General features: G+C 48.7%; 4 protein-coding genes and 2 long non-coding RNA genes across 7 annotated transcripts; 5 read left to right on the top strand and 1 right to left on the bottom strand.

The window, feature by feature from the left end:
• Positions 1-1,086: 1,086 nt before the first annotated feature.
• LOC116978078 lies at positions 1,087-23,815 on the top strand. The gene is made up of 8 exons (XR_004413373.1): positions 1,087-1,224; positions 3,109-3,194; positions 9,374-9,475; positions 12,974-13,042; positions 14,774-14,854; positions 15,927-16,007; positions 20,966-21,090; positions 23,678-23,815. It is a non-coding gene; the product is annotated as an uncharacterized LOC116978078 (long non-coding RNA).
• Positions 23,816-47,228: 23,413 nt separating this feature from the next.
• Positions 47,229-55,454, bottom strand: ccn1 (cellular communication network factor 1). The gene is made up of 5 exons (XM_033029098.1): positions 55,250-55,454; positions 54,004-54,214; positions 52,355-52,651; positions 51,696-51,868; positions 47,229-48,537 (listed from the first exon to the last, which is right to left on the bottom strand). Exons 1-5 carry the CDS (start codon positions 55,295-55,297, stop codon positions 48,235-48,237), a joined length of 1,032 nt encoding a protein of 343 aa, XP_032884989.1. The 5' UTR covers positions 55,298-55,454; the 3' UTR covers positions 47,229-48,234.
• Positions 55,455-56,700: 1,246 nt separating this feature from the next.
• On the top strand, positions 56,701-156,866 carry ddah1 (dimethylarginine dimethylaminohydrolase 1). Of its 2 annotated transcripts, XM_033029101.1 has the most exons (7): positions 56,701-56,842; positions 62,477-62,553; positions 139,551-139,650; positions 141,957-142,030; positions 142,210-142,329; positions 154,061-154,204; positions 155,734-156,142. In XM_033029101.1, the coding sequence occupies exons 2-7, from the start codon at positions 62,509-62,511 to the stop codon at positions 155,842-155,844; spliced, it is 594 nt and encodes a 197-aa protein (XP_032884992.1). In that variant the 5' UTR covers positions 56,701-56,842; positions 62,477-62,508; the 3' UTR covers positions 155,845-156,142. The 2 variants fall into 2 exon arrangements, with proteins under 2 accessions (XP_032884992.1, XP_032884990.1); XM_033029099.1 differs by lacking the exons at positions 56,701-56,842; positions 62,477-62,553 and adding an exon at positions 80,814-81,110 and having other exon boundaries at positions 155,734-156,866.
• Positions 156,867-161,180: 4,314 nt separating this feature from the next.
• bcl10 (BCL10 immune signaling adaptor) lies at positions 161,181-183,397 on the top strand. Its single transcript, XM_033027852.1, has 3 exons — positions 161,181-161,267; positions 179,383-179,668; positions 182,785-183,397. Exons 1-3 carry the CDS (start codon positions 161,181-161,183, stop codon positions 183,231-183,233), a joined length of 822 nt encoding a protein of 273 aa, XP_032883743.1. The 3' UTR covers positions 183,234-183,397.
• A 1,516-nt stretch (positions 183,398-184,913) lies between these two features.
• On the top strand, positions 184,914-199,637 carry LOC116978075. Its single transcript, XR_004413372.1, has 3 exons — positions 184,914-185,069; positions 188,607-188,609; positions 199,626-199,637. It is a non-coding gene; the product is annotated as an uncharacterized LOC116978075 (long non-coding RNA).
• c10h1orf52 (chromosome 10 C1orf52 homolog) lies at positions 190,895-195,594 on the top strand. Its single transcript, XM_033029097.1, has 3 exons — positions 190,895-191,229; positions 192,599-192,791; positions 194,629-195,594. The coding sequence occupies exons 1-3, from the start codon at positions 190,945-190,947 to the stop codon at positions 194,787-194,789; spliced, it is 639 nt and encodes a 212-aa protein (XP_032884988.1). The 5' UTR covers positions 190,895-190,944; the 3' UTR covers positions 194,790-195,594.
• Positions 199,638-270,450: the final 70,813 nt, after the last annotated feature.

Raw genomic sequence — 270,450 nt, 5'->3', positions numbered from 1 at the left:
TTTAGCCCAAAATACGGGATGTCCCGGCTAATACGGGACAGTCGGCAACACTCAGTCCCCCCCTGCCCTGCCCCGCCCCTCCGTCCAGCGCTCCCCTGCTGGATCTAGGAGACTGCAAGGTGACTGGATAGGCTGGGTGAGTGGGCAAATGTTTGGCAGATGCAGTATAATGTGGATAAATGTGAGGTTATCCATTTTGGTGGCAAAAACAGGAAGCAGACTATTATCTAAATGGTGGCCGACTAGGAAAAGGGGAGATGCAGCGAGACCTGGGTGTCATGGTACACCAGTCATTGAAAGTGGGCATGCAGGTGCAGCAGGCAGTGAAGAAAGCGAATGGTATGTTAGCTTTCATAGCAAAAGGATTTGAGTATAGGAGCAGGGAGGTTCTACTGCAGTTGTACAGGGTCTTGGTGAGACCACACCTGGAGTATTGCGTACAGTTTGGGTCTCCAAATCTGAGGAAGGACATTATTGCCATAGAGGGAGTGCAGAGAAGGTTCACCGACTGATTCCTGGATGTCAGGACTGTCTTATGAAGAAAGACTGGATAGACCTTGGTTATACTCGCTAGAATTTAGGAGATTGAGAGGGGATCTTATAGAAACTTACAAAATTCTTAAGGGGTTGGACAGCTAGATGCAGGACGATTGCTCCCGATGTTGGGGAAGTCCAGGACAAGGGGTCACAGCTTAAGGATAAGGGAGAAATCCTTTAAAACCGAGATGAGAAGAACTTTTTTCACACAGAGTGGTGAATCTCTGGAACTCTCTGCCACAGAGGGTAGTCGAGGCCAGTTCATTGGCTATATTTAAGAGGGAGTTAGATGTGGCCCTTGTGGCTAAGGGGATCAGAGGGTATGGAGAGAAGGCAGGTACGGGATACTGAGTTGGATGATCAGCCATGATCTATTGAATGGCGGTGCAGGCTCGAAGGGCCGAATGGCCTACTCCTGCACCTAATTTCTATGTTTCTATCTCCTGGAGCGGCCTATGCTCCAGGCGAGCTCCAGGCTGCTGCTGGGCCTCCAGCCATCGCCTGGGTATCTGTCCCACGCTGGGCCAGGTGGTGAGTGTTTCCACGTCGCCACTCACTGCTCTCCTCCCTCCTGCCGCAGCTTGCCGTGCGTGAAGAGACATAAAGCTGAGCGAGCGTGCAGTGGCGTCCGAGATAAAACGGCATTCACATCCCTGGGAGACTTCACGGAAATGCAGCTTCTGAGCGGTAAGTTCCAGTTCAGTGTCGTTTAGAGTTACAGCGCAGAAACAGATGCTTCGGCCCACCGAGTCCGCTCCGACCAGCGATCCCCGCACACTAACACTACCCTACACACGCTATTTATTTATTTATTTTATTATTTATTTTCGAACAGAATAAAAGAATAAAAAGCAAATGTGAAACAGCATACAAAAAAACAAAACAAGAATATTATAAAGTGTCATAAACAATATCTATAATAAATGAATCGTATGTGTCCGAAAAGGAACAGGAAGAAGCCAAAGCTTATTAATTCCCACCCCTTATTCAAACTGCTTAAATTATCTTATACAAATTTAGTAGCTATATTACACCATATGTACACCAGCCACTATATGTACACCAAATTAGTTACATTTATACACTAATCAAATATTTACAAAGCCATACAAAAAAGAAAAAATGAAAAAGAAAAGAAAAAAACCCCTCATATACTTTACAGTTAGTCATATATACACCCATCACTCTATAATCACCCTTCCCAATACAATCAGTATAACAAATATCCCACTCACAATCACCTATCCTCATCCCAATATCCTTTTTTTTTTTGTACATCTTTTAAACTGAATTATGCTTGAGCTAAGTTTTATCTCCTGTTTCCAGACCATTCCACAAAATTCACCCCACAGATTGCTATGCACATACCTTTAAGAGTATGTGCACTAGGGACAATTTACAATTTCACCAAAGCCAATTAACCTACAAACCTGACGTCTTTGTAATGTGGGAGGAACCAGAGCACCCGGAGAAAACCCACACAGGTCCAGGGGGGAGGTACAAATTCCGTACAGACAGCACCCGTAGTCAGTATGGAACCCGGGTCTCTGGCGCTGTGAGGCAGCAGCTCTACTTCCATCGCCTCCATCTACACCTCACGCTGCCTCGGCAAGGCCAGCAGCATCATCAAGGACCAGTCCTCACCCCGGTCACTCCCTCTTCTCCCCCTCTCCCATCGGGCAAGAGGTACAGAAGTGTGAAAATGCACACCTCCAGATTCAGGGACAGTTTCTTCCCGGCTGTTATCAGGCAACTGAACCGTCCTCTCACCAACTAGAGAGCGGTCCTGACCTCCCATCGACCTCATTGGAGACCCTCGAACTATCCTTGATCGGACTTTACTGGCTTTACCTTGCACTAAAGGTTATTCTCTTTGCCCTGTAGGCAGCTTGATTGTAATCATAAAAACATAGAAAAAAGGTGCAGGAGTAGGCCATTCGGCCCTTCGAGCCAGCACCGCCATTCAATATGATCACGGCTGATCATCTAAAATCGGTTCCCCGTTCTGGCTTTTTCCCCCATATCCCTTGATTCCCTCAGCCCTAAGAGCTAAATCTAACTCTCTCTTGAAATCATGTATAATCTTTCCACTGACTGGTTAGCACTCTAAAGCTTTCCACTGTACCTCGGTACACGTGACAATAAACAAACCTGAAACTGAACTGCATTGTTTTAGTTTAGTTTGGAGATACAGGCCCTTCGGCCCACCGAGTCTGTGCCGACCAGCGATCCCTGCCCACTAACACTATCCCACACACATTTTACAATAAATACTGAGCCAATTAACCTACAAACCTGCACGTCTTTGGAGTGTGGGAGGAAACCGAAGTTCTCGGTGAAAACCCACGCAGGTCACAGGGAGAAAATGCAAACTCAGTACAGACAGCACCCGTAGTCGGGATGGAACCCGGGTCTCTGACGCTGTGAGGCAGCAGCACTACCCGCTGCGCCACCTTTTACAGAGACTCCTTCCGCTGCACCCGTTGGTTTGAGTCTGTGAACTGGGCCTCCACCTTGAGGGGGAGGGACTGAGACCCCGGGCCCCCGTGGCTGACCACTACACTGGTTTAGATTACAGGTTTCTAGAGGACGCTGGACGATTGGTGGGCTGCACACTCCGAGACCAGCTCGTCCACTTACCCACCACCAACAAAACCGTGAGTTACCGCCACACCATCCTCAGGCCCTTCAGCCCATCCAGTCCCTGCCGACCCACATCTGCTAACCCCTCCACATCCCACCAACTGCTAGATGCTGTCAAGCTGAAATTATTTACGAGGATGTTGCCAGGACTCGGGGGCCTGAGCTACAGGGAGAGGTTGGGCCTGAGTTACAGGGAGAGGTTGGGCCTGGGCCTGAGTTACAGGGAGAGGTTGGGCCTGAGTTACAGGGAGAGGTTGGACCTGGGCCTGAGTTACAGGGAGAGGTTGGGCCTGAGTTACAGGGAGAGGTTGGGCCTGAGTTACAGGGAGAGGTTGGGCCTGGGCCTGAGTTACAGGGAGAGGTTGGGCCTGAGTTACAGGGAGAGGTTGGGCCTGAGTTACAGGGAGAGGTTGGGCCTGGGCCTGAGTTACAGGGAGAGGTTGGGCCTGAGTTACAGGGAGAGGTTGAGCCTGGGCCTGAGCTACAGGGAGAGGTTGAGCCTGGGCCTGAGCTACAGGGAGAGGTTGAGCCTGGGCCTGAGCTACAGGGAGAGGTTGGGCCTGGGCCTGAGCTACAGGGAGAGGTTGGGCCTGGGCCTGAGCTACAGGGAGAGGTTGGGCCTGGGCCTGAGCTACAGGGAGAGGTTGAGCCTGGGCCTGAGCTACAGGGAGAGGTTGGGCCTGGGCCTGAGCTACAGGGAGAGGTTGGGCCTGGGCCCGAGTTACAGGGAGAGGTTGGGCCTGGGCCTGAGTTACAGGGAGAGGTTGGGCCTGAGTTACAGGGAGAGGTTGGGCCTGGGCCTGAGTTACAGGGAGAGGTTGGGCCTGGGCCTGAGTTACAGGGAGAGGTTGGGCCTGGGCCTGAGCTACAGGGAGAGGTTGGGCCTGAGCTACAGGGAGAGGTTGGGCCTGAGCTACAGGGAGAGGTTGAGCCTGGGCCTGAGCTACAGGGAGAGGTTGAGCCTGGGCCTGAGCTACAGGGAGAGGTTGGGCCTGAGCTACAGGGAGAGGTTGAGCCTGGGCCTGAGTTACAGGGAGAGGTTGGGCCTGGGCCTGAGCTACAGGGAGAGGTTGAGCCTGGGCCTGAGTTACAGGGAGAGGTTGAGCCTGGGCCTGAGCTACAGGGAGAGGTTGAGCCTGAGTTACAGGGAGAGGTTGGGGCTGGGCCTGAGCTACAGGGAGAGGTTGGGCCTGAGTTACAGGGAGAGGTTGGGCCTGAGTTACAGGGAGAGGTTGGGCCTGAGCTACAGGGAGAGGTTGGGCCTGGGCCTGAGTTACAGGGAGAGGTTGGGCCTGGGCCTGAGTTACAGGGAGAGGTTGGGCCTGGGCCTGAGTTACAGGGAGAGGTTGGGCCTGAGTTACAGGGAGAGGTTGGGCCTGAGTTACAGGGAGAGGTTGAGCCTGGGCCTGAGTTACAGGGAGAGGTTGGGCCTGGGCCTGAGCTACAGGGAGAGGTTGGGCCTGAGTTACAGGGAGAGGTTGAGCCTGGGCCTGAGTTACAGGGAGAGGTTGGGCCTGGGCCTGAGTTACAGGGAGAGGTTGGGCCTGAGTTACAGGGAGAGGTTGAGCCTGGGCCTGAGTTACAGGGAGAGGTTGAGCCTGGGCCTGAGTTACAGGGAGAGGTTGAGCCTGGGCCTGAGTTACAGGGAGAGGTTGAGCCTGGGCTACAGGGAGAGGTTGGGCCTGAGTTACAGGGAGAGGTTGGGCCTGGGCCTGGGCTACAGGGAGAGGTTGAGCCTGGGCCTGAGCTACAGGGAGAGGTTGGGCCTGGGCCTGAGTTACAGGGAGAGGTTGGGCCTGGGCCTGAGTTACAGGGAGAGGTTGGGCCTGGGCCTGAGTTACAGGGAGAGGTTGGGCCTGGGCCTGAGTTACAGGGAGAGGTTGGGCCTGAGTTACAGGGAGAGGTTGGGCCTGAGTTACTGGGAGAGGTTGAGCCTGGGCCTGAGTTACAGGGAGAGGTTGGGCCTGGGCCTGAGCTACAGGGAGAGGTTGGGCCTGAGTTACAGGGAGAGGTTGAGCCTGGGCCTGAGTTACAGGGAGAGGTTGGGCCTGAGTTACAGGGAGAGGTTGGGCCTGAGTTACAGGGAGAGGTTGGGCCTGAGTTACAGGGAGAGGTTGAGCCTGGGCCTGAGTTACAGGGAGAGGTTGAGCCTGGGCCTGAGTTACAGGGAGAGGTTGAGCCTGGGCCTGAGTTACAGGGAGAGGTTGAGCCTGGGCTACAGGGAGAGGTTGGGCCTGAGTTACAGGGAGAGGTTGGGCCTGGGCCTGGGCTACAGGGAGAGGTTGAGCCTGGGCCTGAGCTACAGGGAGAGGTTGGGCCTGGGCCTGAGTTACAGGGAGAGGTTGAGCCTGGGCCTGAGCTACAGGGAGAGGTTGGGCCTGGGCCTGAGTTACAGGGAGAGGTTGAGCCTGGGCCTGAGCTACAGGGAGAGGTTGGGCCTGAGTTACAGGGAGAGGTTGAGCCTGGGCTACAGGGAGAGGTTGGGCCTGAGTTACAGGGAGAGGTTGGGCCTGGGCTACAGGGAGAGGTTGAGCCTGGGCCTGAGCTACAGGGAGAGGTTGGGCCTGGGCCTGAGTTACAGGGAGAGGTTGAGCCTGGGCCTGAGCTACAGGGAGAGGTTGGGCCTGAGTTACAGGGAGAGGTTGGGCCTGGGCCTGGGCTACAGGGAGAGGTTGAGCCTGGGCCTGAGCTACAGGGAGAGGTTGAGCCTGGGCCTGAGCTACAGGGAGAGGTTGGGCCTGAGTTACAGGGAGAGGTTGAGCCTGGGCTACAGGGAGAGGTTGGGCCTGAGTTACAGGGAGAGGTTGGGCCTGGGCTACAGGGAGAGGTTGAGCCTGGGCCTGAGCTACAGGGAGAGGTTGGGCCTGGGCCTGAGTTACAGGGAGAGGTTGAGCCTGGGCCTGAGCTACAGGGAGAGGTTGGGCCTGAGTTACAGGGAGAGGTTGGGCCTGGGCCTGAGTTACAGGGAGAGGTTGGGCCTGAGTTACATGGAGAGGTTGGGCCTGGGCCTGAGTTACAGGGAGAGGTTGGGCCTGGGCCTGAGTTACAGGGAGAGGTTGAGCCTGGGCCTGAGCGACAGGGAGAGGTTGGGGTGGCTTTATTTATTTCGTTTAGTTTAGAGATACAGGATGGCAACAGGCTCTTCAGCCCGCTGCACCCGTTGGTTTGAGTCTGTGAACTGGGCCTCCACCTTGCCGTGCCGACCAGCGATCCCCGTACACTAACACTATCCTACACACACTGGGGACAATTTACAATTTTACTGAAGCCAATTAACCCACAAACCTGCACGTTTTGGAGTATGGGAGGAATCGAGCTGCCAGAGGAAGACAAGGGTTTCGACTTTAGAGATACATTGTGGTAACAGGCCCTTCAGCCCATCAAGTCAGTGCCGACCAGCAATCATCCATACAATAGTTCTATCTTTTTCTCACAGAGAGTGGTGAGTTTGTGGAATTCTCTGCCTCAGCGGGCGGTGGAGGCCGATTCTCTGGATACTTTCAAGAGAGAGCTAAATAGGGCTCTTAAAGATAGCGGAGTCAGGGGATATGGGGAGAAGGCAGGAACGGGGTACTGATTGGGGATGATCAGCCATGATCACATTGAATGGGGGGGTGTTGGCTCGAAGGGCCAAATGGCCTACTCCTGCACCTATTGTCTATCCTACAAACACTAGGGACAATTTACGGAAGCCAATTATTCTACAAACCCGCAAGTCTTTGGAGTGTGGGAGGAAACCAGAGCACCCGGTGAAAACCCACGCAGGTCACGGGGAGAACGTACAAACTCCATACAGACAGCACCCGTGGTCAGGATGGAACCCGGGTCTCTGGCGCTGTGAGGCAGCAGCTCTACCCGCTGCGCCACCGTGCCGCACCCAAGCAAAAGGTTGTTGCCACACTAGCAGGTAGCCCGGAAACTGTCCTTCAGCCCATGAAGTCCCTGCCGACCCACATCATCTAACCCCTCCACATCTCATTCACTGCTGGATATTGTCAAGCTGAAAATAGTGCAGAGCAGATTTACGAGGATGTTGCCAGGACTCGAGGGTGTGAGCTGCAGGGAGAGGTTGTGTAGGCTTGGGTCTCTATTCCATGGAGCGCAGGAGGATGAGGGGTGATCTTATAGAGGTGTATAAAATCATGAGAGGAATAGATCGGGTAGATCCCTTGCCCAGAGTAGGGGAATCGAGAACCAGAGGACATGCAATGCATTCAGACCCCTTTACTTTTTCCACATTTTTTTACGTTACAGCCTTATTTTAAAATGGATTAAATTCATTTTTTCTATCATCAATCTACACACAATACCCCAGAATAAAAAAGCGACAACAGGTGTTTAGAAATTTTTGTAAAGTAATTGAAAATAAATAACTGAAATATCACATTTACATAAGTATTCAGACCCTTTACTCAGTGCGTTGTTGAGGCACCTTTGGCAGCGATTACAGCCTCAAGTCTTCTTGGGTATGATGCTACAAGCTTGGCACACCTGTATTTGGGTCATTTCTCCCATTCTCTGCAGATCCTCTCAAGCTCTCAGGTTGGATGGGGAGCGTTGACGCACAGCTATTTTCAGGTCCCTCCAGAGATGTTCGATAGGGTTCAGCTCTGGCTGGGCCATTCACAGACTTGACACGAAGCCACTCCTGCGTTGTCTTGGCTGTGTGCTTAGGGTCGTTGCCCTGTTGGAAGGTGAACCTCCGCACCAGTCTGAGGTCCTGAATGCTCAGGAGCAGGTTTTCATCAAGGATCTCTCTGTACTTTGCTCCGTTCATCTTTCCCTCGATCCTGACTAGTCTCCCAGTTCCTGCCGCTGAAAAACATCCCTACAGCATGATGCTGCCACCACCATGCTTCACCGTAGGTATGGTATTGGCCAGGTGATGAGCGGTGCCTGGTTTCCTCCAGATGTGACGCTTGGCATTCAGGCCAAAGAGTTCAATCTTGGTTTCATCAGACCAGAGATTCTTGTTTAGGTGCCTTTTGGCAAACTCCAAGCGGGCTGTCATGTGCCTTTTACTGAGGAGTGGCTTCCGTCTGGCCACTCTACCATAAAGGCCTGATTGGTGGAGTGCTGCAGATATAGTTGTCTTTCTGGAAGGTTCTCCCATCTCCACAGAGGTACTCTGGAACTCTGTCAGAGTGACCATCGGGTTCTTGGTCACCTCCCTGACCAAGGCTCTTCTCCCCCGATTGCTCAGTTTGGCCGGGCAGCCATCTCTATGAAGAGTCCTGGTGGTACCAAAGTTCTATTTATGAATGACGGAGGCCACTGTGCTCTTCGAGACCTGCAATGCTGCAGAAAATGTTTTATACCCTTCCCCAGATCTGTGTCTCGACACAATCCTGTCTCCGAGGTCTACGGACAATTCCTTCGTCTTCATGGCTTGGTTTTTGCTCCGACATGCACTGTCAACTGTGGGACCTGATATAGACAGGTGTGTGCCTTTCCAAATCATGTCCAATCAATTTAATTTCCCACTGGCGGACTCCAATCAAGTTGTAGAAACATCTAAAGGATAATCAATGGAAACAGGATGAACCTAAGCTCAATTCTGAGTGTCATAGCAAGGGATCTGAATACTTATGTAAATGTGATATTTCAGTTATTTATTTTTAATTACTTTGCAAAAATGTCTAAACACCTGTTTTCACTTTTTTATTATGAGGTATTGTGAGTAGATTGATGGGAAAAAAATGAGTTTAATCCATTTTAGAATAATGCTGTAACGTAACAAAATGTGGAAAAAGTGAAGGGGTGTGAATACTTTCTGAATGCACTTCAGGGTTCAAGGTGAAGGGGTTGAAGATTTAATAGGACCATCACACAAACCAACCTCCCTTCATTGACTCCATCTACCACCTCACGCTGCCTCGGCAAGGCCAGCAGCATCATCAAGGACCAGTCTCACCCCCTCTTCTCCCCTCTCCCATCGGGCAAGAGGTACAGAAGACTGGGAGTAACACAGCGGGACAGGCTGCATCTCTGGAGAGAAGGAATGGGTGACATTTCGGGTCGTGACCCTTCTTCCGACTAGTTAGGGGAAAGGGAAACAAGAGATATAGATGATGATTAGAGAGATAAAGACCAATGTGGACGGTGGATATTTTTAAGGCCGAGATAGATCGATTCTTGATTAGTGCGGGTGTCAGTGTTTAAATAGTTCCTTCCTGTTTCTGTTCAATTTTAGATGAACTTCCTGAAGAACCGAGCTCGGAGGAAGGACATCATCTGAAACTCCTGCCATCGGATTCGCCAAGAGGGTGGAGAATTCAACGATTTACCTCAGAAGGTGAGTGGAGGTGGCAGAAAACCGTTGATGGGCGGTTCTGTGGTCATGTGATAGTAGATGCTGCCTGACCCGTTGAGTTACTCCAGCACTCTGTGAAACGCCACCTATCCATGTTCTCCACAGATGCTGCCTGACCCGTTGAGTTACTCCAGCACTCTGTGAAACGTCACCTATCCATGTTCTCCACAGATGCTGCCTGACCCACTGAGTTACTCCAGCACTCTGTGAAACGTCACCTATCCATGTTCTCCACAGATGCTGCCTGACCAGCTGAGTTACTCCAGCACTCTGTGAAACGTCACCTATCCATGTTCTCCACAGATGCTGCCTGACCCGCTGAGTTACTCCAGCATTCTGTGAAACGTCACCTATCCATGTTCTCCACAGATGCTGCCTGACCCGTTGAGTTACTCCAGCACTCTGTGAAACGTCACCTATCCATGTTCTCCACAGATGCTGCCTGACCCGTTGAGTTACTCCAGCACTCTGTGAAACGTCACCTATCCATGTTCTCCACAGATGCTGCCTGACCCGCTGAGTTACTCCAGCACTCTGTGTCTATCTTGGGTGTAAACCAGCATCTGCAGTTCCTTCCTACGTAGCTCGTCCTTGTTGTCCTGTGGTTTCACTGTGTAATGGGATTTTTGATCTCATGTAGCATTGGGATTGGGTTTCTTGGTAACAGATTTAGCTGGTGTGTTTGTCAACATGTAAACAGCTTGTTACTGAATGTGAGGTTAGTTATTGTCCTGGTGCATGTGTGTATGGGTCGTTTAAAAACTACTTCAGAAGTGATAGGAGCAGAATCAGGCCATTCGGCCCATCGTCTACTCTGCCATTCAATCATGGCTGATCTATCTCTCCCTCCTAACCCCATTCTCCTGCCTTCTCCCCATAACCCCTGGCACCCGTACTAATCAAGAATCTATCTATCTCCGCCTTAAAAATACCCACTGACATGTGGCCTCCACAGCCGTCTGTGGTAAAGAATCCCACAGATTCACCACCCTCTGGCTAAAGAAATTCCTCCTCATCTCCTTCCTAAAGGAACGTCCTTTAATTCTGAGACTAGTGGAAACATCCTCTCCACATCCACTCTATCCAGGCCTTTCACTATTTCTAGGTTGAGCGGTTATCCTGGTGCTTTAACACGAGTACTTGGTGTTTTAAACGTGATTTCTGCGGTCGTTACTGCTGAGCTTCTCCGGTAATGAGTCTCACATCTGGCCCGTTGCAAGGACAATCAATCTTCATCGTCAGATTGTCCTGTTCTTAGAGTCGTCTATAAATATCCCGCTTCCTGGAAAAAGGATTGGATGCCAGAGGGATTGTAGAGTTGGCTTCTGTCCCCACCTCACACACTGCTCTGATGGTTAGACCAGCTGTGATACCCAGCACTGGGCCCTGGGTGATTAACCCCCCCCCCGACCCATCCCCCCACTCACCTCAAGAACTGCTCTGATGGTCAGACCATCTGTGATAACCAGCACTGAGCCCGGGACGATTAAACCCCCTCCCCCCCCCCCCCCCCCCCCCCCCCCCCGACCCATCCCCCCACTCACCTCAAGCACTGCTCTAATGGTCAGACCAGCTGTGATACCCAGCACTGGGCCCTGGGTGATTAAACCCTTTCCCCTCCTCTCTCCCTCCTGCCCCCCCCCCCCACCCACCTCACACAAGCAAACAAAATAATGGAACGTTTCTCTAACTTCAAGTAACCCTTGCATCCCCTCTCTCTCCACCCCTCCCCCACCCAAGACGTACCAGCTTCAATGTCGTCTTGTTGAGTCTCATTGTCTGTAACTAGTTTTCACCTGGGCCCACAGCTAACAATGGCCTGTTTCCTTCATCATCATTACTTTTTTGCATATCTTTCATTCATTTGTTCTATATCTCTCTCTACTTCACCGTCTAAATCTCTCGTTTCCCCTCTCCCCTGACTCTCAATCTGAAGAAGGGTCTCGACCCGAAACGTCACCCATCCCTTCTCTCCACAGTTGCTGCCTGGCCCACTGAGTTACTCCGGCATTTTGTGTCTATCTGCGGTTTAAACCAACATCTGCAGTTCCTTCCTACACACAATGGAAGATTGTGTTGCCTTGTCCCTCCTCCCTCACCCATGTCCAGACCCCGACCTCCCTGTGGCCAAACATTTTAACCCCCCCCCCAGTGTTACTGTGCTTGTATTCATTGGAATTTAGAAAGATGAGAGGGGATCTTATAGAAACATATAACATTCTTAAGGGATCGGACAGGCTAGATGCAGGAAAAATGTTCCCCATGTTGGGGGAGTCCAGAACCAGGGGTCACAGTGTAAGAATAAGGGGTCGGCCATTTAGGATTGAGATGATGAAAAACTTCTCCACCCAGAGAGTTGTGAATCTGTGGAATTCTCTGCCACAGAAGGCAGTGGAGGCTAAATCACTGGATGCTTTCAAGAGAGAGTTAATGGAAGCAAGGGATATGGGGAGAAAACAGGAACGAGGTACTGATTTTGGATGATCAGCCATGATGATATTGAATGGCGGTGCTGGATGGAAGGGCTGAATGGCCTACTGCTGCACCTATTGTCTATGTTTCTATTCCCACATTGATCTTTCTGTCCTGGGCCTCCTCTACTGCCAGAGTGAGGCCCAATGCAAATTGGAGGAACAACACCTCATAATTGGGCAGCTGACACCCCAGTGGTATGAATGTTGATTTCTCTAACTTCAAATAACCCTTGCACCCTCCCCCACCCATCGTTCTAATAATCAAGAATCTATCTCTGCCTTAAAAATATCCACTGACTTGGCCTCCACAGCCGTCTGTGGCAAAGAATTCCACAGATTCACCACCCTCTGACTAAAGAAATTCCTCCTCATCTCCTTCCTAAAAGAACATCCTTTAATTTTGAGGCTGTGCCCTCTGGTCCTAGACTCTCCCACTAGTGGAAACATCCTCTCCACATCCACTCTATCCAGGCCTTTCACTATTTTGTAAGTTTCAAAGAGGTCCCCCCTCATTCTTCTAAACTCCAGCGAGTACAGGCCCAGCGCCGACAAACGCTCATCATAGGTTAACCCACTCATTCCTTGGATCGTTCTTGTAAACCTCCTCTGGACCCTCTCCAGAGCCAGCACATCCTTCCTCAGATACGGGGCCTAAAACTGCTCACAATTGTTCACTCTTCTGTCCTGTATTTAGTTTAGAGACACAGCACGGAAACAGGCCCTTCGGCCCACCGAGTCCGTGCCGACCAGTAATCCCTGCACACTAACACTATCCTAGGGACAATTTACACTTACACAAAGCCAATTAACCTACAAACCTGTATGTCTTTGGAGTGTGGGAGGAAACTGGAGCACCCGGAGAAAACCCACGCAGGTCACGGGGAAAAGGTACAAACTCCGTACAAACAGCACCCGTAGTCAGGATGGAACCTGGGTCTGTGGCGCTGTGAGGCAGCAGCTCTACCCGCTGCGGCACGATGGTGATTTGCGTGTTGTCTGTTTTCAGGGAGCAGCTGTTTTATTGGCACGTGAAGCTGGTGTTCCCGCAGAGCTCCACCACGTACACAGAGAAGAGGTGAGTGGGCTTGCCTGAAGCTGGGCTTGTAGATGTGAGCTGTGTGACTGAGTAGCAGAGCACACTACAGTGCGTCCACCATTATTCACCTTTACACTGTAGAGATACAGCACGGAAACAGGCCCTTCAGCCCACTGAGTTCGCACCAACCAGCGATCCCCGCACACTAGCACTATCCTACACACACTGGGGACAATTTACAATTTGAACCGACTAACCTTCACGTCTTTGGAGTGTGGGAGGAAACCAGAGCGCCCGGAGAAAACCCACGCGGGTCACGGGGAGAACGTGCAAACTCCACACAGACAGCACCCGTAGTCAGGATCAAACCCGGGTTTCTGGCAGCGGGTGAGGCAGCAGCTCTACCCGCTGCATCACCCTGCCGCCCCAATTGACAGAAGGACACTGCATAGAAACAAGCCCTTCGGCCCACCAGATCCATGCCCACCATCGATCACCCGGTCACATGAAGTTCTCCCTCCCTGTGACTGCGTGGGTTTTCTCCGGGTGCTCCGGTTCTCTCCCACATCCCAATGACGTGCGGGTTCGTGGGTTAATTGGCTTCTGTAAATTGTCCCCAGTGTGTGTAGGATAGATTTGCATCAATGTCCACTGGTCGGCGTGGACTCGATGGGCCGAAGGGCCTGTTTCCCTGCTGTAAATAAAAGGCATCTACGTTATACCACTTTCATCTCTCTGATTCCCTGCTTCTGCGACATTCCACCAAACCCAGCTACAAATCTCCCAGTTATCCAAACCCCTCCCTCATGGATAGGACAGATTTGGTGGGATATGGACCAAGCGCAGGCAGGTGGGACTAGGGTAGATGGGGCATGTTGGTCGGTGTGTGGGCAAGTTGGACCCAAGGGCCTGTTTCCACGCTGTATCACTCTACGACTGCCGCGCCCATCTCTCTGTTGGGTCCCCGGTTCGATCCCAACCTCCGCCGCTGTCTGTGTGGAGTTTGCACGATCTCCTTGTGACCGCGTGGGTTTGCCCCGGGTGCTCCGGTTTCCTCCCGTATCCCAAAGACGTGGGGGGGGGGGTTAATGGGCCGCTGTGAATTGCCCCCAGCGTGTGGGTGGGGGGAGTTGATGAGAGTGGGGGGGGGGGGGGGGGGAGAGATGGGTGGTTGATGGTTCTATACTGCATGGTTCAATAACTAGCGTGGGGTAAGGTCATAAGTGATAGGAGTAGATTCAGGCCATTCGGCCCATCAAGGCTACTCTGCCATTCAATCACGTCTGATCTATCTCCCTCCTAACACCATTCTACTGCCTTCTCCCCATAACCCCTGACACCCGCACTAATTCTCATACTAAGGGGGGGGGGGGTGAATTTCTTTAGTCTGAGGGCAGTGAATCTGTGGAATTCATTGCCACAGACGGCTGTGGAGGCCACAAGTCAGTGGATATATTTAAGGCAGAGATAGATAGATTCTTGATTAATACGGGTGTCAGGGGTTATGGGGAGAAGGCAGGAGAATGGGGTTAGGAGGGAGGGATAGATCAGCCGTGATTGAATGGCGGAGTAGACTCGATGGGCCGAATGGCCTAATTCTACTCCTATAACATGATCATATAATCTAATCAATCTCTGCCTTAAAAATATCCATTGACTTGGCCTCTGCTGACTCAATGTCTTGGGTGGATGGACAGAATGGCCTCTCCTACGTGTCTGTAAATGCGATGTTAACACAGGGTGGAATTGAAGACTGTCTCTCGTGGCCAGGGTTGCTGAGAACAAGACGCTGGAGCAGATCCTGAGCCCGTACATCCATCCACAGGAGTCTGACCCAGTCATCAGACAGAGGTATGTACGTACGGCTCCTGTACAGTGGTTGTTGCCCTCTCACACACACTGTAGTCGACATAATGGCTAGTGGCATCCGCACAGCAACCGGCCGATCAATGACTCACTACCCCCACCCTCAACACCCCCACCCCCCGACCCTCAACTCCCCCACCCCCACCCTCAACCCCGACCCCCTCGCCCTCAAGCCCCCCACCAAACCACCCCCCCCAACTCCCCCCACCCCCCCCCCCTCAACACCCCCACCCCCCGACCCTCAACCCCCCCCACCCTCAACACCCTCACCCCCAACACCCCCCACCCTCAACCCCGACCCTCACCCTCAAGCCCCCCACCAAACCACCACCCCCAACTCCCCCCACCCCCTACCCCAACACCCACCATCCCCAGTCCCCCCACCCTCAACCTCAACCCCACCCTCAACACCCCCCATCCCCAGTCCCCCCACCCTCAACACCCCCCATCCCCAGCCCCCCCACCCTCAACCTCACCCCCACCCTCAACACCCCCCATCCCCAGCCCCCCCACCCTCAACCTCAACCCCACCCTCAACACCCCCCATCCCCATCCGCCCTCAAATACCATCACAGGGACTGGGGGCTCGGGAAGGCACATCAGTGTTCTCCGTATCAAAGCGTGCGTAAAACGCATTGAGCTCGTCAGGGAGTGATGCTTTGTTGTCGTTTGAACTGCCTCCTGATTTCGCCTTGAGGGAGGTGATGGCATTCAAGCCCTGCCACAGTTGCCGAACATTCATCTCATCCTCCAGCTTGGAGCAGAATTCCCTTTTGGCCTTTTTGATGGCCTTACCAAGGTCGTATCTGGATCTTATAGATCTTTGCATTAGTGTAAGGCAAAGCCAGCAAAGTCCGATTAAAGATAGTCCGAGGGTCTCCAATGAGGTAGATGGGAGGTCAGGACCGCTCTCTAGTTGGTGAGAGGACGGTTCAGTTGCCTGATAACAGCCGGGAAGATAATGTCCCTGAAGGTGTGCGTTTTCACACGTCTGTGTCTGTGTCTATGAGTATGTCTGTGGCGACATTAACCCCGGCGTCTCTCTGTCTCTCCGCAGGCTGAAGGTTTATGTCCTGGCCCCCCCCGGGCAGGTGTCCGTGCTGCTGCAGGTGGAGGGGGGGGAGAGCAGCTCCCCAAGGTAAGTCAGGACCCCACCCTCTCCCCAACACCCGGCCCGTCTCTCATTGCATCACACCCTCAACACTGTTCAGTTTACAGATACAGCACGGAAACAGGCCCTTCAGCCCTCCCAGTCATGTCATAAGGGATAGGAGTGGAATTAGCCAAATCGGCACATCCAGTCTACTCCACCATTCAATCATGGCTGATCTATCTCTCCCTCCTAACCCCATTCTCCTGCCTTCTCCCCATAACCCCTGACACCCGCACTAATCAAGAATCTATCTATCTCTGCCTTAAAAATATCCACTGACTTGTGGCCTCCACAGCCGTCTGTGGCAAAGAATTTCACAGATTCACCACCCTCTGACTAAAGAAATTCCTCCTCATCTCCTTCCTGAAGGAACATCCTTTAATTCTGAGGCTGTGACCTCTGATCCTAGACTCTCCCACTAGTGGAAACATCCTCTCCACATCCACTCTATCCAGGCCTTTCACTGTTCTGTACGTTTCAATGGGGTCCCCCCCCCTCATTCTTCTAAATGTCCGCGCTGACCAGCAATCCCCGCACACTAACACTATCCTGCACACACTGGGGACAATTTACATTTATACCAAGCCAATTAACCTACAAACCTGAAGGTAAGAACTGCATATGCTGGTTTATATTGAAGGTAGACACAAAATGCTGGAGTAACTCAGACTTGATGGGCCGAAGTGGAAAGTTTTTAGTGAGATACATAGACAATAGGTGCAGGAGTAGGCCGTTCGGCCCTTCGAGCCAGCACCGCCATTCAATGTGATCATGGCTGATCATCCCCAATCACTACCCCGTTCATGCCTTCTCCCCATATCCCTTGATTCCACTAGCCCTAAGAGCACTATCTAATGCTCTTTTGAAAGCATCCAGAGAACCGGCCTCCACCTCCCTCTGAGGCAGAGAATTCCACACTCAACTCGCTGTGAGAAAAAGTGTTTCCTCGTCTCCGTTCTAAATGGCTTACCCCTTATTCTTAAACTGTGGCGCCTGGTTCAGGACTCCCCCAACATCGGGAACATGTTTCCTGCCTCTAGTGTGTCCAAGCCCTTAACAATCTTATATGTTTCAATAAGATACCCTCTCATCCTTCTAAACTCCAGAGTGTACAAGCCCAGCCGCTCCATTCTCTCAGCATATGACAGTCCCGCCATCCCACGAATTAAATTTGTAAACCTACGCTGCACTCCCTCAATAGCAAGAATGTCCTTCCTCAAATTAGGGGACCAAAACTGCACACAATACTCCAGGTGTGGTCTCACTAGGGCCCTGTACAACTGCAGAAGGACCTCTTTGCTCCTAGACTCAACTCCTCTTGTTATGAAGGCCAACATGCCATTCGCTTTCTTCACTGCCTGCTGTACCTGCATGCTTACTTTCATAGACTGATGAACAAGGACCCCCAGATCCCGTTGTACTCCCCCTTTTCCTAACCAGACAACATTCAGATAATAATCTGTCTTCCAATCTAACCTCACATTCATCCACATTAAACTGCATCTGCCCACTCCCCCAACCTGTCCAAGTCACCTGCATTCTCATAGCATCCTCCTCACAGTTCACACTGTCACCCAGCTTTGTGTCATCTGCAAATTTGCTAATGTTACTTTGAATCCCTTCATCCAAATCATTGATGTATATTGTAAATAGCTGCGGTCCCAGCACCGAGCCTTGCAGTACCCCACTAGTCACTGCCTGCCATTCTGAAAGGGACCCGTTAGTCCCTACTCTTTGTTTCCTGTCTGCCAACCAATTTTCTATCCATGTCAGCACTCTACCCCCAATACCATGTGCCCTAATTTTGCCCATTAATCTATGTGGGACCTTATCAAATGCTTTCTGAAAGTCCAGGTACACTACATCCACTGGCTCTCCCTTGTCCATTTTACTCATTGCAGTGGACAGGGGAGAGCCAGTGGACAACGGAGAGCCAGTGGACAGGGGAGAGCCAGTGGACAACGGAGAGCCAGTGGACAGGGGAGAGCCAGTGGACAGGGGAGAGCCAGTGGACAACGGAGAGCCAGTGGACAGGGGAGAGCCAGTGGACAGGGGAGAGCCAGTGGACAGGGAAGTTCAGGGCCAGCACGGGCCAGAAAACTGGCAGGGAACATAAAAACTGACTGCAAAAGTTTTTATAGATATGTGAAAAGAAAGAGATTAGTTAAAACAAATGTAGGTCCCTTGCAGTCAGAAACAGGTGAGTTGATCATGGGGAACAAGGATATGGCAGACCAATTGAATAACTACTTTGGTTCCGTCTTCACTAAGGAAGACATAAATAATCTGCCGGAAATAGCAGGGGACCGCGGGTCAAAAGAGTTGGAGGAATTGAGTGAAATCCAGGTTAGCCGGGAAGTGGTGTTGGGTAAATTGAATGGATTAAAGGCCGATAAATCCCCAGGGTCAGATAGGCTGCATCCCAGAGTACTTAAGGAAGTAGCTCCAGAAATAGTGGATGCATTAGTAATAATCTTTCAAAACTCTTTAGATTCTGGAGTAGTTCCTGAGGATTGGCGGGTAGCAAACGTAACCCCACTTTTTAAGAAGGGAGGGAGAGAGAAAACGGGGAATTACAGACCAGTTAGTCTAACATCGGTAGTGGGGAAACTGCTAGAGTCAGTTATTAAAGATGGGATAGCAGCACATTTGGAAAGTGGTGAAATCATTGGACAAAGTCAGCATGGATTTACAAAAGGTAAATCATGTCTGACGAATCTTATAGAATTTTTCGAGGATGTAACTAGTAGCGTGGATAGGGGAGAACCAGTGGATGTGGTGTATCTGGACTTCCAGAAGGCTTTCGACAAGGTCCCACATAAGAGATTAGTATACAAACTTAAAGCACCTGGCATTGGGGGTTCAGTATTGATGTGGATTGAGAACTGGCTGGCAAACAGGAAGCAAAGAGTAGGAGTTAACGGGTCCTTTTCACAATGGCGGGCAGTGACTAGTGGGGTACCGCAAGGCTCAGTGCTGGGACCCCAGCTATTTACAATATATATTAATGATCTGGATGAGGGAATTGAAGGCAATATCTCCAAGTTTGCGGATGACACTAAGCTGGGGGGCAGTGTTAGCTGTGAGGAGGATGCTAGGAGACTGCAAGGTGACTTGGATAGGCTGGGTGAGTGGGCAAATGTTTGGCAGATGCAGTATAATGTGGATAAATGTGAGGTTATCCATTTTGGTGGCAAAAACAGGAAAGCAGACTATTATCTAAATGGTGGCCGACTAGGAAAAGGGGATATGCAGCGAGACCTGGGTGTCATGGTACACCAGTCATTGAAAGTAGGCATGCAGGTGCAGCAGGCAGTGAAGAAAGCGAATGGTATGTTAGCTTTCATAGCAAAAGGATTTGAGTATAGGAGCAGGGAGGTTCTACTGCAGTTGTACAGGGTCTTGGTGAGACCACACCTGGAGTATTGCGTACAGTTTTGGTCTCCAAATCTGAGGAAGGACATTATTGCCATAGAGGGAGTGCAGAGAAGGTTCACCAGACTGATTCCTGGGATGTCAGGACTGTCTTATGAAGAAAGACTGGATAGACTTGGTTTATACTCTCTAGAATTTAGGAGATTGAGAGGGGATCTTATAGAAACTTATAAAATTCTTAAGGGGTTGGACAGGCTAGATGCAGGAAGATTGCTCCCGATGTTGGGGAAGTCCAGGACAAGGGGTCACAGCTTAAGGATAAGGGGGAAATCCTTTAAAACCGAGATGAGAAGAACTTTTTTCAAACAGAGAGTGGTGAATCTCTGGAACTCTCTGCCACAGAGGGTAGTCGAGGCCAGTTCATTGGCTATATTTAAGAGGGAGTTAGATGTGGCCCTTGTGGCTAAGGGGATCAGAGGGTATGGAGAGAAGGCAGGTACAGGATACTGAGTTGGATGATCAGCCATGATCATATTGAATGGCGGTGCAGGCTCGAAGGGCCGAATGGCCTACTCCTGCACCTAATTTCTATGTTTCTATGTTTCATAGGTCATGTCGTAGGAGTAGAATTAGGCCATTCGGCCCATCGAGTCTACTCCGCCATTCTTATTAGTGCAAGATTAAGTCCAGTATAATTCGCTCAAGGATAGTCCAAGGATCACCAATGAGGTAGATGGGAGGTCAGGACCGCTCTCTAGTTGGTGAGGGGACGGTTCAGTTGCCTGATAACAGCCGGGAAGAAACTGTCCCTGAATCTTGTGATGTTGTAGTTCTTGTGAATCATTTTAGTGATCGGCTGTTTCAGCGGGGATAGCTGTGAGATCCTGGAGGTCAGGGAGAGGTTACCGGGGAACGGTGTGGTTTGCCTCCAGTAGTCACTGTGTGTTGAATCCTCAACTGAGCTGACTGGCGCTCCTGGCTGCAGTTACAAGGGTGCCACCAGGAGAGGTCAGCGGCGAGCCACGGTGCTCAACACCCCTTTAGTATAGAGATACAGCGCCAGAGACCCGGGTAACATCCACAGAGTAACTCAGCGGGTCAGGCAGCATCTGTGGAGAACATGGATAGGTGACGTTTCACAGAGTGCTGGAGTAACTCAGGTCAGGCAGCATCTGTGGAGAACATGGATTGGTGACGTTTCACAGAGTGCTGGAGTAACTCAGCGGGTCAGGCAGCATCTGTGGAGAGAAGGAATGGATGAGGTGACATTGTTCTAGTCTCTGCCGCAACTACCTGCTCCCGGCAGCTCGGAAGTCCTTGAATAATTGTTCAGTAGATAACGATCAATACCAACAAAGTTGCCCATTCCTTCTCTCCACAGATGCTGCCTGTCCAGCTGAGTTACTCCAGCTTTTTATGTCTATCTTCGGTTTTAAAACAGCATCTGAGTTATTTCCTCTACAAACTATGCTTGCATCGTGTGTTGGGCCGCTGCAAGTAAGAATGAATGTTGTCGTTCTTTCTGGGACACATGACAATAAAACACTGACGACTGCTTTATTTTGAAGGTACCACAGGTTGGATGTGAGTGGCAGTCTGGCAGAGAACCTGAGACACAAGACAGTCATTGAATACCCCACGTTATTGATGGTGTTGAAGGCTCGTTCTTCTGAGTACCGGCTACTCCGTGAATGTTCAAGATCAAGTTCAAGTGAGTTTATTGTCATGTGTCCCTGTATAGGACAATGAAATTCTTGCTTTGCGCATGTGAGTGGCTCCAGCATCACAAAGTTGTTTATAGTCAGGGTGGTACAGTGTGGAAACAGACCCTTCAGCCCAACTTGCCCATACTAGCCAACGTTCCAGCTACACTAGTCCCACCTGCCTGCGCTTGGTCCATATCCCTCCAAACCTGTCCTATCCATGTACCTGTCTGTTTCTTAAACATTGCAATAGTCCCAGCCTCAACTACCTACTCTGGCAGCTCGTTCCATACACCCACCACCCTCTGTGTGAAAAAATGACCCCTCAGATTCCTATTAAATCTATTCCACTCAGATAGCGGAGTCAGGGGATATGGGGAGAAGGCAGGAACAGGGTACTGATTGGGGATGATCAGCCATGATCACATTGAATGGCACCTATTGCCTATTCACCTTCAACCTATGTCCTCTGGTCCTCGATTCCCCTACTCTGGACAAGAGACTCTGTGCATCTACCCAATCTATTCCTCTCATGATTTTATACACCTCTATAAGATTAGATTAGATTATTCCTTTAATAATCCTTTTCAGGAAATTACAGTGCCACGACAGCTTCAAGACAAACATAACACCACGCTTTCATACATAACAAGTTAAAATACGTTAAAATACAAGTTAAAATACAATTAATTTAAAAAAAAGTGCAGTTATTTATGCTCATTAAATAGTCTTATAGCAGCTGGTAAACAGGACTTCCTGTATCTCTCCGTTTTGCACATTGGTGCAATCAGCCTCTGGCTGAAGATGCTGCTCTTGATCACCTTCAGGGCATGGAGTGGGTGAGTGGGGTTTGTCATTATGGAACCTAGTTTATTTAGAGTTCTGGCCTCTACCACCTGCTGGACCGTTCGTTGCTCAGCCCCGACCACTGAGCCGGCCTTCCTGATTAGTTTGTCCAATCTGTTTTTATCCGCTATACGGGCGCCATCTCCCCAACAGGCCACAGCAAAGAACAGAGCACTGGCCACCACTGAATGGTAGACACTGCACAGTAGGGGTTGGCAGATATTAAAAGACCTCAGCCTCCTTAAAAAATACAGTCGGCTTTGTCCCCTCCTGTACACCGCCTCCATATGACACTTCCAGTTCAGCTCACTGTCAAGCTGCACCCCAAGGTACCTGTGATTAGCAACCACCTCCACCTCAGTGCCCTTAATGGTGATCGGCGTTGCTTGAGTCCTCCTCCTCCCCCTCCTAAAGTCCACCACTATCTCCTTTGTTTTTTTGGTGTTGAGATGGAGATTATTGTGTGCGCTCCACTCCACAAAGTTACTTATAATGTCTCTGTATTCCTCCTCATTGCCCCCTTTAATGAGGCCGACAACAGCTGTATCATCCGAATACTTCTGCAAAAAGCAGCTGTTGGTGTTCCATTGGAGATCCGCTGTGTAGATGGTAAACAGGAACGGAGCCAGCACAGTTCCTTGTGGAGCCCCTGTGCTGCTCAAGATGGTGCCCGAGACGTTGAATCTCCCCTCATCCTCCTGCGCTCCATGGAATAGAGACCCAGCCTACTCAACCTCTCCCTGTAGCTCGCACCCTCTAGTCCTGGCAACATTGCAAACCAGAATTGGATGTTTAGTGTTTCGCACTTAGGATAATTTTGTACAGAAACAGGCCATTCAGCCCACAATGTCTGCGCCATACATGATGCAGAAATAATTTATAAGCTTGCAAATCATAGGAGCAGAATTAGGCCATTCGGCCCATCAAGTCTACTACACCATTCAATCATGATATCTTTCCCTCTCATCCCCATTCTCCTGCCTTCTCCCCGTAACCCCTGACACCCCGTACTAATCAAGAATCTATATAACTTACAAAATTCTTAAGGGGCTGGATGCAGGAAGATTGTTCCCGATGTTGGGGAAGTCCAGAACAAGGGGTCACAGTTTAAGGATAAGGGGGAAATCTTTTAGGACCGAGATGAGAAAAACATTTTTCACACAGAGAGTGGTGGATCTGTGGAACTCTCTGCCACAGAAGGTAGTTGAGGCCACAGTTCATTGGCTATATTTAAGAGGGAGTTAGATGTGGCCCTTGTGGCTAAAGGGATCAGGAGGTATGGAGAGAAGGCAGGTACGGGATACTGAGTTGGATGATCAGCCATGATCATATTGAATGGCGGTGCAGGCTCGAAGGGCCGAATGGCCTCCTGCACCTATTGTCTATGTTTCTATATCAGCACAGAAACAGGCCCTTCAGCCCACTGAGTCCGTGCGGACCAGCGATCACCCATTCACGCTAGTTCTACATTATCCCACTTTCTCATCCGCTCCCTACACACTAGGGGACAATTTACAGAGGGGCCGATTAACCTACAAACCCGCACGTCTTTGGGATGTGGGAGGAAACCGGAGCACCTGGAGAAAACCCACGGAGGTCACAGTGAGAACGTGCAAACTCCGCACAGACAGCACCCGAGGTCAGGATGGAAGTGGGGTCTACTGGGGCTGTGAGGCAGCAGCTCTACCCACTGCGCCACCGTGCCGCCCTGACTTTTTTTTTCCTCATCAGGTGACTCAAGTGAGGATGGCGAGAGTGAAACAGGGTCTTCATCGAAGAACAAGATGGAGGAGGAGAAGGAGGTCAGGGACCTCGTGACCACCTCCCCACACTGACCATCACTCTGATACTCAGCCTGGATCAGACTCACCTGTTTATCCACCGCCATTTTGTTCACAAAATGCTGGAGTAACTCAGTGGGACGGGCAGCATCTCTCGAGAGAAGGAATGGGTGACGTCTCGAGTGTGAAGAAGGGTCTCGAGCTGAAACGTCACCCATTCCTTCTCTTCAGAGATGCTCCCCGTCCCACTGAGTTACTCAGGCTTTTTGTATCTATCTTCGGTTTAAACCAGCACCTGCAGTTCCTTCCAGCACATCCTGGCCATTCTGTTCACTTCATATTCTGACAAGTGATGTTATTTTTAAATATCGCAAATATATTTTCCAAGTAATCAGTTTATTCCGTTGTTTAGTTCATGAGCGGAATTACGGGAAAGATGTCGTCAAGTAGGAGAGGGGACAGAGAAGATTTACGAGGATGTTGCCAGGACTAGAGGGTGTGAGCTACAGGGAGAGGTTGAGTAGGCTGGGTCTCTATTCCATGGAGCGCAGGAGGATGAGGGGAGATCTTATAGAGGTGTATAAAATCATGAGAGGAATAGATCGGGTAGATGCATAGAGTCTCTTGCCCAGAGTAGGGGAATCGAGGACCAGAGGACATAGGTTCAAGGTGAAGGGGAATAGATTTAATAGGTATCTGAGGGGTAACCTTTTCCACACAGAGGGTGGCGGGTGTATGGAACAAGCTGCCAGAGGAGGTAATTGAGGCTGGGACTATCCCATAGTTTAAGAAACAGTTAGACAGGTACAGGTTTGGAGGGATATGGGCCAAACGTGGGCAGGTGGGACTAGTGTAGATGGGGCATGTTGGGTGGTGTGGGCAAGTTGGGCCGAAGGGCCTGTTTCTGTGCTGTGTGTGTAGAGTGATACAGTGTGGAAACAGGCCCTTCGGCCCAACTTGCCCACACCGACCAACAATGTCCCAGCTACAATAGTCCCACCTGCCTGTGCTTGGTCCATATCCCTCCAAAACTATCCTATCCATGTACCTGTCTAACTGTTTCTTAAACGATGGGATAGTCCCAGCCTCAACTACCTCCTCTGGCAGCTTGTTCCATACACCCACCACCCTCTGTGTGAAAAAGTTACCCCGCAGATTCCTATTAAATCTTTCCCCCTTCACCTTGAACCCATGTCCTCTGGTCCTCGATTCCCCTACTCTGGGCAAGAGACTCTGTGCATCTACCCGATCTATTCCTCTCATGATTATAGCTAACTTTCCATTCTAGATCTTTGACTGCCTCTGTTGGCCTAAGGTTTTGTTAGTTTGAGTCTCGAGGACTTGTTTGTCAGGACCACTCAGTCACCGCAGAATCTCTCGTCCCTGTTTATATTATTTAGTGTGTGTATTATGTGACTGTAATATAAGCAGCTGGCAGCAGGCATTAGTAAACATTCCCCTTCTCCAGTAACGTTGGATAGCTGGAACCCTCTGCCTACGAGCTGACTATCCTTTACCTGCCAGCCTGCAAGTTATTTATAATCTGATGCCATTTGGCAGCAGATTGAATTCTGTAAAGTCAAGCATATTAGAAACATAAAAAATTGATGCAGGAGGAGGCCATTCGGCCCTTTGGGCCAGCACAGCCATTCATTGTGATCATGGCTGACCGTCCCCTATCAATAACCCGTGCCTGCCTTCTCCCCATATCCCTTGACTCCACTCGCCCCTAGAGCGCTATCTAACTCTCTCTTAAATCTATCCAGTGACTTGGCCTCCACTGCCCTCTGTGGCAGGGAATTCCATAAATTCACAACTCTTTGGGTGAAAAAGTTTTTTCTCACTTCAGTCTTAAATGACCTCCCCTTTATTCTAAGACTGTGGCCCCTGGTTCTGGACTCGCCCAACATTGGGAACATTTTTCCTGCATCTAGTTTGTCCAGTCCTTTTATAATTTTATATGTTCTATAAAATCCCCCCTCACCCCTCTAAACTCCAGTGAATACAAGCGAATACAAGCATATTGGCCGAATTCAGATTCAGATTCAGATTCAACTTTAATTGTCATTGTCCGTGTACAGTACAGAGACAACGAAATGCATTTAGCATCTCCCTGGAAGAGCGACATAGCATATGATTTGAATAAATATTTACATTAGCATATATACAGACATAGTGTTTTTCCTGTGGGAGGAGTGTCCGGGGGTGGGGGGGTGATTGGCAATCACCGAGGTACGTTGTTGAGTAGAGTGACAGCCGCCGGGAAGAAGCTGTTCCTGGACCTGCTGGTCCGGCAACGGAGAGACCTGTAGCGCCTCCCGGATGGTAGGAGGGTAAACAGTCCATGGTTGGGGTGTGAGCAGTCCTTGGCGATGCTGAGCGCCCTCCACAGACAACGCTTGCTTTGGACAGACTCAATGGAGGGGAGCGAGGAACCGGTGATGCGTTGGGCAATTTTCACCACCCTCTGCAATGCCTTCCGGTCGGAGACAGAGCAGTTGCCATACCATACTGTGATACAGTTGGTAAGGATGCTCTCGATGGTGCAGCGGTAGAAGTTCACCAGGATCTGAGGAGACAGATGGATCTTCTTCAGTCTCCTCAGGAAGAAGAGACGCTGGTGAGCCTTCTTGACCAGAGTTGAGGTATTGTGGGTCCAAGAGAGGTCATCGGAGATGTTAACACCCAGGAACCTGAAGCTAGAAACACGTTCCACCTCCGTACCGTTAATGTGGATGGGGGTGTGCGTGCTGCCCCTGGACTTCCTGAAGTCTACAATGAGCTCCTTGGTCTTCTTGGAGTTAAGGGCCAGGTTGTCAGCGCACCATGCTGCTAAGTGCTGGACCTCCTCCCTATAGGCCGACTCATCGTTGTTGCTGATGAGGCCAATCACCGTTGTATCATCTGCATACTTGATGATGGTGTTAGTACCATGTACAGGTGTGCAGTCGTAGGTGAAGAGGGAGTAGAGGAGGGGGCTCAGCACACAGCCCTGTGGAACGCCGGTGTTCAGGGTGAGGGTTGAAGAGGTATGGTTGTCTAACCTAACAGACTGTGGTCTGTTGGTTAGAAAGTCCAGTATCCAGTTGCAGAGGGAGGGGTCGATGCCCAGGTTACCGAGTTTGGTGATCAGTTTAGAGGGTATAATGGTGTTGAATGCTGAGCTGTAATCGATGAACAGCATTCTTACGTAAGTGTCTCTGTTGTCGAGGTGGGAGAGGGCGGAGTGAAGTGCCGTTGAGATGGCATCCTCCGTACTCCTGTTCTTGCGGTAGGCAAACTGATAGGGATCCAGTGTGGGGGGTAGGCAGCTTTTGAGGTGTGCCAGGACCAGCCTCTCGAAGCACTTGGTGATGATGGGGGTAAGTGCAACTGGGCGGAAGTCGTTGAGGCTTGCCGCAGTGGAGTGTTTTGGCACCGGCACGATGGAGGTGGTTTTAAGGCACGTGGGGATGTAACCGGTGGTCTGGACATCACACAAACACTTGTTATAAAAATAAATGTTACATAAGGATTGAGTACCGAGAATGCAAACATCACAATAACTCGTTAAAATCAAGAGTGTTTCATTGACATATGTACAGGAAATGGAAGAATTATCCACACTTACAGCAGTTTCACTGGCCTGTTACACACTGATCAATTTAGTTTAGAGATACAGTGCGGAAACAGGCCCTCTCGGCCCACCGGGTCCGCGCCGACCAGCGATCCCCGCACATTAACACTGTCCTATACATCCACTAGGGAGAGGGATAGGATGCATTTACACCAAGCCAATTAACCTACTAACCTGTAAGTCTTTGGAGTGTGGGAGGAAACCCAAGATCGCGGAGAAAACCCACGCAGGTCACGGGGAGAACGTGCAAACTCCGTACCGACAGCACCCGTAGCCGGGATCGAACCCGGGTCTCCAGCGCTGCTTTCGCTGTAAGGCAGAAACTACCGCTGCGCCACCATGACGCAATGGACAAATTGTCTGGGGTTATGCGGAAACATAGACAATAGGGGCAGGAGGAGGCCATTCGGCCCTTTGTGCCAGCACCGCCATTCAATCAGCCAGAATCAGTACCCCGTTCCTGCTTTTTCCCCATATCCCTTGATTCCGTTAGCCCTAAGCTAAATGTAACTCTCTTGAAAACATCCAGTGAACCGGCCTCCACTGGCTTCTGTGGCAGAGAATTCCACAGATTCACAACTCTCTGGGTGAAAAAGTTTTTCCTCATCTCAGTCCTAAATGGCCGACCTCTTATTCTTAAACTGACCCCTGGTTCTGGACTCCCCCAACATCAGGAACATGTTTCCTGCCTCTAGTGTGTCCAATCCTTTAATAATTTTATATTTTTTGTTTTTATGGGGAGAATGAGGTTGAGAGGAAAAGATAGGTCAGCCACGATTGTATGGCGGGGTAGACTTGATGGGCCGAAAGGCCTGATTCTGCTCCTAGAACATGAACGTGAAAGTGCTGGAGTAACTCAGCGGGTCAGGCAGCATCTGTGGAGAACGTGGATAAGGGCGGTAGAGCTGCTGCATCACAGCGCCAGAGACGAGTTCAATCCTGACCACGGGTGCTGTCTGTACGGAGTTTGCACGTTCTCGTGACCGCGTGGGTTTTCTCCGGGTGCTCTGGTTTCCTCCCACTCCTAAGACGTGCAGGTTTGTACATCAAATTTGCTTTGGTAAAATTGTTAATTGTCCTAGTGTGTGTAGTGTTAGTGTACGGGGTGATCGCTGGTCGGCACGGACTCGGGCCGAAATGTCCACGCTGTATCTCTAGAAGGTACAGACCACACCCATAGTCAGGATCATACCCGGGTCTCCGGCGCTGTAAGGCAGTAACTCTACATTCAGTAGATCTCTGTAGTAACGGATAGTGATAGAAACATAGAAAATAGGTGCAGGAGTAGGCCATTCGGCCCTTCTAGTCAGCACCGCCATTCATTGTGATCATGGCTGATCATCCACAATCAATAACCCGTGCCTGCCTTCTCCCCATATCCCTTGATTCCACTAGCCCCTAGAGCTCTATCTAACTCTCTCTTAAATCCATCCAGTGACTTGGCCTCCACTGCCCTCTGTGGCAGGGAATTCCATAAATTCACAACTCTGGGTGAAAAAGTGTTTTCTCACCTCAGTCTTAAATGACCTCCCCTTTATTCTAAGACTGTAGCCCCTGGTTCTGGACTCGCCCAACATTGGGAGCATTTTTCCTGCATCTAGCTGGTCCCGTCCTTTTATAATTTTATATATTTCTATAAGATACCCCCTCATCCTTCTAAACTCCAGTGAATACAAGCCTAGTCTTTTCTATCTTTCCTCATATGACAGTCCCGCCATCCCAGGGATCAATCTCGTGAACCTACGCTGCACTGCCTCAATCACAAGGATGTCCTTCCTCAAATTAGGAGACCAAAACTGTACACAATACTCCAGATGTGGTCTCACCAGAGCCCTATACAACTGCAGAAGAACCTCTCTACTCCTATACTGAAATCCTCTTGTTATGAAGGACAACATTCCATTAGCTTTCTTCACTGCCTGCTGTACCTGCACACCAACTTTCAGTGACCGGTGTACAAGGACACCCAGGTCTCGCTGTACCTCCCCCTTACCTAACCTAACCCCATTGAGATAATAATCTGCCCCCTTGTTTTTACCACCAAAGTGGATAACCTCACAATTATCTATATTATACTGTATCTGCCACGCATCTGCCCACTCATTCAACCTGTCCAGGTCACCCTGCAACCTCCTAACATCCTCTTCACAGTTCACACTGCCACCCAGCTTTGTGTCATCCGCAAACTTGCTAGTGTTGCTCCTAATTCCCTCTTCCAAACCATTAATTTTATATGGTAAACAGTTGCGGCCCCAACACCGAGCCTTGCGGCACTCCACTCGCCACTGCCTGCCATTCTGAAAAGGACCCGTTCACTCCTACTCTTTGCTTCCTGTCTGCCAACCAATTTTCTTTCCATGTCAACACCCTACCCCCAATACCATGTGCTGTAATTTTAGTCACCAGTCTCCCGTGCGGGACCTTATCAAAGGCTAGCGCTGTCTCTGGGGGGATCACCCTGTCCTTCTTACACGAGCCATCATACCTTTCCCAATTGCCCACGAACCAAGGCAATCCTCATTTACCACAAACCACAAAATGCAGGAAGAACTCAGCGGGTCAGGCAGCATCTGTGGAGGGAATGGACAGGCGACGTTTCAGAGAAGGGGGGCCCCAATCCGGAATGTCCATTCAATAGACAATAGGTGCAGGAGTAGGCCATTCGGCCCTTCGAGCCAGCACCACCATTCAATGTGATCATGGCTGATCATCCACAATCAGTACCACGTTCCTGCATTCTCCCCATATCCCCTGACTCCGCTATCTTTAAGAGCTCTATCTATTAAGAGCTCTATTTATTTTCACAAAACACAATTACAGTTCAACTACTGTACCTATCCCACCGCGGGTTCGATCCTCATCTCTGCCTGATCAAGTCCTCTAGGCCTCGCTCAAACAGAGACACTCCAGAAGGTCACGCAGTCCCAAGCGCTCTCCCAGACGATCGACCCTGGACCTCGTGGCAGCGGACTTTGATATGTCCCGGGACCACGAGGGGCTGAACCACATGGGGGTGGTCTCTTTATAATCCAATTACAGATAGTGGGACGACAGATGGCACAATGGGCTAAGTGTTCGGCTGGCAACCGGAAGGTAGCCGGTTCGAATCCCGCTTGGAGTGCATACTGTCGTTGTGTCCTTGGGCAAGACACTTCACCCACCTTTGCCTGTGTGCGAATGTGTGTGAGTGATTGGTGGTGGTCGGAGGGGCCGTAGGCGCAGATTGGCAGCCACGCTTCCGTCAGTCTGCCCCAGGGCAGCTGTGGCTACAGAAGTAGCTTACCACCACCGAGTGTGACTGAGGAGTGAATGAATAATGCGATGTAAAGCGCCTTGAGTATTAGAAAGGCGCTATATAAATCCCATCCATTATTATTATTATAGATATCGATTAACCCCATACATGACAGACATCTCCCTAACCCAATAATACATTAGCTAATACATTGTATTCAAACAGGGCTTCTCAAAGGAAGCAAACATCGCAACATTTACCCTGATCTGTAAGAAAACCAGACCTCAAGGCTCAATACCTCATCCAATCAACATTTAGCAAAGTGAAACTGCAACATTATTTACAAGGTGTATGTCTGGTTTGCAACCATCCAATCCATTCTATGCATTTTGTACCTAATTGACAGGGTCTGCTGCTGTTCTTATTCTTTTCCTGCAGCTTGGATCAAGGCTCTAGACAAACTGGCACCACTCCGCAGCTTTGTCCCAGTTCCACAGAGAGCACTTTCAAATTGACCAAATCTCCCAGCAGCCCTGAAGCTTTTACCCCATTTTAGAGTCCTAACCTGTCCAATGTGGCCAGGATTAACAACAGCGCCCCTTAGTCGGGATCAAACCCGGGTCTCTGGCGCTGTGAGGCAGCAACTCTACCGCTGCGCCACCGTGCCAGCCCTTACAAGGTTAATTCCCGGGATGGCGGGACCGTCATATGCTGAGAGAATGGAGCAGCTGGGCTTGTATACTCTGGAGTTTAGAAGGATGAGAGGGCATCTCATTGAAACATATAAGATTGTTAAGGGTTTGGACACGCTAGAGGCAGGAAACGTGTTCTGGATGTTGGGGGAGTCCAGAACCAGGGGCCACAGTTTAGGAATAAGGAGTAAGCCATTTAGAACGGAGACGAGGAAACACTTTATCTCACAGAGAGTTGTGAGTCTGTGGAATTCTCTGCCTCAGAGGGCGGTGGAGGCCGGTTCTCTGGATGCTTTCAAGAGAGAGCTAGATAGGGCTCTTAAAGATAGCGGAGTCAGGGGATATGGGGAGAAGGCAGGAACGGGGTACTGATTGGGGATGATCAGCCATAATCACATTGAATGGCGGTGCTGGCTAGAAGGGCCGAATGGCCTACTCCTGCACCTATTGTCTATTGTAGTTCCTCCAGCACTTTGTGCTTTGCTCAAGATTCCAGCATCTGCAGTTGCTGTGTCTCTGAAGGAAGACGGATGCCAAGATGTTGCTTGGTTTACGAGTTGTATGATGTCATGGACAGCAAGCGGCAGTCGGGTTATAAATGAGTGCCATGTTTATCAAACTGATCCTCTCTGTGTGACCAGAGAGAGAGAGAGAGGTTTGGGAGGCGGAGAGCATGGATTTGCCAGCTCCGTGGGTGTTTCCACCAATCTCCTGGGAATCATTTTCAGGACACTCCATTAACAGAGCGCGCGCTGCCAAACGAACTGTTTCTCGTCAGTAAATCCTGAGGAATGTGTTCTGTTTATTAACTATTTAGTCAATGAGTCACGGAGCCGTTCGCAGCACGGAAACAGGCCCTTCGGCCCACTGTGTCCATGCCGACCCAATTGGCTACGGGGCTAGTCCCATTTACCCGCATTAGCCCCATAGCCCCCCGCACCCTGTCCATATGTCTGTCCTAGTCCTCATTGTAGAGGGCGTCACGGTGGCGCAGCGGGTAGAGCTGCTGCCTCACAGCGCCAGAGACCCCGGTTCCATCCTGACTACGGGTGCTGTCTGTATGGAGTTTGCACGTTCTCCCCGTGACCTGCGTGGGTTTTCACCGGGTGCTCTGGTTTCCTCCCACACTCCAAAGACCTGCGGGTTTGTAGGATAATTGGCTTCTGTAAATTGTCCCTAGTGTTTGTAGGATAGACAATAGGTGCAGGAGTAGGCCATTCGGCCCTTCGAGCCAACACCCCCCCCATTCAATGTGATCATGGCTGATCATCCCCAATCAGTACCCCGTTCCTGCCTTCTCCCCATATCCCCTGACTCCGCTATCTTTAAGAGCCCTATCTAGCTCTCTCTTGAAAGCATCCAGAGAACCTGCCTCCACCGCCCTCTGAGGCAGAGAATTCCACAAACTCACAACTCTCTGTGAGAAAAAGATAGAACTATTGTATGGATGATTGCTGGTCGGCGCTGACTTGATGGGCTGAAGGGCCTGTTACCACAATGTATCTCTAAAGTCAAAACCCTTGTCTTCCTCTGGCAGCTCGATTCCTGTAAGAGGCTGAGGGGTGAGTATAGAGTGGTTTATAAAACCATAAGGGGCAAGAATAAGGTGGACAGTAGTCTTGGCTTGAAGGGCCGAATGGCCTACACCTATTGTCTATTTTCCCCAGAGTGAGGGGTTTAAAGCTACAGGACTTTGGTTTAGGTGCGAGGGGAACGATTTAATAGGAACTTGTGGGGTAGCTTTTTCACACAGAGTGTGGTGGGTGTATGGAACGAGCTGCCAGAGGAGGTGGTTGAGGCTGGGACTAGAACATTTGGACAGGTACATGAATAAGACAGGTTTAGAGGGATGTGGGCCAAACGCGGGCAGGTGGCACTAGTTTAGATTGAGCACCTTGGCCAGTTTATATCAAAGGGTCTGTTTCTGTGCTGTTTGTCTTCGTGATTTAATATAACTTTAGTAACTCCTCTGGAATACAAACTATCTGGGCTGGCCTTGGCCTGCTCCAGTTTCCCCACATCATCTCGTGTATGAAGTCATTGTTTGGCAAAACTCGTTGGAATCAGAGGTCATCTGGCTGATTTCAAGTTTCCAGAACGTTCCGCGTATCTGGGGAATTCAGCTGTGGATCTGACACCGACCCAGCCCAGGGCAGCAGGGAAGCACCAGGAGCCACAGATGTTGGGATGGAGTCCAAGGCATAGAGTCACAGAGTTATGGACCCATAGACCCATAGACCCATAGACCATAGACCCATAGACCCATAGACCCATAGACCCACAGACCCAGACCCATAGACCCATAGACCATAGACCCATAGACCATAGACCCATAGACCCATAGACCATAGACCATAGACCCATAGACCATAGACCCATAGACCCATAGACCATAGACCATAGACCCATAGACCATAGACCATAGACCCATAGACCCATAGACCATAGACCCATAGACCCATAGACCCATAGACCCATAGACCATAGACCATAGACCCATAGACCCATAGACCCATAGACCATAGACCCATAGACCCATAGACCCATAGACCATAGACCCATAGACCCATAGACCATAGACCCATAGACCATAGACCCAGACCCATAGACCATAGACCCATAGACCATAGACCCATAGACCCATAGACCATAGACCCATAGACCCATAGACCCAGACCCATAGACCCATAGACCATAGACCCATAGACCCATAGACCCATAGACCATAGACCCATAGACCATAGACCCATAGACCATAGACCCAGACCCATAGACCCATAGACCATAGACCCATAGACCCATAGACCATAGACCCATAGACCATAGACCATAGACCCAGACCCATAGACCCATAGACCATAGACCCATAGACCATAGACCATAGACCCAGACCGATAGACCCATAGACCATAGACCCATAGACCATAGACCCACAGACCCAGACCCATAGACCCATAGACCCATAGACCCATAGACCCACAGACCCAGACCCATAGACCCACAGACCCAGACCCATAGACCCATAGACCATAGACCCATAGACCCATAGACCCATAGACCCACAGACCCAGACCCATAGACCCATAGACCCATAGACCATAGACCCACAGACCATAGACCCATAGACCCACAGACCCAGACCCATAGACCCATAGACCCATAGACCCATAGACCATAGACCACAGACCCATAGACCCATAGACCATAGACCCATAGACCATAGACCCATAGACCATAGACCCACAGACCATAGACCCATAGACCATAGACCCATAGACCATAGACCCATAGACCATAGACCCACAGACCATAGACCCATAGACCCATAGACCCACAGACCCAGACCCATAGACCCAGACCCATAGGCCCATAGACCCATAGACCCACAGACCATAGACCCATAGACCCATAGACCCACAGACCCATAGACCCATAGACCCATAGACCATAGACCCATAGACCACAGACCCATAGACCATAGACCCATAGACCATAGACCATAGACCACAGACCATAGACCATAGACCCATAGACCATAGACCCATAGACCATAGACCCATAGACCATAGACCATAGACCCATAGACCATAGACCATAGACCATAGACCCATAGACCCATAGACCATAGACCCATAGACCATAGACCCATAGACCACAGACCCATAGACCCATAGACCATAGACCCATAGACCCATAGACCCATAGACCATAGACCACAGACCCATAGACCATAGACCCATAGACCCATAGACCCATAGACCATAGACCATAGACCCATAGACCCATAGACCCATAGACCATAGACCATAGACCCATAGACCCATAGACCATAGACCCATAGACCCATAGACCATAGACCCATAGACCCATAGACCATAGACCATAGACCCATAGACCCATAGACCCATAGACCATAGACCCATAGACCCATAGACCCATAGACCATAGACCATAGACCACAGACCCATAGACCATAGACCCATAGACCATAGACCCATAGACCCATAGACCATAGACCATAGACCATAGACCATAGACCCATAGACCCATAGACCCATAGACCATAGACCATAGACCCATAGACCCATAGACCCATAGACCATAGACCATAGACCATAGACCCATAGACCCATAGACCCATAGACCATAGACCCATAGACCATAGACCCATAGACCATAGACCCATAGACCCATAGACCATAGACCCATAGACCCATAGACCATAGACCACAGACCCATAGACCCATAGACCCATAGACCATAGACCCATAGACCATAGACCATAGACCATAGACCATAGACCATAGACCCATAGACCCATAGACCCACAGACCATAGACCCATAGACCCATAGACCATAGACCCATAGACCATAGACCCATAGACCACAGACCCATAGACCCATAGACCCATAGACCCATAGACCCATAGACCCATAGACCATAGACCATAGACCCATAGACCATAGACCCATAGACCATAGACCCATAGACCACAGACCCATAGACCACAGACCCATAGACCCACAGACCCAGACCCATAGACCCATAGACCATAGACCCATAGACCCATAGACCCATAGACCCACAGACCCAGACCCATAGACCCATAGACCATAGACCCATAGACCATAGACCCACAGACCATAGACCCATAGACCCACAGACCCAGACCCATAGACCCATAGACCATAGACCACAGACCCATAGACCATAGACCCATAGACCCATAGACCCATAGACCATAGACCCATAGACCCATAGATCCACAGACCATAGACCCATAGACCCATAGACCCATAGACCCATAGACCCATAGACCATAGACCCACAGACCATAGACTCATAGACCCATAGACCATAGACCCATAGACCCATAGACCCACAGACCCATAGACCCATAGACCCATAGACCCACAGACCCAGACCCATAGACCCATAGACCATAGACCCATAGACCCATAGACCCATAGACCCATAGACCCATAGACCATAGACCATAGACCATAGGCCCATAGACCCATAGACCCATAGACCACAGACCATAGACCCATAGACCATAGACCATAGACCCATAGACCCATAGACCATAGACCCATAGACCATAGACCCATAGACCATAGACCCACAGACCATAGACCCATAGACCATAGACCCATAGACCATAGACCCATAGACCATAGACCCACAGACCATAGACCCATAGACCCATAGACCCACAGACCCAGACCCATAGACCCAGACGCCCATAGACCCATAGACCCACAGACCATAGACCCATAGACCCATAGACCCACAGACCCATAGACCCATAGACCATAGACCCATAGACCACAGACCCATAGACCATAGACCCATAGACCATAGACCATAGACCACACACCATAGACCATAGACCCATAGACCATAGACCCATAGACCCATAGACCCATAGACCATAGACCATAGACCATAGACCCATAGACCCATAGACCCATAGACCATAGACCCATAGACCATAGACCCATAGACCACAGACCCATAGACCCATAGACCATAGACCCATAGACCATAGACCCATAGACCCATAGACCATAGACCACAGACCCATAGACCCATAGACCATAGACCCATAGACCCATAGACCATAGACCCATAGACCATAGACCATAGACCCATAGACCATAGACCATAGACCCATAGACCCATAGACCATAGACCATAGACCCATAGACCATAGACCCATAGACCATAGACCCATAGACCATAGACCCATAGACCCATAGACCATAGACCATAGACCCATAGACCATAGACCCATAGACCACAGACCCATAGACCCATAGACCCATAGACCCACAGACCCATAGACCCATAGACCCATAGACCCATAGACCCACAGACCCAGACCCATAGACCCATAGACCATAGACCCATAGACCATAGACCCACAGACCATAGACCCATAGACCCACAGACCCAGACCCATAGACCCATAGACCATAGACCACAGACCCATAGACCATAGACCCATAGACCCATAGACCCATAGACCATAGACCCATAGACCCATAGACCCACAGACCATAGACCCATAGACCCACAGACCATAGACCCATAGACCCATAGACCATAGACCCACAGACCATAGACCCATAGACCCATAGACCCATAGACCCACAGACCATAGACCCATAGACCCATAGACCCACAGACCCAGACCCATAGACCCATAGACCCATAGACCATAGACCCATAGACCCATAGACCCATAGACCCATAGACCCATAGACCCATAGACCATAGACCATAGACCCATAGACCATAGGCCCATAGACCCATAGACCCATAGACCACAGACCCATAGACCATAGACCCATAGACCATAGACCCATAGACCATAGACCCATAGACCATAGACCCACAGACCATAGACCCATAGACCATAGACCCATAGACCATAGACCCATAGACCATAGACCCACAGACCATAGACCCATAGACCCATAGACCCATAGACCCACAGACCCAGACCCATAGACCCAGACGCCCATAGACCCATAGACCCACAGACCATAGACCCATAGACCCATAGACCCACAGACCCATAGACCCATAGACCATAGACCCATAGACCACAGACCCATAGACCATAGACCCATAGACCATAGACCATAGACCACACACCATAGACCATAGACCCATAGACCATAGACCCATAGACCCATAGACCCATAGACCATAGACCATAGACCATAGACCCATAGACCCATAGACCCATAGACCATAGACCCATAGACCATAGACCCATAGACCACAGACCCATAGACCCATAGACCATAGACCCATAGACCATAGACCCATAGACCCATAGACCATAGACCACAGACCCATAGACCCATAGACCATAGACCCATAGACCCATAGACCATAGACCCATAGACCATAGACCATAGACCCATAGACCATAGACCATAGACCCATAGACCCATAGACCATAGACCATAGACCCATAGACCATAGACCCATAGACCATAGACCCATAGACCATAGACCCATAGACCCATAGACCATAGACCATAGACCCATAGACCATAGACCCATAGACCACAGACCCATAGACCCATAGACCCATAGACCCACAGACCCATAGACCCATAGACCCATAGACCCATAGACCCACAGACCCAGACCCATAGACCCATAGACCATAGACCCATAGACCATAGACCCACAGACCATAGACCCATAGACCCACAGACCCAGACCCATAGACCCATAGACCATAGACCACAGACCCATAGACCATAGACCCATAGACCCATAGACCCATAGACCATAGACCCATAGACCCATAGACCCACAGACCATAGACCCATAGACCCACAGACCATAGACCCATAGACCCATAGACCATAGACCCACAGACCATAGACCCATAGACCCATAGACCCATAGACCCACAGACCATAGACCCATAGACCCATAGACCCACAGACCCAGACCCATAGACCCATAGACCCATAGACCATAGACCCATAGACCCATAGACCCATAGACCCATAGACCCATAGACCCATAGACCATAGACCATAGACCCATAGACCATAGGCCCATAGACCCATAGACCCATAGACCACAGACCCATAGACCATAGACCCATAGACCATAGACCATAGACCCATAGACCATAGGCCCATAGACCCATAGACCATAGACCACAGACCATAGACCATAGACCACAGACCCATAGACCCATAGACCATAGACCCATAGACCCATAGACCATAGACCCATAGACCACAGACCCATAGACCCATAGACCATAGACCCATAGACCACAGACCCATAGACCCATAGACCATAGACCCATAGACCCATAGACCATAGACCATAGACCCATAGACCACAGACCCATAGACCCATAGACCACAGACCCATAGACCCATAGACCATAGACCATAGACCCATAGACCATAGACCCATAGACCACAGACCCATAGACCCATAGACCATAGACCCATAGACCACAGACCCATAGACCCATAGACCCATAGACCATAGACCCATAGACCACAGACCCATAGACTCATAGACCATAGACCAATAGACCCATAGACCCATAGACCCATAGACCATAGACCCATAGACCCATAGACCATAGACCCATAGACCCATAGACCATAGACCATAGACCCATAGACCCATAGACCATAGACCCATAGACCCATAGACCATAGACCCATAGACCCATAGACCCATAGACCATAGACCCATAGACCATAGACCCATAGACCCATAGACCCATAGACCATAGACCATAGACCCATAGACCATAGACCATAGACCCATAGACCATAGACCATAGACCCATAGACCCATAGACCATAGACCCATAGACCCATAGACCATAGACCCAGCCCCATAGACACAGAGACACTGGAATTCTCTGCCTCAGAAGGCAGTGGAGGCCGGTTCTCTGGATGCTTTCAAGAGAGAGTTAAGGGCCTGTCCCACTTACGCGACCTCGGCTCGCAAATTACGCGACCTCGTGGTCGCTTGAGGCGTACGGGCACCATATGGCCACGTGGGGCCGGTCCCACATAGAAGCGCGGAGGGGTATGGAGTTGTGCTGAGTTACTCCAGCACTCTTGTGTCTATCTTCGGTTCGTTAGTTGTGTGTTTGGGCACGGGCTGAGAAAGCTTGTTCGGTTTAATGTATGGATGGCTCGCCATGATTTGTTAGAAGATTTTCAGCCGACTTTGAAGATATTAATTTACGATATATTTTGATCTACGGCTCTGAAGCTGAGGAACAGAAGTGGCCAATTGAAGGATTTATGGGAATAATTCCTTGATGTAAACACTGCTGGCTTCCTGCTCTTTGAACAAACTTGTGACCTGGATTCACGAGGAACTGCAGATGCTGGAAACCTGAACAAAATACAAAGTGCTGGAGTAACTCAGCGGGTCAGGCAGCATCTCTGGCGAGAAGGAATAGGTGACGTTTCAGGTCGAGACCCTTCCTCAAACTGAAGTCTGAGAAGACTGAGTATGAAGAAAGGTCTCAACCTGAAATATTACCTATCACTGCAGTTTAGTTTAGAGATACAGCGCGGAAACAGGTCCTTCGGCCCACCGAGTCCACGTTGACCAGCGACCCCCGCACATTAACACTATCCTACACACACTAGAGACAGTTTACACTTACACCAAGCCAATTAACCTACAAACCTGCACGTCTTTGGAGTGTGGGAGGAAAGTGAAGATCTCGGAGAAAACCCACGCAGGTCACGGGGAGAACGTGCAAACTCCGTACAGACAGCGCCCGTGGTCGGGATGGAACCCGGGTCTCTGGCGCTGTGAGGCAGCAGCTCTACCTGCTGCACCACCCCTTACTCCAGCAGCAAGTTACTCCAGCACATTGTGTTTTACATTCGGTGTGGAGCAGCATCTGCAGTTCCTTCTCGTGCGGTGAACTCAGGGAAGTGTGAGCGAGGCTGGAATCATTTGCTCTGATGCTGCTGCATGGTATTGTTGCTATTCGGGGGAGACATTTTTGAAGGGAAGCGTTGCCTTTTGAAGTGAGCGCACATGTGGCTCACGGCTCTGCTATTTTGGGACGGGATTGATTTCAGCATGAAAACATCTGTAGACCATCAAGTTGTCTGCTTTCCCCGCCACCAGAACATTCCTCTGTGGTTCCATACCTGCCCGTGGTTGGCAGATGGAACAAAGCAGATTCTTTCACCAGCTTCAAAACATCCCTTCAAACAGCAGCTTGCAATTTAATGTAGGAGGAAGGAATGCAGATATTAATAGTCAGGAACTTCAGAAACACCAGCCCAGGGAAACGATGCAGAAAGTCACAGAGTGTCGGAGTAACTCAGCGGGTCAGGCAGCATCTGTGGAGAACATGGATAGGTGACGTTTCACAGAGTGTTGGAGTAACTCAGCGGGTCAGGCAGCATCTGTGGAGAACATGGATAGGTGACGTTTCACAGAATGCTGGAGTAACTCAGCGGGTCAGGCAGCATCTGTGGAGAACATGGATAGGTGACGTTTCACAGAGTGCTGGAGTAACTCAGCGGGACAGGCAGCATCTGTGGAGGAAAAGGGAGGATGACGTTTCAGGTCGAGACCCTTCTTCAGACTGAAAGGTCATAAGTGATAAGAGTAGAAGTAAGCCTTTTGGCCCATCAAGTCTACACTGCCATTCAATCATGACTGATCTATCTCTCCCCCCAAACCCCACTAGAGTCATAGTGTCATAGATTATACAGTGTGGAAACAGGCCCTTCGACCCAACTCGCCCACACCGGCCAACAATGTCCCAGCTACACTAGTCCCACCTGCCTGTGCTTGGTCCATATCTGTTACCCCTCAGTTACCCCTCAGATTCCTATTAAATCTTTTCTCCTTCACCTTGAACCCATGTCCTCTGGTCCTCGATTCCCCATTCTCCTGCCTTCTCCTGCCTTCCCTAACCCCTGACACCCGTACTAATCAAAAATCTATCTATCTCTGCCATAGAAATATCCACTGACTTGTGGCCTCCACAGCCGTCTGTGGCAAAGAATTCCACAGATTCACCACCCTCTAACGTTTAATGCAAGGTAAAGCCAGCAAAGTCCGATCAAGGATAGTCCGAGGGTCACCAATGAGGTAGATGGGAGGTCAGGACCGCTCTCTAGTTGGTGAGAGGACGGTTCAGTTGCCTGATAACAGCCGGGAAGAAACTGTCCCTGAATCTGGGGGTGTGCGTTTGTTTTCACACTTCTGTACCTCTTGCCCGATGGGAGAGGGGAGAAGAGGGAGTGACCGGGGTGAGACTGGTCCTTGATGATGCTGCTGGCCTTGCCGAGGCAGCGTGAGGTGTAGATGGAGGCAATGGCAGGGAGGTTGGTTTGTGTGATGGGGAGAAGGCAGGAGAATGGGGTTAGGAGGGAGAGATAGATCAGCCATGATTGAATGGAGGAGTAGACTTGATGGGCCGAATGGCCTGATTCCGCTCCTATCACTTATGAACATGAATCAAGCCGCCCACCGTGTACAGATACAGGATAAAGGGAATTAATTAATAATGTTTAGCGCAAGATAAAGTCCATTAAAGACAGATCAAAGATAGAGATAGTCCGACAGTCTCCATCTCAGTCTTAAATGACCTCCCCTTTATTCTAAGACCGTGGCCCCTGGTTCTGGACTCGCCCAACATTGGGAACATTTTTCCTGCCTCTAGTGTATCCAGTCGTTTTATAATTTTATACGTTTCTATAAGATATACCCTCATCCTTCTAAATTCCAGTGAATACAAGCCTAGTCTTTCCAATCTTTCCTCATATGTCAGTCCTGCCATCCTGGGAATTAACCTGGTGAACCTACGCTGGGCTCCCTCAATAGCAAGAAAGACATTCTCGCCATAGAGGGAGTACAGAGAAGGTTCACCAGACTGATTACTGGGATGGCAGGACTTTCTTTTGAAGAAAGACTGGATAGACTCGGCTTGTACTCGCTAGAATTTAGAAGATTTAGGGGGATCTTATAGAAACGTACAAAATTGTTAAGGGGTTGGACAGGCTAGATGCAGGAAGATTATTCCCGATGTTGGGGAAGTCCAGAACAAGGGGTCACAGTTTAAGGATAAGGGGGAAATCTTTTAGGACCGAGATGAGGAAAACTTTTTTCACAGAGAGTGGTGAATCTGTGGAATTCTCTGCCACAGAAGGTAGTTGAGGCCAGTTCATTGGCTATATTTAAGAGGGAGTTAGATGTGGCCCTTGTGGCTAAAGGGATCAGGGGGTATGGAGAGAAGGCAGGTACAGGATACTGAGTTGGATGATCAGCCATGATCATATTGAATGGCGGTGCAGGCTCGAAGGGCCGAATGGCCTACTCCTGCACCTATTTTCTATGTTTCTATGTCCTTCCTCAAATCAGGGGACCAAAACTGCACACAATACTCCAGGTGTGGCCTCACTAGGGCCCTGTACAACTGCAGAAGGACCTCTTTGCTCCTATGTTAGTTCTGGACCGATCTATATTTGTTGGTCGGATGGTTCAGTTGCCTGATAACGTGTGGAGTTTCCATAATATCCCTCTGCCCCTGTGTGAGGTTCAGTAACACTGAGACACACTTCCTCTGGGGGTTGAGGTGGGGGGGGGGGGGGGGGGGGGGGGATGGGGGGCTCATTGAAAGACCACCCATGGTCGTTAGATTCCATGACGGAAGAATTTCCAGGCAAGAATCTCCTTTTGGATTTTATTTGCGAATGAGAGCTCGGGGAATCTGTCACCAATGTTGCCAGATTATTCCAGGCCTACCAGATACACGGGACTTGAGCTGGGATCTCCCAGTCAATCACGCCCCCTCCTCAATCCCAGCCTTGGCACGGGGCCCCGTGGCCATTCCCACACTCCCACACTTACACTCACTCACATTCCTGCCCCCTGACTCGTTATGAGAACAAGGCCATTCATCCCGTTGGGTCCATGCCAGCTCCATGCAGTCACTGACCTCTCTGTCTCTCTCTCTTTCTATCTCTCCTCCCTCTTTCCCTCTCTTTCCCATCTTTTCTCTCTCTCCCCCTCTCTCTCTCTCTCTCTCTCTCTCCCTCCCTCCCTCTCTCTCTCTCTCCATCCCCCCCCTCTCTCTCTCTCTCTCTACGAGGATGTTGCCAGGACTAGAGGGTGTGAGCTACAGGGAGGGGTTGAGTAGGCTGGGTCTCTATTCCATGGAGCACAGGAGGATGAGGGGAGATCTTATAAAGGTGTACAAAATCATGAGAGGAATAGATTGGATAGTCTTTAACCCAGAGTAGGGGAATCGAGGACCAGAGGACATAGGTTCAAGGTGAAGGGGAAAAGATTTAATAGGAACCTGGGGGGTAACCTTTTCACACAGAGGGTGGTGGGTGTATGGAACAAGCTGCCAGAGGAGGCTGGGACTTTTGCAACCAATGAAAGACATTTGGACAGGTTAATGGATAGGACAGGTTTAGAGGGATATGGGCCAAACGTGGGCAGATGGGACTAGTGTAGATGGGGTATGTTGGTCAGTATGGATGAGTTGGGCCGAAGGGCCTGTTTCCGTGCTGTGTGACTGTGGGACTGCCCAACACAAGCGAGTATTTGCGTGCTGGCCACAGAGGCAGATTTACAATCACCCCACAGTGTTAAACCTCTACACCAACAACAACTCTTCACACTTGGACTATGGTCTTATTCAACTTCTTTCATCTACCTCATTGGTGACCCTCGGACTATCCTTGATCGGACTTTGCTGGCTTTACCTTGCACTAAACGTTATTCCCTTTATCCTGTATCTGTACACTGTGGACGGCTCGATTGTAATCATGTATTGTCTTTCCGCTGACTGGTTAGCACGCAACAAAAGCTTTTCACTGTACCTCGATACACGTGACAATAAACTCAACTGAAACTCAACTGAGGGTCTGGGTGGAAGTCCAGACTGGGACTAGGTCTCAGCTCCAGTGATGAACTATCGACGCCCGATATCTTCATCTCTAAAGCTTTTTAAATAAATCTATTCTTTCATTTAGGATGTAGATGTGACAGACACACAGAGAGTTGTGAGTCTGTGGAATTCTCTGCCTCAGAGGGCGGTGGAGGCAGGTTCTCTGGATACTTTCAAGAGAGAGGTAGATAGGACTTAAAAATAGCGGAGTCAGGGGATATGGGGAGAAGGCAGGAACGGGGTACTGATTGAGGATGATCAGCCATGATCACATTGAATGGCAGTGCTGGCTCAAAGGGCCGAATGGCCTACTCCTGCACCTATTGTCTATTGTCTATTGACACTAGTTTACACCCCAGCGGTATGAACATTGACTTCTCCAATTTCAGGTAGTCCTTGCTTTCTCCCTCTTTCCTCTCCCCTTCCCAGCTTTCCCACAGCCCACTGTCTCCGCCTCTTCCTTTCTTCTTCCCGCCCCCCCCCCCATCCCCACATCAGTCTGAAGAAGGGTCTCGACCCGAAACGTCACCTATTCCTTCGCTCCATAGATGCTGCCTCACCCACTGAGTTTCTCCAGCATTTTTGTCCACCTTTGATTTTTCCAGCATCTGCAGTTCTTCCCTGAGACAGCGCTGATATTTTCATTGTTCAATCCATGATTGCCCCTGGGCTGTCGTGGTTCAAAATCAGTCACATCTTGTTATACAGAGAGCAGTTAGAGGCAGTTTTCCTTTCCTGAAGGATATTAGTGAATGAGATGGATTTTTCTGGCATCTGTTACACGTCCCAACTTCCTTTTTTCCCCCAAATTTCACATTTTTTAAACTATTTGCATCTTACATTCTTCAGATGGTGTGGTAGTGATTCAGGCCCCTGTCTCTGGTTACTAATGCAGTAATGTGACCACTGAACTATTATTCTGTGTTGCTTCATGCAGCAAAAATACTTTCCGGTCTTGGGTGTGGGTGTGTTTAGAATTTCAGAGAAACAGCACGGAAACTGGCCCTTCGGCCCACCGAGTCCGTGCTAACCAGTGATCACCCCGTACACTAGCACAACCCTACGCGCCAGGGACAATTTACAATTTTACCCAAGACAATTAACTTACAGACCAGTACTTCTTTGGAGTGCGGGAGGAAACCGGAGCACCCGGAGGAAACACACGCAGGTCACGGGGAGAACGTGCAAACTCTGTACAGACAGCATCTGTGGTCAGGATGGGACCCGGGTCTCTGGTACTGTGAGGCAGCAACTCTACCCGCTGCACCACCATGCCACCCACATTTGGTTGCGTGTGTTTGTGTGGGTCTAGTTGTGTATGAAAAGGAGAGAAGACGATAAGACTTTATCACCTTCTGTGACAGTGCGCTGTGGAGGATGTTTATGTTGATTTTTATGTAGTTGTTGGGTATGACTGTATGGCAAATCAAATTCCTTGTATCTCTGTATGTGCATGCGTGTTTGTGTGGGATGCTGTGTATATGTGTGTGTTTATATGTGTATGTATGTGTGTGTGTTTGTGTGGGATCCTGTGTATGTGTGCGTGCTTGTGTGTGTATGTGTGCGTTTTTTTGTATGTGTGTGCGCGTGTTTGTGTATGTGCATGATTGTGTGTGTGTGTATGTGCGTGCGTGTTTGTGTGGGATGCTGTTTTTGTGTGCGTGTTTGTGTGTGTATGTGCGTGCGTGTTTGTGTGGGATGCCGTGTATGTGCGTGTTTGTGTATGTGTGTGTATATGTGTGCGTGTTTGTGTGTGTGTGTGTATATGTGTGCGTGTGTGTATGTGTGCGTGTTTGTGTGTGCGTGTGTATATGTGTGTGTGTATATATGTGTGCGTGTTTGTGTGTGTGTATATGTGTATATACGTGTGCGTGTGTGTGCGCGTGTTTGTGTGTGTATATATGTGTGCGTGTTTGTGTGTGCGTGTGTGTGTATATGTGTGTGTGTATATATGTGTGCGTGTTTGTGTGTGCGTATATGTGTGTGTGTGCATGTGTGTTTGTGTGTGCGTGTTTGTGTGTGTATATGTGTGTGTGTGTATATATGTGTGCGTGTTTGTGTGTGCGTGTTTGTGTGTGTGTGTGTATATATGTGTGCGTGTTTGTGTGTGTGTGTATATGTGTGTGTGTGTATATATATGTGTGCGTGTGTGTGTGTGTGTGTGTGATTCCCCACAACCCTGGATAGTGAGCATTGCTGAGTTTAGAATCTGCAGGACTGCACACAAAGGAATGCTGTTGTGTATTGGGAGATACAAGAGCCTAACAGAAACAGACATCTACATTACTTCAGTACTTGAAGGGTCCCGGCCACAAACGTCACCTATTCCTTTTCTCCACAGACGCTGCCTGACTCGCTGAGATACTCCAGCACGTTGTGTCTTTTTATGTAAACCAGCATCTGCACTTTGTATGTATCTGGTGTAAACGTCCATCTGCACCAACTCTCTCGTTCCACCCCCACGAGCAAGGCTACACATCGGGGAGCTAGAAGACTGAGCCAGGAATCAGGTCCATAAATAAATTGTTTAATTTCTTTCTTAAAAAAATTAAATCTATGTACATTTAATTCCAGTAGGACATTGTTTGTACCCAACAGAATCTGGGCCAGATTTGATAAATAATGCAACATTGGATGTATATAGAGGATGGTTGATGGAGGCTGGTTGTGTGGTCTGGGCAGGCAGACTATCACTGCCTGCCATGTTTAACTCTGGGCTCCACAATAACCACACCAGGGCACAGTAAAGAGACGAGAGTTTGCGGAGAGTACACGGAGGGACATTATATAATAATACAAATATACAATCGCTTTGTTGCAAACAGAACAAACGCAAGTGGCTATATAACGCTCCAATATGAAGCTGTTCCTCGCTCCAGGGAAATGAAGCATGCGCTGAATGTAGAGCTCTCGCTGACCAGCCCCCCCGTCTCACTGCCCATTGGGGGCAGGCAGGTGACCCACAGGGCATGGAGGTACAAGACTGTCCCACCCTTCCCTCCCCACCCTGTCTCCTGGTCCCTGTGGCATGAACGTTGTGCAAATGCCATCCCACCTCAACCGTCAACTTCAGTAGACGTGGTGGGCAAATGGGTGCGGCGGGTAGTGCCACCTCCACACACAGACACTAGAACAGGGGCAGGCCCTAATACACACAATGATCCAGCAAAGACCAACTCTGAGCTGTCTGCACGTGATCCATAACCACGTGCCTATCTACAAGCCCCTTAAACACCACTGTCATATCTTCACATCCGGCACCACGTTCCAGGCACCCAGCAGTAAAACTTGCCCCGCACATCCCCTTTAAAGCTCTGCCCTCTTAGTCTTTGCCATGCCCCCCCCCCCCCCATGGGAGGAAGGTTCAGAGTGTCTACCGTATCTGTGGCTGCCATGTGACAGGACTGTAGGCAGAGAGGGAGGGAGGGGGAGTGGCTGTAGTGTGTGAGCTGGTGTCCATGACTGTCCGCTGGTCAGTGGTTGACCACTCCTGGTGCAGCCAGTGCGGGATGTCAATCCAGGAACTTGTGTATGTCGTTGTGCAGCATGACGTGGGGGCTGGACACCTCGTTGTCTAGTGGGCAGCGGCGCTGGCATCTGCATGACTGGATCATCATCATGTCCTTGCTGAAGCTCTCCCCGTCGTCACACCGGAATCGCACTGGGACGGTGCGGGTCTGCTGCGGCGTGCAGCAGCGCCCATCCACGCACGAGCCGCAGTGCTTGGTGCGGTAGCGCTTCACACTCGTGCAGCCGGCGTAGCTGAAATGCGTCGCTGTGTCCGATCTCCGCGTGCGCAGGCACTTCTTCCCTTTCTGTGACAGAGCAGAGAGACAGAGGACAGTGAGTCAACAGGTCGGAACCTCACGGCACAGTCTAGTCTATTGTCACCTGTACCCAGGTACAGTGAAAAGCTTTTGTTGCGTGCTAACCAGTCAGCATGATTACAATCGAGCCATTCACAGTGTACAGATACATGATAAGGGCATAACGTTTAGTGCAAGGTAAAGCCAGCAAAGTCCAATCAAGGATAGTCCGAGAGCCAGTTAAGTTTAGTTTAGAGATACAGCACAGAAACAGACCCTCTGGCCCTCAGGGACCACACCAAACAGTGATCACCCTTTACACTAACACTATCCTACACACACTAACACTATCCTACACACACTAACACTATCCTACACAAACTAGGGACAATGGACAATTTTTACCGAGGCCAATTAACCTACAAACCTGTACGTCTGCAAAAGGATATAGATAAGCTAGGTGAGTGGGCAACAACTTGGCAGATGAAATTTAATACTAATAAATGTGAAGTCATTCACTTTGGGAAAAAAAATGATAGGGCAAGTTATTTTCTAAATGAGGAGGAGCTGCGTTGTAATGCAACGCAAAGGGATCTAGGGGTATTAGTACATGAATCACTAAAAGTTAGTATGCAGGTGCAGCAAGCAATCAGGAAGGCCAATGGAGTTTTGGCCTTTATTGCTAGGGGGATTGAGTATAAAAACACGGAGGTCTTGCTGCAGCTGTACACAGTATTAGTGAGACCACATTTGGAATACTGTGTACAGTTCTGGGGTCCATACTTAAGAAAGGATGTACTAGCCCTGGAGGCAGTGCAGCGAAGGTTTACAAGATTAATTCCTGCAATGAGGGGATTGACATATGAGGAAAGGTTAAGTAGGCTGGAACTCTACTCTTTGGAGTTTAGAAGAATGAGAGGCGATCTCATTGAAACATATAAGATCGTGAGGGGCCTTGATCGGGTGGATGCACCGAGGATGTTCCCAATGATCGGGGAAACTAGAACTAGGGGACATAGTCGCAGAATAAGGGGGGGCTCTTTTAAAACTGAGATGAGGAAGAACTTCTTCACCCAGAGGGTGGTTAATTTATGGAATTCACTGCCCCAGGGAGCAGTGGAAGCAGAAACTTTAAATATATTTAAGACTAAAATAGATGGTTTTTTAGCTGCCAAGGGGATAAGGGGCTACGGGGAGAGGGCAGGGATATGGACCTAGGTATGGTTAGTATAGTAAGACCTGAGTGATCTCCTGGACAAGTGTCGATCGCCTGGATTGGGGTCGGAGAGGAATTTCCCGGATTTTTTTCCCGAATTGGACCTGGGTTTTTATCCGTTTTTTTGCCTCCCCCAGGAGATCGCGAGGTTCTTGGGGTGGAGAGGGGTGATAGCGGTATAAAGGGGAGGGTAGTGTCTTGTGTTCTGTGTCTTGTGTCTACTGTTTGTGGGTAAGTGTGTCTGTTTAGTGTTCAGCCATGAGCGAATGGCGGTGCGGGCTCGACGGACCTGGTGGTCTACTCTCGCACCTACTTTCTATGTTTCTATGTTTCTATGTCTTTGGAGTGTAGGAGGAAACCGGAGCACCCGGTGAAAACCCACGCGGTCACGGGGAGAACATACAAACTCCACAGACAGCACCCGAAGTCAGGATCGAATCTGGGTCTCTGGTGCTGTAAGGCAGCAGCTCTATCACTGCGCCACCGTGCCACTTTTATACTAGACTTTGGTGGGGCCGCACTTAGAGCATTGTGTAGGAAGGAACTGCAGACGCTGGTTTACACTGAAGATATACACAAAATGCTGGAGAAACTCAGCGGGTCAGTCACCTCCTACCCCTGGTCCATGAACCCCAGATGACCCCCAGGCCACCATATGCATGCACCCATGGGCACTAGCTACGCCTGCCTCTGCATCATTTCGCAGGGACCAAACAAGGGTCTCGACCCAAAACGTCACCTATTCCTTTACTCCAGGGATGCTGCCTGACCTGCCGAGTTATTCCAGCACTCTGGGTCTATCTTGGAATATTGTGTGTAGGAAGGATCTGTAGATGCTGGTTTAAACCGAAGATAGACACAAAACGCTGGAGTAACTCAGCGGGACAGGCAGCATCTGTGGAGAGAACATTATGCTGTTTGGGTCACCATGCCACAGGGAGGGTGTCGTTAAGGTGTAAGGGTGTCGTGCAGTGAAGATTTACAAGATATAGCCACAACCCGAGGGCCTGAGCTACGGGGAGAGGTTGAGTAGGCTGGGTCTCTATTCCCTGGAGTGCAGGAGGATGAGGGGTGATCTTATAGTGTATAACATCATGAGCATAAACACACCAGTCTTTTACCCAAACTAGGGAATCAAGAACCAGGGGACATGGGTTTAAGGTAAGAGGATAAAGGCTTAATAGGATGAATAATACAATAATAAACCTAAACCTGATATAAGCTCGATCACAAAGTGCTGCTGTAACTCAGCGGGTCACCCAACAGATAACCTTTTGTGTTGGGACTGAGTCTGAAGACAGGCCCCAACCCAAAACGTCACCTATCCATGTTCTCCACAGATGCTGCCTGACCCGCTGAGTTACTCCAGCACTCTGTTCTCCATGTATTCTTGGTCCCATTGACCTGCATTTGACCCTCATCCCTCTAAACCTTTCCTGTCCACACACCTGTCTAAATATATTTTAAATTAGACACAACAATGGTGAAATACAGCAGAACAGGCCCTTCAGCCCATCGACCCATGCTGACCATCAACCAGCCACCTACACTGATCCCATCTCCCTCTCCCCACAGCCCCAACAACTCTCCCGAGATTCCACCCCCCCCCCCCCCTCACCCACACACAATGGGGTAATTTACAGCCATTAGCCTCCCCCCCCCCCCCACCGCATGTCCTTGGGGTGTGGGGGAAACCCACGCGGTCACAGGGTGAACGTGCAGACAGCACCAGAGGTCGGGATCGAACCCAGGCCCCTGGAGCTGTGAGGCGGCAGCTCTACCCGCTGCACCACTATGCTGCTCATCTCTAGATGTGGGATGAAACCGGAGCACCCGGGGGAAGTCCACGCGGTCACGGGGAGAACGTGCAAACTCCACATGCACACACAGAGCGGCGGCGCTTGTGTTAGCGCTGAGAGGCGCTGCCGGGGAAGGGAGAGGTGGGGCTCACCTTGAGGTGGGGAAGTGAGGGCTGGTCGCAGGGCCTGATGTCGCAGATCCTGGACTCCTTGCGCAGTTTGCAGCTGGGGTTGTCGTTGGTGACTCTGGTGGCGATGCCGATCCCGCACGACCTCGAACACGGGGACCATTCCGTCGTCTGAACAAAGCACTTGGCTTTCCACACTGCAACCAGAGCAAGGAGCAAACTCACACAAACCGTCCATGTGTAACATAGAATCAAACAGAAACAGGCCCTTTCGGCCCAACACGTCCGTGCTAACCAAACAAAATCACCGTACAATATCATGAGAGGAATAGCTCGGATAAACACCCAGAGTAAGAGAATCACGAACTAGAGGACATAGGTTTAGGGTGAGGGGGCATAGATTATTAGCACCATGAGGGGCTTTTATACATGGAACGAGCTGCCAGAGGAGGTAGTTGAGGCAGGGACTTTCAAAAACATTTGGACAGGTACATGGATAGGACAGGTTTAGAAGGATATGGGCCAAACACAGGCAGGTGGGACTAGCGTAGATGGGGCATGTTGGTCGGGGTGGGCAAGTTGGGCCGATGGGCCTGTTTCCTTGTGTGACTCTGAATCATCCCATACATGAATCCGAGTGACAGAGTGACACAGCATGATGAGCCGAATGGTCTGTAACTTACCAGGCAGGTTCTTGACCCTCTTCTTGAGCAGATGGAGGAGCTGGTTGGTGTAGGGAGAGAGGTGGTGCCGTTCTTTGCCCCCGTCACAAGTCCACTCCTCACAGCAGTGGCCTGGTACTTTGATCAGCCTGGGGTTGGGGCAGCCCAGGTCGGGCAGTGAGAGCTCCTGGGAGCAGAGGGGCAGGCAGCCCACCGCCCCATCCATACACGTGCACTGGTGCTTGCAATTGGGCTGGAAGATCTCTCCGTTCTGGTAAATACGACTGTTGTACTCGCATGGTCGTCCTTCCAACTTGGCTGCAAGCACAAGGTGTCAAACATGTTAGGCTCAGGTTTATTATAGGAGCAGAATTAGGCCATTTGGCCCATCAAGTCTACTCCGCCATTCAAGCATAGCTGGTCTATCTATCTCTCCCACCTAACCCCATTCTCCTGCCTTCTCAACATAACCCCTGACACCTGTACTAATCAATGTATGGTGTATCTGTACACTGTGGACGGCTCGATTGTAATCATGTATTGTCTTCCCGCTGACTGGTTAGCATGCAAGGAAGGCTTTTCACTGTACATAAACTAAACTGAAATGAAAAGCTTCTAGCTTCTTAGTTTAGTTTAGAGATTCAGCGTGGAAACAGGCCCTTCAGCCCACTGAGTCCACGCCGACCAGCGATCACCTGCACACTAGGGGCAATTTACAGAAGCCAATTAACCTACAAACCTGCAGGTCTTTGAGATGTGGGAGGCAACCCGGAGAAAACCCATGGGGAGAAGGTGCAAACTCAACACATATTCTATGTCGCTCTCCAGGGAGATGCTAATTGCATTTCGTTGTCTCTGTACTGTACACTGACAATGACAATTAAAGTTGAATCTGAATCTGAATCTGAATCTGAATCTGACACAGACAGCACCCATAGTCAGGATCAAACCCTGGCTCTGGCGCTGCGAGGCAGCAACTCTACCGCTGCCCCATACTTGCTGGCCCTCAGAGTTCCTCCGGCACTTTGTGTTTTGTTTAGTTTCCAGCCGGTATGGAGAGGAAAGGGATACAGGGCCTGAGATGCAGGGGGAGGTTCGGCAGACTAGGAGTCTATTCACTGGGGTGAGTGTAGGAGGATGAGGAGTCTCTGGCCCAGAGTAGGGGAATCGAGAACCAGAGGACATGGGTTTAAGGTGAGAGGGTGGGGGATTTAACAGCAACTTGAGGGGCAACTTTTCCTCAGTATGGGTGTATGGAACCAGCTGCCAGAGAAGGTAGTTGAGGCTGGGACTATCGCAACGTTTAAAAGACACTTGGACAGGTACATGGATAGGACAGGTTTGGAGGGATAGAGGCCAAACGCGGGCAGGTGGGACTAGTGTAGCTGGGGCGTGTTGGCCGGCGTGGGCAAGTTGGGCTGATGGACTGTTAGACTGACTCCATGTGCAGTTTCCCGAGCTCCCGGCTAGTGCAGTTTTACTCAAATTCACTCTCAAAGCCACTGAATCACATTCCACATTGCTGAAGTCACGCTTTTGGCGGCCAATCGCTGCGCCAGAGGCGAGGACACATCGCCATACATGGTTTTAAAAATAAAAACTTTTTGGAGAAGGTTCCTCCCATGTCTTTGCCCCCTCCCCACCAATACTCCCACCCCCACCACGCTTACCTCTGCAGATGCCTTGTTGGGCGCTGTGACTCGCTCCGTAGTTGCACTCCAGGCCGCGGCTGTGGTCGCAAGGCAAGCGGGTGCTGCAGTCGTCGTTCAGCTGCCGGGGACACACGCGGCAACAGCCGCAGCCGTCCAACACCGGCCTCACCCCGGCGGCGCAGCGCGGCTCCTCCCGGGGGCAGCGGCACTCGGGCCCGCAGCTCGTAGCCTGCAAACCGGCAACACAGCGGCCGTCAGCCCGGGGTCGACGTGGCAACCTAACCCGCTCTCCCCCAGCACCCAACACACTCCCCCGCACCCACTCGCCACTCTCCCCAGCACCCAAATCTCATAAGGTCATACGTGATAGGAGCAGAATTAGGCCATTCGGCCCATCAAGTCTACTCCAGCATTCAATCATGGCTGATCTATCTCTCCCCCCTAACCCCATTCTGCTGCCTTCTCCCCATAACCCCTGACACCCGTACTAATCAAGAATCTATCTATCTCTGCCTTAAATATATCCAATGACTTGTGGCCTCCACAGCCGTCTGTGGCAAAGATTCCTACAGATTCACCACCCGCTGACTAAAGACCTCTCTCTCCAGCAACCTACTGTCTGAAGAAGGGTCTCAACCCGAAACGTCGCCCATTCCTTCTCTCCAGAGATGCTGCCTGTCCCGCTGAGTTACTGCAGCATGTTGTGTCTATCTTCGGTGTAAACCGGCATCTGTAGTTCCTTCCTACACTTTCCCTGGCACCCAACATCTGCACAACAAACCGCAGAGTCTGATCAAGGGCTAACTCTGTTCCTCCCTCCAGCGATGCTGGCCCGAACTGCTAAGTGTCTGCAGCGTTTAAAGAGACCATTCGGCCCCCTTTTGCCCTGCTGGCTCTTTGAGACTCCCCCCCATGAGCAACCAGGCTGCGAGCCTTCACGGTGACGTTGGTAAATCCCTGGCTCGGTGGGGTGAGAGCACGGAAACAGGCCCTTCGGCCCATCTTGTCCACGCCGACCAAGATGGGACATACTAGTCCCATGCGCCTGCATTTGGCCCATACCCCTCGAACCCCTTCCTATCCATATATCTGTCCATATGTCTTTTACAAGTCATAACAGCATCCACTCCCATAGCTTCCTCTTAACGCTCTCCCCTCCAGCCTGTGCCCTCTAGTTTTAGCATCCTCCAAGCTGGGGAGACGGCTGTATCCAAGTCCCCCTCTCACTTCCAGCCTAGTGTATTTTGAATAACTGTGGACTTACCTCGGCGAGGGAGAGTGCGAGGACGAGTAGTGCTGATATGAGCTTCATCTCGGGTTGAAGGCGTTAATTCCTCGGGCGAGCAGCGGCGGCGAGTCTGTCTGTCTGCCTGTCTGTGCCTCTGTGTGTGTGAGTGTGCGAGTGTCTCCTGGCTTCACTCCTGTGCCGCTGCTTTCCCCGGCTGTCTAAGGCAGTGACTACATCGGTGCCTTTTATAAGCCCTCTGGGTCTCTCCGCTGACAGACCCTCCCCCCCCCCACCCCCCTTCCCCTCCCCTCCCCAAACCTCCGTCTGAGGGCACCTCACCAAGAATGTCAGGAATGTCTCCGGCGCGTTTTTCCATCGACACCGCCCCAGTTGCAAAAGCAGAGGAAAATAATCTAAGGCTGCAGCTCGCTGTGTGTCCACAACACACTCACTCACACACTCTAACGGGACCGCCGACTAACGCTGCCTGCCAGCAAACAGCATGCCTTGGACGTTACATAATAAAATATTTACAATCCATCTCGTATTCACTACGGAGAGAGCGCTGATCTGCACCCCCCCCCCCCCCCCCCCCCCGCCAGCCCGCATCCGTTTTTAACAATTTCCACATTATTTGCTCTCAACCTGAGAACATTATTCCCATATTTGGTAGTGTAAAAAATTCGCCTCTTCCCCACATTTTTTCTCCGCCTGCCATTCCCACCACAAAAATATTGTTGACATCTCCTGACTTGTGCAATGTTTTTTTATAATTTAAATGCTGGGTTTAAAATGTTTCCGAGTGATGTTTGGACAGAGGTGTCGGTGTGTGATTGGGAGTTTTATTCGAGATTGTTGACTGCTTGGGAAGTCAGCGTGTCAGTATTGCAAGTTGTCAAGATTCCCGGAGGCATCTACAACTGCAGATGCTGGGATCTGGAGCAAGACACAGAGTGCTGGAGGAACTCAGCGGGTCAGGCAGCATGTGTGGAGGGAATGGATAGGCGACGGCTGTTTCGGCTCGGGACCCGTCTTCAGACTGACCACTGACTGATTAGTGTGGGGGGTTGGATTTTCAATGAAGCCACTGGAACTTTGGGAGATGGGGTGTCTGATACCCGAGACCAGAGATGGAGTTCAAGAGATGCCACAAAGCACGAGCAACGAGAAGCTGTGTGGAAAGGAAGAGGTTTGGGCCGAGATTGGTAACAAGGTGGGTTTGTGATGGAACTTTGCAGAGACCCCCCCCCCCCCCCCCCTCCCCCTTTACAAGGAGTCTGTAACGTTTAGACAGCACCCGGAGACGCTCCCCCTCTGTGTAAAACACATAGTCATTGCCACAATGCCAAGGGGATTCTACAGGGCAAACCAGGCAGCGATTGCAGGCAGATTCTCCCGGCCCCTGTTGGAGATCCAACCTCAAAATAAGTAGCATGCTAAAGAGCCGATGAGCAGCGAAGGGCGAGTCGTACAGAAGTTAGGCACAGAGTGCTGGAGTAACTCAGCGGGACAGGCAGCATCTGTGCGGGAGGAGGAAAGCGGAGACCCTTCTTCAGACCAAAGATACTAGAACGGCTTCAGACTGTCCAACAGAGAGCGCTGCGGATTGGCAGGCCCGTGGGCATGGAGGTAACTTTTTTTAAAATGTGTTCTAACTCTGTCTAAACAGCTGGTTTCGTATTTGCAATGTTGAGAAACTCTTTGGCTAGATGTCCCCATTCAATGGGACGATAGCTAACTGCAGGTGCTGCAGTCATGAGGAAAATACAAAGTGCTGGAGAGGTGTACAAAATCACCAGAGGAATTGATCGGGTAGATGCAGAGTCTCTTGCCTAGAGTAGGGGAATCGAGGACCAGAGGACATAGGTTTGTGAAGGGGAAAAGAGTCCGAGTGGTGACTTTTTCACACAAAGTGTGGTGGGTGAATGGAACGAGCTGCCAGAGGAGGTAGTTGAGGCTGGGACTATCGCAACGTTTAAGAAACAGTTAGACAGGTACATGGATAGGTACACACAAAAGCTGGAGAAACTCAGCGGGTGCAGCAGCATCTATGGAGCGAAGGAGAGGAGGAGAACTTCTTCAAAGTAGGCATACCTTGAGGAGATATCGCAGTGGAGCAGACAAAGTGTTCAAGAAGGAACTGCAGATGCTGGAATAGGACAGGTTTGGATGGATATGGACCAAGCGCAGGCAGGTGGGACTAGTGTCGCTGGGACATTGTTGGCTGGTGTGGGCATGTTGGGCCAGGGTTATGGGGTGAAGGCAGGGAAAGTTAGATCAGCCATGAATGAATGGTGGAGTAGACTTGATGGGACAAATGGCCCAATTCTGCTTCTATCTCCTCTGTGACTTCAGTGAAGTCCCACCTCAAGGTCGCTTCATGCCCTCTCCTTCCTGATTCACTCGTGACCAGCGCAGGAGGGAGCGATGACGGGGACTGTTCGACTGCGTTTTAATGAGACCCTTCGACCCATTTTTCCTGTGCTAGCTGGCTCTTGGTTGGGTGTTATATTTGTTTGCTAGTGATGTGGAATCCCTGAGAACGCGTGTGTGTGTGAGAGTGATTATGCTTGTGTGTGTGTGTACATGAGTGTGTGTGTGTGTAAGTGTTTGTATGTGTGTGTGTGTATGTGTGAATATGAGTGTGTGAGAGAGTATGTGTGTGAGGGATTATGCGTGTGTGTATGTGTACATGAGTGTGTGTGAGAGTATGTGTGAGTGTGTGTATGTGTGTGTGTATGTGTGTCTCTGAGTGTGTGTGAGAGTATATGTGTGTGTGTGTGTGTGTGAGTGTGTGTGTGTTTGTATGAGTGTGTGTTTGTGTGTGTGTGAGTGTGTGTGTAAGTGTGTGTGTGTTTGTATGAGTGTGTGTTTGTGTATGTGTGTGTGTGAGAGTATGTGTGTGTGTGTGTTTGTATGAGTGTGTGTATGTGTATGAGTGTGTGTGAGAGTGTGTATGTGTGTGAGTGTGTGTGTGTTTGTATGAGTGTGTGTATGTGTGTGAGTGTGTGTGTTTGTATGAGTGTGTGTATGAGTGTGTGTGTTTGTATGAGTGTGTGTATGAGTGTGTGTGAGAGTGTGTATGTGTGTGAGTGTGTGTGTTTGTATGAGTGTGTGTATGTGTATGAGTGTGCGTGAGTGTGTATGTGTGTGAGTGTGTGTGTGTATGTATGAGTGTGTGTGTGTGTGTGTGTGTGTACGTGTGTGTGTGTGTTTGTATGAGTGTGTGTATGTGTATGAGTGTGTGTGAGAGTGTGTATGTGTGTGAGTGTGTGTGTTTGTATGAGTGTGTGTATGTGTGAGAGTGTGTGTTCATGTGAATGTCTTTATGAATGTGTGTTGGCGAGTGATGTATAAAATGCCCCTGGAGAGGATGGATGTGAACTCCAGTGCAGAGCATGAATATGGGACTGACCCCCGGTTGATGTCCGCTGTAACAAGGCTCCCAGACACAGCTTTGTCCAAATATGCACATCCTAGTTCCGCTCGCCGGCAGCTCTATATTTAGACATTGTCCGCTCCAAACTTCTTTATCACAATGGAGAAAAATGCTGCAGATGTCCAGATGTCCAGATGTCCAGATGTCTCACTATGGGCAGAGTTATCAAACATCATCTTCACTGATCTCATCTCCCTCTCCCCACACTCCCATTAACTCTCCCCACCCACACACTGGGGGCCCATTAACCCCTCCATTCACCCCGCACGTCTTTGGGATGTGGGAGGAAACCGGAGCACCCGGGGAAAACCCACGCGGTCACAAGGAGAACGTGCAAACTCTACACAGACAGCGGCGAAGGCTGGAATCGAACTAGGGTTAGTGGGCTGCGAGGCTGCAGCTGTGAACACTGCACCGCGGTACTGCCCCTAAACGACATTTGGACAGATATATGGATATTGAGAGCGACATGGGACAAATGCAGGCCAATGGCACTAACTCAGATCTTGGTACAAGGAGTAGATCTTGAATGCACGCAGAGTCTTTTACCCAGAGTAGGGGAATCGAGAACCAGAGAACACAGGTTTCATGTGAGGCGGGAAAGATTTAATAAGAACCTGAGGGGCACAAAGGGTTGTAAGTGTATGGAACGAAGTGCTGGAGGAGGTAGTTGAGGCAGGGACTATCACGATGTTTAAGAGACATTGGGATAGGTACATGGATAAGACAGGTTTAGGGGGTTATTGGTCAAATGTAGGCTGTTAGGGCTAGTGTAGATGGAGCATGTTAGTCGGTGTGGGAAAGTAGGGCCGAAGGGCCTGTTCTGTGCTGTGTGACTCTGTGACTCTAGAATGCCAACAAGTCAGTCGGGAAAAGGGACCTGACCCAAAATGTACCTATCCATGTTGTCCAGAGATGATGCCTGACCCGCTGAGTTACTCCAGCACTCTGTGCCTTTTTCAATGTCTCCTGTATCTAGGCTCACACTTACCCCTCAATGAACATTGCTGAGTGTTAAGTGATCATTAACACATTTGCAGAGGATCTAGCTGCAATCTCAGGCTGTTTGGGAACTGGTTGCGTGTCTCGTTCATGACCAGAGTGGCTCCATGTCCACAAATACCTCATGGGCTGTAAATCACTTGGAGCTTGTGAACGGTGCAAGACTTGTTTCATTGCTGATTTATGTTTAACCCTGGAGGGCCACGCAGTTTATATTTACAACACACTCTCCAAATATATCATCACATTGAAAACTCTTTTGACAACCTGTCCAGGAAGGTCATTGGAGTTAAGGAGCTTAACGGCATGGAATCAGGCCCTTTGGCCCACGTTGTGCACGCCAGCCTAGTTGGCATATTGGGCTAGTCCCATTTGGTAACATTTGGCCCATAGTCCTGTAAATTCTTCTTTTGCATTAATCTGTCCAAGTGCTTTAGAGTTTAGTTTAGAGATACAGCATGGAGACAGACCATTTGGCCAACTCCAACTATTGATCACCCATTCACTCTAGTTCCATGTAATCCCCCTTTAGTATCCACTCCCTACACACGAGGGGCAATTTACAGAGTGCAAATAACCTACAAAGCCACACAAAGTGTTTGGGATGTGGGAGAAAACCAGCAATGGCTGCCTCGCCAACAATCTGTCCTTTCTTTTGTGTTTTAATAGTATGTGTTAAATGCATGTTTTTAATAGAAACATAGAAACATAGAAAATAGGTGCAGGAGTAGGCCATTCGGCCCTTCGAGCCTGCACCGCCATTCAATATGATCATGGCTGATCATCCAACTCAGTATCCTGTACCTGCCTTCTCTCCATACCCCCTGATCCCTTTAGCCACAAGGGCCACATCTAACTCCCTCTTAAATATAGCCAATGAACTGGCCTCAACTACCTTCTGCGGCAGAGAATTCCAGAGATTCACCACTCTCTGTGTGAAAAAAGTTTTCCTCATCTCGGTCCTAAAAGATTTCCCCCTTGTCCTTAAACTGTGACCCCTTGTTCTGGACTTCCCCGACATCGGGAACAATCTTCCTGCATCTAGCCTGTCCAACCCCTTAAGAATTTTGTAAGTTAATGTTCTTTAGCTTGTTTTTGGGGGAGGGGGGCAGTGCAGGGGGGGGGGGGGGGAGTTAGGGGAAACTTTTTCTAATCTCTTACCTCGACGGAGATGCGATTTTTTTCCGTATCGTATCTCCGTCCACACTGCGGCTTAACCGAGGAGCTGGCGGCCTTTGCTGGAGACCTATTTTGAGACCTCCACCGTGGTCGCCTGCGGACTTACCATCACAGAGCCCGTGATCCCTTTGCCAGGGATCGACCTTGGCGCTCCAACCGTGGGTGCTTGCGAACTTAACATCGCTGAGACCGACTTCGGGAACTCCAAGCTGCGACGCGATGTAGGAGCTTCGATCGTCGGCTGTGGGAGCTTCGATCGCCCTGACGGATGATTCGACTGGCCTGGAGAATAAAGAGGGAACAAGATTGGACTTTGTTGCCTTCCATCACAGTACGGAATGTGGGGAATCCACTGTGGTGGATGTTTATATTAACTTTTATGTAGTTGTGTGTGTTTTTCTTTCGTATAGCTGTATGGTAATTCGAATTTCACTGTACCTTAATTGGTACATGTGACAATAAAAGACCTTTGAAACCTTTGAAACCACAGAGTCTCAGAATTTAATTTCAGAATTAAACGACGTTCTTTTAGGAGGAATTTCTTTAGTCAGAGGCTGGTGAATCTGTGGAATTCTTTGCCACAGATGACTGTGGAGGCTACGTCAGTGGATATATTTGGCAGAGATAGATAGATTCTTGTTTATAGACAATAGACAATAGGTGCAGGAGTAGGTCATTCAGCCCTTCGAGCCAGCACCGCCATTCAATGTGATCATGGCTGATCATCCCCAATCAGTACCCCGTTCCTGCTTTCTCCCCATATGCCCTGACTCCGCTATCTTTAAGAGCCCTATCTAGCTCTTTCTTGAAAGTATCCAGAGAACCGACCTCCACCGCCCTCTGAGGCAGAGAATTCCACAGACTTACAACTCTCTGTGAGAAAAAGTGTTTCCTCGTCTCCGTTCTAAATGGCTTACCCCTTATTCTTAAACTGTGGCCCCTGGTTCAGAGGTTTTGGGGAGAAGGCAGGAGAATGGGGTTAGGAGGTGTAATGAGTCGAGTCGTACACATGTCAAGATACAACACATAGTATTAAAGTCCACTTACAGCATTGGTCTGCAGGACATTACAGTAACTAGCAGCTACTCAGATTGAATTACGTAATCAAGCTCTTGGTAATATGAATCGCATATTAGGCGGAGCAACTACTAACAAGCACTACAATTGGTTAGTAGGAAATAACCAATCCACATTTTTCCTTGTAGAAACAAAATAAAGCATAGATGTGTGGAAACATGGTGGCCAAACAATATAGTAGCCGGAACGTTAATAACGGATATGGGCAAGTATAGATAGTTAATACAAAATCACCGTATCTACTGGGTGGCTTGTTGACCCATCCGGCACGTGTGCGGTACGAATCCGCATCTCCTCCTTTCACCGGTGAAGTGACCGGGGAGGGGACAGGGCATGTGACCAGGGACGGCACCGGAGACCCGCCGGGTAGAGGTGATGAAGTAGGCGAGCTGGGCGCTGAACACCGTGGGGAGGCCGCGGGGGACACAGTCTCTGGTAGTGGAGTAGCCGGCCCGGTAGTGGGAGGGTATACAAAACGTGAGACTTCTGGAAATTTTGTTTGAACCTTGAATGTTTTAAGTACAATAAATGGCATTCTATTCTATTCTATTCTATTCTATCTACAGAGCCGCAGGACGGGTTCCTTCACAGGAAGGAGATGTTGACGGTTACGTCTGTAAACGGCTCCGTCCGCGCTAACCAGGTAAGAGCGCGGTTCTTTGGCAGGGCTGTGGATATGACACAGACGGCCATAGCTCTTGTTTGTTTGGAGGTGAACAACCTGTCCACTGGAGAGAGGTTTAAGTGGCTTACTGGATGTCACTTGAATTGTAGTTGTTTCTGGACCGCGGGCGGAGAACGGTCCTGTGGTTGCCGAAGCTGCTTGGTACAGGCAGGGCAGCACGGGTTTGGCGAGACATCAGTCGTCGGGCTGGGGAACCCAGTATGGGAACCCTGGCAATGTTCCTTAAATTGAGCAGGTCCAGGTAGACGTCAGATTTAGCAAGGTAAGAATGCTCCATTAGTTGTTTAGCGCTTCGGACGGCTCGTTCGGCGAGTCCGTTGGACTGCGGAAACTCAGGGCCGCTGGTGATATGTCGAAAGTCCCATCATTGAGCAAAATTTTGGTAACGCTGGCTGGTGAACTGACTGCCGTTGTCGGATAGAAGACGTGCACGGAGAAATGGCATTGCAACTTCTAGATAACTGCTTCAGATGTGATGGTTTGGAGTTGATCAATGTCAAACCAGCCTGAATAAGAGTCGACAAGAACCAGATAATGTTTCCCATGCCATTTGAATATGTCGGTGGCTATCGTGGACCACGGTAGAGGAGGATCCGGGTGCGGCAGTAAGGGCTGCTTCTGCTGGTGTGTCGTCAGGCTTTTGCAGATGGCGCAGACTTCAGTTTTGTCACGTATATACTTGATCATACCAGGCCAGTAAAACATGCTCTGTGCCCGTTGTAAGGTTGCCTCCACTCCGGGGTGGCCCCTGTGGACGGCATCGAAGTACTCGTCCCGGAGGACGGCTGGGCCAACTGCCTTGTTGCCCTTGACTATAATCCCGTCTTGTAACACCAGTTTGTCGCGAACCAGGAAGTTACAGGAGTGAGAGATAGATCTACAGGAGGGAGAGATAGATCAGCCATGATTGAATGGTGGAGTAGACTTGAATGGCCAATCTGCACCTATCACTTATGATTTTATGAAAACCGGAGCACATGGAATAACGCTACGCAATCACAGGGAGAATGTGCAAACTCCACACAGGGCACTTGAGGTCAGGATTGAACTCAAGTCTCTGGTGCTGTGAGGCAGCAGCTCTACCAGCTGCACCAACGTGTTTTCTTTAATTAAAATGTGAAGAGCAGGAGAAATTCAGCGGGTCAGATAGTATCTGTGCAGGGAAATGGACCGACAATGTTTTGGATCGGGGCTCTTCTTCAGACTCAGGTATTAGTGTCTGTCCATTTCCCTCCACAGATGCTGCCTGACGCACTGAGTTCTTCCACACTGAGTTTGCTTTTCGCTCAAGGTACCAACATTGTAGTCTGTTGTGGCCCCAATTCCTGCCCACTGAGACCAGCAGCCAGTAGTCAAGAGTGTTTCATTGTCATATGTAGCAGCAACAGTACAATGACATTCTACTTGCTGCAGCTTAACAGGCCCGTTAATGTGCAATAATCAATAATATGATCAATTAAAATTCAGTAATACTAGGTAGCCAGCCCATAATGATGCATCACCAAAGTTCCTCATGCAACCACTGACACAGTCCGCAGTAAATCACAGTTGCTGTGGTTAGTAGACGCAAGGAACTGCAAATGCTGGAATCTTATGTAGAACACTGTGGTGCAGCGGGTAGAGCTGCTGTCCCACAGCGCCAGCGACCCGGGTTCGAACCTCGGCTCTTTGTGTGGAGTTTGCACTTCTCCCTGTGACTGCGTGGGTTTCCTCTGGGTGCGTGGGTTTCCTTCCACATCCCAAAGACGTATGGTTTGTAGGTTAATTGGCCCCTAGCATGTAGGGAGTGGTTGAGCTAGTGTGAATGGGTGATCAATGGTCGGCGCGGACTCGGTGGGCCGTAGGACCTGGTGCCATGCTGTATCTCTAAACTAAACTGAAGTCAAAGTACTGGAGGTACTCAGCGGGTCAGGCAGCATCATCTGAAGAAGGGTCCCAACCCAAAACATCACTTATCCACTCTCTCCACAGATGCTGCCTGACTCACTGAGTTACTCCAGCACTGTGTTCTGTTACTGAGGTTAGTGCTGTGCAGCGTTCCTGACGGTTGTTGGAAGAAGCTATGCTTTAGCATACAGCTATTGGGGCAGACACTAACCTGACCCGCAGACAGTCCGCAGACAGCTAGCCAATAGCCTGTAGCCACTGGGCTTCCAGACCCTGGAACAAACCCTTCTACAACCAGCCACCAGAGGGCAGTCATTCACCATCATCCACACTCACAGCTGGTTGGGCCAAGACACTTGCATTTCTGTAGCACCTTCCCTCAACCCCAGGATCTCCAAAATACCGAACAAGCAATGAACTATTCTGGACGCTCAGTCACCGTTGTAATGGAGGAAATACGGCAGCCATTTTCTGCATAGCAAGCTCCCACAAGTGAAGGATACAAACCAGTCTGAAGAAGGGTCCCGATTCAAAACATTGCCTATCCACTACCTCCACAGATGCTGCCTGACCCGCTGAGTTCCACCATCACTTTGTGTTTTTACTCATGATTCCAGCATCTGCAGACCTTGCGTTTCAAAGGATACCAACCAAGATATCAAATTTATTGATGTTGGTCATCCATTCATCGGCGGTCACTCGAAACGAGTATGACTGTCCCCTCCCCTCCATAGGGTCATCTACTTGTGGGTCTGCAGATGTCTGTAGAGGCCGATCCGTGATCCACACACCTTGGTGCAACGTGGGCAATGGAGACTGGCGGTGATCGGTAGTCGTCGAGCCCCCTTCTCTCTCTCCTTACAGTGCTGTCGCTTTGTCTCTGCAACACGGCTTAGTTCCATTTCATGACGTGTGGCTCCTTCCTGCACGGTTTTCCTCCAGGAGTGCTTGTCCAGTGGAATGTGCTCCCAGTTGCTCGATGTGATGTGGAATTTCTTCAGACTGTTCTTGATGTTGTCCTTGAAGCGTTTCTTTGGGGGGGCTCGCCGACCTTCCTTCAGTTGAGAGTACAGGATTTGTTTAGGGAGACGTGTGTTGGACATGCGGATGACATGGCCAGTCCATCGAAGTTGGTGCTGCATTATTGTGGTGGTGATGCTGGTCATGTTGGCTTCCTCCAAAACGCTGACCTTGGTGTGTTTGTCCTCCCAGCTGATCGTCAGATTCTTTCGTAAGGATCTTTGATAGTATTGTTCCAGGGCTCTCAGGTGCCTGCTGTAGGTGGTCCATGACTCTGCTCCATACAACAGGGTGGGGAGGACAACGGCTCTGTAGACCAGCAGTTTTTGTTTGAGCCTTTAGGTCTCGGTCTTCAAAGATTCTTTTCCTGAGTCTGGAGTAGGCTTCGCTGGCACAACTCAGGCGATGGTTGACCTCAGTCGATGTCAGCTTTTGAGGAAAGAATGGTGCCAAGGTACGGGAAGTGGTCAACGTTTTCAAGAGTGGTGTCGTCCACCTTTATAGTGGGCTGGTTAGGTGGAGGTTGATGTAGGACCTGGGTCTTCTTGATATTTAAGGCTAGGCCCATGGCTCTGTATGCCTTGGCAAAGGCATTCAAGGATGCCCTGGAGGTCTTCTGCAGAGTGTGCTGCAATGGCGTAGTCGTCTGCGTACTGAAGCTCCATGATGGCGGTGTTACTGGCTTTGCTCTTGTCCTTCAACCTATTAAGGTTAATGGAGCGTCACACCCTATTAACCTTAGTGGAGCGTCACAACGGCTGAGAATGCGGATGAAGGCTGCAGCAGAAAAGGGTCTCCAGTCATCTTGGACTCCATGCCACTGGAAGGTGACTTGGATAGGCTGGGTGAGTGGGCAAATGCATGGCAGATGCAGTATAATGTGGATAAATGTGAGGTTATCCACTTTGGTGGCAAAAACAGGAAAGTAGATTATTATCTGAATGGTGGCCGATTAGGAAAGGGGGAGATGCAACAAGACCTGGGTGTCATGGTACACCAGTCATTAAAAGTAGGCATGCAGGTGCAGCAGGCAGTGAAGAAGGCGAATGGTATGTTAGCATTCATAGCAAAAGGATTTGAGTATAGGAGCAGGGAGGTTCTACTGCAGTTGTACAGGGTCTTGGTGAGACCACACCTGGAGTATTGCGTACAGTTTTGGTCTCCTAATCTGAGGAAAGACATTCTTGCCATAAAGGGAGTACAGAGAAGGTTCACCAGACTGATTCCTGGGATGTCAGGACTTTCATATGAAGAAAGACTGGATAGACTCGGTTTGTACTCGCTAGAATTTAGAAGATTGAGGGGGGATCTTATAGAAACGCACAAAATTCTTAAAGGGTTGGACAGGCTAGATGCAGGAAGATTGTTCCCGATGTTGGGGAAGTCCAGAACAAGGGGTCACAGTTTAAGGATAAAGGAGAAATCTTTTAGGACTGAGATGAGGAAAACTTTTTTCACACAGAGAGTGGTGAATCTGTGGAATTCTCTCCCGCAGAAGGTAGTTGAGGCCAGTTCATTTGGCTATATTTAAGAGGGAGTTAGATGTGGCCCTTGTGGCTAAAGGGATCAGGGGGTATGGAGAGAAGGCAGGTACAGGATACTGAGTTGGATGACCAGCCATGATCATATTGAATGGCGGTGCAGGCTCAAAGGGCCGAATGGCCTACTCCTGCACCTATTTACTATGTTTCTATGTTTCTATCCTGACCCAGATCTGTCAAGGACCGTGATGTGGCTGTCTGTGCACTAGTCTCCCCACGTTAAATAAAGTCTGTCAAAGCTGCTGATGAGCCCGGGATCCATGGTGTTGGGTTTGCCATCAGGAACCAGCTCATCAGCCACCTCTCTGAACTTCCTGTGGGAATCAGTGAGCGTCTCATGACCATCCGTCTGGTGCTTGCCAACAACCAGATGACAACAGTTGTAAATGCCTATGCCCCTACTTTAGACTCTGTAGAGGAAGTAAATGAGACCTCCTACGCCTGCTTGGATGAGACATTGTCTAGAATCCCCAGGGAGGTTAAGATTGTTCTCCGAGGAGACTTCAGCGCCAGGGTCGGCCGGGACCAACAGATCTGGAAGGGTACTATAGGAAAGGAAGGCATCGGGACCATCAACTCCAATGGAGCTCTGCTTCTCAGAAAATTGATGTTGGTAAAACATAGAACATAATCCATATCCAATCCCTGCATATCCATGTGCCTATCCAAATTGTCTTAAACAAAACTAACTCTGAGAGTGCAACACTGTTCTGTACCAGTTATTGCTATTAGTTTAGTTTAGTTTATTGGCACGTATAAATCTTTTTTGTTGCGTGCTATCCAGTCAGCGGAAAGACTATACATGATTACAATCAGGCCATCCACAGTGTACAGGTCTGGGATAAAGGGAATGACATTTACTGCAAGGTATAGCTCAAGGGTCTCCAATGAGTATCGGTTTATTATTGTCGCATGTACTGAGATCAGGTGAAGAACTTAGTGCTGTACGCCATCCAGTCATACCATACCATACCATACCATACCATACCATACCATACCATACCATACCATACCATACCATACCATACCATACCATACCATACCATACAGGGGCAGTGTAAACAAGAAAATAAACAAAGTCCAGAATACAGACACAAGGAACTGCAGATGCTGGTTTACAAAAAAGGACACAAAATGCTGGAGTAACTCAGTGGGCCTTTTAGTTCTTTGTGTCTTTTTTTGTGTTATGTTGCCTGACTAACTGCATTACTCCAGCACTGTGTGTCAGAGTGCAGAATATAGTGTTACAGCTATAGAGAAAGTGCAGATAATAAATACGGTGATCTCATTGAAACATATAAGATTGTTCAGGGCTTGGACGCACTAGAGGCAGGAAACATGTTCCCGATGTTGGGGGAGTTCAGAACCAGGGGCCACAGTTTAAGAATAAGGAGTAAGCCATTTAGAACGGAGACGAGGAAACACTTTTTCTCACAGAGAGTGGTGAGTGTGGAATTCTCTGCCTCAGAGGGCGGTGGAGGCAGGTTCTCTGGATGCTTTCAAGGGAGAGCTAGATAGGGCTCTTAAAAATAGCGGAGTCAGGGGATATGGGGAGAAGGCAGGAACAGGGTACTGATTGAGGATGATCAGCCATGATCACATTGAATGGCGGTGCTGGCTCGAAAGGCCAAATGGTCTACTCCTGCACCTATTGTCTATTGTCTATTGTCTAAGATCGGGAATTTATCCTTAGCTTATGAAGAGTCTGATCACAATGAGGAAGCCGTCTTCAAACTTTCTGATGGTAAAGATTCTGCGCAGAAACAGGCCCTTCCACACCAACTAGCGATCATCCCGTACACTAGCGCTGTCCTACACACTAGCGACAATTTACAATTTTACCAAATCTAATAAATCTACAAACCTCTATGTCTTTGGGATGTGGGAGGAAACCTATCAGGCAACTGAATCATCCTACCACAGTCAGAGAGCAGTCCAGAACTACTATCTACCTTCTTGATGACTTTTGATCGGACTTTGCTGGCTTTACCTTGCACTAAACGTTATTCCCTTAGCATGTATCAATACACTGTAAATGGCTCGATTGTAATCATGCATTGTCTATCCGCTGACTGGTTAGCGAGTAACAAAGGCTTTTCACTGTACCTAGGTACACATGCCAATAAACTAAACTGTAACAACCAGAGCACCCGAAGAAACCCACGCGGTCACAGGGAGAATATACAAACACCGTACAGACAGCACCCGTAGTCAGGATCGAACCCGGGCCTCTGGCGCTGTAAGGCAGCAACTCTACTGCTGCGCCACCATGCTGCCCTCTATTTATGCACAGGGCCTACGTATAGCAGCCTCATCTGCAGCTCAGTGCCCAGGTCTGGGCATCTCTGGAAGGATAATGTAGACTTGCTGGAATATTGACCCCCCAAAGACTAAAGTATAGAAACTTGCCTCTCATTCTCAAGATCCTGGAATGTTTTGCTTTCAAGCATTGAGTTTAGTTTGTTTATTGTCACGTGTACCAAGGTACCCTGAAAGCTTTTGTTGTGTGCTAACCGTCAACGGAAAGACAATGATTACAATTCAGTCATCCACGGTGTACAGATACAGGATAACGTGAATAACGTGTAGTGCAAGATAAAGTGCGATAGAAACATAGAAACATAGAAAATAGGTGCAGGAGTAGGCCATTCGGCCCTTCGAGCCTGCACCGCCATTCAATATGATCAGACCGAGGGTCTCCAATGAGGTAGATATAATAGCTCAGGACTGCTCTCTAGTTGTTGGTAAGATGGTTTAGGATGGATATCATGCCAGGCAGAATGGAACTAGGGTCAAAGGTCAGACATTGTAGCCAGGGTTTCAGGAGTGAAGGTCCGGAGATGGTGGGAATGATGTTGCCGAGTCATTTACCGGAGGGCAGAGATACCATCACGAACATTCTTGGCATGCCATCCTTTGGCCAAACATATGGAGATGGGCCACTGGTCGGGTTGGATCCCAATGGTAGTCCAGGCTTATGAGGCTGAACAACAACTACTGCTGCCCACCCCCCCCCACAAGCCTATAAATAGAGGCTGAGATCACAAAGGCAAAGTCAACATTCAAATGCCGTGTCCAAATGATTAATGCATTTCGTTGTCTCTGTACTGTACACTGACAATGACAATTAAAATTAAAATTGAATCTGAAATCTAGACACTGCACTTGCAGGTTACAAAGAAAGATTAAACGTTTACCCAACCAATGGCCCTTTTTTTGGTTTTAATTCATGTATGGAGTCATAGAGCTGTCCAGCACGGAAACAGGTCCTTCTGCCCACCTTATTTATACTGACCCATTCCTTCTATCCAGAGATGCTGCCTGTCCTGCTGAATTACTCCAGCATTTTGTGTCTATCCTTGGTTTAAACCAGTATCTGCAGTTACTGACCAAGTTACTGCACCTACACTGACCAAGTTGGCATATTGAACATCCCATTTGCTGCATTTTGGCCCATTTCCCTTCACATCCTTCCTATCCATTTTTCTGTCCAAAAGTCCTTTAAAAATCGTCATTGTATCCACTTTTTTAGCTTCCTCTGGCAGCTTGTTTCAGATACGGACTACCTTCTGAGTGAAAAAGTTGCCTCTTAAATCTCCTCTTAAATCTCTCTCCTCTCACCTTAAGCCTGTGTCCACTCTTTTTAGAATCCTCTAACTTGGGAAAAAGGCTGTGAGCATTCACTTTATGCATGCCCCTCATGATCTTGTACATCAAGTCATTGATAAGGCTGCTGAAAGTGGTTAGGCCTAGTTCAAAGCAGCAGAAATATTGATCACCAGCCCTCTGTACCCTCATGACCTGGCCTTTCCCTCCCTTTACCATTAGACCGAGTAGACAAAGGAGATAGTGATCGACTTCAGGAAGCGAAGCGGTACACGTTGATGGCATCAAAGTAGAGATGGTTGGAAGCCTCAAGACCACCCATATCAAAGCAATGACGAAGAAAGCACACAAACGCCTCTAATGCACACAAATGCCTCTCAAATGCCCCTTACAAGGCTTAGGACGTTTGGCATGCCCCAACAATGCTCACCAACTTCTACAGATGCGCCGTAGAAAGCATTTTATCGGGAGGCATGGCAGCATGGTTCAGGAACATGCTGAGAAGCAGCCCAGACCACCACACAAACCAACCTCCCATCCATTGACTCCATTTACACTTCACGCTGCCTCGACAAGGCCTGCAGCATAATCATGGATGAGTGTCCCCTCTCCCATCAGGCGAGAGGTACAGAAGTGTGAAAATGCATACCTTCAGATTCAGGGACAGTTTCTACCCAGCTATTATCAGGCAACTGAACCATCCTATCACCATCTGCAGAGCAGTCCTGACCTACCACCCACCTCATCGGAGATCCTGGGGCTATCTTTAATCAGACTTCACTGGTCTTCATCTTGCACTAAACATTATTCTGTTTATCCTGTATCTGTACACTGTGGACAGCTTGATTGCAATCATGTTTTCCGCTGTCTGGATAGCACGCAACAAAAAAGTTTTACACTGTACCTCGGTACACATGACAATAATAAACAAAACTAAACTAAAACTGATATTTGGTGAAGAGTGGATTACTGAGGAGTGGAGAGTCTGAAGAAGGGTTTCGGCCCGAAACGTTGCCTATTTTCTTCGCTCCATAGATGCTGCTGCACCCGCTGAGTTTCTCCAGTACTTTTGTCTACTGAGTAGTGGAGATGGGAAGACAGAAATACATCTCTTTCTTCCCATCTCCACTCCTCACTAAATTACCCTTATTCCTTTCAGGGTCCTTTATGGATCAATGATCACCAACTATGGATTGGTCCCAAGATCTCTTTAGCGCCAACATGGTGAGGTCACAAGTCCTGGTCACATGACTGCTCGCGATGAAGCAACATGTGATAAATAGAGATAGCAGATCAGGTCAAGCTTCTCCAATCATTAAACGCAGAACAGTCCAGCACAGGAACAGGCCCTTTGGCCCACAATGTTCGTGCTGAACATGATACCAAGATACTTCAAACTCAAGTACAATGGCTTGCGCAAAGGGGAAGATACAGAGTGCAGAATATAGTTCTCAGCATTGTAGCGCATCAGTTCCAGAGACAAAGTCCAATGTCTTTAATGGGGTAGAGGTGAATAGGACAGTACCCTAGGTTATGGATGGACCATTCAGAAGCCTAATAACAGAGGGGAAGAAGCTGTTCCTGAGACTGGTGGTGCATGCTTTCAAGCTTCTGTTCCTTCTGCCGGACGGGAGCAGGGAAAAAAAGGAATGACCAGGGTGGGACAAGTCTTTGATTATGTTGGCACAAGGTTATGTTGCTGGTTTACAAAAAAAAACACAACGTGCCGGAGTAACTCAGCGAGTCAGGCAACATCTTAAATTATGTTGGCTGCATTTCCAAGATAGCATGAAGTGCAGAACAGAACGCAAATAAAGTTTTTCACCGCACCTTGCTACACGTGACAATAATGAACCAATATGATCATCTAGTGTGTGTGAGTGATTGCCTGGTTGCAGTATTTACATTGTAAAGCCATAACTATACTTCAGAAGTTCTTCAAAAGGTTCCTTGATATCTGAGATCAAAAAGACTGAGAAAAGCACGTCCTTTTAGATTGTGGTCTTCAAAAGAATCAACAATCTAAGAATAAAGAGAATCTCTCCATGAAAGAGTCAGTATCCAGATTCAAGGTTACTTTTTATTAAAAGACATTTGGACAGGTACACGGACAGGACACGTTTAGAGAGATTTGGGCCATACATGGGCAGATGGGACTAGTGTAGATGGGGCATCTTGGTCTGCATGGGGAACTTAGGCAGAAGGGCCTATTTCCATGCTGTATTACTCTATGATTCATTTTCTATGGCTTTGAGATCAATAGTTCAATGGTACTTTATTTGCCAATTGTACTGAGGTACAATGAGATTAATTTTTGTGTATAGTTCAGTCATCATCGGCGGTCACTCGAAACGAGTATGACTATCCTCTCCATAGGGTCGTCTACTAGTGGGTCTGCAGATATCTGTAGAGGCCGATCCGCGATCCACACACCTTGGTGCAACGAGGGCAGTGGAGACTGGCGGTGGTTGGTAGTCATCGAGCCCCCTTCTCTCTCTCTCTCCTTACGGTGCTGTCGCTTTGGCTCTGCGACATGGCGTAGTTCCATTTTATGATGTGTGGCCCCTTCCTGCACAATTTTCTTCCAGGAGTGCCTGTCCAGTGCAATGTGATGTGGAATTTCTTCAAACTGTTCTCGATGTTGTTCTTGAAGCGTTTGTTTGGCCTGCCGGGGGCTCGCCGACCTTCCTTCAGTAGAGAGTACAGGATTTGTTTAGGGAGACATGTGTTGAGGAAGTCCAGAACAAGGGGTCACAGTTTAAGGATAAGGGGGAAGTCTTTTAGGACCTAGATGAGAAAAAAAAAATTCACACAGAGAGTGATGAATCTCTGGAATTCTCTGCCACAGAAGGTAGTTGAGGCCAGTTAATTGGCTATATTTAAGAGGCAGTTAGAGGGATCAGGGGGTATGGAGAGAAGGCAGGTACGGGATACTGAGTTGGATGATCAGCCATGATCATATTGAATGGCGGTGCAGGTTCGAAGGGCCGAATGGCCTACTCCTGCACCTTTTTTCTATGTTTCTATGTTTCTATGTGTTGGACGTGCGGATGACATGGCCAGTCCATCGAAGTTGGTGCTGCATTATTGTGGTGGTGATGCTGGTCATGTTGGCTTCCTCCAAAACGATGATCTTGGTGCGTTTGTCCTCCCAGCTGATCGTCAGAATCTTTTGAAAGGATCTTTCTTGGTTCCAGGGCTCTCATGTGCCTGCTGTAGGTGGTCCGTGACTCGGTTCCATAATCAGGGTGGAGAGGACAACGGTTCTGTAGACCAGCAGTTTTGTTTGGGCCTTTAGGTCTCGGTCTTCAAAGACTCTTTTCCTGAGTCTGGCCTAGGCTCCGCTGACATAACTCAGGCGATGGTTGACCTCAGATTCGTTGTCAGCTCTTGAGGAAAGATTGCTGCCCAGTAGGGAAAGTGGTCAACCTTTTCAAGAGTGGTGTCATCCACTTTTATAGTGGGCTGGGTAGACGGCTGGTTGGGTGGACGTTGATGTAGGGCCTGGGTCTTCTTGATATTCAAGGCTAGGCCCATGGACGGCAAAGCCGTCCGCTTACTGAAGCTCCACGATGGTGGTGTTACTGACTTTGCTCTTGGCCTTCAACCTATTAAGGTTGAAGAGCCCACCATCATGACGGCGCAGTGCAGTACAACTCTATACATAAACACTTAGATTCATCTTAAAAAAGTCCCGTGGTCCTGGTGGAGTTGCAGGATTGGCTAAGGATAGCCGCGGTGTCCTATGCCGCTGCAGGCCACGTCTGCTCCACATGCGGCCCACTGCACCGTCAAGGCACTGCACAGCCTCCCGCCACCACTTACTGGCCCACCGTCTGACTCCTTCCACTCTGACCAGGAGAGCCAGGCCACTGGATAGACTAAAATTGATTGTCCATCCCTCCAGCCCAGAATGGAGGGACATGGTGGCCAATTCAGAATCAACCGCAAGTGTTATTACACAGGGAGCCGGTTGACCAATTATCACAAAATTCCTTCCCTGCAGAACATTAGTGAATCAGATGCATTTTTACAAACATCCAGTGGTGTTGTGGCCAGTTTTTAGGTTCCAGATAATTCAATAAACTTAACTAAAATGCTGGAGTAACTCAGCGTAATGCAGCGGGTCAAGCTGCATCTCTGGACGACATGGACAGGTGACCTTTCAGGTCGGGACCTTTCTTCAGACTAATTGCAGTAGGGCGGAGAAAGCTGGATGAGAGGTGGGGGCGGGACAAAGCCAGGCAAGTGATAGGTGGATAAACACAAAATGCTGAAGTAACTCAGTGGTACAGGCAGCATCTCTGGAGAAAAGGAATGGGTGATGTCTCGAACTAAAACGCCACCCATTTCTTCACTCCAGAGATGCTGCGTGTCCCAAGTTCAAGTTCAAGTTCAAGTGAATTTATTGTCATGTGTCCCTGTATAGGACAATGAAATTCTTGCTTTGTTTCAGCACACAGAACATAGTAGGCATATTACTACAAAACAGATAAGTGTGTCCATATACCATAATATAAATATATACACACATGAATAAATAAACTGATAAAGTGCAAATAACAGAAAATGGGTTATTAATAATCAGAGTTTTGTCCGAGCCAGGTTTAATAGCCTGATGGCTGTGGGGAAGTAGCTATTCCTGAACCTGGACGTTGTAGTCTTCAGGCTCCTGTACCTTCTACCTGAAGGTAGCAGGGAGATGAGTGTGTGGCCAGGATGGTGTGGGTCTTTGATGATACTGCCAGCCTTTTTGAGGCAGCGACTGCGATAAATCCCGCTGAGTTACTCCAGCATTTTGTGCCTATCTTCAGTGTAAACCAGCATCTGCAGTTCCTACCTACACAAGTGATAGGTGGATACAGGTGAGGGGGCGTTGATTGGCAGATGGTGCCCCCCGTCATGTTCTAAGGATCAGTAACACCAGGATATTTCAATGGCCTAGCTGCTCAAAGAGAGAAAGATTCATTGAAGAGTCCTCGATCTGAAACATTGTCATTCTTTCTCTTTCTGTAACACGCCGCCTGACTTGCTGAGTATTTCCATTTTCAAGACACAACTAGAGAGCAGTCCTGAACTACTATCTACCTCATTGGTGACCCTCCAACTATCTTTGATTGGTCTTTACTGGCTTTACCTTGCACTAAACATTATTCCCTTATCATATATCTGTACACTGTGAATGGCTCGATTGTAATCATGTATTGTCTTTCCGCTGACTGGTTAGCATGCAAAAAAAGCTTTTCGCTGTACCTCGGTACACGTGACAATAAACTCAACTAAACTCAAATTCAAGAACAGAAAGTGCTGGAAGTCAGTCAGGCAGCATCTGTGGGATGTTAGGAACCCTTCCACTGAACCAGGGAAAGACTGAAATAGTATCAGCCATTAGTCTCTAACCCCACTCTCTGTGTGACCGGCTGATATTTTCCGGCATTTCTATTTAAAAAAAATTCCAGCATTTACAGTTTCCTTAGTTTCCCACGAGTATTTTCAATTTGTGTTTTGTTTTTAGATTTCTAGCCTTCACAGTTTAATATTCAAACACCTTCCACGGGAGGGGGAGGTTTTCAGGGTTGTAGCGATAGACCAAGGGGATAAGGTTAATTACAACCCGTTCCAAAGTGCTAGCACTGGTATGGAGGGCCAAATGGCCTTGTGTGCCCGATTCTGTGGAGAGAGTGGACTACGATCTGGGGCAGTGTGCCAAAACAGGATTCTTCAAAGAATTACATATCTCGTAACATTCCTTTTGTTGTTTTCTGGGATAAATCAAAGGGACCCTGCCTGTCGCTGTTAATTACTAGATGTGACAGGGAAATGGAGCCCTGTTCCGTGAATCATGTGTATGTGAGAGAGAGAGAGAGAGAGAGAGAGACAGAGACGGGGAGAGGGGGAGAGAGAGAGAGTGGGGACAGACAGACAGACGAACAGAGAGAAGGAGAGAGAGAGGGAAAGAGAGAGAGAGGGAGAGAGACAGAGAAAATAGTATGAGCGGGAGAGGGAGGGAGAGGTAGAGAGGGAGGCAGAGAAAGGAGGCAGAGAGAGAGAGGGAGGAAGGCTGTGCATGAGAGAGAGACAGAGAGAGTGAAGGAGAACAACCTCTGCTGCAAGAAGGCAGCGGGAAATAGCTCAGATTATCAAGATGTACGACATTTAGTGTTGCATCTCCAACCTAAACGCTCCACTCACTGACAAAGTGGAGACTATTAAAGTCAAAGTGGGATATTTGTGAGAAATCACTGATCTGGGCGACAAGAAGGAAGGCTTGGAGGGAAAGACAAAGGGAAAGGAAGGATTGTAGGGAAAGACAGACGGAGGAAGAGAGAGGAGATGGGACAGGGAGATAGATGGGAGGTAGAGAGACAGATGGGAGGTAGAGAGAAAGAGAGAGAGAGTGATGGGGATGTGAAATTATCCTCTCAACACAAAATGGTTCACCAAAGAAATTAAATACTCAAAGTATAGCTGTGGAAAACTAATACTCAGGAACCTTCGATTATAGTATAGAACCTTGCAGGCCCTTCGGCCCCCCCGAGTCCATGCCAACCACTAATCACCCAATCACTCTGTTTCTATTTTACTCCCCCCACCCCACATTCCCTGAGCTGTACCGAGAATCGGTGACTCCCACTGATGGATGATTTCTAATGTAGGAGAGGAGACTGAACTGATAAATAGAGGCACAAGAAACAGCAGACCCTGGGATCTTGAGCACAACACAAAGTACTGGAGTAGCTCAGCGGGTCAGGCAGCACCTGTGGTGGGAATGGACATATGTATGTTTCAGGTCAGGACTTCTTCAGTGATTGGAGAATGGAGGAGAAAGCTGGAAAAACGAGACAATTTGTTTTCTCCCCAACTCCAACCAGTCTGAAGATGGGTCCCAACCGGAAGCACCGTCTGTCTATCCCCTCCACAGATGCTGCCTGACCCATTCAGTTTCTCCAGCACTTTGTGTTGAGCTCAAGATTCCAGCATCTGCCACTTCCTGTATCGCCAAGAAAAGTGAAGAGACTTGACTCACTGGCTCAAAGGGCCGAATGGCCTACTCATGCACCTATTGTCTATTGACTACAGCCCAGTGACACTATCATCAACCATGATGAGGGACTTAGAAAGATCAATAATATCTCACGTCTGTGCCATTCTCACAGACAATCTTGCAATTTGTTTACAGGAAACATAGCTCTATGGGGGACTGGAAGAATGGAAGTAATGTCAAAGATAGCTGCCACCCTGGCCATTCTCTTTTCTCTTCTACCTGCTGGGAGAAGATGCAGACATCTAGACTTGAGAAAAGCTTCTTCCCCACTGCTGTCAGATCTCTGAACCAATCACCTCTTTCATACAAAATGATAGACACTGAGTAACTCAGTGGTTCAGACAGCATCTGTGGAGAACATGGATAGGTGACGTTTCACAGAGTGCTGGAGTAACTCAGCGGGTCAGGCAGCATCTATGGAGAAAAAGGATGAGTGAAGTTTGGGTTGGGACCCTTCAGACCATCCTTGCTGCCCGTCGTTGTTCTCTAGAGATGCTGCCTGACCCGCTGAGTTACTCCAGCACATTGTATCTATCTATGGTTTAAGCCAACATCTTCAGTTCCTTGTTTCTACTTCTTTCATACATCTTTCCCAGAGGTGCTGCCGTGTACTCTTGCTCCTATCTCCACTTCATTTGATTACTTTGTTAATGTACTTACCTATCTTTTTGCACTACAATCTGGCCCCATTTAGTTTTGTAATTATCATTATCATGCGCATTATTTACTCTGTGAGTATCATGCATACAAGGAATTTCATTGCACCTTGGTGTATATGACTGTAAGCTAACTTGTACCTGTAGGAGTAGGAGATACAACAATGACACTGTAGTCATCTCATCAGTTGACTGGAGAAATTACGTTCAGCTTCACTGAGCCATGAGGAACTCGCTCCGTGGGAGGGAGAGAGTGGGGGAGGGAGAAAGTGTGGGGAGAGGGAATCAAGTTTATGCACGTACAAAGTACAGCGAGGGGTAGACACAATGAAAATTGGGTAGGAGGAGAGGGAGGGAGAGCGATGGTGGGGGTACAGAGGAACTGAGAGGGGAAACAATGGAGCGGGAGGGAGGGGGTGGGAGAAAGGATAGAGAGTGAGGGGAAGGGAGGGGCAGAGAGAGAGAGGGGGGAGAGATGATGGAAATAAATGGTGGGGGGGGTAGAGAGAGGGAGGACGGGTGGAGAGAGGGAGGGATGAGGGAGAGAGGTGAAGAGATAGTGAGAGAAGGGGGGTGGATGATGGAGAGTTGGTGGGTGAGGTAGTGAGAGGGATGATGGAGTGAGAGGGAGGGATGGAGAGAGAGAGGGAGGGAGGGATGCTGGAGAAAGAGGATGATGGAGAGAGAGGGATGGAGAGAGGGAGGGGTAGAGAGATGGTTGGAGAGAGGTAGAGGGAGGGATGGAGAGAGGGATGGAGAGAGGGAGGGGTGGAGAGATCGTTGGAGAGAGGTAGAGGGAGGGATGGAGAGAGGGAGGGGTGGAGAGAGGGATGGAGAGCGGGAGCGAGAGATGGAGAGAGGGAGGGAGGGATGCTGGAGAGAGGGATAGAAACATAGAAAATAGGTGCAGGAGGCCATTCGGCCCTTTGAGCCTGCACTGCCATGCAATATGATCATGGCTGATCATCCAACTCAGTATCCTGTACCTGCCTTCTCTCCATTCCTCCTGATCCCTTTAGCCACAAGGGCCACATCTAACTCCCTCTTAAATATAGTCAATGAACTGGCCTCAACTACCTTCTGTGGCAGAGAGTTCCAGAGATCCACCACTCTCTGTGTGAAAAATGTTTTTCTCATCTCGGTCCTAAAGGATTTCCCCTTAAACCTTAAACTGTGACCCTTTGTCCTGGACTTCCCCAACATCGGGCACAATCTACCTACATCCAACCCCTTAAGAATTTTGTAAGTTTCTATAAGATCCCCCCTCAATCTTCTAAATTCTAGCGAGTACAAGCCGAGTCTATCCAGTCTTTCCTCATATGAATGTCCTGACATCCCAGGAATCAGTCTGGTGAACCTTCTCTGTACTCCCTCTATGGCAAGAATGTCCTTCCTCAGATTTGGATGGATGGAGAGAAGGAAGAGTGGTAGAGAGAGTGGTAGGAGAGGGATGGATGGAGAGAGGGTGTGAGGTAGAGAGGGAGGGAGTGGTAGAGAGGGATGGACGGAGAGATGAAGATGAAGAGAGAGACGGAGAGAGAGAGGGAGGGAGTGGTAAAGGGAGGGGATGAACGGAGAGCGGGAGGGATGGATGGAGAGAGGGTGAGAGAGAGAAGGAGGTAGTGGTAGAGAGAGATGTAAGGAGAGATGGATGAAGAGAGAGATGAAGAGAGAGTGGTAGAGGGAGGGGATGAATGGAGAGAGGGAGGAATGGATGGAGAGAGGGTGAGAGAGAGAAGGAGGTAGTGGTAGAGAGATTGAAGGAGAGATGGATGAAGAGAGAGATGAAGAGAGAATGGTAGAGGGAGGGGATGAATGGAGAGAGGGAGGAATGGATGGAGAGAGGGTGAGAGAGAGAAGGAGGTAGTGGTAGAGAGAGATGGAAGGAGAGATGGATGAAGAGAGAGATGAAGAGAGAGTGGTAGAGGGAGGGGATGAATGGAGAGAGGGAGGAATGGATGGAGATGATGGGAGAGAGAATAGGGAGTGGTAGAGAGAGATGGATGGAGGAGAGAGAGGGAGGGATGGAGAGAGAGAGGGAGGGATGGAGAGGGATGGATGGAGAGATGAAGAGGATGGAGAGTGAGAGGGAGGGATGGAGAGAAAGAGAGAAGGAGGGATGGAGAGAGGGTGTGAGGTAGGGGGGGGGGGGGGGGCGGGGGGGGAGCGCGTGGCAGGTGACAGTTGGCCGCCAGTGGCGCGCGCGCGGGGAGGGAGGTGACAGTTGGCCGTTGGCCGGGGCGGGAGCGCGCGCTGGGCGGGAGCGCGCGCTGGGCGGGTCCGGGGGGCGGGTCCGGGGGGCGGGTCCGGGGGGCGGGTCGCGCGGGGGGCGGGGCGCGCGGGGGGCGGGGCGCGCGGGGGGCGGGGCGCGCGGGGGGCGGGGCGCGCGGGGGGCGGGGCGCGCGGAGGGCGGGGTGACACCGGTGACCGGTGACCATCCGCGGGCCGACGGCTGCCAGAGCTCGCGCGGCCATGGCGGGAGCGGGAGTGTACAGCCACGCGCTGGTGCGGGGGATCCCGGAGTCGTTGGCGGGCGGAGCGCTGCGGCGGAGCGGCGAGGGGAGCGGGGTGGACACCGCCCGCGCCCGGGAGGAGCACCGGCTCTACGTGAAGGCGCTGCGGGTCCAGCTCGGTCTCGTCGTCACCGAGCTGCCGGCAGACGAGGCGCTTCCCGACTGCGTGTTCGTGGAGGACGCGGCCGTGGTGTGCGGCGGCACCGCGCTCATCGCCCGGCCCGGGGCGCCCAGCCGCCGGGGAGAGGTAGGGCCACGACCCCCGGGACCCTCGACGCCCGGGACCCGCCCTTGACCACGGACATCCCACCCCCGGACCCTGCACCTGTCATCACCACCCCGACTCCCACACCCCCCCCCCCCTCCATCGCTCCGTCACCCCCTCCCTCTGTCCCTTCATCCATTCCTCCCTTCCTCCATCCATCCCTTCTTCTCTCCCTCCATCACCCCCTCCCTCCATCACACATTTGCCCTGTATCCCTCGTCCATCCATCCATTCCTTCCTTCATCCCTCCATCTCTCCCTCCTTTGCTCCATCCACCATTTCATCCCTCCATCAGCCCCTCCACTTGACACTTCATCCATCCCTTCCTCTCCACATTGTTCCCTCTCCCCCTCATCCCTTCCTCACCTTTCATCCCCTCCTCACTCGATCACTCTCTTCCTCTGTGTCTTCACCCATCCATCCCTCCTTTCCCTCCCTCCATCACACTCCTTCCATTCCCCCCTCCCCACTGCTCTCCCCGTCCCCTTGCTCCCCCTCATTCCAAGCAGTTGCTCCCTGTGCATCACTCCCCCTGATGCCCCCTCAAGCTCTGCACCCCTAAACACACCGATCTCTTCCCCATCCCAACATCTCACCAGTCGCCAGACTCCTCCCTCTGTCCCTTGATCCATAACTTCTTCTCTCCCTCCATCACCCCCTCCCTCCATCACCCCCTCCCTCCATCACCCCCTCCCTCCATCACCCCCTCCCTCCATCACTCACTCCCTCCATCACCCCCTCCCTCCATCACCCCCTCCCTCCATCACCCCCTCCCTCCATCACTCACTCCCTCTGTCCCCTTCATTCACTCCATCCACGCTTCCTCCATTCATCCCTTCCTCCCGCCCTCCATTACTCTCTCCTTTACTCCCTCCATCCATCATTTCACTGGGGGACTGGGGGAGTCCAGAACCAGGAGCCACAGTGTAAGAATAAGGGGTCGGCCATTTAGGACTGAGATGAAGAAAAACATTTTTTCATTCAGAGAGTTGTGAATCTGTGGAATTCTCTGCCACAGAAGGCAGTGGAGGCCCATTCACTGGATGGTCATTTCATTGCGTGGTCACACCTTCTCAGTTCCTCTGACCCTTCTTTTCAATTACTTTTTCTCTTGTTTATGATTTACCCTCTTCTCGTTTGGGATGGGTGGAACACTTATTGACCCTTCTCCTCAGCGCCTGATAAAATCACAACTTCTCAGGGATGTGATTCAGGGTCCAGTATTTTTGGTAACGATCCTTTGATCATTGTTCTGACTTTAGTTAATGATTTCCATTTGCATGATCAGTGTCTGTGGCTAGGAGCATGGTGTTGCTGATGAGTGTGCTAAATGATGTGGTGACTTGTTTGAAACATTTAGTGTGAATAAACTTACCAAAGCTAGATAGGGCACTTAAAAATAGCGGAGTCAGGAGATATGGGGTGAAGGCAGGAATGGGGTACTGATTGGGGATGATCAGCCATGATCACATTGAATGGTGGTGCTGGCTCGAAGGGCCGAATGGCCTATTCCTGCACCTATTGTCAATTGTCTAAAATGCACAGATGACGTTTCGGGTCAGGATCCTTATCAGACCCTTCTCCAGTCTGAGGAAGAGTCTGACCCGAAACGTTACCTGATTATTCCTACCTAGATGCTGCCTGACTTGTTGAGTTCCTGTTCTTTGTGCTTTGCACATCATTTCTGCTGCTAATTTTAAGCCTTGTGATTTTTGTTGATAAATGGCTCAAAATCATTAATTTCTCTGTATGCTCACGTTATCAAATATTGTCAAACATTCGGGTTAGAATACCAAACCTCATGCTCTGTGTTGTTAGCTGTGTAGATTTGTGTAGAACCAGGGATAGGCAAATGTAAACACTGCCTTATCAAGTTATTCACTCTTACATAGAAAATAGATGCAGGAGTAGGCCATTCGGCTCTTCGAGCCTGCACCGCCATTCAATATGATCATGGCTCATTATCCAACTCAGTATCCTGTACCTGCCTTCTCTCCATACCCCTCCATACCTCTTCTTCTCTTCCCCATACACAAATGTTTTCAATGTAAGGAATGTTTGATAGTCCTGGTGTAAATATTATGTTGTACTCGAGTACTCTTTGCTTAGTGTAAAACATTTCTAAATCTCTGTATGTGAGGGGGAAAAAATTGTTTCTTTGAATAAACCTCCCAGTTTTGACATGTTACGTGAATACTAAACATATCTATTTCTGTAGATTAAACAGTATCACTCGGTAGACAAAAATGCTGGAGAAACTCAGCGGGTGAGGCAGCATCTATGGAGCGAAGGAATAGGTAACGTTTCGGGTGGAGACCCTTGAAGGGTCTCGACCAGAAACGTCACCTGTTCCTTTGCTCCATAAATGCTGCCTCACCTGCTGAGTTTCTCCAGCATTTTTGTCTACCTTCGATTTTTCCAACATCTGTAGTTCCTTCTTAAACAGTATCACTCCGTCTTTTAGAATTCACAGCTTTACATGCTATAGTTTTAAGCCTTTTTAAGTCTTTTCATGACTTAAGCCATTCTGAATTAAATGTTTCCAGTTTAGTGTTGAATCACCTTTTACAAACCTACCTTATGGGCCTGTCTCACTTTCACGACCTAATCACAACCTTTTTACTCGTGGACAGTTTTCATCATGCTAGAAAAAAACGCCCCGACCTACTTGATGCCACGAGTACCCACGACTAGCATCACGGCCTGCTATGACTTACCTACGACCTCGTGACGACCATGCTACGAGTAGGAGGCAAGGTCAAACTTGGCAGAGGTCGTGAATTAGGTTGTGAAAGTTGGACAGGCCCTTTAGTCTTAAATCCAGGAACTGTACATCACAGTTGATAATTACAGGTCTTTACAACAATAGATTTGTTTGATGTGGTTTAATTTAACAAATCAAGATGGCATTATGGAGAAAAGATTGTAACATTTGATTTCTGGATGAGAATTGCTTCTGTGTAATCCCCCAAAAAGTAGAAATAGAAACGTTCCATAATATAGCTTTCTGTTCCCTTGGTCTGCTTTTACAGGATCATTGGAATTGGATTAAGCCCAACACTTGTTTTCTCAATGCTTATTGAACCATCTTTTTCTCTAGCGTTTAGCGTTGTTGTGTTGAGTTGAAAAGGTACGTCGGGAAAAGATTCTTCAACCCTAACATTCCTAATCTCAGCTGGTGCTGTACAGGGGATTGCAAAGTATACCAAATAAAGTTACAAAGAATTGCTGGGAAGCTAAAAGTGTTTATTGCATTGGGATGGAGGTGATTAATAATAGGGTGGGTCTCACACAGGTTGCAAACCTGAGAAGCGCTGAAGGATAATTGGCTGAGATTGTTGAGTTGATGAATCAGTCATAGTGCTGGGGCAAAACCTGAATTTCGACAGACAGGATGTTGGAACAAGGACTGCTTTGATCTGAGTGGCTGTTAGCGTAGTTCTTATTGTGAAATCAAGAACTTTGTGTTTTATGAAAAGGATCAGTTTTTGTTCTGTAAATTAGTGCTATGTCAGTAGCTGCAGTTTATGCTTAACCTCAGGTATACCTTCTGTATCCTGCCTGATGTTAATCGTTTAGTTTAGTTTAGAGACACAGCATTGACACAGGCCCTTCGGCCAACCAAGACCACACCGTTCACACTACTTCTACGGTATCCCACTTTCACATTCACTCCCTTCACTGCTATAGGGTGATTTCACGAAAGGTCACTGGAGCGTAAATCCCCACTCACGTGACCGAAAATTTTAACTGGGGGACAAGCGTCACTTCCGGTACATGTTAGTGAATGGGAAAACACGCACTTTCACACCCGTTAAAAACATCGAAAACGGCCAGGTTTTGAGCTGCAATTTACGGAGCCAGTCGGGGTGACCGTGAGGCACAGCTACCTAAATTTACAGTCCAAAAAAAAGATAGAAACTAAGGTAAATACAAGAGCGAGCTGAAGGTGTAAAAAAGGCGGAAGCGCTAGCGGACTTTTTTCTTGGAGATTTAAAGATCCAAAATATCGGGAATTATCGCGTTTGCTCGCTGCATTTCATCAAAAGTGGCATTATTGACTTTGTTATCTTTATTCATTTGTTAGATGAAAAGTATTAAAAGTTAGAAACCCGTCAGTAAAATTGCAAAATCGCCCATGGTTCTCGGGTGGGTTTTAACATGCAAAATGAACACGCTTCTGAAGCTACATTTACCATTTAAATAATCGTAAACTTGCATCTCAGTAAAATTGATTTCCAAACGCATTGAGAGTTTACGATTATTTAAATGGTAAATGTAGCTTCAGAAGCGTGTTCATTTTGCATGTTAAAACCCACCCGAGAACCATGGGCGATTTTGCAATTTTACTGACGGGTTTCTAACTTTTAATACTTTTCATCTAACAAATGAATAAAGATAACAAAGTCAATAATGCCACTTTTGATGAAATGCAGCGAGCAAACGCGATAATTCCCGATATTTTGGATCTTTAAATCTCCAAGAAAAAAGTCCGCTAACAACTTCCGCCTTTTTTACACCTTCAGCTCCCTCTTGTATTTACCTTAGTTTCTATCTTTTTTTTGGACTGTAAATTTAGGTAGCTGTTCCTCACGGTCACCCCGACTGGCTCCGTTAATTGCAGCTTAAAAACTGTCCGTTTTCGATGTTTTTAACGGGTGTGAAAGTGCGTGTTTTCCCATCCACTAACATGTACCGGAAGTGACGCTTGTCCCCCAGTTAAAATTTTCGGTCACGTGAGTGGGGATTTACGCTCCAGTGACCTTTCGTGAAATCACCCTATTATCAGCGTTTTAACCTCTTATGTGCTAATGATGATCTCACAATCTTCCAATCTACCTTGTTGCAGGCCTTGCACTTTTTAAAAATCTGCACTTTCTCTGTAACATTAACGCTTATATTCTACACTCTGTTTCCCTTTTCCTTTGCATTAACCTGATGTCCTCTGGTATGGCATGCTCTCACTAGACATGATGTGAAACAAATATTCTCACCGTATCTCGGTGCACTTGACAATCACAAACCGTTAGGATTTGTGACTTGGAGCTGTTGGCGAATACGATCCATCGACTGGTTCCAGGGGCGTCAGGTTTTACTGTATGAGGGGGGACTGAGCAGATTAAGTAGTGGTTCTTTAGTGTTTAGAAAAACTGAAGGTGATTTCATTGTCATGAGTTGCCGGGGGCTAGGGTGGGAGCAGGGAGCTGTCTGTGGACTGTGGTGACTGATCGCAGAGATCACAGAGACAGGATACACACTGGGTCAGTTTGGTTCACTCAGTGTGGTGAATTCTTCTCTACCCCGGAAGCTATGTAGTTTATTCAACAGTCGATCGATACATTTCCGGATATTATCCAATCAAAATAATGCTGGAAAATGGAATGGAAATGGCAATCAGTAATGATTTTAATGAATGACAGTATTCTCTTTGCCCCTCACTCCACTCTTATCATGCAGCCCCTGCCTCGCCCAAACTCCCCACCAGCACCCTCCCCAACACCTCACCCCCCCTCGCTTCCCCCCCCCCCGCCGCCCCCCTCCCTCATTCTTCTAAACTCCAGCAAGTACAGGCCCAGTGCTGACAAACACTCATCATAGGGTAACCTACTCATTCGTGGGATCATTCTTGTAAACCTCCTCTGGACCCTATCCAGTCAGCACATCCTTCCTCAGATTTGGTGCCCAAAATTGCTCACAATATTCCAAATGTGGCCTTAACCATTGCCTTATAAAGCCTCAACATCCCCTGTTTTTAATATACAAGCCCTCTAGAAATAAATGCTAGCATTGAGTTTGCTTTCTTTACTACGGATTCAACTTGCAGATTAACCTTTGGGAACCTGAACCAGCACTCCCAAGTCCCTTTGCGCCTCCGATTTCTGGATTTTCACCCCATTTATTCCTACTACCAAAATCTATGACTCCACACTTTGCTACACTATATTCTATCTGCCACTTCTCTGCCCACTCCTCCCAACCTGTCCAAGTCCTTCTGCAGAGTCCCTGCTTTCTCTATACAACCTGCCCCTCCTCCTATGTTTGTATCATCAGCAAATTTGGCCACAAAGCGTTCAATCCCCTCGTCCAAATCATTAATATACACATGAGATTAATGGCCCCAACACTGACCCTTGCAGAACTCCACTAGTCACTGGCAGACTAAACCAGAAAAAGCACCCTTTATTGCCACTCTTTGTCTTCTGCCATCCAGCCAACCTGCTATCCATGCTGTATCCATTCATGTAGAATATCAGGTTTTATCTACTTTGGCTTATAGCAGAGGTCATCGAGTATAGAAGCCCTACAGTATGTCTGTGCCAACCAATAAGTACCCATCCATCCCGTCTCTGCAATTTAAATGCTCAGCTGAGTAAGATTTTGTTGTGCAGTGCTTGTCTCAGTTACCCCAGGAAGAGTGGTCCAGAGTTTGACTATTCTCTGGATCAAAAGCTCTCCCTCAGATCCTCTCTAAACCTTTTACCCTGATCCGGTAATCTTCTATGGACTGTCTTTGGTTGTACTGAGGTCTTCGATTTTGCACTATTATGGCGAACCTAGTATTACTGTTAATTTAGAGACAAAATGCTGGAGTAACTTAGCAGGTCACATAATAACTGGAGAACATGGATAGGTGTTTAAGAAGGAACTGCAGATGCTGGATAATCGAAGGTAGACAAAAATGCTGGAGAAACTCAGCGGGTGAGGCAGCATCTATGGATCGAAGGAAATAGGCAACGTTTCGGCTGAAACCCTTCTTCCACATGGATAGGTGATGTTTTGGGTTGAGACCCTTCTTCAGACGTCACCCATAACTGTCTTCAGTCCTGACACAAAACGTCACTTATCCATGTTCTCCAGAGATGCTGCCTGACCCATTGAATTACTCCAGTACTTTGTGCCTATCATTGGTATAAACCAGCATCTGCAGTTCCTTTTTATTACATTATTAATTGAGAATTGATTATTGCTTATTTATCTGTGGTTATTGCATCAAACGGGCCATATCCTGCAGGAAGTAAGAATTTAATTATTCCAATGCCGGTACCTATGACAATTAACACTCTTGACTCTTCCTTGAATGCTTCTTATGTCAATACATACTCAAGATACTGTTTGAAGTCATGTTTAATATTAATGGTGTTAATATAGAAACATAGAAAATAGGTGCAGGAGTAGGCCATTTGGCCCTTCGAGCCTGCACCGCCATTCAATATGATCATGGCTGATCATTCAACTCGGTATCCTGTACCTGCCTTTTCTCCATACCCGATACCTTTAGCCACAAGGACCACATCTAACTCCATCTTAAATATAGCCAATGAACTGGCCTCAACTACCTTCTGTGGCAGAGAATTCCAGAGATTCACCACTCTCTGTGTGAAAAATGTTTTTCTCATCTCGGTCCTAAAAGATTTCCCCCTTATCCTTAAACTGTGACCCCTTGTTCTGGACTTCCCCAACATCGGGAACAATCGTCCTGCATCTAGCCTGTCCAACCCCTTAAGAATTTTGTACGTTTCTATAAGATCCCCCTCAATCTTCTAAATTCTAGCGAGTACAAGCCGAGTCTATCCAGTCTTTCTTCATATGAAAGTCCTGACATCCCAGGAATCAGTCTGGTGAACCTTCTCTGTACTCCCTCTATGGCAAGAATGTCTTTCTTCAGATTAGGAGACCAAAACTGCATGCAATACTCCAGGTGTGGTCTCACCAAGACCTTGTACAAATGCAATAGAACCTCCCTGCTCCTATACTCAAATCCTTTTGCTATGAATGCTAACATACCATTCGCTTTCTTCACTGCCTGCTGCACTTGCATGCCTACTTTCAATAACTGGTGTACCATGACACCCAGGTCTCGTTGCATCTCCCCTTTTCCTAATCGGCCACCATTCAGATAATAGTCTACTTTCCTGTTTTTGCCATCAAAGTGGATAACCTCACATTTATCCACATTATACTGCATCTGCCATGCATTTGCCCACTCACCCAGCCTATCCAAGTCACCTTGCAGCCTCCTAGCATCCTCCTCACAGCTAACACTGCTCCCCAGCTTTGTGTCATCCGCAAACTTGGAGATGTTGCATTCAATTCCCTCGTCCAAATCATTAATATATATTGTAAATAGCTGGGGTCCCAGCACTGAGCCTTGCGGTACCCCACTAGTCCCTGCCTGCAATTCTGAAAAGGACCCGTTTACTCCTACTCTTTGCTTCCTTTTTGCCAGCCAGTTCTCAATCCACATCAATACTGAACCCCCAATATTGTGTGCTTTAAGTTTGTATAATAATCTGTTATGTGGGACCTTGTCGAAAGCCTTCTGAAAGTCCAGATATAACACATCCACTGGTTCTCCCTTATCCACTCAACTAGTTACATCCTCGAAAAATTCTATAAGATTCGTCAGACATGATTTACCTTTCATAAATCCGTGCTGACTTTGTCCAATGAATTCACCACTTTCCAAATGTGCTACTATCCCATCTTTAATAACTGACTCTAGCAGTTTCCCCACTTCCGATGTTAGACTAACTGGTCTGTAATTCCCCGTTTTCTCTCCCTCCCTTTTTAAAAGGTGGGGTAACATTAGCTACCCTCCAATCCTCAGGAACTACTCCAGAATCTAAAGAGTTTTGAAAAATTATCACTAATGCATCCACTATTTCTGGGGCTACTTCCTTAAGTACTCTGGGATGCAGCCTATCTGGCCCTGGGGATTTATCGGCCTTTAATCCATTCAATTTACCTAACACCACTTTCCGGCTAACCTGGATTTCACTCAGTTCCTCCATCTCCTTTGACCCCCGGTCCCCTGCTATTTCCGGCAGATTAGTTATGTCTTCCTTAGTGAAGACAAAACCAAAGTAGTTATTCATTGGGTCTGCCATGTCCTTGTTCCCCATGATCAATTCACCTGTTTCTGACTGTAAGGGACCTACATTTGTTTTAACTAATCTTTTTCTCTTCACATATCCATAAATCTTTTGCAGTCAGTTTTATGTTCCCTGCCAGTTTTCTTTCATAATCTATTTCCCTTTCCCTAAGTAAGCCCTTGTCCTCCTCTGCTGGACTCTGAATTTCACCCAGCCCTCTGGTAGGCTGCTTTTTCTGGCTAATTTGTATGCTTCGTCTTTTGTTTTGATACTATCCCTGATTTCCCTTGTTATCCACGGATGCACTACCTTCCCTGATTTATTCTTTTGCTAAACTGGGATGAACAATTGTTGTAGTTCATCCATGCAGTCTTTAAATGCCTTCCATTGCATATCCACCGTCAACCCTTTAAGAATCAATTGCCAGTCTATCTTGGCCAATTCACGTCTCATACCCCCCAAGTTACCTTTCTTTAAGTTTAGAGCCCTTGTTTCTGAATTAATTATGTCACTCTCCATCCTAATGAAGAACTCAACCATATTGTGGTCACTCTTTCCCAAGGGGCCACGTACAACAAGACTGCTAACTAACCCTTCCTCATTACTCAATACCCAGTCTAGAATAGCCTGCTCTCTCGTTGGTTCCTCTACATGTTGGTTTAGAAAACTATCCTGCATACATTCCAAGAAATCCCCTTCCTTAACACCCCTGCCAATTTGATTCATCCAATCTATATGTAGATTGAAGTCACCCATTATAACTGTTTTAACTTTGTTGCATGCATTTCTAATTTCCTGTTTGATGCCATCCTCAACTCCACTACTACTGTACACTTCTGCTATTTCTTGGCCTATTTCCCCAGTTCATCCAGATCCTGTTGTAATCTCAGATAACCTTCACAAGAGGAAATGAAGTTTAAAAAAAAAACAAATCCCATTGTGAAATCAAACACTTCTCCTTTTCTCAAGCCAATCGGCCTTTAGGATTCCCGCAATAACTGCCATTGTTGCTTGGACACTCGGGTGGCCTTCCTTAGGATAGTTTTATTTAGTTTAGTTTTGTTTATTGTCATGTGTAATGAGGTACAGTGAAAACCTTTGTTATTGCATGATATCCTATCAGCGGAAAGATTATACATGATTACAATCAAGCGGTCCACAGTGTACAGGTACAGGATAAAGGGAATAATGCTTAGTGCAAGATAAAGTGCAGTAAAGTCCGATTAAAATTAGTCCTAGGGCTTCCCATGAGGTAGGTGGGAGATCAGGACCACTCTCTAACTGGTGAGAGGACAGTTCAGTTGCCTGATAACAGCTGAATCTGGAGGTGTAAATTTTCACACTTCTTTGCCTCTTGCCTGATGGACAGGGAGTGACCGGTGTGAGACTGGTCCTGATTATACTGGTGGCTTTGCTGAGGCAACATGAAGTGTAGATGGAAGTAAATGGGAGAGAGGTTGGTTTGTGTAATGGTCTGGGCTAGAGAAGGAAGTGGAAAGTTTAAAGTTAGCAAGCTAGGGAGGGTGGAAATATTACTTTATTGTTTAACAGTTGTCTACAATGAAATTACACATCATGATGAACTGAACAGTGACTTGATATACTACAGAAAGATTAAACCATCACATTTATTTATTTGCTAATTTTCAAGGGTGTGGATGTTGCCAGCAAAGCCAGAGTTTAGTGCTCATCCATATTTGGCATTGAGGATGATGGCCAGCCATCATCTTAAACTGCAATTGGTCATCAAGAGTGTTTTATTGTAATATAATAACAGAACAATGACATTATTACTTGTAGCAGCAGTTTGGTCAGATTTTCAATACCGTTGTTGAGGGAGATCCAGGAAACATAGAACATAGAAAATAGGTGCAGGAGTAGGCCATTAGGCCCTTCGAGCCTACACCACCATTCAATATGATCATGGCTGATCATCCAACTCAGTATCCTGTCCCTGCTTCTCTCCATACCTCCTGATCCCTTTAGCCACAAGGGCCACATCTACTCCCTCTTAAATATAGCCAATGAACTGGCCTCAACTACCCTCTGTGGCAGAGAGTTCCAGAGATACTCTCTGGAACTCCAACTCTCAGAGGTTCCAGGAGTTGGATCCCATGCTGATGAAGGGCCGGTGATATATATTTTCACGTCAGGATGGGCTGAGACCGCGTGTCTGGTGTCCTTGGCTGTTGGTTTGGAAGGTTTTACCAGATTGAGTATCACATTAAATGTTTTGATGGTTCTACCACAGTGAACTGTGTCAGTGTGAACCAGAGGTGGAGGGTATGAATCTTCAAGCACCATTTTGGGCACCATATCTGAGGAAGGATGTGCTTGCTCTGGAGAGAGTCCAGAGGAGGTTTACAAGAATGATTCCAGGAATGAGTAGGTGTCTATGATGAGCATTTGTCGTCATTGCGCCTGTACTCGCTGAAGTTTAGAAGAATGAGGGGGAACCTCATTGAAATACAGAATAGTGAAAGGCCTAGATAGTGTGGATGTGGAAAGTGGAACTAGTGGGAGAGTCTATGACCAGAGGGCACAGCCTCAGAATTAAAGGACATTCTTTTAGGAAGGAGATGGGCAGAGATTTATTTAGTCAGAGGGTGGTGAATCTGTGGAATTCTTTACCACCGAAGGCTGTAGAGGCCTTTAGTGGATATTTTTAAGGCAGAGATAGATAGATTCTTGATTAGTACGGTTGTCAGGGGTTATGGTGAGAAGGTAGGTGAATGGGGATAGGAGGGAGCGATAGTTCGGCTATGATTGAATGGCAGAGTAGAATTGATTGGCCTAATTCTACTCTTATTCATTATGACCTTAAGATGTCTGGGGTGTTAATCAATGTGCCAAACTTGCTTGAGAGTTGTTGGAGCTGCACGCATACAGACAAGCCAAGAGTATTCCATCACACTCCTCATTTGTGCTTTGGTGGGCGGGTTTTGGGGTGTCGGGGTGAGTTGCTTGTTCCTGGATACTGAGTATCTGACCTCTTGCAGCCACACTAGTTTAGTTTAGAGATACAGCATGAAAACAGGCCCTACGGCCCACCAAGCCTGCACTGCCATCGATCACCCTAGTTCTATGTTAACCCACTTTTACATCCCCTTCGTACACACCAGGAACATTATACAGAGGCCAATTAACCTTCTTAACCCATACGCCTTTGGGATGTGGGAGGAAACTGGAGCACCGTGCAAACTCCACACACAGACAGCACCTGAGGTCAGATTGAACCTGGGTCTCTGGTGCTGTGAGGCAAGAGCTGTAACCGGTTGTGCCACTGTGTCGCCCCTAAGTCCCAGGAAAATTTCTGACCAAGGTGCCCCATCTAAGCTGATCTCATTTGCCCTTGTTTCCAATCCATGAACCTGGCCAAATGTTTCAGATGGAAGATCCTTTGTGAGAATAATGAAAGATTGTTGCTGGGAACGCCAGAGAACGGAACTCCTAGCCACGCAGTTTCCACAACGGGGTAGAGCCGCTGCCTCACAGCGCCAGAGACCTCGGTTCAATCCTGACATGGAGTGCTGTCCGTATGGAGTTTGCACATTCTCCCTGTGACTGCATGGGTTTCTCAGTCTAGGTGTGGGATTCTAGATTAATTGGTCTCTGCAAATTGCCTCTAGTGTACAGGGAGTGAATGTATGGGAGTGGTCTAAGAAAGAACTCGTGTGAATGGGTGACTCGGTGGGCCGGGGGGGGGGGGGGGGGGGGGGGGGGGGGGGGGGGGGGGGGGGTCTGTTTCCATGCTTTATCTTAGAGAAGAAAGTGGTCAAAACCTGTGCTTTGTCAGGTGGACATTAGAACACATTTAATGACTGAGGAGCCAGAGGGAGCCGTTTAATTTCTGAGTTGAAGGAGCATTCGAAACGAGGAAACAAAAAAATCCCCTTGTGAAACAGTGTGGCTTTTATTTCACTAAAGAATTGGTCGTTGTTCGGGTAAATAAGGATGTGTCTAGAACTGTCATGTATAAATTGTCACGCGGATGTCTCAACCTTACGATGTGGCAAGTTCAAAGAGTTCTGTCTCAAGAGGATTATTGTACAAGGTTTGCTTCACTGCTCTTCCCAGAAAAGTTTAATGAAATCAAATACCACTTCACTGTTGGCTTTCACAACTTTTTCTGTCAGGCTCATCTTCTGGGCAGCACAAAACCGGTAGGTGCTTGGCATAGTGTTCTGTGTTCCTTGGGCAACTTGTACATGAAGCAAGGCCAGGCTGTCAGAGAGAGATAAAGAAGGCTTGAGCAAGTCCTGCCTCTCCCACTCATTTTCCCAGGTTCAGTCCAAGGACATTTCAAATTGTTGATGCACTGATGCTATTTTTGCCCATTGCATTGCATGCAGGAGACCAATTTTCTTTAAGGTATGGTGCCTCCAAGCCTGATCTATTCTATACTTTAAAAACATTACAAAATCAATTAAATCTGTGGAATAAAACCCCAAAATAAAGAACCATACTATTCAGATCAGGAAGTGTACATCACAGACTGGCATTCAGCTGTTGTCACCCTGTAACACTGTAACACTATATTCTGCACTGGTATTTTGTCTTTGACTGCCTGTTGTACCTATGTATGGTTCGATTGCACTAGTGTCCAGTATGATTTGACTGGAAAGCAAACAAATTTTTCACCATCTCAGCACACCTGATAAATAAACTAATACCCAATACCAACCATTCCCTGACCCCATTCAAGATACGTTGACTGATTGTCCTTGGGGTGTTCTGTAATCCAACCTAGGTACATCTGCAGATATTGTGACATGTTTCTGGGATTAGATGACGATTTAGTGAGTCTACACTTGGAATCTAGTGTACAGGTCTGGACACTCCATCTAAGCGAGGATATGCAGAATTTATGTATAATTCTTCTTGTACATTCTTCTTGTGATTGTGTGGGTATCTCTGGGTGCCCTGGTTTCCTCACACACTGCGAAAACATACAGGTGTTTAGGTTAATTGGCTTTGATAAAATTGTAAATTGTCCCTTGTGTGTAGGATAGTGCAAGTGTACGGGGATCGCTGGTTGGTGCGGACTCAGTGGGCCGATGGTCTTGTTTCCGCTCTTATTCTCTAAAAAAAACTAAAACAAAAAAAAGTATGTGCTGCAAGCAAGTTTTTACATTGTACCCTGTACATCACAGTACCTGTGCATATGGCAATAAATTAGACTTAACCGACTTGAGGCAGATGGAGGACAGCAAATGTGTGGCACGTTATCTGCTGAGGTGTGGGCCCTTGGGTGCTGAGGTATTGGTTTACGAGTGCCAAGGATTAGTTACTGGGTGCCGAGGTTTGGCCCATTGGGTGCTGAGGTGTTAGTTACTGTGTACCGAGGTGTTAGTTACTAGGTACAGAGGTGTTAGTTACTGGGTGCCGAGATGTTGGTTACTGGGTACAGAGGTGTTAGTTGCCGGGTGCGCAGGTGTTAGTTACCGGGTGCGGAGGTGTTAGTTACTAGGTGCCGAGATGTTGGCGATTGGATCATGAGGTGAAAAGAGATGTCTTCACCCAGGAAGTTCAGGCAATTGGTGTTCCTCTACTGGGAGAGATGTGGAGACTATATTCACGATTATCATTATTCCAGATGAGGGATTTTTAGATGTGAAGGAAATTGAGGGATACGGAGTTGATGCAAGAGAGTTGTGCTGTGGTAAAAGATGAACCATGATCGGACTGAATGTGGGAGAAGGGACGGGGGTCATTGTAGCCTCTCCTTCTGATTCTTGCCTTTCCATGTGGGCCGATGGCTTTATCAACAGCGTTTTACAATAATTTTTCTACAGTTCTTTGGGCCTTCCAAAGCAAGGCACCTTTGTTTGAAGTGGGCTCCGTTGTACTTTGTAGAAATATTGTGATTAGTAAGTGACGTACAGGTGACTCCAGCGTTTTTGGGAGGCTTGTGTTCTCTAGTACATGGTCCGTATCCCAATTTTCCATAACCCAAAGCTGCATTTGGAGACAAAGTGGACTCCAGATGTTGAAACCTTGAGCAAGAGACAAGTGCTGGAGGAACTCAGTGGGTCAGGCAGCATCTGTGGTGGGAATGGACAGATGACATTTCAGGTCAAAGAAGGGTCTTGACCTGAGGTTCCTAGTAAATCTTTCCCCTCTCACTTTAAATCTATGCATTCTAGTTCTTGATTCTTCTATCCTGAGTAAAAGACTCTGTGCGTTCACACTATTTATTCCCCTCATGATATAGACAATAGACAATAGGTGCAGGAGTAGGCCATTTGGCCCTTCGAGCCAGCACCGCCATTCATGTGATCATGGCTGATCATCCCCAATCAGTACCCCATTCTTGCCTTCTCCCCATATCCCCTGACTCTGCTATTTTTAAGAGCCCTATCTAGCTCTCTCTTGAAAGCATCCAGAGAACCTGCCTCCATCACCCTCTAAGGCATAGGATGTTATACGGCTCTATAAGATCACCCCTCCTCCTGTTTCCCAGGTAATAAAGTCCTAGCCTTCCCAACCTCTCCCTATAGGTCGGGCTTTATGGCCTGGCAACATCCTCGGAAATCTTCTCTGTGCTCTTTCAATCTGAATGGCCACTCTCCTGTAGCAGGGTTACCAAAACTTAACACAATACTCCAAATGTGGCCTCACCAATATCATGTACATGATGTTGTAACGTGGGACGTTTACTCCACAGAGGCAAGGTGTTTGGCTGCACTTCAGTCACTGAGAGAGATATTGGAATGTTAGCTATTTTTCATCCACTCCTTTCTGAAGCAATTTAATTTACCAGAACAAGAGCTCTTTCTTTTGGAGGGGGTTCAGGAAATGTGCAACATTTTTGGATTTACCAATGACCATCATTGCACAATTGCTTTCATAGATGCGTTACCTCGCTTGAGGCGATTGCAGTGGGGGTGAACTATATCTCATACTTTTCCTGCCAAACTTTCTATTTAACATTTTTTCCATGTGAAGATTAAATGTAACATTTTTCTGCAAGCACCGAGCATTGTTTTATTTGCACGTAAGCTTTTGTTGCGTTAGAAGAATTCTTGATTTGTAAGGGCGTCAAAGGTTACAGGGAGAAAGCAGCGAAATGGGGTTTAGAGGGGAAAAGAGATCAGCCAAGATGGAATGGTGGAGTATGGGCATGGTGGAGTATGGGCCGAATGGCCTAATTCTGCTCATGTGTCTTATGGTCTAAAATAAGTGTTTCCAAAATGTAAACTAATCTGGATTCAGGAGTTAAACTGACACGTAATGTAATTAGCTCAGGCCCCTAAATCGTGATAACAGCCTCGGAAATTATTTTCTGCACTTTCCAATTTAACCTGCTTCCCTAAGGCTGGGTGACCATAATGGGTTGGGTCTGCATTCTCTGGGAGTTTAGAAGAATGATATATGGAGAGATTATGTGCAGAGGGTGGTGAATCTCTGCAATTCTCTACCCCAAAGGGTTGTGGAGTCTCGATTGTAAGAAGTATTACAAGTGGAGGCCGATAAATGTTTGACCGATTGGGGGATGGAGGGCGATGGGGAACTGGCATAGAAGAGGAGATGAGGCCTGGGCAGATCAGCTGTGATCATGGTAAGGGAGGCATCTTGCTATTGAGGGAGCCCAGCGTAGGTTTACAAGGTTAATTCCCGGGATGGCAGGACTGTCATATGCTGAGAGAATGGAGCGGCTGGGCTTATACACTCTGGAATTTAGAAGGTTGAGAGGAGATCTTATTGAAACATATAAGATTATTAAGGGGTTGGACACGCTAGAGGCAGGAAACACATTTACGATGTTGGGGAGTACAGAACCAGGGGACACAGTTTAAGAATAAGGGGTAAGCCATTTAGAACGGTGACAAGGAAACGCTTCTTCACACACTGAGTTGTGAGTCTGTGGAATTCTCTGCCTCAGTGGAGGCCGGTTGTCTGGATACTTTCAAGAGGGAGGGAGATAGGGCTCTTAAAGATAGTGGAGTCAGGGGATATAGGGAGAAGGCAGGAACGGGGTACTGATTAGGGATCCCATTGAATGGGATCAAAGGGCCGAAAGGGCCGAATGGTCTACTCCTGCACCTATTGTCTAATGGTGGGACAGGCTGAGGGGAGGGGCCGAGTGGCCTCCTGCTTGTGTAGTGGTGTTGGTGAGAGTGAGTTCTATAATTTTATCATTCATTACCTTTTCCCGGGGGCACTGTATTGAAAGGACACCATTAGCTGAATGAGCAAGCTCATTTTCTTTTATTCAGATTTATGATGACTTGAAAGCTTGGCCAATTTATTCCATGGCGTGCTTTGGAGAGCAATTAATTACTGGGTTGCTATGCTAAAATGCAACTTTACTACATGTGTGAGTCTGGAATATATCTATTGATCCAGCCTCCATAGCCTTAGGACAGAAAGTTCCAGAGATTAACTACCTTCCGAGAGCAGACATTTCTACAATATTTCCGTTTATAAAAACCTTGTCCTTCCTCTTGTAGTTATGTCCCCTTTTTTGAGACGCAGGTTGGGGGTTCCTAGGCCAAGTCATTGGGTGTAAGATTTGGGATGTCATGTTGCAGTTGTACAAAACGTTGCTGCACAATTCTGGTTGCCACACGACAGGAAGGGTGTGGCAGCTATAAAGAGAATGCAGAAGAGATTCACCCGGATATTGCCTGGAATGGAGGACTCTGGTTATAAGGAGAGATTGGATGGGCTGGATTTATCCTCACTACAACATAAGATTGTTCCCGATGTTGGGGAAGTCCAGAACAAGGGGTCACAGTTTAAGGATAAGGGGGAAATCTTTTAGGACCGAGATGAGGAAAACATTTTTCACACAGAGAGTGGTGAATCTCTGGAATTCTCTGCCACAGAAGGTAGTTGAGGCCAGTTCATTGGCTATATTTAAGAGGGAGTTAGATGTGGCCCTTGTGGCTAAAGGGATCAGGGGGTATGGAGAGAAGGCAGGTACAGGATACTGAGTTGGATGATCAGCCATGATCATATTGAATGGCGGTGCAGGCTCGAAGGGCCGAATGGCCTACTCCTGCACCTATTTTCTATGTTTCTATGTTTCTATAGGAGGCTGAGAGGTGAACTTATACAGGTTTGTAAAATTGAGGAGCATAGGGAAAATAGACTGTCTTTACTTGGGTAGGGAAGTCTACAACTAAGTTTAAAGTGAGAGGGAAGAAATGTAAAGGGAGTTTGAGGTGCAAGTTTTTCCATGCAGATGGTGGTGGGTAAATGGAGTGATGGAAAGTTGTCGGAGAACACGGCAGAGGTGAACACGATTACAACATTTGAAAGGAAATGATTAGAAGGATATTAGCCTAACATGGACTACTGGGATTAGCATAGATAGGGGTCGTGATTGGCGTTGACAAATTGAGTCCAGGGACATTTCTGAGCTGTACAACCCCGAGTCATAATGCACAGAAACGGGCCCTTCAGCCAACATTGTCCATGCGGACCAAGCCTATGCCCTCTTTTTACGCAGGGTAGAGAATTCTAAAAGTAGAGTGTGAGCGTTCACTTTGAGAGGTCCATGTCCATCATGATCTTGTACACCTCAATAAGGTTACCCCTCAGCTTCCTATGCTCCAGACAACAAATCCCATCCTATTCCTGTAGTTCATGCCCGCAGGCCCAGGTAACATCCTGGTGACTCTATCACAATGAAATTTAACCAGCAGTGTGACAGGTTACCTATTATTAACCCATATTACTAGATGTTGGTAAGGGCGCACTTGGAGCGTTGTGTTCAGTTTTGGTCACTCTGCTCTGGAAAGATCCCGGTAACCTGGATGGAGTGCTGAGAAGATCGGCTTGGATTTTACCAAGGATATAGATAGGGTGAATGCACAGTCTTTTTCTGAAGGTAGGGAAATCAAGGACTATATGACATACGTATAACTTGAGAGGGGAAGTATTTAATAGGAACCTGAGGGGCAACCTTTTCACACAGAGGGTGGTAGATATAGGGACCAAGTTGGCATAGGAGGTAGTTATGGCAGGTACAATAACACAATTTGAGACATTTGGACATGTACATGGATGGGAAAGGTTTAGAAGGATGTGGGCCAAATGCATGAGGGATGCAATGGGACTAGCTTAGGTGGGGCATGGGCGAGTTTGGTTCAAGGGGCTGTTTCCTTGCTGTATGACTATGACTTTAGGCTTTAGGTATACAGCACCAAACAGTGAACATCTCGCACGCTAGCACTATCATACACTAGGGACAATTTACAATTTACCAAAGCCAATTAACCTACAGACCTGTATGGCTTGGAACGTGGGAGGAAACCCACGCGGTCACAAGGAGAACGTGCAAACTCTACAGACAGCACCCATAGTCTGGATCGATCCCGGGTATCTGGCGCTGTAAGGCAGCAACTCTACCGCTGCGCCACTGTGTCGCTCTGTGACTTATATATTTTCCCCAGTTCATGCATGGCACCAACCATATATCGCTCTCTAGTTTGTGTTAAAGAGCCAAAGACTTTCCTAATATTCTGAGTGCAAATCTGGCTTGGTTTCAAAATTCCGATCTTCCAGGTACATTACTCCATCGCTTTAGCACAAAGCAGTTGTACCAATTGCTGTGTAACATATCCACATTGCACCTGCATAACATTTGCAAAATAATATGTCTTAAATAAAAAATAGCTGTACTCAGTAACCTTTTATACATGGCTGCTCTGCTTTCTTTTACCGACTGTCCATCAGTGCTCTGTTTCTTTGCTGCTTTTATTGAATTGTCTGCAATTAACATGTTGCAATCATTATTCTGTACTTTCAGTGAAACTCATTTTTTCCTCAAAAACCATGTCTTGTCTGTTCACCTTCTTAGATAGATGACCCCAGAAGCAGTTCATTGAAGTAAAACTTTTCCATAAAGCTCAGTTTGATGAAATAATTGCAGTTGGATTTTCAAAGCGCTCTTCACAATGTTGTGATAAGCCAAACCTCCTCAAAGCACTTTACGAATGACCTTGGTAGTAATAATTGCCTAACCCTCTCACTCTCACAGATTGGAATGTTATTGCCAGCTACTGCACATTGAAGGTAACTGTCACAAAAGATCCGAGATCTTTGGTATTCTTCAATTCTTTTCCACTACTGTGACAAAAATATAGTGAATTAATGCGGACCTGTTTATGGATGTGTGCATGTTCTATCAACACGCCTGTAGAACATATCCAGATTGAACCTACAGAGTCATAGTTATAGAGTCATACAGCACAGAAAGATCTCTTCGGCCCAAATTGCCCATAATGACCAGGATGCCCCAGCTAAGCTTCTCCCATTTGCTGGTGTTTAGCCCATACCCCTCCAAACCTTTCCTATCCTTCTATTTGTCCAGACATCTTTTAAATGTTGTTTTACCTGCCTCAACTATGTTCTCTGGCAGCACGTTCCATTTACCTACCATATTATTTTCATATTATTTTTGCAAAATGATGACTTAAAAATTGCTGAACTCAGTAACCTTTTTCACATTGATCTTAATTTGTGCTATCTGAATTTTCAAATCAGTAAAACATTTAGTGTAATATTAATGAACAATATTTTGTCGACTATTAAAAAACAAAGTTTTTGAGTTTGAAGAAGGGTTCTGACTTGAAACATCACCTATTCCTTTTCCCCAGAGATACTGCTGCCTCACCCACTGAATTGCTCCAGCATTTTGTGTCTATCTTTGGTATAAACCAGCATCTATAGTCCCTTCCTACACAGTGTTTCCAGTTTATTTGTGATGTGTGAGCTATAAAAGATGGAAATCTTTATGTATGCAAGTTCCTAGAAATATAATTATGATCTGGTTGAGTTTGTAATGTGCGTTAAGGGATCACCATTGGCTGGATGAGGTCCCTGCTTTAAAGACTCATGTGAAGGACAGCTCATGTGTCAGTGAGAAGTCACCGGATACCCACGGTGGAAATATCAACGACTAGAGGGCATAGCTTTGAGGTGAGAGGGAAAAGTTTAATGGAGATGTGGTGGGTGCCTGGAACACGTTGCCGGGATTGTTATGGTGGAGATAGTGGTGTTTAAAAGGCTTTTAGATTGGCACATGGATATGCAGGGAACATGCAGACAGAGGAGATTAGTGTAACTTGGCTTCACGTACGGCATGGATATTGTGGGCCGAAGGGCCTGTTCCTTTGCTGTATTGTCTGAACAGCTTGTGATTATTTTGAAACAGCGCCATTCACCATTGTTCTACGCTGTACAATGACTTTACTTCCGCTGCAGGTTTGCTGCCTTTTATAAATGAAGTTGAAACCCAAGGAAACAGGAGCATGTCCCTCAAACCTGCCCTGCCTTTCAATGTGATAATGGCTGATCTACACTTCTTAAACAGGCTTCTTCTGTTCAAGAATAGAGCAAAACAGAATCCTTTTTTACACTGCCTGGTTACAGATGGTCAGCCGGATGTTTCAAAGAGATTCTTGAGGCATTTCTGGTGCTTTTGCACAGTTGACCCAGCTCATAAATTCTTGTGCACATTTTTGGGAGCATCTTTGAAATGATCTTATTTCCGATTTAAGGTTAGATTACCAGCACATTCTGTTAGTTGCTGAATGAACAGCTCTGAACCTTCTCTAAAACGGTCCCGACTCAAAACGTTGGCATTTCATTTTCCTCCACAGATGTTGCCAGACCCGCTGAGTTCCTCCAGCTTTAGTTTTAGTTTAGGAAGGAACTGCAGATGTTGGTTTGCACCGAAGATGGACACAAAATGCTGGAGTAACTCAGTGAGATAGGCAGCATCTCTGGATCGAAGGAATGGGTGACGTTTCTGGTCATGACATTCAGACTGAGGGGAGAGGGAGACACCGAGATATGTCAAGTCAAGTTTATTTGTCACATACACATAAGAGATGTGCAGTGAAATGAAAGTGGCAATGCTCGCGGACATTTGTGCAAAAAGACAAACAACCAAACAACCAAACAAACTATAAACACAATCATAACACACATATACCTTTACATAATAAATAATAGAAGGAAAAACGTTCAGTAGAGTTAGTCCCTGGTGAGATAGGCGTTTACAGTCCGAATGGCCTCTGGGAAGAAACTCCTTCTCAACCTCTCTGTTCTCACCGCATGGCAACGGAGGCGTTTGCCTGACCGTAGCAGCTGGAACAGTCCGTTGCAGGGGTGGAAGGGGTCTCTCATGATATTGTTGGCTCTGGAGTTGCACCTCCTGATGTATAGTTCCTGCAGGGGGGCAAGTGAAGTTCCCATAGTGCGTTCGGCCGAGTAAGGGTAAGGTGTGAAAATGGGACATCAAAGGGGATGAGGTTCAAGGAAAATGTAGAATAGATCATTGTTAACGAGGGGATGGTGACAGTGAAGCATATAGAGAAGTCAATATTCATACTGCTGAGGTGCAAGCTGCCCACAAAATATGAGGTGCAGTTCCTCCAAATCTTCTCGGTGCACTGTCAGATTGAGGCACAACGCAAATTCTCTAACTTCAAGTAACGCTTGCTTTCCCTCTATCCCTTCCCCATCCTTGTTCTCCAATTAGTCTGACTGACTTCCCGATTCAATTTTATCTCTGTATGGTTCATATGCTGTGTCTCTCTCCCCTGACTCTCAGTCCGAAGAAGCATCTCGACCAGAAAAATGTCACCATTCCTTCTATCCTTAGTTTTAGTTTAGTTCAGTACAAAGATACAGTGTGGAAACAGGCCCTTTGGCCCACCATGTTTGGGCTGACCATGATCATCTGTACACTAGTTCCATCCTACACATTAGGAACAATTTACAGAAGTCAATTTGAACCCCTCTTCCCATTTCCATATTGACCTTTCTGTCCTTGGCTTCCTCCATTGCCAGTGAGGAGTGGAGTGGTTTTGAGCTGAAGGAGGAGATTTCTCACTGGGACAGATTTTGTCCATGTAAGGTGCAGGTGAATTTAAAATATTTGTATTTCAGGTCTTGGGTTGTCATGGTAAATTTGTGACTCAGAAACATTGCGACCAGCATCTAATGTTACAGCAAATCATCTGCATATCGGGTGCAGTGAACAGAGTTACTTGATGCCGCCATTCCGCAGTAGAAAGAATCTTCAGTGACAGAGGGTCCCCTTCATCTGCCGTGACTTTGCAGAAACTTGGCGAATGAATGCAATCATTGATCCTGTCACATTCCAACTTTCAAACTCACCTTGGCTTTACCTCCCGAAACCTAACCCGCACCTCTCAACAACATAGCACAGCTTTTAACCACTTAGAGTCATACAGTGTGGAAACAGGCCCAACCTGCCCACGCCCACCAACATGCCCTATCAACACTAATCCCACCAGCCTGTGTTTGGCCCATATCCCTCTAAACCTATCCTATCCATGCACCTGTCTACATGTGTCTTAAATGTACCTATTCCGGCAGCTCATTCCATTAGAGGTAGTTGAAGCCGGCACTATTGCGGAATTGTGGAATCAGAACCCCCCCCACCCAACAGGCCATTCAGCCCACCATCTCTGGGGCAGCAGTTTGTAGGAGAACTCAATTTCGTCCCTTCTCCATCGTCCTGTGAATATTTTCTTCTCTATGTGGTTCTGTACCCAATTTAAAAAAAAATCTGCTTTCACTACTCTTTATTATTGATTCAAGGCCTGTGGGCTGTGCAGGCTGAGCTAGCATTCAATTGCCCATCCCTTATTGCCCTTGTTTAGTTGGTTTTATGCATGGATATTCTACTGTGTCTCTGTAGCTTCCTCTGGCAGCTCGTACTAGATACGGACTACCATCTGAGTGAAAAGGTTGCCCCTTGAGGTTCCTCTTAAATCTCTCCCCTCTCACCTTAAGCCTGTGCCCTCTAGTTATAGAATCCTCTACCATGGTGAAAAAAAACCTAAACTTTCACTGCATCAATGCCCCACATGATCTTGTACAGATCAATAAGGTCACCCCTCATGCTCCAAAGAATAATCTAGTTTAGTTTAGAGAAGCAGCGCAGAAACAGGCCTTTCGGCCCACCGAGTTTGCGCTGACCAGCTACACCCGCACATTAACACTATCCTACACACACTAGGGACAATTTACACTTATACCAAGCCAATCAACCTACAAACCTGTACGCCTTTGGAGTGTGGGAGGAAACCGAAGATCTTGGAGAAAACCCACGCGTTCACGGGGAGAACGTACAAACTCTGTACAGACAGCACCCGTAGTCAGGATCGAACCTGGGTCTCCAGTGCTGAAAGGCAGCAGCTCTACCGCTGCGCCACCCAATAATGTCCTAGTCTATCCATCCTCTCCCTGTAACTGCGTCCCACAGCCCAGCAGTTAACATCCTGGTGAATCTTTTCTGCATCCTTTCCGTTTTATTGAATCTTTCCTGTAGCTAGGCGACCAGAACTGCCCACGGTATCACCAAGTCCTTTGCCATTGCTGTGCTGAAATCCTAGCACTCCTTCCTCACCAGAGCCGTGGGAGTTCCTTCCCCAGAAGGACCGCAGCGGTGCAAGAAGGCGGTTCATCCCCACCTTCTCAAGGGCAGTCCGAGCTGGGCAATGAGTTCTGGCTTTGCCAGCAAAGCCCACATCCCATACATAAATAAATAAAGTTCTGACTTGAATGTTACCTCTACAGCTAAGCTCTGTGCTGTTTGTGTACCATTCCAACATCGCCGGCTATTTATTTACACTGTGCTTAATGCCAACTCGAGTAGGCAGCATTTAAGCTTATTCAGCAACTGAGATGATATTAATGTAGAAACTAGATATGAGAACGTGGGAAATCCAAGTATACAAATTAGAAGCAGGAATAGGGGCAGCACGGTGGAGCAACACGTAGCCGCAGCCTCACAGCTCCAGAGACCCAGGTTCTATCCTGACCTTGGATGCTGTCAGCGGGGAGTTTGCATGTCATACCTATGACTGTATGGGTTACCTCCCACATCCCAAAGAAACTGAAACACCTGGAGGAAACCCACAAGGTCACAGTTGGTCTGCATTGAGATAGGTTAGGAGATCGGTGCTTTTAGACTTTAAAGATACAGCGCAGAAATAGAATTTGCACCAACCAGCGATCACCCCGTGCACTAACACTATCCTACAATCTAGGGACAATTTTACCAAAGCCAATTAACCTACAAACCTGCATGTCTTTGAAATGTGGGAGGAAACCGGAACACCCGGGAAAAAACCCATGAGGTCACAGGTTGAATGTACAAAGTCCGTACAGACAGCACCTGTAGTCAGAATGGAACCTGGATCCCTAGTGCTGTGAGGCAGCAACTTTACCGCTGCACCAATGTGCTGCCTTCCTACATGAGTGCTATCCCGAGTTTATGGAACAATCGTTCAGTGGTCTGATACAGCGGGGGAACAAGATGACGGTCAATCTGGTGGTAGGTTGATGGCTAGTAGAGACACAGTAGGATGAATGGCCTCCGACTCTTGAGGGGAGAAAGTCCACAGCTGTGTGTTACCCATGAATGATTGGATTGGATTGATTCCAATGGCGACGAATTTGGAAACATTTCCAGGAATCTCTTGTTTATTGTACTACAGTTAATATGTATTGCAGGGAGCTCTACCAAGCTGCAGTAGTTTGTTTCAAATATCGTACAGTGGAATGTTCTTGGCGCTTAGTGAGGGACATGGAAATGGAGAGTCTCCCTGGTTTCCTGATTCCGCCCATTTTTATTTTGGAGCTCAGACAGTTACGCTTTCCCCGTCCGTTCTTTTAATAAGTCACAGATGTACGTTCTCAGCTAGTGGACCAAATCGGAAAAGTATTCTGGCTGGGGTGGGGGAGTTGTGAATGGTACAAAGGTAGTTGTAGACACAGTACGGTTACACACCCGCTGCACCTCCAGAGACTTGCACTGTTGTGCAGGGTTTAAATCCAAACACAGCAGCTAAGGAACTTACATTTGAGTAGCTAAGTACAGCAGTGATACCCTGCTCCATCTCCCCACTACCTCTCAAACCCATCACTGTCTATAAATTGTCCCCAGCTGCTCTGCCAGACAGTTTAGTTTATCTTAGTTTGCTTTAGTTTATTGTCACATGTACTGAGGTACAGTGAAAAACGTTTTGTTGCGTGCTATATGCAGCGGTAAAACTATACTTGTTTACAATCAAGCCGTCCACAGTGGACAAATACACGATAAAGGGTAAGCCATTTAATGCAAAATAAAGTCTGATTAAAGTTTAGAGATGCAGCGTGGAAACGGGCCCTTCGGCCCACTGAGTCCGCACCGACCAACGATCACCCATACGCTAGTTTTATCCTACACACTAGGGTCAATTTACAGAAGTAACCTACAAACTTGCATGAAACTGGAGCACCCGGAGAAAACCCCCATGGTCACAGGGAGAATGTACAAACTCATCCTCATAGTGTGGGGTACTTAAAACACATGATATTGCACTTTCAATGTAGATTAATTCCCTAATCCTGCCTCAACAACAGTACACTAGTGACCATCTCTTGTACTAATATGGACTTTTCGTTGTAATAATGTATTTCATTTGGCCCAATCTTTTAGAATGTTTATGTACGTTACATATACCACCGGGGGGCATCATCAGCAATGGCAGCCTCGCCAACAGTCTGTCTGACTTTTCGCGTTTTTGTTATTTTTAGTGTGTTTTAAAAGTATGTGTTAATGTTCTCTGGTTTGTCTTTATGTGGGGGGTGGGGGAGGGGATTGGGGGAAATTTTTTCTCAATCTCTTACCTTGCTGGAGATGCGATTGTTTTCCGGATCGTATCTCCGGTCGCTCTGCGGCCTAACATCATGGAGCTGGCGGCCTTGCTCGGGACTGACTTTGAGCCCCACCGCGGGGCCGTGGACTGACCATCGGAGCCTGCGATCCCTTGCCTGGGTTCAACGCTCCAACTGCGGCCTGCGGATTTCACCATCGAGGAGCTCGCAGTCTCGGGTAGAGACTGGTGTTAGGAAGTTCCAAAGTTGCAGGAGGTTCGACCAACCCCGACTAGGGGTTCGATCGGCCAGCACGGGGGAGCTGAGATTCCCCCCCTGATGCGGAGGGCCCGACTGCCGGCTACGGGAGTAAGATTGTCCCATCAACGGAAGGCTTGAGACCCCCGACCGTGGGAGGACAAAGAAGGGAAGAGATTTAACTTTTTGTCGCCTTCCATCACAGTGAGGAATGTGGAGGGGTCACTGTGGTGGATGCTTATGTTAAAATGTATTTTGTGTGTCTTGTTGCTTTTTATTGGTATGACTATGGCAAATCAAATTCCTCGTAAGTTGCAAAACATACTTGGCTAATAATGTATGATTATGATTATGCTTATAGTTTCTTTCTCTGTGTCCTGTGAGTGTATGTGCCTGTGATGCTGCTGCAAGTAGATTTTCATTCAACCTGTACATCACCGTACTTGTGCATAATTGTAAATTGTCCTTAGTGTGTAGGATAGTGCTAGTGAACGTGGTCGGCACGGAATCGGTGGGCCGAAGGGCCAGCTTCCATGCTGTATCTCTAAAGTCTAAATATACTTATAAGAAAAATGTCCCAGCCTATCCAACCTCACTCTGTAACTAGCGTCCACTAGCCCAGGTAACATCCAAGTGAATCTTAATTAGAATTGGTTAATACACAAAACTATTTAAATGGGGCAAGAGGAACCAGTGATGCCACTTTTTTTTTTAAAAGGCACAGAGTGCTGGAGCAACTCAGCGGGTGAGGCAACATCTGTGGAGAACATGGATAGGTGACGTTTCACAGAGTGCTAGAGTAACTCAGCGGATCAGGCAGCATCTGTGGAGAACATGGATAGGTGATGTTTCAAGTCGGGAACTTTTGGAAACAGTGGGCTTGCTGGCTTGAATAATTAATCAATTAGTTTAGATTTATAAAACAGACTCAAACCATTGCGGATGGCTGGAGTTGCCGGACCGAGAGTTTCGACCTGTTTAACCACAAATTCCTAGCTGTGGGTACAAGAGCACAGCTTGGTTTCCATGTTTATGTAGGAGTCTGTGGGAAGCATGGATTTATCAGGCTGTGTCTGGAGTTGATGAGATTTAATTCTCTGGATGAATGCCACTACTAACCCAGGAGTTTGCTCGCACGCAGACAGTAAATACACTTTCTTTGGAATGCTCTTGATTGATATCAGAAATATGTAGTTTTGCCTCACGAAACTGACTCGAAACAGTAGGTGTGCTTATTAGATTAACTTCCAAAACATACCGATTCGGCAAAGGGCCAGTTTGCCATCGGTTTGCATAGTAACAGGGCAGGTAGTTATTTATAGGCTGATAGTTTTGATGTTTTGCCCTTATGGAAAAAATATTATGGTAAATAACTTAAATGTGCAGACGTTTGGGAGTTGTGTGCAAAGAAAGGCAATTTCACACGTCTCACCCAGCCTGTACACTGGCTTCCAAAAGGGTATGGTTGGTGAGGAGCAGGAGATTCCACTCTGCCTGTAGATGCCTCACTCCAGACTCCAGAAATACCTCCTCAAACCCCCTGCCCCTCTCCTTCCCCACATTCCATACAACGTAACCCCCTGGATGAAAGTTTGGAGCATTCTTTCGTAACATTTAACATGTGTTCTTCTCTGAACTATGAACTTTGGTTTTGCATTATTACGGTTACCCGGTATTACTGGTTATTAATTGATTGAATTATTGATTATACTATATTTATTTGTGTGTTATTGTGTTAACGGGCCTGTTTTAGTTTAGTTTACAGATACAGCGTGGAAATATGCTTCGGTCCACCTAGTCTGTGCTGACTATTAATCACCTAAAACACTAGCGCTAACCTACACACTTGGGACATTTTACAATTCATACCAAACCAATTAACCTATACACCTGCACATCTTGGGATGTGGAAGGAAACCGGAGCACCCGGAGAAAACCCACGCGATCACCGGGAGAACATACAAACTCCGTACAGACAGCCTCTGTAGTCAGGATCACACCCGGGTGTCTGGCGCTGTGAGGTAGCAACTCTACCGCTGCGCCACCTTTGCCACCACTATCAATTAGTGTTTTTTAAGTTATTGTATTGTTGAATATTTAATATTTATCTGTGTGTTGTTATGTTGTATTAAGTTGCAGCAAATAAGAATTTCATTGTTCCAATGCTGGTGCAAGTGACAATTAAACATATATGACATGACTTTTGGCACGGAAATAGAACAATACCACACAGCACAGGCCCTTCAGCCCACGTTATCAGTGCCGAACATAATGCTTCCATGAACCTAACTCACTAAATTCTTTTTCCAGGACCTTATCTCCCTTTCTCCCTCCATCATCAGTACCAGTATGGCCCACCTCCACAGCCTGCTCACCCTCCCCTCCCTGAATGTCCTGGGCCTGACCAGAGACATCCTTGTCCCTGGCATCATGGTGGCAACACTGTTCTGGAGTCTTGCTTGTGGCCACCGATTATAGCAGCCCCTAATTCATCATAGCATTGCCTTGACTGGAAATCAGACTGGCAGCTCAGTTAGAGATACAGCATGAAGCAGGCCCTTCGGCCCACCGAGTCCACGCCAACCACATTAATGCTCGCATTAGTTCTGTATTAACCCACTTTCGCATTCACACCGACACTTCTATCCTCCATACAATACAATACCGTTTATTGTCATTTGAACCTCAAATGAAGTTCAAACGAACCAAGACACAACACAATTTACACAAACATCCATCACAGTGAATCTCCTCCTCACTGTGATGGAAGGCAAAGTCTTATCTCTCCCCTGCACTCCCCATTCTCCTCCCGATGTCAAAGTCAAAGCCCCCGGCGGGCGATGGTAAGTAAGTCCCGCGGCCATTAAGGCTGCGCCGGGCGATGCAAGGCCGCGCTCCGGGTCATTAGGGGCAATTTTACAGAGGCCAATTAACCTATAAACCCACACGCCTTTGGGATGTGGGAGGAAACCCATGCGGTCACAGGGAGAATGCACAAACTCCACACAGACAGAATTTGAGGTACGGATGGAAATAGAGTCTGGCGCTGTAAGGCAGCAACTCTTCTAGCTGTGCCACCCTAGTTTTATTAGGGTAATGTTGATCTGTAAACTTGAGTAGATTAATATCACCAGGAAAGAAGCATCACCATAACATTTAGGACAGGAATTGATCTGCAGAGAGCAGCAATGGAAACCAAATCTATAACAGAGGCTTTTAACAGTGAAATGGATCAATATTTGAAACATAAAATAGTGATGGAAAAGGGCAGAGTTTGGGCACTAAGTGGTTGACTCTTTCAGGAAAGGGACAGGATGATAGGTGAAAGTGTTCATCCTGCTTGTAAAATGTGTTCAGCCAGACAAGCATAAAAGTGAAGCCAGACAATGATTAAACCCATTGATAAAAATACATCTCTTGATGCTCCTGCACACATCATCAGTAATGTAACCTGGGGGTCATCGGGTGTTTCAGGTCTTTCAACATCAGACACCCTCACCCAGGCGACCCAGCCGTGGTTGACCAGACCACGACTTGTGTTCAGGTGACATTCACTGCTCCCCATGGACCTCCTCTCCTGATCCAAAGCCATCTTGAGGCTTTCTCCGCTGCCTCTGTGGTGTTCTTGATGGCTCTTCTCCTCTCCATTCCGTTGATGCCCAGTGCCCTCAAGGCTTTGTAGAGCGATTGCCCTGCAAAACATCTGCAGCCAACCTCGATGGACACCTTGCCTACCAGCCCTGCTTACGGCAGTCATTAAGGACATCTTACTTTTCAAGCATCAATATAAGAGAGCAGGAAACAAAGTGCTGGAGGAATTCATCGAGGAACTTCAGACTGATGAAGGGTCCCGACCCGAAACATCTATCCATTCATTCCTGACCCGCAGAGTTCTTCCTGCACTTTGTTTTCCTATTAGATCGATACTTGAAATGGATGGCACATTGGTGCAGCAGTAGAGTTGCTGCCTTATAGCGTCAGTAACCCAGGTTCGATCCTGATCTCATAGGAGTTCTTGTAGATACAAATGAATTTTTATGTTCTCCCTGCGACCGCGTGGCTTTTCCCTGGGTGCGGTTTCCTCCCACATTCCAAAGACATATAAGTCTGAAGGTTAATGTTTAACAAAGAGCTGCAGATGCTGGAAAATCGAAGGTAGACAAAAATGCTGGAGAAACTCAGAGGGTGAGGCAGCATCTATGGAGCGAAGGAAATCGGCAACGTTTCGGGTCGAAACCCTCTTTAGACTAATGTGAGGGGGGGGGGGCAGGAGGGGGGAGCGGGGAGGAAGAAAGGAAGAGGTGGAGCCAGTGGGCTGAGGGAGAGCTGAGAAGGGGAGGAGAAAGTAAGGACTACCTGAAATTAGAGAAGTCAATGTTCATACCGCTGGGGTGCAAACTGCAAAACAAGTACCCGGATGCGGCTATGGTGGTGGCTGGAGATTTTAATAAATCAAATCTCAAGAAGGTCATGCCGAACTTCTACCAACACATCACGTGTGCCACCAGGGGGGAGAGAACTTTGGACCACTGCTACACACCGTTCAGCAAAGACTACAAGGCCGTTTCACTCCCTCCCCTAGGAAAATCTGACCACGCTGCCATTTTCCTGTTGCCGGAGTATAAACAGAGGATAGTTCGGGAAGCGGTAGAGACGAGGGACGTAAAGCGGTGGTCCGACCAGTCAGAGGCCATGCTGCAAGATGCACTGAGTGATGTCGACTGGAATATGTTCGAAGCAAGTTCCAGTGACGTCAGTGAGTTCGCGGAAGCAGTCACGGACTTCATCGCAACAGGAACCGACAACATCGTCCCCACGGTAAGGGTAAGCACCTTTCCGAACCAAAAACCCTGGGTAGACAGGTCTGTTCGTGTGGCCCTGAATGCTCGCACCGCTGCCTACAACTCGGGCCTGGCATCAGGAAACATGGACGTCTACAAGGCAGAGTTCTACCGACTGCGAAGGGCGGTGAAGGACGCAAAGAGAAGGTACAGAGACAAGATGGAGTTACAGATGGAGCAGCAGGACACCAGAAGCCTGTGGCAGGGGCTACGGATTGTAACCAACTACCGGAGCACCCCTCCCTCATCCGCAAGTGCCGGCACCTCCCTAGCTGATGACCTGAACTCCTTTTACGCTCGTTTCGAGAGGGGCAACACCACTCCAGGTCTGCCGACTATCGACAATACCGCCAGCGGGCTGGCTACCGAAGCTGAAGGGAGGAATGTGCACACATTCTCGCTGTCCGAGCACGACGTGAGGAGGGCTCTGACACGGGTGAAAAGCTGCAGGCCCCGATGGCATCTCGGGGCGAGTACTCAAGTCCTGTGCTACGCAGCTAGCTCCAGTGCTCACTACATTATTCAACCTCTCCCTGGACAAGTCCGTGGTCCCTGCCTGCTTCAAAAAATCCATCATTGTACTGGTACCAAAAAATGCCTCCCCAGCCTGTCTGAATGACTACCGTCCGGTGGCCCTTACCTCGGTAGTCATGAAATGCTTTGAGAGGCTGGTGAAGAAACACATCTGCGCCTTCCTCCCTCGGAACATGGACCCGTTGCAGTTCGCATACCGTCCGAACAGATCCATGGACGATGCAGCCTCCCAGGTCTTGCTCACTGCTCTCTCCCATCTGGACAGCCAGAAGGGGGGCTACGTGAGGATGCTGTTCATAGACTACAGTTCAGCCTTCAACACGATAGTCCCCACCAGACTGGCCGGGAAGCTAATGGAATTGGGGCTCAACACCTCCCTGTGTGGCTGTGTCCTGGACTTTCTGACCGCCAGGCCCCAGGTAGTCAAGATGGGAGGGAATACATCGAAGTCCCTCACCCTGAGCACAGGATCGCCCCAGGGTTGCGTCCTCAGCCCCCTATTGTATTCCCTGTACACACATGACTGTGTGGCTAGGTTCAGCTCTAACTCAATAATCATGTTTGCTGATGACACTGTGGTGGTGGGCATGATATAAGACAACGACGAGAAGGCCTACCGGGAGGAGGTGGCTGGTCTAGCACTCTGGTGCCAGGATAACAGCCTCCTCTTGAACATCAAAAAAACGAAGGAGCTGATCATGGACTTTAGGAGGGCACATCATCCGAGGACGTACACTCCATTGAGGATAAATGGGGATCCTGTGGATAGGGTGAACTGTTTTAAATATCTGGGAGTCCACATCTCCGAGGATATGACATGGGCATCACACGCCTCAGCACTCGTGAGTAAGGCAAGGCAGCGCCTTTACCACCTCAGGCAATTGAGGAAATTCAGAGTGTCTCCGAGGACCCTCCAGTGCTTCTACGCAGCGGCGGTGGAAAGCATCTTGTCCGGGAACATTACCATCTGGTTTGGGAATTGCTCTGCCAAGGACAAGAAGGCTCTGCAGAGAGTAGTGCGTTCGGCCGAACGCACTATGGGAACTTCACTTGCCCCCCTGCAGGAACTATACATCAGGAGGTGCAACTCCAGAGCCAACAATATCATGAGAGACCCCTTCCACCCCTGCAACGGACTGTTCCAGCTGCTACGGTCAGGCAAACGCCTCCATTGCCATGCGGTGAGAACGGAGAGGTTGAGAAGGAGTTTCTTCCCAGAGGCCATTCGGACTGTAAACGCCTTTCTCACCAGGGACTAACTCTACTGAACGTTTTTCCTTCCATTATTTATTATGTAAAAGAATATGTGTGTTATGATTGTGTTTATAGTTTGTTTGGTTGTTTGTCTTTTGCACAAAAGTCCGCGAGCATTGTCACTTTCATTTCACTGCACATCTCGTATGTGTATGTGACAAATAAACTTGACTTGACTTGACTTGACTTGACAAAATATGAGGTGCTGCTCCTCCAATTTGTGATGGTCCTCACTCTGGCCATGGCGGAGGCCCAGGACAGAGAGGTCGGATTCGGAATGGGAGGGGGAGTTGAAGTGCTGAGCCACCGGGAGATCAGGTTGGTTATTGCGAACCAAGCGGAGGTGTTCGGCGAAGTGATCGCCAAGCCTACGCTTGGTCTCACCGATGTAGAGCAGCCGACATCTAGAGCAGGGTGGAAGGTGAGGACCAGGGGAGCTCTGCCCTTGTTATGAATGGGGGGATGGGGAGTGAGAGCAGAGTCACGGGGTATAGAAGAGACTCTGGTGAGAGCCTCATCTATAGTAGAAGAGGGGAACCCCAGTTCCCTGAAGAATGAGGACATCTCCGATGCCCTGGTGTGGAACACCTCATCCTGGGTGTAGATGTGGTGTAGACGGAGGAATTAGGAGTAGGGGATGGAGTCCTTACATGAAGCAGGGTGGGAAGAAGTGTAGTCCAGATAGCCATGGGAGTCAGTGGGTTTATAGTGGATGTCGGTCAGTAGTCTATCACCTGCAATGGAGATAGTGAGATCAAGAAATGGTTGGGATATGTCGGAAATGGTCCAGGTGTATTTGAATGCTGGATGGAAGTTAGTGGTGAAATGGATGAAGTCAGTGAGTTGTGTGTGGGTGAAGGAGGCAGAATAGACTTGATGGGCTGAACGCACTTTTAGAGAGTTACAACGTCGGCAGGCATCTCCAAATGCCATCAACTTGTCTCACTGATGCACAGCATGTGTGAAAGGCAGTTAACATCTCCAGGAACTGGGACAGTGTGGTGGGGAACAGCTCACACATCCAACACTCTTCACTGGAGCCGTGAGGCGATGATTGCAGCTTGCTCTATATGATTTTGACTGGCGATATTTAACAGGCAAGCAGTGGGAAGTATCTCGCACCCTCTGAGTTGCAGTCCAAAGATAAGAGCTTGATAGATTTTTGATGAGTAAGTTCCTATGATTTATGAACTTATAGTCTGGTCATTCAGAGATGCAGTTGCTGGACAGGATATTGAACTGACGTCTCCTCTGCCTCTAAAGGGGATAGAGTCGTGGAGAGCTACTGCACAGAAAAAGGCCATTCGTCCCTCAGAGTTCATGCTGAACCATTTAATGGCATCTGTAGTTCCTTGTTTCTATACTGATTCTGCATTCCCATCAACTGCCCCACAGTCTATCCCTCACCCACATACTGGGGGCAATTTAACCCCCCCACTCTGCATGTCTTTGGGATGGGGGAGGAAACCAGAGCACCAGGGTGGGGACCCACGTGGTCCTGGGGAGAACGTGAAAACTCTACACAGACCGACCGGTCGTGATCAAACCTGTGTCTCTGGAACTGTGAGGTAGCAGCTGTACCCACTGCATCGTGTATTGGTCGTGATGTAAATCATTCCTTGGTATGACAGCTGGCCTGGCCAGTATTGATCTGCCGATTATCGATAAAATAATTTCTGTTGGTGGAATCTTGGAATGTATGTAAAATGCTTTAGGACATCCTGTGAACAGAAAAAGCTTGGTAGGAATCCAAGCTCCTCACACTGATGTGATGTCTGGATCACAGCTTGAAGCTGCGCTTGAGCTAAACATGTTATCTCATTCAAGAAAGAAATGTTCCATTTTTCTGTCAGTTGGACAATAAAAAATAAATGCAGCCGTGTCTAGACAGAGCCAGGAGCTTCAGGGAATCGGGCAGCTACTGAGGACTGTCTGACCCTCACTGTGTGTGTGCGTGTGTGCGTGTGTGTGCGTGCGTGTGTGTGTGTGTGTGCGCGCTGGTTGGTTCAAGGGGAACGTGGTCACTGCTGCTGTCAGTCGGTGGGTGAAGTGAGCAGTAGTCAGTTTGAAAGCCCATTCGGCAGGGCTGAACACAGGCCACAAACAAGGTGTGATGCCTTGCCATGCTTGAAATGGCAAGGTGGAGGAGTCATCATGCATTCCCTGAACGTTTCTGCGAGATGACGTTACCATTTGGAGCCTGTTCCAGGAGTTGATTTGCACGTTTGGCACGGCTCCTGACACCTCTTCCAGCTCTGTCTCTCCCTCTCCCTCAGGAAGCCTCTCACTTTCACAATGCATCACGCAGTGAGAAAGTCTGGGTACAAAGCGTACGCAGACCACTTTCCCAATTGAACTGCTCACGTTTGAATTAGCTGGTGTGAGAAGTTATCTTGCTTTCAAGCACGCAACAAAAAATGCCTTTCAATGTGCCTTCAAAGACATAGGAGCAGAATCAGGCCATTTGGCCCACAGAGTCCACACCGCCATTCCATCATGGCCGATCTAGCTTTCCCTCTCAACCCCATTCCCCTGCCTTCTGCCCAGAAGTCTTGACACCCGCACTAATCAAATCAAGATACTTGATTAGTACACATGACAATAAACAAAATGAATGTAAACTAAGCACCACTGATGGACAATTAGCTAACAAACTCTGACTTGCAGAGGGGATTCACTTAGTTTAGTTTAGAGATGCGACATGCAAACAGTCCTTCAGCCCACCGAATCTGTGCCGACCAGCGATCCCTGATTCAAGGCCCGTGGGCTGTGCAGGCTGAGCTAGTATTCAATTGCCCATCCATTATTGCCCTTGATTAGTTTGTTTTATGCATGGATATTCTACTGTGCCTCTACAGCTTGCTCTGGCAGCTCGTACAAGATACGGACTACCCTCTAAGTGAAAAAGTTGCCCCTGAGGTCCCCCTTAAATCTCTCCTCTCTCACCTTGCCCTCTAGTTTTAGAATCGTCTACCCTGGCGAAACAAAAACTCAGCGTTCACTGTATCCGTGTCCCTCATGATCTTGTACAGCTCAATAAGGTCACCCCTCAGCCTCCTACGCTCCGAAGAATAATTTAGTTTAGTTTCGAGTTGCAGCGCAGAAATGGGCCCTACGGCCCTCCGAGCCCGCACATTAACACTACCCTACATACCAGGGAAACTTTACAAATTTTACCAAAGCCAATTAACCGATACACCAGTACGTCTTTGGAATGTGGAAAGAAACTGGAGCACCTGGGGAAACCCATGCGGTCATGTGGAGAACGTACAAACTTCGTACAGACAGCACCCACAGGTAGGATCGAACCCGGGTCTCCGGCACTGAAAGGCAGCAACTCTACCAAATCCTAGCATCACATCACTCCAGTCCTCAAACAACTTCACTGGCTTCCCATCTCCCACTGGATCACCTACAAAATCCTGATCCTCACCTACAAAGCCCTCCACCATCTGCCCCCCCCCCCCCATATCTCACTGACCTGCTCTCCCCCTACCAACCCTCACGGTCCCTCAGATCCACATCAGCCGGTCTCCTCTCCATCCACAAGTCCAACCTCCGCAGTTTTGGGGACAGAGCCTTCTCCAGGGCAGCTCCCAGGCTCTGGAACTCCCTCCCCCAACTGATCCGCAATTCCGTGTCCCTCACCATCTTCCAGTCCCGCCTCAAAACCCATCTCTTCACCTCTGCCTATCCTTAGCCCCACATCCCCCTCCCTTTTCATCTGTGCATTAATTGCCTCATATTGTGTTTTGAATTGAATTCTCTTTACTTTGTGTACTAGTCATGTTTCTACTATTTATTTCATTCCCCTTACATGTTTTTCCTCTACCTGCTAAATTTTGTAAGGTGTCCTTGAGACTCTTGAAAGGCGCCCATAAATAAAATTTATTATTATTATTATTATTACCTCTGCGCCATTGTACCGCAGTTTAGGAGAGGGAAACTGTCTCCTGGCTCTCAGTCTGAAGGAGGATCTCAACCTTAAATGTCACCAATTCCTTTCATCCAGAGATGCTGCCTGACCCACTGAGTTACTCCGGCATTTTGTGACTAACTTTGGTGCAAACCAGCATCTGCAGTTCCTTCCTACACATTCAGGTTCATGGTGTTGAGGGCTGTAACTGTACAGGGGCTCCTCCTGGTGGCCATTATCAGTTTAACAGCTCTTGCCTCTCCTCAGCCAGTCTACAAGGAAGTTTCCAAAATAACAGGGGGACCAACTTAAACTTGCCAAAAACAAATGTCATTAATGTCGTGTCATATGCAGCTGCTACAATGAAGTGTGCTCAGAACTCCAGGCCAGGAAGTTCCCTGAAAGTTGCGTCGCAGGTGGATTGGTTGGTTGGTGAAGGCTTTTGGCATGCTGGCCTGCAGCAGTCAGGGCACTGAGTATAGAAGACAGAAAATGCTGGAGTAACCCAGCGGGAGAGAAGGAATGGGTGACGTTGCGGGTCGAGGCCCTTCTTCAGACTGATGTCAGGGGAGGGGGGGTCTCGACTCGAAATGTCGCCAATTCCAGCCCTCCCCTGACATAGATAAGGAAGTGTTAGGTATGAAAACAGGACAAAAGGGATGGAGGTTCTACATGTTCCTTGTTCTGAGAAGAACAAAGGGAAGAGATAAGACTTTTGCCTTCCATCACAGTGAGGAGGTGTTGAAATTCACTGCGATGGATGTTTGTGTAAATTGTGTTAAGTGTGGGTCTTGGGTTATTTTGTAATGTTAAGACTGTAGAAATGCAATTTCGTTCAAACCAAGCTGTTTGAATGACAATTAAAGGCATTCTATTCTGTTCTATTCTATTATACACACTAGGGACAATTTACTATTTTACCGAGGCCAATTAACCTACAAACCTGCCCGACTTTAGAGTGTGGGAGGAAACTGAAGCACCAGGAGAAAACCCACGCAGTCATGGGGAAAAGTACAATCTCTGTACAGACAGCACCTGAAGTCAGATGGAAGCCGGGTGTGTGGCGCGGTAAGGCAGCAGCTCTACCCGCTGCGTCACCGTATTGATCCCACGTGTTGCCCTCCCACTTCAGCGGTTGCTTGCATTCACTTTGTGAACCCACTCCCAAATTGCCAATTTGTTGCTACGTTACATTGCTTCATTACATTGGAGACACAAGGAACTGCAAATGCTGGAATCTTAAGCAAAGCACAAAGTGCTGCAGGAACTCAGCAGGTCAGGCAGCATCTGCAGAAGGGAATGGAGAAACAATATTTAGGAATCACAAGGAACTGCAGATGCTAGTTTGCAAAAAAGGACATAAAGTGCTGGAGTAACTCAGCGGATCAGGCAGCATCTTCGATGGAGACCAGCATCTGCAGTTCCTTCCTCAGCATCTCTGGAGAACATGGATAGGTGACGTTTCGGTTCAGTACCCTACTTTTAAATGTTTCAGGACTGAAGAGGGTTCCAAACAGAAAGGTTGTCTGCCCTTTCTCCTCCACAGATGCTGCCTGACACGCCGAGTTCCTCCAGCACTTTGAGTTTTGCTGATTGCTTCATATATATGTTGTGTAACTTTTTCAGGCAGAGGAGAAGTTCAGATCCGGTAGGAGTGCTACACACTGCCGCCTAGTGCCTAAAAGCTGAAACTGCAGCTCAAACAATCAAAATGGATTTGGACACAAGAAACTGCAGATGCTGGGACCTTGAGTAAACGGGAAAGTGCTGGAGGAATTTTTTTTAAAGTGTCAAGCTGATGGGAAGGAAGGCAGCTATCTGTCTAGGGTTTAGAAGGAGTTTAGAAGTTATACTCTGGAGTTTAGAAGGATGAGAGGGATCTTATTGAAACATATAAGATTATTAAGGGATTGGACACACTAGAGGCTGGAAACATGTTCCCGATGTTGGGGGAGTCCAGAACCAGGGGCCACAGTTTAAGAATAAGGAGTAAGCCATTTAGAATGACGACGAGGAAACACTTTTTCTCACAGAGAGTTGTGAGTCTGTGGAATTCTCTGCCTCAGAGGATGGTGGAGGCCGGTTCTCTGGATGCTTTCAAGAGAGAGCTAGATAGGGCTCTTAAAAATAGCGGAGTCAGGGGATATGGGGAGAAGGCAGGAACGGGGTACTGATTGGGGATGATCAGCCATGATCACATTGAATGGTGGTGCTGGCTCGAAGGGCCGAATGGCCTACTCGTGCACCTATTGCCCATTGTCTATTGTCAAGGCATAGGTAGGTGGCTAGTGAAAACACTTTAACCATAATGGAAACATGAAACCAGAGGGTATATGTGTAGGAATGAACTGTAGATGCTGTTTTACACTGAAGAGGGCGTATATAGGTTAGTTTCGTTTTTTATTGTCACGTGTACCGAGGTACAGTGAGAAGCTTTTTTGTTGTGTGCTATCCAGTCAGGGGAAAGATTATACACGATTACAATCAAGCTGTCCACAGTGTACAGATACAGGATAAAGGGAATAACGTTTAGTGCAAGATAAAGTCCAGTAAAGTCTGCTTAAAGTTTGTCCAAGGGTCTCCAATGAGATAGTTGGTAGATCAGCAATGCTCTCTAGTTGGTGAGAGGACGGTTCAGTTGCCTGATGACAATTGGGAAGAAACTGTCCCTGAATAAGGAGGTGTGTCAACAGTCAAGAGAGTTTATTGTCATGTGTCCCAGATAGGACAATGAAATTCTTGCTTGCTGCAGCACAACAGAATATGTAAACATAATACAGAACAGGAGATAAAAGTTCAGTGTGTCTATATACCATAGACCATATTATACACAATAAATAAACAGATAAAGTGCAATAGACTGTTATTGTTCAGAGTTTGTTTGATCTCGTGTTTAATAGCCTGATGGCTGTGGGGAAGAAGCTGTTCCCGTACTTGTATGTTCCAGATTTCAAGCTCCTGTACCTTCTTCCCAATGGCAACGGAGAGATGAGTGTGTGACCAGGATGGTGTGGGTCTTTGATGATGTTGGTAGCCTTTTTGAGGAAACAACTGCGATAGATCCCTTCGATGGTGGGGAGGTCAGAGCCGGTGATGGACTGGCCAGTGGTCACAACTTTTTGCAATCTTTTCTGCTCCTGGACGTTCATGTTGCCGAACCAAGCCACGATGCAACCAGTCGGTATGCTCTCTACTGTGCACCTGTAGAAGTTCGAGAGAGTCCTCTTTGACATACCGAGTCTCCGTAATCTTCTCCGAAAGTAGAGGCGCTGATGTGCCTTCTTTATGATTGCATTCGTGTGCTGGGACCAGAAAAGATCTTCGGAAATATGCACGCCCAGGAATTGAAGCTCTTGACCCTTTCCACCATCGTCCGGTTGATATAAACGGGATTGTGGGTCCCTATCCTACCCCTTCCAAAGTCCACAATCAGTTCCTTGGTTTTGCTGGTGTTGAGAGCCAGGTTATTGTGCTGGCACCATTTGGTCAATCGGTCGATCTCACTTCTATACTCTGACTCATCACCATCAGTGATTCGTCCCACAACAGTGGTGTCATCGGCGAACTTGATGATGGAGTTCGTACTATGTCCGGCTACGCAGTCATGAGTATAGAGTGAGTACAGCAGGGGGCTGAGCACGCAGCCTTGAGGTGCTCCAGTGCTGATTGTTAACGAGAATGACACATTTCCACCAATACGGACAGACTGTGGTCTGTGGATGAGGAAGCCGAGGTCCAATTGCAGAGGGATGCGCAGAGACCCAGATCTGAGAGTTTGGTAACCAGCTTGGAGGGGATGATGGTATTAAATGCAGAGCTGTAGTCAATGAATAACAGCCTGACATATGAGTTAAAGTGGTCCAGAGATGAGTGGAGAGCCAGTGAGATCGCATCCACCGTTGACCTGCTGTGGCGGTAAGCGAACTGTAGTTGGTCGAGGTTCTTGTCGAGGTAGGAGTTGATATGCGCCATAATCAACCTCTCAAAGCACTTCACCACCACAGACGTTAGTGCCATAGACGTAGGTATACGATAGCAGAGGGGAGAAGAGGGAGTGACCTGGGTGAGACTGATCCTTGATTATGCTGCTGGCCTTGCCAAGGCAGCATGAGGTGTAGATGAAGTCAATGGGGGGATACTGGTCTGTGTGATGGACTGGGCTGCATTCACAACTCAGCAAGTGTTTGTGGTCTTGGGTAGAGGTGTTGACACTCCAAGCTGGCGTCAATGTTATTTCACCATGAAGAATTGTTGGTGATAGTTTCACTAACATTCAGTGATGTTGGGTGAGGATTGGAGCAGAGGTTTCTGAGACATCAGCTGGCTTTTCTCTCCCACTGATGGTGCCTGACCTTTTGCGATCTTCCAGCCTTTTGTGGTTTCATTCCTGGAACAAACTTTCCATAAACTATTCCGAGGTTACATGCCATTTCCAGTTCTTGTTTGCACCCACTGGTTTTGAGTTGGAGCAGCTCCATGTGGAGGCATTTCATGGATCTGCTGATGCGCCAGATTGCACGCACTGGGATCTGGAGCTAAACACATAACACTGGAGAAACTCAGCAGCTCAGGCAGCATCTGTGGAGGGAATGGACAGACGACGTTTCGGGTTGGGATCCTTCTTCAGACTGACAGGGTAGAGAGGAGAAAGCTGGAAAATATGTTTTTTTAAACGTTATCATGTATATATACACTGTAAATGGATTAATTGCAATCATTTATTGTCTTTCTGCTGACTGGCTAGCACGCAATGAAAAGCTTTTCAGTGTAACTCGGTACACGTGACAATAAATTAAACGGAAACGGAAACAAAGCTGGAAAAGAGACGTGGGGTGGAGCAAAAGCTGGCAAGTGATAGGTGGACACAAGTGAGGGGGATGATACAAGGAACTATAGATGCTGGTTTACAACAAAGGACAGAGTGCTGGAGTAACTCAGCGGGTCAGGCAGCATCTGTGGAGAACATGGATAGGTGACGTTTCACAGAGTGCTGGAGTAACTCAGCGGGTCAGGCAGCATCTGTGGAGAACATGGATAGGTGACGTTTCACAGAGTGCTGGAGTAACTCAGCGGGTCAGGCAGCATCTGTGGAGAACATGGATAGGTGACGTTTCACAGAGTGCTGGAGTAACTCAGCGGGTCAGGCAGCATATGTGGAGAATATGGATATGTGACGTTTCACAGAGTGCTGGAGTAACTCAGCGGGTCAGGCAGCATATGTGGAGAACATGGATAGGTGACGTTTCACAGAGTGCTGGAGTAACTCAGCGGGTCAGGCAGCATCTGTGGAGAACATGGTTAGGTGACGTTTGGAGTTGGGTTCCTTCAGATGAGTGGAGTATGTGACAAAAGCTGGAGGTGAAAAGGAGACAAAAGGGTTTGGGAAGGGAGGAGTGCAATGTAAAGCAGGAGAGAGGGATATGGGTGAAGTGGAAAGTGGGGGGAGATAAATGGGAAATGAAGGACTGGGGGGGATGGGGGGGAGGAGGGGAAAGGAGTTGGGTGACTGGGGGAAGGGTTATGGTGATATATCAATGAGAGGGCGGGAAGGAAAGGGGGTGGGGGGGATGTTTACTTGAAGCTGGAGAATTCAGGGTTGATGAATCTGCTCTTGTGTAGAACATACAGAAGTGACCTGACATTGAAACAAGTACGGATCCAGGAGGAGGCCATTCGGCCCACATGCCGCTCCTTCACCCAACATCACCTCCTGTACCCTCCTTACTTCCTCCAATTCCCTCTCATCTTTCTCTCCTGAATTAACCACCGCAGGTCAGGCTAACCATTGCCCAAGGCATTTGTCCATTAGTTTCCCATACACAGACTACACTATTCCTTGAAGCCAGTCTAATTGTGTCGTTTCTTCCCGTCTGTTCCCACAGCAAGAACAACACTCGCAGATAGGATCAGTTCAGGGACAGTTTGGGTGGCACGGTGGTGCAGCGGTAGAGTTGCTGCCTCAAAGCGCCAGAGACCCAGATTCCATCCTGTGCTTGCTGTCTGTCCAGAGTATGTATGTTCTCCCTGTGACCGTGTGGGTTTTCTCCCGGTGCTCCGGTTTCCTCCCACATTTTAAAGACGTGCAGGTTTGTAGGTTAATTGTCTTCTGTAAATTGAACCTCGTGTGTAGGGTAATCTCTGGTCGGTGTGGATCCGGTGGGCCGAAGGGCCTGTTTCCACGCTGTATCTCTAAAGTCTAGAAGTATAGGCATTTTACACTCGAAGTTAGCCTAATAAATTGAGCAGAAACTTGAAGGGTGACCCAACAATAGTAAAGTTTGTGCACAGTTTGAACATAATTCCTCAACAGCACTCAAATGGGAAACACTATTGTGTGATTTTCACCGGTCTCTGGATAGTTGACAGAAGCACCTGATGTTGATGGAGCATCAGATATTTATGCTACTGGGAGAGTCTAGGGCCAGAGGGCTTAGTCTCAGAATAAAAGGACATACCTTTAGAAAGGAGATGAGGAGAAATGTATTTAGTTAGAGAGTGTTGAATCTGTGGAATTCATTGCCACAGAAGGCTGTGGAGGCCGTCGTTGACAGATTCTTGATTAGTACGGGTGTTATGGGGAGAAGTCAGGAGAATGGGGTTGGGAGGGAGAGATAGATCAACCATGATTGAATGGCAGAGTAGACGATGGGCTGAATGGCCTAATTCTGCTCCTTTGACGTATGTTCTTTTGATGCAGCTGATCATTTTTAGCAATGGATTCCTGTCCAGTGGAAACGCCTTTATTCCAGACATAGAGTCACACTGCACAGAAACAGGTGGTGGTAGAGTTGCTGCCTTACAGCGCCGGAGACCCGGGTTCCATCCCGACTACGGGTGCTGTCTGTATGGAGTTTGTACGTTCTCCCCGTGACAAGTGTAAATTGTCCCTAGTGTGTGTAGGATAGTGTTAATGTGTGGGGATCTGTGATCGGTGCAGACTCAGTGGGCCAAAGGGCCTGTTTCTGCGCTGTATCTCTAAACTAAACTCAATCAAACCATGTCCGCAAGACATTGCAGAGGAAAAAAATGACATTGAGTCCTGGATCAGGCAGCATCCCTGGAGAACATGGATAGGTGACACTTGGTAGGGGCCATCCTTCAGACAGGGTCTATCCATGTTCTCCATGCCCATTATCCATGTTCAGTTTAGTTTAGAGATACAGCGTGGAAACAGGCCCTTCAGCCCACCGGGTCCACGCCAACCAGCGATCCCCACACATTAACACTATCCTACACCCACTAGGGACAATTTTTTTTTACATTTACCAAGCCAATTAACCTACAAACCTGTACGTCTTTGGAGTGTGGGAGGAAACCGAAGATCTCAGAGAAAACCCACGCAGGTCACGGGAAGATGCACAAACTCCGTACAGACAGCACCCGTAGTCAGGATGGAACCCGGGTCTCCGGCGCTGCATTCGCTGTAAGGCAGCAACTCTACCGCTGCGCCACCATGACCACGGGGGTCTAAGGGATGCTGCCTGACCCGCTGAGTTACTCCTGCATCAGTAGTTCCTTGTTTCTGGACATTGCAGAGAGTTGTGGATGTAACCCAGTCTATAATCAAAGACTTGTCTCAATCCTTCTCCTTGTTCCCATCAGGCAGAAAGTACAGAAGCTTGAAAGCGCGCACCACCAGACTCAGGAACAGCTCCCTCCCCTCTGTTATCAGGCTTCTGAACTTCCATGTTAGGGTACTGTCCGATTCACCTCTACCCCATTGTGGACATTGGACTTTGTCTCTGGAACTGATGCACTACAATGCTGAGAACTATATTCTGCACTCTGTATCTTCCCCTTTGCTCTACCTGTTGTACTGGAGTTTGGCTTGAATATAATTATCGGATCTGATTGGATATCATGCAAAATAAAACACACCTTTGTACTGTACCTTGGTGCAGGTGACATAATTAACCTGAATCCTGTTCCATAAGTTCATGCTTTACACAAGCAGAATTAGGCCATTCGGCCCATCAAGTCTACTCTGCCATTCTATCATAGCTGATCTAGCACTCCCTCTCAACCCCATTCTCCTGCCTTCCCCCCATAACCCCTGACACCCGTACTAATCAAGAATCTGTCAAGCTCTGCCTTAACAATATCCATTGCCTTGGCCTCCACAGCCATCTGTGGCAATGAATTCCACATTATTCCAATTTACAGGAAGGATGCGGAGGCTTTGGAAAGGGTATGGAAGTGCTTCCCCCTTTTTGCACGCTCTCACCCCTGCTCTCTCACTCCCGCTCTCTTGCATACTCTCTCTCTCTCACACACACACACACACACACATTCCCTCTCAGTCTCATCTACTCCCATTCATTCTCACGTTCTTCCACACGTACGTACAATCCATTTGTTCCCTTCTCACACTCAGATTCACCTCTTTCCTTAAATCCAAAAATAAATTTTATTTGTAATATAAAATGCATACAAAACAAAAACCGTGCAAAACTATGACTAAATTCTTAATGTGTCTCTACATTTAGTTGTAACTAGTATTAGCCAGTATTGTTCGCACCTCCTTAGCACATAACACCATTGCCACTCTTGTGGCCCCTGGGGAGATATCTCTTCCCTTTCCCACTGGGCCCCTGCTGGCTACCCCTCAATGTCCAGCAGCGGAAGGAGCCTAGACTGTGGTCCTCCCCCACACAGCCTTTGTGTGCATTCCTTCCACTCACCTGTTAGTGGAGGAGATGTTTATGTCTCCTGTGTAAAATGAATCTGTTAGAATGGTTTCTGATTCACGTGACTCTGAGGAATAGTAGTTGCCGGTGAACGTGGTGAGTTGCCACGATATCATTGTGTCTGCTGGTGACCCTGTCCAAGACTAACAAGAGTTTTCCATCTTCCGTACAGTCTCGCATACTTGCCATTTCATGATACAATAACCTTTTTAGAAGTGTTTGGAGGATTAGATCCTGTCTGTTGCTCGGGCTGGTGATCTCACTTCTCATTATGTAAACTTTTCCCCAGCAGAAGGCACGAGAAGAATTAATGATGAAATAATCCATCCGCTAACTGATGAAAACAAAAGAATATAAACACCCTGTCTCAGCGAGATACCGGGCAGCAGGCGTTGAAACTTTAAATGGCAGGATGTTCTGCTAGCATTCTCTCAACCTCTTACGGAACTATTCTCAACCAAGGAATGTGTTGACTCTTTTGATTACGTCTTCCTTGTGCTCTGAAGGGAACAAGGGGGTACTGTGTGTGTGTGTGTGAGTGTGTGTTTGTGTGTGTGTGTGTGAGTGTGTCAGTGTCAGTGTGTGTGAGTGTGTGTGTGAATGTGTGTGTGTGTGGGTGTGAGTGAGTTTTGAGTGTGTGTGTGTGTATATTTGTGTGTGAGTGTGTATGTCAAAATGCACTGAGGGAAGAAATCTGGTTTGCTCCACGACTCAAGAGGGTTTAATTGTCGCACGGACCATACTTGCTGCATCAATAATCAATAATTCAATAAATTAATCATCAGTAACAAGACAATAATAGTGCAAAACTAAAGTACAGGTCCACCACGGATTTTCCGGCTCCTCCTTTAAATCCGGATAAACTGCCGCCCTCCCGGAAGTCCTCCCAAAAATGTGTCACCAAGCCCGGCTGAGGTGGCCCCAGGCTGTGACCTCTGTTGGTACGCCAACACAGATAATCCAGAAGGGTTCTGGAACTGAGGTATGCCAGAAAATCGGTGGTGGACTTACACATATAACAGTACAGGTTTGATCCTGACTACTCTGTGGAGTTTAAGAAAGAACTGCAGATGCTGGAGTTCCTTCTTAAACATTTAGCCAATTAACCTACAAACAAGTCAAGTCAAGCAAGTTTATTGTCATGTGTCCCAGATAGTACAATGAAACTCTTGCATTGCTGCAGCACAACAGAATATTGTAGGTATAAATACAGAACAGATCAGTGTGTCCATATACCATGGAATATATATATACACACATAAATAACAGATAAAGTGCAATAGGCTGTTATAGTTCAGAGTTTGAAGTTGTGTTTAATAGCCTGATGGCTGTTCCTGAACCTGGATGTTGCAGATTTCAGGCTCCTGTACCTTCTACCTGAAGGTAGCGGAGAGATGAGTGAGTGGCCAGGATGGTGTGGGTCCTTGATGATGCTGCCAGCCTTTTTGAGGCAGCGACTGCGACAGATCCCCTCAATGGTAGGGAGGTCAGAGCCGATGATGGACTGGGCAGTGGTTACAACTTTTTGCAGCCTTTTCTGCTCCTTGACGCTCAGGTTGCCGAACCAAGCCACGATGCAACTGGTCAGCATGCTCTCTACTGTGCGCCTGTAGAGGTTCGATAGAGTCCTCCTTGACATACCGACTGTCTTTAGAGTGTGGGAGGAAACCAGAGGACCCGGAGCAAACCCACATGGTCACGAGGAGAACGTGCAAACTCCGAGGGTGGGGATCGTACCCTGGTCTGTGTGGCAGCAGCTCTACCTGCTGCGCCGCTGGTCTGGCTCGCGGGATCATGACCTGGAGGGAAATCAAAGCTTTTGAGGAATTGAAAACTGTTTATAAAAGTGGAATATAAAGCTCGTTTCAGCAATCGTGATCACAGAACTGTGGGGCTATTGATGCAACCAAACCGGAAGGAAATGGCACCATTTTTCAATCTGGTTGGTATTTTGTTTTTCAGCTGTGTGGTTTACTGGCAGCTGCCCTCTGCTGTGACCCGCAAAAGCCCAAATGAACAGCATTTGGGTACGGGAACCAAAGCTGACCTTGCCTGCGACTCCCACATCCCAGAGATCGTAGCAGTCTTAGTTTACTTTAGTATAGAGATATAGCATGAAAAGAGACCCTTCGGCCCACCGAGTCTACGCCAACCAGTGATCACCCCGTACACTAGTTCTATCCTACACACTAGGGACAGTTTACAAACGTCTGTGTACAAAATCATGAGAGGAATAGATCGGGTCGATGAACAGTCTCTTGGCAATCAAGAACCAGAGGACATAGGTTTAAGGGGGGGGGGAGGGGGAGATTTAATTTCACATAAAGGGTGGTGGGTGTATGGAATGAGCTGCACGAGGAGGTTGTTGAGGCAGGTAGTAACACAATGTTTAAGAAACATTTAGACAGGTACATGAATAGCACTAGTCTGGGACCGAAGGACCTGTTCCCATGCTGTATAACTCTAAGCCAATTAACCTATAGTGGCTGTTTTCATGCTGTATCTCTAAATATTGATTAGTACGGGTGTCAGGGTTAAGGCCCTGTCCCACTTTCCCGAGTTACTCTTTTTTTTACTCGTGGACATTTTTCAACATGCAGAAAAAACGTCCCGACTTACCTCATGCCCCGAGTACCTACGGCGGGCATTACGAGCCGCTACAAAATATCTACGGCCTTCTACGGACTCTAACGGACATTCTCCGAGTTTGAATCAAGGGGAAAACTCGGGAGAATTTGTGAGTATCTCGGGAAAGTGGAATCAACCATGATTCAATGGCAGATATACTTAATGGGCCAAATTGCCTAATTCTGCACCTATAACTTCTGAACGTATATGGAAATAAAGATGCTGTCTGACCCGCTGAGTTACTCCAGTCTTTTTTTTGTTGTAAACCAGCATCTGCAGTTCCTTGTCTGCAATGAAACCATAATAAATTAGTAAGTGATAGGAGCAGAATTAGGCCCATGGCTGATCTATCTTTCCCTCTCGAACCCATTCTCCTGCCTTCTCCCCATAACCCCTGACACCGATACTAATCAAGAATCTATCAATCTCTGCCTTAAAAATATCCATTGACTTAGCCTCTACAGCCATCTATTGCAATGAATTCCACAGATTCACCACCCTTTGACTAAATATATTCCTTCTCATCTCCTTTCTAAAGATAAGTGATTTTATTCTGAGGCTATGGCCTCTGGACTTAGACTCTTCCACTAGTGGAAACATTCTCTCCACATCCACTCTATCCAAGCCTTTCACTATTCATGACGTTAACCCAATAATCCCTGGGATCATTCTTGTAAACCTGTCCAATGCCTGCACATTCTTCCTCAGATATTCAGACTGGAAGAAGGGTCTCGACCCAAAACATCACCCATTCCTTCTCTCCAGAGATGCTGCCTGTCCCACTGAGTTACTCCAGCATTTTGTGCTATCTTCGGTTTAAACCAGCATCTGCAGTTCCTTCCTACACACAATGCTCCAAATGAGGTCAATCAGCTCCTCAGCATTACATCCCTGTTTTTGTATTCTAGTCCTCTGGAAATGAATGCTGGCATAATGTCACCACGTCAAGGATCTTTAGGGAGTTAGCGTTCATACCTTACTCTGGATGTGCTGTTTGGAACTTGGAATCTCTCCAGATTTCAAACAGTAGGAAAAATTGATCCCATCCTCCGACAGGATTAAGTGCATCATGTAATTCTGGAATTCATTGAACTTTCACTGTGGATGCCGTTCAAAAAATAACATCATCAACATAACTTAGCAATGTGACTGATCTTTTCCAGCATGCTTGGCTCGCACAGTAGTTTATGACATGAATCAGGAGGCGAGCTGGGAAGGCCAAACGCGCTGTGTTTACAGGGAGGGTGGCCATTCACCTGCTCTGTGTGGATGCATGCTAGCCCAGGGAGAGGTCAACACATTGGCCAGCTTCCTGCCCAGAGTGCAAGAGGCTAAGGGGTGATATAGAGGTGTACAAAATCATGAGGGCAATTGATAGGGTGAGTTTACTTTAGAGATACAGCGTGGAAACAGGCTCTTCGGCCCACCGAATACCCAACCAGCGATTCCTGTACACTAACACTATCCTACACACACACTAGGAACAAGTTACAATAATTACCAAAGCCAATTAACCTACAAACCTGCACGTCTTTGCAGTGTGGGAGGAAACCGAAGCACCCGGAGAAAACCCACGCGGTCACAAGGAGAACGTACAGACTCCGTACAGAGACAGCACCTGTAGTCAGGTTCGAACCCGGGTCTCTGGTATTGAAAGGGAGCAAATCTACTGCTGCATCACCGTGCTGCCCACAATGTAGTCTTTTACCTCAGGATTCAAAACCAGAGGGCATTGGTTTAAGGTGGCAGGAGCAAGATTTAATAGCAACCTGACAGACAACTTTTTCAACAAAGGAAAATTAGTGTATGGAACGAGCTGCTGGAAGAGGTGGTTGAGGCAGGGACTATAACAGTATCTAAGGGACACTTGGATAGGTTTAGATTTATTATTGTCACATGTATCGAGTACAGTGAAAAGTTTTGTTTTGCATGCTATCTAAACAGATCTGATAATACCATACATGGATATAATCAGTCCAAACTCAAGTACAATAGGTAGTGCTGTTATCAGGCAACGGAACCATTCTATCACCAACTAGAGAGTGGTGCTGAGCTACTATCTACCTCATTGGAGCCCCACGGACTATCTTTAATCAGAATTTATAGGACTTTAGTTCAATCTAGACTTTATCTTGCACTTAATGTTATTCCCTTTATCCTGTATCTGTACACTGAGGACAGCTTGATTGTAATCATTAATACCACACAACAAACATTTTTCACAGTACCTTGGTACACGTGATAATAAATCAGTAAACTGTTAGGGTTAGAAGGACATGGGCCAAACACAGGCAGGTGGGACTAGTGTAGATGGGGTATGTTGGTCGGCATGGGCAGGTTGGGCCGAAGGGCCTGTTTCCATGCAGTATGAAAGCTTGTGAGGGAGAGGGGAGAAGAGGGATTGACCTGGGTGAAAACGGTCCTTGATTATGCTGTTGAAGACGGAAAAGGCTGGTGAGACTACTGCCCTTGCGTAATGAATAACAAACTCACTCGGGACGTCCCATAAAAGGATATTTACTGGGTAGTTGCAAGAAAGCTGGCATTGAACGGTTTCTGCTGTTTGTGTCCAAGTTGTGTGCACCTTGCCTGCTTTTCCAGACAGCCTCACCAGCTCCCCGCCCTGTCTCTAACTTCTCACTCGCCCTCTGATGAGGTTGCCGTGTTGTTTTCAGAAGTAACACTGAGGGATTGTGTGGCGGTTGAGAGAAACTAAAGTAGTCTTTCTCAGAGGGGGAAATGCCCTCCATTCCAGATCCTTGGCACACCAAAAACAAATCAACATCTGCCCAGCAAAATACCTGATTAGAAGATGTTTTTGAGCCTGTTGCAATTATGAAAAATTCAATAAATATATTGAGACTTAATCCAGAGCTGAGATAATGTATTGTGTGGTTTAGTGGTGTTGATGTTGGTCACTGTTCTAAACAGAAGGAATGAATTAACTATGACTTAGTTGTACCATCCATTTCAAATACCAACATTAAAGTTTGTTTGGAATGTCAACTTGAAACGTTAAACTCCAAATCATGATCCTTGTATATTTTGTTATGGTTCACATTTATCAAAAGCAATGGGTTTTCACAGTCTCTTCCAAAGTACACAGAGTATCTTATCCTCGTTCCATTGCTGTGAACTCTGTTCCTCCTGTGAATCATGAGAGTCTGATGAATTAGTAAAATGCTGGCATTTTTCAACTCTAAACTGGGCTCATCCTTTGAAAGGAGAAATTTGTGATACTCTTGGGTTTCCCTGCTGCCTGTACAGAGATCTTGGAGTCCAATAAAATCACAGTCCCTCCAAAATAAAGACACACTGTGCTGGAGTCCAGTTAGGTGCACGGCGGCGCAGCGGTAGAGTTGCTGCCTCACAGCGCCAGAGACCCAGGTTCCACCCTGCTGTCTGTACGGAGCTTGGACGTTCTCCGCTGTGACCAGCGTGGGTTTTCTCCGGGTGCTCCGGTTTCCTCCCACATTCCAAAGATGCACAGGCTTGTAGGTTAATTGGCCTCAGTAGATTGTAAATTGTCCCTAATGTGCATCTTGGTGCTAGTGTACGGGGTGTTCACTGGTGCCAGCGGTCTCAGTGTGACATAGGGCCTGTTTCCGTGCTGTATCTCTAAATCTAAAATAAAGTCTAAGTGGCAATTAAAGTAGATAATGTGGTAAATAAAGCATATGGTATACTTGACTTCATTGTTTGGGGATTGAGAAAAAGAGTCAGGAAGTCATAGTGCAGCTTTATAAAAGTTTGCATTTAGAAAGGCCGCATTTAGAATATTGTGTGCAGTTCAAGTCGCCCCATTACAGGAAGGATGTGGAGGCTTGGATGTAAGCTACCTGGATTAGAGGGTATTTGCTATAAGGAGGACATAAAATGCTGGAGTAACTCAGAGGGACAGGCAGCATCTGTGGAGAGAAGGAATGGGTAACGTTTCGGGTGGAGACCCTTCTTCAGACTGCTACAAGGAGAGGTTGGACAGGTTTGAAGAAGTGTTGTCCCAATAAAGTCACCCATTGATGTTCTCCACAGATGCTGCCTGACCCGCTGAGTTACTCCAGCACTCTGTGAAACGTCACCTATCCATGTTCTCCACAGATGCTGCCTGACCCACTGTGTTACTCCAGCACTCTGTGAAACGTCACCTATCCATGTTCTCCACAGATGCTGCCTGGCCCACTGTGTTACTCCAGCACTCTGTGAAACGTCACCTATCCATGTTCTCCAGAGATGATGCCTGACCCGCTGAGTTACTACAGCACTTTGTACCTATTTTGTTTCAAGAGACCTGGAATACTTTCTCTGGAATGCTGGAGGTTGCGGGGAGACCTGACAGAAGTAAAACATTATGAGAGGCATAGATAGGGTAGACAATCAGAACCTTTTTCCCAGGGTGGAAAAGTCAAAGACCAGTGTGTGTAATTGAAGGTAAAAGGGGCAAAGTTGAAACGGATGTGCAGGGCCTGGAACGTGCTGCCGGAGGTGGTGGTGGAGGCAAATGCGATAGTGACGTTTAGGAGGCTTTGGGATAGGCACATGGACATGCAGGGATCGGAGGGATATGGATCACGTGCAGGCAGAGGGGATTAGTTTAACTTGCCATTCAGACCTGGCCTGAAAGGTCGCCTGTCCATTCCCTCCACAGATGCTGCCTGAGCCGCTGAGTTCCTCCAGCACTTTGTGTTTTGCTCCAGATTGCAGCATCTACGGTTTCATTGTATCTCCACTATTCTTTCAGTCTGACATCATCCTTTACTTCTTTAGTTAACTACGGGTGATGCATTCTTTCTTGGAAAGTCAGTGAGTGGAATTATGAAATATCTCTCAGCATCTGCCACTGCTAATGTTGCATCCAGCCCTTGAGTTTATTTTCCTCCTCTACCATGGCCAAGTATGTCCTCATACCATTGTTATTGCATTTATTTAACCTTACATCACTGCTTGGAGACCCAATTTTTTTCACCCAGAAACTGAATTTGACATTCTCTCATGCTGTGATGATTCTGTTCCTAATCAAGACCATTTATTAATTTTGTCTTCTGACATCATCTCAAACGTTGCTCCCTCCCTCCCTGGACCCACGATGTACTGATCTAAGGAACCAGGCACAGTATATCATGACTCACTGTCAAGGCTGCCTTTTCCAATTTGGAATTGACCAATTTAAAAGATGATTAAAATGAATAAAGGACGATACGGTGGTGCAGCGGGTAGAGTCTCATCCTTCTAAACTCCAGAGTATACAAGCCCAGCCGCTCCATTTTCTCAGCAAATGACAGTCCCGCCATCCCGGGAATTAACCTGGTGAACCTGCGCTGCACTCCCTCAATAGCAAGAATGTCCTTCCTCAAATTAGGGGACCAAAACTGCACACAATACTCCAGGTGTGGTCTCACTAGGGCCCTGTACAACTGCAGAAGAACATCTTTGCTCCTTCTTTAGCTCTTTTAGAGATACAGCATGGAAACAGGCCCTTCAGCCCACCGACCAGCGATCCCCCCATACACTATCCTACATACTAGGGACAATTTATAGAAGCCAATTAACCTAAAAAACTACATCTTTGGAATATATGAAACTGGGGCACTCGGAGAAAAGCGTCGCGGTCACAGGGAGAACGTACAAACTCTGTACAGACAGCAGATGTAGTCAGGATGGAACCTGAGTCTCTGGCCCTGTGAAGTAGCAACTCTACCGATGCGCCATCATGCCGCCATCTGATGAAGCTGTTGAATTGGGCTGGAACCCCAACACCACAATCATTATTGTGTTAGACTTGAGGAGATTAAATAAAAATTAAATCAACATAATATGATCCACATTTCATTTCCTGTGTAAGCAAGCACCATAGGTATGAGAGTTTTTGCTGCCTGCAGGCTGTTTTGTTAATTATAAACAGAACACTGGGGGAAAAGCACATCATAGAGTCACAGAGCTATAAAGCACGGAAACAGACCCTTCAGCCCACTTAGTCCATGCTGACCAAGTTGGCATACTGGGCTAGTCCCATTTCATAATCATCATCATAATCATACTTTATTTGCCAAGTATGTTTAGCAACATACGAGGAATTTGATTTGCCACAAAGTCATACCAATAAAAAGCAACAAGACACACAAAACACATTTTAACATAAACATCCACCACAGTGACTCCTCCACATTCCTCACTGTGATGGAAGGTGACAAAAAGTTCAATCTCTTTCTTTCTTTATCCTCCCGCGGTCGGGGGCCTCGAGCCTTCCGTTGACGGGACGATCTTACTCCCGTAGCCGGCGGTCGGGCTCTCCACATCGGGGCGATCAAGGGGAGGAATCTCAGCTCCCCTGCGCCGGGCGATCGGACCCCGGGTCGGGGCTGGTCGAACCTACTGCAACTTTGGAGCTTCCCAACATCAGTCACTACCCGAGACTGCTAACTCCTCGATGGTGAACTCCGCAGGCCGTGGTTGGAGCGCCGATCCCAGGCAAGGGATCGCAGGCTCTGATGGTAAGCCCACATCAAAGTCAGTCCCGAGCAAGGCCGGCAGCTCCATGATGTGAGGCCGCAGGGCGACCGGAGATACGATCCGGAAAACAATGTCTGCATTTGCCCCATTGCCCTCTCAACCATAGGTCAACCATAGCCCAAAGGTCTTTTAAAAGTTGTTTTTTTTTTTGTTTATTTTATTAGAAGTTATACAATACAAAACAATACAGTGGCACCTAATTTTAGGTGCCAACTATGTCATACCGTAATCCATTCTATGTACAACCTCTAGTTTTATGTTATGAGTAGGCAAGACAAGAAAAAGAAAATAATAGAAAGGGGAAAGAGTGGAAAATAGATGGTAGAGAGTAGAAAAATGTGAAGTGTGGATATAAAAAATAAAAATAAAAAAATAAAAGAAAAAAGAAAAGGTGGAAAGTAGAAATAGAAGAAAAGGCCCCTTAAAAGAGAATTTTTCAAATCTATATTCGGAGATGTAGATCTATCCACGTCATGAACTGAAATCAGCAATCCTTATGGTACCGCTGCATCACATGATTCCAAAAAGTCGATGAAAGGAGACCAACTCCTTAAGAATTGGTCATATTTATCTATTAGTCGGAGTCTCATTTCTTCAAGGCGTGCTATGTCCATCATATTCCTAATCCACATTTTAACAGTTGGTATGGTTGTATTTTTCCAAAATTTAAGTATCAATTTCTTTCCAATTATTAACCCATAATTAAAAAAAACATTTTGGTCTTTATTTAAATTGGTATCTTCTCCTATTATTCCAAATATAATCCATTCCATTTTGGGTTCTATTCTTGACTTGAAGAGCTTTGTAAATATATCAAATATATCACTCCAAAATTTATTCAACTTTGTACATCCTACAAATGAATGTGTTAAATTAGCGTTTTGAAACAAACATTTATCGCATCTGGGAGAGACGTTTGGATAAAATTTATTCAACCTCGTTTTTGAATAATATAGTCTATGTAATAATTTGAATTGAATTAAATTATGTCTTGTATTAATAGAACAGTTATGTGTATTCATCAAATACTTTTCCCATCTATCCTTCGAGATCTTTATCATTAGCTCATGTTCCCAATCTTCCCTTAGTGCTTCTGTTGAGGGTGATTCTCTATCTAATATATTATTATAAAAGTATGAAATTAATTTTTGTGAATCAGCCTTAATATTCATTGCTTCTTCTAAAGGGTCTAAAAATATAGTTTGAAATCTATGTATATATTTCTTCATAAAGTCACATACCTGTATATATTTAAAATATTGATTATCCTTCAATTTAAATTTTAATTGTTGAAATGATAACAGTTTACCCAATTCATACATATCCCCTACTTTCCTAATCCCCAGTCTATCCCATTGTTGATATGTGTTGTCGATGAGAGAAGGTTTGAATGCGGGGTTGTTCAATAGTGGGGTTAGTACTGATAAATTATTTAATTTCAAGGATACTTTTATTTGTTTCCAAATTCTTATTATATTGTGAATAATTGGGTTCTTCTTGTATATTATACTATTCAATTTTATCGGTGAGAGCAGGCTCGTTCCTATATCGTGCGGATAGCACTCCTCTTTCTCCATTCTTATCCACTCCAACTGCTGAGTGGAACTATCCAGCCAGTACATTATGTTCTTAATATGCACTGCCCAGTAGTAATACATAAAGTTAGGTAATGATAAACCCCCAACTTCTTTAGATTTGCACAAATGCTTTCGTTGAATTCTATGTGTTCTGTAATCCCATATAAAATTAGTAACAGTGGAATCTAGCTTTTTGAAAAAATATTTTGGAATATATATTGGGATCGCTTGAAACAAATATATTAATTGTGGTAAGAAAGTCATTTTTATAGCGTTGATTCTACCTATCAATGAGAGCGGAAGTGTTTTCCAAAATTTAATCATATCATTCAGTTTATTTAATAGTGGTATAAAATTGGCACTAAATAATGATTTGTGTCTTCTTGTAATTTGAATACCCAGATACTTGAATTTTTCTGTTGCAATTTTGAAGGGGAATTTTAGTAAGTGTCTCGAATCCTGTGGTTTTAAAGAAATAATTTCGCTTTTATCCCAATTTCTTTTAAAAGTTGTAATTGCATCAAGAGTCTCTTCAGGCAGCTCATTTTAGATACGGACTACACTGAGTGAAAAGGTTGCCCCCGAGGTCCCTCTTAAATCTTTCACCTCTCACGTTATTCCTGAGTCCTCTAGTATTAGAATCCTTTGGGGGGAAAAAACTGTGAGTATTTACTTTATCCATGCCCCTCATGATCTTGTACACCTCAATAAGCTCACCCTTGCTTCAACCACCCACGCTCCATTGGAAAAAAATCCCAGCTTATCCAACCTCTCCCTGTAACTCAAGCCCACAAGCTCATGGTAACATTCGATGAAGAGTGCGATATCCAAAATACCTGTTTAATTAATATTAATTGATGTTAATTTTTAGGGAACAAGTTGTTCACAGTCAGATGATGCCCAAGCCAGGCCACTCTCTGCGTGCTGGTCTCAGAAGTGGATCTGCAATCACTCATTACAATCGCTCCACTCTTTTAAACCTCTACCCCAACATGTTTCTTACTATTCCCTTTTTCATGTATCTGTACACTGTAGACGGCTCGATTGTAATCATGTATTGTCTTTCTGCTGACTGGTTAGCATGCAACAAAAGCTTTTCACTGTACCTCGGTACACGTGACAATAAACTAGACTGAACTAAACCAAACCAAACCAAATCCAACTCAACCCAATTCAACCCAAACCAACCCAACTACACTCAACTCAATTTACCTTCAACCCAACCCAGCTGAACCCAACTCAACTCAACCCAACCTAGCCCAACCCAACCCAACCGCTCAACCCAACCCAACCCAGCTCAAACCAACTCAACGCAACTCAACGCAACTTACCTTCAACCCAGCTGAACCCAACTCAACTCAACCCAACCTAGCCCAACCCAACCCAACCGCTCAACCCAACCCAACTCAAACCAACTCAACGCAACTCAACTCAACTTACCTTCAACCCAGCTGGACCCAACAACCCAACCCAACTGAACCCAACCTAGCCCAAACCAACCCAACCCCTCAACCCAACCGCTCAACCCAACTCAACCCAACCCAACCCAACACGGCTCTATGTTTTGAAGCAGGGTTCCATTGGTAAAGGTGGAGGGAGCTGGGTTTTGACAGAGATGGAGAGGGAGGGGGTTGTCCTTGCGGGGAGTTGATTGCTATATTTCGGTGTGAAGCAACCTGCACGATTTGAACAGCTTGCATTTCCTCTCCGGTGTAGGTGACCGCTATAAAGAAAGTCCTGTCCGACCTCGGACTCAAGATTGTGGAGATGACGGACGAGACGGCCACTCTCGACGGTGGGGACATCCTCTTCACAGGTACGGCCCCTCCATCCATCAACATCCGTGCGATACGACATGCATCGCTTCCACTTAGAGTCAAGAGTCAAGTCATATGTCCCGAAACAGAATTCTTACTTGCAACAGCACAACAGATATGGAACCACAGTACTCTGTAAAACCCATCTTAAACTACTAAAGAAAGTTTAGCATATATATATAGCATATATATATATATATATATATATATATATACTAGACCAAGTGCAGACCCGTTGGGTCTGTTCCCCCAACGTGCGGTTGTGGGGGGCGGGAGGCGGCATGCAGCGTCACACACACTAACTATCCCCCCCCCCGAACTCACGCTAATTACCCCCCTTGATATTATATTAATATTATTAATTTGCTCCTTTTACCCCATAACCACCCTATCTACTGACGCATAGCCCCCAACTTGCAGTCACATCTAGAGAGGGTGGGGGGGGGGGGGGGCAGGGGTAGAGAGTTAGGGCAGAGAGAGAAGGGAAAGAGACAGAGACAGAGACACAGAGAGAGGGGCAAGAGGGAGAGGGGGTGGATAGGAGGAGAAGAGGGAGGGTGGGTGAGAGGGGAAAGGTGGGGGAGGAGGGGAGGAGAGAGAGAGGGTGAGTGAGGGGGAGAGAGAGGGGGTGCTGAGAGGGGGTGAGGAGGAGAGGTGGGGAGCAGGGAGGTGGAGGGAGTGGGGGAGGGTGGAGGGAAGAGGGTAGGGGGTGTGGAGGGGAGGGGGAGAGGAGGGAGGGGGGAGGAGAGAGGGGGGAGGAGAGGGGGGGAGAGCGGGGGAGGGGGAGAGAGAGGGTGTGCTGAGGGGGGTGAGGTGAGGGGTGGGGGAGAGCTGGGGAGCAGGGAGGGGGAAGGAGGGTGGAGGGAAGGGGGTAGGGGTGTGGAGGGGAGGGGGGTTTAGGGGAGGGACGGTGGGGGAGGGGAGGAGGGGTAGAAAAAGAGGGGAGAGAGAGAGAGGGGAGGAGAGGAGAGGGGGGAGAGGAGAGGGGGTGAGGAGAGGGTGGGGAGAGGAGAGGGGGATGGGGAGAGATGTGGGGAGAGAGAGGAGGGGAGAGAGAGAGGGAAAGGGAGAGAGACAGGGGGTAGAGAGAGAAAGAGAGAGGGATAGGGAGAGAGAGAGGTGGGGAGAGAGAGGAGGGGGGAGAGAGAAAGTGCCTTTTTACTTCAACCCAAACCCCCAAAACAACCATTTGCAGGCAGTGCTTTTTTACTTCAAACTAACCATATTTTCATTTTCAAACCACATTAAGGGTACTTACTCACAGTTGTGTAGACATTTGTTCAGTGTCATTCAGAGCTCAGAGTGCCCTCCAGCTTGCAGAGACTGATTGAGGCACACCACTTCCTGGTTTTATAGTCCCTCCCCCTCCCTCCAGCAGGGGCAGCAGAGAGAATGGTGATTTTTAAAAAAACATTAATTTCTCTCTGATTTTTCATCGATGGGAAAAATACTCTGGTCCAGGAAGGCAGATGTGGGCTCTGATCGAGGTGGCCAAAAATGACGGCCGTAGGTGGCGGCGTTCTCTCGGAAATCGCAGCACAGTGGGCCAAAAGCAGTCAAGATCAGACTTTTAGTAATATAGATATACATTCACACACACACAACTATCTCCTCACATTCTATCTCTGTCCCGCCTCCTTCCCTGACATCAGTCTGAAGAAGGGTCTCGACCCGAAACGTCACCCATGCCTTCTCTCCAGAGATGCTGCCTTCTCTCCAGAGATGCTGCCTGTCCCGCAGTTACTCCAGCATTTTATGTCTATATACAACTCTCTCTCTCTCTCTCTCTATATATATATATATATATATATATATATATATATATATATATATATATATATAATATTATAAAACAAACAAACAAGTGCAAAGACAAAAATACTGCCCCCCGGCCTATGTAGCTCAGAACATAGTTGGTGACTGTCGTGTTTCTGAGGTGGTTACACAGAGACTAGTCACCCTAATACAGAACAGGTGTGGAGCAGGTTTGGAGAAGGTATTTTAGACAGAGCGTAGTGGGTGCCTGGAACGCGCTGCCAGTGGTGGTGGTGGTGGTGGAGGCAGATACAATAGTGGTGTGAAAGAGGCTTTTAGATAGGTACATGGAGGGATGTGGATCACGTGCAGGCAGAGGAGATTAAAGATTAACTTGGCATCATGTTCGGCATGGACATTGTGGGCCGAAGGGCCTGTTCCCGTGCTGTACTGTTGTGAGCGTGCGTTGTTATTGTTTGCAACGTCTAAGAGACGTTACCTTCCCGGCATCTGCGGAGATATTGACCCACTCTGTGTCCAATACATCCAGGTAAAGAATTCTTTGTGGGACTTTCGGAAAGAACCAACCAGCGCGGAGCGGAGATTCTGGCCAATGTCTTCAAGGTGGGTGTCGTTTACCGTGGGTCCTCACTGCAGACTGGGGCCGTGTTGTTGGGGGGGGGGGGGGATTAAACTCAACGCATGGTGATAGTGAGGGGAGGGAGGGGAACATTGGGTCGGCCAGAGCTGCTGCCGCTGGTTGCTGAGCGTGGGCTTTGATCACTGCTTCCCTCTGTTTGCAGGACTACGCCGTCTCGAAGGTCTCTGTGTCAGGGGCTCTGCACCTGAAGAGTTTCTGCACCATGGCGGGCCCGGAGCTGATCGCCATCGGCTCCAGCGACCAAGCACAGAAAACCCTCATGGTATGTACACCTCCTCTCACAGCCCTGCACACCTGCCCACACACCTGTCCACACACCTGCCCACACACCTGCCCACACAACTGCTCACACACCTGCCCACACACCTGTCCACACAATTGCTCACACACCTGCCCACACACCTGCCCACACACCTGTCCACACACCTGCCCACACACCTGCTCACACACCTGCCCACACACCTGTCCACACACTTGCCCACACACCTGCCCACACAACTGCCCACACAACTGCTCACACACCTGCCCACACACTTGCCCACACACTTGCCCACACACCAGCCCACACAACTGCTCACACACCTGCCCACACACTTGCCCACACACCTGCCCACACACTTGCCCACACACCTGCCCACACACCTGCCCACACACCTGCCCACACAACTGCCCACACACCTGCCCACACACCTGCCCACACACCTGCCCACACACCTGCCCACACAACTGCCCACACAACTGCTCACACACCTGCTCACACACCTGCCCACACACCTGCCCACGCACCTGCCCACGCAACTGCCCACGCACCTGTCCACGCACCTGCCCACACACCTGTCCACACACCTGCCCATACACCTGCTCACACACCAGCCCACACACCACACCACACACCTGCTCACACACCTGCCCACACACCTGCCCACACACCTGCTCACACACTTGCCCACACACCTGCTCACACACCAGCCCACACACCTGCTCACACACTTGCTCACACATCTCCCCACACATCTCCCCACACCTGCTCACACACCTGCCCACACATCTGCCCACACACCTGCCCACACACCTGCCCACACACCTGTCCACACACCTGCCCACACACCTGTCCACGCACCTGCCCACACACCTGCCCACACACCTGTCCACGCACCTGCCCACACACCTGTCCACACACCTGCCCACACACCTGCTCACACACCTGCCCACACACCACACCACACACCTGCCCACACACCTGCCCACACACCTGTCCAAACACCTGCCCACACACCTGCTCACACACTTGCCCACACATCTCCCCACACCTGCTCACACACCTGCCCACACACCTGCCCACACACCTGCCCACACACCCGCACCACACACCTGCCCACACACCCGCACCACACACCTGCCCACACACCTGCCCACAAACCTGCCCACACATCTGCCCACACACTTGCCCACACGCCATACACCTGTCCACACACCTTCCCACACCTGTCCACACACCCGCACCACACACCTGCCCACACACCTGCCCACAAACCTGCCCACACACCTTCCCACACACCTGCCCACATGCCATACACCTGCCCACACATCTGCCCACACACCACACACCTGTTCACACACCTGCCCACACACCTCCCCACACACCTGCTCACACACCTGCCCACACAACTGGCCACACACTTGCCCACACACCACACACCTGCCCACACGCCATATACCTGCCCTCACACCTGCCCACACACCACACACCTGTCCACACACCTACCCACACACCTGCCCACACACCTGCCCACACACCTGCCCACACACCTGCCCACACACCACACACCTGTTCACACACCTGCCCACACACCTGTCCACACACCTGCCCACACACCTGCCCACACACTTGCCCACACACCACACACCTGCCCACACGCCATACACCTGCCCTCACACCTGCCCACACGCCTGTCCACACACCTGCCCACACACCTGCCCACACACCTCCCCACAAACCTGCTCACACACCTGCCCCCACACTTGCCCACACACCTGCTCACACGCCATACACCTGCCCACACACCTTCCCACACACCACACACCTGTCCACACACCTGCCCCCACACTTGCCCACACACCTGCCCACACACCACACACCTGCCCACACACCACACCTGCCCACACATCTGCCCACACTTGCCCACATACCACACACCTACTCACACACCTGCCCACACACCACACCACACGCCTGCCCACACACCACACCACACACCTGCCCACACACCTGCTCACACACCTGCCCACTCCTTTGAATCTACACAGCAGGACCCTTCAGCCCAACTCGCCCATACTGACCAACATGCCCCATCTACACTAGCCTCACCTGCCCGCATTTTGCCCACATCACTCTAAACCTTTCCTATCCACGTACCTGTCCAAATATCCTTTAAATGTTGTTATTGTACCTGCCTCATCTACCTAATCTGGCAGCTCGTTACATACCCACCACCCTTTGTGTGAAAGTTGCCCCTCAGGTTTCTATTAAATCGGATCCTCCCTTAATCTCTTCCCCCGTTCCCTACATTGAAGTTTAGGGTTATTATTACATGCAGCAAGGTACAGTAAAGAGGTTTGTTTAGCATGCTATTCAAACAGGCGAGATATACCATACATAGATGTAAACAAGTCATAATCTAGGTGGAGCAATGGGGAAGATACAGAGTGCAGAATATAGTTCTCAGCATTGTAGCGCATCAGTTCCAGAGACAAAGTCCAATGTCCGCAATGGGGTAGAGGTGAATCAGACAGTACCCGAGCTTATGGAAGAACCGTTGAGAAGCCTGATCACAGAGGGGAAGAAGCTGAGCCTGTGTAGTATGCACATTCAAGTTTCTATCCCAATCAATCTGTGTTGTCTTGTATTCATAGTTGATATAAGGAAAACTTTCCTGTAGTTTATCCAATCGACACCCCTTCTAATTTGATGTACCTCAGGGCGGCATAGTGGTGCAGTGGGTAGAGCTGCTGCCTCACAGTGCCAGAGACCCTGGTTTGATCCTGACCTTGGGTGCTGTCTTTGTGGAGTTTGCACGTTCTCCCTGTGACTGTGTGGGTTTCCCTCCGGGTGCTCCGGGCCCACTGTAAATTGCCCCCTAGTGTGTAGGGCGTGGATAAGAAAGCGGGATAACATAAACTAGGGTGAATGGGTGATCGATGGTCGGCGTGGACTTGTTGGGCTGAAGGGCCTGTTTCCACGCTGCATCTCTGGACTAAATTAAACTAAACATGTCCCCTAGATAGACACAAAATACTGGAGTAACTCAGCAGGTCATGAATCTGAAGAATGGTTTCGACTGAACCGTCACCTATTCCTTTCCTGCAGAGATGCTGCCTGACCCGCTGTGTTACTCCAGCACTTTGCGTTTGACTTTGGTGTAAACCAGCATCTGCAGTTCCACCCTAAAGGTCTCTTCACCTCCTCCCCTCCAGGGAGTACAAGCCCAGCCGCTCTGAACCCTGAACCCTGAACCCTGAGCCCTGCACCCTCTCCGGCCCCACCCCCCACACCCCCCACACTGTCCGCTCTGCTGGCTCCCACTCCAGACGAATGAGTCAACCACATGCCGGATTTTCCAAACCATCCCATACTGGGATTCTCAGTGTGGGTCAGGGTTGGGTGTATGAGTCACAGGCACAGCTAATAGAAACTGGCAGATCACTGGCAATGTCATCACAGTTTCTGCTGTAGAAATGGCAGAATGTTCCTTTCCTGGTTAAAACATTCATCTGAGTGGGTGTCGGTCAAGGCTACGTCACCCAGTAAGATACACAAATCCGATGAGATAACTCACTCCAGGAGACTGAGTCCCATAGAACTTCCAACATGCAGGGCCTTTTGAGTATTAAATTGATAATGAAGGACGTTTAAATGTATTTGGATGATGGATGATTTAAATTCTATATTTGTGTGAATAGTGTGCACACCCCATGGATTTTGGGGTCACAGTACGATTGCTTTCACTCTCTCTCTCCATCCCTCCCCCACCTTAGTCGGCCTCATTGTTCTACAGTTCATATCCCCTCGTTATCACCCTGTCCACAGCCAACAAGGGACCATTGTGGGCTCTTTGGCCATCAGTGCTGGCTCTGTTCTGTACCTTTTCTTCTGTATCTGTAACAAGCTCCTCAGGAAGACTGGCTCCGTCCTGGGGGCGGGGTTGGATTCACGGGGAGGTTGGTCTTGGAGGGGAGGATACTCCTCAAACTGCGGAGCATCCTGGACAATTCAGCTCACCCCCTCCATGACACACTGGCCAACCTGAGGAGCACCTTCAGCAACAGACTGGTTCCACCAAGATGCAGCACAGAACATCACAGGAGATCCTTCTTCCCTGTGGCTATCAAACTGTACAACCCCTCACCCTTCTGTTGTGGGGTAGACTGAGACTGAGACTGACTCCCCCACCATCTCCCCAATCTTTGCACATCCTCAAAGCCTTGCCGCTTTATTTTAATGTTTCATGTATTTTGTGACAGCTTTTTCATGACTGTTGGCAAATTAATTTCCTTCCTGGAATAAATAAAGTTCTACCGTATCGTATTGTTTTCATACCTCTAGTTTAGTTCAGTTTCGTTTATTAGTGTCACGTGTACCGAGGTACAGTGGAAAGCTTTTTGATGCGTGCTCCAGTCTCTAGATTCCCTCTCCCGACTCAGCCTGAAGAAGGGTCTCGACCCAAAACGTCACTGATTCCTTTTCTCCAGAGATGCTGCCTGAACCGCTGAACAACTCCAGCTTTTTGTGTCTGTACTGTTCTGTGTTCACCCACACTGTGGAGCAGGAGACATCTGTTTGAAAGGAAGATTGTTGGTCAACTATTTCAACTATTATCTTCTGAATGTTTCTCAACTCTTGTTAGAGTGTTACAATTCACACGGAGCATCAAAATGTTTACGTCTTAACAAGTTGTAGAGAGAATCCAGGGAATGTTGGAGAAACCACGTCAATGGTTGGAAGCTATTGGACACGATTCTTCAGATAGGATTTACTCTTATTTGGAAGAGAATGTGTTAATTAGGGACACAGCTTGGCTTTGTACACGACAGCTCATGTCTTACTAACTTGATCGAGTTCTTTGAGAAAATGCCGAAGGTGATGGATGATCATAGGATGTTGTCTACATGGACTTTAGTAAGGCTTTTGATAAAGTCCCCCATTATAGGCTGATCCAGAAGATTAAGATGCACGGGATTACCAGTGACCTGGTCGTACAGATTCAGAAACATCTTACTGTTAGAAGACAGAAGGTTGTGGTGGAAGGACATTATTCAGGGTGGATTTCTGTGACCAGTGGACATCTGTGCTGGGACCGCCGCTGTTTGTGATATAGATAAATGACTTGGGCCTAAATGTAGACAGATTGGTGAGTAATTTTGCTTTCTTAGGTCAGGGCATTGAGTCTGAGTCATAAGCCATGATGTAGCTTTATTAGACGTTGCTTGGGCCACATTTGGAGTATTGCTTGCACTTCTGGTCACCCCATTACAGGAAGGATGTAGAGGCTTTGGAAATGAGTACAAAGGAGGTTTACATAATGATAATATGTAGTAAAGAACTGCAGATGCTGGTTAATACCAAAAATAGGCACAAAATGCTGAAGTAACAGCGGGTCAGGCAACATCTGTGGAGAACATGGATAGGTGACGTTTCGCAGAGTGCTGGAGTAACTCAGCGGGTCAGGCAGCATCTGTGGAGAACATGGATAGGTGACGTTTTCAGTTGGGACAGATTGGGTCTGAAGAAAGGTTCCAAACCAAAACATCACCTATCCATGTTCTCCAGAGATGCTGCCTGACCCGTTGAGTTACTCCAGCACTCTGTCTGTCTTTACCAGATTGTTGCCTGAATTAGGATGTATAAATTGCAGGGAAAGTTTGGACAGATTTGTATTGTTTTCTCTGGAATGGTAGTGGTCGCGGGGAGATCTTATGGAAGTATATAAAATGATGAGAGGTATAGATAGGGTCGACAGTCAGAACCTATTTCACAGGATGGAAAAATCAAACACTAGGGGTATATCTTTACGGTGAAAAGGACAAGACTTTTATACAGAGGGTGCTGGGTGCCTGAAACATGCTGCTAGGTTGGTGGTGGAGGCAAGGACAAAGGACATTTATTGTCACATACACCAAATGGTGTAGTGAAATTTGTCTTGCCATGCAGCACACAGATAAAGATTAGACACAACATTAAAGAAATTTAACAATAAATGTAAAAACATCCCCCCACAATGGATCCCACTGTGGGGGAATGCTCAATGTCCAGTCCCCATCCCCAGTTCACCCATAGTCGGGCCTATTGAGGCCTCCGCAGTCGCCTTTATGCCGTTCTCGCCGGGTGATGTAGCTCCGGCAGGTACAATAGTGGGGTTTAAGAAACTTCTGGATAGGGCACATGGATATAGAAGGTTCTCCTGTTTGTCGATAAAGCCCATAACGGGCTTGCTCCCCCCTATATCACAGACCTCCTTACCCCTTACTCTACCTCCAGGTCCCTCAGGTCGGCTGACTTGGGGCTCCTGGCTGTCCCACGATCTAAACCTAAGCTCGGGGTGACCGTGCCTTAGCTGTTGCGGCCCCTAGACTGTGGAACAGCATCACCCCTCCCTCTCAGATCTGCCCCCTCCATTAACTCTTTTAAGTCCAGGCTCAAAACCTATTCTTATTCACTAGCGTTTGAATCCCCCTGATGTGGCTGATCTTTGTTTTGTGTCTTTGAGCTGATTATTTGTACCTGTGTGCATTCCTGTGTATGTCTGTTTCTGTTTGTGATTTTAGCTACCTGCTGTGGGCTGTACAGCACTTTGATCAACGTGGGTTGTTTTTAAATGTACTTTATAAATACATTTGATTTGATTTTGATTTGAACTTGGTATCACAGACATTGTGGGCCGAAGGGCCTGTTCCTGTGTTGCACTGTTTGTTCAATCTTTGGATTAACCCCCCCCCCCCCCCCCCCAGAGGAACTTGTAATGGAAACCCCACCTGCTGCTAAATTCAATGAAAGTTTGCAACTTCTGATCAGCCATGATCATATTGAATGGCGGTGCAGGCTCGAAGGGCCGAATGGCCTACTCCTGCACCTAATTTCTATGTTTCAATGTTTCTATGTTTCTTTGAAGTTGGCAACAGTATCTTGTCTGGAAGTCTCTCAGTAATCTGCCCGCCACTCCCAAGTCAAGTCAAGTCAAGTCAAGTTTATTCGTCACATACACATACGAGATGTGCAGTGAAATGAAAAGTGGCAATGCTCGCGGACTTTGTGTAAAAAGACAAACAACCAAACAAACAAACTACAAACAGAATGGAACAGAATCACATATTCTTTTACATATTACATATTGTGGGAGGAAGGAAAAAGGAAATAAAACAGCAGTTAAAAAAAACAGTAGAGTGGAGTAAAGTTAGTCCCTGGTGAGGTAGGAGTTTACAGTCCTAATGGCCTCTGGGAAGAAACTCCTCAACCTCTCCGTTCTCATAGCATGGCAACGGAGGCGTTTGCCTGACTAGCAGCTGGAACAGTCCGTTGCTGGGGTGGAAGGAGTCTCCCATGATCTTATTGGCTCTGGAGTTGCGCCTCCTGATGTATAGTTCCTGCAGGGGGGCGAGTGAAGTTCCCATAGTGTGTTCGGCCGAACGCACTACTCTCCGCAGAGCCTTTTTGTCCTGGGCAGAGCAATTCCCAAACCAAATCGTGATATTTCCGGACAAGATGCTTTCCACAGCCGCTGAGTAGAAGCACTGGAGGATCCTCAGAGACACTCTGAATTTCCTCAATTGCCTGAGGCCCATTCTCTTTTTAACCATCTCCATAAATCTCACAGCCTTACTGGAGCTTAAAAATAAGCTGAGAATAAATAAGCCCCCAAATTGTTCCAGTGGCCATTGGGATGTTGGCAGTGTCATGGGGGGGACAGTGTCATGGGGGGGGGGGGGGGGGCAGTGTCATGGGGGGGACAGTGTCATGGGGGGGACAATGTCATGGGGGACAGTGCCATGGGGGGGGGGGGGGGGCAGTGTCATGGGGGGGGGGGCAATGTCATGGGGGGACAGTGTCATGGGGGGACAGTGTCATGGGGGGACAGTGTCATGGGGGGACAGTGTCATGGGGGGACAGTGTCATGGGGGGACAGTGTCATGGGGGGACAGTGTCATGGGGGACAGTGTCATGGGGGGGACAGTGTCATGGGGGGACAGTGTCATGGGGGGGACAGTGTCATGGGGGGACAGTGTCATGGGGGGACTGTCATGGGGGGACAGTGCCATGGGGGACAGTGCCATGGGGGGGACAGTGTCATGGGGGACAGTGTCAGGGGGGGGACAGTGCCATGGGGGGCAGTGTCATGGGGGGGCAGTGTCATGGGGGACAGTGTCATGGGGGACAGTGTCATGGGGGGGACAGTGTCATGGGGGGGACAGTGTCATGGGGGGACAGTGCCATGGGGGACAGTGCCATGGGGGACAGTGACATGGGGGGGACAGTGACATGGGGGGACAGTGTCATGGGGGACAGTGTCATGGGGGACAGTGTCATGGGGGACAGTTGTCATGGGGGACAGTGTTCATGGGGGACAGTGTCATGGGGGGGACAGTGTCATGGGGGGGACAGTGTCATGGGGGGGACAGTGTCATGGGGGGGACAGTGTCATGGGGGGACAGTGTCATGGGGGGACAGTGTCATGGGGACAGTGTCATGGGGGACAGTGTCATGGGGGGACAGTGTCATGGGGGACAGTGTCATGGGGGGACAGTGTCATGGGGGGGGACAGTGTCATGGGGGGGACAGTGTCATGGGGGGACAGTGCCATGGGGGGGACAGTGTCATGGGGGACAGTGTCATGGGGGACAGTGTCATGGGGGGACAGTGTCATGGGGGGACAGTGTCATGGGGGGACAGTGTCATGGGGGGGACAGTGTCATGGGGGACAGTGTCATGGGGGGGACAATGTCATGGGGGGGACAGTGTCATGGGGGGCAGTGTCATGGGGGACAGTGTCATGGGGGGACAGTGCCATGGGGGGCAGTGACAGGGGGGGACAGTGTCATGGGGGGACAGTGACATGGGGGGACAGTGTCATGGGGGGACAGTGTCATGGGGGGGGGAGCAGTGTCAAGGGGGGACAGTGTCATGGGGGGGACAGTGACATGGGGGGGCAGTGTCAAGGGGGGGACAGTGTCATGGGGGGGACAGTGTCATGGGGGGGACAGTGACATGGGGGGGGCAGTGTCAAGGGGGGGACAGTGTCATGGGGGGGGACAGTGTCATGGGGGGGACAGTGTCATGGGGGGGGACAGTGTCAATGGGGGGGACAGTGTCATGGGGGGGACAGTGTCATGGGGGGGACAGTGTCATGGGGGGGACAGTGTCATGGGGGGGACAGTGTCATGGGGGACAGTGACATGGGGGGGACAGTGTCATGGGGGGGACAGTGTCAAGGGGGGGACAGTGTCATGGGGGGGGACAGTGTCATGGGGGACAGTGACATGGGGGGGACAGTGTCATGGGGGGGACAGTGTCAAGGGGGGGACAGTGTCATGGGGGACAGTGTCATGGGGGGACAGTGCCATGGGGGGGACAGTGTCATGGGGGGGACAGTGTCATGGGGGACAGTGTCATGGGGGGGGACAGTGTCATGGGGGACAGTGTCATGGGGGGGACAGGACATGGGGGGCAGTGTCAGGGGGGGACAGTGTCATGGGGGGGGACAGTGTCATGGGGGGGACAGTGTCATGGGGGGGACAGTGTCATGGGGGGGACAGTGTCATGGGGGGGGACAGTGTCATGGGGGGGGACAGTGTCAGGGGGGGGACAGTGTCATGGGGGGGACAGTGTCATGGGGGGACAGTGTCATGGGGGGACAGTGTCATGGGGGGGACAGTGTCATGGGGGACAGTGACATGGGGGGGCAGTGTCATGGGGGGACAGTGTCATGGGGGGGACAGTGTCATGGGGGGACAGTGTCATGGGGGGGACAGTGTCATGGGGGGGACAGTGTCATGGAGGACAGTGTCATGGGGGACAGTGTCATGGGGGGACAGTGTCATGGGGGAACAGTGTCATGGGGGGGACAGTGTCATGGGGGGACAGTGCCATGGGGGGCAGTGTCATGGGGGGACAGTGTCATGGGGGGACAGTGTCCATGGGGGACAGTGTCATGGGGGGGACAGTGTCATGGGGGGGACAGTGTCATGGGGGACAGTGTCATGGGGGGGGCAGTGTCATGGGGGGGCAGTGTCAAGGGGGGGACAGTGTCATAGGGGGGGACAGTGTCATGGGGGGGGACAGTGTCATGGGGGGGACAGTGTCAGGGGGGGACAGTGTCATGGGGGGGACAGTGTCAAGGGGGGGGACAGTGTCATGGGGGGGACAGTGTCAAGGGGGGGACAGTGTCATGGGGGGGGACAGTGTCATGGGGGGGACAGTGTCATGGGGGGGACAGTGACATGGGGGGGACAGTGTCATGGGGGGACAGTGACATGGGGGGGACAGTGTCATGGGGGGGACAGTGTCATGGGGGGGACAGTGCCATTGGGGACAGTGTCATGGGGGGGACAGTGTCATGGGGGGGACAGTGTCATGGGGGGGACAGTGACATGGGGGGGACAGTGTCATGGGGGACAGTGTCATGGGGGGGACAGTGTCATGGGGGGACAGTGACATGGGGGACAGTGTCATGGGGGGGACAGTCATGGGGGGGACAGTGTCATGGGGGGGACAGTGTCATGGGGGGGACAGTGTCATGGAGGACAGTGCCATGGGGGACACAATGTCATGGGGGAGTGAGTCGTGTCCACCTGTCTTCATCTTTCCATCCCAACCCTGGGCTATCAGATGTTGTTTACTAACAGGACCAGTGGAGCAGAGATGTACCGCATTAAAGACACAGACCACAGTCATTACTAGCCCACACTGGTACATCTGCTGCGCCCTGCAGCTGCTTTACACATCTGCTTTATACTTTTTGTCATCTTTTTTAACATTTCTTTTGCGTTGCCCAGCTGGGAATGGGCCAGCTCGTGACCACCCACACAAGTCCTTCCGCCTGGGGTACTCTCACTTTATTTTTACATTTCACAGCTTCCTGAAACTTTGTGACACCGAGTGACACTTCTTAATTGAACGCGCGCACGCTCTCATTCCTAAGCACAGACACGGCCCCATAACACTGTTTTTCTTTCCTGTGGTTTTAGTTTAAGTTTTAGAGATGCTGTGTGAAAAAAGGCCCTTCGGCCCAACGAGTCCATGCGCACCAACAATCACACCGTACACTCGTTCTATGTTATCCCAGCCTCACATCCACACCCGACACAGAGGGGTCACCTGTACACAAGTTCCATGTTGTCCCAATTTCACAAACTACACACCAGGGACAATTTACAGAAGCCAAGTTACCTTGGAGAGGGGGGGGGGGGGTGGGGAGGGTGACGAGCTGGAGACGAGAAAAGTGGCTAGGACAGGTGTGATCTGGAAAAATCTGGTAAAACAACAAGGGTGGAGGACGGGGGCCAGGAGCGAGGGGAGGGGAGCGGAGAGGGGGGGGGGGGGAGGGCAAGATAAAGGTCTTTCAATATTCCCCACCCCCTACATTCAGTGTGAAATGGGTCCCGACCCGAAACATCATATCCTTTTTCTCCAGAGATGCTGCCTGACCCACTGAGTTACTCCAGCACTCTGTCTAGCTTATCTAACCTTGCCTGGTTCATAAGTTATAGGAGCAGAATTAGGCCATTCGGCCCATCAAGTTACTTTGCCATTCAATCATGGCTGATCTATCTCTCCCTCTCAACGCCATTCTCCTGATCTCCCCGTAACCCCTGGTACACAATGTAAACAATGGCTTAGTGTATCCATGATCTGGCTGGGTGGTGGGAGATGCTGACACATGCTGTCTTGGGCCGTCAGCCTACGTGGGTTCACGGGATGTGACGTCTGCTCCTTTGCTCCACAGAACATGCAGGAGATGAGCGAACACCGTTATGAGAAACTCACGCTGCCTGACGACATGGCTGCCAACTGCGTGTATCTCAACATTCCCACCAAGGGCCACGTCCTTCTGCACCGCACCGCTGAGGAGTTCCCCGACAGCGCCAAGGTACGGGCGGAGCGGAACGGAGTGGAGCGGCCATGCTTGTACCAGCTTGTCGTTGCTGGGGGCCATTGGCCGTGTGGGAAGCCAGCACCCGGGGACTGGGTGGGAGTGAGCAATGCAGGGTGTAGAGCCAAACAGCAGAGACAGGTCCCTGCTTGTACCAGAGACAGGCCCTGCTTGTACCAGCCTATCGTTGCTGGAGGCCGGTGGCCGTGTGCACCCAGAGACTAGGCGGGAGTGAGCAATGTAGGGCATAGAGCCATCTTACAGAGACAGGCCCTGGGAACAGGGGTCACTGTGGAAGTTTCAGTTGAGTGTATTGTCACGTGTACCGAGGTACAGTGAACAGCTTCTGTTGCGTGCTATCCAGTCAGCAGAAAGACTATACATGAATACAATCGAGCCACCCACCGTGTACAGATACATGATAAAGGGAATAAACTGGCCCAGTGCACTGCTGAGGAAGTCTTTAGACTTTAGAGATACAGTGCAGAAACAGGCCCTTCGGCCCAACATGTCCATGCTGACCAGCGATCCCCCCGCACACTGGCACTATCCTGCACACTGGGGACAATTTTCAATTTGACCGAAGCCATTCAACCTACAAACTTGTACGTCTTTGCAGTGTGGGAGGAAACTGGAGAAAACCCACGCAGTCGCAGGGAGAATGTGCAAACTCCGTACAGACAGCACCCATTGTCAGAATCGAACCCGGATCTCTGGCGCTGTAAAGCAGCAATTCTACCACTGAGCCACTGTGCCGCCCTTACAGTAAGGAAATAGGCCCTTCAGGGCGTGGGACTAGGTCAGATAGGGTATGTTGGCCGGCATGGACGAGGTGGGCTGAAGGGCCTGTGAATATGTTGCATGCCTCCATGACACTAGTGAATGTATAGACATTGAGAGAATGTATGCAGTGTGTTTGCACAGTTCTTGTTTTTTATATCATATTAAATGTTAATATTATTAATATATTAATATAATATGAATAAAGAGAACTTTGGGAGGAAAAAATACCTCTGTATCCACAGCTGCTGCCTGACCTGCTGAGTTACTCCCGCACTTTGTATCTTCTTTTGTAAACCAACATCTGGTTTCTATAAGTCAAGACAACTTCTATGTTACAGTGTTACTCTGCTGGGATCGCTGGTCGGTGCGGACTCGGTGGGCCAAAGGGCCTGTTTCCACACTGTATCTCTAAACTAAACTAATGTGTCTACGGGTGATCGTTGGTCGGTGCGGACTCGGTGGGCCGAAGTGCCTGTTTCCGCACTGTATCTCTGAATTAAACTAATGTGTCTATGGGTGATCGCTGGTCGGTGCAGACTCGGTTGGCCGAAGTGCCGGTTTCCGTGTTGTATCTCTAAACTAAAGTAAACTAAACTGACGGTCTGAAACGTCGCCCATCCATTCCCTGCACAGCTGCTGTCTGACCCGCTGAGTTCCTCCAGCACTTTGTGTTTTTGCTCCGGATTCTAGCATCTGCAGTTCCTTGTATTTATTTTTTTAAACGACTCCTCTCTCTGTTGCAGGAGTTTGGGAAACTGAAGGACTACCTGCTGATTCCAGTCTGCAACACGGAGCTGGCCAAGGTTGATGGCGGCCTCACTTGCTGCTCCATTCTCTTCAACAAAGCCGTTTGAAAGATAAAGAGGCTGCAACCTTTGATTGCCAGCCACGTGATTACGATCTAGCTGAGTCTTCCCAGGATTGTGCTGCTGTCTGTGATTGCTTCTGATTCCTGCCTTTCCTTGTGTATCATGGGTTTAACACAAGTCACGCAGTCCCTGATTGCCATCTAGTGATGAAAACCATGTATCACTTCTCTGTCAACCAACCTCTGCAAAATAAGGAGTAGATATTGTATTCATTTTTTGTAGAGATAATTAATATTGATATAGTTTATACACTGATTATACAATGATGTCATTTATACACTGATTTGGTTTATTCACTGATTTAGTCTATACATTGATTTATCTGGTGGGTTTTGATTCTATCGACTGTTGTTTCTGTGGACGGCCTCTTTGATTTTCTACAAGGCACCAGTCACCACCCGCATGCCACCTTGTTCCCGTGCGTCTTTCATTCCATTAGAGATGGAAATGTCCAAGACTGGAGGCCACAGCTTTAAGTTGAGAGGGGCAAAGTTTAAAGGAGATGTGCAGGGCAAGTTTTTTACACGGTGGGTGCCTGGAACGCGCTGCCAGGGGTGGTGGTGGAGGCAGATACGAGAGTGGTGTTTAAGAGGCTGTTAGACAAGTACGTGGATATGCAGGGAGTGGAGGGATGTGAATCACGTGCAGGCAGAGGAGATTAGTTTAACTTGGCATCATGTACAGCATGGACATTGTGGGCCGAAGGGCCTGTTCCTGTACGGTACTGTTCTGTGTTGTAGAGTCATACACTGAAGTCATGGAAAGATCAGTTGCCAAGTCCAGTCTCTGTCGTTATCAGACCATCATGAACTCCAAAGTACTATTTTGTTAAGTTGCTCGAGCCTTTTTGCACAGTCTCATGGCAAAGATGTCCATGCATGAATCTTGGCCACAGAAACATACCAGCAAGCATCATCATTCCCATTCCTTACCAATTGATTGAATGTGCTTTTCACCAAATGCATTTGCTTTACGCTAATTAAATAAAAATCATTGTCAAAGCTGCATTTCATGTGTTGGCCTCATTTACTTCTGCTCATTCCCGTCACTTTTACAACTTCCACTGTTGGATTGCAAGCAACATTTTTAGATGATAAAATATTTGTAATAAAGTAAAACATGCTGACAATCCAATGCCTCAGCAGATGCATCGCTTTGCTAATTGTGTTGTCAGTTTGAATACATTCTCACATTACTTTCATGCATGTTGTTAGCCACTTCTAAATGCTTGGTCAGAACACAAAGTGCTGGAAGAACTCAGCAGGTCAGGCAGCATCTGTGGAGGGGATGGACAGGTGACATTTCAGGTTGGGACCTTTCTCCACAATCCTTGCTTTTAGCAGGTGGTTTTATTATATAGTTCAGACATGTGGCAAAACGTTGGCGCAGCGGTAGAGTTGCTGCCTCACAGAGCCAGAGATCTGGGTTCAATCCCGACTACGGGTGCTGACTGTACGGAGTTTATACCTTCTCTCCGTGACCGCGTTGGTTTTCTCTGGGCGCTCCGGTTTCCTCCCACACTCCAAAGATGTGCAGGCTTCAATAAATTGTAAATTGTCCCCAGTGTGTGTAGGTTTAGTGGTAGTGTACGGGGATCGCTGATAGGTGTGGACCCGGTGGGCTGAAGGGCCTGTTTCTGTATCTCTAAGCTAAAGTAAACTTTATGTGACAATTACATTGAATCTTGAATCTTCCTCACGCCGGGCCCTTTACCCAGTGTCCATCAGAGGGATGAGAGAGGGATGGAGGAAGAGAGAGAAGTAGGGAGGAAGGTGGGGAGCAGAGGGATGAGGAAGGCAAGGAAGGAGAGAGCGGGTAGTGAGGAATAGAGGGAAGGAGAATGGGGAGGAGCGGAGGGAAAGAGGACGGAGAGAGAGAGTAGGGAGGAACAGAGGGAAAGGAGAGAGAGAGGGAGGATCAGGGGGGAAGGAGAGGAAGGGGGAGAGAGGGAGGAACAGGGAAAGGAGAGGAAGGGGGAGAGAGAGGGAGGTAGGGAGGAACAGTGGGAAAGAGAGGAAGGGAAGTAGAAAGGAGAGGAGTGGAAAAAAGGGCGAGAGTGAAGGAGGGAGAGAGAGAAGAAACCAAACACACTAGAGCCCCCTCTACACCAGAGCCCCCTCTACACTAGAGCCCCCTCTACACTAGAGCCCCCTCTACACTAGAGCCCCCTCTACACCAGAGCCCCCTCTACACCAGAGCCCCTCTACACCAGAGCCCCCTCTACACCAGAGCCCCCTCTACACTAGAGCCCCCTCTACACTAGAGCCCCCTCTACACTAGAGCCCCCTCTACACTAGAGCCCCCTCTACACCAGAGCCCCCTCTACACTAGAGCCCCGTCTACACCAGAGCCCCTCTACACTAGAGCCCCCTCTACACCAGAGCCCCCTCTACACTAGAGCCCCCTCTACACTAGAGCCCCCTCTACACCAGAGCCCCCTCTACACTAGAGCCCCTCTACACCAGAGCCCTCTACACCAGAGCCCCTCTACACTAGAGACCCCTCTACACTAGAGCCCCCTCTACACTAGCCCCCTCTACACCAGAGCCCCCTCTACACTAGAGCCCCTCTACACTAGAGCCCCCTCTACACCAGAGCCCTCTACACCAGAGCCCCCTCTACACTAGAGCCCCCTCTACACTAGAGCCCCCTCTACACCAGAGCCCCCTCTACACCAGAGCCCCCTCTACACCAGAGCCCTCTACACCAGAGCCCCCTCTACACTAGAGCCCCCTCTACACTAGAGCCCCCTCTACACCAGAGCCCCCTCTACACTAGAGCCCCCTCTACACTAGAGCCCCCTCTACACCAGAGCCCCCTCTACACTAGAGCCCCCTCTACACTAGAGCCCCCTCTACACCAGAGCCCCTCTACACTAGAGCCCCCTCTACACTAGAGCCCCCTCTACACTAGAGCCCCCTCTACACCAGGGCCCCCTCTACACTAGAGCCCCCTCTACACTAGAGCCCCCTCTACACCAGAGCCCTCTACACCAGAGCCCCCTCTACACCAGAGCCCCTCTACACTAGAGCCCCCTCTACACTAGAGCCCCCTCTACACCAGAGCCCCCTCTACACTAGAGCCCCTCTACACTAGAGCCCCCTCTACACCAGAGCCCCCTCTACACTAGAGCCCCCTCTACACCAGAGCCCCCTCTACACTAGAGCCCCGTCTACACTAGAGCCCTCTACACTAGAGCCCCCTCTACACCAGAGCCCTCTACACTAGAGCCCCCTCTACACTAGAGCCCTCTACACTAGAGCCCCGTCTACACTAGAGCCCTCTACACTAGAGCCCCCTCTACACCAGAGCCCTCTACACTAGAGCCCCCTCTACACCAGAGCCCCCTCTACACCAGAGCCCCCTCTACACTAGAGCCCCCTCTCACACCAGAGCCCCCTCTACACCAGAGCCCCCTCTACACCAGAGCCCCCTCTACACCAGAGCCCTCTACACCAGAGCCCCCTCTACACTAGAGCCCCCTCTACACTAGAGCCCCCTCTACACCAGAGCCCTCTACACCAGAGCCCCCTCTACACTAGAGCCCCGTCTACACTAGAGCCCTCTACACTAGAGCCCCCTCTACACCAGAGCCCCCTTCTACACCAGAGCCCCCTCTACACTAGAGCCCCTCTACACTAGAGCCCCCCCTCTACACCAGAGCCCCCTCTACACTAGAGCCCCCTCTACACTAGAGCCCCCTCTACACTAGAGCCCCCTCTACACCAGAGCCCCCTCTACACCAGAGCCCCCTCTACACTAGAGCCCCCTCTACACTAGAGCCCCCTCTACACCAGAGCCCCTCTACACTAGAGCCCCCTCTACACTAGAGCCCCCTCTACACCAGAGCCCCTCTACACCAGAGCCCCCTCTACACCAGAGCCCCCTCTACACTAGAGCCCCTCTACACTAGAGCCCCTCTACACCAGAGCCCCCTCTACACTAGAGCCCCCTCTACACTAGAGCCCCCTCTACACCAGAGCCCCTCTACACCAGAGCCCCCTCTACACCAGAGCCCTCTACACCAGAGCCCCCTCTACACCAGAGCCCCTCTACACTAGAGCCCCTTCTACACCAGAGCCCCCTCTACACCAGAGCCCCTCTACACTAGAGCCCCCTCTACACCAGAGCCCCCTCTACACTAGAGCCCCCTCTACACCAGAGCCCCCTCTACACCAGAGCCCCCTCTACACCAGAGCCCCTCTACACTAGAGCCCCTCTACACTAGAGCCCCCTCTACACCAGAGCCCCCTCTACACCAGAGCCCCCTCTACACCAGAGCCCCTCTACACCAGAGCCCCCTCTACACCAGAGCCCCTCTACACCAGAGCCCCCTCTACACCAGAGCCCCCCTCTACACCAGAGCCCCCTCTACACCAGAGCCCCCTCTACACCAGAGCCCCTCTACACCAGAGCCCCCTCTACACCAGAGCCCCCTCTACACCAGAGCCCCCTCTACACCAGAGCCCCCTCTACACCAGAGCCCACTCTACACCAGAGCCCCTCTACACCAGAGCCCCCTCTACACCAGAGCCCCCTCTACACCAGAGCCCCCTCTACACCAGAGCCCCCTCTACACCAGAGCCCCCTCTACACCAGAGCCCCTCTACACCAGAGCCCCCTCTACACCAGAGCCCCTCTACACCAGAGCCCCCTCTACACCAGAGCCCCCTCTCCACCAGAGCCCCCTCTACACCAGCCCCCTCTACACCAGAGCCCCCTCTACACCAGAGCCCCCTCTACACCAGAGCCCCCTCTACACCAGAGCCCCCTCTACACCAGAGCCCCCTCTACACCAGAGCCCCCTCTACACCAGAGCCCCCTCTACACCAGAGCCCCCTCTACACCAGAGCCCCCTCTACACCAGAGCCCTCTATACCAGAGCCCCCTCTACACCAGAGCCCCCTCTACACCAGAGCCCCCTCTACACCAGAGCCCCCTCTACACCAGAGCCCCCTCTACACCAGAGCCCTCTACACCAGAGCCCCCTCTACACCAGAGCCCCCTCTACACCAGAGCCCTCTACACCAGAGCCCCCTCTACACCAGAGCCCCCTCTACACCAGAGCCCCTCTACACCAGAGCCCCCTCTACACCAGAGCCCCCTCTACACCAGAGCCCCCTCTACACTAGAGCCCTCTACACCAGAGCCCCCTCTACACCAGAGCCCCCTCTACACTTTGGAAGGAACCAAGGGAAGGGGTTGGAGGAGAGATGAGGAGGGGGAGGGAGGTAGGGAAGAGCAGGGGAGGGGACGTGGAGAGCAGGAGCGAACAGAAGGAGGAAGGGGAGGCTTTTGAGTGGAGAGAGGACGGAGGAAGGATGGTGAGGGCGAACTGTCCGGGGGGGGGCCGGCGCCAGAGCCGGCCGCTGAGCGAGGATCGAGTATGGACCGAGGTGAAGAAAGAGGTAAATGGCGACCTCGCCCACTCCCCCCGGGATTCCCACTCTCCCACATCTCAACAATAGGGCGTAAAGCCGAAAACGAAGATACTAGAGACGCGCTCCAGAGCAGCAGCGCGACAGAAGGCAACAAAGAGAAATCCACAAGCTAAAAAAGGCAATAGCAAGAGGAGAAGACTCAAATCTAGAAAAGAACCAACACTCTTATCCCTCTCCCGATCTCCCCCACCACCACCTCCCCATCCTACCCCCTTCTCTCCCTCCCCCCCCTCTCCTCTCCCACCTTCTCTCTCTCTCCTCAACCCCTTCTCTCTCTCCCCAGCTATTGTGGGTCAGGGCTGTGAATTGTCGCCCAGTATTTGGGGCAAGGGGGAATTGGGGGTGAGGAGTGATGGGATTCATCTGAGAGCTAGCATGGACTCGATGGGCTGAATGGCATGGACCATACAGGCTACTGTTCTGTTGGTAATGAATTCTAGGAATGTGGGGGAGAGGGGAGAAATAGGTGAGTCCGGATGGGGCACAAGGGGGAGGGGGAAGAAAATGGGGGGGGGGGTTTGTGGTGGAGAAGGGGGAGGGGGGATTGTTAGAGGCTATCTGAAGTTAGAGAAGTCAATGTTCATACCGCTGGGGTGCAAGCTACCCAAGCGAAATATGAGGTGCTGTTCCTCCAATTTGCCCTGGGCCTCACTGTGACAATGGAGGAGGCCCAGGTCAGAAAGGTCAGATTGTGAATGGGAGGGGGAGTTGAAGTGCTGAGCAACCAGGAGATCAGGTAGGTTAAGGCGGACTGAGCGGAGGTGTTCAGCGAAACGATCGCCGAGCCTGCGCTTGGTCTCGCCGATGTACAGGAGTCCACACCTGGAGCAGCGGATACAGTAGATGAGGTTGGAGGAGGTGCAAGTGAACCTCTGCCTCACCTGGAAAGACTGCCGGGGTCCTTGGATGGAGTCGAGGGGGGAGGTAAAGGGACAGGTGTTGCATCTCCTGCGGTTGCAGGGGAAAGTACCTGCGGAGGGGATGGTTTGGATGGGAAGGGACGTGTTGACCAGGGAGTTGCGGAGGGAACGGTCTCTGGAAAGCAGAAAGGGGTGGAGATGGGAAGATGTGGCCAGTAGTGGGATCCCGTTGGAGGTGGCGAAAGTGTTGGAGGATTATATGCTGTATGCGACGGCTGATGGGGTGGAAGGTGAGGACAAGGGGGACTCTGTCCTGGTTATGAATGGGGGGAGTGGGAGCAAGAGCTGAGCTGCGGGGTATCGAGGAGATCCCAGTGAGAGCCACATCTGTAATGGAAGAGGGGAGCCCCCGTTCCCTAAAGAATGAGGACATCTCCGATGCCCAGGTGTGGAACACCTCATCCTGGGCGCAGATGTGGTGTAGACGGAGGAATTGGGAGTAGGGGTTAGAGTCTTTACAGGAAGCAGGGTGGGAAGAAGTGTAGTCTAGACAGCTGTGGGAGTCAGTGGGTTTTTAATAGATGTGTAAGAAGGAACTGCAGGTGCTGGTTTAAATCGAAGATAGACCCTTCTTCAGACAAATAGATTAGAGTCGAATGTCTATCTCCTGTGATGGAGACATAGATCATGAAAGGGGAGAGAGGTGTTAGAGATAGTGTCCATGATTATGGATTGGTGACGTTTCACAGAGTGCTGGAGTAGCTCAGCGGGACAGGCATGGATAGTTCTCCACAGATGCTGCCTGACCCGCTGAGTTACTTCAGCACTCTGTATCTATCTTTGCGAAGAGATATGAGGTGCTGTCCCTGCACACGGCCGCACTCTGGCAATGGAGGAGGCCCACGGGACTTCCTGAATAGTTTAGTTTAGTGATACAGCGTGGAAACAGGCCCTTCGGCCCACCAAGTCCGTGCCGACTAGCGACCACTCCGCACACTAACACTATCCTACACACACGATGGCAAAATCACAATTTTACCAAACCAGTTAGCCTACAAACTTGCACGTCTTTGGAGTGTGGGAGGAAACCGGAGCACCCGGAGAAAACCCACGCAGGTCACGGGGAGAACGTGCAAACTCCGTACAGACAGCGCCCGTAGTCAGGATGGAACCCGGGTCTCTGGCGCTGTGAGGCAGCAGCTCTACCCGCTGCGCCACCGTGCTGGCCTGCATGGTGATTGTGAAGCAAGCATGTGTCTGTCTGGCTGTCGAATCACCTGAGCTGGAAGCAGGTACTGTCCCCTCCTCCCCCCTCCACTCACTCCTCCCTTTCATGAATGTGACTGTCATATAATGGATCAAAGGTCTAGGTTCATTCAACGGAAGGCACTTGATTTAGAAATGCCAGCGCCAGCCCTTAACCATTTGGGAACAGCTCCGTCCAAGACCCGCAAGAAATCGCAGCAAATTGTGGACGCAGCCCAGACCATCACACAAACCAACCTCCCTTCCATCGCCTCCATCAACACCTCACGCTGCCTCGGCAAGGCCAGCAGCATCATCAAGGACCAGTCTCACCCCGGTCACTCCCTCTTCTCCCCTCTCCCATCGGGCAAGAGGTACAGAAGTGTGAAAACGAACGCACACCTCCAGATTCAGGGGCAGTTTCTTCCCGGCTGTTATCAGGCAACTGAACCGTCCTCTCACCAACTAGAGAGCGGTCCTGACCTCCCATCTACCTCATTGGAGACCCTTGGACTATCCTTGATCGGATGAGAAGAGGGCAGGGTGTGGCTGGTGGGGGTCCGTGATGAGAGATGCCACTGCTGGAGGCAGCGCCTGGTGTTGATGTTGTCGATGGTGGGGAGGGCTGTCCCTGTGATGGTCCGGGCTGAGTCCACCGCTCTCCGCCGCCTCTTGCCATCCTGTGTGTTGGAATTACCGAACCAGTCAGTGATGCGACCAGTCTGGCTACTTTCCACTCGTCATGGCAGCGGGTAGAGCTGCTGCCTCACAGCGCCAGAGACCCGGGTTCCATCCTGACTACGGGTGCTGTCTGTATGGAGTTTGCACGTTTTCCCCGTGACCTGCGTGGGTTTTCTCCGGGTGCTCCAGTTTCCTCCCACACTCCAAAGACGTGCAGGTTTGTAGGTTAATTGGCTTGGTGTAAATGTAACTTGTTCCCAGTGTGTGTAGGATAGTGTTAGTGTGCGGGGATCGCTGGTCGGCACAGACTCGGTGGGCCGAAGGGCCTGTCTCCGCGCTGTATCAGTAAACTACAAATAAAAGTTTGTCGAGTATTCAGTGAGATGCAGAATCTCCTTAAACCTCTAAGTGCAGGCATTTTGTGGACCTTCCAGATGGTTCCATCTCCACGCTGGGCCTAGCAAAGGTGGTCTGAGATCCTAGCACCCAGGAATGTGAGGACTATCTACAGTGCATTACACAGACCAGATACCACACTGCCACAGAAAAGCAGCCAACATAATCAAAGACTTGTCCCTGTCCCACCCCGGTCATTCCTTCTTCTCCCCGCTCCCGTCTGGCAGAAGGAACAGAAGCTTGAAAGCGCGCACCACCAGACTCAGGAACAGCTTCTTCCCCTCTGTGATCAGGCTTCTGAACGGCCCTTCCATAAGCTAGGGTACTGTCCTATTCACCTCTACCCCATTGCGGACATTGGACTTTGTCTCTGGAACTGATGCGCTACGATGCCTGGATGTGGAGAGGATGTTTCCACTAGTGGGAGAGTCTAGGACCAAAGGGCACAGCTTCAGAATAAAAGGGCGTTTCTTCAGAAAGATGAGGAGGAATTTTTTTAGTCAGAGGGTGGTGAATCTGTGGAATTCTTTGCCAAGTAAACACTGTTTGCCATTGGGTTTTTTTTTTATGGTGGAGATTGATAGATTTTCGATTAGTGCGGGTGTCAGGGGTTATGGGGAGAAGGCAGGGGAATGGGGTTGAGAGGGAGAGATAGATCGGCCATGATGGAATGGAGGTGTGGGCCAAATTGCCTCATTCTGCTCCTATGTCCTTATGAAGGTACATTGAAAGGCTTTTTTTATTGTGTGTTTGAAGGCAGGAGAATGGGGTTAGGAGGAAGAGATAGATCAGCCTGAAGAAGGGTCTCGACCCGAAACGTCACCCATCCCTTCTCTCCAGAGATGCTGCCTGACCCGCTGAGTTACTCCAGCATTTTGTGTCTGTCTTAGATCAGCCATGATTGAATATCAGAGTAGACTTGAATGGCCTAATTCTGCCTAATTCTAAGTTATGAATTTATGAACAAGTTTAAACAGCGGGATTGGAATGAATCTGGAGAGACTATAATCCTGTGACAAGATGGGATGAGTTTACTTGTGTGACTACAGTGTGGGACTGTTCCTGCAGGATCTTGTTACCGCAGGGAAACAGAATGTTGTGGGACTTGGAGCAGAAGGTGACGTAATGGTTTAGAGGCAGAGACAGGGTAGACACTCAGAACCTTTCTCCCACGGGTGGAAATGTCAATGACTAGACTAGAGGCGAGAGAGACAAGGTTAGAAGGTGTTGTGTGTCTTTATACACAGAGGGTGGTGGGTGCGTGGAACGCGTTGCCAGGGGTGGGGGTGGAGGCAGATACCATAGTGGTGTTTAAGAGGCTTATAGACGGGTACATGGACATGTAGGGATATGGATCACATGCAGGCAGAGGAGAATGGTTTAACTTGGTATCAGGTTCAGCACAGACATTGTGGGCCGAAGGGCCTGTTCCTGTGCTGTACTGTTGTGCTTTGCTTGGGGAGAGCGTGCAAGGCTCATCCCTCAATGTCTGTCAGCAGCTTTAGACTTTAGAGGCACAGCACAGAAACAGACCCTTCGGCCCACCGGGTCCATGCCGACCAACGATCACCGCACACTGGTTTAACTTGGTATCCTACACAATCCTACACACTAGGGACAATATGCTATAATTACAGAAGCCAATCAAACATAGAAATATAGAAAATAGGTGCTGGAGGAGGCCATTTGGCCCTTCTAGCCAGCACCGCCATTCATTGTGATCATGGCTGATCGTCTCCAATCAATAACCAGTGCCTGCCTTCTCCCCATATCCCTTGATTCCACCAGCCCCTAGAGCTCAATCTAACTCTCTCTTAAATCCATCCAACCTACAAACCTGCACGTCTTTGGAGTTTGGGAGGAAACCAGAGCACCCGGAGAAAACCCACGCAGGTCACGGGGAGAACGTGCAAACTCCGTACAGACAGCGCCCGTAGTCAGGATGGAAGCCGGGTCTCTGGCGCTGTGAGGCAGCAGCTCTACCCGCTGCGCCACCGTGACGCCCGTGGGGATATTGGGTGAGAGACGGAGACAGGGTAGACAATCAGAACCTTTCTCACACGGGTGGAAATGTCAATGACTAGAGGACATAGTTTTAAGGTGAGGGGCAAATGTTTAAAGGAGATGTGCCGGGCAAGTTTTTATACACGGAGGGTGGTGGGTGCCTGGAACGCGCTCCCAGGGGTGGTGGTGAACGCAGATATGATGGTGGCGTTTACGAGGTTTATAGATTGTCACATGGAGGGTTTAGTTTCGTCTCGTGTACCGAGGTACAGTGAAAGCTTTTGTTTGCGTGCTAACCAGTCAAAGAAAAACTATACATGATTACAATCAAGCCGTCCGCAGTGCACAGAGACAGGAGAAAGAATAGCATTTGGTGAAAGACATGCAGGGGATGGACACACAGAGTCACAGAGTGATACAGTGTGGAAACAGGCCCTTCGGCCCAACTTGCCCACACCGACCAACGTGTCCCAGCTACACTAGTCCCAATTGCCTGCGTTTGGTCCATATCCCTCCAAACCTGTCCTATCCATGTACCTGTCTAACTGTTTCTTAAAATGTTGGGATAGTCCCAGCCTCAACTACCTCCTCTGGCAGCTTGTTCCATACACCCACCACCCTTTGTGTGAAAAGGTTACCCCTCAGATTCCTATTAAACATTTTCCCCTTCACCTTGAACCTATGTCCTCTGGTCCTCGATTCCCCTACTCTGGGCAAGAGACTCTGTGCATCTACCCGATCTAGTCCTCTCATGATTTTGTACACCTCTATAAGATCTCCCCTCATCCTCCTGCGCTCCATGGAATAGAGACCCAGCCTAAACCTCTCCCTTATTATCTTATTATCCTCTTATTATCACTTATTATTATTTATTCAAATCATTTGCTATGTCGCTCTTCTAGGGAGATGCTAAATGCATTTCGTTGTCTCTGTACTGTACACTGACAATGACAATTAAAATTGAATCTGAATCTGAATCTGAATCCCTGTAGCTCACACCCTCTAGTCCTGGCAACATCCTCGTAAATCTTCCCTGATCCCTTTCAAGCTTGACAATATCTTTCCTATAACATGGTGCCCAGAACTGATTCCTCTCGTGATGGATCACGTGCAGGCAGAGGAGATTATTTGAGGTTGGCACGGACATTGTGGGCCGAAGGGCCTGTTTCCGTGCTGTATCTCTAAAGTTTAAAGCAGCTGATAGACATTGAGGTATGACCCTTTCACCCCCGGTTCACGCAACAGTACAGTACAGGAACAGGCCCTTCAGCCCACAATGTCCGTGATATACATGATACCGTTAAAAAAACGTGCCCCGCAAGTCCAAAATAGATGGTGATTCGCCAGGCAGACGGAATGTGTGATGCGGAGATCCACACCGCATGTCCCAGTGGAACGCCGGGCATCACGGTGCCGCAGCGGGTAGAGCTGCTGCCTCACAGCGCCAGAGACCCGGGTTCCATCCTGACTACGGGTCCTGTCTGTACGGAGTTTGTACGTTCTCCCCAGCGTGACCTGCGTGGGTTTTCTCCGGGTGCTCCGGTTCTTCCCACACTCCAAAAGACGTGCGGATTTGTAGGTTAATTGGCTTCGGTAAAATAGTAAATTGTAACTAGTGTGTGTGGGATAGTGTGAGTGTGCAGGAAGGAACTGCAGATGCTGGTTTAAACCAAAGATAGACACAAAATGCTGGAGTAACTCAGCGGGACAGGCAGCATCTCTGGAGAGAATGAGGGATGTGTGATCAAGGGAGCTGAGGGAATGCTCTGTGTTCTGTTTCACAGAGACATGGCTCACCCCCAGATCCCCAGACTCAGCGGTCCAGCCTGAAGGGTTCTCCATCCACCGCATGGACCGTACCCTGGCATCTGGGAAAGGGAGAGGAGGGGGCGTCTGCCTCATGGTCAACTGTGCGTGGTGTTCCGACGTGGCAGTCCTGTCCAACTCCTGCTCTCCACACCTGGAACATCTGGCGGTGAAATGCCGTCCCTTCTACCTCCCAAGAGAATTCACCGCCGTTATCCTGACCGCGGTCTACATCCCACCCCAGGCAGACGTCCGTCTGGCACTGGAGGAGCTGCACGCCGTGGTCAACAAACACCAGACATCTTACCCCGAGGCATTTACCACCATTGCTGGGGACTTCAATAAGGCGAACCTCTAATCACTCTCTAACTTCCACCAACATGTCTCCTGCTGCACCAGAGGACCTAAAACCCTCGACCACTGCTACACCACCATCAAGAATGCCTATCGTTCTACCCCTCGCCCTCACTTCGGTAAGTCCGACCATACCGCGGTGCTGCTTCTTCCTGCCTACAGGCAGCAATTGAAGAGCGCACCCCCAGAAGTGAGGACAGCACAGAGCTGGTCGGGGGGGGCAGAAGAACAACTACAGGACTGTTTGGAGTCTGTAGGCTGGGCAATGTTCAAGGACTCGGCAACGGACTTGAACAAATACGCCACAGTCGTTACAGACTTCATAAAGAAATGTGTGGAGGACTGCATCCCTACAAAAACCTTCCGAGTGTTTCCCAATCAGAAACCTTGGATGAACTTTGAGATCCGCACTCTCCTGAAGTCCAGACACAGGGCATTCACCTCCAATGATACAGTGGCCTACATGAAGACCAGATACGACCTTGGTAAGGCCATCAAAAAGGCCAAAAGGGACTTCTGCTCCAAACTGGAGGATGAGACAGATGTTCGGCAGCTGTGTCGGGGCCTGAATGCAATCACCTCCTACAAGACGAAACCAGGAGGCAGCTCGAATGCCGGTGTAACATCACTCCCTGACGAGCTCAATGCGTTTTACGCACGCTTTGACAGGGAGAATACTGATGTGCCTTCCCGATCCCCCATTCGCTGCGATGGCATTTCAGTCTCAGTCACAGAGGCCGACGTCAGGAAATCCTTCAGAGGGCTGAACCCCCGAAAAGCACCTGGACCTGATGGTATACCCGGCCGTGTTCTAAAAACCTGTGCGGACCAACTGGCGGGAGTTTTTACGGACATTTTCAACCTCTCACTTCTGAGGTCTGAGGTCCCCACCTGCTTTAAAAGGGCATCAATTATACCAGTGCCCAAGAAGAGTAAGGTGACGTGCCTCAATGACTATCAACCAGTGGCAGTAACGCCGGTGGTGATGAAATGCTTTGAGAGGTTGATCATGGAGCAAATCAACTCCTACCTCGACAAAAATCTGGACCCACTGCAGTTCGCTTACCGCCACAACAGATCAACGGTGGATGCGATCTCGCTGGCCCTCCACTCCACACTGGACCACTTGGACAACAAAAACTCATATGTCAGGCTGTTATTCATTGATTACAGCTCGGCATTTAACACAATCATCCCCTCCAAACTGGATACCAAACTCGCAGAACTGGGTCTCTGCGCATCCCTCTGCAACTGGATCCTCGACTTCCTCATCCACAGACCATAGTCTGTTCGTATTGGTGGAAATGTGTCAGCCTCGATAACAATCAGCACGGGAGCACCTCAAGGCTCCGTGCTCAGCCCCCTGCTGTACTCACTCTATACCCATGACTGCGTAGCCAGTCACAGTGCGAACTCCATCATCAAGTTCGCTGACGACACCACTATTGTGTGGCGTATCACTGATGGGGATGAGTCAGAATATAGAAGGGAGATCGAGCAACTGTCCATATGGTGCCAGCGCAATAACCTGGCCCTCAACACCAGCAAAACCAAGGAACTGATTGTGGACTTTGGAAGGAGTAGGAGGGGGACCCACAGTCCCATTTATATCAACGGGTCAATTGTTGAAAGGGTCAAGAACTTCAAATTCCTGGGTGTGCACATCTCTGAAGATCTTTCCTGGTCCGAGAACACTAACGCAATTATCAAAAAAGCTCATCAGCGCCTCCTGAGAAGATTACGGAGAGTCGGTTTGTCAAGGAAGACTCTCTCTAACTTCTACAGGTGCACAGTAGAGAGCATGCTGACCGGTTGCATCGTGGCTTGGTTCGGCAATTTGAGTGCCCTGGAGAGGAAGAGACTACAAAAAGTAGTGAACACTGCCCAGTCCATCATCGGCTCTGACCTTCCTTCCATCGAGGGGATTTATCGCAGTCGCTGCCTCAAAAAGGCTGGCAGTATCATCAAAGACCCACACCATCCTGGCCACACACTCATCTCCCTGCTACCTTCAGGTAGAAGGTACAGGAGCCTGAAGACTGCAACAACCAGGTTCAGGAATAGCTACTTCCCCTCAGCCATCAGGCTATTAAACCTGGCTCGGACAAAACTCTGATTATTACCAACCACTTTCTGTTATTTGCACTTTATCAGTTTATTTATTCATGTGTGTATATATTTATATCATGGTATATGGACACATTTATCTGTTTTGTAGTAAATGCCTACTATTTTCTGTGTGCTGAAGCAAAGCAAGAATTTCATTGTCCTATACAGGGACACATGACAATAAACTCACTTGAATTTGAACTTGAGAAGGAATGGGTGATGTTTCGGGTCAAGGTCCTTCTTCAGACTGTGATTAACAGGGCAGTGTTGATGTGCAGGGATCGCCTGTTGGGCCGAAGGGCCTGTTTCTGCACTGTATCTCTAAACTAAACTGCACATTTCCTCCCCCTGATTATTATTCCCTTCACTGCTAAAACCTGAGCAGCTGAGAGGTCTGAAGAAGGGTCTGGACCCGAAACGTCACCCATTCCTGCTCATTCCTCCAGAGATGCTGCCTGTCCCGCTGAGTTACTCCAGCATTGCGTGTCGACCAGCTGAGAGGTGACTTGGTTTCTGTAAATTGTTAATTGCCCCGATTGTGTGTGGGGTAGTGTTAGTGTGCGGGGATCGCTGGTCGGCGCGGACTCGGTGGGCCGAAGGGCCTGTTTCCCCGCTGTATCTCTAAAGTCTACAGTGTGTGGAATTTTTTTTCTTCGTGGTGCCTGGAAGTGAAGGGGAGGATTGGACGGCAGAAGAACGCAGCCCGTCAAATGTTGTTGCGCAGTGGAGAGGGGGGGTTCATGGGGGAATCGAGCCACACCAGGCACGTGCCGTGAGTGGTTACTCAGGGTACACAGTCAGTCGGCTTTTTAAAAAATCTTAAACTGCGCACGCGCAGATCGTTCTCCTCTCCGTAAAAATAAAAAATAAAAATAAAGAAAGTAACAATTTAATTTGCCCAAGGCTTCCAAATCTCCATCATTCTGAATTAATGAATGGGTGGGGGTGGAGGGTGGGAAAACCAGGTGCACACCGGGACAAGTTGAATCAGTTGTGATCTTATTGAATGGCAATACTAGTTCAAGGGACCAATTGGGGGGAGAGTTCCTTTCACAGCGTGTGGGGAGTCTGGCCCGGGTCAGCACGGGCAGGAGCGTTGAGAAGGAGGGGGTCGGGGATCATCCCAGTAACCCACTCACTCACCGCTGCCGCGGCGCTCCAGGCGTGGAGCCACCGCACTGTGGCCGGGGAGGGAAGTAGCTCGTTGTTTAAGAGGGAACTGCAGATGCTGGAAAATCGAAGGTAGACAAAAATGCTGGAGAAACTCAGCAGGTGCAGCAGCATCTATGGAGCGAAGGAAATAGGCAACGTTTCGGGTCGAAACCCTTCTTTCGGTTTCGACCCGAAAAGTTGCCTATTTCCTTCGCTCTATAGATGCTGCCTCACCCGCTGAGTTTCTATCAGGGAAGTAGCTCGGGTGGCTGCGAGTGGCTGCCGGGACCTCAGCGCATTCTGCCGGCCCGCTCACCTGTGGCAGTGCTCTCCGTCTGAACAGTGAGGGGACCAGCTCAAGAGCAAAGATCATAGAGCGGAGCGGGAGAAGGACAACCGGACAGCGGGCAGTGGAGCTTACTCCTGTGTCAGCGCGGACAAGGGACCAATTGAGGTTACTCGCACTGACACATGGAGTAAGCTCCACCGACCGCTGTCCTGTTATCCATCGCCCGCTGACCCGCTCTTGTGCTGGTTGCTGGCATGATCCCCGACTCCCTCCTTCTCAACGCTCCTGCCCTCCCCACAACTTTACTCCTGGCCAGACTCCCCGCACTCTGTGAAAGGAACTCTCCCACCCCCCCCCCCCCAGCAGCGCTGTCCTTTTACAGCCGCCTCCCACTTTACAGCCGCTTCCCATCAGCTGCTAGCAATGAGGGATAGACTTGGCTATCCCTCAGTACAGCAATATCGTTCTTGATGTTGCTGTACTGGGGGATAGCCAAGTCTATCTTTCTTGGCTAACAACCTAACCTTCAGCCTCCAAGACGCAGGTACATTTTCCTGCCTTATTTTTGGATAAAAAATAGCGTCTTCATTGGGGGGAAATATGGTATTTAAAGACATATAGCCCAAAGAAATGTTACCACATTATTTGTAAACAAACTCCATTCTTCTCTCTTTGTTTCTTGATACGCTTAAGATAATGACAATCCATGTTTGAGAAACCTGCCAAGAGACTTGCGCTGTAGGATGCGCTGTAGGATGCGCTGTAGGCTGCTGCACAAGCGCAGTAGGCAGTCCATGCAGCAAAGGCAGAATTTCAGCTGCCTTCAGCTCCCCTTGTCATTGACGGCCTGAAGCAGCGTCTACGGCACGTGGGCTGCACACACTTTCCCGTATTACATGTACTGCGGATGAAAGGCACGGAGAATTATACCTACCTAAATGATCGATTTCTTAGATAGGCATAATTCTCCCGTGCCTTTACTATTTATATTTAATCATTATCATTTTATAATTTTTGTCTGGGTAGGCAGTGCCTACCTTGCCTTCCCTGACGCCACGTGCCTGAGTCAAGCAGGCCCTTCAGCCCAGCACGTCCATGCCGACCCACATGCCCCATCTACACTAGTCCCATGTGGGCCCTAGTGAGACCACACCTGGAGTATTGTGTGCAGTTTTGGTCCCCTAATTTGAGGAAGGACATTCTTGCTATTGAGGGAGTGCAGCGTAGGTTTACAAGGTTAATTCCCGGGATGGCGGGACTGTCATATGCTGAGAGAATGGAGCGGCTGGGCTTGTATACTCTGGAGTTTAGAAGGATGAGAGGATATCTTATTGAAACATATAAGATTATTAAGGGTTTGGACACGCTAGAGGCAGGAAACATGTTCCCGATGTTGGGGGAGTCCAGAACCAGGGGCCACAGTTTAAGAATAAGGGGTAAGCCATTTAGAACGGAGACGAGGAAACACTTTTTCACAGAAAGTTGTGAGTCTGTGGAATTCTCTGCCTCAGAGGGCGGTGGAGGCCGGTTCTCTGGATACTTTCAAGAGAGTGCTAGATAGGGCTCTTAAAGATGGCGGAGTCAGGGGATATGGGGAGAAGGCAGGAACAGTGTACTGATTGGGGATGATCAGCCATGATCACATTGAATGGCGATGCTGGCTCGAAGAGCCAAATGACCTACTCCTGCACCTATTGTCTATTGTCTATTAACAGAGAGAGGTTGGACAGTTATTATGAGAAGCTGTACTGGGCAGTTCTCTGTTCTACTCCACACTCCCCATCGCACAAGCTTTTCACCTAATATCAAATATATTTCAGTTTAGTTTAGTTTATTGTGACGTGTACCGAGGTACAGTGAAAAGCTCTTGCTAACCAGTCAGCGGAAAGACAATACATGATTACAATCGAGCCGTCTACAGTGTACAGATACAGGATAAAGGAATAACGTTTAGTGCAAGGTAAAGTCAGCAAAATCCGATCAAGGATAGTCCGAGGGTCTCCAATGAGGTAGATGGGAGGTCAGGACCGCTCTCTAGTTGGTGAGAGGACGGTTCAGTTGCCTGATAACAGTCGGGAAGAAACTGTCCCTGAATCTGGAGGTGTGCGTTCATTTTCACACTTCTGTACCTCTTGCCCGATGGGAGAGGGGAGAAGAGGGAGTGACCGGGGTGAGACTGGTCCTTGATGATGCTGCTGGCCTTGCCGAGGCAGCGTGAGGTGTAGATGGAGGCGATGGAAGGGAGGTTGGTTTGTGTGATGGTCTGGGCTGCGTCCACAATCCACTACCATTCTGCTCTGGTTTTTGAAGCAGGAGGCGTGGCTTAGTTGCTTCAGGAACTGCAGTACTCGCTGATACAGGGAGTGAACGTTGCAGGGTCGGGTGTGACGTGGCTGGTGTGGCCGAGCGCAGGGAGGGAGGGAACGTTGTACCGATGGTGACCAGGTTGGAGGTTCCAGGAATCGCCCCTCCCGTTCCTGGTGGGCCCTGTGTGTCAATGTGCGAGTGAGCGATGCCTTGTACCCTGAGGTGGTTTCAGCGTAAGCATGAGGATGCAACAGGTTTAACATTCTCACACAATCGACTGATGTTGTTTTCATTTTAGAATCCAGGAGGGAGATTTGAAGAGAATGTAAAATGAGGCTGGTCTGACACCAATAATGCTGCTTCTGACGGGATTATTAATTACTGATTCTACTCCTCACATGTTGAACTAGTGTTGCCAACTGTCCCGTATTAGCCGGGACATCCCGTATTTTGGGCTAAATCGGTTTGTCCCGTACGGGACCACCCTTGTCCCGTATTTGACCGCTACTACTCGGGTCGAGGGGACTGTCGGGTTGGAGTGCCGCGTCCGGCCCCGCCTCACCCGTCCCGACGTAGTGCAGCCCATGGAGTGCAGCAGCAGCAGCAGCAGCAGCAGCAGCAGCAGCAGCAGTACCTCGCCCGTGGCCCCATCGGTCGGTCGACTTCCCGGCCAGCTGTCCGACCTTCGGACCTTTGCTGACCGCCATGTGTGACTGTGATCATACGTGTATCTTGAGGTCTATCACTAATGTTTTAGTTTAGAGATACAGCGCAGAAACAGGCCCTTCGGCCCACCGGGCCCATGCCGACCAGCGATCCCCGCACACTAACACTATGCTGCACCGAGTTTGTACACTCATCTCCCATCCTAGAATTGAAAGTTCCAGTATTAGACCACTCAATCCAGCAAACTTGAAGGGGTTAGCCAGCGCTAATTGCAAAATAATGTATTCTATTGCAGTACATTCCAGTATGATCCATACTAAAAGTCCTAAAAAAATCCTAGCGTGGGAAAGTGGTGTACCTTGCATTAGAGAAAATTAATATTTCATAATTTATTTAATAAAGTCAGGAAGATGGCACGTTGTCTAACTGGTAGCAGTGGTACTCCATGGTTCAGTCCAGAAATAGCCTTCATTGGCATTCAAACAACCTTCAATGGCCTTTGAATGGCACTATAATTATAGCATTCAAGAAATTGTCATCAAATATTTCGGACTACTCTTCGTACATGCATTGTTTGGGTGTGATACAACATCAAGAGTTTATGGTGTAGGCAAAGCACAAGCCCTAAAGCAAGTCCGGAACAATGTTGATTTCCAGCAAGTTGCCGACCTGTTTACAATAGACAATAGATGCAGGAGTAGGCCATTCGGCCCTTCGAGCCAGCACCGCCATTCAATGTGATCATGGCTGATCATCCCCAATCAGTACCCTGTTCCTGCCTACTCCCCATATCCCCTGACTCCGCTATCTTTAAGAGCCCTATCTAGCTCTCTCTTGACAGTATGCAGAGAACCTGCCTCCACCGCCCTCTGAGGCAGAGAATTCCACAGACTCACAACTCTCTGTGAGAAAAAGTGTTTCCTCGTCTCCGTTCTAAATGGCTTACCCCTTATTCTTAAACTGTGGCCCCTGGTTCTGGACTCCCCCAACATCGGGACCATGTTTCCAGCCTCTAGCGTGTCCAAACCCTTAATAATTTATATGTTTCAATAAGATACCCTCTCATCCTTCTAAACTCCAGAGTGTACAAGCCGAACTGCTCCATACTCTCAGCATATGACAGTCCTGCCATCCCGGGAATTAACCTACAAAAGAGGGAGCAGCAAGGGAACGATATCACTGATGCAGGAAAGAAAGCCCTAGTCTACATCTTGAATGGCAAGAAGGGCGAAGGTATAGATGCTCTGGGGTACAAGTGTTTCTGTGAGGAGGTGGGACAAAGGAACACATTCGTGGAGCGTCAGACATTGCCGCCAACATCTGCTGCTACACAACATCATAGGCTGCCAGTATACTTTCACATCCAGATCTGGAAAGAGACGACAGGACAATTGAAACCAGAAGAATGGGGATGGGAGATCACTGATGGTCAATTCATGCCAGTGCCAGTGCCGTGCCGTGCCAGTGCCAGTGCCAGTGCCAGTGCCGTGCCTTGCCAGTGCCAGTGCTAGTGCCAGTGCCGTGCCAGTGCCGTACCAGTGCCAGTGCCAGTGCCAGTGCCGTGCCTTGCCAGTGCCAGTGCCAGTGCCAGTGCCGTGCCTTGCCAGTGCCAGTGCCGTGCCAGTGCTGTGCCAGTGCCAGTGCCAGTGCCGTGCCAGTGCCAGTGCCAGTGCCGTGCCAGGCATGACATTCTTTCGATTTAAATCGGAATTCCAATTTTTTTCTTTTCCTAACAATGAATGAGATTTTTCAATTTTTTGTGCCTGGTTTTGACACAGTTTAGTTGGCAAGATGGTAAAATAAATGGGTGAGGGATGGAGAGTCAGTGGAGGCATCGGTCTGGAGGCGGGCAAGTTTGCGATTCATGTGGGGGGATTGTTCCCCCCAATAGCCGGGGGGGGGGGGACACACACACGCGTGAGGCCGTGGGCGGAGGGAACACAACAACGCTCTTTGGCAGCTGCAGAGATCAGCCCGTGGTGCCGTGCCAGCTGTGACCGTTTAGGGAACCGGAGCGCGAGCGGGTGAGACTCGAGGCCACGAACAGGATGACTGGGACACCTGGAAAGCTGAGGCGGGGGTGATGGCTGAGGGGCGTTGATCCCCCCCCCCCCGTCCCCCTCCTCTCTTGTGGGAAAAATAAATAAATTAACACAATAGTATTCTGTGTTTCCCATATGGAGCTGCGAATGGTAGCTGTGCGAATGGTACCGGCGATGATAGTAGGGGTTAGAGAGATGCGGGGCCCAACCTCCCGGGCAGCGGCTACCACTCCCCTTTCTGGTGGTTTTCTGTTTATATTGGGGAATTTTAGTTTTCATTGTTATTGGCAGAGGTCTTTAGTTTTCTACCTTCTTAGCGTTGTCGATGTGACATCAGTGTATGGACAGTTAACTGTGCCTTCAGTATTGTGCATAGTTATGCCTTGACATGGTACCTTTCTAAGGTGATGTGCAGGTTTTACCGTTTGTCTTTTGGCATCTCTACAAGTAGCTCATTTAGAAATTCAGGTCGCATTTTTTGTCAAGATTTTTTTAGCTGCATGAAGTCAATTATTTCATGAAATATTTATCTTTTGGGGGTTATTTTACTGGTTATGTGTTAGAAAAAGTCTAAGCTTCTGTTATGTAAACTATCAGCTGAAAGCCTGAGAATCACTTTCAATATGTTGAAAATGCAGGAGTCCCCTGAAGCCCCACCGAGGGGGGCTGCCCCTGGACCCTGCCTGGGGCCTAGCCTGCCTCTAGCACCCCCGGCCAATACTTCCTACGTATCATGCCTGCAGTGCAGACACATCAGAGAAGTTGACCAAGATATTCGGGTGTACCTGCAAGGTCAGGGGTGCAGCAGCAGAAGGTGCACCTGCAGGAGTATTCCCATTGATGTCGATGTATGGAGCGTGTTAAGGTCTAAGTTGTGGAAATTCATCTCGGGTGGAGAGAGGGAGATGACATTCGCGCTGCTGAGTGAGTGTTGCCTGAAATTTCCCAAAGAACACTAGCCAAGCTATAGTTGTGAAAACAAATGTAAAATATGGCTGTTCTCATCTTTGATTATGTGACACCACCTTAAATATTCCAGGTAGTACTTGTTGCTGCCTGATCCCATTTGTCATGCTTGCTTTCTTATGACTTTATGTTTCAATGCCATTTCTTGTATCAAACACACGGTGGCAAAGATATCAGACAGTTTCTATTTTCTCTGTTTGAAAAAGCTAAATCATGCAATAATATTAACCTGTTCATCATTTTCACAGATGATAAAAACATGGTTTTGGAAACTTGAATTGCAACATATTACAAATGACTAGAAATTATGAATTTTCTCTAATGGCGGAAGCTAATTTGTATATTATGCAAATTACACCCTTTTCCCACGCTAGAATTTTTAACGGTTTTTAGTATGGTGTTTAGGAGACCATACTGTAATTCACTGCTGTAGAATAAAGTATTTTGCAATTAGTGGTGGGTGAAGGTACTACTTTTGCAGGACTATGTGAGTTTAGTTTAGAGATATCGCGTGGAACAGGCCACCTGGCCCACTGAAGATAGGTCTGAAGAGGAAACGTCACTAATTCCTTCTCTCCAGAGATGCTGCCTGTCCCGCTGAGTTCCTCCAGCATTTTGTGTCTTTCTTCGGTGTAAACCAGCATCTGCAGTTCCTTCCTACGCACGCCTCATCTCCTCTTGTGTGCCTGCCAGTTGCACATGGAAAGATTGAAAAGACTAGGCTTGTATTCACTGGGGTTTAGAAGGATGGGGGGGGGGTCTTATAGAAACATATAAAATTATAAAAGGACTGGACAAGCTAGATGCAGGAAAAATGTTCCCAATGTTGGGCGAGTCCAGAACCAGGGGCCACAGTCTTAGAACAAAGGGGAGGTCATTTAAGACTGAGGTGAAAAAAAAACGTTTTCAACCAGAAAGTTGTGAATTTGTGGAATTCCCTGCCACAGAGGGCAGTGGAGGCCAAGTCACTGGATGGATTTAAGAGAGAGTTAGATAGAGCTCTAGGGGCGAGTGGAGTCAAGGGATATGGGGAGAAGGCAGGCACGGGTTATTGATAGGGGACGATCAGCCATGATCACAATGAATGGCTCGAAGGGCCGAATGTCCTCCTCCTGCACCTATTTTCTATGTTTCTATGGGCCCTCGATCCCCCCCCCCCCCCCCGATCGCTCTGTTCTTTACGTGTTGTGTCTGCCCTCACTCAGGCCCTGGAGAAACTGCGGCCTTACCTCTGTGACAAGGTGATTGCCGAGCGGCACTTTGACTTGCTGCGGGCCAAGAAGATCCTGTCCAAGGAGGACACGGAGGAGATCTCTCACGTGGTGGGGAGTAGACGCAAGGCCGGGAAGCTCCTGGACCACCTGATGGAGAACCCCAAGGGCCTGGACACGCTGGTCTCCTCCATCCGGCGGGAAGGCACACAGAACTTCCTGGTGCAGAAAATTACCGATGAGGTGCAGAGAATTAAAAATGACAAGCTCTTCCAGAAAGGTAAACGTCGCCGACGCTTTGCTGGGGATAGTTTTAGTTTAGGCCCTTCGGCCCACCGAGTCCGCGCCGACCAGCGATCCCCGCACACTAACACCATCCGACACACATTAGGGACAATTTACATTTACACCAAGCCAATTAACCTACAAACCCGCAAGCCTTTGGAGTGTGGGAGGAAACCGGAGCACCCGGAGAAACCCACGCGGTCACGGGGAGAACGTACAAACTCCGTACAGACAGCACCCGTAGTCAGGATGGAACCCGGGTCTCTGGCGCTGGGAGGCAGCAACTGTACCCGCTGCGCCACCGTGCTGCTCGCTAGGAGGACCCTCGTGCGATGGGCCGAAGGGCCTCCTTAGTTTAGTTTGGGAAGCGATGAAGATGATATGACAAGGCTGTGAAGATTGTCCACATACTGTCCAATAAAGCATTTGATGAGGTCGTTAGTGATAGGAGCAGAATTAGGCCATTCGGCCCAATCAAGTCTACTCCACCATTCAAGCATGGCTGATCTATCTCTCCCTCCTAACCCCATTCTCCTGCCTTTTCCCCATAACCTCTGACACCCGTACTAATCAAGAATCTATCTATCTCTGCCTTAAATATATCCACTGACTGTGGCCTCCACAGCCGTCTGTGGCAAAGAATTCCACAGATTCACCGCCCTGTGGCTAAAGAAATTCCTCCTCATCTCCTTCCTAAAGGAACGTCCTTTAATTCTGAGGCTGTGCCCTCTGATCCTAGACTCTCCCACTAGTGGAAACATCCTCTCCACATCCACTCTATCCAAGCCTTTCACTATTCTGTACGTTTCAATGAGGTCTTTTATGGTCGACTTGTCCACAAGAGCTCAGACAGTAAAGGATACAAGATTGGCTTGGTGGGAATGTGGGATAACATGGAACTAGTGTGAACGGGTGATTGCTGGGCCGCGCGGACTCGCTGGGATGAAGGACCTGTGTCCACACGGAACCAAGAAATTAGACTAATCTCGAGCCCTGGTGTGACTTGCCGTGATCCATGGAGTCTGATCACATGTTGTATGTCTGCGTGCCGTGTTGTCTGACCGACTGTTGTATGACCATGTCCCGTGTCGTATGACTGTGTGCCGTGTCGTATGAAAACCGGAGGACTGGGAGAAATTTACAACTCAACAGAGGAGGACAAAGGGGGTAATTAAGAGGGATACAAAGAGCATGAAAGAAATCTTGTCCAATAAAGCTTGCTGGGAATATAAAAACTGACTCTAAAAGCTTCTTTAGATATGTAAAAAGGAAAAGATTAGTGAAGACAGAGCCAGGTGAATTTATAATGAGAAACAAGGAAATGGCAGAACCGTTAAACAAGTACTTTGGTTCTGTCTTCGCTAAGGAAGACACAAACAATCTCCCAGAAATACTAGGGGACCGAGGATCTAGTGGGAGGGAGGAACTGAAGGGAATCCACATTAGTCAGGAAATGGTGTTAGGTAAACTGTTGGGACTGAAGGCAGATAAATCCCTAGGGCCTGGTGGTCTGCATCCCAGAGTACTCAAGGAGGTGGCCCTAGAAATCGTGGATGCATTGGTGATCATTTTCCAATGTTCTCTCGACTCTGGATCAGTTCCTGTGGACTTGAGGGTAGCCAAGGTAACCCCACTTTTTAAGAAAGGAGGGGAGAGAGAAAACGGGGAATTATAGACCAGTTAGCCTGACATCGGTAGTGGGGAAGATGATGGAGTTGATTATTAAAGATGTTATAGCAGCACATTTGGAAAGTAGTGACAGGATCGATCAAAGTCAGCATGGATTTATGAAGGGGAAATCATGCTTGACTCATCTTCTGGAATTTTTTGAGGATGTAACAAGTAGAATGGATAAGGGAGAGCCAGTGGATGCGGTGTATCAGGACTTTCAAAAAGCCTTTGACAAGGCCTCACACAAGAGATTGGTGTGCAAAATTAGAGCACATGGTATTGAGGCTAGGGTGTTGACATGGATAGAGAACTGGTTGGCAGACAGGAAGCAAAGAGTAGGAATTAACGGGTCTTTTTCTGAATGGCAGGCAGTGACTAGTGGGGTGCCGTAAGGCTCGGTGCTGGGACCCAGTTATTTACAATATATATTAACGATTTAGACGAGGGAATTAAATGTGATATCTCTAAGTTTGCGGAAGACACAAAGCTGGGTGGCAGTGTGAGCTGCGAAGAGGATGCTATGAGGCTGCAGGGTGACTTGGACAGGTTGGGTGAGTGGGCAGATAGATGCATGGCAGTTGCAGTACCATGTGGATAAATGTGAGTGGCAAGAACAGGAAGGCAGATTATTATCTGAATGGTGTCAGATTAGGAGAAGGGGATGTGCAACGAGACCTGGGTGTGCTTGTACATCAGTCACTGAAAGTAAGCATGCAGGTACAGCAGGCAGTGAAGAAAGCCAATAGCATGTTGGCCCCCATTGCGAGAGGATTTGAGTTTAGGAGCAAGGAGGTCCTACTGCAGTTGTACAGGGCCCTGGTGAGACCACACCTGGAGTATTGTGTGCAGTTTTGGTCCCCTAATTTGAGGAAGGACATTATTGCTATTGAGGGAGTGCAGCGTAGGTTCACCAGGTTAATTCCCAGGATGTGGGACTGTCATATGTTGATAGAATGGGTCGACTGGGCATGTATACACTGGAATTTAGAAGGATGAGAGGATATCTTATAGAAACATATTTAATTCTTATGGGATTGGATAGGCTAGATGCAGGAAAATGTTCCCGATGTTGGGGGAGTTCAGAACCAGGGGTCACCGTTTAAGAATAAGGGGTAGATCATTTAGGACTGAGATGAGGAAAAAAATTTTCACCCAGAGAGTTGTGAATCTGTGGAATTCTCTGCCACAGAGGGCAGTGGAGACCAATTCACTGGATGTTTTCAAGAGAGAGTTAGATTTAGATCTTAGGGCTAAAGGAATCAAGGGATATGGGGAGAAGGCAGGAACGGGGTACTGATTGTGGATGATCAGCCATGATCATATTGAATGGCGGTGCTGGCTGGAAGGGCTGAATGGCCTACTCCTGCACCTATTTGCCTATGTTTCTATGTATGACCATATGCCGTGTTGTATGACCATGTGCCTCTCTCCCGTGTGCAGGCGTGTTCTTGGACAGCGAGGATTTGTCGGACGAAGCCTCCAAAACCAACAACCTGTCGCAATTCTCCTCGACAGAGTCCAACGCCTCCAAGGGCAAGGAGGCCAATATCCTCTTTCACCCAGAGGGCGAGTTTAGCCCCCTCCCCTCTGCCTGTCCCAGCTACTGCCCCCTCCCCTCTGCCCCCTCTCCCAGCTACTGCCCCCTCCCCTCTGCCTGTCCCAGCTACTGCCCCCTCCCCTCCGCCCCCTCCCCCAGCTACTGCCTCCTCCCCTCCAGCCCCTCACTGGTCAAGCTCACTGTGGCCACTCTGCCCACTACCACGTCGTTGCCCAGGCCGGGCGACCCTGGCGCTCCACCCCTCCCCCCTGACCTCCAGCCCCCCCCCACCGGACCCCCCAACACCACGACCGACTCCGAATTCCTGCCCCTCCGATCACGCTCCCCCTGACCCCTCCCCTCTGACCTCTCCCCCAACGACCCTGGGGTCTGTGTCCGGGGGCGTGTGAGTGGGGAGGGGCTGAAACGTCCCGGTATCACTGGTCCCGCACTGACCCCTAAACCTCTCCACCCCCCCCACCCCCCCCTACTCACCGCTGAACCCCATGACCTGGGGGCCCGCTACCCCGGGAGTCATTACCCAGGGAGTCATTACCCAGGGGGCCATTACCCAGGGGCCACACAGGTTCAACGCCCACCACGCCAAGCTAAGACACCGGGAAATACACGGGCTAGATCACGGAGCAACACACGTGTACACATACACGCACATACACACACATACACATGAATATGCTCATGCACGCTGACACACATGTGCACACATATATGAACACAGACACATGCTGACACACGCACACACGCGCACATACATTCGCTGACATGCGCGCATACGCATTGACGCATGCGCACACACACACGCACAGACAAGCGTGTGAACACTCACTCTTACACACAGACACACACTCGATCACACTCACTCACAGACACTCTCTCACACACACACACTCTGTGCTGGAGGAACTCGGTTGGTCAGGCAGCATCCGTGGAGGGAATGGCTGGGCGACGTTTTGAGTTGGGACCTTTCCTCAGTCTTGCCCGCCTGTGAGGGTCGTTCCCCACACAGTGGGAGAGGGCAGTGACATCCACACGCCCGAAACTCAGCTCTACCCCGGACAAGCCAGCTCTCCCGACCATTACCCTCCCCGAAACACCCCCTCCCCCAACACTGTGGTGCAGCGGGTAGAGCTGCTTCCTCACAGCGCCAGAGACCCGGGTTCCATCCTGACTACGGGTGCCATCTGTATGGAGTTTGCACGTTCTCCCCGTGACCCGCGTGGGTTTTCTCCGGGCGCTCCGGTTTCCTCCCACACTCCAAAGACGTGCGGGTTTGTAGGCTAATCGGCCCGCTGTAAATTGTCCCCAGTGTATAGGGAGTGGATGAGAAAGTGGGTTTGAGTCACAGAGACATACAGCGTGGAAACAGGAAACAGCGTGTACCTCAGTACACTTCACAATAAACGAAACTAAACTCAGATGTCCCATCTACACTAGTCCCACCTGCCTGCGTTTGGCCCATATCCCTCCAAACTTGTCCTATCCATGTACCTTTTTAAATGTTGTATTTTTTTCAATTTCTTTTAAGACTTTTCATGATCCAAATTTCCTTAATCTGTATCTGATGTGTGTTCATCCACCCACCTCGAAAAAATATGGGTGAAGTCTGGCATGAACGTTTGGTGTGACTTGTTTGAACCTGTTTGGGTCTGGGACAGGGATTGAATGTGTTCAGTTTAAGTCTCTGCGATGACATTTTTGTTTTCAGTTTAGTTTAGAGATACAGGCCCTTTGGCCCACCGAGTCTGTACCGACCAGCGATCCCCGCAAACTAACACTGTCCTACACACACTAGGGACAATCTATATTTACACCAGGGCAAATAACCTACAAACATGTACGTCTTTGGAGTGTGGGAGGAAACGGAAGAACTCTTGAGAAAATCCGCGCAGGTCACGGGGAGAACGTACAAACTCCGTACAGTCAGCACCCGTAGTTGGGATCGAACCTGGGTCTCCGGCGCTGTAAGACGTGCGTGTTGGTAGGTTAATCGGCTCCTGTAAAAATGTTAATTGTCCCTAGTGTGTAGGATACTGTTAGTGTATGCGGTGATCGCTGGTCGGCACGGACTCGGCGGGCCGAAGGGCCTGTTTCCAAGCTGGATATGTAAAGTCTAAAGACTGGGGCTTTGGTGAGTTTAAACAGAACGTGAGAACTGGGTGGGTTTGAAGTTTTTATGTTCGCCCCATGCCCTCCGTGAGTTTTCTCCGAGATCTTTGGTTTCATCTTGGTATAAATGTTTTAAAAAATTGTCCCTAGTGGGTGTAGGATAGTGTTAATGTGCGGGTAATAGCTGGTCAGCACGGACTCTGTGGGTCCGAAGGGCCTGTTTCCGCGCTGTATCTCTAAACTAAACATTACTACTGTGCCTGATACTAAACGTTTGGGATTTGTGAAAGTTGTGCCTTTTATATAAACATTTGAATTGAGGAAATGGCATAATTTCTTGTCTAATATTTTGAGAGACGGCTTATCGTATTTCTGGCCACCTCCCACATCAGAGATGTGCATTAAATGCTCCACCTTGGTACCTTTGTAGTTAGTCACTGAAGATCCAACAGGATTCTGCTCTAAAGATATCAGCATCAGCATCAGCAGCATCTCTGGAGAGAAGGAATGGGTGACGTTTCGAGTTAAGACAATAGACAACAGGTGCAGGAGTAGGCCATTCGGCCCTTCGAGCCAGCACTACCATTCAGTGTGATCATGGCTGATCATCCCCAATCAGTACCCTGTTCCTGCCTTCTCCCCATATCCCCTGACTCCTCTATCTTTAAGAGCCCTATCTTGCTCTCTCTTGAAAGTATCCAGAGAACCGGCCTCCACCGCCCTCTGAGGCAGAGAATTCCACAGACTCACAACTCTCTATGAGAAAAAGTGTTTCCTCGTCTCCGTTCTAAATGGCTTATTCCTTATTCTTAAACTGTGGCCCCTGGTTCTGGACTCCCCCAACATCGGGAACATGTTTCCTGCCTCTAGCGTGTCCAAACCCTTAACAATCTTATATGTTCCAATAAGATGCCCTCTCATCCTTCTAAATTCCATAGTCTCAAACGTCACCCATTCCTTCTCTCCAGAGATGCTGCCTGTCCTGCTGAGTTACTCCAGCATTTTGTGTGTACACACTATGATTTTACTCTTGGTTTTACTCACCAAACAATCCCAGATCTAAGGGGGGAAAGTTGGGAACTGCTGTTTTTTGTAAATAATCAGTTCTGTAAAGAGAAGGCAGTTTTAGATTTTTGTAGAGTATACACCACTAGACGTTGATGTAACAACAGAACTTGTGGGTGTGTTGTGAGAGTGATGAATCATATAGAGAAGAGATACCTCAGGCTAATAGCGACTAGGAATTTATTGATTTGTATCAATCACACTACTCACCTGTGCTTGAGTGGTACCTTATCTGTAATCTTGATTAAAGAATGTGTCTTTGTGCCAAATGGTGATGGCTCACATTGGTTGAAATAAAAGTTTCTTTTTACTGATTTTAATTTCCTCATTCATTGTCTTTCTGCAGCATCTGAAATTTACCTGACAACCATTAAAGGAAAGGAAGGACATTAGTTTGGAGGATGTGGAATCGGTATGGGTAGAGCTGCGAAACACTAAGGGGCAGAAAACGCTAGTGGGAGTTGTGTACAGGCCACCTAACAGTAGTAGTGGAGTTGGAGATGGTATCAAACAGGAAATTAGAAATGCGTGCGACAAAGGCAAAACCGTTATAATGGGTGACTTCAATCTACATATAGATTGGGTGAATCAAATTGGCAGGGGTGCTGAGGAAGAGGATTTCTTGGAATGTATGCGGGATAGTTATCTAAATCAACATGTAGAGGAACCAACGAGAGAGCAGGCTATTTTAGACTGGGTATTGAGTAATGAGGAAGGGTTAGTTAGCAGTCTTGTTGTACGTGCCCCCTTGGGCAAGAGTGACCATAATATGGTTGAGTTCTTCATTAGGATGGAGAGTGACATTGTTAATTCAGAAACAATGGTTCTGAACTTAAAGAAAGGTAACTTTGAGGGTATGAAACGTGAATTGGCCAAGATTGACTGGCAATTAATTCTAAAAGGGTTGACGGTGGATATGCAATTGAAAACATTTAAAGACTACAATAATTGTTCATCCCAGTTCGGCAAAAGAATAAATCAGGGAGGTAGTGCATCCGTGGATAACAAGGGAAATCAGGGATAGTATCAAAGCGAAGGATGATGCGTACAAATTAGCCAGAAAAAGCAGCATACCAGAGGACTGGGAGAAATTCAGAGACCAGCAGAGGAGGACAAAGGGCTTAATTAGGAAAGGAAAAATAGATTATGAAAGAAAGCTGGCAGGGAACTTAAAAACTGACTGCAAAAGATTTTATAGATATGTGAAAAGAAAGAGATTAGTTAAAAGAAATGTAGGTCCCTTGCAGTCAGAAACAGGTGAGTTGATCATGGGGAACAAGGATATGGCGGACCAATTGAATAACTACTTTGGTTCCGTCTTCACTAAGTAAGACATAAATAATCTGCCGGAAATAGCAGGGGACCGCGGGTCAAAGGAGTTGGAGGAATTGAGTGAAATCCAGGTTAGTCGGGAAGTGGTGTTGGGTAAATTGAATGGATTAAAGGCCGATAAATCCCCAGGGCCAGATAGGCTGCATCCCAGAGTACTTAAGGAAGTAGCTCCAGAAATAGTGGATGCATTAGTAATAATCTTTCAAAACTCTTTAGATTCTGGAGTAGTTCCTGAGGATTGGCGGGTAGCAAACGTAACCCCACTTTTTAAGAAGGGAGGGAGAGAGAAAACGGGGAATTACAGACCAGTTAGTCTAACATCGGTAGTGGGGAAACTCTAGAGTCAGTTATTAAAGATGGGATAGTAGCACATTTGGAAAGCGGTGAATTCATTGGACAAAGTCAGCATGGATTTACGAAAGGTAAATCATGTCTGACGAATCTTATAGAATTTTTCGAGGATGTAACTAGTAGCGTGGATAGGGGAGAACCAGTGAATGTGGTGTATCTGGACTTCCAGAAGGCTTTCGACAAGGTCCCACATAAGAGATTAGTATACAAACTTAAAGCACACAGCATTGGGGGTTCAGTATTGATGTGGATAGAGAACTTGCTGGCAAACAGGAAGCAAAGAGTAGGAGTAAACGGGTCCTTTTCACAATGGCGGGCAGTGACTAGTGGGGTACCGCAAGGCTCAGTGCTGGGACCCCAGCTATTTACAATATATATTAATGATCTGGATGAGGGAATTGAAGGCAATATCTCCAAGTTTGCGGATGACACTAAGCTGGGGAGCAGTGTTAGCTGTGAGGAGGATGCTAGGAGACTGCAAGGTGACTTGGATAGGCTGGGTGAGTGGGCAAATGTTTGGCAGATGCAGTATAATGTGGATAAATGTGAGGTTATCCATTTTGGTGGCAAAAACAGGAAAGCAGACTATTATCTAAATGGTGGCCGATTAGGAAAAGGGGAGATGCAGCGAGACCTGGGTGTCATGGTACACCAGTCATTGAAAGTAGGCGTGCAGGTGCAGCAGGCAGTGAAGAAAGCGAATGGTATGTTAGCTTTCATAGCAAAAGGATTTGAGTATAGGAGCAGGGAGGTTCTACTGCAGTTGTACAGGGTCTTGGTGAGACCACACCTGGAGTATTGCGTACAGTTTTGGTCTCCAAATCTGAGGAAGGACATTATTGCCCTAGAGGGAGTGCAGAGAAGGTTCACCAGACTGATTCCTGGGATGTCAGGACTGTCTTATGAAGAAAGACTGGATAGACTTGGTTTATACTCTCTAGAATTTAGGAGATTGAGAGGGAATCTTATCGAGACTTACAGAATTCTTAAGGGGTTGGACAGGCTAGATGCAGGAAGATTGTTCCCGATGTTGGGGAAGTCCAGGACAAGGGGTCACAGCTTAAGGATAAGGGGGAAATCCTTTAAAACCGAGATGAGAAAAACTTTTTTCACACAGAGTGGTGAATCTCTGGAACTCTCTGCCACAGAGGGTAGTTGAGGCCAGTTCATTGGCTATATTTAAGAGGGAGTTAGATGTGGCCCTTGTGGCTAAGGGGATCAGAGGGTATGGAGAGAAGGCAGGTACGGGATACTGAGTTGGATGATCAGCCATGATCAAATTGAATGGCGGTGCAGGCTCGAAGGGCCGAATTGCCTACTCCTGCACCTAATTTCTATGTTTCTATGTGAACACTACAACTGCCAAATAGGCTCTGAACTACATAGGCTTGGGGCATAGATAGACCTCTTAGGGCTAACGGAATCAAGGGATATGGGGAGAAGGCAGGAACGGGGTACTGATTGTGGATGATCAGCCATGATCACATTGAATGGTAATACTGGCTTAAAGGGCCGAATGGCCTACTCCTGCACCTATTTTCTATGTTTATATATGTGGGTGAGTGTGTGTGTATATATATATATATATATATATATATATATATATACATACTGAACTGTTTTTGTTGTGAGAAGCACCAGAGATGCTGCCTGACCTGCTGAGTTATGTCATAGAGGGATACAGTGTGGAAACAGGCCCTTCGGCCCTACTTGCCCACACTGTCCAACATGTCCCAGCTACACTAGTCCCACTTGCCTGCGCTTGGTCCATATGCCTCCAATCCTGTCCTATCCACGTACCTTAAATGATGATATAGTCCCAGCCTCAACTACCTCCTCTGGCAGCTTGTTCCACACACCCACCACCCTTTGTGTGAAAAGGTTACCCCTTAGATTCCTATTAAATCTTTTCCCCTTCACCTTAAACCTGTGTCCTCTGGTCCTCGATTTCCTTACTCTGGACAAGAGACTTTGTGCATCTACCCGATCTATTCCTCTCATGATTTTGTACACCTCTAGAAGATCTCCCCTCATCCTCCTGCGCTCCATGGAATAGTGACCCAGCCTACTCAACCTCTCCCTGTAGCTCACACCCTCTAGTCCTGGCTACATCCTTGTAATGGAGTTGCTCCAGCACTTTGTGTCTATCATTTTTTGACCCACTGTATCCTGGCCTCTCACTGTTCACTAAGTTACAATGAGGTCCTCCCTCATCCTTCTAAACTCCGCTCCTCATCAACTCTGTCCAATGTTATTGTTCTCTTTCGGGACATATGACCATAAGACAGAAGCAACTGACGTTGATGACGTATCGGATTCCTTCACTAAAATCTGGACCGGGCCCGTATAGAGTGGATGTGGAGAGGATGTTTCCACTAGTGGGAGAGTCTAGGACCAGAGGGCACAGCCTCAGTATTTAAGGATGTTCTTTTAGGAAGGAGATGAGGAGGAATTTCTTTAGTCAGAGGGTGGTGAATCTGTGGGATTCTTTGCCACAGACGGCTGTGGAGGCCACAAGTCAGTGGATATATTTAAGGCAGAGATAGATAGATTCTTGATCAGTACGGGTGTCAGGGGTTATGGGGAGAAGGCAGGAGAATGGGGTTAGGAGGGAGAGATAGATCAGCCATGATTGAATGGTGGAGTAGACTGGATGGGCTGAATCAAAGATTATAGAGCTCCTCTAGTATCTTTGGGCCGAACGGCCTGATTCTGATCCTATCACTTATGAACTGATGAACGACCAGGCCGGGCGCGGTGCAGCTTCCGGGCGGCGGGAGGGGGCGCTGCGGTGGGAGGACCAGGTTTGGCCTCCGGGCGGGAGGGGGCGCTGCGGTGGGATGACCGGGTTTGGCCTCCGGGCGGGAGGGGGCGCTGCGGTGGGATGACCGGGTTTGGCCTCCGGGCGGGAGGGGGCGCTGCGGTGGGATAACCGGGTTTGGCCTCCGGTCGGGAGGGGGCGCTGCGGTGGGAGGACCGGGTTTGGCCTCCGGGCGGGAGGGGGCGCTGCGGTGGGATGACGGGATTTGGCCTCCGGGCGGGAGGGGGCGCTGCCGTGGGAGGACCAGTTTTGACCTCCGGGCGGGAGGGGGCGCTGCGGTGGGATGACCGGGTTTGGCCTCCGGGCGGGAGGGGGCGCTGCGGTGGGATGACCAGGCCGCGGTGCAGCCTCCGGGCGGGCGGGCGCCATGGCGGAGGCGGAGGCGCAGGCGGACCCGCTGTCGTTTTTCGCGGCTTATGGCAGCTCGAGCTCGGAGTCGGAGTCAGAGCCGGAGCTGGAGGCGGCCGGGACTGGGACCGGGGCTGGGGCCGGGACTGTGGAGCCGGGGGCAGGAGGAGGAGGCGCCGCCGCCGCTCCCGCTCTCCCCGCCCCACACGAGCTGTTCGGCCGTGTGTCGAGGCCCAGTTTCCTGCGCGATCCCCGCGGCGGCTCCATCGACTGGGAGCGGCGGCGCCTGCGGCCTCCACACGAGGTCAGGCCAGGGGCAGGGGGCGGGGCTACAGGGTGGGCGGGGCGGGGCTAACAAGTGGTGGGCGGGGCTGACGCCGAGTGGGCGGGGTTACAGAGGGTGGGCGCGGGGCTACAGAGGGGGCGGGGCCGACACAGGGGGGGCGGGGTCCCAATGGGCGGGACTGGATGGGGTCAGGGGGTGTGGGAGTAGTCAGCGGTGAGGGGGTCAGATTTTGGGTGATGTCACGTGTGCCGAGGTACAGTGAAAAGCTTTTGTTGTGTACAAAATCATGAGAGGAATAGATCGGGTAGATGCACACAGTCTCTTGTCCAGAGTAGGGGAATCGAGGACCAGAGGACAGGTTCAAGGTGAAGGGGACAAGATTTAATAGGAATCTGAGGGGTAGCTTTTTCACACAGGTGGGTGTATGGAACAAGCTGCCAGAGGAGGTAGTTGGGGCTGGGACTATCCCAATCTTTAAGAAACAGTTAGACAGATACATGGATAGGACAGGTTTGGAGGGATATGGACCAAGCGCAGGCAGGTGGGACTAGTGTAGCTGGGACATGTTGGCCGGTCTGGGCAAGTTGGGCCGAAGGGCCTGTTTCCACGCTGTATCCCTCTGTGACTCCATAACCAGTCAGTGGAAAGACAATACATCTGTAGAAAGGAACTGCAGATGCTGGTTTAAACTGAAGATAGACACAGAAAGCTGGAGTGACTCAGCAGGACAGGCAACATCTCTGCAGAGAAGGAATGGTTGACGTTTCGGGTCGAGACCTTTCTTCTGAAGAAGGGTCTCGACCCGAAACGTCACCCATTCCTTCTCTCCAGAGATGCTGCCTGTCCCGCTGAGCCACTCCAGCTTTTTGTGTCTATCTTTGATAGACAATACATGATTACAATCGAGTCATCCACAGTGTACAGATACATGATAAAGGGAATAACATTTAGCGCAAGGTAAAAGCCAATTAAAGATAGTCCGAGCGTCTCCAATGAGGTAGATGGGAGGTCAGGGCCGCTCTCTAGCTGGTGATAGAATGGTTCAGTTGCTTCATCTTTTTTAAAGGTACACCATGTTATTTCGAGGCTATGGCCTCTGGTCCTAGACTCTCCCACTAGTGGAAGCATCCTCTCCACATCCACTTTATCCAGGCCTTTCGCTGGTGCCAAACACAGTGACATTATTTTTCCAGTCACCAGTCTTGGTGTTGTTTGCAAAGTTCCAAAGTGCGTATCAGTCCATATAGTGTTAACTTGTTACAGTTGCAGATGAAAGTGCAGGTTAAAAAAGTGCGGTGGCTTCAATGAGGTAGGGTGGAAGATGGGGCTACTCGCCAGTTTATGGGAGGACTGTCCTTCACTGACCAGTGTTTGTGCCGTTCGGCAGCCGCCTAAAGAGTTCCGCGCGTGGAAGGGCAGCGCGGTGCCGCCGCCGGAGAGCTACGACACGGAGGAGAGTAAGGTGCCGTCGGGCGTGGACATGGCGGTGAAGTGGTCCAGCATGTACCAAGACCACGGTGACGATGCTCCTCACCGCGACACTGGCGCTCTGCCCGGCACTGCCGACAACCCCGACTCAGGTGGGTCCTGTACGGACGGCAGCCCCCCCCCCTACCTGTCTCCTCACCGTCTCCGTCTGGAGATCACTGAGCCAGTGAAGGCCGGCTGCTGGCTCACTGGCCTCAATGTGAAGCAACCTTGAATTGAAAGATACGGTGCAGAAACAGGCTCTTCCGCCCGAGAAGGGTCTTGACCCGAAACGTCACCCATCCCTTCTCTCCAGAGATGCTGCCTGTCCCACTGAGTCCACGCCGACCATCGATCACCCGTTCACACCAGTTATCCCACTTTCCCATCCACTCCCTGCACAATTTATAGAGGGCCAATCAACCTACAAACACGCACAGGCACATCTTTGGAGTATGGGTGGTCTGGGAGAACGTGTAAACTCCACACAGACAACACCCGAAGTCGGGATTGAACCCAGGTCTCTGGCGCTGTGCGGCAGCAGCTCTAACCGCTGCATCGCCTGTTCCGCACCAAAGCATTAAAGATTCCGGGTGTATCTACGAACGTGTTTCATCATCACGTCTGTTCTAAGTCCAGAGGCCATATATTTAAGGCAGAGACTGATAGATTGTTGATTAGTACGGGTGTCAGGGGTTAAGGGAAGAAGGCAGGGAAATAGAGAATGGGTACAGGAGTAGGCCATTCGGATTCCATCTCATCGTTCTAAACTCCAGAGTGTACAAGCCCAGCCGTTCCATTCTCTCAGCATATGACAGTCCCGCCATCCTGGGAATTAACCTTGTAAACCTACGCTGCACTCCCTCAATAGCAAGAATGTCCTTCCACGAATTAGGGGTCCAAAACTACACACAATACTCCAGGTGTGGTCTCACTAGTACAACTGTACGCCCTGCACAACTGCAGAAGGACCTCTTTGCTCCTATACTCGACTATTGTTATAAAGACCAACATGCCATTCGTTTTCTTCACTGCCTGCTGGACCTGCAGGCAGAGATAGATAGATTCTTGATTAGTACGGGTGTCAGTGGTTATGGGGAGAAGGCAGGGGAATGGGGTTAGGAGGGAGAGATCAGCCGTGAGTGAATGGTGGAGTAGATTGGATGGGCCGAATGGCCTAATTCTGCTGCTATCACTTGTAACCTTGTGGATGCTACTCCAGGGATTGTGTTTTGTTTACATTCAAACTTCCCCCCCTTGTCCAGAGTGAAGCACAGACTTCAGACAGACTTGCTTCCTGAATGTTTAAGAAAGAACTGCAGATGCTGGAAAAATCGAAGGTAGTTAAAATGCTGGAGAAACTCAGCGGGTGAGGCAGCATCTATGGAGCGAAGGAATAGGCGACGTTTCGGGTCGAGAGCCTTCTTCAGACTGTCTCGTCCCGAAACAGCATCCATCACTTTTCTCCACAGATGCTGCCTGACCCGCTGAGTTACTCCAGCACGTTGTGTGTGTTTTTGGTGTAAACCAGCATCTGCAGTTCCTTCCCACACCGTAAGAGGCCCTTTGCCCCACCCGACCCCACCATGCCGGCCACCAGCATAGAAACATAGACAATAGGTGCAGGAGTAGGCCATTTGGCCCTTCGAGCCAGCACCGCCATTCAATATGATGGTGGCTGATCTTCCAGAATCAGTACCCCGTTTTCTCCCCATATCTCTTGATTCCGTTAGCCCGAAGAGCTAAATCTAACTCTCGCTTGAGATCAGCCACCATTGATTGAATGGTGGAGTAGACTCAATAGACTGCAGGAGTAGGCCATTCGGCCCTTCGAGCCAGCACTACCTTTCAATGTGATCATGGCTGATCATCCCCAATAAGGCCCCATCTACGCCAGTCCCGATGTCACACAATGCCAGTTACTGACGGGCGATTCTTGCTGTGTTTCAGACGAGGAGAACAAGGAGGAGCCTTCCTCGAAGAAGCTACGGACCGAGAGCTTCCAGCAGAAGGAGAAGCGCAAACGCAACGAGGGCCAGGCCAACCGCGAGAAGAGTTTTGTGGAGGAGGAAAAGCGCATCCTCAGGCAGGAATTCTGCCCTAAGGATTGAATGGAGGGAGAGGGAGAGGGAGTGGGAGTGGGAGAGAGAGAGTGTGGGAGAGACAATAGACAATAGGTGCAGGAGTAGCGAGCCAGCACCGCCATTCAATGTGATCATGGCTGGTAATCCACAATCAGTACCCCATTCCTGCCTTCCCATATCCCCTGACTCCTCTATCTTTAAGAGCACTATCTAGCTCTCTCTTGAATGTATCCAGAGAACTGCCATCCACCGCCCTCTGAGGAAGACAAATAGACAATAGGTGCAGGAGTAGGCCATTTGGCCCATCGAGTCAGCACCGCTATCTTTTGTCTACCTTCGATTTTTCCATCTGCAGTTCCTTCCACAGACTCACAACTCTCTGGGTGGAAAAGTTTTTCCTGAGAGGGAGGGGGAGTGGGAGGGGGAGAGGGAGAGGGAGGGGGAGTGAGAGTGAGTGGGATTGGGAGTGAGTGGGAGTGGGAGCTGCCTGCACAAGGCCAGCTCTGCCGGCTGTGTGGACGATACTGCCACTGCCCATGGAAGGTCTGTGACATAAAGCACCGTGTGTACGCCTCCACCACTGGCTTGTATCTGAGCACAGGACACAGGCTTTGTTCTGCTGTTGCGTTTGACTGTGTGTCCACAAACATCTGGTGAGGTAGTGTGGACTATGTGCAATGCTATTCAAACAAGCATCACTCTGATATCTCGGCTCCGTGCCGTCAAGGAATGTTTCGTCAGTCATTTGTTAACTATCAAACTGGCACTTTAACAATATCTTCCTAGTGTTTGAAGCTGTCTTTGTTTCCTATTAAAAGTACTTTTTACAACACTCCTAGTTGACCCAGTGTCCAATATGTCATCTGGGTTTGCCTGGAGAAGAGGAGCAGGTGACGGTTTGGGTCTGAACCTTTCTTCTTCAGAGAGTTTCAACAGATCTTGACGAAGATCTTAGGTAGACAAAAATGCTGGAGAAACTCAGCGGGTGAGGCAGCATCTATGGAGCGAAGGAATGAATAGGTGACGTTTCGGGTCGAGACCCAAAACGTCACATATTCCTTCGCTCCATAGATGCTGCCTCACCCGCTGAGTTTCTCCAGCATTTTTGTCTACCTTCGATTTTTCCAACATCTGCAGTTCCTTCTTAAACATTGACGAAGATCTTTGCATCTTGTCCAGCCACAGGCCCGTACTAATTTTGTTACTTTGTCTAAGTGGAGAGAATCCAGGGAATTCTAGGCCAGTGCGCCTCACATCATTGATAGGGAATGAAGCTCTCCGAGAGGATTCTCTGGGATAGGATTTACCTGGAAGAGATAAAGGATTTACCTGGAAGAGATTGGAAGAGAATGGTTTAATTCGGGACTTGGTACATGGCTTGATGGAGTTTTTTGAGGAGGTGATGAGAGTGGGGTGTGAGGGGCGTGGGGGGTGGATGTTGTCTACATGGATCTTAGTAAGGCCCTTGATAAAGTCCCCCATGCTAGGCTGCATCAGAGGATTAAGATGCATGGCATTAACAGTGACTTCATCGCATGCATTCGGGCTGGAGAGGCTGGGATTTTTTTAACTCAGAAAATTCTCTGAGATTAAATTTCTGATTACCCAGATGGGAAGGGAGAGGCCATTGATCGGACGGTCGATGATTTAATGTAGACACAAGGAACTGCAGGTGCTGGTTTATACCAAAGATAAACACAATAGACAATAGGTGCAGGAGTAGGCCATTCGGCCCTTCGAGCCAGCACCGCCATTCAATGTGATCATGGCTGGTCATCCCCAATCAGTACCCCATTCCTGCCTTCTCCCCATATCCCCTGACTCCGCTATCTTCAAGCGCCCTATCTAGCTCTCTCTTGAAAGTATCCAGAGAACCTGCCTTCACTGCCCTCCGAGGCAGAGAATTCCACAGACTCACAACTCTCTGTGTGAAAAAGTGTTTCCTCATCTCTGTTCTAAATGGCTTACCCCTTATTCTTAAACTGTGGCCCCTGGTTCTGGACTCCACCAACATCGGGAACATGTTTCCTACTTCTAGTGCGTTCAAACCCTTAACAATCTCATATGTTTCAATGAGATGCCATCTCATCCTTCTAAACTCCAGAGTATTCAAGCACAGCCGCTCCATTCTCTCAGCATATGACAGTCCCGCCATCCTGGGAATTAACCTTGTAAACCTACGCTGCACTCCCTCAATAGCAAGAATGTCCTTCCTTAAATTAGGGGATCAAAACTGCACACAATACTCCAGGTGTGGTCTCAAAGTGCTGGAGTAACTCAGCGGGTCAGGCATCATCTCTGGAGGAAAGGGATAGCTGACGTTTCGGGTCGGGGACCCTTCTTCGGACTGAAAGGAAGGGTTGAGGGGAGGGGGAGGTGAAGAGATGGAGGCCAGAAAAGACCAGGACCAATGGGGGCCGGCAACATATGAGCTCGGACAGGATGGGGGCTGGTGGGCCCATCGTTTGTCAGGGAGGTCTGATCGCCACATGGAAGCCGTGTGGAGAACGTTGCAACTGGTAAAACCACCAGGGTGGAGGAAGGAGGTGGGAGAGTGTAAGGAGAAGTTATTTAAAATTAGAGAATTCAACGTTGATGCCACACACAAACGTCACCTATCCATGTTCTCCACAGATGCTGCCTGACCCGCTGAGTTACTCCAGTACTCTGTGTCTATCATTGGTATAAATCAGTATCTGCAGTTCCTTTCCACAAGATAGTTTAGTTTGTAGCCCAAGTTAACTCAAACGTCAAGGTTATTGCAGAGAGCATCTGACCTGTGACCCCATGTACCTGGACTGACCTGTGTCCCAGTGTACCTGGACTGACCTGTGACCTAGTGTACCTGGACTGACCTGTGACCTAGTGTACCTGGACTGACCTGTGTCCCAGTGTACCTGGACTGACATGTGACCTAGTGTACCTGGACTGACCTGTGACCTAGTGTACCTGGACTGACCTGTGACCTAGTGTACCTGGACTGACCTGTGACCTAGTGTACCTGGACTGACCTGTGACCTAGTGTACCTGGACTGACCTGTGACCTAGTGTACCTGGACTGACCTGTGACCTAGTGTACCTGGACTGACCTGTGACCTAGTGTACCTGGACTGACCTGTGACCTAGTGTACCTGGACTGACCTGTGACCTAGTGTACCTGGACTGACATGTGGCAGCTCCACTGCCCGGCCATCGGGCTAGAATGGTCTCATGAAAAGGCTGATCTACTGCTGGGGGTGAACAGTAATAGGCAGCTGCTGCGGTGAGACTGGACTGTGACAGTCCGTGTTGCAACATGTGCTAGCCCCGCGCCCCCAGGATAGCGTGAGAATCCCTGTCTGTTGCTGCTTATCATCTGTCCCATCATCACAGCCCAGGTATGTAGCTGATAAACCTCCGCACGGCTTCTAAACACACGCACACACACACACACACGCGCACGCACGCACGCACACGCACGCACACACACACACACACACATATACACACACACACATCCACACACACACACACACACACGCACGCACGCACACGCACACACACACACACACACACACAAACACATACACCCACACACACACACACACGCACGCACACACGCACGCACGCACACACATACGCACACACACACGCACGCATGCACGCACGCACACACACACACACGCACGCACGCACACACACACACTCACACGCACGCACACACACACACACGCACGCACGCACACACACACACATGCACTCACACACACGCACTCATACACACGCACACGCACTCGCACACACTCGCACACACACACACACACACACACACACACACACACACACACACACACACACACACACACACACACTCACTCACGCACACACACACACACACACAACTACTTTTGGTGAAGAGATATTGGTGGTGGGATTGTGAGCAAGTGTAGCTGCAGCCAGCAGGTGGCAGTGTGTAAAAGGCAGTGCATGTTGTGTAGTGCAGCAGCTGCAGCATCTGCCAGGACTGGGGCCGGTGGGTTTGACTTGCTCGCTGCATCTTGTGGCCACCAGCCATAAACCCAAAGCTGCACATTAATAATAAGCTCAGGGCTCCAAGACGGGTCAAGGGGGGGTCACGAGTGTTGACAGCAGATGGTTTACATTCATGACCTGCACACGCCGAGCGCGACCACAACCGCTAGTGTTGGTGTTGCCTCGTGGCTGGGTCCACCACGTGGGTAATAAACTCAACAACAGAGGTTTAGACACAGAGCCACAGAGGGATACAGTGTGGAAACAGGCCCTTCAGCCCATCTTGCCCACACCGGCCAACATGCCCCAGCTACACTAGTCCCACCTGCCCGCGTTTGGTCCATATCCGTCCAAACCTGTCCTATCCATGTACCTGTCTAACTGTTTCTTAAACATTGGGATAGTCCCAGCCCCAACTACCTCCTCTGGCAGCTTGTTCCATACACCCACCACCCTTTGTGTGAAAAGTTGCCCCTCAGATTCCTATTAAATCTTTTCCCCTTCACCTTGAACCGATGTCCTCTGGTCCTCGATTCCCCAACTCTGGGCAAGAGACTCTGTGCATCTACCCGATCTATTCCTCTCATGATTTTATACACCTCTATAAGATCTCCCCTCATCCTCCTGCGCTCCATGGAATAGAGACCCAGCCTACTCAACCTCTCCCTGTAGCTCACACCCTCTAGTCCTGGCAACATCCTCGTAAATCAGCCATGATCATATTGAATGGCGGTGCAGGCTCGAAGGGCCGAATGGCCTACTCCTGCACCTAATTTCTATGTTTCTATGTTTCTAAATCATCTCTGCACCCTTTCAAGCTTGACAATATCTTTCCTATAACATGGTACCCAGAACTGAACACAATATTCTAAATGCGGTCTCACCAACGTCTTATACAACTGCAACATGACCTCCCAACTTCTATACTCAATACTCTGACTGATGAAGATCAATGTGCCAAAGGCCTTTTTGACCACCTTATCTACCTGCGACTCGACCTTCATGGAACCATGCACCTGTACTCCTAGATCCCTCTGCTCTACAACACTACCCAGAGGTTAACCATTCACTGTGTAAGTCCTGCCCTTGTTAGACTTTACAAAATGCAACACATCACACTTCTCTGTAGAGATTTATGAGAGGGGACATCGGTCAGTGTAGGAAGGAACTGCAGATGCTGGTTTACACCGAAGATAGACACAAATGCTGGAGTAACTCAGCGGGTCAGGAAGTGTCTCCGGAGAGAAGGAATGGGTCTACAATAAGTCGTACGTGTGTTGTGTGTTTGAGTGGACGCTGATAACCACACGTTGTAAATCAGGGAGATTCCTTTGTCTCTTTCGCGGGAGAAACGTTCTGTGCAGAGAAACCTCGGCTTTGCCTATGTTTTCCCTGGAGCTGCAACTCAGTTGTAGATCGCAGGCGAGACTGTGACCATGCGTGGAGTGGCCGCTCAAAGTCTTGCAGGGAGAATAGTTCACTTTAGTTTAGTTCAGAGATACAGAGCGGAAACGAGGCCCTTCGGCCCACCGAGTCCGTGCCGACCAGTGATCCCCGCACACTAACACTCTCCTACACACACTGGGGACAATTTACATTTATACCAAGCCAATTAACCTACAAACCTGTACGTCTTTGAAGTGTGGGAGGAAACCGGAGCACCCGGAGAAAACCCACACAGGTCACGGGGAGAACGTAAAAAACTCCGTACAGACAGCACCCGTAGTCGGGATGGAACCTGGGTCTCTGGCGCTGTGAAGCAGCAGCTCTACCCGCTGCACCACCGTGACGCCCGAATTTTATAAACTTGAGTTCTAAATTAACCATAGAGGCTGTTGACACGTTGACAAGTTACTGGAGTATGATCAGGCCATTCAGCCCAGGGCTGATCTCTGCCTCCCAATTCCATTTTAAGGCAGAGATAGATAGATTGTTGATTAGTACGGGTGTCAGGGGTTATGGGGAGAAGGCAGGAGAATGGGGTTAGGAGGGAGAGATAGATCAGCCATGATTGAACGGCGGAGTAGACTTGATGGGCTGAATGGCCTAATTCTACTCCGATCACTTATGAAACATAGAAACATAGAAATTAGGTGCAGGAGTTGGCCATTCGGCCCTTCGAGCCTGCACCGCCATTCAATATGATCATGGCTGATCATCCAACTCAGTATCCCGTACCTGCCTTCTCTCCATACCCTCTGATCCCCTTAGCCACAAGGGCCACATCTAACTCCCTCTTAAATATAGCCAATGAACTGGCCTCGACTACCCTCTGTGGCAGAGAGTTCCAGAGATTCACCACTCTCTGTGTGAAAAAAGTTCTTCTCATCTCGGTTTTAAAGTATTTCCCCCTTATCCTTAAGCTGTGACCCCTTGTCCTGGACTTCCCCAACATCGGGAGCAATCTTCCTGCATCTAGCCTGTCCAACCCCTTAAGAATTTTGTACGTTTCTATAAGATCCCCTCTCAATCTTCTAAATTCTAGAGAGTATAAACGAAGTCTATCCAGTCTTTCTTCATAAGACAGTCCTGACATCCTAGAAATCAGTCAGGTGAACCTTCTCTGCACTCCCTCTATGGCAATAATGTCCTTCTTATGACTTATGACTACTTGATATTCCTGAGGGTGTGAAACATAGAAACATGGAAAATAGGTGCAGGAGGAGGCCATTCGGCCCTTCGAGCCAGCACCGCCATTCATTGTGTTCATGGCTGATTGTCCCCAATCAATGCCTGCCTTCTCCCCGTATCCCTTGACTCCACTAGCCCCTAGAGCTCTATCTAACTCTCTCTTAAATCCATCCAGTGATTTGGCCTCCACTGCCCTCTGTGGCAGGGAATTCCACAAATTCACAACTCTCTGGGTGAAAAAGTTTTTTCGCACCTCAGTCTTAAATGGCCTCCCCTTTATTCTAAGACTGTGGCCCCTGGTTCTGGACTCACCCAACATTGGGAACACTTTTCCTGCATCTAGCTTGACCAGTCCTTCTATAATTGTATATGTTTCTATAAGATATCCCCTCATCCTTCTAAACTCCAGTGAATACAAGCCTAGTCTTTTCAATCTTTCCTCATATGACAGTCCCGCCATCCCAGGGATCAATCTCGTGAACCTACGCTGCACTGCCTCAATCACAAGGATGTCCTTCCTCAAACAACCCCACACAATCCCTCCCTCATCCTCGAAACCCTGGACATGTGAGCAGAGGCATCAGATAGTTTCTCAGCCACTTTCCCAACCCAGCATTCCTTCAAGACACAGAACCGGCAGGCAAATCTTGCCTGCAAATCACAGCGCAAATCAGCCCGTGATTCATGGCTTGAGAAAGATAGACACAAAACCAACCCACGGGGAGAATGTGAAAACTCCACGCCACTGATTCCCCTTAGCTGTAGACTGCCCTCTCACTGGTCTCTGTAGATGTAGTCTCTGTGTCTCTGTGTCCCTGTGTCTCTGTGTCTGTGTCTCTGTGTCTGTGTCTGTGTCTCTGTGTCTGTGTCTCTGTGTCTCTGTGTCTGTGACTCTGTGTCTCTGTGTCTCTGTGTCTCTGTGTCTGTGTCTCTGTGTCTCTGTGTCTCTGTGTCTGTGTCTCTGTGTCTGTGTATCTGTGTCTCTGTGACTCTGTGACTCTGTGTCTCTGTCTCTGTGTCTCTGTGTCTCTGTGTCTGTGTCTGTGTCTCTGTGTCTCTGTGTCTGTGTCTCTGTGTCTCTGTGTCTCTGTCTCTCTGTCTCTGTGTCTCTGTGTCCCTGTGACTCTGTGTCTCTGTGTCTCTGTGTCTCTGTGTCTCTGTGTCCCTGTGTCTGTGTGTCCCTGTGTCTCTGTGTCTCTGTGTCTCTGTGTCCCTGTGTCTGTGTGTCCCTGTGTCTCTGTGTCTGTGTCTGTGTCTCTGTGACTGTGTCTCTGTGACTCTGTGTCTCTGTGTCTCTGTGACTCTGTGTCTCTGTGACTCTGTGTCTCTGTGTCTGTGTCTGTGTCTGTGTCTGTGTCTCTGTGTCTCTGTGACTCTGTGACAGATTCAAATACAAAGTGAAGGATTCGACCAACACTGTACTGGCTGGGGGCCAATGACTAGTTTACCAGCAGTGCTGGCTTCTGCTGTTATAAACGAGATCTCTAACTAACTGCTCAATCATAATTATTTGCTTGTTGGTCTTTGAAATACTTTATGTGTTTGCAACGGCATTAATCAGCCTGAAGTAATCCCTCACTATTGTGTTCACTTAGTTTAGTTTAGAGATACAGCGCGGAAACAGGCCCTTCGGCCCACCAGCGATCCCTGCACACTTACACTAGCCTAGGGACAATTTACATTTATACCAAGCCAACAAACCTGCACGTCTTTGGAGTGTGGGAGGAACGTTGTAATGTTGTCGATCGTGAAGATTAGTTACTTGGTCAGCGGGCGAGATCAAGAAGCCTTCACTCTAGAGAGGTCGATCCTTATGTTAATTCTGTCCTGTCGTGGTGCTCCGGTGATCCTTAATGAATCTGTGGAACAAAATGCTGCAATCATCGGTGCAAATATTTTCAATTAACTTCTAGCCTTGGCAACTCTTTGAGGAAAGAGTTCCACGTTTCTTTGTGTGAAGAAATGCTTCCTGTCATCACCATCGTCCTCGATTCATTCGCCAGGAAAATAGGCCCTTCGGCCACTCAGTTCATGCTGGCCCATTGACACTGACCCCATCTCACTCTCCCCACACTCCCATCTACTCCCTGCTCGAGTCTACCCCTCACACTGGGGGCACGTTGTGGCGCAGCGGGTAGAGCTGCTGCCTCACAGCGCCAGAGACCTGGTTTCCATCCTGAAACCAGTGCTGTCTGTGTGGAGTTTGCACGTTCTCCCTGTGACTGCGTGGGTTTCCTCCGGGTGCTCCAGTTTCCTCCCACAACCCAACGATGTGCAGGTTTGTAGGTTAATTGGTTTCTATAAATTGCCCCTGGTGTGTGTGGGAAGGTCACTGGTCGGTGTGGACACGGATGGGCCGAAGGGCCTGTTTCCGCTCTGTGTGTCTCTAATCTAAATGAAACTAATCCCACGCTGAATAACGCAATCCCCGCACGCCTTTGGGATGTGGGAGGAAACCGGAGCGCCCGAAGGAAACCCACGCGGTCACGGGGAGAACGTGCAAACTCCATGCCCCTTAGCTGCAGACTCCCCTCTCGCTGGTCTCTGTAGACAGGGTCACATCAATCTGTGCACGAACGCACACAGTATAAAACACAAACCCCCTCACACACCAGCTAGCTGTGTGGACCAGAGTCCAACAAACAGCCTGACTGCAGGCAACACCAGGCACCTTGCCATTAGGGGAAGCGGTCACACATTGATTCCTTCCGCAAAGGAAGTAATACTCTGCAAAAATAACAAGAGGAAATCTGTTGTAAAGGCCAGACCGATAAAGAGGATCGCCTATCGCCGAGGCTAGCTCCCACCGCTCAGGATTACCAGTTTGCTGGCCTTGCAACTACACTGGCCCACAGAGTCACAGAGTGATACAGCACGGAAACAGGCCCTTCGGCCCAACTTGCCCATACTAGCCAACATGTCCCAGCTACACTAGTCACAGAGTGATACAGTGTAGAAACAGCCCCTTCGGCCCAACACGCCCATACTAGCCAACATGCCCCAGCTACACTAGTCACAGAGTGATACAGTGTGGAAACAGGCCCTTCGGCCCAACATGCCCATACTAGCCAACATGCCCCAGCTACACTAGTCACAGAGTGATACAGCACGGAAACAGGCCCTTCGGCCCAACTCGCCCACACCGGCCAACATGTCCCAGCTACACTAGTCCCACCTGCCTGCGTTTGGTCCATATCCCTCCAAACCTGTCCTGTCCACGTTTAAGAAAGAACTGCAGATGCTGGAAAAATCGAAGGTAGACAAAAAATGCTGGAGAAACTCAGCGGGTGAGACAGCATCTATGGAGCGAAGGAATTGGCGCCGTTTCGGGTAGAGACCCTTCTTCAGACTGCTGTGGGTGTGTGGGGGGGGTGGTGCCAATTTGCCCGAAACGTCGCCCATTCCTTCTCTCGGAGATGCTGCCTCATCCGCTCAGTTACTCCAGCATTTTGCGTCTACCTTCGATTTAAACCAGCATCTGCAGTTCTTTCTTACACGCAAAGATAGCAAATTCATCGGGAAGAAGGTACAGGAGATTGAAAACTGTAAGGTCCAGGTTCAGCAGCAGCTTCTTATCAATGAATGAATGAATAAGTTTATTGGCCAAATATTCACATACAAGGAATTTGCCTTGGTGCTCCGCCCGCAAGTGACAACATGACATACAGTGACATCAGCCATCAGGCTATTAAACACGACAGCCTCCAAAGAAGCTCTGAACTATGGATGAACAAAGGAGGAGGACTGGCTGAACTTTGTTGCTTTCCACACAGTCAAGAACATGGTGTATTTTCTTTTTTTTTCTTTTTTTTCAAAATAGACTTTATTCAAATAATAAATATATATAATACGTGAACCGTGCGAAAAAAATTCATCCGACATTTTCGGAGGCTCTACAAATTGTTCAATACAGTCTATACATTTCTCAAGTCTGTCCCCCACCCGTGCCACTCATGTGGCCCCCTGGTGTGGGATGCCTTCCCTTGTTTAGAGGGACGTCTCCACCACACCCTGCCCCCCCATGTCCAGCAGCGGAAGGACCCTAGACTGTGGTCCTCCCACACCGAGCCTTGGCGTTGGCTGCACCGAGCTTCAGTGCGTCCCACAGCACGAACTCCTGTAGTAACAGTGGGCCAGTCGGCAACATTCCCCGACGGACATCTCGCTCTGCTGGGTGGTGAGCAACGCTCGGGCAGACCAAAGAGCGTCTTTCACCGAGTTGATGACCCTCCAGCAGCACTCGATATCAGTCTCTGAATGTGTCCCTGGGAACAGTCCGTAAATCACAGAGTCCTCTGTGACGGAGCTGCTGGGGTAAAGAGGAGCCGTACTGTTACATGGGATGATGTGACTGGACAACACGCACGTGTTTTTCACTGTATCTCGGTACCCGTGACGTGACTAAACCAATACAAATTCCAAAAATATAACAAAGTTGCTCTTAAAATAAAAGTTGCCCTTAAAAACAATTCACGGGCATCACGGTGGCGCAGCGGTGGAGTTGCTGCCTTACAGCTAATGCAGCGCCAGAGACCCGGGTTCCATCTTGACTATGGGCGCGGTCTGTACGGAGTTTGTACGTTCTCCCCGTGACCTGCGTGGGTTTCCTGCGAGATCTTCAGTTTCCTCTCACATTCCAAAAACGTAGAGGTTAGTAGATTAATTGGCTTGGTATAAGTGTAAAATATTTCTCCCTAGTGTGTGTGGGATAGTGTGTGTGTGCAGGGATCGCTGGTCGGCACGGATACAGTGGGCTGAAGGGCCTGTTTCCGCGCTGTATCTCTAAACTAAACTAGAATTGAAGAATTTGAAGGAAGTCGTCCAATTCATCAATTGCCTTTTAGTTCTGAGAAATATTCTTGAAGTAGGCTTTTTACAGACTAGTTTATATTCTAAAACCTTTTAAAATTCTAAGGAATTTAGCAATTTCCTGTCCTTGGTCATCAGTAATATATTGTATATATTTCAGTGATTCATGTCACTGTAGTTTTCAAGCAGTTACAGTACTTTCCACAGAACAACCTTTAATCACATAACCCAGTGGGACTGTTATAGTTCACCAATCCATGTTCTCCACAGATGCTGCCTGACCCGCTGAGTTACTCCAGCACTGTGTCTTTCTTCAGTAAATATTACATAGAAACATAGAAAATAGGTGCAGGAGTAGGCCATTCGGCCCTTCGAGCCTGCACCGCCATTCAATATGATCATGGCTGATCATCCAACTCAGTATCCTGTACCTGCCTTCTCTCCATACTCCCTAATCCCTTTAGCCACAAGGGCCACGTCTAACTCCCTCTTAAATATAGCCAATGAACTGGCCTCAACTACATACTGTGGCAGAGAATTCCACAGATTCACCACTCTCTGTGTGAAAAATGTTTTTCTCATCTCGGTCCTAAAAGACTTCCCCCTTATCCTTAAACTGTGACCCCTTGTTCTGGACTTCCCCAACATCAGGAACAATCTTCCTGCATCTAGCCTGTCCAACCCCTTAAGAATTCTATAGTTTCTATATTACAGGTTAGAAGCACATCAGGTTCTGGCCAGAGTTCCTTGCACTAAACGTTATTTCCCTGTATCATGTATCTGTACACTGTAAATGGGTCGATTGTAATCATGTATTGTCTTTCCACTGACTGGTTAGCACGCAACAAAAGCTGTTCACTGTACCTCGGTACACGGGACAATAAACTGGAACTGCTAGTTAACTTACAGGATAGAAGCACAACAGATTCTGGACAGAGGTTTGTGTCAGTATTACAGATTAGAAGCACCTTAGTGCGGGTGTCAGGGGTTATGGGGAGAAGGCAGGAGAATGGGGCTGAGAGGGAGAGTTAGAACAGCCATGATTGAATGAGGTAGTGGTCTTGATGGGCCGAATGGCCTAATTCTGCTCTTATAGACCATAGACAATAGACAATAGGTGCAGGAGTAGACCATTTGGCCCTTTAATCCAGCACCGCCATTCAATATGATCAGAGAGTGGTGGCTGTGTGGAATGAGCTTCCAGGGAAGGTGGTGGAGGCAGGTTCGTTTTTATCATTTAAAAATAAATTGGATAGTTATATGGACGGGAAAGGAATGGAGGGTTATGGTCTGAGCGCAGGTATATGGGACTAGGGGAGAATACGTGTTCGGCACGGACTAGAAGGGTCGAGATGGCCTGTTTCCGTGCTGTAATTGTTATATGGTTATATGTTATATGGTTATATGACTGATCATCCCCAATCAGTACCCCGTTCCTGCCTTCTCCCCATATCCCCTGACTCCGCTATTTTTAAGAGCCATATCTAGCTCTCTCTTGAAAAGCACCAAGTCAAAATTATAGCATGAATTTATGAACACACAAATGGTGGCCAGAGTTACCTGCTAGTTAACTATTACAGCTGGAAGTACAACTGGTGGTGGCGAAGACAGGCATAAAATGCTGGAGTAACTCAGCGGGACAGGCAGCATCTCTGGAGAGAAGGAGTGGGTGACGTTTTGGGTCGAGACCCTTCTTCAGACAGAGAGTCAGGGGAGAGGGAGTCTAGAGATATGGAAGGGTGACAGATTGTGGCAACAGTTTCAGTTAACTATTACAGATTAGACGTCGAACAGACATCCCTGTACACTGGCCAGTGGGTGCTGGAGTGAGTGGATGGAATCCAGGGCTGTGGAGAACCTGCCTCCACCGCCCTCTCAGGCAGAGAATTCCACAGACTCACAACTCTCTGTGAGAAAAAGTGTTTCTCATCTCCATTCTAAATGGCTTACCCCTTATTCTTAAACAGTGGCCCCTGGTTCTGGACTCCCCCAACATTGGGAACATGTTTCCTGCCTCTAGCGTGTCCAAACCCTTAATAATCTTATATGTTTCAATAAGATATCCTCTCATCCTTCTAAACTCCAGAGTATACAAGCCCAGCCGCTCCATTCTCTCAACATATGACAGTCCCGCCATCCCGGGAATTAACCTTGTAAACCTACGCTGCACTCCCTCAATAGCAAGAATGTCCTTCCTCAAATTAGGGGACCAAAACTGCACACAATACTCCAGGTGTGGTCTCACTAGGGCCCTGTACAACTGCAGAAGGACTTATTTGCTCCTATACTCGACTCCTCTTGTTATAAAGGCCAACATGCCATTCGCTTTCTTCACTGCCTGCTGTACCTGCATTTATTCATTTTCATTCATTTGTCTACTGATCCATCCCTATTCTTGAACCTATCCAAATGTATTTTAAATCTTGTTATTGTACCTGCCTCAACCATCTCCCCCTCCTTCCACTCGTTCCATATATCCACCACCCTCGGCTCCTATTCAATCTTTCCCCTCTCACCTTAAGCCTACATCCTCCACTCTGTGATGCTCTTGCCCTGGGAATAAGATTCTGTCACCATATCTATTCCTCTCATTATGTTATACACCTCTACAAGATCACCCCTCAGCCTCCTGCGCTCCAAGGAATAAAGTCCCTGCCTGCCCCAACCTCTCCCTGTAGCTCTCACCCTAAAGTCATGTTCATCAGTGCATAAGTGATAGGAGTAGAATTAGGCCATTCGGACCATCAAGTCTACTCCGCCATTCAATCATGGCCGATCTATCTCTCCCTCCTAACCCCATTCTCCTGCCTTCTCCCCATAACCCCTGACACCCGTACTAATCAAGAATCTATCTATCTCTGCCTTAAATATATCCACTGACTTGTGGCCTCCACAGCCGTCTGTAGCAAATAATTCCACAGATTCACCCCCCTCTGACTAAAGACCTGGCAATATCCTCGATCAATCCATGACACATCTTTGACAGGGATAACAGTCACATTCCTTTTCTGCAGCCCAACTAATTCTATTCAAGTTCTTATCCAATTTCCTCAAGTTATTATTAATGTTGTCTCGCTCTGCTCATTGGCAGTGCATTCCTCACTGAATCACCGCACCAATGTGTTTCTGTTATATTCCCTTTATTCTCATTCCGTGTAGATTTGATCCACATGGCACTGCCATTAATAGTCAGTGCTATCGAGGGCTGACTTTGGTATTCATAGTCATAGACTCGCACGGCAGCAAAACAGGCCCTTCAGCCCATCGAGTGGCCACTGACCGTCAACCAATGAATGACTCTAAACCTGCACTGATCGGCCCGCTACCTCCCCCCACACTCCCAGCAGCTCGCCCCAAATTCCACCCCACCCCTCCCCCCCCCCACCCACATGCTTTTGAGAGGTGGGAGGAAACCAGAGCACCCAGGGGAAACCCAGGCGGTCACGGGGAGAACGTGCAAACTCCACACAAACAGTAACTGTGGTCGGGATTACTCAACTCTGGAGCTGTGAGGCAGTACCACAGAGTCATGGAGTATTCCAACAGGCCCTTTGGCCCAACTCTTCCACGCCAACCTAGCTGCCTCATCTAACTAGTTCAACTTGCCGTGTTTGGCCCAAATCCAAATAAACCTTTTCCAAGACAGACACAGAGTGCTGGAGTAACTCAGCGGGTCAGGCAGCATCTGTGGAGAACATGGATAGGTGACGTTTCACAGAGTGCTGAAGTAACTCAGCGGGTCAGGCAGCATCTGTGGAGAACATGGATAGGTGACGTTTCACAGAGTGCTGGAGTAACTCAGCGGGTCAGGCAGCATCTGTGGAGAACATGGATAGGTGATGTTTCAGGTCAGGGCCCTTCATCTGCAGTTCCTCCTTAAACCTATCCTATCCATATACCTGTCCAAGTGTATCTGCCTCAACTACCTCCTCTGGAAGCTAGTTCCATACACCCACCACCCTCTGTGAGAATGTTGCCCCTCAGCTTTGTATTAAATCTTGCCCCTTGCACCATAAACACTTGCCCTCTTGATTTATTCTGGGTAAAAGAATCTGTATTCAAACTATGTATTCCAGTCATGATTGTATACAGGGACTCGATGTCTTCTGTAGTTAAAGGTATCTAAGGCAAAGATCAGTTTACGACAAGTCAAACGCTGCACAGTTTTGCTTCACTGTGTGCAGGTGGTGATACAATACGATACGATAGAACTTTATTTATCCCAGGAGGGATGTTGATCTGCCAACGGTCATAAAACACAAGATACATGAAACATCAGTCTACCCCACGACAGAAGGGGGAGGGGTTGTACAGTTTGATAGCCACAGGGAAGAAGGGTCTCCTGTGATGTTCTGTGCTGCATCTTGGTGGAACCAGTCTGTTGCTGAAGGTGCTCCTCAGGTTGGCCAGTGTGTCATGGAGGGGGTGAGCTGAATTGTCCAGGATGCTCCGCAGTTTGGGGAGTATCCTCCCCTCCAAGACCAACCTCCCCGTGAATCCAACTCACCCCCAGGACGGAGCCAGCCTTCCTGATGAGTTTGTTGATGCTGTTGGCATCCGCGGCCTTCGCCCTGATGCCCCAGCACACAACAGCAAAGAAGATGGCACTGGCTACCACCGATTGGTAGAACATCTGCAGCATCTCACTGCAGATGTTGAAGGAGCGGAGCCTTCTCAAAAAGTACAGCCGGTTCTGTCCCTTCTTGTACAGGGCCTCAACATTCCTGGACCAGTCCAGTTTACTGTCCAGGTACACTCCCAGGTATCTGTACTTCCTGGTAAACTACACATCCACACCATTGGTGGAGACAGGGGACAGGGGTGTTCCTCTCATGCTAAAGGCCACAGCGGGGACAACTGCTCAGCTAAACAAATACAACTTTCAGACGTACGCCTCAGCGTGAACTCCAAGATCACTGGGCAGAAAGTTTCACATTTCTACAGTTGCTATTTGTTCGAAAAGCCAGCAAGGTGTAAATTAATCTAGAGAGGAAATTGCTGTATCTGAAGTGAACAAGTCCTCTCTGTGGTAGTCCAGCACTAATGTCAACATCACCAGCGTCTCCTTTAACTAAGTTCCTGGGACAGATTTCACTTCACTGCCAATACTCACTGCTCTGTACTAACGGAATCTAATCAGATGGAAGCAACCTTCAAAGTGTAGGACTCTACACTGGCTGATATTTCATCATCAGAATCATACTTTATTAGCCAAGTATGTTTTGCAATTTATGAGGAATTTGATTTGCCGTACAGTCATACCAATAAAAAGCAACAAGACACACAAAATACATTTTAACATAAGCATCCACCACAGTGACTCCTCCACATTCCTCACTGTGATGGAAGGCGACAAAAAGTTCAATCTCTTCCCTTCTTTGTCCTCCCACGGTCGGGGTCTCAAGCCTTCCGTTGCCGGGACGATCTTACTCCCGTAGCCGGCAGTCGGGCCCTCCGCATCAGGGGGGAATCTCAGCTCCGATAGATAGATAGATAGATAGATAGATAGATAGATAGATAGATAGATAGATAGATAGATAGATAGATAGATAGATAGATAGATAGATAGATAGATAGATAGATAGATAGATAGATAGATAGATAGATTCCTTTCGGTCTGAACGAAATTTCGTTGCCTGCAGTCATACATATAATAATAAATAACAAAACACAATAAACACAAATTAACATCCACCACAGTGAGTTCACCAGGCACCTCCTCACTGTGATGGAGGCAAGAATCTTAAAGTCTCTGTCTCTTCCCTCCTTGTTCTCCCTCTGCGCTGAGACGATCCAGGCCGAAGATGCCGCCCTCCAGTCCAGCGGACGCAGCTGTAGTTGCGGGAGCTCCGGAAACAGGTCACCAACCTGTGACCTGCGAGCTCCCGATCGTCCACTGGGCCCCCGGCCGAACCTCCGAAGTGATGTCGCCACCGCCTCAGCTCCGAGTTGGCCCGCTGCCGAAAGCCTGAACGCCGCCTCAGCTCCGAGTCGGGCCGCTGCTGGAACGCAGCCTCAGCTCCGAGTCGGGCCGCCGCCGGACGCCGGAACGCCGCCTCAGACCCAAGTCGCCGTTGGTCGAACCTCCTGCGACTTTGGAACTTCCTAACATCAGCATCTACCCGAGACTGCGAGCTCCTCGATGGTGAAATCCGCAGGCCGCAGTTGGATGGTCGATCCCAGGCAAGGGATCGCAGGCTCCGATGGTCAGTCCACGGCCCCGCGGTGGGGCTCAAAGTCAGTCCCGAGCAAAGCCGCCAGCTCCATGATGTTAGGCCGCAGAGCGACCGGAGATACGATCCGGAAAACAATCGCATCTCCGGCAAGGTAAGAGATTGAGAAAAAATGTCCCCCAATCCCCTCCCCCACCCCCCACATAAGACAAACCAGAGAACATTAACACATACTTTTAAAACACACTAAAAATAAAATCATAAACACTAAAATAACTTAGAATGTTTTATTAATGTTTCTGAAATCAGCGTCATAGATTCAGAGCGTCACACAGAAGCAGGACCTGTCAGGTACAAGGACCTTTGATATACATGGTTGGAGAGGTGAATGGGTGACGTTTCGGGTCGAGACCCTTCTTCACACTCATGAAGAAGATGAAAGGTCTCGACCCGAAACGTCACCCATTCCTTCTCTCCACAGATGCTGCCTGACCCGCTGAGTTACTCCAGTTTTTTGGGTCTAGGCAGGTTTGTAGGTTAATTGGAGAATGCAAGTTGTAGATTGTCCCTAGGATAGTGCTGGTGTATGGGGATTGCTGGTCAGCATGGACTCAGTGGGCCGAAGGGCCTGATTACATAGACCTAAGGTCTTAACTAAAGTCTCAATTGTAAATTAAATACACATCTACACTGATCCCATCCCACACATCTTTGGGATGTGGGAGGAAACTGGAGCTCCCATGGGAAACCTACAGTCACAGGGGAGAACGTGTAAACTCCACACAGACAGCAGCAGAATTCACTGGAACTTACTGGAATTTAAAAGGATGAGGAGGGATCTTATAGAAACGTAAAGGATTGGACAGGCTAGATGCAGGAAAATTGTTCCCGATGTTGGGGGAGTCCAGAACCAGGGGCCACACCGTTTAAGAATAAGGGGGAGGACTGAGATGAGGAAAAATCTCTTTCACCTAGAGAGTTGTGAATCTGTGGAATTCTCTGCCACAGAAGGCATTGGAGGCTGATTCACTGGATGTTTTCAAGAGAGAGTTAGATTTAGCTTTTCGGGCTAACGGAACCAAGGGATATGGGGAGAAAGCAGGAACAGGGTACTGATTGTGGATGATCAGCCATGATCATATTGAGTGGCGGTGCTGGCACAAAGGGCCGAATGGCCTACTCCTGCATTCCTATTTTTCTATGAAGGTGTAATTGAGCCTGGGTCCCTGTCACTGTGATGGGGATGAGGGGAATATGGGACTCGGGGATGGGAGATGCAGTGTATGGGGAAAGAAGCATGGTGATGGGGAAGTTTGGGAGATGGCGGGGGGGGGGGGGGGGGGGGGGGGGGGGGATGTGCGTGTGAACTGGGGTGGTGGGAGATGGGGGGGAAGGGGGAGCGGGGGAGTAACTCAGGGAGGTTGGGGGAGGTTTACTCACAGTAAGCTGCCCAAGTGGAATATGAGGTGTCTAGTTTAGTTTAGAGTTACATCTTGAAATCAGGTCCTTCGGCCCAGCGTGTCCTCGCTGACCAGCGATCACCCCACACACTGGAGGCTGGTTCTCTGGATACTTTCAAGAGAGAGCTAGATAGGGCTCTTAAAGATAGTGGAGTCAGGGGATATGGGGAGAAGGCAGGAACGGGGTACTGATTGGGGATGATCAGCCATGATCACATTGAATGGCGGTGCTGGCTCGAAGGGCCGAATGGCCTCCTCCTGCACCTATTGTCTATTGTCTAACACTATCCCACACACACGAGGGACAATTTACAATTTTCACCAAAGCCAATTAACCTACAAACCCGCACGTCTTTGGAGTGTGGGAGGAAACCGGAGCACCCGGACAAAACCCACGCAGGTCACGGGGAGAACGTGCAAACTCCGTACAGACAGCACCCGTAGTCAGGATGGAACCCGGGTCTCCGGCGCTGTGAGGCAGCAGCTCTACCCGCTGCACCACCGTGCTGATCCTCCAGTTTGTGTGTGGCTTCACTCTGGCAATGGAGGAGGCCCTGGACAGAGAGGTCAGTGTGGGAGTGGGAAGTGTTTAGGGACCGGGAGATCCAGCAGGCCTTGGCGGATCGAGCGTAGGTGTTGGGCGAACCAGTCGCCGAGTCTACGCTTGGTCTTGCCGGCGTACAGGCGGCCACATCAGGAACACCGGATGCAGGGGACTTATATCAGGGTGGTGAATCTGTGGGAATCTTTGCCACAGACGGCTGTGGAGGCCACAAGTCAGTGGATATATTTAAGGCAGAGATAGACAGATTCTTGATTAGTGCGGGTGTCAGGGGTTATGGGGAGAAGGCAGGAGAATGGGGTTAGGAGGGAGAGATAGATCAGCTATGATTGAATGGCGGAGTAGACTAGATGGGCCGAATGTCCTAATTCTGCTCCTATCACTTATAATCTTATGTTTATGAAAGAACTGCAGAAGCTGGAAAAATCAAAGGTCGACAAAAAATGCTGGAGAAACTCAGCGGGTGAGGCAGCATCTATGGAGCGAAGGAATAGGTGACGTTTCAGGTTGAGACCCTTCTTCAGACTGATGTGAGGGTTGGGGGGGAGGGGGTGGTCTCCCACCCCCACATCAGCCTGAAGAAGGGTCTCAACCTGAAACGTCACCTATCCCTTCGCTCCATAGATGCTGCCTCACCCGCTGAGTTTCTCCAGCATTTCTGTCCAGTTGTAATCTTATGATGAGTGATTTATTTCACTACATCATCCACTTACATCGTGAGGCCAGAGTCTTCTACAGCTCCTGTTTCCAATAGACATTTAATCGTCTGCAGGGCATGTTGGGAATGCGGCAAATTCTCCCGTTTGTCTGAACATGGGGAGTTTCAATACTGAAGGAGCTTAACACATTCCAGCTTAAATCCACCCACTCCATTGGCACTCCATCCATCACCTAATATCTTTCACACTTGCCCATCAGTGCAGTTTGTCGTTGCTCTGTGCACCTTCTGTGAACTTCCTTGCTGTCACCCCCCAACTCTGACTCTAAAGGGTAAAGGCAAGGACTCCACTGCGAATCATTCACCCTGCCCGCCCCCCCCCCCCCCCCCCCCACCATCTTGGCTAATTATTTCGCAGAGTGAGGCCCACTGTAAATTGGAGGAGCAGCACCACATATTTCGCTTGGGTAGTTTACACCCCAGCGGTACGAACATTGACGTCTCCAATTTCAGGTAGTCCCTTACTTTCTCCCACCTTCCCCTCCAGTTCCCAGCTCTCCCACAGCCCACTGTCTCAGCCTCTTCCTTTCTTCTTCCTGCCTCCCCCCCACCCCCAAATCAGTCTGAAGAAGGGTCTCGACCCGAAACATCACCCATTCCTTCGCTCCATAGATGCTGCCTCACCCGCTGAGTTTCTCCAGCATTTTTGTCCACCTTCGATTTTTCCAGCATCTGCAGTTCCTTCTTAAACATTTTGGCTGAATATTGCCGGCCTGCGATCAGATCCTGATAATCCCTCCCTGGCCTGTTACACCTTTGCGATGACCATTAGTCCACAGAACAATGGAGCAGATTTGGACCATCGAGTCTACTCCGCCATTCAATCATGGCTGATCTAACCTGCCTACCTCCTGTAACCATTGACACCCGCGCTAATCAACAACCTATCTATCTCTGCCTTAAAAATACCCACTGACTTGGCCTCCACAGCCGTCTGTGGCAAAGAATTCCACAGATTCACCACCCTCTGGCTGAAGAAATTCTTCCTCGTCTCCATTTTGAAGGTACATCCTTTAATTCTGAGGCTGTGGCCTCTGGCTCTAACTCTCCTACTGGTGGAAACATTTTTACGACAAGGACTGCAGCATTTCATGAAGGCAGCTCATCAAACCTGACATGAGTGTAAAGATATTACAGCACAGAAACAGACCCTTCGGCCCAACAGATGAACACAAAGTGCTAGTATCTGATGAAGGGTCCCGACATCGAAACATCACCTAACCATGTTCTCCACAGATGCTGCCTGACCCGCTGAGTTCACATCCTCTGGTCCTGGCAACATCCTTGTAAATCTTCTCTGAACCCTTTCCAATTTGACAATCTTTCCTATAACCTGGTGCCCAGAACTGAACACAATATTATAAATGCGGCCTCACCAACATCTGAGTAGACTTGCCTCACAGCGCCAGAGACTACGGGCGCTGTCTGTAAGGAGTTTGTACGTTACGCCCGTGACCTCCGTGGGTTTTCTCCGAGATCTTCGATGTCCTCCCACATCATAAAGACGTACAGGTGTGTAGGTTAATTGGCTTGGTGTCAATGTAACATTGTCCCTAGTGTGTGTCGGGTAGTGTTTGTGTGTGGGAAGGAACTGCAGATGCTGATTTACACCGAAGATAGATACAAAATGCTGGAGTAACTCAGCGGGACAGGCAGCATCTCTTCAGACTGAAGAAGGGTCTCAACCCGAAACGTCACCCATTCCTTCAGTCCATAGATGCTGCCTGTCCTGCTGAGTTACTCCAGCATTTTGTGTCTATTTTAGGATCGCTGGTCGGTGTGAACTCGGTGGGTCGAAGGGCACGTTTCTGCGCTCTAAACTAAATTGAACTAAAGTTTAAAATGTGGCACGGTCTTTAACTGAGGTTTAACAGAGGTTTAACGGTTGTCAGGGCAGCGCCTGTGAGACTGGCTGCAGGGCAAGCATTGACTGATAGCTGGAATGTGTGGTATCTTGTGATAAGCTGCCACAAGTGAAATGTTTGTTCTGCACCTAATCTAATTGATCTAAGACTCGTGTGGCTATCATATAGCTGGTTTACACCCGCTCACAGAGTAAAGATAAAACTGCTGCTAACCGCCATGGTAAATACATGCCCACACATTCTCACCTGTCTGAAGAAGGGTCTCGATCCGAAACGCCACCACTAGTCCGACTGTCACCACGATTAAACACTACTGATTGTGTGACCTCATGCTCAACATCCTCTCAGCTAACACTGAAGAACACTTCTACATCCCCTGATCAGCATCTGCTTTGTTCTGCATTACCCTTCCATATCTCTAGACTCCCTCTCCCCTGACTCTCAGTCTGAAGAAGGGCCGCCACCTGAAATGTCACCCATTCCTTCTCTGCTGAGATGCTGCCAGACCCGCTGAGTTACTCCAGCACTCTGTGTAACGTCACCTATCCATATTCTCCACAGATGCTGCCTGACCCGCTGAGTTACTCCAGCACTCTGTGAAACGTCACCTATCCATGTTCTCCACAGATGCTGCCTGACCCGCTGAGTTACTCCAGCACTCTGTGACAAACTCTAACCTTTAACTAAGTCTATGTGTGCGCTCTAACACTGGCTGTGCCACTCTGCTGCCTGGACCGGTTGACTGTGCTTCATTCAGATATAAGCAGTGGTGTGGGATTGTGTAGTGAGTGTGGTCTGTGGTTGGTATGGCCACTGTGGCACAGTTGCATTACTCTCAGTGTGGGTTTACCATGGTAGCGCAAGGCTGCTGGTTTCACCGGATGTGATTTTTCTCCTGCTTTCACTGCTGAATAGTGAGTCCTCTGTGCCACCGACAGTAACTAGCTGATTTATTTCCCAAGACTGGCCTTTCAAGCATCTAATCCCTGCTTGTGCCAGGGGCTGGGCCTACAGTTAGCGCATTGACGTGAAATATCACTCAGGTCCTCCCCAAAGTTCGGCTCTACCTTTGGGACTTCAATAATAAATCTCTTTCTGGGGGCGATTCATATTCCTTGATGGAACATTAACTTGTTCTATCTCCCGTTCCCAGATTTGACGAATCGGCAGTTCTGTCGTTTTTTTTATTTGCCGTATAATGTTACATTTCAAATGAAACGTAATATTTATAGTCCCATCTTGAATAGTTGAGTGAAATGGAATGTGTTTTCCCCCAACGGGCCCGAGGCAGTGTTTTATTGTCTCATCTTCCGCAAGACAATAGAAGCTGAGCCCGCTTGTATCAGCCTCTGAACTGACTCCAGCTGCTAGTGTTCACACTGTTACATCTTGCAAGGGGGCTGGGAATGTGCCGTGTCGCTGAATAACATCAGAAGTATCTCTGTCTGAAAGAGAGAAAGTCGATTCATCGTCGAAATTTGCCTCTCACGGGCTCAGGGGCAAGACAAATGAGTGTCTATTTAAGAATAAGGGGCAAGCCATTTAGAACGGAGACGAGGAAACACTTTTTCTCACAGCGAGTGGTGAGTCTGTGGAATTCTCTGCCTCAGAGGGCGGTGGAGGCAGGTCCTCTGGATGCTTTCAAGAGAGAGTTGGATGAGGTACAGTGAAAAGCTTTTTGTTGCGGGCTAACCAGTCAGTGGAAAGACAATACATGATTACAATCACGATCAGCCATGATCACATTGAATGGCGGTGCTGGCTTGAAGGGCCGAATGCCTTACTCCTGCACTTATTGTCTATTGCCAATCGAGCCATTTACAGTGTATAGATACAGTACTTGATAAGGGAATAACGTTTAGTGCAAAGAATGGTGACCACAGCCCAAACTTCAGCTTTCAAGAGAGAGCTAGATAGGGCTCTTGAAGATAGCGGAGTCAGGGGATATGGGGAGAAGGCAGGAACGGGGTACTGATTGGGGATGATCAGCCATGATCACAGTGAATGGCGGTGCTAGCTCGAAGGGCCGAATGGCCAACTCCTGCACCTATTGTCTGTTATCTATAAGCCAACAAAGTCCGACCAAGCATAGTCTGAGGTTTGTCAAAGATGTAGATAGTAGTTCAGCGCTGCAAGAGAGAGCAAAGGGGAAGATCAAAGGCCTGAACTATGATGAGAGGTTGGGCAGACTAGGACTTTATTGTACGCAAGGCAGGAGGATGATCTTATAGAGGGCTAGAAAATCACGAGGGAAAAGCTAGGGTGAATACGCAGAGTCTTTGGCCCAGAGTAGGGGAACCAAGAACCAGATAGCCTGCAAAGTCAGGTCAAGGTTGGTCATCAAAGAGGTAGATCGTAGTTGAGTACAGCCCTCTGGTTGTGGTTGGATGGTCAAGGATAGTTCGATGGTCAAGGAGATGGATAACAGTTCAGCACAGCTCTCTTACAACATCTGAGTCCACATCAAACATATTCGGTGTGTCTCGAATTGACAGACAATAGGGACCTCAGGAATGTTCCACTGTGTATCAGGATATTAGCAATACAAAGTGTAGGTGGTGAGTTGCCTCAGGCTTTCAAAAACATTAATCGAGGTTTTTAACAGTTTGGTTTAGAGAAACAGCGCGGAAACAGGCCCCTCGGCCCACCGTGTCCGTGCCGACCAGCGATCCCCGCACATTAACACCACCCGACACACACTAGGGACAATTTACATTTATACCAAGCCGATTAACTTACAAACCTGCACGTCTTTGGAGTGTGGGAGGAAACCGAAGATCTCGGTGAATACCCACGCAGGTCACGGGGAGAACGTGCAAACTCCTTACAGACAGCGCCCGTAGTCGGGGTGGAACCCGGGCCTCTGTTGCTGGCCGCCCTGTCAGCTGATTAGATATTAGCTGATTTACATTACCTGGGCCAGTGCAGCAGGAACGTGCCCGACATCACCTTGGGTCAAATGCGGGCAGGTGGGAACAATATCGATGGGGTATCTTGGGCATGTTGGGCCGAAGGGCCTGTTTCCGCGCTGTATGACTGACTCCATCACCTGATGGAACTAAGTGACAAGCCTGTGATGGGTTGGGCTGTGGTCAATAGACAATATCCAATAGACAATAGGTGCAGGAGGAGGCCATTCGGCCCTTTAAGCCAGCACCGCCATTCAATGTGATCATGGCTGATCATCCCCAATCAGTACCCCGTTCCTGCCTTCTCCCCATAATCCCCTGACTCCTTTATCTTTCAAGTGAGAGCTAGATAGGGCTCATAAAAATAGCGGAGTCAGGGGATATGGGGAGAAGGCAGGAACGGGGTACTGATTGGGGATGATCAGCCATGATCACATTGAATGGCGGTGCTGGCTCGAAGGGCCTATTCCTGCACCTATTGTCTATTGTCTATTGTCTAAGAAATTAAAATCTAACGGTAAAGAATCGACTATTCTTACACCCTTGTACATGGGTATTAAAACCTTACTGAATTGTATGCAAAATAATAATTCCACCTTCCCTAGGTACATGTGACAATAGAAACATAGAAAATTAGGTGCAGGAGTAGGCCATTCGGCCCTTCGAGCCAGCACCGCCATTCAATTTACCCCGTTCTTGCTTTTTCCACATATCCCTTGATTCCGTTAGTAGCCCTTAGAGCTAAATCCAACTCTCTCTTGAAATATAATGATCCACTGAACTATGAAGGTGGGTCTCTGTGATGTGGCCAGATTGTAATGGAGAGTTTGCGATGGTGGGGGGGGGGGGGGGGGGGGGGGGGATGGGGGAGAATGGCATGGGCTGTGTGTGCCTCTTGCTCACAACCCCATACTGACCCCCCCCCCCTGTCTAAATGCCCAAGGGGTCATTTTGGCAGCAAGGCAGAAATACTGATCTGCAGGAGATGGTGATGAGTAGATTTCTGAAGGGTTGCTATTTGTCTTAGCCATGTCACCTTTCCTTGAGGGCCCAGTGTTCTTGGATAAACAAGCTCTCAGGCATGCTTTTGAGGTGAAGGCAAAGGTCTCTGCTGTTGAACTTTTAAGTAGCTACAAAGAATGCGTGTAAATGTGTAGGTGCCTCACGCTGGGGGGAGTTTGGAAGCTCATTCCGTGAGCTAAAATGATTGATGTGGTTTTATTGCCTTTGCTCAATAACTCTTTGCTTGAAGATCGGTAGCAGATTGGCTCCCTGGTCTTTCCTCACATCCCAGTCAGCCTTGCGTGCCTTCTCGGTGTAGAGGTTTAATGTGTCTTTACAGCCGGCCTTGTTCTCTACTGTGCTGCCTCAATACAGCTGCTGATCACCAGTTGAGTCCAATCTCAACACCCAACACCTCTCTAGAGACACTAGACAATAGACAATAGGTGCAGGAGTAGGCCATTCAGCCCTTCGAGCCAGCACCGCCATTCAATGTGATCATGGCTGATCATCCCCAAACAGTACCCCGTTCCTGCCTTCTTTGTTTCCTGCCTGCCAACCACTTCTCTATCCATGTCAGCACTAAACCCCCAATACCATGTCAGGGCTCGTAATTCACGGTTGCCCGGGTGCCAATGACCACTCAAAGTGCCGCCGGGCAACCTAAACGGCGAGTCATTTTGCCCGGCTTGGCAACTTGGTTTATACCGAAGATAGACACACAAACTGGAGTAACTCCGCGGGTCCAGCAGCATCTCTGGAGAAAAGGAACGTGACGTTTTGTGTCGGCGACGGTTGTGGGAAAGATGCTAAGTGTGGCGTGACGGAGGGTCGTGGCTAAAGACGGGCAGCAGCAGCGACGGCGACGGCTCCATCTCCTCCTCCTCCCGCACCCGCCCCGCCCCGCCCCACCCCGCTCCACCCCACCCCGCCCGGCCTGTTAGCGGCAGCTGCTGCCACTCCGCCAACGGCTCTTTCAAAACAGACCAAACAAACGCCTATCTCACCAGGGACTAACTCTACTGAACGTTTTTCCTTCCATTATTTATTATGTAAAAGAATATGTGTGTTATGATTGTGTTTATAGTTTGTTTGGTTGTTTGTCTTTTTGCACAAAAGTCCGCGAGCATTGTCACTTTCATTTCACTGCACATCTCGTATGTGTATGTGACAAATAAACTTGACTTGACTTGACTTGACTTGACAGACCCTTGGAGGAGGGAGGTGTTGGTCAGAGGCGGGAGTAGAGTGGGGGTGGAGGTGATTGGAGGAGGGAGACGAGCCAAAACACTCTCGGCAGCCCTGCACCGCAGCCAGGATCGATCCCGGTCTCCGGCGCTGCAATTGCTGCCGAAGGCCACCTGTCCCCGCCCGAGAGCCCCCCCACCCCCCGGGGGTGGCCAGAGGCGTCGGGAGTCAGACGGGCGCGGCACCCCCAGGCCCACAGCCAGCGCAAAACCCAGCTCACTCTGCCTGTCCCGCCAGGTTAACCAGCAGCCATGTCTGGGTTGAGACAGGGCTGTAGGCCAGACAGGTAGAGTTCAGCTGCATTTAGTGCTGGATTGAGATGGAATTACCGTTCACAGAAGCCTCCGAAGCGTCGCGCGTGTGTGTGTGTGTGTGTGTGTGTGTGTGTGAGTGTGTGTGTGTGTGTGTGTGTGTGTGTGTGTGTGTGTGAGTGTGTGTGTGTGTGGATGGTGTGTGTGTGGGTGGTGTGGTGTGTGTGTGTGTGGGGTGGGTGGGTGTGGTGTGGTGTGTTGTGTGGGTGGTGTGTGGTGTGTGTGTGTGTGGGTGTGTGGGGGTGCGTGTGCGTGTGGGTGAGTGTGTGTTGTGGGTTTGTGTGTGTGATGTGTGTGTGGTTGTTGTGTGGTGTGTGGTGTGTGTGGGTGTGTGTGTGGTGTGTGTGAGTGTGCGCGTGTGAGTGGGTGTGTGTGTGTTGTGTGTGTGTGTGAGTGTGCGTGTGTGTGGTGGTGTGTGTGTGTGTGTGTGTGTGTGTGAGTGTGCGTGTGTGTGTTGTGTGTGTGTGTGTGTGTGTGTGTGTGTGTGTGTGTGTGTGTGTGTGTGTGTGTGTGTGTGTGTTGTGTGTGTGTGTGTGTGCGTGTGTGTGTGTGTGTGTGTGTGTGTGTGTGTGTGAGTGTGTGTGTGTGAGTGTGTGTGTGCGCATGCAAAGATATTCTGTCCGCGGTCCTATCCATATTTTGGTTGTGATTTCCGTGCCTGACATGTGTTGTACGAGGAGCGCTGGCCTTCCTTCCCACATCCTCTGCCCCTTCCTCTCTCTCTCTCTCTCTCATACGCCCCCCTCCACTCCCCTTATCCTGAGAGCCCCCCTCTCCATCCCGCACTGATCCCCATTCCTGTCTCTATTCAGTCCTCACTGACATCCCCTATGCTCCCCACTCCCCCCCCCCCCCCATCTATTCATCCTGCACTGATCTCCCTAGCCACCTCGCATTGATTCTCCTGCCACTCCCCATCAATCCTACACTGGTCCCCCAATTCATCCTGTACTGACCCCCATCCCATCCATCCTGCACTGCTCACCCCTTCATCCTGCACTGCTCCCCCATCCATCCTGCACAGATCCCCCCCATTCAACCCCACTGACATCCCCCGCGCTCTCCCCTCATAATTTTACCTACTCCAACCAACACTCACTAATTCTCCTGCCTCAATCCATCCAATCCACACCGATTCATACACACCCCCCCCCCCCCCCCCCCCCCCCCCCCCCGACCCTATTGTGCTGGAAATGCCATCAGAGCTAACACTGACTATGTTTGATAACGGAATGCAATCAAATATGTTTTCATTCCCAATGTTATTATTTGTTTTAATCCATAAAGATGGATTAATTAAATTTTAAACACGTGAAACATTAAAACCGCAGTGTTCGATTGTCACTGACACGTTATTACAGAATTCATTTTAATGGCAAATCAATGCTGTTAATATGGAGTATCAGTACTGTAGTTATTTAATGAGCATCATTCACAACTATACGTTGGATTTATCCAGGTTTTACTTCTACAGTCAGTCATATACATCACAAATTTGGTCAGGATATTTCAGTTGAAATTTTAACGTTAATTCTGAAGTGGGAATGATGAAAAATGCGTTTATCAACAATTTTTTTTAAAATGGTGCTTACAAACTGGGTATCTTCATTGCCACATACATCTAATCTGAATGTCTGGTAATGTCTTGACACCTTTAAATATATTACCAAACATTTGCTGCATTAATGTCCTTTGGCCATCTCTTGTTAGTTAGTGTAATGTCAGATGGGTATAGTCAGTTTTGTCAGCTATTATCATAAAATGCCTTTAGAAAATTCCTTGCAACCTGTATATTTTGTTGTGGATAAATTATGTAGGAAGCGAGAGTGTTCCTGTACCAATAGCAATAACGACCCATGCTATGGCCATGTCATGATAATGTTCGGTGCTTCACAGAAAACATGCTTGTAGTGTGCATGGTTAAGCATATATGTTATCAAGGTCCAGGATTTATTGACACAGGTTGATCATACGCTGAATAATCCAACCACACTTTTGTTTGGAAGTGGAAAGAAATAATAAAAATTGCATTAATTGCAATGTGTAAAAAGAGTTGAGATACCGTATTATAATTTTGCTGCATGTCATTGTGGTATATATCATGTCTTGATTGGAGAATATGTTAGTTTGTGACTTTATTTGAAGCAGAAATAATATGTTAATGCATAATTCCGACTGGTAACTGCGCACTTCGTCCGAGCATGCGTCATGCAAGACATCTTAAATGACCACCTAAAATGTCATTTGGCAACCTAAAAAGCTGCCAAGGTTGCCCGGCTGGCAACAGGGAAAAAAAGTTAAGCGAGAGCCCTGCATGTGCCCTGATTTTGCCCACTAATCTCCTGTGTGGAACCTTATCAAATGCTTTCTGAGTCCAGGTACACTACATCCACTGGCTAACCTTTGTCCATTTTCCTAGTTACATCCTCAAAAAATTCCAGAAGATTAGTCAAGCATGATTTCCCCTTCGTAAATCCATGCTGACTCGGACCGATCTTCCCCACCACCATGTCAGGCTTCTCTCTTGAGAGAAGGCCATCAACTCATTGTTTCATTACTAATACTGAATTAATGTTGAATGTTCTAAATGTAGCTAACGTCTGCACACACTCCCCTCTACCCCTCCCCCACTCCCCTTGACCCCATAATAAGTTCACAATTCCTATGCGTCACTGTGCCGCCCTAGTGAAAGAGGGCAAAAATGTTAGCACGACATGGTGGGCCGAAGGGCCAGCTTCTGCATTATATGACTCCATGATTCTTGCAGTGCTCTGGAACTGTCTGTCCAAAAGGGTAGTAGTGGTGTATACAATCATGAGAGGAATAGATCGGATAGATGCACAGAGCCTCTTGTCCAGAGTAGGGGAATCGAGGACCAGAGGACACAGGTTTAAAGTGAATGGGGGGGGGGGGTCAGAAGATTTAATAGGAACCCGAGGGGTAACTTTTTTACACAAAGCGTGGTGTGTATATGGAACGAGCTGCCAGAGGAGGTAGTTAAGGCAGGTACTATCATAACGTTTAAAAGACACAAGACTAAGTGGCCTGTCACACGGGAGGCCTGGTCCCCCAATGCAACCCGTTCCCCAATGCAATATTCCACCACTCACCCACAGCCCCCAACTGCACTGGGGTGGCTCATTTCCCCTTATATCCCAGCACTCCCTCCCCTCCTCTTTAGCCTCCCTCTTTTTAAACTTGAAAAAAAAGTGCAATTGCACTTGCTGCCAGGACTAAAAAAGAATCCAATTGCACTTCCCCTGCCTCCCTCAGCTCTCCCTCCTCCTCCCCCTTTTAAACTTTAAAAACTTGCTGCCAGGACTCAGTGTTCTGTGATTGCAACTGTTGTGGGCAGGGCCAGCAAGTATTTGGATTTTTGATACTGAGAGGTTAAGTGAAGAGTGAAATGTTTAAAGTATTAAATGAATTTGAATTTGATTCCTTTATTGTCATTCAGGCCTTTCGGTCTGAACGAAATTACGTTGCCTGCAGTCATACACAGTAACAATAAATAACAAAACATACAATAAACACAAATTAACATCCACCACAGTGAGTTCACCAAGCACCTCCTCACTGTGATGGAGGCAAAAGTCTTAGTCTCTGTCTCTTCCCTCCTTGTTCTCCCTCTGCTCTGAGGCGATCGATCCAGGCCGAAGATGCAGCCCTCCAGTCCAGCGGACCTCCGTGGTGATGTCGCCGCTGCCGAAAGCCGGAACGCCGTCTCCGCTCCGAGTCGGCCCGCCACAGCCTCAGCTCCGAGTCGGCCCGCCACAGCCTCAGCTCCGAGTCCCGCTGCATCAGCTCCGAGTCCCGCTGCATCAGCTCCGAGTCCCGCTGCATCAGCTCCTAGTCCCGCAGCCACAGCTCCGAGTCCCGCTGCAACAGCTCCGAGTCCTGCTGCATCAGCTCCGAGTCCCGCTGCATCAGCTCCGAGTCCCGCTGCAACAGCTCCGAGTCCCGCAGCCTCAGCTCCTAGTCCCGCAGCCACAGCTCCTAGTCCCGCAGCCACAGCTCCGAGTCCCGCTGCATCAGCTCCGAGTCCCGCTGCCCCAGCTCCGAGTCCCGCTGCATCAGCTCCGGGCCGCTGCCCCAGCTCCGAGTCCCGCTGCATCGGCTCCGAGTCCCGCTGCCCCGGCTCTGAGTCCCGCAGTCTCAGCTCCGGGCCGCTGCCGAAAGCTGGAACGCCGCATCAGCGAGTCGGGCCACCGCTGCCTCGGCCCCGAAGACGGCTAGCCTCACGTTGGTAAGTCCTGGCTGGCTCTGCCTCCGGAGCCTCGAGGTCGGTTGCAGGTTGGAGGCCGCCAGTTCCGCCATTAGACCTCAGCGCAGACGAAGGCAGAGAAGGGGGATACGACAAGAAAAAGTCGCATTCCCCCGAAGGGAGAGACAAAAAAACATGTTTCACCCCCCCCCCCCACATAAACACAACCTAATAAACTAAAACTTAGCCAAAACAAGACAAAAAAAACAACAACAAAATGTAAAGACAAACGGACTGCAGGCGAGCCGCAGCTGTTAACAGCGCCGCCACTTCCGGAAATGTGAATAACGTAAAATATACCCGCAATCTGAACGAAACTTGATACAACACACCACAGGACAATGGTGAGTAAAGTGGTCCAAAAATTGTAGCGCTTTCGTGTACCGTTTTGGGGTAATTCGGACCATGAATCGCACACATGCACACACACGGACAAGATGATTTTAGTAATATACTAGACCAACTTGGACCCGTTGTGTCCCTGTCACACGGGAGGCCTGGTCCTCCAATGCAATATTCCACCACTCACCCATAGTCCCCACAGGAGGCCTGGTCCCCCAACGCAACCCGTTCCTCAAGGCAATATTCCACCACTCACCCGTTCCCCCATATTCTAGCACTCACCCATAGCCCCCACTGTGCAGGGGCTGCATTCCCAGCACAGCCTCCTTCTCCTTTGCTTCGAGGGCTTTAAAACATAGTGCAATTGCCCCCTCCCCCTCATGTTCAGGTAAAAACTTGCTGGAAGAACTGAGTGTTCCTTGATTGCAACTTTGCTGCAACTTTGCAAGTTGGGCCAGCAAGGATTGAGCTGTTAAATTCTTCTCAAACTTGAATTTTTAAAGTGAAAAATTATGAATAACTTGTGAAATATAACATCAATCTGAACAAAACTTTATAGGAACGACCACGGGACAAAGGTGAGTAAGGTAAAATTTTAGCGCTATCGTGTACCGTTTTGGCGTAGTTCCAGGAGCTCAATCACACGCATGCACACATTCAAACAAGATGAGACTTTTAGTAATCCACTAGACCAACTGGGACCCGTTGGGTCCCTGTCACACCGGTAGGTCTAGTCCCCCAATACAACCCATTCCCCAAGGTAATATTCCACCACTCACCCGTTTCCCTAAAGCACCACGTTCCCCCATTGCAATATTCAACCACTAACTCATAGGCCCCAACTGTGCAAGGGCTGCTCATTTCGCCTTAGTCACCCTCCCTAATTTTAATTTCAGTGTACTGTGACTTAAAAAAAAATGCATTTGCACCTGCTTGAGCTAGCAGGACTCGGTGTACTGGGATAGCAGCAAAGTTGCAAGCAGCAATGTTGTGAGCAGCAATCCCATTGTGACATCATAGCTGTAAGCACAGGGAAGATATTTTTCTCAATTTGGGGTTTTGTAAATCTAAAAATGTCAATAACTTGTGAAATATAACATCAATCTGAACGAAACTTGACACAAAAAACCACAGGACAATTGTGATTAACGTGATGCAAACATTTTAGCGATATCGTGTACCGTTTTGGCGTAGTTCCTCGAGCACATACAGATAGATAGATAGATAGATAGATAGATAGATAGATAGATAGAAAGATAGATAGATAGATAGATAGATAGATAGATAGATAGATAGATAGATAGATAGATAGATAGATAGATAGATAGATAGATAGATAGATAGATAGATAGATAGATAGATAGATAGATAGATAGATAGATAGATAGATAGATAGAAACAGGATGAGAGTTTTAGTAATATATAGATGGTTAGATTTGGACAGGTACATTGATAGAACAGGTTTATAGGGATATGGGTCAAACGTGGGCAGGTGGGACTAGTGTAGATGGGACATGTTGGTCGGCGTGGGCAAGTTGGGCCGAAGGGCCTGTTTCCAGACTGTATCACTCTATGATCAGCCATGATCATATTGAATGGCGGTGCAGGCTCGAAGGGCTGAATGGCCAACTCCTGCACATATTTTCTATGTTTCTATGACTCTAGGTATAAAATCCTCATCTTTTTTAAAACTTGAGGAGTTGTGGCCGATAGGGATTTGGTGCAGGAGCTGCCTGGTGGGATGAACTTGGTTCTTAGTCTAAAGCAATCGCTCAGAAGTCCACAAGTAATGTTGTTGTGATAATGACCACATCATCTGGTTGTGACCAAACAAATAAAACCGCAGATGCTGGATTCTGAAACAAAAATAATATATGCAGGAAGGTCTCAGCGAGTCAGGCAGCATGTGGGTAAAATGAAACCAGTTCATATTTAAGTTCAGGGACCCAACCTCAGATGGGTCTCATAAGTGAGAGGAGAAGAATTAGGCCATTCAGCCCATCGTCTACTCTGCCATTCAATCATGGCTGATCTACAGTGTCTCTCCCTCCCAAGATCTAAGGAACATTACGGGTTCCACTTTCCACAGAAGCTGCTTGCCTGGCTGAATTCTTCCAGTATTTCTGGCTTTATTGCATCTGGGACTTTGCTGCAATAAATAACTTCCACATTGCAACAGTGACTTTACTTCTCAAACACTTTGTAGGACCCCACCTTCCTCACACCGACCAAGTTAGTATATTGGGCTAGTCCCGTTTGCCTGCGTTTGGGCCATATCCCTCTAAACCTTTCCTAACCTGCCCAAATGTCTTTTTAGAAACATAGAAAATAGGCGCAGGAGCCGAGGAGGAGGCCATTCGGACCTTCGAGCCAGCACCGCATTCATTGTGATCATGGCTGATCGTCCCCTATCAATAACTTGTGCCTGCCTTCTCTCCATATCCCTTGACTCCACTAGCCCCTAGAGTTCTATCTAACTCTCTCTTAAATCCATCCAGTGATTTGGCCTCCACTGCCCTCTGTGGCAGGGAATTCCATAAATTCACAACTCTCTGGGTGAAAACGTTTTTTCTCACCTCAGTCTTAAATGACCTCCCCTTTATTCTAAGACTGTGGCCCCTGGTTCTGGACTCGCCCAACATTGGGAACATTTTTCCTTTGAAAGTTGTAATTGTATCTGCTTCCTCTGGCAGCTCATTTCAGATACAGACTACCCTCTGAGTGCAAGAAGTGTCCCCAAGGTCCCTCTTAAAGCTCTCCTGTCTCACCTTATACCCTCTACTTTTAGAATCCTCTATCCCGGCATAAAGATTGTGATCGTTCACTTTATCCACTCCCCTCGCGATCTTGTACACTTCAATAAGTCTCAGCCTCTTACGCTCCAGAGAATAAAGTCCCAGCCTCTCCCTATACCTCAAGCCCACAAGCCCAGGTAACACCCTGGTCAATCTCTCCTCCACCCTTTCCAATGCAACAACATCCTTCCTGAAGCTGGGTGGTCACAACTGCACACACTGTAGTATTCCAGGTGTGGTCTCACCAACCACTTGTACAGCTGCATCATAATATCCCAGCTTTTGTATTCTGTACCCTCGGCTCACCCCGAAGGAGAGCACTATATAAATGCGATCATTCTTCCATTATTCGGGAGAGAATGCTGCCCTTCCTGAGCAGACTTTCTGCTTTGTGTAGGCTGCAAATAAGTTCAGTGGAATAGACAATAGACAATAGACAATAGACAATAGACAATAGGTGCAGGAGTAGGCCATTCGGCCCTTCAAGCCAGCACCGCCATTCAATGTGATCATGGCTGACCATCCCCAATCAGTACCCCGTTCCTGCCTTCTCCCGATATCCCCTGACTCCGCCATCTTTAAGAGCCCTATCTAGCTCTCTCTTGAAAGTATCCAGAGAACCGGCCTCCACCGCCCTCTGAGGCAGAGAATTCCACAGACTCACCAATCTCTGTGTGAAAATGTTTTTCCTCATCTCCGTTCTAAATGGCTTACCCGGTAGTCTTAAACTGTGGCCCCTGGTTCTGGACTCCCCCAACATCGGGAACATGTTTCCTGCCTCTAGCGTGTCCAAACCCTGAATAATCTTGCATGTTTCAATAAGATCCCCTCTCTTCCTTCTAAACTCCAGAGTGTACAAGCCCAGCCGCTCCATTCTCTCAGCATATGACAGTCCCGCCATCCCGGGAATTAACCTGGTGAACCTACGCTGCACTCCCTCAATAGCAAGAATAATGCTCTGGTGGCAGTCGGTGTGAACTGGGCCAGAGCGGGGTTTGCTGGAGTGTACATAGCTGTTAATAATCTGCAACTGATCCTTTTTACTGTGTCCGACAGTGGTTTAGCAACAACAGTCCTTTCATTCCCCGCATATTTGGAATGTTCGGTGTAGGACTGGCGGTCTCCCCGGTGATTTATCACCAGGAACTGCCGGCAGAGGTTGGCTCACAAATATTATTGCTTCAGCACAATTAAAAATGGGATAAAAGTCAAGTTTCTTGTCCACTGGACTGGAGGGCGGCAGCTACGACCACCCCCGGGCCGCGGTGTTTGAACCGGCCCGTTCGCCGAGCTCGGTGAGCCGCGGGACTGATTTACCATCGCCCGGTGGGGAATCGCCTCAGCGCAGAGGGAGAAGAGGAGGGAAGAGACTGCAGCCCTAAGATTTTTGCCTCCATCACAGTGAGGAGGTGCTTGGTGGACTCACTGTGGTGGATGTTAATTTGTGTTTATTGTTGTCTATTATTGTATTATTGTATGTATGACTGCAGGCATGAAATTTCGTTCAGATCGTAAGGTCTGAATGACAATAAAGGTAATTCTATTCTATTCTATTCTATTCTATTCACAAATTAAGAACGTTATGGACTTCAATGGAGAGAGTAACAGCATGGAATCAGGCCCTTCTGCCCATCGAGTTTATCACTTCATAAGGTAGACAAATAGACAATAGATAATGGACAATAGACAATAGACAATAGACAATAGGTGCAGGAGTAGGCCATTCAGCCCTTCGAGCCAGCACCACCATTCAATGTGATCATGGCTGATCATCCCCAATCAGTACCCCGTTCCTGCCTTCTCCCCATATCCCCTGACTCCGCTATCTTTAAGAGCCCTATCTAGCTCTCTCTTGAAAGTAACCAGAGAACCTGCCTCCACCGCCCTCTGAGGCAGAGAAATCACAAAAAGCTGGAGAAACTCAGCAGGTGAGGCAGCATCTATGGAGCGAAGGAATGGATGACGTTTCAGGTCTCGAACCTTCTTCAGACTGATGTAGGGGTGGGAGGGGGGGGTGACTGAAGAAGAGTCTCAACCCAAAACGTCACCGATTCTTCCAGCATCTGCAGTTCTTTTTCCAGCATCTGCAGTTCTTTCTTAAACATTAAATTAGTAAGGGATAGGAACAGAATGAGGCCATTCGGTCCATCAGGTCTACTCCGCCCTTCAATCACGGCTGATCTATCTCTCCTTCCTAACCCCATTCTCATGCCTTCTCCCCATAACCCCTGACACCCGGACTAATCAACAATCGATCTATTGGTTTAAGAAGGAACTGCAGATGCTGGAAAATCGAAGGTAGACAAAGAGTTTGTCCAGCACTTTTGTCTACCAAGAATCTATCAATCTCTGCCTGAAGCCTGCAGCAACCATCTTTGCACAAGTCATCTTTACATCTTTACACAATTTTACACGGATACCATTTTTATTCTCCTCACCACAAGTCTCATGTGGTAGAACAGGCCTGTACAATCCTAAGGCCATCTCACCAATGGATCAAACCCGGATCTCTGGCGCTGTTAGGCAGCAACTCTACCGCTGCGCCACGTGCAAGATTATCATCGTACCTCGCTGTACAAATTGTGACGACAATTCTAGCACCCAGAGGAGGGGGGGGGGAGGGGGTATCTGAAAGGTTGGGGGATTGAGGGTGATGGGGAACTGGCACAGAAGAGGGCGGCATGGTGGCGCAGCGGGTAGAGCTGCCTTCTTACAGCGCTAACAGCGCCAGAGACCCAAGTTCAATCCTGACTACGGGTGCTGTCTGTATGCTCTCCCCGTGACCTGCGTGGGCTTTCTCCGACAACTTCGGTTTCCTCCCACACTCCAAAAACGTAGAGGTTAGTAGATTAATTGGCTTGGTATAAATGTAAATATTCTACCAAGTGTGGGATAGTGTTGGTGTGCGTGGATCGCTGGTCAGTGCGGGCTCGGAGGGACGAAGGGCCTGTTTCCGCGCTGTATCTCTGAACTAAACTAAACTAAACTAAACTCAACTAAAGAGACGAGGACTTGGACAAAATCAGCCGTGGCCACGTTGAACGGTGGGGCAGGCTGGACGGGCCGAGTGGCCTGCTCCTGTGTTTTTGTACTATTAAAAAAACATTGCTAAAACAAGTTGTTGTTCACAGCCAGATATAATCAGCGTGATGCAGGAAAATGAACTATCCTCCCACTAATTATGAGAAGCGGCTGGGCTTGTACACTCTGGAGTTTAGAAGGATGAGAGGATATCTTATTGAAACATATAAGATTATTAAGGGTTTGGACACGCTAGAGGCAGGAAACATGTTCCCGATGTTGGGCGAGTCGAGAACCAGGGGCCACAGTTTAAGAATAAGGAGTAAGCGATTTAGAACGGAGACGAGGAAACACTTTTTCTCACAGTTGTGAGTCTGTGGAATTCTCTGCCTCAGAGGGCGGTGGAGGCAGGTTCTCTGGATGCTTTCAAGAGAGAACTAGATTGGGCACTTAAAGATAGCGGAGTCAGGGGATATGGGGAGAAGGCAGGAACGGGGTACTGATTGTGGATGATCAGCCATGATCACATTGAATGGCGGCGCTGGCTCGAAGGGCCGAATGGCCTACTCCTGCACCTATTGTCTATTGTCTAATTGCTTGCAATAGATGAACTAGATTTCATTGCATTGAGCTGTGATAAATATCAGCATATTATCGGCCCAATAAGAAAGTTTAAGAATTAAATGAATCTTTACTCCACCACTGTAATCAGTTGCTTTTATCACCTACAAGTGATATTCGAAGTAACCTCAACTATTTTGCTTGATCTATCTTGCATCTGTTGACTATTATTTCATTCTTACAGAAGGCATTTGTGCTTTTTCCAGGATGTAATTTTTCAAAATAGCAAAATAAATTTAAATCATTTACAGATGAACAAAACTCTGAGCCTGCTCCACAGAGACGCAACTGTCCTGCAACTTTAATCCACATAAATCTTCTCTAACATACGATCCAGCCACCTCATCTGGCAGTATGTCCCTGGCGCTGTGCTGTATGATCGTATAATCCACATCAGCTTGCAGCTTGATTTGGTTATTAATATTAAAAATGCTGGAACAATGGTGCAGTGTTTGCAGGGGAGTGTGAGTTCAGTCTGAAACTGTAAGATGGCTCAAGTGACCCACACCTGGGGCAATGCACCAGATATGTTCACAGCACTCTCAGCTCAGCACAACCTTGTCATTGGCACCAGTCATCCTGGTCACCAGAATTCTCAGGCCATAGAATGGCACGGTGGTGCAGCGGGTAGAGCTGCTGCCTCACAGCGCCGGAGACCCAGGTTCCATCCTGACCACGGGTGCTGTCTGTACGGAGTTCGCACGCTCTCCCCGTGACCCGCGTGGGTTTTCTCCGGGCGCTCCGGTTTCCTCCCACACTCCAACACCGTGCAGGTTTGTAGGTTAATTGGCGCTAATGTGTAAATGTAAAATTGTGTGTAGGATAGTGTTAGTGCGCGGGCCAGCTTTCGTGCTGTAAACTCAACTAAACTAAAGTACAAGAACAGGCCCCTTGGGCTCATAATGTCTGCACCAATCACGATGCCAAGACCACAGCATACATGATCACACGTGATCCACGTCACCTCATTCCCTCCATATCCACGTGTCTAGAGTCTCCTAAACACCACTATTGTATCGGCCTCCACCACCACCCCTAGCAGCGCGTTCCAGGCACCCACCACCCTCTGTGTAAAAAATAAAATGCCCCGCACATCTGCATTAAAGCTTGTCCCTCTCACCTTACAGCTCTGCCCTCTGGTCTTTGACATTTACCTCCTGGGGAACATGTTCTAATTGTCTATCCAATCTCTGCCTCTCATAATCTATACATATATCAGGTTTCTCCACAAACTTGGCTGTTCAAGTGAAAATAATCCAGGTCTGTCCAAACACTCCCTAAAGCAATATTCCCTAAGTCAGGTACCTGAAACGTCACCTATCCATGTTCTCCACAGATGCTGCCTGACCCGCTGAGTTATGGTGCAGCAGCATCTATGGAGCAAAGGAAATAGGCAACGTTTCGGGCCGAAACCCTTCTGGAAATAGGCAACGTTGCCTACTTCCTTAGCTCCATAGATGCTGCTGCACCCACTGAGTTACTCCAGCACTCTGTGAAACGTCACCTATCCATGTTCTCCACAGATGCTGCCTGACCCGCTGAGTTACTCCAGCACTCTGTGAAACGTCACCTATCCATGTTCTCCACAGATGCTGCCTGACCCGCTGAGTTACTCCAGCACTCTGTGTCTATCATTCTACTAAACCGCCTCTGTTGCCTCTCTAAAGCCTCCACATCATTCCTGGGGGAAACCAGAACTGAACAATACTCTAGATGCAGCTGGAACCAAAGTCCCATGAAGCTGCATCATGACCTCCTGATGTTTATACTCAACTAGACTAAGTGGGACGCGTTGGGTCCCAGTCACCACGAGGGGTGTGTGGTTGGGGGGGGGGGGGGGGGGGGGGGGATTGGGGGGTGCGAAGGGGGCGGGGGGAAGTGTGTATGTGGGCGGGTGGGGTTTGCGAGCAGGGGGGTGTGGGGTGGGAGGGGAGGCGTGTTTGTGGGAGGGGTGTGGGGGAGAGGGAGGATGTGGGAGGGGGAGGGGGTGGTTTGGAGGAGTAGTGTGTCTGGAGGGGTTATGTGTGGGCGGGGGGTTGTGGGCAGCGAGGTCTTGTGGGTGGGGAGGGGTTTGTGGATGGGGAGGGGGGAGTGGGGGGTTGTGGGTGGAGGGGAGAGTTGTGGGGGGGAGGGGTGTGGGGGGGGTGGTATGTGGGTGGGTTGGAGGTATGTGGGCGGGTTGGAGGTATGTGGGTGGGTTGGAGGGGTGTGGGGGGGAGGGGTGTGGGGGGGGGTGGTATGTGGGCGGGTTGGAGGGGTGTGGGCAGGTTGGAGGGGTGTGGGGGCAGAAGGGAGGGAGCTTGGGGGATGAGCCATTGGGGGAGTGCAGTATTACCGGGGAGGGTGGCAGGAGCCAGCGAGGATGACCAGTGGGGAAGGGGTTGGGAGTGCGATGGGGACTCACAGCGGGCGCTGGGCGCTGGCCATTTTGCTGGTAGTTCTCCGCTTTCTCCACTTTCCATTTGGCGCCATCTCCGAGTCAGTGCAGGGCTGGGTTGAGCGGGATTGGGTTAGGCCGCGTTGGGTTGGGTTGGGCTGGGTCGGGCCGGATGGGGCTGGGTCGGGTCGGGTCGGGCTGTGTCAGGCCGGGTCAGTCTGGTCTAGGCCGGGCCGGGCTGGATCGGGCTGGGTTGGGCCGTTTCCGGTCCCTCCCTCCGAAAATTGTGTCCGGTTGTAGACCTCTGCCGGCCATCCAGAGCCTCCCACAGCTGTAGTAAAGATGCGATGGCGCAGGAAGGGGCGGACTGCCCCGCGGAGTGACAGTAGAAGGGACCAATCCGCGCGCCGCTGAATGGCAGGAGAGGCAATCGATCTGCGCACTGCGGCTTTTAAGATTTTTAAACATCGATAACTCTTACCAGCTTCCACCGATTGGAACAAAACTTGGTGCAATCGCAGCACAGGAAAATGGCGAGTGAGCTGGCGAAAAATCGCAGCGCTATCGTGTACCATGTTTGTACAAATAGAATGACCGCCAAACCAGAAGAACACAAGAATAGATAGATAGATAGATAGATAGATAGATAGATAGATAGATAGATAGATAGATAGATAGATAGATAGATAGATAAATAGATAGATAGATAGATAGATAGATAGATAGATAGATAGATAGATTTTTATTTATTTTTATTTAACCTTTATTTAACCAGGATAAGTCTCATTGAGATTAAAAATCTCTTTTACAAGAGAGTCCTGGCCAAGACAGGCAGCAGCACAGTTCCACAGTTACAGACAATAATTTAAAAAAAAAACAACAGAGAACATATAAATAGAGTCACAGTCAGAACATCATCAAACAAAGCATGTACAGACAGAAGAGCCCGCTTCAACATCATTAAGAGGGGAGATAGATAGATAGATAGATAGATAGATAGATAGATAGATAGATAGATAGATAGATAGATAGATAGATAGATAGATAGATAGATAGATAGATAGATAGATAGATAGATAGATAGATAGATAGATAGATTCCTTGACCTATGAAAGCAAGCATGCATTGACATTGTTTACCACTCTATCTACTTGTGTTGTCACTTTCAGGGAGTTATGGACTTGGACTCCAAGTTCCCTCTGTACATCCATGCTGTTTAGGGTTATGCCATTAATTGTTTCATTTCCCCTCACCTTTGACCTCCCAAAGTGGGTTTGCTGAGATGAAATTCCATCTACTATGACCCTGCAGACGTTTGTAGATGATCTATATCCCACTGTAAACTTTGACAGCCTTCATCACAGGCCGCAAACCCAACCACCTTGGCAGCATCTACAAACGTACAAACCAATCCGTCTACATTTAGGCCCAAGTCATTTATCTATATCACAAACAGCGGCGGTCCCAGCACAGATGCCCACTGGTCACAGACCTCCACCCTGAATATTGTCCTTCCACCACAACCTTCTGTCTTCTAACAGTAAGATGTTTCTGAATCTGTACGACCAGGTCACTGGTAATCCCGTGCATCTTAATCTTCTGGATCAGCCGACAATGGGGGACTTTATCAAAAGCCTTACTAAAGTCCATGTAGACAACATCCATCCCCCCCTCCCCCCGCCACATCAGTCTGAAGAAGGGTCTCGACCCGAAACGTCACCTATTCCTTCGCTCCATCGATGCTGCCTCACCCGCTGAGTTTTTCCAGCATTTTTGTCTACCTCCTCAAAAAACTTGAAGAAATTGGTATGACACCACCTGCCATGTACTATGCCGTGTCTCTAAGTAACCCATTCACTTTCAAATGAGAGTGAATCCTATCCTGACGAATTATCTCCACTGCCTCCATACCAGGACACTTTCGAACTTCTACAGGTGCACAGTGGAGAGCATGTTGACCAGTTGCATCGTGGCTTGGTTCGGCAACCTGGGCGTCCAGGAGCGGAAAAGGCTGCAAAAAGTTTAAGAATAAGGGGTAAGCCATTTAGAACAGAGATGAGGAAACACTTTTTCACACAGAGAGTGGTGAGGCTGTGGAATTCTCTGCCTCAGAGGGCGGTGGAGGCCGGTTCTCTGGATGCTTTCAAGGGAGAGCTAGATTGGGCTCTTAAAGATAGCAAAGTCAGGGGATCTGGGGAGAAGGCAGGAACGGGGTACTGATTGTGGATGATCAGCCATGATCACATTGAATGGCGGTGCTGGCTCGAAGGGCCGAATGGCCTAATCCTGCACCTATTGTCTATTGTCTATTCAGCCCATCGTCTACTCTGCCATTCATACATAGCTGATCTATCTTCCCGCTCTTAACCCTAATAGAACTAATGTACGGTGATCGCTGGTCAGCACGGACTCAGTGGGCCGAAGGGCCTGTTTCCATACTGTATATCCAAACAAAACTAACATAAATAGCTTGCAGTGAGAAAAGTTTGGGAATGGGAATGTTGTGAGAGCCGGCATAGACTCAATATGCCTCCTTCTATGTTGTGGGAAATATGACTATTCACCTGATCCTTAATGTTCCTGTTAAGTTGCAGCTACAGACTCAACATGCCAGAGCAATGTGAAAAATGACAAGGATAGAGTTTCCCCGTTGGGGGCAAGGTTTGCCGGCTCCATTACATTTCTGTATAATTCATTTAACATGCTCACAAATGTGAAACCTTCCATGAACTCAAACAATCGGATGTCACAGGAGAACAGTATGTTTCTTTCTTGTTGTCGACACGATTAAAGCACAATCATTCTCACTCCTATTGCCCTTTAAGTAACTAAACATTTAGTGGAGACACAAGGAACTGCAGATGCAGGAATCTTGAGTAAAGCACAGAGTGCTGGAGTAACTCAGCGGGTCAGGCAGCATCTGTGGAGAACATGGGTAGGTGATGTTTCGGGTTGTGTTCCCAAACGTCACCTATCCATGTTCTCCACAGATGCTGCCTGACCCGCTGAGTTACTCCAGCACTCTGTGTCCTTTCGTATTAACCAGCACCTGCAGTTGTTTGTTTCTGCGTTTCCCTGCATCATTTATGTTGCAGTAGCTGACATGTCCCAGTGTGATTTCTCCCTGCACCAACATAAACGGCAGCCGGACGCTATGGATGTTATACTAGTTCGCTGTTTTTCCTTTTGACAATTTGTGAGTAATTTGGGAGTAGTTAGTGGGCATTTTCAGAAATGACTGTGAGCTGGCTGGGTGCGTTGAAACATTCTCGCAAAGTGCGGGTATCGATGTGTTAGAGGACAAAAGGGAGATGGGTATTTGTGTCAATACATCGGCGGTCACTCGAGACCAGTATGACTGTCCTCTAGTGGAGGACGCCTGCCCGAGCGTGACTTTGTTTAACGTGGGGAGACTGGTGCACAGACAGCCACCCCACGGTCCTTGACAGATCTGGGTCAGGATCCAGTGGCGTAGAGTCCAAGACGACCGGAGACCCTTTTCTGCTGCAGCCTTCATCCGTCTTCCCAGCCGTTGTGACGCTCCACTAAGGTCAGCCATCGTCCTCCGCCTGTTCCACCGTTGAGGTCTTGGTTGGATCGCTCTTTGTCAGAGACCTCCCCCTCGACCTTACCGCCATGGGTGGCCCTACCAGGAGCATAGCTCCAGACGGCATCGCTCTCAGGATCTCAGGACCACACAAGCTTCTCCACCACGACAAGGTGACAATCCACATCTGCGTGAATGGTGTCAGTAGAACAATCTTGCTCTCAACGTTATACCGAGACCAAGTTGCTGATTGTTGACTTCAAGGGAAAACCTCTGAAGCTGATTTCATCGACAAGACAGTGGTGGAGAGAGTCAACAGGTGTCTAGGTGTACACACCCCTGAGGATCTATCCTGGGTCCAACAGATCCATGCAAAGGCAAGGAAACATCAACGTCACAACTTCCCCAGAGGTTGCAGCACTTTGTTGAATACTCTATCGAACATCTTGCAGTGCATGGTGGAGATCAAACTGACTGGTCGCATCACCACCTGCTTTGCCAATTCAAATGCCCAAAAATGAAGGGGGCTGCAGAAAGTGGGGGGGCACTGCCTGGTCCATCGCAGTACTGACCCCCCCACTATTGAAGGTCCATCACAGTACTGACCCCCCCACCATCGAAGGTCCATCACAGTACTGACCTCTCCACCATCGAAGGTCCATCACAGTACTGACCCCCCCACCATCGAAGGTCCATCGCAGTACTGACCCCCCCACTATTGAAGGTCCATCACAGTACTGACCTCCCCACCATCGAAGGTCCATCACAGTACTGACCTCCCCACCATCGAAGAGATCAATGAACAATAGACAATAGACAATAGGCGCAGGAGAAGGCCATTCGGCCCTTTGAGCCAGCACCACCATTCAATGTGATCATGGTGAATCATCCCCAATCAGTACCCCGTTCCTGCCTTCTCCCCATATCCCCTGACTTCACTGTCTTTAAGAGCCCTATCTAGCTCTCTCTTGAAAGTATCCAGAGAACCGGCCTCCAACGCCCTCTGAGGCAGAGAATTCCACAGACTCACAACTCTCTGTGTGAAAAAGTGTTTCCTCGTCTCCGTTCTAAATGGCTTACCCCTTATTCTTAAACTGTGACCCCTGATTCTGGACTCACCCAACATCGGGAACATGTTTCCTGCCTCCAAAAAACCCTTAATAATCTTATAAGTTTCAATAAGAAACCCTCTCATCCTTCTAAACTCCACAGTAACAAGCCCAGCCGCTCCATTCTCTCAGCATATGACAGTCCCGCCTACAGGAGGCTACAAGAGTCCCGGATCTACAGGAGTCGCTGCCTCAATAAGGCAGCCAGCATCATCAGAGACCCACACCACCCTGGCCACGCTCTCATCTCGCTGCTACCATCGGGAAGAAGGTACAGGAGCCTGAAAACCGTGACCTCCAGGTTCAAGAACAGCTTCTCCCAATAACAAATCTGGCTCCTGAAACACAGTGCACAAACTTAATCACAATCTTACCTCAGCAAAGAACTACAATGAACTTTGTTTATGCTGCAGCTTGTACTTTGTTTTGAACTATTATGATGTAATTACCCAGTATGACTGATAATTTGTCATATTATTGATAATTGCATATTTATTTGTTGAGTTATTGCTTTAGTATGCCTATTGTTCATGTAATAGAAGCAGAATTAGACCATTCGGCCCATCCAGTCTACTCTGCCATTCAATCATGGCTGATCTATCTCTCCCTCCTAACCCCATTCTCCTGCCTTCTCCCCATAACCTCTGACACCCGTACTAATCAAGAATCTATCTATCTCTGCCTTAATTATATCCACTGACTTGTGGCCTCCACAGCCGTCTGTGGCAAAGAATTCCACAGATTCACCACCCTGAAGAAATCTCTCCTCATCTCCTTCCTAAAGGAACATCCTTTAATTCTGAGGCTGTGCCCTCTGGTCCTAGACTCTCCCACTAGTGGAAACATCCTCTCCACATCCGTTCTATCCAGGCCTTTCACTATTCAAGAGTCAAGAGTGTGTTATTGTCATGTGTCCCAGATAGAACAATGACATTCTTACTTGCAGCAACACAACACAAAATGTAAACATAGTGCACTGTAAACAATAGAATAAACGAGAAAAAAAGTTCAGTGTGTGTATATATATACAGTATATATAAAAGTTCAGCTTTTCTGAATTTCTGATTGTGGGCGGCATGGTGGTGCAGCGGGTAGAGCTGTTGCCTCACAGTACCAGAGACCCGGGTTTGATCCCGACTACTGGTGCAGTCTGTATGGAGTTTCTACGTTCTCCCCATGATCTGCGTGGGCTTTCTCTGGGAGCTCCGGTTTCCTCCCACACTCCAAAGACCTACAGGTTTATAGGCAAACCTGTGTTGGTATCATTGTAAATAATCCCTAGTGTGTGTGTGGGATAGTACTAGCGTGCGGGGTGATCGCTGGTCGGGGCAGACTCGGTGGGCCGAAGGGCCGGTTTCCACGCTGTTTCTCTAAACTAATCTAATCTAAACTATCAGAATGATTTGGAGGAGGAGGGTGGGTGGGGAATGGTGAACAATGGGGGAGAAGATGCTCGGGTTATGTTCAAAGTTACAGTCAGTTATATAAAAGAGAGGCAATCTGTGGGTAATTTCACACCAAAGACCTTTTGGATGGCAATCTGATAGTCCACCAAGTGAAGTTACAGTGTGAAGGGCTGCAGGGTATCACAGCATTCAAAAGATTCACCACATCTGGTTCATATATAGTGATGCCAATGATTTACAAAGAGCTTTAAAGTAGCAATGCTATTTGATCTGATTGCTGGTGTGTTTTTCAAGTCTAAGTGTAGCAGCCAGGCTTTGTTGGATTGTCGGCAGTGCAGTCTTTCAAAGGAGACACTAACAGTTCAGGCCTCACGTAGTGTTCAGGTAAACGATCCCACGCAGGAAGAGCAGGAGGTTGGTGAGGTTAACAGGGCCAACATTACTCCCTCAAATGACGTTGATAACGGCAGATTGCCATGTTAACCATTCACAGTGACTCAGTGCTAGAGTTGCTGCCTCACAGTGCCAGAGACCTTTGAGCCAGCGCCGCCATTCACTGTGATCATGGCTGATCATCCCCAATCAGTACCCCATTCCTGCCTTCTCCCCATATCCTCTGACTCCGCTATCTTTAAGAGCCCTATCTAGCTCTCTCTTGAAAGTATCCAGGGAACCGGCCTCCACCGCCCTCTGAGGCAGAGAATTCCACACTCACAACTCTCTGTGAGAAAAAGTATTTCCTCATCTCCGTTCTATATGGCTTATCCCTTATTCTTAAACTGTGGCCCCTGGTTCTGGACTCCCCCAACATCGGGAACATGTTTCCTGCCTCTAGCGTGTCCAAACCCATAATAATCTTCTATGTTTCAAAAGATATCCTCTCATACTTCTAAGCTCCAGAGTATACAAGCCCAGCCGCTCCATTCTCTCAGCATATGACAGTACCGCCATCCCGGGAATTAACTTTGTAAACCTCTGCTGCACTCCCTCAATAGCAAGAATGTCCTTCCTCAAATTAGGGGACCAAACTGCACAGACTACTGTACGGAGTTTGTACGTTTTCCCTGTGACCTGCGTGGGTTTTCTCCGAGATCTACGGTTTCCTCCCACATTCCAAAGACGTGCAGGTTTGTAGGTTAATTGGCTTGGTGTAAATGTAAATTGTCCCCAGTGTGTGTAGGATAGTGTTAGTGTGCTGGGTGATCGCTGGTTGGCACAGACTCGGTGGGCCGAAGGGCCTGTTTCCGCGCTGTATCTCTAAACTAAACTCAACTAAAGTGGAAGATAGACACAAAATGCACAAATGAGAAGGAATGGGTGACATTTCGGGTCGAGACCTTTCTTCAGACTTGCCTCGAAATGCCACCCATTCCTTCTCTCCAGAGATGCTGCCTGCCCTGGTGAGTTACATAGAAACATAGAAATTAGGTGCAGGAGTAGGCCATTCGGCCCTTCGAGCCTGCACCGCCATTCAATATGATCATGGCTGATCATCCAACTCAGTATCCCGTACCTGCCTTCTCTCCATACCCTCTGATCCCCTTAGCCACAAGGGCCACATCTAACTCCCTCTTAAATATAGCCAATGAACTGGCCTCAACTACCCTCTGTGGCAGAGAGTTCCAGAGATTCACCACTCTGTGTGTGAAAAAAGTTCTTCTCACCTCGGTTTTAAAGGATTTCCCCCTTATCCTTAAGCTGTGACTCCTTGTCCTGGACTTCCCCAACATCGGGAGCAATCTTCCTGCATCTAGCCTGTCCAACCCCTTAAGAATTTTATAAGTTTCTATAAGATCCCCTCTCAATCTCCTAAATTCTAGAGAGTATAAACCAAGTATATCCAGTCTTTCTTCATAAGACAGTCCTGACATCCCAGGAATCAGTCTGGTGAACCTTCTCTGCACTCCCTCTATGGCAATAATGTCCTTCCTCAGATTTGGAGACCAAAACTGTACGCAATACTCCAGGTGTGGTCTCACCAAGACCCTGTACAACTGCAGTAGAACCTCCCTGCTCCTATACTCAAATCCTTTTGCTATGAAAGCTAACATACCATTCGCTTTCTTCACTGCCTGCTGCACCTGCATGCCTACTTTCAATGACTGGTGTACCATGACACCCAGGTCTCGCTGCATCTCCCCTTTTCCTAGTTGGCCACCATTTAGATAATAGTCTGCTTTCCTGTTTTTGCCACCAAAATGGATAACCCAGCATTTTGTGTCTACCGGTTTAAAACAGTTCCTTCCAAAACTAAAGTGGGACTTTGTTTTGTGTGGATTGGCTGCTCTGTTTGCACGCAAAACCGCAGTGATTAAATTCAATAGTGATCTGTTGGTTGTGAAGTGGTCTGGGACGTGCTGACGATGAGATAGAGTGCTATATATAAATACCTGGTCTTTCTTTCATCTACTGGAGACTGTGCTCAGTAAAGCATGCAATCACCTCTGTGCTTTAACAAGCTCCCTCCTTGCAATAACCACATGATACCTGATTAAAAGTCCTCTTTAGGTAGCCCGATCGCTTGCACCAATTTCTGTATAAAATAGTAACCGCAACCACCCGTTATGTGGTAATAATAAGGACTACAAGGATACGGGTGTCAGGGGTTATGGGGAGAAGGCAGGAGAATGGGGTTAAGGGGGAAAGATAGATCAGCCATGATGTAATGGCCGAGTAGACTCGATGGGCCGAATGGCCGAATTCTGCTCCTATCACTTATGGACTACAGATGCTGGGTTACCAAAGAAAGTCACAAAATACTGGAGTAACTCAGCGGGTCAGGCAGCATCTGTGGAGAACATGGATAGGTGACGTTTCAGAGTGCTGGAGTAACTCAGCGGGTCAGGCAGCATCTGTGGAGAACATGGATAGGTGACGTTTCACAGAGTGCTGGAGTAACTCAGCGGGTCAGGCAGCGTCTGTGGAGAACATGGATAGGTGACGATTCACAGAGTGCTGGAGTAACTCAGCGGGTCAGGCAGCATCTGTGGAGAATATGGATAGGTGATGTTTGGGGTCGAGGCACGGTGGTGCAACGGGTAGAGCTGCTGCCTTACTGCGCCAGGGACCCAGGTTCGATCCTGACTACGGGTGCTGCCTGTACGGAGTTTGCACGCTCTCCCCGTGGCCTTTCTCTGAGATTTTCGGTTTCCTCCCACACTCCAAAGATGTGCAGGATTGTAGGTTAATTGGCATTAATAAATATAAACATAGTCCCTAATGTGTGCAGGATCGTATTAATATGCGGGGATCGCTGTTCGGCGCGGACACGGTGGGCCGAAAGGCCTGTTTCCCCCTGTATCTCTAATCTAATCTTCTGCGGTCAGCATTGTGTATTAACAAGGTTTTCTTGTTATTCTGAGTTCAATAATAAGTTGCACCCATGAACCATCAGACTCATGTACCACACTGCATAACACCAGCCACAATCGTACCTCAGCACCAAACTACCATGGACCTTCTATAGGTTGGACTAGGACTAGGCTTGCACTATCTGGTTACCTGGTATAACTGATCATTTATTGTGTATTGTGTGTATATTTATTGTTTACTGTGTCTGGTTCAGTTTAGTTTAGTTTAGAGATACAACGCTCTAACAGGCCCGTCGACACACCGAGTGTCCGCTGACCAGTGATCACCCCGCACACTAACATCATCTTGCACGCTTGGGACAATTTACAATTTTACCATGCCAATTAGCGGACGTCTTTGGAGTGTGGGAGGAAACCGGAGCACCCGGTGAATACCCACGCAGGTCACGGGGAGAACGTGCAAACTCCGTACAGACAGCACCCGTAGTCAGGATCGAACCGGGGTCTGTGGTGCTGTCAGGCAGCAACTCTACACGCTGCGCCACCGTGCTGCCACTGTGTTATGTCATAAGGGATAGGAGTAGAATTTGGCCATTCGGCCCATCAAGTCTGTTCTGCTATTCAATCATGGCTGATCTATCTCTCCCTCCTAACCCTATTCTCCCCATAACATCTACCAAGTGTTAATGGGTTCGTACAGCCGCACCACGCAAGTATTTAATAACTCCCATCCCAGTGCAGATGACAATTAAGCAGTCCTGACTTGAATGGGAGCAGTTACAGTGAGAACATAGCTAAGACAACATAGATAAAAGTTTGGTAGACAATAAATGCTGGAGAAACTCAGCGGATGAGGCAACATGTATGGAGAGAAGGATCTGTCCACAAAGACTTTCTTGAGCTTCTCCAGATGCACGAAAGAAAGTGTTCTGATGGGATGTATCTCAGCCTGGTGTGGCAACTACTCTGTTCTTGACCAGAGAGTGGTGATCACATCATAGGCTTGTCACTCAGTTCCATCAGGTGATGGAGTCAGAGTCATACAGTGTGGAAACAGGCCCTTCGGCCCTACATGCCCAAGATACCCCATCGACATTGTTCCCACCTGCCCGAATTTGACCCAAGGTGATGTCGGGCACGTTCCTGCTGCACTGGCCCAGGTAATATAAATCAGCTAATATCTAATCAGCTGACAGGGCGGCCAGCAACAGAAGCCCGGGTTCCACCCCGGCTACGGGCGCTGTCTGTAAGGAGTTTGCACGTTCTCCCCGTGACCTGCGTGGGTTTTCTCCAAGATCTTTGGTTTCCTCCCACACTCCAAAGACAATAGACAATAGACAATAGGTGCAGGAGTAGGCCATTTGGCCCTTCGAGCCAGCACCGCCATTCAATGTGATCATGGCTGATCATCCCCAATCAGTACCCCGTTCCTGCCTTTTCCCCATATCCCCTGACTCCGCTATTTTATCTAGCTCTCTATTTTATCTAGCTCTCTCTTGAAAGCATCCAGAGAACCTGCCTCCACCGCCCTCTGAGGCAGAGAATTCCACAGACTCACCACTCTCTGTGAGAAAAAGTGTTTCCTTGTCTCCGTTCTAAATGGCTTACTCCATATTCTTAAACTGTGGCCCCTGGTTCTGGACGTGTAGGTTTGTAAGTTAATTGCTTGGTATAAATGTAACATTGGCCCTAGTGTGTGTAGGTTTGTGTTAATGTGCGGGGATCGCTGGTCGGGGCGGACTCGGTGGGCCGAAGGACCTGTTTCCGCGTTGTACCTTTAAACTAAACTAAATTAAACAAAATGCTTCTTGATACCTGAATATATTATCATTGATATAACCAGGATGGATTTGCTCAGATTGAATATCTATTCAAAGAGATGAAATTACCCAAGAGCATTGTAAATCCATTGAATGTAGGAATGCGATCATTATAGCCTGTCTATGGCTTATGAAAATTGAGGCTGCAATTCAATTTGATGATAAAGACTGGGGAACCAAAATCATAATAACTTTTATAACAAACATGGTAACCTTTGTCTGGGGAAAATAGCAGCAGCAGCTGAAACAGCAGCTCCTCAACTGGCCGCATTTGGTGCATTGTGAGCAATTTTGGGCCCCATATCTGAGGAAGGATGTGCTGGCTCTGGAGAGGGTCCAGAGGAGGTTTACATGAATGATCCCAGGACCAAGTGGGTTAACATATGATGAGCGTTTATCAACGCTGGGCCTGTACTCACTGGAGTTTAGAAGGATGAGGGGACACCTCATTGAAAGGCCTGGATAGAGTGGATGTGGAGAGAATGTTTCCACTAGTGGGAGTGTCTAAGACCAGAAGGCACTGCCACCGAATGAAGGGACTTTTCTTTAGGAAGGAGATGAGGAGGAATTTCTTTTGTCAGAGGGTGGTGAATCTGTGGGATTCTTTGCCACAGACGGCTGTGGAGGCCACAAGTCAGTGGATATATTTAATGCGGAGATAGATAGATTCTTGATTAGTACGGGTGTCAGAGGTTATGGGGAGAAGGCAGTAGAATGGGGTTAGGAGGGAGAGATTGATCAGCCATGCTTGAATGGCGGAGTAGAATGGATGGGCCAAATGGCCTAATTCTACTCCTATCACTTATGACCCTATAAATGGTGTGTTACCTCCATGATGCCAGGGTCAAGGATGTGTGTGAGTGGCCACGGGGAGGGGGGGGGGTTATGATAGCCATGATGAGAGGGGACGGAAAGCAGCCAGAGGTCGTGGTCACAATTGGTGACAATGACATGGGTGGGAAGGGAGACAGAGTCATCCAGCGTGGAAATAGGCCCTTCGGCCCAACTTCCCCACGCTGACCAACATACCCCATCTGCACCAGTCCCAGCTGCCTGTGTTTGGCCCATATCCTAAACCTGCCCAAATGTTTTTTAAACGTTATGATAATCCCTGCCTCAACGACGTCCTCTGGCAGCTCGCACCACCCATTGTGGAACAAAGTGCCCCTCAGGTTCCTATTAAATATTTCCTCTCTCCCTTCAACCCATGTCCTCTGCTTCTTGATTTCCCTACACTGGTAGTACTCCTATTCACGAGTATTCTGGGTAAAAGACTGTGAATCTATCCTATCTATTCCTCTCATGACCTTATACACTTCTGCAAGATTACCCCTCACCCTCCTCCGCTCCAAGGAAGATAAGGTCCTGCCAAGAGAATTTAGAGGGTTAAGGGCCTGTCCCACTTGGCCATTTTGTTTCGGCGACTGCCGGCGTCATTGACTTGACCATCAGGGTCGGCGAAAGATTTTGAACGTTTCAAAATCCAGCGACGTCAAAAAAAAATGCTGTGACATTTGAGGAAACATCGCGTGTGAATACGTTGTCACGCCGCATCGCCTGCCGTATCACGGCGCAACTTTATCGGTGAGCTGATACATCAGTCAATAATGCTGACAGTCGCCGAAAAAAATCGCCATGGGACAGGCCCTTTCTGCTGACTGGTTAGCACGCAACGAGAGCTTTTCACTGTACCTCACTATACATGACAATAAACTAAACTGAAAGGCAACGTTTTACTTCCTCCAATAAGGCACTGATAATCAAAGATCCTATAGCGAGCAAGATAGACCACTCGACGAAAAAGATGTAGTACGGTCATGGGCAGATTCATGGGTAATTTTCAGCCCCATTTCCGTAACCGGCTTCCGTCTCCGCACCAAAGATCCCACAGATAACTAGTGCGGAGACGGAAGCATCCTCGTAAAAATCAAAGTTCCTTGGTAAAAACTTCTCATTTTCAGAATTATAATTTATTAACACAAACTGTTCCCCCGCAACGTTGATTACACTGCGAGAGGAATAACCAAAGTCGGGTCGGGTTACTGAAATGGATGAAAAAAAGGCCCACGTTCCTCTCCGTTGCGTACTACACGTCAGCCCATTGCATTTAGCAGGAGTGGTCTATCTTGCTCCGCTATAGGATCTTTGCTGATAATGATACTGGCCACTAGGACTGAGGATGACTGTCCCATGGCTGGTGATCACCAAGCAGTGGGAGAAACTACTCACTAGATGAATTCCTCAATAGTTCAATCCTCAGGGGAAAAAAACACATGGTAGTTTGAGCCCAGTCTGATGACTTTTGGAGATGATTGAGGTGTCTCTAGTGAGGTGTGGAACCTCCTTGTGAAGGGACCTGCTGTGAGCCAAGTCACTCCTTCAGTGGCTTCCAGAAGTAGAACGGGTTGTGCTGCTGCTTTGCTGTTACTGCCAAACCACAGTCATTTTCCTGGACCTGAGAGCTTCCAATGCTGTTGGCAAGCCTTCAAACATGTGTTACACACTGATTGATTACATTGTTCTAATGCAGGGAAAATGTGAGGCATGTTAGAGTGGATTCCAACCGGAACTGCTTTGGCCAATTTCACAATTTCACCTGGAAATAATCCCAAATGCAACTTATTGAAAGTTATGTACATTTTGCCTGACTTAATGCTGATAAAAATCAAACTTTAGACAATTCAATTTCTAGGCACATTGTAACATCATGGGCGGCACGGTGGTGCAGCGGGTAGAGCTGCTGCCTCACGGTGCCAGAGACCCGGGTTCCATCCTGACTACGGGCGCTGTCTGCACGGAGTTTGTACGTCCTCCCCGTGACCCGCGTGGGTTTTCTCCGAGATCTTCAGCTCCACCAACACTCCAAAGACGTACAGGTTTGTAGGTTAATTGGCTTGTTATAAATGTAAATTGTCCACAGTGTAGGAGAGTGCTAGTGTGCGGGGATCGCTGGTCGGCACGGACTCGGTGGGCTGAAGGGCCTGTTTCCGCTCTGTATCTCTAAACTAAATTAAACAGTGAATTAAACCTGTCCCACATTGTCACTTGCACCAGGATCACAGAACAAAAATCAGCAGCAGGTACGTGAGTGGGGTTGAGGCAAGTACACGTACAGCAGAGAAGAATAACACAGAGAGAACATAAAACAGTACATCACAGGAACAAGCCTTTCAGCTCACAATGTCCTTCGCAAACGTGATGCTGAGTTAGTCTGAAGAAGGGTCTTGACCTGAAACGTCACCTATTCCTTCGCTCCATAGATGCTGCCTCACCCGCTGAGTTTCCCCAGCATTTTTGTCTACCGTAGATGGATGCTTGATGGTCTGCATAGACACGGTGGGCTGAAAGGCCTGTTTCTGAGCTGTATAAATCTACACTCCATAACCCAGATCCAACTACACTTTCCCCACAACAGCCCCCGACCTCCAGTGCCCCTGAGCACAGACTGATCCTTTCCTGATATCTTTGGCACAGTCACTGACTGCATAAACTTGTTGAACTACCTGGAGAATACTCGACTTTGTCATCATGACGGCCTCTATTATGTTTCTCTGTATTTCCATTAAGCCACGCAGCAAGAGACTCTTGTGTTACACCATCCCGGGAGGAAATGAATTCCACAGCTAGACCTGTTGCCCTTCGCATTATTTATCAATTTGATAAACTGTCCTTATAAATTTTTTTAATATTCAGCTGTGCCTTTACGGGTCATGGACAAGCGAATGAAACAAAATAATATCCGCAACTTATATGTCTGGCTTTAGTGCGAGGAATGTTTGTCTGTATGGCATCATAAATATTACACTCTTGACCAAATATTTAGCACTTAATTCTCAAAGTATTTCCAGATCTGTCAGAGTGCATTTTCGAAACTATTTCTGGAGCAGAATGCCTTTATTGTTGCAGTCAGATTTACAGCCTATTTGAAAGCTTGCCTGAAATATGCTGGAAGTCACAGATCTAAGCCTCGCTCTCTGCGAGTTTAGTCGGTTTTTGGGACTTGTGCCATCAGGCCCATTTGGCTGATGCTGCTGAGATGAAGGGTTGCTATTTTGTTTTTGTTACCTTGCTGACTGCCTGCACGGAGGAAGACTTGACCGTATCAGCTACAGGTCATGGATTGCAGCTTTAAAACCCACTCCAACCTCCGCCATAAAAACCTCGACTTAAACTCCAGGCCAATGCTGAGGGAAAGCCTTACCTGGGGTGAGATTTCAATCTGAGACCTCGTTTGTCTTCTGAGAAGGTTACAGAGGACTCATTGACATGTTTCTATGCAGGTCAGAGGAGTAATCTTAGATAGACAAAAGTGCTGGAGAAACTCAGCGGGTAAAACCCTTCTTCGAGTTCTTTTTAATTTAGTTTGGAGATACAGCACAGAAACAGGCCCTTCGGCCCACTGAGTCCACGCCGACCAGCGATCCCCGCACACTTACACTATCCTACACACACCAGGGACATTTTACAATTTAACCAAAGCCAATTAACCTCCAAACCTGGACGTCTTTGGAGTGCGTGAGGAAACTGGAGATCCCAGAGAAAACCCACGCAGGTCACGGGGAGAACGTACAAACTCCGTGCAGGCAGCACCCGTAGTGAGGATCGAACATAGATCTCTGGTGTGGTATTGCAGCAACTCTACCACTGACCTGCCCATCCTTCTCTCATTAGCATAGTCAGATCTGCTGAGGTTCCCCACAGAACATGTTCCCCATGTTGGGGGAGTCCAGAACCAGGGGCCACAGTTTAAGAATAAGGGGGAAGCCATTTAGAACGGAGATGAGGAAACACTTTTTCTCACAGAGAGTGGTGAGTCTGTGGAATTCTCTGCCTCAGAGGGCGGTGGAGGCCGGTTCTCTGGATACTTTCATGGGAGAGCTAGATAGGGCTCTTAAAAATAGTGGAGTCAGGGGATATGGGGAGAAGGCAGGAACGGGGTACTGATTGGGGATGATCAGCCATGATCACATTGAATGGCGGTGCTGGCTGGAAGGGCCGAATGGCCTACTCCTGCACCTATTGTCTGTTGTCTGTTAGTAAAACACACCATAAACATATTCTACTTCTTAGTTATCTCATTTAGTTTCACCCTATCAGGTTCTACCCATCACTTTCCCACCTTCTCTCTCCTCAACACTAACTGCTTTCTTTCGACTTTAGCCTTTAGAGACACAGCGTGGAGACAGGCCCTTCGGCCAACCGAGCACGCCGACCAGCAATCGCCCCATACACTAGCACTATCCTACTAACTAGGGACAATTTACAATTTCTAGAAGCCAATTAACCTCCAAACCTGCTCATCTTTGGAGAATGGGAGGAAACCGGAGCACCTGGAGAAAACCCTCGTGGTCACATCTCTCTTTCCCAGCTTTCCCAGTGTTGGACAGCTTGCTCCATCACAGACACAGCTCACAAAAGCATCGAATATTTGCTTCTTCCATTCTAGCTTTCTCATATGAGTGAGCATTGCCTTTTATGCTTGGCCTTCCCAGTGTAGTGTGTCAATGTTGAAACTCTTCCAGGATGTTCTAATAGTGTCTTTGACTCTTTTATCTTCCACCACTTGCTCTCAGCAGCTCTCCATATAGTGGCTGCTTTGTCATCAGACATACTGCGAACATGTCCTGCCCACCTGATCTATCATTCTTTCAGCAAAATGTAGATTTAGTTTAATTTTTAGTTTTGTACTTTAGTTTAGAGATTCAGCATGGAAACAGGCCCTTCGGCCCACCAAATCTATGCCGACCAGCAATCCCCGCACCTTAATGCTATCCCACACACACTAGGGACAATTTACAATTCTACCAAACCAATTAACCTACAAACCTGCACGCCTTCGGAGTGTGGGAGGAAACAGGAGCACCCGGAGAAAACCCATGCGGTCACGGGGAGAACGTACAAACTCCGTACATACAACACCCCTTGTCAGGATGGAACCCGGGTCCCTGGCGCTGTGAGTCACCCTAATGATGCTTCACATGTTTTTGTAAAGGCTGGACATTTTTAAAGCAGAGATTGATAGAATCTTGATTATTACGGGTGTCAAAGGTAACGGAGAGATGACAGGAGAATGGGGTTGAGAGGGAAAATAGATTGTTGAGCAGACTTGATGGGCTGAATGGCCTAATTCCGCTCCTATGTGTGATGGTCATATGCTGGGGTGGTTTGTCTGGGACAGATTATATGTCTAGTCACTTGATGTGAAGTATTCTGCGTCAGACAGGCCTTATGGAAGTGGTTCACCTGCCTGGCACTGTATGTATGTCTGCTGTGCACTGTCCATGCCCAACAAGCATGGAGGAAGGTTGGTCTGACAACAGCACCAGACACTTCAGCTTGGTCTGTAATCAGATTCCCATTCATACACTATATTTCTCAATCTTTCAAAAGCAGAGCTGGCTTTTGCTGTCCTGCAGCAAGGAACTGCAGATGGATGCTTCCTGTACATTTCATCTGCTCCACTGCCAAGTCTTCTCCAGGTAGAAGTTCTCCTCTTCTCTCTGACAAAGGTTCTGCAACACCCTCTCTTGCTGCTCCCCCTCTGTGGTTCCTCCTGCTCTCAGTCTACCAGTCTACTCAGATGAAAGAATGGGTCGACTGGGCTTGTATTTACTGGAATTTAGAAGGATGAGAAGATATCTGTGGGGAAGAAGAGCTTCTTCCCCACAGCCATCAGGCTATTGAACTCAACTCAAACTCTGAACATTAATAGTCCATTATCTGTTTATTTGCACTTTATCAGTTTATTTATTCATGTGTGTATATATTTATATAATGTTATATGGACACACTGATCTGTTCTGTATTCATGCCTACTATATTCTGTTGTGCTGAAGCAAAGCAAGAATTTCATTGTCCTATCTGGGACACATGACAATAAACTCTCTTGAATCTTGAGATCTTATAGAGACATAAAATTCTTAAAGGATTGGACAGGCTAGATGCAGGAAAAATGTTCCCGATGTTGGGGGAGTCTAGAAGCAGGGGTTACAGTTTAAGAATAAACCAGGCAGTCGTGGTGGCACAGCGGTAGAGTTGCTGCCTTACAGCGAAAGCAGCGCTGGAAACTCGGTTCCACCCCGACTACGGGTGCTGTCTGCACGGAGTTTGCACGTTCTCCCTGTGACCTGCGTGGGTTTTCTCCGAGATCTTCGGTTTCCTCCCACATTCCAAAGACGTACAGGTTTGTAGGTTAATTGGCTTGGTAAAATGTTTTTTTTAAATTGTCCCTAGTGTGTGTAGGATAGTGTTAATGTGCAGGGAATGCTGGTTGGCGCGGACCTGGTGGGCTGAAGGGCCTGTTTCCATGCTGTATCTTTAAACTAAACTAAAATAAGGGGTCAGCCATTTAGGACTGAGATGAGTAAAAACGTTTTCACCCAAAGAGTTGTGAATCTGTGGAATTCTCTGCCACAGAAAGCAGTGGAGGCCAATTCACTGGATGTTTTCAAGAGAGATTTAGATTTAGCTCTTAGGGTAAAAGGAATCAAGGGATATGGGGAAAAGGCAGGAACGGGATACTGATTTTATATGATCAGCCATGATCACATTGAATGGTGGTGCTGGCTCGAAGGGCCAAATGGCCTACCCCTGCACCTATTTTTCTGCGTTTCTAGTCTGTCTCTCCCTTGACTCTCAGTTTGAAGAAGGGTCTTGACACAAAACGTCACCCATTCCTTCTCTCTGGAGATGCTGCCTGTCCCGCTGAGTTACTCCAGCATTTTGTGTCTGTGCCATCAATGTTGAGATCTTGAGCGAGTGCTGCCATGATGTGTGAACTTGTCCACTAGTCAAAGCCTCTGACCATTCTCAAAGATGTTTGTTTCTGTGGAAGAGCTGGAGGTTGGTGCATCATTTTACTTTTCCTTCTGCTAACTGTGAGGCCAGAGTTGCCACAGGTAATGGAATTTTTGTCCAAGCCTTCCTGCACATCAGCTGTGTATCTTGTATTGAATTTACAGTCATCAGTAAAGAGAAAGTCCCACACTGTTTAAGAAAGAACTGCAGATGCTGGAAAAATCAAAGGTGGACAAAAATGGTGGAGAAACTCAGTGGGTGAGGCAGCATCTATGGAGCGAAGGAATAGGTGACGTTTCGGGTCGAGACCCTTCTTCAGACTGATGTGGGGGTGGGTCGAGACCTTTCTTCAGACGGATGTGGGGTTGTCGGGACCACCACCCCCCCCCCCCCACCAGTCTGAAGAAGGGTCTCGACCCGAATTGTCACCTATTAATTCACTCCATAGATGCTGCCTCACCTGCTGAGTTTCTCCAGCATTTTTGTCTACCCAAGTCCAATACTGTGGTTACGGCTGAGAATCTCCCTTATCTTCCACCCACTGGATGGACTATGGAGTCACTGTCCAAAGTGAGTCACACTCACCCACCCATTCAGTCGGGCACCTCTTGCCACATTTACTGAAGAGTCTGCGGTCCCTACGTTAGCCTAGTCCGTCACCTCAGAACACCCAACCAGATGGGAAACGTCATCCTTGATCCTGTGAATATAGGCACAAAATGCAGGAGTAACTCAGTGGGTCAGGCAGCATCTCTGGAAAAAAGGAATAGGTGACGTCTCTCAGACAGATGAAGGACCTCGACCCGAAATGTCACCTATTCCTTTTCTCTGGAGATGCTGCCTGACCCACTGAGTTACTCCAGCATTTTGTGTCAATCTTCGGTGTAAACCTATATTGGAGTAACAGAATGCTGGAGTAGCTAATCTTCGGAGTAACGGAATGCTGGAGTAGCTAATAAGGTCATAGGGGATAGGAGTGGAATTAAGCCATTTGGCCCATCAAGTCTACACCACCACCCAATCGTGGCTGATCTATCTCTCCCTCCTAATCCCATTCTCCAGCCTTCTCCCCATAACCTCTGACATCTGTCCCAATCCGGAAGTGGTGGCGCTGCCAAGCAGCTGCGGCTCGCCTGCAGTCCGTCTGTCTTTTCCTTTTTTTGTTTTCTTTTTGTCTTGTTAGACGTATGTTTTAGTCTATTTTTAGTTGTGTATGTGTGGGGGGTGGGGGAAACTATTTTCTAAACCTCGTTCTTCATGCGACCTTTTCCTTGTCGTATCTCCGTCTCCGTCTGATCTGAGGCCTAATATCGTGGAGCTGGCAGCCTCCAACTGGAATCGACCTGGAGGCTCCGGTGGCAGAACCTGTGGACTCACCATCGCGGAGCTGGCTGACTTCGGAGGCTGTGGTGCCGTTGTGGCTGCCACCCGACTTCGGAACTTCGGAGGCTTCGGCCGCGGGCCCTGTGGACGGAAACATCGGGAGCTCGCAGGTCCCTGGTTGGTGACCGATTCTCGGGAGCTCACGCAACAGCAGCTTCATCCGCCCCGATTCACAGAGTTTGAATCGGCCCGTTCACGGAGCTTAAAAAGCGGCCGTGGGATTTACCATCACCTGGCGGGGGCTTCAACATCGAGAGCCTGGATCGCCTCGACGCAGCGGGAGAAGAAGCAAGGAAGAGATAAGACTTTTTGCCTTCCATCACAGTGAGGAGGTGCCTGAAGATTCACTGTGATGGTCGTTTGTGTTAAACTGTGTTCATTGTGTGTTGTCACGACTGCATTGTACGAAATCTCGGTCAAACTTGTTAGAATGACAATAAAGAAATTCAGTCCAATCAAGAATCTATCTATCTCTGCCTTAAAAATATCCACTGACTCCACAGCCGTCTGTGGCAAAGAATTCCACAGATTCACCACCCTCTGACTAAATTATCTTCATCTCCTTCCTAAAAGAACATCCTTTAATTATGAGGCTATGACTTCTAGTCCTAGACTCTCCAACTAGTGGAAACATCCTCTCCACATCCACACTACCTCCACGGGGTCAGGCAGCATCTCTGGAGAACATGGATAGGTGACGTTTCGTGTTGGGACCCGTCTTTGGACTGAAAGTAGAGACTTGGGTTGGGTGTGAAAAGCTGGAGGTGAGAAAAGACAAGGATGAATTGGGGCTGGCCACACATGCCCTGGTAGGTCCATTGGTGGCCTGGGAAGGTGTGATCTCAAGAGGCATACAGTGTGGTGAATTGTGGAACTGTGGATGAGGTGTTCCATGCTAGGACATTGGAGATGTCCTCATTCTTTAGGGAACGGGGGTTCCCCTCTCCCATCATAGATGAGGCCCTCACTTGTGTTTCCTCGGTACCCCGCAACTTTGCCCTTGCTCCGCCTCCCCCTAGTCGCAACAATGACAGAGTCCCCCTAGTCCTTACCTTCCACCCCATCAGCCGTTGCATACAACACATAATCCTCCGAAATTTCAGCCACCTTCAACAGGATCCCACAACTAGCCGTGTTTTCCCATCTACACCCCTTTCCGCGGAGATCGTTCTCCGCAACTTCCTGGTTAACTCATCCCCTCTCATCAAAACCAACCCCTCCCCTGGTACCTTCCCCAGCAACCGCAGAAGATGCAACACCTGCCACTATACCTCTTCCTTCTGAGCCTTCCGATCTCTTCCCTCGACTCTGTCCAGGGATCCCGACAGTCCATTCAGGTTAGGCAGAGGTTCACTTGCGCATCCTCCAACCTCATCTACTGTATCCGTTGTTCAAGATGTGGACTCTCATACATTGGCGAGACCAAACGCAGACTGGACGATCGTTTCGAGGAACATCTTCGCTCAGCCCGCCTAAACGAACCTGACCTCCTGGTTGCCAAACACTTTAATTCCCCTTCTCATTCCTACACGGACCTTTCTGTCCTCGGTCTCCTCCATTGTCAGAGTGAGGCTAAATGCAAATTGGAGGAACAGCATCTCATATTTCGCTTGGGCAGCTTACAGCCCAGTGGTATGAATATTGATTTCTCTAGAAACATAGAAACATAGAAAATAGGTGCAGGAGTAGGCCATTCGGCCCTTCGAGCCTACACCACCATTCAATATGATCATGTCTAACTACAGGTAGCCCCTGTGTCCCCTCTCTCTCTATCCCTCCTCCACCCAAGTCGCACTAGCTTCTGGATTTCACCCCACCAACAGCTAACAAGGGCCTGTTTCGTTTATCATCGTTGCGTTTTTGCATATCTTTCATTCATTGCCCTTTATCTCCCAACATCACCGTCTATACCTCTCCTTTCCTTAACCCCAACCAGTCTGAAGAAGCCTTCTCTCTAGAGATGCTGCCGGTCCCACTGAGTTACTTTTTGTGTCTATCTGTGGAACTGAGAAACTGCTTCTGAAAAAGGACAACCCTCAGACAGAAAAATACCAGAAACAAAACTGAAAAAAACACAGGAAAAAGAAAACGGAAGAAATACTAGATTAATTATACTTATTAATTGTACTTCATGTCATAAATTGGTAAGCAAATTATGTTCCAATGGACCCCAAAAAATAGTTTCAACATAAAAGCATCTCGTAGGTCCATCCATTTGATATCAACCCTGCATGTGAAAATATTAGTATACAATTGTATTGTATTGTATTGTATTCAAATTTATTGTCATTGTCTCAGTTAGAGACAACGAAATGAATTTCCCTTACAGGCAGTATCATAAAAATAAAAATAAATAAATAATAATAAATAATAAAACATATTAAAAATAAAATAGAATTTAAAAAAAAGCACAAACAGTGAAAGTCCACGACACAACATAACACAGTGGCACCAAGGTGAGGAAGGCACCATAGTCCAGCCAGCCTCCACTCCGTTCTTCCCAGATGTTCACTCGTGGTCGAGGCCTTCCTAGCACCCGCAGTCGCCGCCCTGGGTGGCCCGTTGTTCAGGCCCTCACGCCGGGCTGGTGAAACGCCGACGCCGAACCCTGACGGTGAACATCCTCCTCAGCGGCCCGGACCTCCCGATCAGCCACCTCCCGCAGCCGGAGTCCGCAGCTCCCGTGTCCGCAGCTCCCGAGTCTGCAGCGGCCGAGCCGGGCAGAGTCGCAGGACCCCGCGCTGTCCATCAGCGCCGCCCGCGTTGGGAGCTCCGCAAACCGCAGCTCCATGATGTCGGTGCCACAGGTCCAGCACTCCGGGCTCCAGACGGCGACCCCCGGTAAGGCATCGCCAGCCCCGCGATGTATCAGCGCTGTCCCGCCGTTGCTGGAGCTCTGGTCGATCCCGGCAGGAAAGGCCACGCCAATCCAGTAGGTAGGCCGCTGGGGGGGGGGGGGGGGGGGGGTGCGAGGACGCGACTCGAATAATAGTCGCGTCTTCACCAGGAAGCGGCTGAAGGACGGTATCCCCCGCACCGTACCCTCTTCCCCCACATAAAAACACAACAAACCCACAAAAAAACACACTTTTACATAACTAAATAAACAAAAAAACAAAAAGATACCGGGCTGTAGGTGGAGGCTGCTGGCACCAGCGCCACCGGAAGCACAACATATACAAACAAAAAAGCACACGATATTGGGGGTTCAGTATTGATGTGGATTGAGAACTGGCTGGCAGACAGGAAGCAAAGAGTAGGAGTAAACGGGTCCTTTTCAGAATGGCAGGCAGTGACTAGTGGGGTACCGCAAGGCTCAGTGCTGGGACCCCAGCTATTTACGATATATATTAATGATTTGGACGAGGGAATTGAATGCAACATCTCCAAGTTTGCGGATGACACGAAGCTGGGGGGCAGTGTTAGCTGTGAGGAGGATGATAGGAGGCTGCAAGGTGACTTGGATAGGCTGGGTGAGTGGGCAAATGCATGGCAGATGCAGTATAATGTGGATAAATGTGAGGTTATCCACTTTGGTGGCAAAAACAGGAAAGTAGACTGTTATCTGAATGGTGGCCGATTAGGAAAAGGGGAGATGCAACGAGACCTGGGTGTCATGGTACACCAGTTATTGAAAGTAGGCATGCAGGATCTTCCATCGCCCGGTGCGGCCTTCAATATCGGGAGTCTCGATCGCCTCGACGCAGCAGTTGGACTGAATGGCCGCGGGAGAAGAAGCAAGGAAGAGATAAGACTTTTTTTACCTTCCATCACAGTGAGGAGGTACCTGGAGGAGAGTCACTGTGATGGATGTTTATGTTAAATGATGTATTTGTGTCTTTAGTTTCCTTTTTATTGTTATGACCGTATGGTAACGACATTTCGTTCAAATTTTCTTAATGAATGACAAATAAATTCAATTTAAATTAAATTAAATACTCTCCTGATTCTTGAATCGGTATTGTACCATCCTTAAAGCTTCAATATTCTTCCTGTAGCATGGAGCTCATGCTTCATTAAGGATAGTGCAACTCTGGAACAGAATATAAAAGAGAACAACACAAAAACAGGCCCTTCGGCCCACAATGTCCATGCCGAACATGATGCCAAGTCACACTAATCTCCTCTGCCTGCATGTGATCTATATCCTTCCATGTCAATGTGTCTATATAAGTACGGGTGTCAGGGGTTATGGGCAGAAGGCGGGAGAATGGGGCTAGGAGGGAGAGATAGATCAGCCATGATTGAATGGCAGAGTAGACTGGATGGGCTGAATGGTCTAACACTGATCCTATCACTAATGGAATGCCACTATTGTATCTGCCTCCACCTCCAAGCCCAGCTTTAACTGTTCATTATTACCTTACATTTTATATTCTTTACTGCCTGTGTTAAAACCTAGGATCAAATATCTTTTATTTTCCACAACCTAAGACGTATACTGAACCGACAACCACAATCCTTGCACAGGAGCTGTTCAAAGGTATAATTATTGGTGATATATCAAAATGCTCCACCTCACGATTCATTCTTAGTTTAGGGCTAGAGGAAGTAGCTCAACATCACTTTGTTTGCATACATTGACTCAAGAATCAAGCCTGTTTTTATTGTGTAGGAAGGAACTGCAGATGCTGGTTTAAACCAAAGATAGACACAAAATGCTGGAGTAACTCAGCGGGACAGACAGCGACTCTGGAGAAGGAATAGGTGACGTTTAGATTCGAGACCCTTCTTCAATAACAATCCTTGTTTTTATTGTCATATGTCCCGAAACAGAACAGTGAAATTCTTGCTGGCAGGGCAGCGGCACAACAGGAATGTAAACATAGTGCTCAGCAGATACCATAATAAACATCAAACACGTCCAAAGCCCAAAGTGCAATCAAGGCATTTCGTATTTCAAAGTTTAGTTGGAATTCGCAGTGCTCAAGACCCTGATGGTTGTTGAGAAGAAGCTGTTCCTGAACCTGGACGTTACATTTTTTCAGGCTCATTTCAATAGACAATAGACAATAGGTGCAGGAGTAGACCATTCGGCCATTCGAGCCAGCACCGCCATTCAATGTGATCATGGCTGATCATCCACAATCAGTACCCCGTTCCTGCCTTCTCCCCATATCCCCTGACTCCGCTATCTTTAAGAGCCCTATCTAGCTCTCTCTTGAAAATATCCAGAGAACCGGCCTCCACCGCCCTCTGAGGCAGAGAATTCCACAGGCTCACAACTCTCTGTGAGAAAAAGTGTTTCCTCGTCTCCGTTCTAAATGGCTTACCCCATATTCTTAAACTGTGGCCCCTGGTTCTGGACTCCCCCAACAACGGGAACATGTTTCCTGCCTCTAGCGTGTCCAAACCCTTAACAATATTACATGTTTCAATAAGATACCCTCTCATCCTTCTAAACTCCAGAGTGTACAAGCCCAGTCGCTCCATTCTCTCAGCATATGACAGTCTCGCCATCCCGGGAATTAACCTTGTAAACCTACGCTGCACTCCCTCAATAGCAGTTTCAGGAGTGACATGAGAGCGTGGCCAGGTTGGTGTGGATCCTTGATGATACCTTTTTGAGGTAGTGCCTGCAAGAGATCCTTTCGACGGCGGGGAGGTCAGTAACTGTGATGGACTAATGTCTAATCGAGCTGTCAGAAGGTATACACGTTTCATGTAAAAGTACCTTTAATGTTCATCAGCATTTCTGACTGGTTCAGAAGCTACACCTCAGGTTAGAGAAAGTTGGATAGCCAAACAAAGAGCATCATTTGGGAGCAAACAAGCTTTCAGATGAGAAGGATTATGCAGAATGCCAAAGGGAAGATATTAATACCACCTCAACTGATTAAAGTAATAAAAACGTTGGAAGATATTCCCAAACAAACATGTCACATCATGAAAAACAGAAATGTCTTTCCAACGTTACATCTATCTCTGGCCGATTGCCCTCTGACTGCCGCGATCAAAATCCTAGACGCAAAACGCTGGAGTAACTCAGCAGGACAGGCAGCATCTCTGGAGAGAAGGAATGGGTGATGTTTCGGGTCAAGACCCTTCTTTAGACTAAAAGTCAGGGGAATGATAAATATAGATGATGATATCACTCTACATCATCGTGTATATCTCTCCATCGCCTTTCCCGTGATTTTCAGTCTGAAGAAGGGTCTCGACCCAAAATGTCACCTATTTCTCCTCTCCAGGGATGATGCCTGTCCCGCTGAGTCACACAGCATTTTGTGTCTATCTTCGGGTTAAACTAGCATCTGCAGTTCCTTCCTACGCAATAAAAATCATAATTCCTTGTAAAAAATATAAAGCCAGTTTGAACCGTGACCTTTCTTCCTCCATTGGTGGCATGAACTACAATGACCATGAACTGTGGACGGCTCGATTGTAATCATGTATTGTCTTTCCGCTGACTGGTTAGCACACAGCAAAAGCTTGTCACTGTACCTTGGTACACGTGACAATGAACTCAACTCAACACTCATGTCGGTTCGACTTCCTGCAAGTCTGCTTTTACCATTCTGAAACTGCATGGATAGGGGTCTCAAATTCCACCCCATAAATAGATGGAGGTGAATTAGAACAGGGGAGATAAAATGCTGGAATATGAGACACAGAACACAGCAGTTGTTAGAAATTTGATATGAAAGAGAAAGTCAGAGATGGAGTCTGTGGAGAGAGCAAAACTGAGTTTAGATTATAAGTTGATTTAGTTTAGTTTAGAGCTACAGTGCAGAATCAGACCGTTCGGCCCACCGAGTCCAAACTGGCCAGTGATCCCCGCACAATAACACAAGCCTATTAACCAAGTATACAAACCCAAGCCAATTAACCTACAAACCTGCACGTCTTTGGAGTGTGGGAGGAAACCGGAGATCTCGGAGCAAACCCACGCAGTCACGGGGAGAACGTACAAACTCCATGCAGACAGCACCCATGGTCGGGATGGAACCCGGGTCTCTGGCGCTGGAAGCGCTGTAAGGCACCTGCATCATCACATTCTGGAATTCGATAAGAAAGGAAGGTGAAGAGTGGAAGAAATAAGGGAGGGATGGTGGTAGATGGGAACAACCGAGCGAAGTGAACAGTGGTTGGAGAGAAGGGGAAATAAATAGGGTGATAGTGGTCTGTGGGATGAACAGTGTGTGTGTGTGAGGACCAGCGTGGATAGGAGCGGAGGGGGAGGGAGAGGAGGGAGGGGGAGGGGGAGGGGAGAGGGAGGAGGGGAGGGAGAGAGGGTGGGGGAGGGGGAGGGGGAGGGGGGAGAGAGGGTGGGGGAGAGGGAGGAGGGGAGGGAGGGAGAGAGGGTGGGGGAGAGGGAGGGGGGGAGAGAGGGTGGGGGAGAGGGAGAGGGGAGGGGGCGTGGGAGGGGGCGGGGGAGAGGGAGGGGGAGCTGGGAGGGTGGGGGAGAGAGAGGGAGGGGGAGCGAGGGGGAGGGGAGAGGCAGGTGGAGAGTGAGTGGGTGAGGGAGGGAGAGACAGGGAGGGGGAGACAGGAGAGGGAGGGGTAGATGGAGGGGGAGGGGGAGGGGGAGGGGGTGGTGGAGATGGAGATGGAAACAGAGAGGGAAGGGGAGAGTCAGGGAGAAGGGGAGACACTTCACGGCTTTGGTTTATAGACCAGTTCAGTTCAGTTTATTGTCACGTGTGCTGAGGTACAGTGAAAAGCTTTTTGTTACGTGCTAACCAGGCAGGAGAAAGACAATACATGATCACAATCGATCCATTGACAGTGTATAGATACATGATAAGGGAATAACGTTTAGTGCAAGGTAAAGCCAGCAAAGTCTGATCAAGGATAGTCCGAGGGTCATTTAAAGTTAGAAATGTTGCTGTAGGAATAGAGATTTGAGAGTGTGGGGCGATTGTAATGTGAGTTAGTAGATCTGCTTCTGTGACCAGCACGGAAATAGTCGCCTGTGTTGGGCGCCCAGCATTATCCAGCCAGAATATGCGGTGCTTTTCACTAGATTGTGTTTGGCCTCAATCTGGCAGTGGAGGATGCCGAAGATAGGCAGGTCGGTGTGTGAACGGGGAAAGGAATTAAAATGGCTGGTAACCAGGAGATCTACGTAGATGGGTTTAGCAAGAAGGCACTACATAACAAGAACAGATTAATAAGTAAAGATCACATGGAGCATAAACACCAGTACATAGATGAATCGGGATGAGTGACCTCCACGTGAAATCAAATTGAAAGATACAACTAAAACGAGCAACGTATTCTGCATTTAGCTAATTTCATGGAGCCGGTCTCGTATTATAAATAATGAGAAAAGTTCCTAGCTTACCAAAGCAGAGTAACAGTCAGTGGCAATGAAAGGGCAGTAACTGGGCTGATGACTGGAGAAATATCATCTGCTAATTGAAGACTGGGCTCTGTTAGATGAAGAACTAACACTTTATCAGGAAGCTGCTCAGCCACGAGACTCATCATTTAGTAGATGAGGCAGAGTAGCCGTAAAATTATAGCCTGATTGATGGCACAAGGAATGATTTAGTAAAAAGAAGCAGGATGCAGTTATATACAGAGCCAATCGTGTTTTCAGTATATTTGAATGCAGTAAACAAGCGGTGAAGTGGTTTTGAGATAATGTCTCCGTTGTATCTTAACCAAAGTGTCGACAGTCTAGCAATGGTTAGTTACGGTTGCCATGAAGTACAGGTAGTACCTCCTCGCACACATACTGTGGGTGTAAGAGCAGGTCTAAAGCTGGATTTCCTGTGGTTAGTAACTTAAACTCCTGACATTCCTTCATCGAGAGGTCACAAACCAAGATTGAAATGAAACACTCTCCTGATGCCTGCAGGATGGAACTCCAATGCTTAATGATCTAATCAACATCCGGAATGAAGCAACTTACTTCAATTACATGTGACAATAATTAACCTGGCTAAAACCTCTGTCTCACAGCCAAATTATGAGTAGTAAACTTTACATGTGTTAAAACTTTAACTTTGGGGGAAGACCAAGCAACATTGACATTGATGAAAATGAAGATGCCAGGACCTAAGTGGGAGCCAATCCAATTTTGCCCAGTTTGCTTCTTGCTTTGATGGACAGTTCCACCCACAGAATTTTGCCTTGAAAGGAATCTTTTTCATTCACTGCGAGGCAGCGCGGTGGCGCAGCGGTAGAGTTGCTGCCGTACACGCTTGCAGCGCCAGAGACCCGGGCTCGACCCTGACTACGGGTGCTTGTCTGTACGGAGTTTGTACGTTCTCCCCATGTCCACAAGGATTTTCTACGAGATCTTCGGTTTCCTCCCACACTCCAAAGACGTGCAGGATTGGAGGCTAATTGGCTTGGTATAAGTGTAAAAAAATTGTCCCTAGTGTGTGTAGGATAGTGTTAATGTGCGGGGTGATCACTGGTCGGCGCGGACTCGGTGGGCCGAAGGGCCTGTTTCCGCGCTGTATCTCTAAACTAAAATTGTGCTCCAGCTTCAACTCTGGTAGAACACAAAGTAACATTGACATCGATGCAAATGAAGATGCCAGGCACCTAAATGGGAGCCAATCCAATTTTGCCTAATTTACTTCTTGCTGTGATGGACAGTTCCATCCACAGAATGTTCAAAAAGGAACTGCAGATGCTGGAATATCGAAGGTACACAAAATTGCTGGAGAAACTCAGCGGGTGCAGCAGCCGCTGAGTTTCCCCAGCAATTTTGTGTACCTTCGATATTCCAGCATCTGCAGTTCCTTTTTGAACACTTTGTCTACTCCACTGCGATATCTCCTCAAGGTATGCCTACTTTGAAGAAGTTCTCCTCCTCTCTCCGGAGACAGTTTCACAACCTCCTCTCTAACTGCACACCTTCTGTGATCCCCCCTGCCCTCCAACTGTACGACCACATCCTTACCCAGACTCGATCGTCCGGATGGCATTAACATTGAATTCTCCCAATTTTGCTAGCCCTTGCTGTTTCCTCCCCTTCCTTAACCCTCTAGCTGTCTCCTCCCACCCTCCCGCCCGCCCGCCCTCGGGCTCCACCTCCTCCTCCCCTTTTCCTTCCTTCTCCCCCCCCCACCCCCCATCAGTCTGAAGAAGGGTTTCGGCCCGAAACGTCGCCTATTTCCTTCGCTCCATAGATGCTGCTGCACCCGCTGAGTTTCCCCAGCAATTTTGTGTACCTTCCATCCACAGAATGTTGCCTTGAAAGCAATCTTCTTCATTAATGGTAATAATAGCAATGATTAATATCCAATTTGCTGTGAATGTCATGCCCTCCTTATCTCTACTTTGCTCTGGTCTTTGAGCATTTGATTCAGTAGCAACAGATTGCCAGACCCTTATTTATAATGTTGAAAATGCACTTGATGGAGACTTGTAAAGGCCCAAATATCCATGGGCAACACCACTGAAGCATAATGAAGCATTTCGTTTGCCGATGTCTCCTGCTGAGTTTGGCTCTTATTTCTGCTTAATTGCCTTGATGTTAGGTCTGGTGTTAATCAACAGAAATGGTGAAAGTACTCATTACTGGTGCAAGTGAAAACAGAGTTGATAATTTGAGTCAATATTTTTAATCCGAGCTACAATAAAAGTTAAATAGTTTAATACATAGTAAAACTCCCAATAACCCAGCATGCGATTCCCGATGGTTCAGTATCTGATTCACTCACTTGACCAGAGGTTGAGCCATTAGTCCAGAGAACAGGTGTTCTACAAAGTGGGCACGTAACTCGTGATTGGACCCTCTTAACTTTAAAAAAAATCTAAATAAACTTTATTCGAAGTAGAAAATAGGTACAATACAGGAACTGTGCAAAAAAATTATTCTGACATTCTCGGAACCGAAACATGCATTCAATTTGTTGTTACATAGTGTTTTCACAATCCCCCCGCCACTCATGTGGCCCCCTGGGGTGAAATCCCTTACCTTGTTTGAGGGGCGGCTCCACCACACTGCCCCCCCCCCATGTCCAGCAGCGGAAGGACCCTAGACTGTGGTCCTCCCCCACCAAGCCTTGGCGTTGGCTGCACCGAGCTTCAGTGCGTCCTTCAGCACGTACTCCTGCAGTAACAGCGGGCCAGTCGGCAACATTCCCTGAAGGACATTGGACAATCTAACATAGGGAAGATTCATGTGCGTATGATGGTGTAATTAATTAAATGAAGAACAAAATAAATTGCTACTTCACCTGGGCAGAATGCTGGTCGGGCAAGGAGGACATAACGAGCAGACAGTCCATCTGAGGTGCACTGTTATAGGTGTGCAATATCCACATCTGCCTTATCTGAGTGGTAGCTTCTTGTCTCGAATCGGGAAGGCAGTGAGTTCATCTAGCAGCGAGGGATTATGGTAGCATTGGAGATAGTCTTTTCAGACAGGATATTAATCTAGTGCATCATCTTTACCTTATACTGAAGATTCACTGTTTAAGAGGGGCAATGGATCAGCGTTCTCGTCGCGCCCCCCGTCAGTACCCAGGCTCGCCTGGGGAAGCCAATGATCCTCCCAGCAGACTAAATTCTACAAGACGACGCCTGAGAGCCAAGTCAAAGAATCCTAGTCATTATCCCAAAGCCGAAAGCAGCAACAACGACCAGCCTCAAGAGCACCTAGCAGTTGGACCTGCTCTCCGAATACTACAACTGAATGTTGAAGGCCTCTCTGCAGCCAAGCGACGCCTCATCGAAGTCCTCGCCCACCAACACTCCATCAACGTCATCTGTCTCCAAGAGACTCACGTTGGGCACAGAGGAAGCGGGCCGTTACACCATCAATGGCTTTGATCTTCTTTGCTATTCAGGACTGGACATGGCCCCTGCTTGGCCAGCCTTCACAAATGGGGCAGCAGCCCAACCCCACGGTGTGCTTGTGGAGAGCAGCAAACAATGCAACACATCATTGAAGCATGCCCTCAACAAAGACTCAAAGGAGGACTTGTCACCCTTCATACAGCAGATCAAGAGGCAACTGCTTGGCTAAAGGACTTTGCATTCGCTAAATAAAATAAACTGTTTAAGAAGGAACTGCAGATGCTGGAAAAATCGAAGGTAGACAAAAATGCTGGAGAAACTCAGCGGGCGAGGCAGCATCTATGGAGCGAAGGAATAGGTGACGTTTCAGGTCGAGACATCGAGAAGATTCACTGGTCATTTTGAGGAAGGGTAGGTCAGTTCATCCAGATCACTGCACACGCTTCAAAAATATATTAACAGGTAATTCTCCTCGTTTTTTATTTGTGGGACCATGCTATGTCCCAATCTGAAATTAGCTTTGTTTTAGTTTTTAGTTTTAGAGATACAGTGTGGAAACTAGGCCCTTCGGCCTGCCGTGTCTACGCCGACCTGCAATCCCCGCACAGTAACATACTGCTAATAGTACATCACTACACTCCAGCAATGTTTGTTTAGTGTGAAGTGTTTGCAGTATTCTGAGATATGAATACCATTCCTTCTTTCTTTGAATTCTGCAGTGTTTCAATTGCATATTTCCGTCTACCTACTCCTTCCAAGATTGTCTTTCTCTACCATGCTTCAAGGTGAGATAGACGGCACCATCTTGCATTGAACAACACGACACAGCAACGGGCCCCTTGGCGCACCATGTCTATTATAATCACCATGTCAATGTAAAGTCATCCCATCTACCACACAGGGTCTGCATCCCTCCCTCCGCCACCTGTTCACGTGCCTGTCTAAATGCCTCTTAGACTTTGCTGTTGTTGTCTTCTGCAATGAATCTGCCAGACTGCATCAATGTGGTCCTTTCACACCTCCCAGAAGGTACACACTACCCACGGTTCAGGGAGATGAGTCCTAAACTGGCTGAGTTGTCTGTGAATCAGTATTGAGTGATGTCCTTGAACAGAGACCCTTTGGTAAGAGCCTACATTGCAGTAATATTGCCTCAGCCTGCTTTATTTACAAAGACTGGGTTTACTTTATGACCATTTCTGCAGTCTTGGGTTGCACCATTAGCCACGGTTGTGTACTAACGTTAATCAATGACTAGAGAAACTAACATTTCTTTAATGCTAAATTGGAAGCTGAACATGTAGCTGCTAGATTCAGTGAAACTAGCCAAGAATTACGAAGTGTGTAGTGTATCGTGACAGCTGCTTTGGTCTAATTTACCATGCAGAACAGATAGCTCAACCAACAGCTTGCCTGTCTGCTTGAAAGGCTAATGTTGTTTCACACAGGACATGATTTATTTGCTATCAGATCCAGCAACCATTCAGTACATTAATATACAGCCTTGCTAAGTGAATAGGCTGCAATTCACTGAAAATTGTAGTTTCTTCAGCAGCCAGAAAGTGTGCCCAAAGTGGTACCAAAGCACAGCAGAATGCATTGAAGGCTGTTTACAAATACATTCATTCTTGCAACTAAGCAACGTATGTATACAAAATGCTGGAGTAACTCAGCGGGACAGGCAGCATCTCTGGAGAGAAGGAATGTTACTCCAGGGATGCTGCCTGACCCGCTGAGTTACTCCAGCATTTTGTGTCTATCTTCGGTTTAAACCAGCATCTGCAGTTCCTTCATACACATAAACAATTAATATAATTGATTTTGGCTTCAAATGAATTTTAATTTACTTTGTTACGGTAGATATCAGACAGGACAGCCATCAGGAGAAATAACTCACATTTAAACCACAAATAACAGCCATTAGGCTATTAAACACTACAACCTTACAAAAGAACTTACAAAATTCTTAAGGGGTTGGACAGGCTAGATGCAGGAAGATTGCTCCCGATGTTGGGGAAGTCCAGGACAAGGGGTCACAGCTTAAGGATAAGGGGGAAATCCTTTAAAACCGAGATGAGAAGAACTTTTTTCACACAGAGAGTGGTGAATCTCTGGAACTCCCTGCCACAGAGGGTAGTCGAGGCCAGTTCATTGGCTATATTTAAGAGGGAGTTAGATGTGGCCCTGGTGGCTAAGGGGATCAGAGGGTATGGAGAGAAGGCAGGTACGGGATACTGAGTTGGATGATCAGCCATGATCATATTGAATGGCGGTGCAGGCTCGAAGGGCCGAATGGCCTACTCCTGCACCTAATTTCTATGTTTCTATGTTTCTAACCTCAAATAAGCTCTGAACTACATACACTATTGAAACATAAGATTATTAAGGGTTTGGACACCCTAGAGGCAGGAAACATGATCCCCATGTTGGGGGGGGGGTCCAGAACCAGGGGCCACAGTTTAAGTATAAGGGGTAAGCCATTTAGAACGG

Source organism: Amblyraja radiata, chromosome 10 (assembly GCF_010909765.2).
Source record: "Amblyraja radiata isolate CabotCenter1 chromosome 10, sAmbRad1.1.pri, whole genome shotgun sequence".
NCBI classification, from domain to species: Eukaryota; Metazoa; Chordata; class Chondrichthyes; order Rajiformes; family Rajidae; genus Amblyraja; species Amblyraja radiata.
The sequence above is the reverse complement of the archived record's forward strand: the minus strand, read 5'-3'. Positions and strand labels throughout refer to the sequence as shown.

What these genes read in the sequence shown, in the direction of transcription:
- c10h1orf52 (XM_033029097.1), top strand. Translation starts at nt 190,945, where the DNA reads ATGGCGGAGGCGGAGGCGCAGGCGGACCCGCTGTCGTTTTTCGCGGCT. An exon ending in GCCTGCGGCCTCCACACGAG is followed by an intron (nt 191,230 to 192,598) that starts GTCAGGCCAGGG and finishes GCCGTTCGGCAG; the next exon opens with CCGCCTAAAGAGTTCCGCGC. An exon ending in TGCCGACAACCCCGACTCAG is followed by an intron (nt 192,792 to 194,628) that starts GTGGGTCCTGTA and finishes GCTGTGTTTCAG; the next exon opens with ACGAGGAGAACAAGGAGGAG.
- bcl10 (XM_033027852.1), top strand. Translation starts at nt 161,181, where the DNA reads ATGGTGAGGGCGAACTGTCCGGGGGGGGGCCGGCGCCAGAGCCGGCCG. An exon ending in GGACCGAGGTGAAGAAAGAG is followed by an intron (nt 161,268 to 179,382) that starts GTAAATGGCGAC and finishes GCCCTCACTCAG; the next exon opens with GCCCTGGAGAAACTGCGGCC. An exon ending in TGACAAGCTCTTCCAGAAAG is followed by an intron (nt 179,669 to 182,784) that starts GTAAACGTCGCC and finishes TCCCGTGTGCAG; the next exon opens with GCGTGTTCTTGGACAGCGAG.
- ddah1 (XM_033029099.1), top strand. Translation starts at nt 80,823, where the DNA reads ATGGCGGGAGCGGGAGTGTACAGCCACGCGCTGGTGCGGGGGATCCCG. An exon ending in AAGCACAGAAAACCCTCATG is followed by an intron (nt 142,330 to 154,060) that starts GTATGTACACCT and finishes TTTGCTCCACAG; the next exon opens with AACATGCAGGAGATGAGCGA. An exon ending in AGTTCCCCGACAGCGCCAAG is followed by an intron (nt 154,205 to 155,733) that starts GTACGGGCGGAG and finishes TCTCTGTTGCAG; the next exon opens with GAGTTTGGGAAACTGAAGGA.
- ccn1 (XM_033029098.1), bottom strand. Translation starts at nt 55,297, where the DNA reads ATGAAGCTCATATCAGCACTACTCGTCCTCGCACTCTCCCTCGCCGAG. An exon ending in GAGGGTCAAGAACCTGCCTG is followed by an intron (nt 51,869 to 52,354) that starts GTAAGTTACAGA and finishes CTCTGGTTGCAG; the next exon opens with TGTGGAAAGCCAAGTGCTTT. An exon ending in CCTCACTTCCCCACCTCAAG is followed by an intron (nt 48,538 to 51,695) that starts GTGAGCCCCACC and finishes GCTCTGTCACAG; the next exon opens with AAAGGGAAGAAGTGCCTGCG.